The sequence below is a fragment of the Hyla sarda genome, chromosome 1, assembly GCF_029499605.1.
Source record: "Hyla sarda isolate aHylSar1 chromosome 1, aHylSar1.hap1, whole genome shotgun sequence".
NCBI classification, from domain to species: domain Eukaryota; kingdom Metazoa; phylum Chordata; class Amphibia; order Anura; family Hylidae; genus Hyla; species Hyla sarda.
Window position 1 is genome coordinate 321,627,852 of NC_079189.1, and position 288,358 is coordinate 321,916,209.

The window sequence follows — 288,358 nt, forward strand, 5'->3', positions numbered from 1 at the left end:
TTTAGGTCTTAGGCCTTTTTTGCGATTTTTTATCAAAAGTCACAATTAGTAAATCTCACCCTACAGCTAAGTATAAAAAACAGATCTCGTGTAAAACAGCTGGCTTGTGAGAAATTGGGCAGACCAGCGTACCACTAAAAGTCGCACAAAAGTCACATGTGCACCTTTTTTGTGACAAATATACACCAAAAATTCAGTGTAGATCTCTTAATCTTAATTTGTAGAATTTGCTCTATTGCTTTGAGGCTCGGATTCTATTGAGGTTTTTTGTCCAACAGCAAACACGCTAGAAAAACTGTCACAGCTTTTTCCTGCATATTAGCAGTTTTTCTTGCAATTTTGCTGATGTGTGGAAACAGTCATTTTGGCAATTTTTTCACTGCCTTCAGATACCACTCTGTGGATCAGATGAAGAGTGGTCGGCCCACGGAGTGTAAGGAGGTAAGGAGTAGTGTTGCTCGCAAATATTCGCAATGCAAATTTTATTCGCGAATATCGCTTATTCGCGAATTCGCGAATATAGCACTATATATTCGTAATTACGAATATTCGTTTTTTTTTTTTTTCACAATACACATCACAGTAATCATCCCTATCCGCTTCCAGCTTGTGTGGTGTAAAGAAGGCTCTAATACTACTGTGTGAGACTGCGAAAATTTGCATATGCTAATTTTCGCATTTGATAATTTTCGCTTACGCTAATTTTTGTATATGCTAATTTTCGCATACATGAATTTTCGCATATGCGAAAATAAATTGCAAATATTACGAATATGCGAATTTAGCGAATATATGACGAATATTCGTCCATATATTCACGAAATATCGCAAATTCGAATATGGCCTATGCCGCTCAACACTAGTAAGGAGTGATATATAGCATATACATATACAGGGTGCAAAGCATCACTACTTACCTCTGCTGGCTGTATAGTATACAGGGGTGCAAGGAAAGAGTTAACCCACACTGCTGCTGAGCAGTTCTGGGTTAAGTCTTTGTGCGCTATCCTGTATATACACCATCTAAAGATGACTGTATATACAGGATATAGTAGGCAGACATCAATTGGAGGCTCCCTGTTTAGGAACACACTGCAGTATGGATGCACTGCCCAGGGGAGAGTGCCAAAAATGTACTAACCTTTTTTTTTGTTTTGTTTTTTTCTTTTCTTCTCATTTCAGATACTTGAATGTGGAATATTACATCAGATTCAGTGGATTGCAGCGATGACCAGCGGTTTTTTAAATTTCAATAAAAGAGTTAACGAGGGCTGTGGGGGAGTGTTTTATTAACTGTACAAACCGGCGGCACATGTGGCTCCACTGTGCTCCCCGCTGGGGGAGAGCACAGTGGAGCCACATTTGCCGCCGGCTTGTATAGTTAATAAATGTGGATCGCAGCAGGTCTCTGGAGAATGACCTACTGCTATCTGCCCCTCAGCCCTTGGACTATAACCCCCATCATGGACAGATGGGAGTAGTGGTAGTTTAGCATCCCCGGCTGTCTCGGTAGGACATTTTCCTACGTGTCCTTTTAGGTGGTGTATTTTTGTGCAAAAAAAAAAAAACACTTCAAATTTTTTTGCGCAAATAATAAATAAGCTCCACTGCAAAATGCGGTTTAAGGTGCACCAAGCAGTAGACAATTTTGCAAGATTTTCTCCCAAAAAATGCGCAAAAAACACACAAAATATGCAGGGACTTTTAGAACATTAAAGTGGTGTAAAGCAAATGATAAATTCCACCCTATGTGTCTATCTTATATCTTTTAATATAAACCAAAGAATGGTAATGACAGTCCCAGACTTACAAATATACAAATATGGCATCTAGACATAATATGTGGGACGTCTAACTAGTAAAAATCTAACTAGTAAAAATCATATCAAATCAATCAGAGCACAGAAATCTGCAATCTATTTTTCCATTATTATTCATTTATATGTCCTTGAATTAATTTTCTCTGCTTCTTGATTTATTCCCATGGGGAATTTATTTTCAACATTTCAAAATATTCAACGCAATACACAAATACAATAACTGCAATAGATATTATTAGAAAATAAGATTGGGCTGCAGTTTGCTCTTATAGGCCTTATGGAGAGAAACTTCCTTTAGCATTCCTGGTGAAAACTGACAAACATTGGGCTGTCTAATTTGAGGGCATGGCCTGATGGCATAGTGAGCAACTACACATAAAAGAGCCTCCAAAGACCGATATCTATTTTCTTTCTTAGGCTATGTTCAGATGGCAGGATTTCTGCAATTCCACACAATGTCCGTTCCACAAAGGTTGCAGAATTGTGGCGAAATTTCAGCTGAATTCTGTGTTATGAAAACACTAAATTGCGCTGAAATTCAAAGACCCATTGACTTCAATGGGATTCAGCCACAGAATTCCAAAAATTAAAGACTAGTCTTTATATTTTGCAGAATACGGAATTTCCCTGCCAAAATTGGGATAGCAGAATCCTGTTAAAGTCTATGGAAAGTAAATTTTGGCATAATTTCCAGCAGAATTCTTCTGCAGAATTCCACACGGAAATTCTGTTATGTGAATATGGCCTTAGTCCTACCATCCTGCCCCAGAAAACAACCCAGTGACCTTCTTATTGGGTATTTTTGTGGTTGGTTTTTCCAACGCTACTAGTCATCTGTGCATTTCCCCTTTTCACAACCACATTGCCACCATCTAAGTGCCTCCCCTATGTGTTTAGTGTTCCTGGCAGAGGGGAGCTATGAAAACAGTCCGGTCCCTGCTCAAACAGGCTTGGACTTGACATCAGTGAAGTGCTGGTCTCTAGGTTGTCTCCTCCCTTTGCTGTCTCCCGGGGAGTGAGAGCAGTGGAATGCACTGGCAATACATATACTGTAGTCAACTCTGTCTCTTGCTTATGAAGATCTCCCTGGGTTGTGTACGTACCAATCAAAACATTTACCCCCTGTTCCCCTTTAAAAAGGGCACCAGGCAAGGCTGTCAATTTTCCCCATTTCTGTTTGCGTAGAAATATGTAGTTTTGACTCTATCTGGGGTATTAAGCGTGGCTTCTTGGTTGAGAAATTTCCCTGAATGCAGATGACACAATGGTGTATCTTGAGGATGTAGGTCCCTTCTTCGCTTATCTTTTGGATTTGGATTCTGCAATTTTATCCCACAGTCTTGTGGTCCTGTCTATTCTCTGAATATAAAGGCCTGTTGGTCACTCAAATATTTGGTGATTCAAGTTTAATCTGATCTGCACTCCTATTAGCGTCTTTACCTAATCCTAGAGTTGAGGCACCAGAGGTAAAGTTAATATCTTGAAACACTGGGGGGACAGGGAGAGTGAGCTCTAAACTAACCCTAAAACATCTCTCCCTGCCTATTTGCCCATTCACCCTAAATGGTGAGTCAACAACTGGGAGCCGGTCCCTTCCTGTGCTAAAGTGCAGTGGCGTAAAAATAATAAACATAGTCGGTAACAGGCCAGAAACCTACTATAAAATACAAATACTAACAGGGCAGAATATAAATATAAACAGAATATAGTGAATTAACAAACAGTTCACTAAACCAGATATCAGATAAATGGCAGACATTATAAAATGAACAAGACTAGGCATGATAGGAGTATACAGCAGAATGCAGGAGATGAAGGGGATAGCGCAAGAACTGAGAGCCAAGACACTAAACTCAACAGGTAAGTTACTAAGAACTATAACAAGCAGGTACAAGTACAAAGGATTGATTCAACCAAACAGGATATAAATATAAGACACTGTTCACAATGGGACACAGAACCAGGATAACAAACAGGAATATAAAATACAGAGCACAGGTAACAAGCAAGATTCAGATATAGTGTGAACACCGACAAAGCTGAGCAATACTAAAACCGACTAATATAACACAGACTAAAATCAACAATAAACAAGACTATTTAACCCCTTCATGACCCAACCCATTTTCACCTTCATGACCTGGGCATTTTTTGAAAATCTGACCACTGTCACTTTAAACATTAATAACTTTGGAATGCTTTTACTTATCATTCTGATTCCGAGATAGTTTTTTCGTGACATATTCTACTTTATGTTATCGGTAAAATTTCACTGATATTTGTATCCTTTCTTGGTAAAAAATCTAAAAATTTCATGAAAATTTTGAAAATTTAGCATTTTTCTAACTTTGAAAGTCTCTGCTTGAAAGGAAAATGGATATTCCAAATAAATTACATATTGATTCACATATACAATATGTCTACTTTGTGTTTGCATTAAAAACTTGACAAGTTTTTACTTTTGAAAAACACCAGAGGGCTTCAAAGTTCCGCAGCAATTTTCCAATTTTTCTCAAGATTTTCAAAATCGTAATTTTTCAGGGCCCAGTTCAGGTTGGAAGTGGATTTTAACGATCTTCATATTAGAAATACCCCATAAATGACCCCATTATAAAAACTGCACCCCCCAAAGTATTCAAAATGACATTCAGTAAGTGTTTTAACCCTTTAGGTGTTTCACAGGAATAGCAGCAAAGTGAAGGAGAAAATTCTAAATCTTCATTTTTTACACTCGCATTTTCTTGTAGACCCAATTTTTGAATTTTTACAAGGGGTAAAAGGAGAGAAATCACCCTAAAATTGGTAACCCAATTTCTCTTGAGTAAGGAAATACCTCATATGCGTATGTAAAGTGTTCGGCGGGCGCAGTAGCGGGCTCAGAAGGGAAGGAGCGACAATGGGATTTTGGAGAGTGAGTTTTTCTGAAAGGGTTTTTGGGGGGCATGTCCCATTTAGGAAGCCCCTATGGTGCCAGAACAGTGGACCCCCCTACATGTGACCCCATTTGGAAACTATACCCCTCATGGAATTTAATAAGGGGTGCAGTGAGCATTTACACCCCACTGGCGTTTGACAGATATTTGAAACAGTGGACTGTGCAAATCAAAAATTTTATTTTTCATTTTCACAGACCACTGTTCCAAAAATCTGTCATACACCAGTGGGGTGTAAATGCTCACTGCACCCCTTATTACATTCCGTGAGGGGTGTAGTTTCCAAAATGGGGTCACATGTGGATATTTATTGTTTTGCGTTTGTCAGAACTGCTGTAACAATCAGCCACCCTTGTGCAAATCGCCTCAAATGTACATGGTGCACTCTCCCTTCTGGGCCTTGTTGTGCGCCCCCAGAGCACTTTGCGCCCACATATGGGGTATCTCCGTACTCAGGAGAAATTGCGTTACAAATTTAGATGGTCTTTTTTCCCTTTTACCTCTTGTGAAAATGAAAAGTATAGGGCAACACCAGCATGTCAGTGTAAAAAATTTATTTTTTTACACTAACATGCTGGTGTAGACCCCAACTTCACCTTTTTATAAGGGGTTAAAGAAGAAAAAGCCCCCCAAAATTTGTAAGGCAATTTCTCCCGAGTACGGCGATACCCCATATGTGTCCCAAAACTGTTGCCCTGAAATACGACAGGACTCCAAAGTGAGAGAGCGCCATGCGCATTTAAGGCCTGAATTAGGGATTTGCATAGGGGTGGACATAGGGGTATTCTACGCCAGTGATTCCCAAACAGGGTGCCTCCAGCTGTTGCAAAACTCCCAGCATGCCTGGACAGTCAATGGCTGTCCGGCAATACTGGGAGTTATTATTTTGCAACAGCTGGAGGCTCTGTTTTGGAAACAGTAGCGTACCAGACGTTTTTCATTTTTTGGGGGGAGGGGGGCTGTGTAGGGGTATGTGTATATGTAGTGTTTTTTACTTTTTATTTTAGGTTAGTGTCAGTGTAGTGTAGTGTTTTTAGGGTACAGTCACATGGGCAGAGGTTCACAGCAAGTTTGCCGCTGGAAGTTTGAGCTGCAGCGCAAAATTTGCACCATCTCAAACTTGCAGCACTCACTGTAAACCTCCGCCCATGTGAGTGTACCCTGTACATTCACATTGGGGGGAGGGGGCAAACATCCAGCTGTTGCAAACTCCGAGCATGCCCTTTGGCTGTCCGTGCATGCTGAGAGTTGTAGTTTTGCAACAGCTGGAGGAACACTGGTTTGGAAACACTAAGTTAAGTAATAAACTTTCAAGTGTTTTGCAACCAAACTTAGTGTTTCCAAACCAGTGTGCCTCCAGCTGTTGCAAAACTACAACTCCCAGCATGCATGGTCTGTCAGTGCATGCTGGGAGTTATAGTTTTGCAACAATTGCAACAGCTGGAGGCACTGAGGTAGGAAACGGTCAATGTTTCCCAACTAGTGTGCCTCCAGTTGTTGCAAAACTACAACTCCCAGCATGCCCAGACTGCCAAGGCATGCTGGAAGTTGTAGTTCGGCAATATCTGAAGGATCAGATGTTGCCGAACTACAACTTCCAGCATGCTTGGGCAGTCTGGGCATGCTGGGAGTTGTAGTTTTGCAACATCTGGAGGTCCACAGTTTGGAGACCACTGTATAATGGTCTCCAATCTGTGCTCTTCCAGATGTTAGAGAACTACAACTCCCAGCATGCCTGGACAGACTGAGCATGCTGAGATTTGTAGTTTTGCAACATCTGGAAGAGCACAGATTGGAGACCATTATACAGTGGTCTCCAAACTGTGGACCTCCAGATGTTGCAAAACTACAACTCCCAGCATGCCCAGAAAGCCAAAGGCTGTCTGGGCATGCTGGGAGTTGCAGTTTTGAAACTCTCAGAGGCAGCAGTGAGATCGCTTTACGGCGATCTCACTGCTGCCAATGAAGATGCCGCACTGCTGCCGGAAACTCACCTCCGGGACGCAGCGCAGCCGGGACCGCACGGAGGACGCTGGGACCGCACGGAGGACGCCGGGACCGCTCGGGACACCGCTCCGACGGGTAAGTGACGCCGGGGGACGGGTCAGGGACACTTAGCAGAGCGGTGTGTGTCCCGATCCCCGTGATCGGAACTCACACACCGCGCTGCTAAGTATTCTCATAGCGAAATGCTGCTATCAGCTAGTCAGATTTGACCAGCTGATAGCAGCGATCGCTGGGGGGGGATGAAACCCCCCGTGGTCGCACGGTAAGATGGCTGGCTATCAGTGATAGCCACCATCTTTCCGGGCGCTGCGGGATGCCGCGAGTAGCGGCAGTAATGTCCATGACGTACCTGTATGTCATGAGTCGGGAACACCTTGCCACCCATGACGTACAGATATGTCATAGGTCGGGAAGGGGTTAACCATGGCTAAAACTCAGATGATATCATAGGATAAATACAAAGTGCATGCTCAAACAAACTTTGAAGTGTATTGCACACAGACATGGAGGCATTAACTAAATAACCAGCACCGACTGCAGAGAAGTCTGGCTTAAAATAGACACACCCTAGATACCATTCGTCCAGAGCATTAACCATTCCCTATCCAGGTAGACTAGCCAACTGCTCTGAACAAACTAATGTGTGAATACACACCTAGACAGAAAAATGCAAAAACAAATAAACGGACATTACATAGGGACAAGGCGTTTCGAGGGGACCTGCTCCCCTCTTCCTCACGTCCGTGAAGTACACATGTGGGAGTCTTCTATTTATGACACAAAAAGCCCGCCAAACACACACTGACCCGGCCCTGGTCAGGTGACGTCGTAGCTTAACATGGCTATGCAAACATGCTGCATAATACATTAAAGGAAAACTGTCAGATATTTTCTCCTGCACTATCCTCAGGTACTGGTGGATAGTGCGGGAGATGCTGATTAAAACGGGCCTTCCTTACCCGGATCCGCCCGGCCGTTTGCCCGCAATTGTGGTTTTATTCTATGTGTATATCTTGCTGTAACTGGCATGGGCGGGCCTTCTGCAGCTAGCTGGCACTGACGTCAGCGCCGCTTATGAATATTCATCTCCCTCCCACCAGTTCTCCCTCTCTTCGCTGCTCATAACTGGAGGGAGGGGGGATGAATATTCATAAGCAGCGCTGACGTCAGTGCAGAAGCCCCACCCATGCCAGTTATAGCAAGATATTCACATAGAATAAAACCACAATTGCGGGGGAACGGCCGGGAGGATCAGGATAAGGTAGGACTCGTTTTAATCAGTGTCTCCCGCACTATTCACCAGTACTTTTGGATAGTGCGGGAGAAAATATCTGACAGTTTTCCTTTAACACAACTTCAAAACAAAACTTGAGGTGGCACAATGAGTAGCTACCAGGTGCCGTAGTGCTTTTTTTAAATATGCATTTATTTCAAGAAGTATTCAGTATTTAGGAGACTTATACATGTTGCGGGCAGGCATTGGGGTTGCGCAAGGCTGTGCGCATGTGCGATGTAGGGGAATCGCGAGCGCTGACAGCGCTGCTCGCTAGGTAGACAACTGGGCTGCTCATGGCTTTGTGCATGCGCAATGTAGTAGGCATCGCGAGCGCTGTCAGCGCTGCTTGCTGAGGAACTGTGTGGACTCGTAATGATGCGCCCGGCAGTTGCGTAGTGTTCAGTGCTGACCTGTCAAGCGGATCCGGGTGGTGTTCACCCTCACTCCGGGAGTGCATCCCTGCCTGAAATGTGTAAAAGCAATGGATTGCTTATTAAAAGATAGTTCATGCAGATGTGTGGAAAGGTCCGGCATGAGGGGCTGGACCCTCTGCATACAACGGATATCATATATATATATATATATATATATATATATATATATATACCTCCTCTATACCACTGATATATGGACATTATATATTCACATAAAAATACTATTTCCTCTCATTACAATTGCCAATACTAAATTCTATGTCAGCACTCCCTTCCTAAACCCTGTTAACCACTGGGGTCTGGGCCCTCATCCCGGACCTTTCCACACATCAGCATGAGCTATCTTTTAATAAGCAATCCATTGCTTTTACACATCTCAGGCAGGGATGCACCCAGTCCCGGAGTGAGGGCTAACACCACCTGTATCCACTTGCCAGGTCAACGCTGAACACTGCCCAACTGCCGGGCGTATCATTACGAACACTGAGTCCAAACACACACTGAGCGCTAACAGCACTCCCGATCCCTGCTACATCACGCATGCGCAAAGCCATGCGCAGCGCTGTCAGCGCCCGCGATTCCCTTACATCGCACATGCGCACAGCCTTGCACAGCCCTGATGCCTGCCCGCAATACGTATGTCTCCTAAATACTACTTGAAATTAATGCATGTAAAACACGCGCAATATGGCACATGGTAGCTACTCATTGTGCCACCTCAAGTTTAGTTTTGAAGTTGTGTTAATGTATCATGCAGCATGTTTACATAGCCATGTGTAGCTATGACGTCACCTGACCAGGGCCGGGTCAGAGTGTGTTTGGCGGGATTTTTGTGTTATAAATAGAAGACTCCAACATGTGTACTGCATGGACCTGAGGAAGAGGGGAGCAGGTCCCCTCAAAACGCGTTGTCCCTATTTGGTCCGTCTGTCAGTCAATTGCCGTTCTCCTCCAGCAAGCGCCACCTGAGTGTCTCCTTTTCTCACTCTCGCACGGACCACGTGAGAGTCAGCATTTGCCTCAAACCGCCCAAGGGCTCTGGGGACAGATCGACACGGGCTGCGGCTGGGATATTCAGTATACCCTTCATACAAGGCAAACTACGGTGTTGTGCCAGGAGCACAACACGTAAAGGTGAGCAAATTTCCATCTATTACACCTTCTACACACCACCGGATAATTGTGCACAGGGTGCTCCGACATTGTGTGTCCCCCCCCCCCCCCCATTTTTCTATCTACATATTTCTACTGCACGACCGATCCCCCCTTTTTTTGGAGCATCGGAGGTTCAGAAGACACCAGCGGCACGGTGAAAAATGGAATTCTTCACCACAAGGATTGCAGACAAAGAACGACTCATCGCAGAGCTGACAAATCTGCAAAGGCCCTCACATGGAGCGCCTGAAGACGCATATGAGACCACAACACAAGAGAGAAGATCTTCAATGACAGGACTCTTTAATGAACTTGAGACCCTACTTTCAGATGAGATAAGACACAATATTGACATTGACTTTCTAGATATCTACCTGAAAGAGGACATAGCACCTAGGGGTTTAAGACTTACAATGGACTCCACCTTCAGAAATGATGACATATACACCCAGGAATGGGAATTACTGTTAAAGAAATGTTCCAATATGCTCATATCACACATTAAAGATAAACGCATAAAACTACAGGAACAACTCCTATCTAGAATTTACAAAGTTAAGGCAGAACTAGAAAAATACACAGACATCCATGAGTTTCATAACCTAAATAAAAATACATCTGCAAGGACCACCAAAACCCTGAGAGATCTGATATATAAAAAGGCAGGTAAAGTCTCTTAGGAAAGAGAGGACAAAAAAGAAGAGGTTTTCAGATGTTGGCACAAAAAAGATAACAAACTGGGCCCAACCACAGACCGACCAGCCACATGACCCAACATAGGGAGACCCCCTAAATCTCCATTATTCCATATACCCCCACGCAACCAACACAAACACCATTATGGCACAGGGAAACAGTTATGACACAACACAGTATCCAGAAGATGCCCACATACTAAAGGCTCAGAAGAACAGGCCCACAGGACACCAAGGGTGACTACCACAGGGCAGAGAAAATTGCCTACACCCAAATTCCCCCTGATTGGGAAGGAAACAAAAATTAATACCAGTGCATGTGCTGGGAATAACTTCATCACACCCATCAAAGCTGGACCTTCTGGACTTGCTGGGGATGGGCAAGAATTTATGAACAGCTTGCGCAAAACCATCGGGAGACTGAAAACCAAACTGAAGGAAGACCTTTTTGAGGTAGAACACATCACTACGACAGTATTCCGACTATCCCTCTCCCCGGATAAAAGGGACATCGCGCTAAATTTATTGGAAGATTCCATTCTTACGACACATAGCTCCACAACACCAATAGATGTGATGAAACAAAATAACCCTATCGGAGTTAATGACAATGTACAAATACTAGACAGTTCCCTGTCAGGGAATATTGTATCGGTACCCTTTCTACAACCCCTTAAATCCGGAATGGAGAAAGAGACCCCACATCCGAACCTGGAAGATAAAAAAAACACACCTCGTTGGACCTTTTTTAGACAAAGGTATCCATCCACAGATGAGAACAATCATGGACTACTTTCCCCCAAATAAACCCCAAAAAAGAAAACTAGAAGGGGTAAATGAGGGGGAAACCCCAAAAAAGGAAAGAAAAATTGAAATTAACATCATCGAAAAACCCAGGAGACTTAAGAGATACAAATACCACCATCAAAATATTCAATCTATCAGACCACATTCTAAATGAAAATACCATCTCATTTTTGCAAAAATGGCTATCTTTCTGCCCCCACCATGACCGAAAGAAATTTGACCTCTTTCTGGACCTCCATTAATTCACTCACCGCCTGACACTGGAACACCACTTTTTACTACCTAGCAACCAAAAGAAACGACAACAGGGTACCCTTCAAGAAGTACCAACAATAGGTAAGCATCTAGGTATTAAAAACAAATCCAAATTTTACCCCGTGGAAAGCCAGGGACATAAACTTAAAACGTTCCACGAACTAGTGGCAGAAGATTTGAAAACTATATCAAAGAAATTTCCCAAGAAATCCCAAGAGGGCAGACTGACACCTGGAGAGCAACAAAAACTGAGAGAAATACAGGAGAACATGGAACTGGTCATGAGACCAGCTGACAAGGGAGGGGGCCTGTTGATACAAAATTATAAGGAGTACCACCAAGAAGCCAGCAAGATTTTAAATGACCAGACATCAAAATGAGGGTCTAATCAGGAACATTATCGCATAACAAGAAAATAATTTCATGTTCATCACAAACCCCTCGGTACCCTACTTCTACTACCTCCCCAAAGTGCATAAAGACGAAACACATCCACCAGGAAGGCACATAATATCTGGGATCAACAGCAGTACCTGCAAAATATCCCAATACCTCGACACACTCCTACAAGAATATGTACAAAGCCTACCCAGCTAACTAAAGAACTTGGACCAGCTGATCAAACTCCTTCAGACAATACCGTGGGAAGAAGATATGGTCCTAGTCACCATGGATGTGACGGCGCTTTATTCAAACACCCATCATGATTTAGGCATGAGATGTACAAGAGAGCACCTTGAAAAAGACCCCAAAATTCCCCAGGAACAGGTGACGTTCCTGATGAAATGTCTACAACTAGTCCTGAAGAACAAGTTATTCACCTATAACGGTACAATGTTCCAGCAAATGCGGGGTACCACCATGGGAATGAGGCTAGCGCCGACGTTTGTCAACCTGATCATGAGCTGCTCCGAGGAATGGTTCATCTATGGAAATACACTCTTCCAGCACCACTCAGTCCTATGTAAAAGATATCTAGATGACATATTAATTCTATGGCGAGGAAGTTTGGATAACATTAATCAATTGGTACAAGAAGTCAACAGCAACGATTGGGGCATAACCCTAACTCCTAACTTCTCAAAAGTAAAGATTGAATTCTTGGACCTGGAAATTTCACATTTAGGGATGACCATACACACGGCCACTTTCTTTAAAGCAGTTGACTCCAACAGCTATATCCCCTTCTCAAGTGTATACTACAAGAAATGGCCAGAAAACATCCCATTCGGGCAATACAAAAGGGTGAGAAAGAATTGCACCGACCAGAGAACCTTCACTAGGCAAGCCAAGACCCTGAAGGAGCGGTTTACCCCCAAAGGATACCCTAGAAATCTACTAAAAAATGCCTATATAAGAATAAGAGGTCTAACTCAAGAAGAATGCCTGGACAAAAAATGTGAGACAAGACACGAACAACAAGCAATAACCCAACAGAAGACAACAGAAGGCAAAACCAGCCTGAACTTCATCACCACCTATTCTGCGGGCGAAAAAAAACGGTAAAGTCAATTCTACAGAAACACTGGCACATACCATACTACTGTCAGATCCCTACCTTAAAAAAAGTCCTGCCAAAGGCCCCTCGAATGACTTTCAGGTGTGCACCCAATCTTCGAGGGATAATCCCCCCGAGTAGATTAAAAAGAAACCAAACCAGACAAGAAGAACACACAACAAAAAGGGGGCTTTCCAATGCAACAAGCCAAGATGCCTCTGCTGCAGCATGATTCAACACGGGAAGACATCTTTCACAAGTACCAAAACAGGAGAGACTTTCCAGATCAAAAAACATCTAACCTGCCAGTCAAGCAATGTAATATATCTTATTGAATGCAGCTGTAAGAAGCAATACATCGGACGCACTACTCAACCTCTCCACAACAGGCTGAACCAGCACTGTATGAACATACGGAGACACTATCAACTTCATGGGCTGTCACGGCACTGCAGTAAACAACATCAAGGGGCTGTGGATTCCATCTCTATAATCCCAATCGATCATATACCTATCCATACAAACAACAGATTTGAAGCACTGGTCAAGAAGGAGATGTTCTGGATTTACAGCCTTGAATCTCTACAACCACACGGCCTGAGCGAAATGACAGAACTCATATACTAACGTCTCCAACACATTTCATTCAGGATACTGTGTTCCCAACACCCTAATCTCTTTCTGCTACCCCACCAACCAACAGCCTACCTACACTCCATACTGCATATCTATCTATCATTATATTATCCCCCCCCCCCCCCCTTACGACCACCTCCAGTGGTGTGTCAGCAGCATCTTGTGCCCTATGTCCTCCATCCACCCTATTCCGGCCTTTTATACACTACACTGCATACACACTTGATCCTTACCCCCACCCTACCAGGCTCCCCCCATCCTCCCCTACCCCTGCCCTTTTTATCCCACCCTCTGTATACAACGGATATCATGTATATATATATATATATATATATATATATATATGAATTCAGGTAGAAGAAACAGGCATGGTCGCACATCTACATATTGCATTTTGATCTAATTGCTTCTCAGCATAAATTCAAAAACTAACAGGTTGTTAGTATACATTTTGATCAAAAGGTACAAGCCCACTCGCCACGTCATGGCCACCTAATTTGAGTGGGTCCCTAACGTCCCTAGCATAAAATGGCATAGCACTGGGCGTCGACCACCACCGCCACGACACTAGTGCCCACATGGGGAACGACCCACTGGCAGAGCGGTCCCAACGCCACTAAAACCAGTCCATGGGTCGCACCTCCCCACAGACACGGCGCCACAGCAGCAATGGACGCCGCACAGCACCACACCAGTGTGAACAGGGTGTTAAAGCTCACTTACCATGTGCTCCCAGTCAGACTGGGAGGCTGCCAGGAAAGAAAAGGCCCTTGTGTAGCTAACTACTACTTATATAGGGTTGGGCTGAGTATATATGTGTATATATATACCTCCTCTATACCACTGATATATGGACATTATATATTCACATAAAAATAATATTGCCCCTCATTACAATAGCCAATACTAAATTCTATGTCAGCACTCCCTTCCTAAACCCTGTTAACCACATCCCGGACCTTTCCACACATCAGCATGAACTATCTTTTAATAAACAATCCATTGCTTTTACACATCTCAGGCAGGGATACACCCAGTCCCGGAGTGAGGTTGAATGCCACACGGATCCGCTTGACAGGTCAGCGCTGAACACTGCGCTACTGCCGGGCGCATCATTAGGAACACTGAGTCAACACAGTTCCCCAGCGAGCAGCTCTGTCAGAGCTCGCGATCCCCGCTACATCGCACATGCGCAAAGCCATGCTCAGCCTCAGCTACTCATTGTGCCACCTCAGTTTAGTTTTGAAGTTGTGTTAATGTATTATGCAGCATGTTTACATAGCCATGTGAAGCTATGACGTCACCTGACCAGGGCCGGGTCAGTGTGTGTTTGGCAGGCTTTTTGTGTTATAAATAGAAGACTCCCACATGTGTTCTGCACAGACCTGAGGAAGAGTGGAGCAGGCCCCCTCGAAAGCGTTGTCCCTATTTGGTCAAATAAAGCCTTTATTCTTTATTATTTTAAGGCCGTTTGTCGGTCAATCGCCGTTCTCTTCCAGCCAGTGCCACCTGAGTGTTTCCTTTTCTCTCTCTCGCACGGACCGTGTGAGAGTCAGCATTTGCCTCACACAGTCCCAGGGCTCTGGGGACAGATCGACACAGGCTGTGGCTGGGATCTTCAGTATACCCTTCATACAAGGCAAACTACGGTGTTGTGCCCGAGCACAACACATAAAGGTGAGCAAATTTTCATCTATTACACCTTCTGCACACCACCAGATAAATTGTGCACAGGGTGTGCCGGCATTGTGTCCCCCCCCCTCCCCCCCATTTTTCTATCTACATGTTTTTTTTTCATGACTGCAACTTTAGAGTAGAAAGGTTGCAGAGGAGAGAAATCCTACAAAGTGGTATTCTGAAGTGATTTATTGTTTTTTGCTTATGTGAGCCAAATCTAGCAAACCCCCTGTAATAGTATGATAAATATGTTACACATAAGCAAAAACAAGCACCTTATTCCGTTAAGAGAAAAATAAAAAACTTATGGGTCTTAGTGTGTGCTGACACTTATTGTAATAAAACACTTTCAATTAAAAGTGTTTCTGTTGTACCAAACTACTAACCCGTTAACAAACTATATACATTTGGGTATCAATGTAATTGTACCAACTGAGAGAATGAAATTATATTGGTATTTTAACAATTGCAAATACAATTAAAGACAAAATCAAATTTTTTATAGCTTCAAAACAATTAACAAAATATAAGTTACATGAATCCAGCCATGCTCTTTAGGGTTTAGACCCTTAAGGATATGTGCCGTAAATGTACGGCACTGATAAGATTAACTTAGATTAAGTAAAGTAAATAGATTGCGTTGTTGGGGCCCCCCTTGTCGGCAATCGCAGTGATTGGCTGGTCAATTCTGACCTGTGAATCATGGCTCTACGGGGCCAATCAGGTCTCTAGTGACCCAGTGGCCCAGAAAAAGGGTGATTGGTGCTGTCTGAGACAGCATCAATCACCCTTTACCGACTGGAGGGAGGTGACACTGATGCCATCTGACGATTGCTCTGATTGGTTGGTCGGACCAACCGCCCAATGAGGGATCCTGCCAGGGAAACTCCCGATCTGCCTACTGGACTCGGGAGCCAAGTGGGAGGACTATGATCAACTGTGGGGATAAGCAACACTGGTGGCGGAGATCAGCGGCACTCCGCAGTGGGGATCAATGGCGCACGGCAGCAGAGATAAGCAGGTGAGAGGAACAGTGTACCTCCACCTGTATTTTTCTACCAGTGTGACTCCAGCCGTTGCAAAACTACAACTTTCAGCATGAACGATCTGTTTGTGCATGCTGGGAGATGTAGTTTTGCAACAGCTGGAGGCACACTAGGTGAGAAACACTGAGTTAGGGTCTATTTCCTAACTCAGTGTTTCTCAACATGTGTGCCTCTCCCCCATCCCAATAAAAATTAAATATGACCCATAGGGCAGTGTTTCCCAAACAGCAAACCTCCAGCTGTTGCAAAACTACAGCTCCTAGCATGATCGGACAGTCTTTGATTGTCCAGTCATGCTGGGAGGAGTAGTTTTGCAACAGCTGGAGACTCGCTGTTTGGAAAACACTGTCGTATGGTATTTTCAATGAAGGAGGCATACGCCATGTTTGCCTCTGAGTCCACCAGTCCCCCCCTCATCATCCAGTGATGATGAGCCCCCGAGAAGGTGGTCTCGCCCATAGTTGTGACCCTGTCCTCCATATTAGCAACCTTGTCCCCTGTCCAAATTTCCCTGTCCCTCCATATAGGTGACTTCATCTGGAACTGGGGTCACCAATATGGGGAACACGGAAACTGAGCCACAGATTCCTGGGCTTGTTGGCTGCCCAGGAATCCAATTTGACCCCCTAACTGAAATTGACTTTACGTTTTTTTCCAACTTTTTTGCACGCCCAACAGTTTGTGGCCCGGGACCATAATGCTTTTTTGGCTAGGCCCGCTAGATGTACTCCCTTCAATGTAGCCGAGATTAGGACAGTTTGGGAGCTCGTCAAAAAAACAAAGATTAGGCAATACTGGAGTATGGGGTGTTCTGTGCAACAACACACTTTACCGTATGGCCACGAAAAGGGCACGCGTTTAGCAAATCCAACGGCTTTGTGGCCGCCCTTACTATAGATGACATATACATTTCTGCGACTTTATGTATTGCAAGTTGGCCGTAAAGTCCCATGTGAGCACACCTTGTTACATTCCGTGAGGCATGTAGTTTCCAAAATCAGGTCACTTGTAGGGGGTTTCCACAATTCCATGGGGCTTTATAAATGCAGCATGGCCCCCAACAGGCGCGCCTTTACTTCTGAGCTATGCCATAGAGCATTTTATTTCCACAAATGGGGTATTTCCATGCTTGGGAGAAATTGGGTTACACATTGTGGGGTGCTTTTTCTCATTTTACCCTTTGTAAAAATTAAAAGTTTGGGGCCATACTAGCGTAAAAAATGAAATTTTTCATTTTTATGGTCCACTTTGGCAAAAATTTGTTTCTGCACCCCTTATTTCATTCCTTGAAGGATGTAGTTTCCAAAATGAAGGGGAATTACAGAAATTACATAAAGGGGAGTTTTCACTGTCTTGGCACCATGGGGGCTTTGTAAATGCAACATTGTCCCCAAAATCTATTTGAGCCACATTCCTTCTCCAAAAGCCAAATGGCACTTCTTCCCTTCTAAGCCCTGCCGTGCCGCCGCAGAGCACTTGATGTCTACGTATGGGGTATTTCCATACACGGGAGTTTTTGGGTTACACATTTTGTGGGGCTTTTTCTTCTTTTACCCCTTGTTAAAATGAAAAATTGGGGGTTACACCAGAATTTTTGTGCAAATTTTGTTTTTACTACACCCCTTATTATGTTCCTACTGTCCTGGCACCATGGGGGCTTTGTAAGTGTGACATTGCTCCCAAAAACTATTCTAGACAAATTCTGTCTCTAAAAGCTAAATGTTGCTCCTTCCCTTCTGAGCCCTGTTGTGCTCATATGGGGTATTTCCATATCTGGAAGAAATTGGGTTACAAATTTTGTGGAGCTTTTTCTTCTTTTACCTCTTGTGAATATGCTAAATTGGGGTTACACCAGCATTTAAAATGTTAATTTTTCATTTGCACAGTCCCCTGTTCCAAAATTTTGTCAAACGCCTGTGGGTTGTGAATACTCACTGTACCCCTCATTACATTCCTTTAGGGGTGACATTTCCAAAATGTGGTCACATAAGGGGAGTTCCCACTTTTCTGGTACTACGGGAGCTTTATAAATGCGACATGGCCCCCAAAAACTTTTGCCAAATTCTCTCTCCAAAAGTCAAATGTTGCTCTTTCCCTTCTGACCCCTACAGTGCATCCACAGAGCATTTGTCATCCACATTTGAGATATTTCCATACTAGGGAGAAATTGGGTTACGAATTTTGAGGGTATTTTTCTCCCTTTACGCCTTGTAAAATTTGGGGCAACAACAACATATTTGTGTAAAAAATGGAGATTTTTACTTTTCACTTCCACTTTGCTGCTATTCCTGTGAAACACCTAAAGGGTTAACAAACTTTCTGCATGTCATTTTGAATACTTTGAGGGGTATAGTTTTTATAATGCGGTTAATATAATTTTCGGGGATTTATAACATAAAAGCCCCTCAAATCCAAATCAAACTGAACTGGTCTAAAAAATTCAGATTTTGATGCCAACATAAAATAGACATAGTAGTTAACTATTGCTAACCCGACCTGTTTTGTGCACCAGATTTTGGCACATTGCACCAGAATTTGTGTCTGTGCCAGAATTTGTGCCACATTTTCTGCCTATGCCAAAATTTGGGCCAAAAAAATCAAAAACCCACACAACTACACAATTTAATGGGAAAACCCGAAAAAAGGGTGTGGGTGTGGGGAAAGGGGTGTTGTCATTGAAAAGGAGTTGTGGTATTGACATGTTTCCACAGAAAATGTGGTGGATTTGAGCTCTGGAAAACCCCACAGCTCAGAGCATATATAAAAAAAAGCAAAACTTAAGGAAAAGTGCAAAATGTAGGGAAACCTCAGTAAATACTGTAAAAAAATATTTGTTGGGAAAAACCCCCCACAAAGAATACTACACTCCACTCTTAGTAAATCAGGGCCATTGTATATGTGAATCAAATGTCCTTTATTGAGCATGACCATTTTCCTAACAAGCAGAGCATCTTACATTTTGAAAAATACAAATTTTTCAATTTTTTCATGAAATTTTTGCATTTTTCATAAAGAAATGATACAAGTATCGCTGAATATTTACCACTTTGTTAAAGTTGAATATTTCCCCAAAAAAATAAACTATCTCAGAATCAGAATAAGTAAAAGCATCCCAGAGTTATTAATGTATAAATTGACACAGGTCAGATTTGAAAATATTGGCTGTATCCTTAAGGTCAAAACAGGCTGGATCCTTAAGGGGTTAATTCGTAAATTATCAACTTAGAATTATTTGCATAGCAAATCAATTAATACAAAATCAACCTGTCATCCTGTGCTAATGTAGGATGAAGTTTTCAGCATCTATTTATTTTTGAATATTATTAACAGCCATTTATAGATGTCAGTTGTGCTTAAGACTAATTTAACTTAAAAGAGTTGTCTTGTGAAGACAAACCCTGTCCATGTGCCCTACTAGAGCATGAACATCTTAGAAAATGCTCTCCTATACTAGCCCTCCCTCTCTCTATGAGCTTGACTGGAGAGTCATTCCTGTTTTGGAGGACTTTGGCCATTGTTGTATAATATGGATGGCTGTTATGTAATGCTTCATTTCCCCTGTAGTGACTGATACTAATGCTTGGCTGGCAGCTTTAACTGTTTGCCAGGGTGGGTTACCCGAAGTGGACCTAGAATGACTAGCTAAATTTCCCCATTGGCCACATCTTGTATGATTACTCTTCAGTCTTGTTTACATTTGTCAATTGTTTATATATGAGAACTGCTGATTAAATTTTTTTAGTATTTAGCTTTTTTTTTGGTATAGAATAATGTTTTGTTCTTGTGTGTTAGAGCAAAATAATGTTCATGTCTTTCCCTTCTTATGGACAAAAGTCATTTACATTCATGGATAAGGATTAAATAGGTTGCCCCATCTGGACAATAGTGATGAGCGGCATATGCCACATTCGAATTCGCGATATTTCACGAATATATAGACAAATATTCGTCCTATATTTGCGAAATTCGCATATTCGATGAATTTGCAGTTATTTTCACATGCGAATACGCGCATGCGCGTGTGCGCATGCAGTTAACTATCTTCCTATCTATCTTTATTATCTATCTATCCATCTATCTATGTAAAGAAACAAAGCAGCACTCCACTATACAGAAAGATGCACGGGTGCCTCCTGTTGTTGATCTGAGTCAGAGATCCAATCATTTCGGCAGCCTCACGCTGCCATTATGAAGCCGAGAATGGCAGCGTGAGGCTGCCGAAACGTAGTTCACTTGGAGTGAATAAAGACACCACCCTTTTCACCTATTTGGAGTGCCACTGCTCTTACTTGGCTATCCATCTATCTATCTCCTAATATTCTTTAGTGACAATATTCGCGAATATGAGGATATTCGCGAATATTCGCATATTTGCAAAAATTCATTCTCCAGTCTAATACAGTAATTAGTATAGGAGCCTTCTTTAGACCACAAGCTGGAAGCAGGGAGGGATGAGATAATTGTGCTATATTTGCCATATTCGTGAATATGCAAAATTCGCAATAAATATTGCAAATATTCGCGCTTAACACTACTGGACAACTCCCCCCGTAGGGGTCAACAGAACTGTGAGCAACAACAGATTTCTCTTGCCATGGAATTATAATGACTCAAAGGCTAGGTTCGCACTGTGGAATTTCTGGGCAGAATTTCTGCTGGAGATCAAGCCGGCGGCAACAGTACCTCGCTGACTACATTGCAGTCCCCATAGATGTCAATACAATTCTGAGCAGACATCCCAAATTTATCCACCCAGAAATGCATTGCAGTCTATGGAGGTAGCAATGCAGTCCGCTCGGTCCTAGTATCGGCTCGATCTCAGGCAGAAATGCTGCCCAGAAATTCTGCAGTGTGAACCCAGCCTATGGGTCTATTCACACGGCAGAATTTCAGCTTGTGGAATTCCGCCTCAAATTAAAGCCCATAGTCTTCTCTGGGATTCCGCACTCCCATTCACACTTCTGAATTTCCGCTTGTGGAATGGAAGTGCGGAATCCCATAGAAGTCTATGGGCTTTAATTTGAGGCAGAATTCCGCAAGCGGAAATTCTGCCGTTTGAGTAGACCACCCCCCCCCCCCTGGGGACTCCGAGTGCAGACAGCGCCGACTGAAACAGTGGGCGCTAGAACCGCGCGGACACTGCAGTCTCCAATAGACTGCAATGTGTTCCTCAAGTATTTCCGCCTGAAGAATGAACACCATTCTTCAGGCGGAAAATTTCAAGCGGATTTTCCGTTCACAAATTCCGCTTCACAAATTCCGAAGTGTGAATTTGTGAATGGAAACCCATTCCCTATACTATACATTTTAGTAAGCAGAATTTCTGCCTGCAATTTCAAAGCAGAATTGCAGGCGGAAATTCCGTAGTGTGAACTTAGCCTAACTGATGATTCTAGAATTGGACTAGCAAATGCCTTTTGTGGATCCAATCAGTAACTCCCAGTACTTACTTATTCCTAGGTTTAGGAGTATGGGCAAAATCTGTTACAGACAAGCATAAACAACTTTATGGAAGCATGTATAAAAGGGGTACTCCGGTGGAAAACTTTTTTTTTCTTAAATCAACTGGTGCCAGAAAGTTAAACAGATTTGCAAATTACTTCTATTAAAAAATCTTTACTCTTCCAGTACTTCTTAGCAGCTGTATGCTACAGAGGAAATTCTTTTCTTTTTGAATTTCTTTTTTGCTTTGTCCACAGTGTTCTCTGCTGACACCTGATGCCCATATCAGTAACTGTCCAGAGCAGGAGAAAATCCCCATTGCAAACCTCTCCTGCTCTGGACAGTTCCTGACATGGACAGAGGTGTCAACAGAGAGCACTGTGGACAAGACAAAAAAGAAATTCAAAAAGAAAAGAATTTCCTCTGTAGTATACAGGTGATAATAAGTACTGAAAGGAATGAAGGTAGGTAACAAATAGGAAGAATAGAATATATCACCATTAGATAACAAAAACCGGATGATGATAGAATGAATGATGGCACAGACCAATGATGAAGAGGATAAAAATGGTAGTCAAGAATTGAAGCAGGTGAAAAACAGTCAGAAACGAGGACCCAGAGACCCTAAGTAGAACTAAGGAAAAATGCAACAAAAACAAAACTGGAGGAAATCACAATGACCTCTGATCAAGGACTACACCAGACTGAACAAGAACCAATTGGACTGACCAGGCTACAACAAGGTCATACAGAAATATATCTGAACAGTGCCGGGTATCCTGTTTGTTTCTGAAGTCCTTTTATAGTCCATAGAGAAATACAGGGAAGGATGTGTTTAAACATACAGAACATACTGTATGCTATAATCTGTACCTCACTGCAAGAGCCACAGATCTTCAAAGAGAGGGTTAAAGGGGTATTCCAGGACAAAACTTTTTTTTTTTTCTTTAATATCAACTGGCTACAAGAGTTAAACAGATTTGTTAATTACTTCTATTAAAAAATCTTAACCCTTCCAGTAGTTATCAGCTGCTTAAGTTGGGTTGTTCTTTTCTGTCTGACAGTGCTTTCTGCTGACACGTCTGCTTGTCTCAGGAACTGTCCAGAGTAGAAGCAAATCCCCTTAGCAAATCTCAAATGCTTCGGACAGTTCCTGAGACAAGCAGAGGTGTCAGCAGAGAGCATTGTTGTCAGAAAGAAAAGAACAACTCAACTTCAGAAGCTGATAACTACTGGAAGGATTAAGATTCTTTTATAGAAGTACTAACTACTGGAAGGATTAAGATTTTTTAATAGAAGTCATTTACAAATCTGTTTAACTTTCTGGGTCCAGTTGATTTTATATATATATATATATATATATATATATATATATATATATATATATATATATAATTTTTTTCCTGGAATACCCCTTTAACCAAACAAAAATCTGACTATCCCCTCTGCTCTGGTTGATAGAGGAAGTTCACATATTGCAAAATTTTCAGACAGCAAAAAGAAAAGGCAGCATTTTGTGTGTTCTTTTTTTGCACCTGCTTTTTTGCCAATTACAGTCGAAAATCTGAGCGTAAATTAAAATATGTTAGCAGATTTTCCAATGTGTGAACCCAGCCTTAGAGATGTTTATTCAATAACAGTATAGCAGATTCAAAGAGGGACAGAATAAAAAGATGTATTGACATGACTAAAAAGTGGGAAAAAAAGTATATGTATTCAATTATATGCCAGTTAAAAAAAAGAAAACTGCCAAGTGGAATCCCACCCTAAAGATGGTAAAGCATTAAAGCAAAGTGCAGAGTTGTAGGGTTCCTAGAAGACAACCAATTAAAAATTGATGACATATGCTAGCAGTATGGCATCATTTTGTAAAATGGTAATATTCATTTAACCCCTTGAGGACGGAGCCCATTATGACCCTAAGGAAGGGAGCATTTTTTGCAAATCTGACCACTGTCACTTTAAGCATGAATAACTCTGGGATGCTTTTACATATAAATCTGATTCCGAGCTTGTTTTTCTGTGACATATTCTACTTTATGTTAGTGGTAAATTTTTGTCGATGCTTACATAATTTCTTGGTGAAAAATTCAAAAATTTGATGAAAAATTTGAACATTTTGCATTTTTCTAACTTTGAAGCTCTCTGCTTGTAAGGAAAATAGACATTCCAAATAAATTATATATTGATTCACATATACAATATGTCTACTTTATATTTGCATCATAAAGTTGACATGTTTTTACTTTTGGAAAACATCAGAGCTTCAAAGTTCAGCAGCAATTTTCCAATTTTTCACAAAATGTTCAAAATCGGAATTTTTCAGGGACTAGTTCAGTTTTGAAGTGGATTTGAAGGGCCTTCAAATGAGAAGCACCCCAAAAATGACCCCATTATAAAAACTGCACCCCTCAAAGTATCCAAAATGACATTCAGTAAGTTTGTTTACCCTTTAGGTGTTTCACAGGAATAGCAGCAAAGTGAAGGAGAAAATTCAAAATCTTCATTTTTACACTCGCATGTTCTTGTAGACCCAATTTTTGAATGTTTACAAGGGGTAATAGGAGAAAAAAAAATTTGTAACCCAATTTCTTTCGAGCAAGGAAATATCTCATATGTGTATGTCAAGTGTTCGGCGGGCGCAGTAGAGGGCTCAGAAGGGAAGGAGCAACAATGGGATTTTGGAGAGTGAATTTTGCTGAAATAGTTTTTGGGGGGGCATGTCACATTTAGAAAGCCCCTATGGTGCCGGAACAGCAGGAAACCCCACATGGCATACCATTTTGGAAACTAAACCCCTCAAGGCACGTAACAAGGGGTCCAGTGAGCCTTAACACCCTGCAGGTGTTTGATGACTTTTCGTTAAATTTGGATGTGTAAATGAAAAAAAATATTTTTTCACTAAAGTGCAGTTTTTCCACAAATTTACCATTTTTACAAAGGGTTATGGGAGAAAATGTCCCCCAAAATTTGTAACCCCATCTCTTCTGAGTATGGACATACCCTATGTTAGGACGTAAAATGCTCTGCGGGCAAACTACAATGCTCAGAAGATAAGGAGCACCATTGAGCTTTGGGAAAGAGAATTTGTTTGGAATGGTAGTCAGGGGCAAGTGCGTTTACAAAGCCCCCTGTGGTGCCAGAACAGTGGACCCACCCACATGTGACCCCATTTTGGAAACTACACCCCTCACAGAATTTAATAAGGGGTGCAGTGAGTATTTACACCACACTGGCGTTTGACAGATCTTTGGAACAGTGGATTGTGCAAATGAAAAATTAAATTTTTCATTTTCACGAATCACTGTTCCAAAAATCTGGCAGACACCTGTGGGGGGTAAATGCTCAATGTACCCCTTAATACACTACATGAGGGGTGTAGTTTCCAAAATGGGGTCACATGTGGGGGGTCTATTGTTCTGGCACTATGGGGGCTTTGTAAAAGCATGTGGCCTTCAATTCCGGACAAATTTTCTCTTCAAAATCCCAATGGCGCTCCTTCTCTTCTGAGCATTGTAGTTTGCCCACACAGCACTTTACATCCACATATGGGGTATGTTCTTACTCAGAAGAAATGGGGTTACAAATTTTGGGGGCGTTATTCCTATTTTCCCTTGTGAAAATGAAACATTTAGGGTAACACCAGCATTTTAGTGAAAATTTTTTTTTTCATTTTCCCATCCAAATTTAATGAAAATTTGTCAAACACCTGTGGGGTGTTAAGGCTCACTATACCCCTTGTTATGTTCCGTTAGGGGTGTAGTTTTCAAAATGGGGTCACATGTGGGGATTTATGTTTTTGCATTTATGTCAGAACCGCTGTAAAATCAGCCACCCCTGTGCAAATCACCAATTTAGGCCTTAAATGTACATAGTACGCTCTAACTCCTGAGCCTTGTTATGCGCCCGCAGAGAATTTTACGCCCACATACGGGGTATTTCCGTACTCAGGAGAAATTGTGTTACAAATTTTGGGGGTCTTTTTTTCCTTTTACTGCTTGTGAAAATAAAAAGTATGGGGCAACACCAGCATGTTAGTGTAAACATTTTTATTTTTTTACACTAACAGGCTGGTGTAGACCCCATCTTTTCCTTTTCATAAGGGGTAAAAGGAGAAAAAGCCCCCCAAAATTTGTAGTGCAATTTCTCCCGACTATTGAAATACCCAATATGTGGCCCTAAACTGTTTCCTTGAAATACGACAGGGCTCCAAAATGAGAGAGCGCCATGCACATTTGAGGACTAAATTAGGGATTGCATAGGGGTGGACATAGGGGTATTCTACGCCAATGATTCCCAAACAGGGTGCCTCCAGCTGATGTTAAACTCCCAGCATGCCTGGACAGTCAGTGGCTGTCCAGAAATGCTGGGAGTTGTTGTTTTGCAACAGCTGGAGGCTCCGTTTTGGAAACACTGCCGTACAATACGTTTTTCATTTTTATTGGGGGGGGGGATAGTGTAAGGGGGTGTTATGTAGTGTTTTACCCTTTATTTTGTGTTAGTGTAGTGTTTTTAGGGTACATTTGCACTGGCTTGTTACGGTGAGTTTCCCGCTAGGAGTTTGAGCTGCGGCGAAAAATTTGCCGCAGCCCAAACTTGAAGCAGGAAACTTACTGTAAACCTGCCTGTGTGAATGTACCCTGTACATTCACATGGGGGGCAAACCTCCAGCTGTTTCAAAACTACAACTCCCAGCATGTACTGACAGACCGTGCATGCTGGGAGTTGTACTTTTGCAACAGCTGGAGGCACACTGGTTGGAAAACCTTCAGTTAGGTTCTGTTACCTAACTCAGTATTTTCCAACCAGTGTGCCTCCAGCTGTTGCAAAACTACAACTCCCAGCATGTAGTGACAGACCGTGCATGATGGGAGTGGTACTTTTGCAACAGCTGGAGGCACACTGGTTGGAAAACCTTCAGTTAGGTTCTGTTACCTAACTCAGTATTTTCCAACCAGTGTGCTTTCAGCTGTTGCAAAACTACAACTCCCAGCATGTACTGACAGACCGTGCATGCTGGGAGTTGTACTTTTGCAACAGCTGGAGGCACACTGGTTGGAAAACCTTCAGTTAGGTTCTGCCACCTAACTCAGTATTTTCCAACCAGTGTGCCTCCAGCTGTTGCAAAACTACAACTCCCAGCATGTACTGACAGACCGTGACTGCTGGGAGTTGTACTTTTGCAACAGCTGGAGGCACACTGGTTGGAAAACTTTCAGTTAGTTTCTGTTACCTAACTCAGTATTTTCCAACCAGTGTGCCTCCAGCTGTTGCAAAACTACAACTCCCAGCATGTACTAATCGCTGAAGGGCATGCTGGGAGATGTAGTTATGCAACAGCTGGAGGTTATGCAACTACAACTCCCAGCATGCCGAGACAGCTGTTTGCTGTTTGGGCATGCTGGGATTTGCAGTTTTGCAACATCTGGAGGGCGACAGTTTATAGACCACTGCTCCAAAATGTGACCCTCCAGATGTTGCAAAAATACAAATCCCAGCATGCCCAGACAGCAAAGAGCTGTTTGGACATGCTGGGAGTTGTAGTTTTGCAAGATCTGGAGGGATACAGTTTAGAGACCACTGTATAGTGGTCTCAAACTGCAGCCCTACAGCTGTTGTAAAACTACATATTCCAGCATGCACAAACAGTTGTCTGGGAATGCTAGGAGTTGTGGTTTTACAACATCTGGAGGGCTACAGTCTCAGACTGTAGCCCTCCAGATGTTGCTAGGCAACTTATCGGCTTCCGTAGGATCCAGGGAGCCGTCCTCTTCTGCCGCACGACGTCGCCGCCCGCCGATCTCCGTCGCCGCCCGCCGATCTCCGTTGCCGCCCGCCGATCTCTGTCGCCCGCAGCCTCCAGATGGGTATGTGGATCTTCGGCGCCTGTCCCCTTCGGTTCCCCGTTCTGCCCCGAATATTGTGGGTGGGCAGAACGGGGAAAACAAAAGTTAACCCCGCCGCCCCTGATCTGCTATTGGTGGTCGCGTCTAGACCACCAATAGCAGAGTGGCACCCCTGCCACCTCACTCCTATCCCTTCAGGGGGATCGTAGGTGTCTTAGACAACCACGATCCCCCTTATATTCCGGGTCACCACAGACCCGTATGACCCGGAATCGGCGCAAATTGCAAGTGTAAATTCACTTGTGATTTGCGCCGATCGCCGACATGGGGGGGGTCTATTGACCCCCCTGGACCATTTGTACAGGGTGCCTGCTGATAGATATCAGCAGTCAACCCGGTCGGGTCCCCGCCACGGGCGTATGGGTATGGCCTTAAGAACCAGGACGCAAGGGCGCATGCATACGCCCTACGTCCCCAACAGGTTAAAGGCTTATATATCCGGTAATGAGGGATTAAAAAGTCATGTGAACTCTAGGAGATAATATAAAACGAAACAATATATTTATCAGTTAAATTCTTCCTTTGTCTCCCTCTGGTGCTATGCCAGGTGTAATTTTAGTTAAACTGATGTTTCATCCATAAAGACATTTCACATGGTTTTGTAAGTGATGTGACACAATCTACATATACCCAGGGCCATTAAGATATCAGTTAAAAGGTGTAGGCACACCACATGCACTCACCATCACTCACCACCATATGTTCCATTTAAGCATAGCATCATCTATGCATTTTATTGGTGGAATTCATTCATGTTATCACAGGCCTGATCCACAAAAAATCACATTCTTTAATGTGTCAGAGCGAGTGGTCAGCCCTGGGTGAGCTGACTTCATGTGATCTACAGGATGACATCATCACCTGCCAGATCCCTCCTAGCAGCTTAGAAATCCCTCCCCACCCAGCTCCATTTGTATACTGCTGTTGTTGCCGTCTCTAAATATTTTTGCAGCTTTTTTTTCTCCATTTTGTTTGTGAATTTTCCAAAATTGTAGAAAATTTACACTATTTTACTGCAATTGTACAAATCGCAATAAAAGGTCATACATTACAAGCATATGTGACAGTGATCCCCAAGGAAGGGAAGGACCCCCTACTTTGCCCAAGCTACCGCCCGATCTCATTGATTAATGTTGATGCTAAATTGTTTGCTAAACTACTGGCCAATAGACTGGCGGACCATCTGGATTTCCTAATCCATCCCGATCAAGTGGGATTCGTCAGGGGCAGAGAGGCAAGAGATAATACCTTGAGGGCTTTCTCCTCGGTTCATCTTGCTCATCGCCTCAAAACCCCCCTCCTGCTCCTATCCCTGGATGCTGAAAAAGCCTTTGATCGGGTGGATTGGGGCTTCTTTGAGGCCACGCTCTCCCAGATTGGATTAGGACGGTCCATGATGGGGAAGATAATGGCATTATACTGGTCCCCACAGGCACAAATCCGAATTAATGGTCAACTATCTGCCCCCTTTACCATCCGTAATGGCACACGACAGGGATGTCCCCTATCTCCGCTCTTATATGTCCTTTGTATGGAACACCTATTGGTGGACATCAGACGCAACCCTGACATCCTGGGGCTATCTCTGTCGTCCTGTCATTATAAATGCTCGGCCTTCGCGGACGACCTGCTCCTGTTCCTATCCACCCCAATAACATCCCTGCCTTCCCTTATGGCTACTGTGCGCTCTTTTTCGAGTTACAGTAACTATAAACTGAACGCATCCAAATGCGAAGCTCTGCCTATCCTTATCCCTGCCCAAACCCTCCGCTCCCTCAAAGCATCCTACCCTTTTAAGTGGCAATCACTATCATTAAAATACTTAGGTATCCATGTCCCGAATAATCTGGCTGACACATATCGCCTCAACTTCCCCCCATTCTTACAGACACTGCGCTCGGACCTGGCCAGGTGGGAGCGCAGGGACTTCTCGTGGTTGGGACGTATCAATATATTTAAAATGAATGTGCTCCCTCGTCTACTTTATCTCTTCTCCGGAATACCAATATTTTTACCACGTTCCTTCTTCAGGGAGGTCTCTGGGATCCAAACTGGCTTTGTCTGGGGAGGGCGACACCCGAGACTAGCTAGAATGACCATGACTAGACGGAAAATAGAAGGTGGACTGGCACTTCCTGACTTCACAGCTTACTATCTATCCACAGCGCTTAACAGGATTTTAGATAGTTTCCACCATAGACAGACGAAGCAATGGATAGCACTTGAATCTAGGGCCACTGACCTAGACATTAAATCCGTCCTGTGGTTGCCGAAAGGATCCCTGTCCAGACACCCGAGTCCCGCTATTCCCCCAATCCTTGCATCCATTATAACAATTTATCACATATACCTAGCTCACAAGTCAATCCTCTCCCCCTCTGGCCCGCTCACGCCCCTATTTGGAAACCCGGACTTCCCTCCGGCGCTAAGTGCACCAACGTTCCTTTCACTCAGGAGAGACGATGCCCCCACGTTTAGAGACATTCTGACCTCTGAGGAAATTAAACCCTTAAGCAAAATAATAAGTGAACACTCCCGGACCCACATGCAAGACTTTCAATACACCCAAATCTCCCACTTCTATAGAAACCATAAGAGGCACCTGGCTCTTCATAGGCAACTGACGCCCTTCGAGCGCCTCTGTGCCTCCTCAACACCAATATGCAAACCTATTAGTGCGATTTACTCCCTTCTTCTTGACATACATTCAACTAATCTCCCATCATTCTGCTCAGCATGGGAGAGGGAATTGGGCTGTCCCATCTCAGACGGGGAGTGGCACCGGGCCTTCACATGGTGCCACAGGTCTTCCACCTCTTGCAAAGCACATGAAACTAACTATAAAATTATGACACGGTGGTACCGAGTCCCCTCCTTACTGGCTCGTCTCTACGCAAACGTCGTGGACGACTGCTGGCGCTGCGGAAGGCCTGGTGGCACCATGACCCACATCTGGTTAGAATGTCCTTCTCTGGCCGCGTTCTGGACACAGATTTTAGACATTATATACCGACTGACCTCGGTCCGACTCCCCAAGTCACCTAAACCGACCCTCCTATCTATCCTTCCCGAAAACATCCCACGTTCATGTGCCCGTTTGCTACACTTCTTCCTGCTAGCAGCCAGGACAGTCATACCCAGACTGTGGAAGTCATCGACACCTCCCTCACTATCATCCTGGCTTAAGGAAGTTTCCCACCTTCACAGAATGGAGGAGTTACTTGCCGACTCTCGCCACCAAATTGACAAGTTCTATGCCATCTGGCGACCCTGGTCGGAATTTATTTCGTCTAGCGACTTTGAAACCCTTCACCTGGGAGATTAGGTTCTCCTGGAAATTTCTACATGGTCTTTCAAAACCTGAGGGGGATCCTTGAGTTGCCCGGGAGTCGTCGCAGCCGTTCGTGCCACACGGTATTTATAATCCTCACACTAGACCTGTACCCTCTATCGTTCCTCACCCCTTCCCATGCCCTTTCCCCTCCCCTCCCCCGCCTCTTCATCTTTCACTTTCTCCTCCACTTTTTACTCTCAACCTTTCCTTTTTCTTTTTCTTATTTTTCTTACTTATCTCCTTGCATTAGTATTAAATCTGCCATGGAAAGGCCCACTGTATACGACTACATACCTCATCCCGAGTTTACAAATCGGAAACCCCTCCATCCGACCCCTCCGTGGGTTCTCACTAAATTGATATAGTATGTGGTCGTCTGCACCTCTGCCTGATCACCCCTCTGAGCTCCTGCAGATTACAGAGAAGACAGGCGTTGGAGCGCCGTTCCAACTAGTTACACATTACAGTTTTGTATTTTAGTTACATTGATAGACAGCTGTATCTGATGTTTCTGCCTTCTAGATACTTATGGGGATTATTCCTTTTTGAGAAATGAGCAGACGTTATAATGACAGTGTTCCGACTGATGTTTTCAACTAGTGCTTGAATGTATACTCTTATTAAAACTTCAATAAAACATTACTTTGAAAAAAAAAAAAAAAAAAAAAAAAAAAAAGGTCATACATTTTAAAGCAGTTCTGGAAAATCCCTTAAAAACCGTGGCCAAAACATGGTTAAAAAAAAGCTACAAAAATGTGGTAAAAACAGAACATGTCAACATATCCTACATACCTGAAATATTTATAAAACACCTTAGTTGTGACTATAGGTCGAATCACTTCCACATTCTGGAAATATTTATTTCAGCTGCTTGTTTCAACACTCGCCGGCTAGCCGCCCGATTCGACAGGTGTGCCGCATAGAGTATAATTGTTGAAACACACACTGGCCAGGGAATGAAGCGCGATCACAACGGGAATTAAGACCTGGTGCGATCTAAACTTTCTCCAAACAATAGTAACGCTTTAACATTGCTTTATTATCTACTCGGCTATAGCTTTTCTTACATCTGGATATATTCCTGTCATATGTATCTTTGATGGAATACTTTATATTCACATGCATGGAAACTGCTTACACACCTTAAAGGGGTACTCCACCCCTAGCATCTTATCCCCTATCCAAAGATGTCTGATGGCGGGGTGCCTGCTGCTGAGACCCCCCGCGATCTCCCTGCAGCACCCGAAGGTTTCCAAAACTGGAGATTCAGCACCCGCAAAGAAATAGGGTGCCGCAGGAAGATTGCGGAGGGGGGGGGGGTCATCTCAGCAGCGAGCCCCCCGCGATCAGACATCTTATCCCCTATCCTTTGGTTAGGGGATAAAATGTTTTTGTCCGGAATACCCCTTTCATTGGAACCTCTCAGGTCCCTGTTTCCCCACACACTGACTTTAGTATCTTATTATTGAGGAGAACAGCATTCCTCCATTATTCTTCTATGTTCCATCCTATTCTACAAACAGCTAGTGAGCGCTTACTAGTCATGGGGCGGTATTCGCAGCAGCTTTATAGTATGTTAGTCAATACTATGAACTGGTCTAACAATGATGCTTTCAAGCAAACTACCATCTTAGGCTCCACTTATGCTTTTGGCTAAAAATAATTGCATGATGTTTGCACTGTGTGAACTGGTTTGAAGAGCTATGCATTGTTAGAAAGGACTACCTATTGGGGTAGTAGTAAACTTAAAGTGCCACTGAACATTATTGACTAGGACAGACATAGTTGTACGTTGCGCTTCCATTCTGCAGACAGTCAATGCATTTAGCAGCGGAAGCTGCCAGGTCTGTCTGCTGTTTCCACACAGTAATTACACTAGACTATATTTTATTGTCTGTTGTACCTTCCAGCAGGATAATAAAACATTACTGATGGATATGTAAAAAAATAAAACATTTACTGCTCTTTCCTTTACATTTATTGCTTCGCATAAGACAAAATGAATACAGGGGAAAGAAACAACAAATCAACTGAAAATATAATTGCCCATTTGTGTTACATGCCATGAAATTGCAGGCTGACCATACGTATTAGTTCATTTATGGCATTGCTATTAGACATTTGTTGATGGTAACAAAACACAGAGACCTGTCAAATAATTGTGAAGGCATGACAAACATTGTACACTTGGAAATCCAGCCCCATGTCATAGCAGCAGCCACTGGTATTTCAACTGCTGGCAATGTAAAAAGAATTTCTGGTGCCTCAGAAAAATGATTTGACAAAAGGCCTTTTAGCAATGTCATTTCTGCAATTTGTTTCTGACAATTAGGCATTTTGCTCTTGTTCGTAATACAGTATGTCCTTGAATTTCTAGATTTTCTACTATAGCATAGATTCAGTGTACACTACTGAACGAGTGCAAATTAGAGAAGGTTCGTGACAAGAAAGCATCCATCACCTGAAAAATTTGAGGTATGTTTAATTTTAGTTGTATTTGCGGGTATTCTGCTGAAAAAACATTTTTAGTCAGTACAGTAGATACTTTATTTATAACTATACTGCTAATCATAAATAATAGTAGTATGCTGCTGTTATATGAAAAATAACACGTATTGATGAAGCTGTATGTGCGTTTGTGCTGTTTGCTGATCGTACTAAAGTGGTGAACCATCTGAACCAGTTGCTACAGTTTCTAGTAGAGTTGAGGGAATTAACTTGTTGAGGGAATTAACTTGAAAAAAATCAGTTTGTCAGAATTGAGCTGAGACTCCTGTCAAATGACAGGGGTCCCTGTTCCTGAAGATTGGCCACCCAGGCATTCCTACTTACTTCAGTATAGCCCAGAGGAGCTGATGCTATTAATGCTGAAATAAAGTAGCATATGGGGAGGATTGTTTGTGTGGGTTGCAAAGAGATATCAGGGGGAAGTCTTATTTTGTGCAGAGACTCTGCAGAGGAATGTGGCGCCATAACTGTTTGACATTTAGGAGTGTCAGTTTTTTCTTTAGCAATTGTGTGGTCCTGGTAGGGATGTCAGTAAATGGTCCAACATATTTGCTCGCCTGCACACGCTGTATGTCTCTTTGCTCATTAAACAGATGCAGAAAACCCCTATTTTGTTCAAATCTAAAATGGCTGCCTTATAGCATATGATGGAAAAATCGAGTAAATCCTCCCAAGATAAATTTTGAGAGGTTCCTCTGACAAAGCATCCAGCGAAACATGCATTAGGGTTGGTAAGGTATGGTAATGGTATGGTATGGTAATGGTACCACAAATGTCTTATATACTTCTTTTAGGTGTTTTTTCTTGGCTATTGTTATTTTTACATGATCTATTCTGCTTTTCCTTACAAAGCCATTTTGGGTACCTATTTACATATTTTACATATTAATATATTTATTCTGTGGTTCCATATTCATTCGTCTTGCCATGCCTACCATCCAGTATGTTCTCTGGTATCTTATATTAATAACATTTTTGTGCTTTTTATATGATTAATTAATAAAGTATTATTTTGTATAGAAAAAAGAAGGTTGCAGCAGCACTCTTGGTCAAAAAATGGAGTCCCTTAGGGCACTTTTTCATCAAAATGTGCCCCCCATCCACCACGCGGAGGTGGCCTCATGTCGGATGGGACCCTAACACTTATTCCACTCACCTCTACTGGGCATTTAGCCTCTGACTGGTGACATGCAGGATCCACTATCATTTCAAAAACCCTGTCCTTTTCTGATCCCTATAACTTTTTTTATTTTTCCATATATAGGGATTTATGAGGGCTAATTTTTTGTGCTGTAATCTGCAATTTTTATCAGTACCATTTTTGCTTACATGTGACTTTTTTTTATCGCTTTCTATAATAGTTTTTATGCTACATGATGTGATTAAAAATCTGTATTTTTGGAGTTTGATATTTTTTACGTTTACCCCGTTTACCGTACGGGATCATTAACATTATATTTTAATAGTTTGGACATTTACGCATGTGGCGATACCAAATATGTAAACTTTTTTCTTTTCTTTTTTTTATAAAATAGAAAAATTAAGGGTAATTACATTTTTTTTTTATTAGTGGAGGGAGTTTTATACACTTTTTAAGACCCCATAGGGGACTTTGTTATGTAATCATTAGATTGCATTTACTGCATAATGCTATGCCTATAGCATAGCATTATACAGTGTGATCGGCAATGCCTGGCAAAGAATCCTCTGCCATTTTAGTTCACCAAACCGGTTCCGTGAGCCCCTCTGGGCTACCAAAGATTTTTAGTTTTACTGTAGACGCCGTGATCGGCATTGATCAGGGCATCTAAAGGGTTAATCAAAAGGGTGATCAAAAGGCCAGAACTACACAAAAGTGGTACAGTTAAAAACTACAGCTCATGGCGCAAAAAAACAAACCCTAAAACAGCTCAGTAGGTGGAAAAAAAAAGTTACAATTATTGCCCTACAAAATTGTGCAATTCCATATTTTTTTCAATTTAGCCCAACATATAATTTTTTTCTGGCTTTGTAATACATTGTATGATAATAATAATAATTAAAAAAAAAAAAAAGTATAACTCGCCACACAGAAAATAAGCCCTAATACAACTTTGTCAGTTGAAAAATAAAAATGTTATGGGTCTTCAAAGGTAAGGAGGAAAAAACGTGAGCCAGAAAAAAAAAATAGCTGGGTCATGAAAAGGTTAAGTACCAGGAGGCAAGGGCATACCTGTACGCCCTTTATCCTTAAAGGGGTTCTCCGGTGAAAACCTTTTTTATTTTAAATCAACTGGTGGCAGAAAGTTAAACATATTTGTAAATGACTTCTATTAATAAAATCTTAATCCTTCCTGTACTTATTAGCTGCTGAATACTACAGAGGAAATTCTTTTCTTTTTTGAATGCTCTCTGATGACATCAAGAGCACAGTTCTCTCTGCTGACATTATTATAAAAATAATAATGCTTTATTTATTGTTGTCCTTGGATTTGAACCCAAGTCCCCAACACTGCAAGGCAGCAGTGCTAACCACTGAGCCACCATGTTGCCCTCAGCATACAGCTTCTATGCATGGTTGCTAAAATGGACAGAGATGTCAGCAGAGAGCACTGTGCTCGTGATGTCATCAGTGTTCCAAAAAGAAAGGAATTTCCTCTGTAGCATTCAGCAGATAATAAGTACTGGAAGGATTAAGATTTTTAATAGAAGTAATTTACAAATATGTTTAACTTTCTGCCACCAGTTGATTTAAAAGAAAAAAGGTTTTCACCAAAGTACCCCTTTAATAAGTTAAACAATGTCAACCATTGTGCCCCTCGTACCAGTGCCACACAGTGACCCCAATACAAGGGCATCCTCAGATTTAAGTTGTAACTACAAACTCTGTGACTATTCTTGTATTCTGCCTTAAGGGAATTCAAATTGCTTCTTATTACTGTGTCAAGGTGGTGCTGCCCAAGAATCCATTGTGCCTCATTTTTGCTTTAGATATAATGTAAAAACATTGATGTGTAGCAATTTATTGTTCACTTCTAAGTAACTATCTGCAGATGTGCATTAACCTGTAAACTATAGTTCGATCTGTGAGTACATTGTTTCCATGGAAGCACATACTAAATGTATATATTTACTGCCTGGTGGACATTCTCTGTACTCGAGCTGCTTTTAAATTGCCGCATTATGCATGATCACACCAGCGCTTTAGATTGCTTAAAGGTTGGTTTTAGTCTACCAACTTTTGTAAATTATTCTGGGATACATTAGCACAATTTTTATTTCTATATTCTCCATTCCCCTTAATAGTCATAACATGCCACCTCCAGACATTGATATTAAAGTACAGCAGCAACATATCGGCTTTTGCTTTTGGTGTTTGCAGATGCTCCTTGAAACAAAACAAAACACAATACTGTAGAAGGATCACATGACCTCAGTATAGCCCAGAATACCTTGCAAGCAGGAGGAAGCATCACTTGGCCTCAGGGAAGCCAATACTGTCTTTAAAATTACACTCAGCCAGTCAGTAGGCAGTAAAGGGGTGGGTCAAAGGTATCATAAAATCCTATGCACACAGTCTCAGTGGCTGTTTTAGGGAGAGCAGCTGTAAGGAACAGCGCAGATAAGTGTAAGGCTGGGTTCACAACACGTTTTGTACTTATGGTTCCCGTATACGGCTGGGAGGAGGGGGGCGAGGCTTAATCGCGGCACCCACACTCAGACGTATAGGGGAACCGTATTTAATGCATGTCTATGAGCCGACCGGAGTGAACCGCAGCCTCCGGTCGGCTGCGTTTTTGGCCGTATGCGGTTTCCCGACCGTAGGCAAAAACGTGGTCGACCACATTTTTGCCTGCGGTCGGGAAACCGCATACGGCCGAAAACGCAGCCGACCGGAGGCTGCAGTTCACTCTGGTCGGCTCATAGACATGCATTAAATACGGTTCCCGAATACGGCTGAGTGCGGGCGCCGCGATTAAGCCCCACCCCCCCTCCTCCCAGCCGTATACGGGAACCGTAAGTGCAAAACCCAGCCTAAGAACACTCCACTACAATATTCCGAAGCAGTGTACAGAGATGGCTACTAGAGTGCATGTGCTACATTTGTTTTCTCAGGGCAAAATCTGTGTCATTGTTATAAGCAGCAAATTTACCTTGATTTCCCAGGATTCATAGTTCTGTTTGTTCAAGCTTGCACTGTAAACTTGTCAGAGTTACTAATCAGAAAACCTCTTTTCTTTTCTAAATGTACTAATAATCTGGGCCCATAATTATTTAGCAGTGGATTAGTGAAAACACTGTTCAGGTGAGTACGGGTTGAACAGGAACAATGGGGGAGATTCATTAAGACCTGTGTCTGAGGAAAAGTTAACCAGTGGCCCATAGCAACCAGATTTCTTCTTTTATTTTTTAAAAGGCCTGTGAACTTTTCCTCAGTACAGGTCTTGATGAATCTCCCCCAATGTCAGCATGTATGGTAGTCTTTGTACAATTGCATCTCACCTGCGTCCTCTGGCCCTGGTTTACTAAGTGTGTCGGGTTATTTTCAGGGTGTTTTTTTTTTTTTTTTTTGTTACAGACTATTTTTTCTCACACGTATTTATCAATGTCAGGAAAATTATGTCACACGATATTAAATTCTGTTGTACGGGGAAAAAAAAGTGTAGCATGGGAAAAATAAAGCATAAAGCAAATAATTAAAGCAAATCCCCATAGCAAACCTGTCCAGCTGGACAGTTACTGGCATGGACAGAGGTTTAAGCAGAGAGCACTATCACTATACAGCTTTCTCTGGAGCATACAGCAGCTGATAAGTACTGAAAGAATTAAGATTTTTAAATAGAAGTAATTTAAAAATCTGTATAACTTGTTGGCACCAGTTGATTTAAAAAAAATAATTCCACTGGAATACCCCTTTAAGACAAAATAGGTCCTATCCTTAACCCCTTAACCCCTTCCCGACCTATGACATACCTGTACGTCATGGGTGGCAAGGTGTTCCCGACCCATGACATACAGGTACGTCATGAACATTACTGCCGCTACTCGCGGCATCCCGCAGCGCCCGGAAAGATGGTGGCTATCACTGATAGCCAGCCATCTTACCGTGCGACCACGGGGGGTTTCATCCCCGACCCCCCCCCAGCGATCGCTGTTATCAGCTGGTCAAATCTGACTAGCTGATAGTAGCGTTTCCCTATGAAAATACTTAGCAGCGCGGTGTGTGAGTCCCGATCACGGGGATCGGGACACACACCGCTCTGCTAAGTGTCCCTGACCCGTCCCCCGGCGTCACTTACCCGTTCGAGCGGTGTCCCGAGCGGTCCCGGCATCCTCCATGCGGTCCCGGCGGCGCTGCGTCCCGGAGGTAAGTTTCCGGCAGCAGTGCGGCATCTTCATTGGCAGCAGTAAGATCGCCATAAAGCGATCTCACTGCTGCCTCTGGGAGTTTCAAAACTGCAACTCCCAGCATGCCCAGACAGCCTTTGGCTTTCTGGGCATGCTGGGAGTTGTAGTTTTGCAACATCTGTAGGTCCTCAGTTTGGAGACCACTGTATAATGGTCTCCAATCTGTGCTCTTCCAGATGTTGCAAAACTACAACTCCCAGCATGCTCAGTCTGTCCAGGCATGCTGGGAGTTGTAGTTCTCTAACATCTGGAAGAGCACAGATTGGAGACCATTATACAGTGGTCTCCAAACTGTGGACCTCCAGATGTTGCAAAACTACAACTCCCAGCATGCCCAGACTGCCCAAGCATGCTGGAAGTTGTAGTTCGGCAACATCTGATCCTTCAGATATTGCCGAACTACAACTTCCAGCATGCCTGGGCAGTCTGGGCATGCTGGGAGTTGTAGTTTTGCAACAACTGGAGGCACACTAGTTGGGAAACATTGTCCGTTTCCTAACTCAGTGCCTCCAGCTGTTGCAATTGTTGCAAAACTATGACTCCCAGCATGCACTGACAGACCATGCATGCTGGGAGTTGTAGTTTTGCAACAGCTGGAGGCACACTGGTTTGGAAACACTAAGTTTGGTTGCAAAACACTTGAAAGTTTATTACTTAACTTAGTGTTTCCAAACCAGTGTGCCTCCAGCTGTTGCAAAACTACAACTCCCAGCATGCACGGACAGCCAAAGGGCATGCTCGGAGTTTGCAACAGCTGGATGTTTGCCCCCTCCCCCCAATGTGAATGTACAGGGTACACTCACATGGGCGGAGGTTTACAGTGAGTGCTGCAAGTTTGAGATGGCGCAAATTTTGCGCTGCAGCTCAAACTCCCAGCGGCAAACTTGCTGTGAACCTCTGCCCATGTGACTGTACCCTAAAAACACTACACTACACTGACACTAACCTAAAATAAAAAGTAAAAAACACTACATATACACATACCCCTACACAGCCCCCCCTCCCCCCCAAAAAATGAAAAACATCTGGTACGCTACTGTTTCCAAAACGGAGCCTCCAGCTGTTGCAAAATAATAACTCCCAGTATTGCCGGACAGCCATTGACTGTACAGGCATGCTGGGAGTTTTGCAACAGCTGGAGGCACCCTGTTTGGGAATCATTGGCGTAGAATACCCCTATGTCCACCCCTATGCAAATCCCTAATTCAGGCCTCAAATGCGCATGGCGCTCTCTCACTTTGGAGCCCTGTCGTATTTCAGGGCAACAGTTTTGGGACACATATGGGGTATCGCCGTACTCGGGAGAAATTGCCTTACAAATTTTGGGGGGCTTTTTCTTCTTTCACCCCTTATGAAAAGGTGAAGTTGGGGTCTACACCAGCATGTTAGTGTAAAAAAATATTTTTTTTACACTGACATGCTGGTGTTGCCCTATACTTTTCATTTTCACAAGAGGTAAAAGGGAAAAAAGACCCTCTAAATTTGTAACGCAATTTCTCCCGAGTACGGAGATACCCCATATGTGGGTGCAAAGTGCTCTGAGGGCGCACAACAAGGCCCAGAAGGGAGAGTGCACCATGTACATTTGAGGCGATTTGCACAGGGGTGGCTGATTGTTACAGCAGTTCTGACAAACGCAAAACAATAAATATCCATGTGACCCCATTTTGGAAACTACACCCCTCACGGAATGTAATAAGGGGTGCAGTGAGCATTTACACCCCACTGGTGTATGACAGATTTTTGGAACAGTGGTCTGTGAAAATGAAAAATAAAATTTTTGATTTGCACAATTCACCGTTTCAAATATCTGTCAAATGCCAGTGGGGTGTAAATGCTCACTGCACCCCTTATTAAATTCCATGAGGGGTATAGTTTCCAAAATGGGGTCACATGTGGGGGGGGGTCCACTGTTCTGGCACCATAGGGGCTTCCTAAATGGGACATGCCCCCCAAAAACCCTTTCAGAAAAACTCACTCTCCAAAATCCCATTGTCGCTCCTTCCCTTCTGAGCCCTCTACTGCGCCCGCCGAACATTTTACATACGCATATGAGGTATTTCCTTACTCGAGAGAAATTGGGTTACAAATTTTAGGGTGATTTCTCTCCTTTTACCCCTTGTAAAAATTCAAAAATTGGGTCTACAAGAAAATGCGAGTGTAAAAAATGAAGATTGTGAATTTTCTCCTTCACTTTGCTGCTATTCCTGTGAAACACCTAAAGGGTTAAAACACTTACTGAATGTCATTTTGAATACTTTGGGGGGTGCAGTTTTTATAATGGGGTCATTTATGGGGTATTTCTAATATGAAGACCCTTAAAATCCACTTCCAACCTGAACTGGTCCGTGAAAAATTACGATTTAGAAAATCTTGAGAAAAATTGGAAAATTGCTGCGGAACTTTGAAGCCCTCTGGTGTCCTCCAAAAGTAAAAACTTGTCAATTTTTTTATGCAAACACAAAGTAGACATATTGTATATGTGAATCAATATGTAATTTATTTGGAATATCCATTTTCCTTTCAAGAAGAGACTTTCAAAGTTAGAAAAATGCTAAATTTTCAAAATTTTCATGAAATTTTTAGATTTTTTAACAAGAAAGGATGCAAATATCAGTGAAATTTTACCAATAACATAAAGTAGAATATGTCACGAAAAAACTATCTCAGAATCAGAATGATAAGTAAAAGCATTCCAGAGTTATTAATGTTTAAAGTGACAGTGGTCAGATTTTCAAAAAATGCCCAGGTCCTGAAGGTGAAAATGGGCTGGGTCATGAAGGGGTTAAGGACTCAGCCCATTTTGGCCTTAAGGACTCAGACAATTAAATTTTTACGTTTTCATTTTTTCCTCCTCGCCTTCTAAAAATCATAACTCTTTTATATTTTCATCCACAGACTAGTATGAGGGCTTGTTTTTTGCGCGACCAGTTTTCCTTTGTAATGACATCACTCATTATACCATAAAATGTATGGCGCAACCAAAAAACACTATTTTTGTGGGGAAATTAAAACGAAAAACGCAATTTTGCTAATTTTGGAAGGTTTTGTTTTCACGCCATACAATTTATGGAAAAAATTACATGTGTTCTTTATTCTTAGGGTCAATACGATTAAAATGATACCCATTATTACATACTTTTATATTATTGTTGCGCTTAAAAAAAATCACAAACTTTTTAACCAAATTAGTACGTTTATAATCCCTTTATTTTGATGACCTCTAACTTTTTTATTTTTCCGTATAAGCGGCGGTATGGGGGCTCATTTTTTGCGCCATGATCTGTACTTTTTTTTGATACCACATTTGCATATAAAAAACTTTTAATACACTTTTTATAATTTTTTTTTTTAATAAAATGTATTAAAAAAGTAGGAATTTTGGACTTTTTTTATTTTTTTTCGTTCACGCCGTTCACCGTACGGGATCATTAACATTTTATTTTAATAGTTCGGACATTTATGCACGCGGCGATACCAAATATGTCTATAAAAAATGTTTTTTACGCTTTTTGGGGGTAAAATAGGAAAAAACGGACGTTTTACTTTTTTATTGGGGGAGGGGATTTTTTTTTTTACTTTTACTTTTACATTTTTTTTTACACTTGAATAGTCCCCATAGGGGACTATTCATAGCAATACCATGATTGTTAATACTGATCTTTTCCATGTATAGGACATAGAACAGATCAGTATTATCGGTCATCTCCTGCTCTGGTCTGCTCGATCACAGACCAGAGCAGGAGACGCCGGGAGCCGCACGGAGGAAGGAGAGGGGACCTCCGTGCGGCGTTCTGAATGATCGGATCCCCGCAGCAGCGCTGCGGGCGATCCGATCGTTCATTTAAATCGCGAACTCCCGCAGATGCCGGGATCTGTATTGATCCCGGCACCTGAGGGGTTAATGGCGGACGCCCGCGAGATCGCGGGCGTCGGCCATTGCCGGCGGGTCCCTGGCTGCGATCAGCAGCCGGGATCAGCCGCGCATGACACGGGCATCGCTCCGATGCCCGCGGTTATGCTTAGGACGTAAATGTACGTCCTGGTGCGTTAAGTACCACCTCACCAGGACGTACATTTACGTCCTGCGTCCTTAAGGGGTTAAGGGGTTAAGATTTGCATGAAATGCACCATGCCTAAATTGAAGTTATTGAGCCCATGTCATGTGTCATTTAAATAGATATTTTATCTATGAGTGATTTTTCTGCTAAGACTCACCTTCTGGCCAAAATCTAAACCTAGGGCAAATAAAAGCAGCATCTATAGAGACGTGGTGTATTGAAGTGGAGTGATGGGTCTATCAGCATCATAGTTAGCAACAAACAATCTTACTCTTGATTTCTTAGAAAGTAAATCCGTTTTCATTTGTTCTACAATTGTTGTAGCTAGTATCTTGTTCCATTTAAAAAAAAGCTATTTCAAGAAATGTTCTAAAAGCTTTGTCTATACAGAAAATTGCCATTATGGTCCAGACAAACCACATATATAAGAAAACTGAATGGATAGGACATATCAACAAACCTTTTATTGAGCTAGATTTACCTAACTACTGCACTTCATGAATCCCATGTTACTAAAGCCAAGAGTACAACTACAATTGTGTAATTCCCTTTTATTTTGGGAAGTGAGGGATAAATGCATAAACTGGCACAGTTCTTATGTGGTGTCCCAGCACCAAAGGCTGTCATGTGGGCTGGGCATACCTGCTGCATGTGTTGGGCCCACGGTTATATTGTTAACTATAGTTATGCACTTTATTATATTTACTGCAATCACTGTTTTTTTGTATTGTATATGCACTGTACCTTTAAGAAGGAGATGCAGAGTTACCAGGTGACCCCGTCTACCCAATGGGGACCCCCAAATTGTCCTGTATATAGTGTAGGGGGTAGGAGCTGCCCCAGTTTAGTTTCAGTTGAGTGAGCTAAGCTCCTGAGCAGAGCTCCATGCGAGCTGCAGTGTGGAAAGGAGTTGGAAGAAGTGTGAGGGGAATCCAGAGGTAAGCCGGAAGAAAAGCTCTTCATCAAGTCAGCCTCGCCTTTCTGCAAGGGTTCCCTGTACAAGAATTGGTGAGTCATACCCTTGTGGCGTTAGTGAAATTGGACCTTAGCAGAACCCTAGTCAGCGTGGGATATGTCTTAATCTTCAAGTCTTCAGTCTATATAATCCAAGTGGGTGAAAAGCACTATAAGTCCAAGCAAGGCAACAGGGCTCCCTAGGGCTACACTGCATCCCTTCTACTCTGCTCCATACTGTGAGTGATGTACCATCTACTCCTGCCTCAGTAAAAGAGTTATCCGTAACCCAGCGTTGGTGTGTTTATTGCCCCCTGCCTGGCCCAGGAGAAGCTGTCTCCACCTCGGACTGTGTATAGGCTAATGGTGCCCTGGCATCACAAATTGACAAGTATACCTTGCACCCCCTGTGTCACCACAACTTTTGGTTTCACAAACAGGATAATTTTAATCATGAGCTGACGCCACACTTAGTCTTATCCATAGAGTCATCCTTATCTGAACAAATATCAGTGACTACAGACAAACAAAATTATTGTTCTCTGATGGCAAATTTGCAAACGTATTCAAGGTTTTTATGGATTAACTTGTACAGTATGGATGGAAGGAAGTTTTTGACTTGTACATCATGATGATAACACGGCCTCACAAGATCACCAGTGGAATGATGGTTGTGATAACCATCCAGCCTTCTGCAGGAATTCTAGATCAGGGAAATCTAGTTTTCCGCTCCTGGCCATGCAGACCCCTATAGCCCTTCAATCAATCTTAGTAGCAAAGCCAACAGAACAGATACCCTGTGTGTAAGAGGGTACACATACACTCATGGCCGTAAATGTTGGCACCCCTGAAATGTTTCTAGAAAATGAAGTATTTCTCACAGAAAAGGATTGCAGTAACACATGTTTTGCTATACACATGTTTATTCTCTTTGGGAGACATGTATCAAAGATTTTACCCCTGTTCTGTGTGTATTTTTTTGCGCGAAATTTTGCGCAAGCCCTTTTTTTGAGCATTTTTTTTGCGCACGTTTTGGTAGAGCATGTCCTCCAGATGTGGCTGAATCAGGGTACCTTGGAGCTGCATATATAGTACACATGGATTTATTACCTGCGTACTTTTCCTTTGCACCAAAAATTTTGACGCACGTGCGTCTTTTTCCCCATAAATATAAGCCAACTTTAACTGCACGTAGCGATCCTTTCTATTTCTGAAGGAAAGCTCTACTAAGGAACCACCAGAATGTTTTAACTTTCCTATCACAATTCCTCATTTGGTTTGCTTTATATTGCTTTTTACTCCTTGGTTATTCCAAAGCACTTTTAAAATAATTTGCATATAGAATATTGGTTTACAGTTCAGTTATTCATTAGATCACTTGTATATTGGTATTTTATGATCCAACAATTTAATACATTTACATAGGAAATGTTTGATAACTTATCATTGAACAAGCTCCGTCACATTAAAATAGCTTTGTAATCCACTTAACACTGTAGATCATTCTCCTTTTATTTTTAAAATTTACCGCTTTCCGTTATACTTTTCCCCAGCGCCCGGTAAGATAGCCAGCCATCTTACCATGCGACCACGGGGGGTTTCATCCCCCCCCCCCCCCAGGGATCGCTCCTATCAGCTTGTCAAATCTGTCTAGCTGATAGCAGCGCGGTGTGTGAGTCCGGATCATGGGGATCGGGACACACACCGCTCTGCTAAGTGTCCCTTACCCGTCCCCCGGCGTCACTTACCCGGCCATGCGGTGTCCCGAGCGGTCCCGGCGTGAGCGGCGTCCTCCAGGCGGTCCCGGGGGTGGTGCGTCCCGGCGGTGAGTTTCCGGCAGCAGGGCGGCATCTTCATTGGCAGCAATGAGATCGCCGTAAAGCGATCTCACCGCTGCCTCTGGGAGTTTCAAAATTGCAACTCCCAGCATGCCCAGACAGCCTTTGGCTTTCTGGGCATGCTGGGAGTTGTAGTTTTGCAACATCTGGAGGGCCACAGTTTGTAGACCACTGTATATTGGTCTCCAATCTGTGCTCTTCCAGATGTTCCAAAATTACGACACAATTTAGCCGGAGTACGGAGATACCACATATGTGGCGCAAAGTGCTCTGCGGGCGCACAACAAGGCCCAGAAGGTAGCGTGCACCATGTACATTTGAGGTGATTTGCACAGGGGTGTCACAGATGTTAAATGAAGAATAAGGACATTGGTATAATTGATGTGTTATAATTGGGTGCAAAAAGTGGTATTATTGTGAGATTAAAACTCTACATAATGAAGAAAAAAATTCTAAAACTAATAACAAGGACACATTTACTGTTTAGGTGCAGATACGCTGCAGACAAAGCTCCTACTAAATAGAGCTGGGTGTAAATTTATGCTCTGAGGAGAATTCTAAATTTAAACGCAATTCAAAAAAGTAGCTGCACAAGAATGATAAATTTAACGCAGCTGCGCCAAATTTACACAACAGGCAGAGGGGTAAAAAACTTCTATTATACACTGGAAATGATACATGTCCCCTTTGTGTGTATTGGAACTAAACAAAAAAAGGGAGGAAAAGAAGCAAATTGGACATAATGTCACACCAAACTCCAGAAATGGGCTGGACAAAATTATTGGCACCCCTTCAAAATTGTGTAAAAACAAGATTGTTTTAACCCCTTAAGGACTGAGCCCTTTTTCACCTTAAGGACTCGGCCATTTTTTGCAAATCTGACCACTGTCACTTTAAACATTAATAACTCTGGAATGCTTTTAGTTATCATTCTGATTCCGAGATAGTTTTTTCGTGACATATTCTACTTTAACTTAGTGGTAAAAATTTTTGGTAACTTGCATCCTTTCTTGGTGAAAAATCCCAAAATTTGATGAAAAATTTGAAAATTTTGCATTTTACTAACTTTGAAGCTCTCTGCTTGTAAGGAAAATGGATATTCCAAATAATATTTTTTTTATTCACATATACAATATGTGTACTTTATGTTTGCATCATAAAATTGATGAGTTTTTACTTTTGGAAGACACCAGAGGGCTTCAAAGCTCCGCAGCAATTTTCCAATTTTTCACAAAATTTTGAAACTCGCTTTTTTTCAGGGACCAGTTCAGGTTTGAAGTGGATTTGAAGGGTCTTCATATTAGAAATACCCCATAAATGACCCCATTATAAAAACTGCACCCCCCAAAGTATTCAAAATGACATTCAGTAAGCGTTTTAACCGTTTAGGTGTTTCACAGGAATAGCAGCAAAGTGAAGGAGAAAATTCACAATCTTCATTTTTTACACTCGCATGTTCTTGTAGACCCAATTTTTGAATTTTTGCAAGGGGTAAAAAGGAGAAAATTTTTACTTGTATTTGAAACCCAATTTCTCTCGAGTAAGCACATACCTCATATGTCTATGTTAATTGTTCGGCGGGCGCAGTAGAGGGCTCAGAAGGGAAGGAGCGTCAAATGGTTTTTGGGGGGCATGTCACCTTTAGGAAGCCCCTATGGTGCCAGAACAGCAAAAAAAAAAAACATGGCATACCATTTTGGAAACTAGACCCCTCGGGGAACGTAACAAGGGGTAATGTGAACCTTAATACCCCACAGATGATTCACGACTTTTGCATATGTAAAAAAAAAAAAAAATTTTACCTAAAATGCTTGCTTTCCCTAAAATTTTACATTTTTGAAAAGGGTAATAGCAGAAAATACCCCCCCAGAATTTGAAGCACAATTTCTCCCGATTCAGAAAACACCCCATATGGGGGTGAAAAGTGCTCTTCTGGCGCACTACAGGTCTCAGAAGAGAAGGAGTCACATTTGGCTTTTTTGAAGGAAATTTTGCTCTGGGGCATGCCGCATTTAGGAAGCCCCTATGGTGCCAGGACAGCAAAAAAAAAAACCACATGGCATACCATTTTGGAAACTAGACCCCTCGGAGAACGTAACAAGGGGTAAAGTGAACCTTAATACCCTACAGGTGTTTCACGACTTTTGCATATGTAAAAAAAAATTAAAAAATTTACCTAAAATGCTTGGTTTCCCAAAAAATTTACATTTATACAAAGGGTTAAAGCAGAAAATATCCCCCAAAATTTGAAGCCCAATTTCTCCCGATTCAGAAAACACCCCATATGGGGGTGAAAAGTGTTCTGCTGGCGCACTACAGGTCTCAGAAGAGAAGGAGTCACATTTGGCTTTTTGAAGGCAAATTTTGCTCTGGGGGCATGCCGCATTTAGGAAGCCCCTATGGTGCCAGAACAGCAAAAAATAAAACACATGGCATACCATTTTGGAAACTAGAGCCCTTGGGGTATGTAACAAGGGGTTAAGTGAACCTTAATACCCCACAGGCGTTTTGCGACTATTGCATATGTAAAAAAAAAATAAAAGATATTTACCTAAAATGCTTCTTTTCCCAAAAATTTTACATTTTTAAAAAGTGTAAAAGCAGAAAATACCCCCCAAAATTTGTAACACAATTTCTCCCGAATACGGTGATACCCCATATGTGACCCTTAACTGTTGCCTTGAAATACGACAGGGCTCCAAAGTAGAGCGCCATGCGCATTTGAGGCCTAAATTAGGGATTGCATAGGGGTGGACATAGGGGAATTCTACATCAGTGATTCCCAAACAGGGTGCCTCCAGCTGTTGTAAAACTCCCAGCATGCCTGGATTGTCAACGGCTGTCCGACAATACTGGGAGTTGTTGTTTTGCAACAGCTGGAGGCTCCGTTTTGGAAACCGTGGCGTACCAGACGTTTTTCATTTTTATTGGGGAGGGGAGGGGGGCTGTGTAGGGGTATGTGTATATGTAATGTTTTTTACTTTTTATTTTATTTTTTGTGGTTGTGTAGTGTAGTGTTTTTAGGGTACAGTTGCATGGGCGGGGGTTCACAGTAGTTTCTCGCTGGCAGTTTGAGCTGTTGCAGAAAATTTGCTGCAGCTCAAACTTGCAGCCAGATACTTACTGTAAGCCTAAGTTAAGGGTGCCAATAATTTTGTCCAGCCCATTTTGGGAGTTTGGTGTGACATTCTGTCCAATTTGCTTTTTTCCCTCCCTTTTTTGGTTTAGTTCCAATAAACATACAAAGGGAATAAACATGTGTATAGCAAAACATGTGTTACTGCAATCCTTTTCTGTGAGAAATACTTCATTTTCTAGAAAAATTTGGTGTCTAGTGTGACGGTATAACAGATTTTTGAAGTGTGATACATTGAGAAGACCAATAAAGATATTGATTTTCTGATCTACAATTTCTATAGTACTGCAAGAATAGCCTGTTCTTAAATGCATACATTGGACATCTAGGAAAGTATATTACTATCATTTATTTTCAAAATGAACAGTTGAGTAAATGTTAACATTTCAGAGGAGGATTATTTTTACACTCAAACTTCAATAATGTATTCCTGAATATATTTGCTGGATAGAAACACTATCAGAATGCTCCAGTGTTATAGCCTGTTGTGTCACTCCCATCATTTATACATTTAGATGAAACTCCTGTGTATCTAGCACTGCAATTTCAAATCTCATCTCTTCCATTAGCAACAGATCATTGTATCTGTCAGTCAGAGAAAAAATAGGATTAAGAGCCCAGGATACAAAACTGTTGAGATGGTACTGTTGACCTTTAATGTCATATTCATTGAGATTACATACAGTGTTGCTGCCAATAGACAAATATATAAAGAGCTTCCTTAGGCACATGACAGAAAAAGAATTGTGGCAACAATAGGATTTTTTTTTAGAAGTTTTTGAAAATGCTGTGTAAATCTGTAGTTTTTAGGTCCTGAGATCTTCAGCTAAAATCGGAATTCCTACAGTTATAACATCATTTTCCATTGATAACCCTACTCTATAAAGGGTGATGAAAGTATAAGCTTTGGAAGATTTTAAAGAGGAATACATTTATTAGTCTTATGTTTTTTAAAATGTGAGTTCATTTTCAAAAATGTATTTTTAGAGGAACAGTTCTGTTTAGCTTACGATAAAAATATCAGCAACATCACACATCTCTCAGTTTGCAACAGACTGGTATCTATTCTGTTTAGCTTACAGAGCATTATCCATACTACATATAAACTGTATATATAAACTGTATCCATTTTTAGGGGAAAGCAGAGCTAGATATATAAGGACTTGCTGTCTCCAAATGTATATTGTATCATTCCTATTCAGGAAACAAATAAACTAAAATAATAAGAAATTGAAAAAAAAGTAACAAAAATAACAGAAAACCCTTTCAATGCCCTAAATTTCTCAGTTGTTTCAGTATTGTGACATAACTATGTTTATCATTCCTGTTCAGTGATATCACTGGGTGCATTATTCCTATCAACCCTTTCCTTGCATTGCCCCAATATAGTACTATGCCATCATCATGATCATTGTTTACATCTCCTTGCACTGTGACTTCTCTGTGACTATTAAAGGGGTATTTCAATAATTTTTTTTATTTGACTATGCTACAGGGGCTGTAAATTTAGTGTAGTTCATAATATAGTGTCTGTACCTGTGTGGGATGATTTTCTCACAATTCTTCTGTGATTTTAACCCCAATATTTATTTTTAACAGCATACAAAATGACTGTTGTCTCAGATTTTTCCCAGGTTGCAATACGGCCGAGACCTGACTCACTAGTCAGCTGATGACAGGGAGCCTGTCTGCTTCAATGGGTGGGGCTATTGCTTGGTGGGAGAGAGATCAATCTGCAACTAATGCAACAGCTGTAGGCACCCTGATTGAAAACCACAGGTCTTTTGAATGGATGCAGCTCATTTATGTTTCAATGGGTGGGGTGGCTGAGGGAGGGAGGAACATGGAATTATGGGATTTGTAGGCAAAAGAAGGAAACTCAAACAGGAAATACCAGTTTACCATAACACTTTGGCTAGCTTTTTGTGATCTCACAACATAGCCATTTAGCTCCAAGACAAGTGCAGATCCTTCCTAAGCATGTCCATTACTGTCTGGCAGGTATGTACTAAAATCACCTTATGGTGGATAACCCCTTTAATCCTGATCTGATATCACTGTGAATCATCCCTGCCAGCTGAAAACCCTTTGTGCATTCCTGTATAGTGATACACTGTACTGTAATATCAATGGGGGAGATTTATCAAAACTGTCCAGAGGAAAAGTTGCTGAGTTACCCACAGCAACCAATCAGATCGCTTCTTTCATTTTTCAGAGGCCTTTTCAAAAATGAAAGAAGCTATCTGATTGGTTGCTATGGGCAACTGGGCGACTTTTGCTCTGGACAGGTATTGATAAATCTTCCCCAATGTGACTATTATTCTGATGCTGTTACCTTAGTCATTATTAAGCTATGTACTGTGATATCCCTCTAGTTATGCTGGTGCTGTCACATGAGTTTATTTGTATGCTTGTACTCTGTCTATTATCCCTATGATTGGGATTCTGTGCATTGTCTATTTTATGAAATTAAAATATTCTCCAGCTCGATGCAGATCAATGTGCCATCTTTATTTAACTTCGGAGCTAAATGGATCACAGGTAAAACAGGATGTGATGCATTTTGGCCAGGTGCTGGCCTTACTCATACAATGAATCCACTTATGTGAATCGTATATATGGGCATGGATGGAATTGCAAATGCACAACAGGAGATCCTCCCCTTGTAGTTCACGAACTCCTCCATGCTCATGTCACACCCCCTCCCATAGACTTGCATTGAGGGGCGGAGCATGACGTCACACGAGGCAGGGCCGTGATGTCACAATGCTCCGGCTCCCGTGATTGCCAGTAATAAGACCCGGAGCGAACATGCTCTGGGGTCTGATTATAACGGGGTGCTGCATGCAAGATCACGGGGGTCCCCAGCGGCGGGACCCCTCCGATCATGCATCTTATCCCCTATCCTTTGGATAGGGGATAAGATGTCTTAGCGCCGGAATACCCCTGTAATCGATATAACAGTCTAGAAAAATATCAAAAATTGTGAACATATAACAAAAAACACAAAAATACATTAAAGACTACAGAAAAAGAGAATTATAGCCAAAATGAGAAAAAATTTATGTAAAAATTGTGAAGACAAAAAAGTAAAACGACAAGATGTATGCAGCTGTAAAGGGTAGAACGAAAATAAAGTTTGTGATTCATTCATAATATTCTATAGCTTTTAAGCATACGAATCGCATACATCCTATCATTTCACCTGCTAAAAACACTCTTGAATATTAGCCACCTAGAGAAAGAGAGAAAAAATTCTCGAAGAAAATTACAAATCAAAAAACCGCTGGTGTTTGAACACCCACATATATAGAAATAGATATTTTGAGTCCGTTTTTTTCATTTCAATAATAAGAAAAATATATAAAATCAATCATAAGATCAAGATACCCATCAACACATACTCGGATAAATGATATATAAAAATCATAAAATAAATTATTAATGTATTTCAAAGAGCTATGCTCAGAATTATCCAATAATGTGTTTCTGGTTTGAGGTGGAATATATATATATATGTCATAATGTATTATAATGACTATTAGGAACAAACTGTTCCAAAGTAACAGAAAAATGAATTGGAATTAAATCGAAATAAATGAAATAAACAAATATACAAATATGAATGAATAGAATGATAAGAAAAAATTGGAAATTGTTGGACAAACAAAGAGAGGACACCAGAAAGCATATCAAAATTAGGCTCAAAATTACATGATATAGGCAGGCGTCTGAAGGATAGAGGTTATCCAGAGTGGAACATCAAAAGAGCACAAAAAATAGCTGAGAGCAGGGATAGGAAAGATATGATTAAGCCTAATACGTATACAATCGATAAACATAGAGAACACAATACATCAAATGGACATAAAATCAAAAATAGGCAAGTTGTTTTTCTATTCCATATAGTAATATTTTCGGATCAATTTGTAACATCATTAAAAAGTACATGCCTATCATCACATCAGATCCTACATTTGCCCCCACATTAATCGATGGTTTTAGGTGTGTGGCACGGCTTGCCCCCACTCTAGGCCAAAAATTATCCCCTAGTCTTTATAGTAGTAACTCTTCCATAAATTCTGTGTGGTTGGAACACAAAGGCCTATTTAAATGCGGCCACAAAATTTGTACTTGTTGTAAAATTCTATCTCCAGGTACAAATTTTGAATCATGCATTAATCATGAATCTTTTCCAATTAAACAGTACATAAACTGTAACACAACATACGTTATTTATCTGTTTACTTGTGATACATGCAAGCCTCAATACATTCTTTAATAGTAGAAGTGTCTCTGTGGTTTCTAGACATATAGCCGAATGCCATAGTGGAGACACTTCTACTATCCGATTGCAAGGAATAGAAATGGTGTCACGCCCCCCAAGAGGAGGAAATCACAGACACAAACTATGCGGTAGCATAGTCATTTTAGACTATGACATGTATCACGGTGAATGTATACGACTTTTATCGGACACACAAACTTATGTCAAATTGCTATCAGATCCAACAGAAAAATACAAAAATGAATTAAATACGCTAATAGAAAAGGGCACCTCTATAGGGATACTCACAAAACAGGAAGCTCAATATATAACCACTAATAACCCGAGGATCCCGGTCTTCTACCAAATACCCAAGATACACAAGACTACTCAAAATCCCCCAGGGAGACCTATTGTCTCAGGGATTAATTGTTTAACAGCTAACTTATCAAAATATATAGACGTGCATCTCCAGCCTACCTGAAGGATACTGCGCATGTGCTTGAAATCCTACAAGGGATAACATGGAAAGATAATTATCTCATTAAGACTCTCGATATCACTTCACTCTATACAATCATAGAACATGAAAAAGGACGTATAGCAGCTGAATATTAAAAAAAAAAAAAAAAAAAAAAAACTATGCCAGAGGCCCAAATCAACTACATTGGAGACTGCATAAGCTTTATTTTATATCGTAATTATTTTAAATATGACACTCAGTTTTATAATCAACAGTGGGGAACCGCCATGGGCACGAGATTCGCGTCCAGTTATTCAAATCTATACGTGGCCCATTGGGAAGAAACTGCCATATACCCGGGGGGTCAGCTGGGCACGGGCCTCGTGCTCTGGTGATGTTTTATAGATGATGTCATTTTTATTTGGGATGGTAGTGAAGACACCTTAATAGAGTTTTTAACGGATATTAATAAAAAATTTATTTTTTAAAATTTACTGCCACTTATAGCCATGTGTCGGTCCACTTCTTAGACTTAACCATTACTATTCAGGACAACCAGGATATCAAAATTAAGATTCCTATTATCACACAGTATAGTTCACACAGGACAACCAGGATGACCAGGATATAAAAATTAAGATTCCTATTATCACACAGTATAGTTCACACAGTTTCCTATTTCGCAAAATAGTGAAACGGTACTGGAATCACCTTAAGGATGACAAAATAGTGGGAGACCTTATTCCCAGCAGACCTACCTTTGTATATATAAAAAGCGCAAAACCTAAGGAATATAATAGCCCCCACTATTAAGGTTCATACAGGAAATGGGAATCCTACAAACATTCCCCTACAATTAAAAAATGGGTTCTATCCATGCAGAAAGTGCAAGGCATGCAATGCCACAAACAATTATACCCCTATCTTTACGGCGAAAAACCCTATGGACAATAACGAATATAAAATAAAACATCATATACATTGCAAAACCAAGGGAGTGATTTACATCATCACTTGTCCTTGCAATAAAATATACGTAGGACGGACTAAACGACAACTAGGGACACGTATAAAAGAACATATATATATAACATCCAGAGGGGACATGATGGACACCCCCTATCCTTGCATTATAAGGAGAAACACAAGCAGTCTCCTATAGATTCTACCTTTTTAGGGCTAGAAAAAAATTATACCCCATTGGAGGGGGGGGGGGCGGCGATTATATTGCACAGTTATCAAGAGCCGAAACAAAGTGGATTTACAATCTAAACTCCATGAACTCACATGGTCTAAATTCAGAGTTGGAACTGTTTGGTTTTTTGCAATAACAATACTGGCACTGAGGGATTTACAATTCTGTCCAGACCATGACAGGTTAAAACCTGCATGTGCACTGACAAGCATAAGAGAGGATCCAGTTACCACAGCACCACTCCAGATGAAGGAAACCGCCCCAAGTTTCCGAAACTAGTCGAGGGTATTGTGGACTATAGGAGCATTTGTAGTGACATCACTACTTGGTTGAGACGCCACCGGCCGGGGCGTTCTCCCGCTGCATCACAGGAGGAAACTACACGGACACCGAGACGGAACCACCGCGCCAGAGTTTGAGGACCCTCCATACCATCAATAACCGGTAACCAGTGCTACAACTATGGATTATTAACGCTACACATGAACTCAGGTATCATTTTCCACTTGAGACACAAAAGCTCCACTATCAGTGCAGGATCGCTAACAGATCGCCAAGCGCACTTGTAAAAACCACTTATGGTCCTTCAACTTTGTTGCTTATAGCTCTCTAACTTTGCTGTTTTTTTTAGAAACACGCGCAGTAGGCAATAATCTACCGTATTTATCGGCGTATAACACGCACTTTTTAGGCTAAAATTTTTAGCCTAAAGTCTATGTGCGTGTTCTACGCCGATAAGCCGCTGCAGTTCAATGATTTAAAGCGGGCGCTTTAAATCAATGAACTGCAGCGGCTTTGCAGGTGCAGAGACAGCCAGCGCTGCCGGCTTCTCTGCCCCTGCCTGTCCTGGGGTCTAGAGCCCTGCTGCCGGCCCTTCTCTCCCCCTGGCTATCGGCGCCGCTGCCCGTTCTCTCCCCCTGACTATCGGTGCCGGCGCCCCATTACCAGTGCCGATAGCCAGGGGGAGAGAAGCGGCGCCGACAGACAGGGGGAGAGAAGGGGCAGCGGCACCCATTGCCGGCGCCACTGCCCCGTTGCCTCCCCCCATCACCGGTTGCATAATTACCTGTTGCCGGGGTCGGGTCCGCGCTGCTTCAGGCCTCCGGTGTGCGTCCCCTGCGTCGTTGCTATGTGCTGCACGGCGCAGCGCATGACGTCAGTGCGCCGCGCCGTGCATAGCAACGACGCAGGGGACGCACACCGGAGGCCTGAAGCAGCGCGGACCCGAAACCGGCAACAGGTAATTATGCAACCGGGGATGGGGGGAGGCAACGGGGCAGCGGCGCCGGCAATGGGTGCCGCTGCCCCTTCTTTCCCCCTGGCTGTCGGCGCCACTGCCCCATTGCCGGCGCCGCTTCTCTCCCCCTGGCTATTGGTGCCGGCAATGGGGCGCCGGCACCGATAGTCAGGGGGAGAGAACGGGCAGCGGCACCGATAGCCATGGGGAGAGAAGGGCCGGCAGCAGGGCTTTAGACCCCAGGAAAGGCAGGGGGAGAGAAGCGGGCAGCGACGGCCTCTCTCCCCCTGCCTTTCCTGGGGGTGTATCGGGGTATACACGCGCACACACGCACCCTCATTTTACCATGGATATTTGGGTAAGAAACTTTTTTTACCCAAATATCCTTGGTAAAATGAGGGTGCGTGTTATAGGCCGGTGCGTGGTATACCCCGATAAATACAGTATTTATCTGAACGGGCATCACCCATAGCAACCAGCTAAACGGACGGCGTCAACACACACAATTGCTGCTGAGCAAGCAAGGTATGGGACTAACACACCAGCAGTACATCTATAAGTATATACAGTAAGAATTATAGATTATCCATTAACAACTATCAACTTTTTTGTACGTTTAATTCAGCTCAATCAAGCCTTCAGTCTGACCTCCAGCACTACTCTGCACACCTGTTTCCTAGTAAAGTGTCAGTACTGAAACATCCTTCTGTCCTACAGAAACAGGTATTCTTTTCCTTTTCTCTCTCTCTGTATTAACCACACACCCTCTCCAGCAGCTCATACCACTAATATATATATTTTGTAACTTCACTTATTGCACAACATACAGGGACATGTGCTGATTTGGTTTTGCTGCAGTTAGAGATATATACTCCATTCAATCCATTCCAGCGCTGGTGATATCCAGATATAAAAGATGTCATCCTTCATTATTAGTTCTTTATGGTATTTTGAAGTATATGTTTTATATATCTTTCATGAGTTCATCATTTTTAGCCTAATTTTGATATGCTTTCTGGTGTCCTTCTGTGTTTGTCCAACAATTTCCAATTTTTTCTTATCATTCTATTCATTCATATTTGTATATTTGTCTATTTCATTTATTTTGGTTTAATTCCAATTTATTTTTCTGTTATTTTGGAACAGTTTGTTCCTAATAGTCATTATAATACATCAGGACATATATATATATATATATATATATATTCCACTGCAAACCAGAAATACATTATTGGATAATTTTGAGCATAGCTCTTTGAAATACATTGATAATGTATTTTATCATTTTAAATCTGAGTATGTGTTGATGGGTATCTTGGTCTTATGATTGATTTTATATATTTTTCTTATTATTGAAATGAAAAAACCACACTCATAATATGAATTTCTATTTATGTCGGTGTTCACACACCAGCGGTTTTTTGATTTTTCTTTTTCTTAGAGAATTTTTTCTCTCTTTCTCTCGGTGGCTAATATTCAAGAGTGTTTTTAGCAGATGAAATGATAGGATGTATGCGATTCGTATGCTTAAAAGCTATCGAATATTATGAATGAATCACAAACATTATTTTCATGCTACCCTGTACAGCTGCATACATCTTGTCATTTTACTTTTTTGTCTTCACAATTTTTACGTATAATTTTTTTCTCATTTTGGCTATAATTCTCTTTTTCTGTAGTCTCTTATGTATTTTTGTTTTTGTTGTTATATGTTCACAATTTTTTATATTTTTCGAAACTGTTATATCGATTAATTTCGTATATATTAAAAGTGGTTTTATATTCTTTACTATTGTGAATGAGCATGGAGGAGTTTGTGAACTACACAGGAGGTTCTCACACCTGTCGTGCATTTGCGATTCCATCCATGCCCATATATACGATTCACATCAGTGGATTCATTGTATGAGTAAGGCCAGCACCAGGCCAAAACGCGTCACATCATGTTTTACCTGTGATCCATGTAGCTCTGAAGTTAAATAAAGATGGCACATTGATCTGTATCGAGCTGGAGAATATTTTCATTTAGTTTACCTACGAGGTTTGGGTGCAGTCCGCGCCCTGCTCCGTGCTAGACTTGGTGGGCTTGGGGTGAGCTGATACACCAATTATCTTTGTATTATCTATTTTATGTGGCATCACTGTACAAATTATTCCAATCGAGGAACGGTTTGCATTTTCAGAGGCACAGAGGTTACAGTTTAACTTGAGAACAGGTTTCTAAGGTGGCCCAATGATTTCTGCTGCATAAGAGGACAGCAGCACTATAAAATGCATCTAATGTTGAAGGGCCCTGTTACAGAGGTTACATTAAAGACAAGTCTCATGATGATAAGTTTAAGATCATGAGTGGTCCAACCACTCTTGGCCTTGGTTACAACCTACTAAGGTGAGTCACACATGCTCAGTTCAACTACAGAACCCTGAAAATATTTTCAGTTGGCATGCTGCCATGTAAACAAAGGGAATTGTGGAAAAGTTCCTCGAACAGTAAGGTTACAGTTCAGAGAATAAACCAAACCTGAGACCCCCCCCCATGTCGGCGATCGCCGCAAATTGCCGGTAAATTCAGACCGGCGATCTGCGGCAATTTCAGGTCATACGTCTCCAGTGACCCGTTGACCCGGAAAATAAGGGGATGTTGCAAAACTACAAATCCTAGCATGCACAGACAGCAAACTCCTGTGTGGACATGCTGGGATTTGTAGTTTTTGCAACAGCTGGAGGGCTACAGTTTGGAGATGACTGTGCAGTGGTCTATAAACTGTGGCCCTCTAGATCTTGCAAAACTACAACTCCCTTTGACACGGAAAATAAGGGGAATTGGTCCCCCTGAAGGGATTGGAGCTAGGTGCCACCCCTCCTATTGCTCAGGGGTTAAAGTTCAGTTCCCCTGTTGTGCCCACCCATGGTAATCTGGGCAGAACGGGGGAACTTTCCTGTGAACAGCGACAGCGGTGGAGGTCCCTTACCAGCGATCGTGCCGGCGGTGATCCTCTCTCCCTGGTGCGGATCCCTGGTGCAGCGATCATACGGAAGTCGGTGAGTAGTTGCCTAGCAACATCTGGAAGGCTACAGTTTGGAGACCACTATACAGTGATCTCTAAACTGTAGCCCTCCAGATGTTGCAAAACTACAAATCCCAGCATGCCCAGACAGCAAACTCCTGTGTGGGCATGCTGGGATTTGTAGTTTCGCAACAGTTGGAGGGCTACAGTTTGGAGATCACTGTGCAGTGGCCTATAAACTGTGGCCCTCTAGATCTTGTAAACCTACAACTCCCAGCATTTCCACACAGCAGTTTGCTGTCTGGGCATGCTGGGATTTGTAGTTTTGCAACATCTGGAGGGCCACAGTTTGGAGATCACTATGCATCGGTTTCTAAACTGTGGCCCTCTAAATCTTACAAAACTACCACTCCCAGCATGCACGAACAGCAAAAGGCTGCCTCGCCATGCTGGGAGTTGTAGTTGCGTACCTCCAGCTGTAGTATAACTACATCTCCAGCGTGCTATCTACAGCGTGCCCTTCGGCGATCAGTACATGCTGGGGGTTGTAGTTTTGCAACAGCTGGAGGCACACTGGTTGGAACATACTGAGTTAGGTAACAGAACCGAACTGAAGTATTTCCAACCAGTGTGCCTCCAGCTGTTGCAAAAGTACAACTCCCAGCATGCACGGTCTGTCAGGGAAAAACTGCATTTTTGTGAATTTTTTTTTTCATTTACATATCTGACTTTATCAAAAAGTCGGCAAACACCTGTGAGGTGTTGAGGCTCACTATACCCCTTGTTACGTTCCTTGAGGGGTGCAGTTTCCAAAATAGTAGGCCATGTGTTTTTTTTTGCTGTTCTGGCACCATAGGGGCTTCCTAAATGCGACAGGCCCCCTAAAAACCATTTCAGCAAAATTTGCTTTTGAAAAGCCAAATGTGACTCCTTCTCTTCTGAGCATTGTAGTGCGCCCATACTCAAAAGAAATAGGGTTCCAAATTCTGGGGGGCACTTCCTCCTATTACCCCTTGTAAAAATGTAAAATTTGGGGGGAAACCAACAGTTTAGTGAAAAAAAAATACATATAATTTACACATCCAACTTTAACGAAAAGTAATCAAACACATGTGGGGTGTTAAGGCTCACTGTACCCCTTGTTATGTGCCTTGAGGGGTGTAGTTTCCAAAATAGTATGCAATGTGGGGAGGTTTTTGCTGTTATGGCATCATAGGGGCTTCCTAAATGTGACATGCCCCCCAAAAACCATTTCAGCAAAACTCACTCTCCAAAATCCCATTGTTGCTCCTTCCCTTCTGAGCCTTGTAGTGCACCTACAGAGCACTTGACATACACATATAAGGTATTTCCTTGAGAAAAATTGGGTTACACATTTTAGGAAGATTCCTCTCCTTTTACCCCTTGCAAAAATTCAAAAACTGGGTCTACAAGAAAATGTGAGTGTAAAAAATGAAGATTTTGAATTTTCTCCTTCACTTTGCTGCTATTCCTGTCAAATACCTAAAGGGTTAACACTTACTGAATGCATTTTTAATACTTTGAGGGGTGCAGTTTTTATAATGGGGTAATTTATGGGGTATTTCTAATACTGGTCCCTAAAAAATTCTGATTTAGAAAATTTTGTGAAAAATTTGAAAATTGCTGCTGAACTTTGAAGCCCTCTGATGTCTTCCAAAAGTAAAAACATGTCAACTTTATAATGCAAACATAAAGTAGATATATTGTATATGTGAATCATTATATAATGTATTTGGGATGTCCATTTTCCTTATAAGCAGAGAGTTTCAAAGTTAAAAAAAGATTCAACATTTTTCATCAAATTTTGGAATTTTTCCCCAAGAAATGATGCAAGTATCGACAAAATGTTACCACTAACATAAAGTAGAATATGTCACGAAAAAACAATCTTGGAATCAGAATGAAAAGTAAAAGCATAACAGAGTTATTAACCCCTTAACGACGAAGGACGTATATTTACGTCCTCCGCTGTCTCAAGCGATATGCCACGGGGTCACGCGGTGTCCCCGCGACATATCGGGTCGGTCCCGGCGGCTATCAACGGCCGTGACCCGTGGCTAATACAGGACATCACCGATCGCGGTGATGCCCTGTATTAACCCTTCAGACGTGGCGATCAAAGCTGACCTCCGCATCTGAAGTGAAAGTGACCCGGCTGCTCAGTCAGGCTGTTCGGGACTGCCACGGTGAAATTGCGGCGTCCCAAACAGCTTACAGGACACCGGGAGGGCCCTTACCTGCCTCCTCGGTGTCCGATCGACGAATGACTGAGATCCAGGCAGGAGCACTCAAGCGCCGATAACACTGATCACAGGCGTGTTAATACACGCCAGTGATCTGTGTAAGAGATCAGTGTGTGCAATGTTATAGGTCCCTATGGGACCTATAACACTGCAAAAAAAAAAGTTTAAAAAAGTTTAAAAAAAGTGTAAATAAAGGTCATTTAACCCCTTCCCTAAAAAAGTTTGAATCACCCCCCTTTTCTCATAAAAAAAATAAAACAGTGTAAATAAAAATAAACATATGTGGTATTGCCGCGTGCGTAAATGTCCGAACTATAAAAATATATTGTTAATTAAACCGCACGATCAATAGCGTACACGTAGAAAAATTCCAAAGTCCAAAAAAGCGTATTTTGGTCACTTTTTATACCATTAAAAAATGAATAAAAATTGATAAAGTCTGATCAAAACAAAAATGGTACCGATAAAAACTTCAGATCACGGCACAAAAAATGAGTCCTCATACCGCTCTGTACGTGGAAAAATAAAAAAGTTATAGGGGTCAGAATAGGACATTTTTAAACGTATAAATTTTCCTGCATGTAGTTATTATTTTTTCCAGAAGTATGACAAAATGAAACCTATATAAGTAGGGTATCCTTTTAACCGTATGGACCTACAGAATAATGATAAGGTGTCATTTTTACCGAAATGTGCACTGCATAGAAACGGAAGCCCCCAAAAGTTACAAAATGGCGTTTTTTCATCGATTTTGTCGCACAATGATTTTTTTTTTCCTGTTTTGCCCTGAATTTTTGGGTAAAATGACTAATGTCCCTGCAAATTAGAATTGGTGACACAAAAAATAAGCCATAATATGGATTTTTAGGTGGAAAATTGAAAGGGTTATGATTTTTAAAAGGTAAGGAGGAAAAAATGAAAGTGCAAAAACTGAAAAACCCTTTGTCTTTAAGGGGTTAATGCTTAAATTGACAGTGATCAGATGTGCAAAAAATGCCCGGGTCCTTAAAGGGGTACTCCGGCGGTTAAGATTTTTGGCTATATTGCATCTTCTTTTAATGTTCATGTTTTTTGCAATCAACATGTATTATATGTTTGTGTAGCATGTGTCTTTTTTCCTATCTATTTGTGGGCAAGGAAGCTCTGTAGTTCTGTGTTGGATCTCTTACTGTTGTCCACAGCGTCAGCCATGTTAGGATTAGGCTGTGGACAATGCGTCAGGGCTTTTTTTCTCTCAGAGCCTGGAGGACACAGGTCTGCATGAGAAAAAGAAGCTAGAGCAGGGGGAGAGAGAGGACATACACAGCTCCTCATCTCCCCTACCTCTGCTCTGTCTTCTGAGGACGCAGGTCTGCACTGAAAGAAGACAGAGAAGACAAGAGTGTTATCTGAAGGGCTGAAGGGGAGGATAACAAGGTGCACGGGCTGGGGATGCATAGACTGCAGGGGAATAAATCTCGGACTGGGGATGATTTCTGAGTGTGAAGGGGGGGGGGGACTCCTTAATGAAACATGCTGGGAGTTGTAGGACGGAACAAACAAACAAAAAAAAAAAAAAAAAAAGAAAAGGAGCCGCCCCAAACCAGCAAGGCATGTGGCATGCTGGGATTTGTAGTTTTCAGCACAGCAAGAAACAGGAAATAGAAGCAAAGATAGGAAAACAAAGTGGGGGATAAAAAGACAACAAAGAATGGAAATAGAGTAGGCTAAAAAACAAGAATAGAAATGAAACAAAACAAATAGGGTAAGTAAAAAATGGAAAAACACGTTGACCACCGGAGTACCCCTTTAAGGTGAAAATGGGCTGGGTCCTTAACGGGTTAAGGAATTTTTGGTGGAGCACATTAAAGGAGAACTCCAGACCATAAAAATTGTCCCCCATAGTGCCGGCAGTAAAAAAATAAAGATGTACATACCTTCCTACTCTCCCCCGGGGCCTCCGGTAACTGGCTCTGGTCTCCGCCGCAATCCACTTCCTGGTTGCCGGTGTTCGGAGGAATCAGCCAATCACCAGCCGCAGCGCAGTCCAACTCGGCCGGCAATAGGCTTAGCGGCAGTGTGAAAACGCTTCAGGACACAAAATTCTTCACTACACCGGCACCCGCGGCCGGGGCCGAAAACGTCACACTGCGGCTCAGCCTATCGCCGGCCGAGTTGGACTGCGCTGCAGCTGGTGATTGGCTGATTCATCCGACCAACGGCAACCAGGAAGTGGATTGCGGCGGAGGCCGAATCCGGTTACCGGAGGAAAGTATGTACATCTTTATTTTTTTACTGCCAGCACTATAAGGGACAATTTTTATGGTCTGGAGTTCTCCTTTAAATAAAATGTTTGGCTTTGAAGGCTGCATTGCTTTTTTACTTTGGAGAAAAGATTAACATCCAATCTATAACCCACAAAGAATATGTCTTTCTATGTAGTCAGGCTCTCCTCGCATACAGAGTGGGGGTTGGCACATGCCCTTCATGGATCTGTATGCAAAGTTTTTTGAAGGGGCAGATGCCAAAATAAATCTTTGCCATGGGTGAAAATAAGCTTAGATACTCCTTTACCTGTTTGAGATATATATATATATATATATATATATATATATATATATATATATATATATAAATTTTATTATTAACTAGATAGCACTGCAAATGATAGCCTCTAAACCCATTGAAGACCACTTTACACCTTGTCAACACCTTCTTGTTCCTTCTGGCTACACCATAAAAAGCATTCTTGGTTCAGCCAAAGTTCAGCCACATTTTGTCCACTGTGTATGGCTACCATGAGACAAAATATGCATCATACATGAAGCAGACGCTTCAATGTGCAATGTGTAACAAGGACCCCCAAACCATCCTGTGCCATTTATAACACATCTCTTGACAGAGAGGTCCATGGACCCCCTCAGGCATCAGGGCCCTTGTGTGACTGTTACCTCTGCATCACTATAGCTAGGGTTCCAAGCATCCACCACGAGAGGCGTGGCCATGGCATCACAACCCCAGCAGCACGCACCCAGCGTTTAGAACAAAATGTTTGAATGCTGGGGCAGTGGAGTACCCTTTTAATGGGACTACAAAAAGTTAACCGCATACGTTTTTTCTACTTTACTATTTACTAGGGAGAAGGAAAAAACCTCTGAAGATTACATCAGGGCATTCGGGTTACACACCTCTCACATCATCCACACTTTGTAACAAATTCTAATAGAAGAAGTATTTTTAATGTGTTGTAACCTCCCATCACTTACGAAGAGCGTACAGCAGCTCTCAGGACAGGAAAAAACCCCATAGGGGAGGAAACCTGTAGGGAATCCATGGCTGCATTATGGCCTTTCCTCTGGGCATACTAAGGGAGGATTACGCTATAACATGACTGCAAATGTGTATATTGTGATAGTGTGTAGGGGATGAATGTGTATGTAGTGATAGTGTGTAGGGGATGAATGTGTATGTAGTGATAGTGTGTAGGGAATTAATGTGTAGGTAGTGATGGTGTGTAGGGAATGAATGTGTAGGTAGTGATGGTGTGTAGGGAATGAATGTGTAGGTAGTGATGGTGTGTAGGGAATGAATGTGTAGGTAGTGATGGTGTGTAGGGAATGAATGTGTAGGTAGTGATGGTGTGTAGGGAATGAACGTGTATGTAGTGATAGTGTGTAGGGGATGAACGTGTATGTAGTGATAGTGTGTAGGGGATGAATGTGTATGTAGTGATAGTGTGTAGGGGATGAATGTGTATGTATTTTGAGTGTGTGATTTGTGTACAGTGATTTAGTGTGTGCATTATGTTTAACAATAAATATACTATAAGGGCACGTTCCCACTTGGCGTATACGCAGAATATTTCACGCTGTGCAAAATCTGCAGCAGCAGCGGGAGATACGCTGCGTATCCCTCGCTCACCATACAATACACACAAGGCTTTCTGGCGGCAGCCCTATGTGCGCAGTGAGTTTTGGAGGTGGAGCCCCGCCTCCAAACCTCACTGCGCACATAGGGCTGCCGCCGGAAAGCCTTGTGTGTATTGTATGGTGAGCGAGGGATACGCAGCGCATTTCCTGCTGCTTCTGCAGACTTTGCGCAGCGTGAAATACGCTACGTATACGCCAAGTGGGAACGTGCCCTTAAGAAGACATCTGGGGCGGCTTGGTCTTCATCCATTCTGTTTTTCTTTCTTCGTCCTTCTTCGCTTGGTGTTCTCTTCCTCGGCACAAGGCTGCAGATCGGTGATACAGACGGAGCAGGCGGGAGGGATCCACCATGGGCCTCTTGGGATGTAATCTCCAGGATTCCCCCGGTACCAGCCGTGGTGTTCCTTCCGCTCTCTCTTCCATGCCCAGTACTTGGGGTCTTGTGCCATGATCTAGAATTAAACACAATATAAATTGTTATAATAAACACAGACTTTCATTCCTAGTGCATAGTTCTTATTTTATGTCACTGACCCGATCACAGGTGTCTCTGGTCACCCAAGCGTGGAATCTCATCCGGAGCAGCAGGTTCCGCAGGTGTAGCATCCAGGTCTTCATCACCATCCACATCGGTCCGAGGGCCCAGGGGTAGATCTCGCGTCGAAACATCTCATCCTCTTCAAATTGGTTGGCAAGAAACCTAAAAGGAAGAAAATTAAAATTATACAACATATCACAAGAGGAAGAGGAGAAGAACCATTGGTAGTGATATTACAATATAGAGAGCCTGGTATGTATATAAACAAAATTGTTCTTACCTGTAATTTTGATTTCCTTGAGTCCTAAGGCAGCACACACCATTGGGATCTTTCATCCCCCAGACTCCACCCTAGGACCATCCACCTAGCAAGATAATCAAGAAATTAGCATAGTTAATTGCTCACCTGATAAGAACCCTCTCCTACAGATCACACCTGTGTATTAAAATCGAGATGAATTCCATAAAAAAAATAGTATTGTGAGGGTATTTGTGTGCTGCCTAAGGACTCAAGGAAATCAAAATTACAGGTAAGAACAATTTTGTTTTTCCTATTCGTCCTAAGGCAGCACACACCATTGGGATCTAAAATAGAATCCATAGGGAGGGCAAATCTTAAATGACAATAGCATCAAAGGCTGAATGCTAAGCCTATACTCGAGAATTTCACACGATAACAGTGAGGTCCAGAAGGCTGCATTACAGACTCAAAATTTGGACCCTCCTTGTCGGTAAGGAAGAAGTCGAACTGGCAGAACAATCTGAAGAATCTGGAAAAAAGAAAAATGTCCCTTTCTTTTGCTCAAATCCAAGAGATGGAAGAAAACTAATTCCATCTCAGATCTATGAACTTCAACCTACTCTGGCCAGGCAGGACAAAAATTTGCTGATCTCAGCTGGTCAATGCTTTGTTTAGAACAAGACAAGAGCCTCATAACATCCAATGAGGATTTTTCTTCTGTTCTGTAATAGGAGTCTTCAGGTACAGTACATGGTCTAGTCCAAGAACTTCACCCTCTGGCAGCGGCCTGGGATATATGAAGTAAGGCGACCATTTCTTCTATCCTTCCGGAAGATCATTTTCAGAACAAGGGGAATTCTCAGGCGAAATCAAATACAATTTGTTCACAAGATTCCATAAGGTGATGAGAAAACATGGAGACTTCACATTCTGTAGTCATTGAATGACAGATGGTTCTTCAAGAAAGGAAAACAATTCCTAATGGAGACTCAAGTGTCGCTGAATCTCCTTAGCAAGGGATCAACCATGAAGGGATTTTTTGACTATCAATTGAAGCAAGTTGCAAAGATAATAGGAATCTTGTCTACAGCAAAAAATCTTGGTGAAGAAGAAGCGTAGAGAATTCTTTCTCAAATACATAATGGTTTGAAAAACCAGACACTGAAAAGCAGACAGGACAACCATCACAATGGATACAGTGGAAACCAGACAGGACGACCATCACAATGGATACAGTGGAAACCAGACAGGATGACCATCACAATGGATACAGTGGAAACCAGACAGGATGACCATCACGATGGACTCAGTGGGGTCTTCTGTAAGATTTCTTAATGAAGAACATTGGTGGAAAACAATTTCACTAACAGAACATCTCGCCCTGGTTGATCGGCATCCTGCGGAGGTGCAATCTCTCCAATAACCGGTTGAACTCAGAGGCACCAGACTATTTCCGGATCTTCTAGATTCTTCAATCTACTGGAAGTAAAAGAGGTTCAAGTCACACTTTGATGGTCTAGTCTCTTCTGTCACATAAGATCTTCCACTATGTAGCTTTAAGATTCTAGTATAAGCTTTGCTGAATCATAATACACTTGTAGAATGGACTGGTTTTTGGTTTCTTGTATGGTTTAGGACTGGATTTCTTTGATACAGTTAAACTGCTACAAAGTCAACCACATCTTCAGTGATGAATGCATATACCATTTTAGGGCTGAAGATAGCATTGCTGAATATTACCGCCTTTCTACATGCCAGAAGGAAAATCAACAACCGGACCTGGAGATCTCTGAAGTGGCTCTTTGTCTAACACACAATCTATGTGGCTGAAGGGAGATGGTGAATGTCTCTTCAATAGAATAGACACTCAGCTGCAATCTTCAATGAGAGACCTGGATCTGGTGGTAAAAGAAAATAATTAAAGGATCCATTTTCTGGTTAAAGAAGAATTACTGCTTGTAAACAGCCATACTATAAGAGTACACCACCACACGAACGATCTGGAGACAGATCTGCTAGTACCACAATAGACTCTTCATAAGATCATTGGGACCAGAGACAAGGAAGAGCTTCACTTAGACAACAAAACCCGATCCTTGGGTTTAGGTGACAGATCTTATAGAAACCATCTCAACTTCTTCCTCCAAGTCTGGACCTGGAGACACACAGAAGACAGTAAAGTCTAACATATAAAGATGTGAATATCTTCTATCATGGTGACTGCCATGTGCCAACTAGAAGCTGTAGCCTTATCTGATAATGTACAAGTCATACCCGATGTAAATCAGACCCAAGGGAATGTAACTAATTTAGTTTGTTTCCTATAATGTAGTGACATTTCTGGCACATACTACACGCCAAGGATCAGGCCTATGTATTCTTACACAGAGGCTCCATCTGAAGGGTCTGATATCTGTAAAATAAACATATATTAGTACATTATAGTGATGAGAACCACAGAACCACCAGCAAAAAGGTGGGACAACATATTGGTGCTAGGTCCTCTACAAAAATAAGAGACCCTGCACCAGGGCCCTATACCCAAGGCAGTGGATACACATGACAGTATACAGGGCCCTATACACAAGGCAGTGGGTCCACATGACAGTATACAGAATCCTATACAGAAGGCAGTAGCTCCACATGACAGTATACAGAGCACTATACACAAGGCAGTGGATACACATGACAGTATACAGGATATGCACAATGGAAGCGACTACATAACTGTATACAGGGTGCAATGCAATATGTCTCTAGATGTTAACAACACCATAGATCGACAAACAGAGCCGCACTCATGAGTATAGGAAGAGACCTCTCCAAACAAGGGTGATAACAGGAGCCAAAGCTTGTATCTATAAACCCAATAGATTTATGTAGTCTATGGCCAAGAACATGTATACACAATCCCTACAGGCTTTAACAACTAATGACAGAGTAATAATCTGTATATCTAAGTAATAAGCTTCACCCCAGTATATAGCAGACAACAGGAGCAAAGGCTGGAATATACAAGCACTACAGGTTCCATGCAGACTATAAGGCTGACAACAGGAACAGCTTGTATTCACAGGAACTATAGGGTTAATACAGTCTATATGACTAACTATAGTCAGCAGACGGGAGCAAAGCTTGTATACACGAGCACAACAGGCTCTAAGAATCTGACTGATAACAGGGAGCAATAGCTTATATTACTAAGCACAAGTACCACATGATATAAGCAGACTAATGGCTGACACTTATATTTACAAGCAGTAAAGGGCTTATGCAGACTATATGGCTGACAACAGAGAGCAATAGCTTGTAACTACAAGCATAACATACTCTATGCAGATAATCTGCCACAAGCAACAGACGTTATACAGATTAAATCAGTGTCTCACAACCAGGGCGCCCCCAGATGCCGCAAAACCACAACTCCCAGCATGCCAGGACAGAAAGGCTGTCCCGAAATGCTGGGAGCCGCAGTCCAGCACCACCCAGAGGCACCGCAGACTATATGGCTTATACAGAGAGTAACCGCCTGTATCCACAAGCACTATATACTATATACAGACTATATGGCTTATACAGAGAGTAACCGCCTGTATCCACAAGTATTATATACTACTATATACAGACTATATGGTTTACACCGAGAGTAACCGCCTGTATCCACAAGTATTATATACTACTATATACAGACTATATGGTTTATACAGAGAGTAACCACCTGTATCCACAAGCATTATATACTATATGGTTTACACCGAGAGCAGACTATATGGCTGCCAACAGAGAACAATAGCTTGAATTCACAAGCACTACGGCTTATACAGACTAATAATTGACAACCGAGAGCAATAGCCTGTATCCACAAGCACCACAGACCCTATGCAGTCCACATGGCTGACATCAGAGAGCAATAGCCCATATCCCCAAGCATTACAGACCCTATGCAGTGCATATGGCTGATATCAGAGCAACAGCTTGTATTCACAAGTATTACAGGATATATACAGACCATATGGCTGACAACAGAGAGCAACAGCCTGTATTCACAAGCATTACAGACCCTATGCAGTCTATATGGCTGACATCAGAGAGCAATAGCTTGTATTCACAAGCATTACAGGATATATACAGACTATATGGCTGACAACAGAGAGCAATACCTTGTAACCACAAGCATTACAGGCCCTATATAGCTTAAATGGCTGACAACAGAGAGCAATAGCTTGTAACCACAAGCATTACAGGCCTTATATAGCTTAAATGGCTGACAACAGAGAGCAATAGCTTGTAACCACAAGCATTACAGGCCCTATATAGCCTATATGGCTGACAACAGAGAGCAAAATCTTGTTTCCACAAGCATTAAAGGCCTTATATAGCCTATATGGCTGACAACAGAGAGCAATAGCCTGTACAAGCGTTACAGGCCCTATGCAATCTAAATGACTGAGAACAATATAGATAATACAGGATACTTATCTGTATTCCTGACATGACGTCACTGCGTATGTTTTACATACCCAGAATGCAGTGCAAAAAATGGTCGCCATGATTCTCATGCTGGATTTAAACAGCAGCAAGATAGACAGTATAACATATGGTATAGACACAATGTATAACATACTGTACATGTCAGGTAAAGTAATACAGCAACTATAGTCAGAATTCTGGTCAGAGAAATCTGCCAAGGGTTAACACATCTCTGCTGCCCGGACCACACGTCATGTGATGTACTGGATAAAGCAATTTTATTTACATATTGCCAGTATATATAATGCCAGGGAACCACCCCAAGCATGAAACATACCTGCATGAGGTGCACTCACTCTTCACCAGGCCCCGCACTGGATATACTGTAATAACAGGCATGAGGTGCACTCACTCTTCACTAGGCCCCGCACTGGATATACTGTGGCAGTAGACATTAAGTATACTGTGTATTTACCAGGACCCCGCACTGGATGTACTGTGGCAGTAGACATTAAGTATACTGTGTATTTACCAGGACCCCGCACTGGATGTACTGTGGCAGCAGACATTAAGCGTACTCTGTATTTACCAGGACCCCGCACTGGATATACTGTGGTAGCAGACATTAAGCGTACTCTGTATTTACCAGGACCCCGCACTGGATATACTGTGGTAGCAGACATTAAGCGTACTCTGTATTTACCAGGACCCCGCACTGGATATACTGTGGCAGCAGACATAAGCGTACTCTGTATTTACCAGGACCCCGCACTGGATATACTGTGGTAGCAGACATTAAGCGTACTCTGTACTTACCAGGACCCCGCACTGGTTATACTGTATACAGGCGCCATATACTTGTTATACTTACGGAACCAGTATGAGTCGGCCAGGACCCCGCGCTGGCTTATGACTCAAAAGAAGACACTGGTTCAGGTATTACCAGGACCCCGCACTGGCAAGGCATGAAGCTCAGAACATACTCTGAAACCAGGTCTCTGCCAGGACCCCACACTGGCACTTCAAATGTTGCAGCCAAGACCCCACACTGGCACTTCAAACGTTGCAGCCAGGACCCCGCACTGGCACTTCAAACGTTGCAGCCAGGACCCCGCAAGGCTGATCAAAAAAACATCCAAAACAAAATGGAGACAGGAGCAGGTAGAACACATCCTACTGGTGGAATGAGGACAAAATTAAACACAGGTGTGATCTGTAGGAGAGGGTTCTTATCAGGTGAGCAATTAACTATGCTAATTTCTTGATTATCTTGCTAGGTGGACGGTCCTAGGGTGTAGTCTGGGGGATGAAAGATCCCAATGGTGTGTGCTGCCTTAGGACGAATAGGAAATACATATATATATATATATATATATATATATATATATATATATGTGTTTATATAAATGTGTATATATATATGTATTTATACAGATGTGTGTATATATATATATATATATATATATATATATATGTATTTATATAGATGTGTATATATATATATATATATATATATATATATATATATAGATGAGTATATATGCAATAACATTAATATAAACTCAAAGCGCTGGAAAGAAGTAGATGTTATATTCCTCCGTATGCAGGTTGGCTCTTCGGAAGTAGATGAGGACCATGGTCAGGAGATACTAGAGGGATGAGAAGAGTTAGAGGCTGGTAATACATTTCTTATCTAAATACATTCTATTATACAGTACCTGTATGTCTCCAGTATATCCCTGTATTTCCTACTATCTGTACAACATCTATTCTTTCCCTTTATATACTACCTTGTCAGCGATCTTATAGCAGCTGTCCCTGCCTAGAAATAGCTGGATGAGTCCTTCGTCTACAAAAAATAACAGAAATATCATTATTTTTATCTATTCAATCAATATCTTCATCAACGTCAATCAACGTCCTCTACCTGGACGGATCACCAGCATCTCCAGTCACTGCACCTCTTAACCATACGTCTTAGTTAGGTGATTTCACCTAACTGCACTGAATGTGGGTTACCTGTCCAGTGAATCTGGGTTATCTTTCCAGTGAAGCATCTATATGTTTTGCTATTCCCTGTTTGCAGTCATCCTCTATGTGTCTTGATCACTGAGACTTGGCTTATAATCGTTCTTCCGTTCATCATTTATCCTATCATGGTTATCTTGCCTAGTGATTATCTAGGGACCTACTAGAACTGTATTGTTCTTTATGATTATATATTAAGCCGGACTCAGCACCTTAACCCCTTAAGGACTCAGGGTTTTTCCTTTTTGCACTTTCGTTTTTTCCTCCTTACCTTTTAAAAATCATAACCCTTTCAATTTTCCACCTAAAAATCCATATTATGGCTTATTTTTTGCGTCGCCAATTCTACTTTGCAGTGACATTAGTCATTTTACCCAAAAATGCACGGAAAAACGGAAAAAAAAATCATTGTGCGACAAAATCGAAAAAAAACGCCATTTTGTAAATTTTGGGGGCTTCCGTTTCTACGCAGTGCATATTTCGGTAAAAATTACGCCTTATCATTATTCTGTAGGTCCATACGGTTAAAATGATACCCTACTTATATAGGTTTGATTTTGTCGCACTTCTGGAAAAAATCATAACTACATGCAGGAAAATTTATACGTTTAAAAATGTCATCTTCTGACCCCTATAACTTTTTTATTTTTCCATGTATGGGGTGGTATGAGGACTCATTTTTTGCGCCGTGATCTGAAGTTTTTATCGGTATGATTTTTGTTTTAATCGGACTTTTTGATCACTTTTTATTCATTTTTTAATGGTATAAAAGTGACCAAAATACGCTTTTTTGGACTTTGGAATTTTTTCGCGCGTACGCAATTGACCGTGCGGTTTAATTAATGATATATTTTTATAGTTCGGACATTTACGCACGCGGCGATACCACATATGTTCATTTTTATTTATTTTTACACAGTTTTATTTTTTTATGGGAAAAGAGGGGTGATTCAAACTTTTATTAGGGAAGGGGTTAAATGACCTTTATTAACACTTTTTTTTTACATTTTTTTTGCAGTGTTCTAGGTCCCATAGGGACCTATAACACTGCACACACTGATCTTTTACACAGATCACAGGCGTGTATTAACACGCCTGTGATCAGTGTTATCGGCGCTTGACTGCTCCTGCCTGGATCTCAGGCACGGAGCAGTTATTTGCCGATCGGACACCGAGGAGGCAGGTAAGGGCCCTCCCGGTCTCCGGTCAGCTGTTTGGGACACCGCGGCGGTCCCGAACAGCCCGACTGAGCAGCCGGGTCACTTTCACTTTCACTTTCACTTTAGAAGCGGCGGTCAGCTTTGACCGCTGCTTCTAAAGGGTTAATACCGCACATCACCGCGATCAGCGATGTGTGGTATTAGCCGCGGGTCCCGGCCGTTGATGAGCGCCGGGACCGACGCGATATGATGCGGGATCGTGGCGCGATCCCGCTTCATATCGTGGGAGCCGGCGCATGACGTAAATATACGTCCTGCGTCGTTAAGTCGGTACTCCGGTGAAAACCTTTTTTCTTTTAAATTAACTGGTGGCAGAAAGTTAAACATATTTGTAAATTCTATTAAAAAATCATAATCCTTCCTGTACTTATTAGCTGCTGAATACAAAAGAGGAAATTCTTTTCTTTTTGGAATGGTCTCTGATGACATCACGAGCACAGTTCTCTCTGCTGATGTTATAATAATAATAATAATAATAATAACGCTTTATTTATTGTTGTTCTTAGTGCACTGGGCAGCACTGAGCCACCATGCTGCCCTTAGCATATATTTGTTATGCATGGTTGCTAAAATGGACAGAGATGTCAGCAGAGAGCAGTGTGCTCGTGATGTCATCAGTGTTCCAAAAAGAAAGGAATTTCTTCTGTAGCATTCAGCAGCTATTAAGTACTGGAAGAATTAACATTTTTTAATAGAAGTAATTTACAAATATGTTTAACTTTCTGCCACCAGTTGATTTAAAAGAAAAAAGGTTTTCACCAGAGTCCCCCTTTAATAGGTCTCCGTTAGAGATAAGCGAACTTACAGTAAATTCGATTCGTCACAAACTTCACGGCTCGGCAGTTGATGACTTTTCCTGCGTAAATGAGTTCAGCCTTCAGGTGCTCCGGTGGGCTGGAAAAGGTGGATACATTCGTAGGAAAGAGTCTCCTAGGACTGTATCCACCTTTTCCAGCCCACAGGAGCACCTGAAAGCTGAACTAATTTATGCAGGAAAAGACATCAACTGCCGAGCCGAAAAGTTTGTGACGAATCGAATTTACTGTAAGTTCGCTCATCTCTAGTCTCGTATACGTACATCTAGGGTAGACACCTTATCAATATCAATTATACGCTATATATTTTGTCTGTTATCTTTAACTGAACTCAGTGTCCATATCTATGTGTCATCACACTTACTCTATTGACTACTATATGACTGCATTACGGACTTTTCCAGACAGTGCTTGACATTTTGACTTCTATCTACCTGCTCTTATCTCACTATCTATTTCATTATAACATGTGTTACTGTTATTGCTTATAAAATCCTGAACATCAATAATGTTATTGAATACGCTATACTCCCTGATGAGTCCTGCACATCACAGGATGAAACGCGTTGGAGTTCTGCCACTACTTATGTTTCGCTTTCCCCTTACCCTATCCACACTATGTTAGGAAGGGCCCATTGTAGGTAGTCAAGATTAGGTATTCACCTGTACCCTTTTCCCTATCCCTTCACTTTGGTGGTCTACATACGGTAACCATGTATGGTTTGTTTTATTGTTATTTTTCTATAAGTAAAAGTTATGTTTTATCTACCTCATTGGTGTATTCTTTATGTGGATATTCTTTCATTTTTAACAAGGCCTCTGCAAAGTGAAAGAAGCGATCTGATTGGTTGCTATGGGTAACTGGGCAACTTTTCCTCTGGAAAGGTTTTGATAAATCTACCCCAAGATGCCTAGCGGTGGAGTACCCCTTTAAGTATTGCCGCATGCAGAAATATCCAAACTATTAAATGACAATGGTAACATTGTTACCACATATAACATTAGGGGGCAGTCATCACATATAACATTAGGGAGCAGTTATCACATATAACATTAGGGGGGCAGTTATCACATATAACATTAGGGGCAATTAGCATATACACTAGTAGCAGTTATACATGGAGGCTCAGTAGTGTGGTTGCACTGCACATGACAGTTTATGGGACATGCTCAGTGCAAACGTTAAAAAAGAAAAAAAAACATCATAGACAGTACTGGGGGAGATTTATCAAAATGTTTGGCTGAGAATAGTGTTGAAGTTGCCCATAGCAACCAATCAGATTGCTTTTTTTAAAAAATTTTTTTAAAGGCCTCTGAAAAAGCGGGGAAGCTGATTGGTTGCTATGGCAACTGGTCAACATTTGCTCTACATTTTTGATAAACCTTCCCCTAGTGGATGGCAGAAAAACAACTCTTAGTTTTTGAAGACTGTCTGTAAATGCACCCCTATAAAATGGTGTAGTGATGTGTCCTTTATACTTACCACTCCTCCTCATCAAGGGTTGTCAGTTCTCTCTTTCTCTTCCTCATGGTGTCGCCTCTTCTTTTCTTCTTTTCCTTACCGCCTCCTCCTCCTCGCCTCTCCTCCTCCTCGCCTCTCCTCCGCCGCCTCCTCCTCTCCTCCGCCTCCTACTCGCCTCCTCGCCTCTCCTCCTCCTCGCCTCTCCTCCTCTCCTCCAATTCTGTAGAAATTGATGGGGGTCGCTGTCCAAAAAAGTCACTTGTCGCAGAGAAATAAGGAGCCGGTCTCAACTCTAGAAGAGCAATCGCAGACTGGCACCAACTGTCATTTTCTGTTGTTGTTTATTTATTAAACCCTGCGATCCTATTGGTCGATGGGTCTGGCTATTAGATGGCAGTTGGAAATTTAAAGAGACAGTACACTCTAATAATAGTGCAGTACAATAGATGACATGGGCCTGCGCTATGATTACATCGTCCCAATGAACCGACGTTTGAAAAACTGCAACATTGGAAGCCAAAGTTAAAAAAGACATGAAAACCTCAACATAAAAGTAATGATAAAAATGTGATATGTAATATGCTATCCTGAGTATTCAATGTATCTATGTATATAAAACTCATAGCAACCAATCAGATCGCTTCTTTCATTTTGCAAAGGCCTTGTTAAAAATGAAAGAAGCGATCTGATTGGTTGCTATGGGCAACTGGGCAACTTTTCCTCTGCACCGGTTTTGATAAATCTCCCCAAATGTGTGTGTGTATGTTCCAGCATCACGTCCAAACGTCTAAGGATATTAACATGAAACTTGGCACACATGTTACTTATATGTCAACAACAAACATAGGATAGATAATTTAACCCTTACTCACCCCCATTTGCCAGGGGCGGGGATTATCTTTAAAGTCCCATACAAGTCTATGGGAAATATATGTTACTGCATAACTTCCAAACGGCTGGAGATATATCCATAATACTTGGTCACATGTTACTTATATGTCCACTTAAAATATAGGATAGTTAATTTAACCCTTAACTACCCCCATTTGTGAGGGTCGGGGTTTTTGTTTAACCCCTTAACGACACAGGACGTATATTTACGTCCTGCGCCGACTCCCGCGATATGATCAACGGCCGGGACCCGCGGCTAATACCACACAACGCCGATCGCGGCGATTTGCGGTATTAACCCTTTAGAAGCGGCGGTCAAAGCTGACCGCCGCTTCTAAAGTGAGAGTGAAAGTGACACGGCCGCTCAGTCGGCGGCGTCCCGACCAGCTTGCAGGACACCGGGAGGGCCCTGACCTGCCTCCTCGGTGTCCGATCGGCGAATGACTGCTCCGTGCCTGAGATCCAGGCAGGAGCAGTCAAGCGCCGATAACACTGATCACAGGCGTGTTAATACACGCCTGTGATCTGTGTAAAAGATCAGTATGTGCAGTGTTATGGGTCCCTATGGGACCTATAACACTGCAAAAAAAAGTAAAAAAAAGTGTTAATAAAGGTCATTTAACCCCTTCCCTAATAAAAGTTTGAATCACCCCCCTTTTCCCAAAAAAAAAAATAAAACAGTGTAAAAAAATATAAATAATAAACATATGTGGTATCGCCGCGTGTGTAAATGTCTGAACTATAAAAATATATCATTAATTAAACCGCACGGTCAATGGCGTACGCGCAAAAAAATGCCAAAGTCAATAAAAGCGCATTTTTGGTCACTTTTTATACCATTAAAAAATGAATAAAAAGTGATCAAAAAGTCAGATCAAAACAAAAATCATACCGATAAAAACTTCAGATCACGGCGCAAAAAATGAGTCCTCATACCGCCCTGTACGTGGAAAAATAAAAAAGTTATAGGGGTCAGAAGATGAAATTTTTAAACGTATAAATTTTCCTGCATGTAGTTATGATTTTTTACAGAAGTGCGACAAAATCAAACCTATATAAGTAGGGTATCATTTTAACCGTATGGACCTACAGAATAATGATAAGGTGTAATTTATACCGAAATATGCACTGCATAGAAACGGAAGCCCCCAAAAGTTACAAAATGGCGTTTTTTCTTCGATTTTGTCACACAATGATTTTTTTTTTCGTTTCGCCGTGAATTTTTGGGTAAAATGACTAATGTCACTGCAAAGTAGAATTGGCGACGCAAAAAATAAGCCATAATATGGATTTTTAGGTGGAAAATTGAAAGGGTTATGATTTTTAAAAGGTAAGGAGGAAAAAACGAAAGTGCAAAAACTGAAAAACCCTGAGTCCTTAAGGGGTTAAAGTCCCATGCAAATCAATGGGAAATGTATGTTCCCACATAACTTCCGTACGGCTGGAGATATTTCAATACCTGGTACACATATTACGGGTCGGGATATAAGGATGGGATAGGAGGACAGGATAGGAGGTCGGGATAGGAGGTCGAGATAGGAGGACAGGATATGAGGACGGGATATGAGGTCGGGATAGGAGGACAGGATAGGAGGTGGGGAAAGGAGGTCGGGATAGGAGGTCGGGATAGGAGGTCGGGATATGAGGACAGGATAGGTGGTCGGGATCGGAGGTCGGGATAGGAGGTCGAGATAGGAGGTCGAGAAAGGAGGACGGGATAGGAGGTTGGGATAAGAGGTCGGGATATGAAGATGGGATATGAGGATGGGATATGAGGTCGAGATTAGTTTTGGACGCGAATATGCGCATTTCCAATTCTTATCGCAAATTTGCGAATTCGCCAATATATTCGCTATATATTCGAAATTGCTAATAATCACTTTTTTACCGCATATGTGATTTTATTCGCATATTCCTTCTTTTCACTTGTGGCCAATTAGAATGATGCAAATACACTTGTCAGAGGTTATCAACAACATCCCTAGCACCCAATAGTAAAGTTGCCCACCCTCTCACTGGTGTCTTCCTCAAATTTGAGATTATGCGAATATTCACACATGCGAATATGCGAATATAACGAATATGCGAAATTCATGAATATAGGACGAATATTCGTCTATATATTCGCGAAATATCGCAAATTCGAATATGGACAATGCCGCTCATCACTAAGTTGGACATACTACTTTCTGTTACAGGTCTCAAAACAGTGATCTAATAATAAGCACAAAACATTACTATCACTTTTCTAACTGTCCCTTTTTATTAACTGATGCCATGCTAAGGAGCTGGTTCCATAGGTTATTTACAGGGGTACTCCGGTGGAAAACTTTTTTTTTAAATCTACTGGTGCCAGAAAGTTAAACAGATTTGTAAATTACTTCTGTTAAAAATCTTAATCCTTTCAGTACTTATTAGCTGAAGAGCTCTGTGTTCCAAAAAGAAAAGAATTTCCTAAGTAGTATTCAGCAGCTAATAAGTACTGGAAGGATTACGTTTTTTTAATAAAAGTAATTTACAAATCTGTTTAACTTTCTGCCACTAGTTGATTTAAAAAAAAAAAAGTTTTCCACCAGAGTACCCCTTTAAAGCTATTACAAGAGAAGAACAATTTAAATTTGTAGATCGGTGTGATAAAAAATAGATTGATTATCTCTCGGCTGCAACACAATGAATATGTGTTAGGCTGGGTCCACACTACGTTTTGTCCCATACGGGAGCGCATACGGCAGGAGGGAGCTAAAACCTCGCGCTCCCGTATGTGACCATATGCGCTCCCGTATGCCATTCACTTCAATGAGCCGACCGGAGTGAAACGTTCGGTCCGGTCGGCTCATTTTTGCGCCGTATGCGCTTTTACAACCGGACCTAAAACCGTGGTCAACCACGGTTTTAGGTCCGGTTGTAAAAGCGCATACGGCGCAAAAATGAGCCGACCGGACCGAACGTTTCACTCCGGTCGGCTCATTGAAGTGAATGGCATACGGGAGCGCATACGGTCACATACGGGAGCGCGAGGTTTTAGCTCCCTCCTGCCGTATGCGCTCCCGTATGGGACAAAACGTAGTGTGGACCCAGCCTAATGCTTATGTCCATCCAACAAAAATATATACAGCTCAATGTGCCTAGCTTTGGTACCTTATTTTGACACACAGAAATTTAGGCCACGTCCCTTCCCATCCATACACACCTTAATAGCCCATGCCTTTTTACCAAGCAAATTTTCTTTTCTTTTTTGATGCACACCATTTTATAAATCTATCTTATTTGCTTAACCACTTAAGGACTCAGGGTTTTCCATTTTTGCTGTTTTGTTTTTTCCTCCTCACCTTCTAAAAATCATAACGCTTTCAGTTTTCCAACTACAGACCTATATATTGTTTTATGTGCTACCAATTTTACTTTGTAATGACATCAGTCATTTCACCACAAAATCTATGGCAAAACCCTCAAAAAATGTTTGTGGGACAAAATAGAAAAATAAAAACCACGCCATTTTGTAATTTTTTGCAGTTTCCGTTTTTACGCAGTGCACTTTTTGGTAAAAATGACACCTTATATTTATTCTGTAGGTCCATATGGTTACAAGGATGCCCAATGTATGTGTTTTATTTTATTTTACGACTTAAAAAAATTATAACTACATGCACCAAAATTAGTGTGTTTAAAATTGTCATCTTCTGACCCCTATAACTTTTTTATTTTTCCGCATACAGGGCTATATGAGGGCTAATTTTTTGCGCTGTAGTCTGTAGTTTTTAATTAGTACCATTGTTTTGATGGGACTTTTTGATACTTTTTATACATTTTTTAGGGTATACATAATAACCAAAAATATGCAACTTTTTTTTACGTATAAGCGGTTTAATTAATGTTATATTTTTTAAGTTCGGACATTTACACAGGCGGCAATACCACATACGTTTGTTTTCTTATGTTTACATATTTTTTTATTTGGAATTTGGGAAAAGGGAGATGATGTAACATTATAGTATGGAATGGGTTAATTCACATTTATTAACTTTTAAAACTTTTTTTTACACCCCTTTTTAGTCTCCATAGGGGACTATTACATGCAATCTTCTGATTGCATACTATGGTCAATGCTATGCCATAGCATAGCATTGATCTGTGTTATCTGCGCTCGATTGCTCCTGCCTGCTGAGCCAGGCTGGAGCATGGCAGAAGTGATTGGATGGCAAGGAGGCAGGTAAGGGCCCTCCCGCCATCCTCTTAGCTGATCAGTACACCGCAGTTTCACCACAGTGATTCTGATCAGCCCGAATGAGCTACTGGGAATGCTTTTTTTTTTTTTTCCATTTTAGAGACGGTGACCAACTTTGATTGCCACGTCTAAGGGATTAATGCCAGGCATCACAGCGATCGGGGATGTCTGGCATTACACACAGGGCCATTGATAGCCGCCGGGACCACCCCGGCGTCATTGCAAGGGAGCGAGTGCAGGGCGTACAGGTATGCCTTGCGTCCTTAAGGTGTTAAGGACCAAGACAATTAAGCCCCTGAACGCCCCTTAAAGACAAAGCCTGTTTTTTATTTATTTATTTATTTATTTTTTAATCGGGAATGTCTGCCTTCATTTGAAAATGTATATGTATATATATAAAAAAGCTAAAGGGGATGAGTATTTACCTCAGGGCGAGGCCACCACACCTGGTGTAACGGAGCTTCAGAAAGCCATTAAGCATTCCGCGGGCATTCTGGGTAGGGGAATATGCAAAGCAGCTCATTACATCATCTTTTCAGGTAATGTTCCCTGGTATCAACTTAGCTCCTGTTAAGGAATATAAAAAGCTGATCAGGATTTTATGCCAAGCCAGACTATTCCCCAAAAGGGAAGTTTCTACCCATCTACAGACAGCTGTTTCGTGGTTTTTGCCACTCGTCAGTACAGAGCAGGGTGATCTGGCTTGGCTGGGGTAAGAGGCCTGAGAGCAGCTAAAGGGGATGAGTATTTACCTCAGGGCGAGGCCACCACTCCTGGTGTAACGGAGCTTCAGAAGGCCATTAAGCACTCAGCCAAGCCAGATCACCCTGCTCTGTACTGACGAGTGGCAAAAACCACGAAACAGCTGTCTGCAGATGGGTAGAAACTTCCCTTTTGGGGAGTAGTCTGGCTTGGCATAAAATCCCGATCAGCTTTTTATATTCCAGGAACTAAGCTGATACCAGGGAACATTACCGGAAAAGGTGATATAATGAGCTGCTTTGCATATTCCCATATATATATATATATATATATATATATATATATATATATATATAGTAGAAAGAAACGGGCAGCACTACGGTGTGCGAGATGGTGCTCGCTGGTTGACTCGGTCCCAAGTCCCAGGTAAATATCGGAGGAAAACAGCAGCACTCGCAGGTTGCAGGTGAATAGTGTGTGGCTTTATTCACAAAGCATCAATAGTAGCGATGTTTCAGCCTTCTCACAAGGCCTTTGTCAAGGCTTGACTAAGGCCTTGTGAGAAGGCTGAAACGTTGCTACTATTGATGCTTTGTGAATAAAGCCACACACTATTCACCTGCAACCTGCGAGTGCTGCTGTTTTCCTCCGATATATATATATATATATATATATATGTATACATATATATATATATATATATATATATATTTTTTTTTTAGATTTTTTGCTATTTTAACACATAAAACATAGTAACATAGTAACATTGTTCACGAGGTTGAAAAAAGATCAGAGTCCATCAAGTTCAACCTATATCCCTAATAGTGATGAGCAGCATGGGATATTTCGGGAATATATGGATGAATATTCGTCGTATATTCGCGAAAATCGCATATTCGTTATATTCGTTTTTTTGCGCATATGCGAAAATGTATGCGCATATTCGCGAATATTGAGCCCTCCCTTCTTTAATGGTATAGTGCACTATGACTAGTGCATTAACTCTGTGATTTTTTGCCCATTAAAACCAATAGGCCCATTGTGGTCTATGGGATCTCACGGAATGTAAAACAGTAAGAGAAGCAGGACTGTATCGGCAGCACAGTGGAATGGGAGACCACCACTAGTTTGGGTCCTGGGGTGGGACAGAGTGTTACAGTGTTGTGGTTAAACTTAACTTTCCTGGAAAAGCTGATGAGTTGCCCATAGCAACCAATCAGATTGCTTCTTTCATTTTTCACAAGGCCTCTGCAAAATGAAAGAAGCGATCTGATTGGTTGCTGTTGGCAACTCTGCAGTTTTTCCTGGAAAAGTTTCTGAGTTGCCCAGAGCAAACCAATCAGATTGTTTCCTTCATTTTTCAGAGGCATTTTCAAAAATGAAAGAAGCAACTCTTCCTCTACACTGGTTTTGATGAATCTCCTCCATAGAGGGAGATTTATCAAAACCAGTCCAGAGGAAAAGTTTCTGAGTTGCCCATAGCAACCAATCAGATTGCTTCCTTCATTTTTGAAAAGGCCTCTGAAAAATTAAAGAAGCGATCTGATTGGTTGCTATGGGCAACTCAGCAGCTTTTCCAGGAAAGTTAAGTTTAACCACAACACTGTAACACTCTGTCTCACGCCGGGACTGCCGAGACAGTCCTGCTTATCTTACTGTTTTACATGCCGTGAGATCCCCATAGACCACAATGGGCCTATTGGTTTCAATGGGCAAAAAAATCACAGAGTTAATGCAGAGTTAATATTCGCGAATATGCGCATAGATTTTTGCATATGCAAAAATAACGAATATTCGTAATTACGAATATATAGTGCTATATTCGCAATATTCGTGAATTTGCGAATATGCGATATTCGCGATTAAGATTCAAATTGCGAATATTCGCGAGCAACACTAATCCCTAATGACTCCCTACTGAGTTGAGTTGATCCAGAGGAAGGCAAAAAAAACTCATACTAGAGGTAAAAATTCCTTCCCGACTCCAAATATGGCAGTCAGAATGAATCCCTGGATCAACGTTCTTTCCCTATAAATCTAGTATACGTAACCAGCGATGTTATAACTCTCCAAGAATGCATCCAGACCTGTTTTGAACTCTTTTACAGAGTTCTCCATGACCACCTCCTCCAGGAGAGATTTCCACAGTCTCACTGCTCTTACAGTAAAGAACCTCCGTCTGTGCTGGTGTAGAAACCTTCGTTCCTCTAGATATAGAGGATGCCCTCTTGTTATAGATTCATTCCTGGGTATAAATAGATCATGGGAGAGATCTCTATACGGTCCCCTGATATATTTATACATAGTTATAAGGTTGCCCCTAAGCCTTCTTTTTTCTAAACTAACCCCAATTCTGATAATCTTTCTGGGTACTCTAGTCCTCCATTCCCCGTATTACCCTGGTTGCCCGTCTTATACCCTATCCAGCTCCACTACATCTTTCTTGTACACTGGTGCCCAGTACTGTACACAGTATTCTATGTGTGGTCTGACTAGTGATTTGTACAGCAGTAGAATGATTTCCTTGTCGTGGGCATCTATGCCCCTATTGATGCACCCCATGATTTTATTTGCCTTGGCAGCAGCTACCCGACATTGGTCACTACAGCTAAATTTACTATTAACTAAGACTCCTAAGTCCTTTTCCATGTAAATCGTCCCAAGTGTTCTCCCATTTAATACATAATCCCAGCCCAGATTTTTCCTCCCCATGTGCATTACCTTACATTTATAAGTGTTGAACCTCATCTGCCACTTCCCAGCCCAAACCTCCAAAAGGTTGCATACATTTATACTTACTATACTTATACTATACTACTACTTTATTTTGATTGCATTTATTTTTTAAATGAGCCTTTTAAATAAATTAGAAGTTTACCAATTTTACATGAAATGTAGAAAATGTAGGAAATTCGAAAAATACATCTTTATTTATGTGCTATGCAAGGTTTAAGGTTTGCAGAAACTTAGAGATGGTTGAACATAGGACCCCCCCCCCCCCCCAAATGACTCCATTTTAAAATCTAGACCCCTTAAGGTATTCACTAGGGGGTATACTGAGTATTTCAACAACATATTTTTTTGGCAGGAATTATTACAAGTCAGTGTAACAATTGAAATTTCCATTTTTTTCTCCCTAACTAATCATTTGTGGGACATATATTTTGTACACCGCTTCTGATATTGAAAGGAAAGCACCCTATATTTTATTGAGCTGTTTGTCCAGTGTTCGGGAAATACCCCCACTTAGGCCATATTTGGTTCCTTGGCCACGTCGGAGAAACCAGAGGAAGAGTAGCGCCATTTTGCTTTAAGAGCAATCTTTTTAAATTGAATGGATTATAGGCCGCACTTCTTGCCTGCAGAGGGTTTTAGCTGACAGACCCATACTGAACCCCCACAAGTGACCCCATTTTGGAAACTACACCCCTAAAGTATTCACTTAGACCAATACTTTAAATCCTTTTTGTGTGGTTAATGTGGCTAATGAAATTAGTTTTTTTTCACAAATGCATCATTTGTGGGACATATGTTTGTACATTGCGACTGAAAAGGAAGATTTTATTACGCTGTTCATCCCGTGTTTGGAAATACCACTGCTTAGGCCATATTTGGTTGCTTTGCTACATGGTGGGACCCAGAAGGGAAAAAAAGGCATTTGGATTTCAGGACATCATTATAAAAATTCTAGGTCCCACTCCATGCCTGCAAAGAAATGAAGCTGGTAGATCCATACAGATCCCCCCACAAGTGACCCCTTTTTAAAAAAAAATACACCCCCTAAAGTATTCACTTGGGTTAGTAGTGCATTCTTTGAGGCCTTTTTGTGTTGATCGTACTAGCATAAGTCAATGTAAAATATTTAAATACATATGCATCATTTGTTGGATACATTTTTTAAAAATAGCTTCTGAAATGAATGAAATTCACCCATAATTGGATTACGCTGCTTGGGGGAGGTTTATCAAAACCTGTCTAGAGGAAAAGTTGTCCTGTTGCCCATAGCAACCAATCAGATTGCGTCTTTCATTTTTAACAAGGCCTCTGCAAAATGAAAGAAGGGATCTGATTGGCTGCTCTGGAAAACTGGGAAACTTTTCCTCTGGACAGGTTTTGATAAATCTCACCTCCCCCTGATATTAAGGATTTGTAAGAAATGTTTAGTGTTAGTGTCTTTTTGCAATTGTTTCATCATTGGTCTTTTGGTTGGTGATTCCTTTGTCTATTCTTTGTGACCTTTGACAATAGCATAGTCGTGGTCTCGAAAACCCTCCATTAATTGTCAAATTCAGTAACATTATGTGTAGAAGATGGATAATTATTGTGCAGTGATAAATCAGCCGGCCAAGTGCAGATACATGAATACTCTCATGAGTGTAACATGTTTCTATGTTGCTAAACATTTTAGGGTTAAGCTGTTTGTATTGTTTTCATAAATACTAGAAGCATTAATTATTAAGGTGCCCTGGGGGCTGTTTCCCCCCCTGAGCCAGGGAGGTGATTATTCTTTTGAAAAGCAATTCTCACAATACGGGGAAGGAAGTATACAGTTGAAAGCCACAATTTATTGCAGTCTCTTGGGAATATGTCTTGAACAAATACATCATAAAATACAAATGGAACAACACTTTTTATGTCCCTTAAAAATTAAATTGAGTCCACCGCCTGCTCAATCAGAAATTGAAGCCCAAAATTAAACATGTCTAGCCCGATTTCTGACAGATGAACTGCATCTGACCTATATAATACCGGGACAAATAAACATGGACATGCAGAAGGAATGGGGCAAAAGGAATTTTGGCTCCCCCAAAATCCAAATAAAGCAATACCTTCTTATGTACTGCTGAAAACTGGAAAGTGTGAGCCGTCACTATGAATGAAAAATTAACCAGGACTTAGATGTCTTATTGACACATAGGAGGACAAGAAAAAATAGGGTAAAACTAGAAACCCCCAGATACTGTTAACCCTAACAAAAAGCACCTTTACCTCTCTTATCTATTTTGACTTGTGTATAGATACTAAAACATGCTCTGAAATAAGCTGAACATCTATTAAAAAAAACAGGGGGCCTAATGCTGATCTATTGAGCGAAACCAAAACACCCAGTCTAAATGTCCCAAAAAATGACAATAAAAAAACAGATCTAAACAAGCACAGCTCAGATGCAGAAGAAAAAAACTTACCCACATGCAAAAAGTCTGCACACAAGCAAATCATAAGTCATTGGGCGACGGGAATCTGGATGACTGAAAAAAGGCCATTTTTTAAAGAAAGCCACCCCAGAAAAGAAAGAAGAAACATAACTGTAGGAAAACCCGTCTTCTAAAAGAAAACCTTTATAAAGATTGAAAGAATCCCACCAGTGCCAAGCAGCAACCCAGAGAGATCATGTCCTGGGGGCCACTGAATTCTTCTCATACTTTTTCATTACTACGAAACAAGGTCCTATAGATGTTTTGGACACTCCACGCCTACCCAGTCTGTTTCGGGAAGCAACTCCCTAAAACTGATAAACTGACCACATGGGAGAGAATCTGCACTAATGTTTGAAGGACCTGGAATATACTTAGCCTTAATATAAATATTCAAACATACACATAAAAAGTCAAATGCATAAGTATCTTTAGTACAGGGAGAGATGCAAATGCTAAACAATTAAAATCATATAATACTCCACAGTGTGTCACTGTGTACAAAAATTATCTTATCCCTAAAAACATGACACCAAACTAACAAAAGAACAATATTTTTAACTCCTTAAGGATCAAGCCCATTTTGACCTTGGCCAGGCCAATTTTATTTTTGCATTTAAATTTTTTCCTCCTCGTCTTCTAAAAATCGTAACTCTTTTATATTTTCATCCACAGACTAGTATGAGGGCTTGTTTTTTGTGCGACCAGTTGTCCTGCATAATGACATCACTTATTTTATCTTAAAATGTATAGCGCAACCAAAAAAATACTATTTGTGTGGGGAAATTAAAAAGAAAACCGCAATTTTGAAAATTTCGTTTTCACTCCGTGCAATTTATGGTAAAAAATGACATGTGTTCTTTATTCTGTGGGTCAATACAATTAAAATGATACCCATGATAACATATTTTTCTATTATTGTTGCGCATAAAAATAATCGCAAACTTTTTAAATCAAATTAGTATGTTTAAAATCTTTCTATTTTGACGACCTATAACTTTTTCATTTTACTGTATAAGCGGCGGTATTAGGGCTAATTTTTTGCACCATGATCTTTACTTTTTATTAATACCACATTTGTGTAAATTAAACTTTTACAAATTTTTTTTATTAATGTTTATTAACAAAATGTGACAAAAAAGCAGCAATTTTGCGTTTTCTTTTTACGTTCACTGTACAGGATCAATAACATAACATTTTAATAGTTCAGACATTTACGCACGCGGCAATACCAAATACGTGTATTAATTTTTTTTTTATACTTTATGGGGGTAAAATGGGAAAAAAAAGGACATTTTACATTTTTATTGGGGGAGGGGATTTATCACATTTTTTTTTACTTTTTTTTTTACTTTCAATTTTACACTTTAATATTCCCCATAGGGCACTATTTATAGGAATCCTTTGATTGCTAATACTGTTCAGTGCTATGCATAGGGCATAGCACTGATCGGTGTTATCGGTCATTTTCTGCTCTGGTCTGCTCGATCTCAGACCAGAGCTGAAGACCCATAAAAGGTGGCAGAGGCAGGTGAGGGGACCTCCGTGCTACGTTCTGGATGATCGGATCACCGCGATCAGCAGCCGGGACCAGCTGTGCATGATCTGAGCATCGCTCCGATGCTCGCGGTCATGTACAGGACATAAATATAAGTCCTGATGCGCTAAGTACCGCAGCACCAGGACATAAATTTACGTCCTTGGTCATTAAGGAGTTAAACAAAGGATAGGGGATAAGATGTCTGATTGTGGGGGATCAGGCCAAGGGCAGCCTGCGATCCTTGGCCCATCACCCCGGCTTTCTGAATATTTTATGTTCTGAATGCCAGCTGGCTATGCTTCCGGTGGCTGTGGTCATCACGCCCCCTCCAGCTTAGGCTGTGGTCTCCTGTAATCCGTCACGGAGCAGAGATCGTGCCATGCATGTGGATTTCTAGGGTGCCGTGCAGGAGATTGTGGGTGGTCCCAGCGACTGTACCGCCGTGATTAGACACCTATTCCCTTATTCTGTGAATAAGGGATAAGATGCCTAGGGGCGGAGTACCCATTTAAGGCCTCTAGTGGCCATAGAAAGATCCATAGAGGACATTCTATCTATAGGAGTTACCTTAGAGGCAAAAACTTGCATACCCAGTAAAGATTGAAGATCTCTAAGTAAAACCTTTTTTGCTGACACAAAACAGCGAATAAGAAAACAAATCTCTCTTACGAAACAAAGATTGGTGTCTGAAGATAAATGCAGTTCTTCCAGTATATTAGAAAAGAACTGACAAGAAATATACATTCCCATTTACTTACTAAACATTTGTAGTAACTTGAGAAAATTTCTATTGTAATTCGGTGATAAAAATCCACAGAATTTTCTGCTGTACCTGGGAGCACATCTGTAAGTGGAGGAAAAGCCCCGAGTGGGTGGAGCATCACCTGGGGAGCAGCCTCACCATCATCAGGACCTCACCTGATGCAGTAATTGTATACATAGTAATGCATTCAATTACTTCATGTTGCATTTGGGGGTGTCACCTGTATCCCTCATCTGTTACTAGGTAAGAAATGAAAATTCTCTTTGCTGTTCTAACAGTGGTCAAAGAGAGGAAAACAGCAACTAATGTACAAACAACCTTTATTGACTAATTACATATAATAGTAAGTAATAATAGCTTGTTAAAGTGGGATCGCGTGAAGGGAAATGTTCTTTTAACATAACCTTCTTATTTTAAACAAAAAGAAAAATTGTGAAAATATGTAATGATAACTATAGATATAAATCAAGAAAGCTAATAATGTTAATGGTTAGCAGAGGCATAACTTGAAGCTCATAATGGTGCCCCCCCCCCCCCCAACTATAATGTAGTACTATGTATTGTAATACAGTACTATGTATTGTAATACTGGTACTTTATGTTACAGACAGGCCTTTGATCCTGCATCTTGAGGCCAAGTCTTATCTACAGGTAGAGTGCTCCATCAAGTGTTTCCTGTTTGTTGTTTATCAGACACAGTTAATCATTTTCTATCCATAACTAAGCAGCGACAGGCGTTTCCTATTAATTCATACACCAAGGAAACAAAAAGGAGCAGGCATGTGTATAGCAACAGCAGGAGATGGTATTATTTGTCTTTGAGAATATTCAGGTTTACACTTAAGGGGAATAGTTTTCACTTCAAAGAGAACATCAAATAATAAAGATGTGAAGATGCTTCTGTTTGGCCTGACTTCTTTTGGTTCCTTTGACATAGTTTTTGCTCTTTGTGATATACTACAAAAAACTTGGTACATTTACTAGATATGTTGAATTTCAAAGCAACTCCAGAAACGTACAAATTCCTTTGTGAGTAATATGGACCCATTGACTTAGATCCAATGAAGAATACAGTACTATATAGTACAATGACATTCCATTGTTACTTGTATTATGTATTTTCATACCCTCATTATTCTGTGTGAATTTGTCTGCAATTTGTCTGAAATGTACCCTGAATAAATTTTTCAATGATGGAACCATAGTACTGCCAGTTAATGTTGAATATTACAATCTTTATTGTCCTGTAGAGGTAGATCGTGCCTTTACTAATAGAACATTGGAGAGAATGAGAATATGGGAACATGAAAGTGCACTACAATGGAGACTTATGTCTACCTCTGCCCCTTTTTTTGTTCAATAGTTTTTAGTGACAATTTTTACAAGTATTATAGTTTAAACAATGGTGTAGGAAATGCCAATAAACATGTTAAGATTAACAATAACAAAATAAACAAAATAACCATGTGGTGGTCAGTAAGTGAAAGAGCAAACCTAGTACAGTTGGTACACTGTCATAAAAAGAGTGGTTTAATAAATAAGGATGTTCTGTCTTACCCAAGCATGATAAGTCACAGCATTAAGACTAGATATGTCCACTTACAGGGTAGAGAATTCAATGCAATGGAAAAACATGCTGATTCAATGTATTATATCCTTACAGAATTTAGAAGATAACCAAGGTTGCCATCTAGTAGTAAAGGTGTGGAAATCCCTAAGCTATTGTCTTTTAATAGGAAAAGGTTGTATTAATTTTAGCTATCAGAGACTATAAAGAGGGTATTACCAATGACTTCCAGTTGCTTGTTAGCACTATTTTGGTGATGATAAATACATACTCCAAAAATAAGCTACATAGAATATAGCCGCACCTGGGGTACACTATGCATGAATCCCCAAATACAAATACCAGTCAGCAAGTCATGAACAAAACATTACAATTCTTTATTGGTACAAAAAAAGTTTAAAACATCAATAGTTAACCTGTTAAGGACGCAGAGAGTACAGGTACGCCCTTGCGTCCTGGTCTTCAAGGACACAGTATGTACCTGTATGCCCTGGTCCTGAAACGTGCTCACAACCTGAGCACGCTTCAAACCCAGTGGGTCTCGACTGCTATCATGGCGTCTAAAACTAAATGAAATGATCCCGGCAGCTCACCTGAGTGAGAACCGTGATGTCCCGATCAGCTGAGAGGATGACGGGAGAGCCCTTACCTGCCTCCTTGCCATCTGATCGATCCTCTGATACTCCAGCCAGGCTCTGTAGACTGGAGCAGCAGAGCACCGATAACACTGATCAATGCTATGCTATTGGTATCAAAATATTGCATGGTATAGCCCCTTATGGGGTCTAAAAAAATGTTTTTTGTTTTTTTTTAAATAAAATAATGTAATAAAAAAATAATCATATGTGGTACCGACGGGTCTAAACTATTCACATATAAGGTTAGCTAAACCGCAGGATCGATGGTGTACACGTAAAAAAAAAATTGTGCATTTTTGGTCACTTAATATACCATAAAAAATTTTATAAAAACCGATGAAAAAGTCCCATCAAAACAAAAATGGTACCAAAAAAAACTACAGCCCATGGCACAAAAAAATGAGCCCTCATGTAGCCTTATGCGGAAAAATAAAGACGTTACAGTGGTCAGAATAAAACAATTTAAAGCATACTAATTTTGGTGCATGTAGTTATAATTTTTCAAGTAGTAAAATGAAATAAAACCTACACAAATTGGGTATTCTTACCGTATGGACCTACAGAATAAAGATAAGGTGTCATTTTTACCAATAGAGTGCACTGCGTAGAAGCGGAAGTCCCCAAAAGTTACAAAATGGCATTTTTTATTTTATTTCATCCCACAAATAAGTTTTTTTTGCGCAAATTATGTTATAAAATGAGTGATGTAATTACAAAGTACAATTGGTGACGCAAAAAACAATCACTTATATGGGTCTGTAGGTGCAAAATTGAAAGCGTTATGATTTTTAGAAGGGGAGAAGGAAAAAACTAATGTGCAAAAACGAAAATTGTCCTGGTCCTTAAGGCTAAAATGGGTCCTTAAGGGGTTAAAAAGACACAAAAATGACATATTTCACTTAGATTAAAAGTACAGGAGAAAAGTTGATGGTAATAGTCTATGCACAGTGGTAACATATAGGTAAATTGGTCACAAGGATAATGATAATGAGTGTCAGGAGAGCCACAGCAACAATGTAAAAAAAGAACAGAAACAAAGGAATAGTTGGGCAGAAAATGACACACAGCTGCAAATAGTGACAGAAAGCTACCTAAATACAGAGACATAACTCAAAAAGGTATGAACAAACAGTGCCTGCCATGTGTGCTGTCTGAAACCATACTCCTACGTACCCCAACGTACATTTTTCACTAAGGCTTTGTCAGGGAGCATAGCTAAACCTAGGTACAGGTGGGTATAAATATGTTCATATATATAATCTCCATATGATCCCCATCAATGTCTTAAGACAGACATATCATGCCAGGTCCAGACCATGAACACCACCACCACGAGCGGTGGGTGACGTTAAAAGCTGCACGGTGCAGGCACACCCTAATGACAACCTGCCAAGTGGCAGGCCACGTCATCAATTCTGCACACAACGTGATACCACAGCTGCTGAGCGAGTCAATACAGAGCTCCGCCCATGTTTTGCCGGCCAATAGAGTCAAACCATCACTGCTGCTAGGTAACATAGATTTGCTGGGGGAAAGAATGCTTCATATTACCTTCTTTAGTATTGTATATGAAAATTTTTATTTTTTAACAGTACAACCCCTTTAAAGCCTGAATATGTACTGGCTATACCAAACAATAATATGTTCTTAATAGGATGTATAGTTATAGTTAATGCAGAGGAAGCAGTTGGAACCTTGTCCTGGTGTTTAAGAGAACCCAAAGGTCTCTTTGACACCTAAGAATATAACAGTTTTATTAATAGCAAGTGGTAGTCAGCAGTCCTTTACAGATTTTATACTGGGGTTAAGCCACATGTCCTGGTTTGGAACATTAATTTTAAAGTAACGTGTCATCGGAAAATGGCCAATTGTATTAATCAAGTTTTCATGTAAAACACGGATTTATATTATTTCAGTTATATATTTATATAATTTTATATTAAATTATATTTTGAAATAATCATAAAATCTTGAAATTTTAAACTAAGATGAGACTTCCTGTTCTGTTCAGATAATTTCAACATTCCAGCAGTGTTTTACTTATTACAGACAGGAGTGCAGTGAAGGGGGGCACCAATATATAGGTAATAGACAGAGATGAGCGAATTTTAGAAAAATCCGATATTGCCGATTCGCCAAATTTTCCCCCAAAATGTTGTTTCAGTCAAATCGCTATTAAAAACGGCTATTTCTGGCCTACAGAGAGTCTCAAAAGGGGTGTAGAACACTTTCCCTAGCTGTAACATGCATAGGTTGTGTGCTGGGTTAGTGAAATAGTTATTCAGTATGACATGCAGATCAGAGGTGTCACTATTAGAATCACTGTTGCAGAGAGCCTGGAGATGGCATCAGTATGAGGAGACCAAAAAGTGTCTGAATGACACAGCATGAAGTGGCGGCAGCATGAGAAGACCATTATAGAGACTGAATGACACAGCGTGGAGGTGGCAGCAGCATGAAGAGACCACATAGTGCCTGCATGACACAGCATGGAGGTAGCGGCCCCATGAGGAGACCATATAATGCCTGAATGACACAGCCTGGAGATGGTGGCAGCATGGGGAGACCATATAGTTGCTGAATGACCAAGCGTGGAGGTGGTGGCAGCATGGGGAGACCATATAGTGGCTGAATGACACAGCGTGGAGGTGGCGGCAGCATGAGGAGACCATATAGTGCCTGAATGACCCAGCATGGAGGTGGCCTTAGCATGAGGAGAGTATATAGTGGCTGAATGACACAGCCTGGAGGTGGGGGCAGCATAGGGAGACCATATAGTGGCTGAATGACCCAGCATGGAGGTGGCGGTAGCATAAGGAGACCATATAGTGGCTAAATGATACAGATTGGCGGTGTCGGCAGCATGAGGAGAATATATAGTGGCTGAATGACACAGCATGGAGGTGGCCGCAGCATGAGGAAAACTTTTAGTGGCTAAATGACACAGCCTGGAGATGGCGGCAGCATAAGGAGACTATATAGTGGCTGAATGACCCAGCGTGGAGGTGGAGGCCCCATGAGGAGACCATATAGTGGCTGAATGACACAGCCAGGAGTTGGCGGCAGCATGAGGAGACCATATAGTGGCGGAATGACACAGTCTGGAGGTGGCAGCAGCACGAGGAGACCACATAGTGGCTGAATGACACAGCTTGGAGTTGGCAGCAGCATATAGTAGCTGAATGACACCGCCTGGAGTTTACGGCAGCATGAGGAGACCATATATTGGCTGAATGAAACAGCACGGAGGTGGCGGCAGCATGAGGAGACCATATAGTGGCTGAATGACACAGCGTGGAGGTAGCGGCCCCATGAAGATACCATATAGTGGCTGAATGACACAGCCTGGAGTTTGTGGCAGCATGAGGAGACCATATAGTGGCTGAATGACCCAGCGTGGAGGTGGTGGAGGCATGGAGAGACCATATAGTGGCTGAATGACACAGCCAGGAGTTGGCGGCAGCATGAGGAGACCATATAGTGGCGGAATGACACAGTCTGGAGGTGGCAGCAGCACGAGGAGACCACATAGTGGCTGAATGACACAGCTTGGAGTTGGCAGCAGCATATAGTAGCTGAATGACACAGCCTGGAGTTTACGGCAGCATGAGGAGACCATATATTGGCTGAATGAAACAGCACGGAGGTGGCGGCAGCATGAGGAGACCATATAGTGGCTGAATGACACAGCGTGGAGGTAGCGGCCCCATGAAGATACCATATAGTGGCTGAATGACACAGCCTGGAGTTTGTGGCAGCATGAGGAGACCATATAGTGGCTGAATGACCCAGCGTGGAGGTGGTGGAGGCATAGAGAGACCATATAGTGCCTGAATGACACAGCGTAGAGGTGGCGGCAGCATGAGGAGAGTATATAGTGGCTGAATGACCCAGCCTGGAGATGGCGGCAGCATAAGGAAACTATATAGTGGCTGAATGACCCAGCGTGGAGGTGGCGGCAGCATGAGGAGACCATATAGTGCCTGAATGACCCAGCGTGGAGGTGGTGGCAGCATGAGGAGACCATATGGTGGCTGAACGACACAGCGTGGAGGTGGAGGCCCCATGAGGAGACCATATAGTGGCTGAATGACACAGCCAGGAGTTGGCGGCAGCATGAGAAGACCATATAGTGGCTTAATGACACGGCCTGGAAGTGGCAGAAGCATGAGGAGACCATATAGTGGCTGAATGACGCAGTCTGGAGGTGGCAGCAGCACGAGGAGACCATATAGTGGCTGAATGACACAGCGTGGAGGTGGCAGTAGCATGAGAAGACCATATAATGCCTGAATGACACAGAGTGGAGGTGGCGGCAGCATGAGGAGAGTATATAGTGGCTGAACGACACAGCGTGGAGGTGGAGGCCCCATGGGGAGACCATATAGTGGCTGAATGGCACAGCCAGGAGTTGGCGGCAGCATGAGGAGACCACATAGTGGCGGAATGACACAGCCTGGAGTTGGCGGCAGCATATAGTAGCTGAATGACACAGCCTGGAGTTTTGGGCAGCATGAGGAGACCATATAGTGGCTGAATGGCACAGCCAGGATTTGGCGGCAGCATGAGGAGACCATATAGTGGCTGAATGACAAAGCGTGGAGGTGGCTGCCCCATGAGGAGACCTTATAGTTGCTGAATGACACATCCAGGAGTTGGCGGCAGCATGAAGAGACCATATAGTGGCTGAATAACCCAGCGTGGAGGTGGCGGTAGCATGTGGAGACCATATAGTGGCTCAATGACACAGCTTGGAGGTGGCGGCAGCATGAGGAGACCATATAGTGGCTGAATGATACACATTGGAGGTGGCAGCAGCATGAGGAGACCAAATAGTACCTGAATAACACAGTGTGGAGGTGGTGGCAGCATGAGGAGACCATATAGTCCCTGAATGACACAGCGTGGAGGTGGCAGCAGCATGAGGAGACTATATAGTGGCTGAATAACACAGCCTGGAGTTGGCAGCAGCATATAATAGCTGAATGACACAGCCTGGAGTTTACGGCAGCATGAGGAGACCATATAGTGGCTGAATGACACATTGTGGGGGTGGCAGAAGCATGAGGAGACCATATAGTGCCTGAATGATACAGCGTGGGGGTGCCGGCTGCATGAGGAGACCATATAGTGGCTGAGTGACACAGCATGGAGGTGGTGGCAGCATGATGAGACCATAAAGTGGCTGAATGACACAGACTGGAGGTGGCAGCAGCATGGGGAGACCATATAGTGGCTGAATGACACAGCGTGGAGGTAGCGGCCCCATGAAGAGACCATATAGTGGCTGAATGACACAGCCTGGAGTTGGTGGCAGCATGAGGAGACTATATAGCGGCTGAATGACCCAGTGTGGAGGTGGTGGAGGCATGGGGAGACCATATATTTCCTGAATGACACAGCGTGGAGGTGGCGGCAGCATGAGGAGAGTATATAGTGGCTGAATGACACAGCATGGAGGTGGTGGCAGCATGAGGAGAATATTTAGTGACTGAATGACACAGCCTGGAGTTGGCGGCAGCATAAGGAGAACATATAGTGGCTGAATGACCCAGCGTGGAGGTGGCGGCAGCATGATGAGACCATATAGTGGCTGAGCGACACAGCGTGGAGGTGGAGGCCCCATGAGGAGACCATATAGTGGCTGAATGACACAGCCAGGAGTTGGCGGCAGCATGAGGAGACCATATAGTGGCTGAATGACACCGCCTGGAGGTGGCAGAAGCATGAAGAGACCATATAGTGGCTGAATGACACAGCCTGGAGGTGGCAGCAGCATGAGGAGAACATAAGGTGGCAGTATGAGACAGCTTGAGCTGGCATCAGCATGAGGAGAACATATGGTGGCAGAATGAGACAGCCTGTAGGTGGTGGCAGCAGCAGCATCACGAGTCATGAAAGTGACCCGGTGACAGAGTGGTGTGGTGGGTGGCAATTCCAGTACCCGGTGACGAAGGTGGGTGAAAAAAGGAGAACTTGGCATCAGATGTGTGGCATCAGGCAGGTGGTGGGATCAGTATAGTAGCTGAGGAAGGTAGGCAGACGAAAACGGTCCCTTTTGTTTAGTGTGAGTGTGCACAAGTGAGTATTGAGGATATGCATTACGTGAAACGTAACTTTTAATAATATTCTTAGACTAAAATATATGGACCCCAATATTTTTTTTAATCAAACAACAGGAAAGGTGTGCAAAAAACCATGTGCCACCTACACCACCAAGTATTGATGTGATGCAAAGACCTCTAAAAGGTGGAGGGGAATAAAGTATGGTCCATTGAAGCAGGTGGGGGTAAAAACTTCCCCTGTAAGGCCCTACTCTCGCCCTATTAATTCATTTCTTGGCAAGTGTTACTCACCCTAAAAAGGGCGGCCCCACACAGGAAACTCTCTCTATTTCCACCTAAATCCCTGGGAAATGGCAATGTTTGTAGGGGGAAATAGGGAGAGGTTCCTGTGTGGGGCCGCCCTTTTTAGGGTAAGTAACACTTGCAAAGAAGGGAATTAATAATGTGAGAGTAGGGCCTGACAGGGGAAGTTTTTACCCCCACCGGTTACAATCAATGAACCATATGTTGTTTCCTTCCACCTTTTAGAGGTCTTTGCATCACATTACTACTTGATGGTTTGGTGGCACATGGTGTTTTTTGCATTCTGGGGTCACTACGCAAGCAAGTGAGCATGCATTGTGACATTTGTGCAAGTGACTCGGAGGGACTCCCTGCCTCCATCTCCACTGCATACTGCCACGGTGTGCCTGGGTCCTCTGTCTTGCCTTCCTCATAACCCTCTAGCTTCTATAGCTGCTCCTCCTCTCCTGTCAGATGACTAGGAAAAAAAATCTTGTGAAACCTAAACTGTGCTCCTCTGTGCCCCTCCCCCTCCTTCTCCACTTCAGCCCCCACAGGGCTCATGTGGCCGTGAGATGTAGGCGCCACGTCTCCATTGCCCTGACCAGCCATTGTTTCCAACACGTGTTGTAGTAGATGAATCACTGGAATGACGTTGTTCATCCCATAATCCTGGCGACTTACTAATAATGTGGCTTCCTCAAAGGGCCTGAGCAAAGGGCAGGTGTCCCGTATGAGGTGCCACTGGTTGACATTGAAGTTACACAGGGGAGTCTCCCTATCCGCTTGGATCGTCATCATCATCACGTGTGCCATGCAGGGCACATGGCTCAGGCTTCCTTGTCACAAAAACTGCCACACCACCGAGTAGATGATTTTCCCACTAACAGTCCGCACTGATTGACTGCTACTGCCACCAACTCCAGGAACCCCTGTTCCATCACCTTCTGGGAAGGTAGGCTGACACGAAGCAGGTGCTTTACCCTGGGCACGTTTGGCTCCAGACTTTCCACTTCTTTGCCACCAGGCTGACTGCCAACCATGGTACCACTTTGCTGGCTCAGCTGCTGCCTCAATGGCAACCTGCAACCCTCTTCTCCTGATGATGATGAAGCCCCTTCTGCACCCAGCTCCCAATTGCGATTGGCTTCATCTTCATTAAGTGTCTGCACATCACTGATGTCCTCCTCAGGTTCCTCAACAGTGTCTGCTTCAGGAGCCTGAACGCTCACAACACCACCTCCCACATCACTCTCCTAATCACTACTTGCCCGCCTAGCAGAGGAAGCGGCGGATGTCTCCTCCACTTCTTGGCTGGGCAGGGCAGTAGCTGCTGACTGTCCTCTAGTATATCTTCCTCACTAAATAGTGGAGCTGAACCCAGAGCATAAGATACTTCTGTGGGGGAGGGAACAGCATATGACATAGGCAATGGGAGGACAGGGACTGCTCCCGAGCCATGCCAACTGAGGGTTGTGTCTGAGGAACCCACCGACTGTTTACTTAGGGTGTCAGATGTTGTTACGCCTAGCGCTCCGGGTCCCCGCTCCTCCCCGGAGCGCTTACGGCGTCTCTCTCTCCGCAGCGCCCCGGTCGGTCCCGCTGACCGGGAGCGCTGCACTGTCTTGGCTGTCGGGGATGCGATTCGCACAGCGGGACGCGCCCGCTCGCGAATCGCATCCCAGGTCACTTACCCGTCCCGGTCCCCCGCTGTCATGTGCTGGCGCGCGCTGCTCCGCTCTCTAGGGCGCGTGCGCGCCAGCTCCCTGAGACTTAAAGGGCCAGTGCACCAATGATTGGTGCCTGGCCCAATTAGCTTAATTGGCTTCCACCTGCTCCCAGACTATATCTGATCTCTGCCCCTGCACTCCCCTGCCGGATCTTGTTGCCTCAGAGCCTAGTGAAAGCGTTACTGTGTTTGTCCATACTGTGTACTTGACCTCCTGCTATTGCCTTATTGACTACGATTCTTGCTGCCTGCCCCGACCTTCTGCTACGTCCGACCTTGCTTCTGTCTACTCCCTTGTACCGCGCCTATCTTCAGCAGTCAGAGAGGTTGAGCCGTTGCTAGTGGATACGACCTGGTCACTACCGCCGCAGCAAGACCATCCCGCTTTGCGGCGGGCTCTGGTGAACACCAGTAGTGACTTAGAACCGGTCCACTAGCACGGTCCACGCCAATCCCTCTCTGGCACAGAGGATCCACCTTCTGCCAGCCGGCATCGTGACAGTAGATCCGGCCATGGATCCCGCTGAAGTTCCTCTGCCAGTTGTCGCCGACCTCACTACGCTGGTCGCCCAGCAAGCTCGACAGATCGCCCAACAAGAGCACCAGCTGTCGTACTTGACCACCATGACTCAGCAACTTCAGTCGCAGCTACAGCAGCTTCAGTCTCAGCTACTGCAATTTCAGTCACAGCTACAGCAGCAACAACCTTCTCCTCCGCCAGCTCCTGCACCTCTTCCGCAGCGAGTGGCCACTCCTCGTCTCCGCTTGTCCCTGCCGGACAAATTTGATGGGGACTCTAAGTTTTGCCGTGGCTTTCTTTCACAATGTTCCTTGCACTTGGAGATGATGTCGGACCAGTTTCCTACTGAAAGGTCTAAGGTGGCTTTCGTAGTCAGTCTTCTGTCTGGGAAAGCTCTGTCATGGGCCACACCGCTCTGGGACCGCGATGACCCCGTCACTGCCTCTGTACACTCCTTCTTCTCGGAAATTCGAAGTGTCTTTGAGGAACCTGCCCGAGCCTCTTCTGCTGAGACTGCCCTGCTGAACCTGGTCCAGGGTAATTCTTCCGTTGGCGAGTACGCCATACAATTCCGTACTCTTGCTTCTGAACTATCCTGGAATAATGAGGCCCTCTGCGCGACCTTTAAAAAAGGCCTATCCAGCAACATTAAAGATGTTCTGGCCGCACGAGAAATTCCTGCTAACCTGCATGAACTCATTCATCTAGCCACTCGCATTGACATGCGTTTTTCTGAGAGACATCAAGAGCTCCGCCAGGAAAAAGACTTAGATCTCTGGGCACCTCTCCCACAGTCTCCGTTGCAATCTACGCCTAGGCCTCCCGCCGAGGAGGCCATGCAAGTGGATCGGTCTCGCCTGACCCAGGAGGAGAGGAATCGCCGTAGGGAAGAAAATCTTTGTCTGTACTGTGCCAGTACCGAACATTTCTTGGTGGATTGCCCTATCTGTCCTCCACGTCTGGGAAAAGCACGCTCGCACCCAGCTCTCGTGGGTGTGGCGTCTCTTGATTCTAAGTCGGCTTCTCCACGTCTCACGGTGCCCGTGCGGATTTCTCCTTCAGCCAACTCCTCCCTCTCAGCCGTGGCCTGCTTGGACTCTGGTGCCTCTGGGAATTTTATTCGGGATTCCTTGGTGAATAAATTCCGCATCCCGGTGACCCGTCTCGTCAAGCCACTCTACATTTCCGCGGTCAACGGAGTCAGGTTGGATTGCACCGTGCGTTACCGCACGGAGCCCCTCCTAATGTGCATCAGACCTCATCACGAAAAAATTGAGTTTTTGGTCCTCTCCAATTGCACTTCCGAAATTCTCCTTGGACTACCCTGGCTTCAACACCATTCTCCTACCCTGGATTGGTCCACAGGGGAGATCAAGAGCTGGGGTACCTCTTGTTTCAAGGACTGCCTTAAACCGGTTCCCAGTACTCCCTGCCGTGACCCTGTGGTTCCCCCTGTAACCGGTCTCCCTAAGGTCTTTATGGACTCTGCCTGCCATAAGAAGTGCCTCTCCCCCCCTCCCAGTCCAGTCAGGCAAGCCTCGGTGCCTCCTCATGGCCCCCGTCCTGGTGTCACACTGCCCCGTGCCAGGCCTCGCCCTCTGCCCTCCCTCCCCATTCCCACTCCTGCTGTACTGCCTGCCGTTGAGGAAACCCTCCATTCTTTCCCGGTGTCCTCATCCCAGGGGAGGCAGTTACCGGACAAAGAGAAGGGGAGACCTAAGGGGGGGGTACTGTTACGCCTAGCGCTCCGGGTCCCCGCTCCTCCCCGGAGCGCTTACGGCGTCTCTCTCTCCGCAGCGCCCCGGTCGGTCCCGCTGACCGGGAGCGCTGCACTGTCTTGGCCGTCGGGGATGCGATTCGCACAGCGGGACGCGCCCGCTCGCGAATCGCATCCCAGGTCACTTACCCGTCCCGGTCCCCCGCTGTCATGTGCTGGCGCGCGCGGCTCCGCTCTCTAGGGCGCGCACGCGCCAGCTCCCTGAGACTTAAAGGGCCAGTGCACCAATGATTGGTGCCTGGCCCAATTAGCTTAATTGGCTTCCACCTGCTCCCAGACTATATCTGATCTCTGCACTCCCCTGCCGGATCTTGTTGCCTTAGAGCCTAGTGAAAGCGTTACTGTGTTTGTCCATACTGTGTACTTGACCTCCTGCTATTGCCTTATTGACTACGATTCTTGCTGCCTGCCCCGACCTTCTGCTACGTCCGACCTTGCTTCTGTCTACTCCCTTGTACCGCGCCTATTTTCAGCAGTCAGAGAGGTTGAGCCGTTGCTAGTGGATACGACCTGGTCACTACCGCCGCAGCAAGACCATCCCGCTTTGCGGCGGGCTCTGGTGAACACCAGTAGTGACTTAGAACCGGTCCACTAGCACGGTCCACGCCAATCCCTCTCTGGCACAGAGGATCCACCTTCTGCCAGCCGGCATCGTGACAGATGTCACTTGTGATGAAGTGGACTACCGTGTTAACCAATTGATGAAGGCAGATGGGATGTTGGTCGAGACACGACCGCTATCTGATACCGGAAGCTCAAGCCTCTTGCTGCAACTCCTGCTGCCACTTGCCCCTAGTCTGCTGCTACCTCTGCCTGATGAATTTAGGCCTCTGCCTCTCCTCTGCACATGTCCTGGCATTTATCTGCCTAACATACTTAGTGCATATATGAGGGGAGTATAATACGCTCCACTACGCACAAAACAGTATTTGTGTACAACACCATCAAGTGTGTACTTTTGGCTGGCCTTTCACAGTGTCTAGGCCCTTTAGACTTTAACAGGAACAAAATAGTACACCACTTAGATGTACATATGTGGTATGCACTTATGGTGGGAGGACAATGCGGTCAAGTACGCTTAAAACAGTATTTGTCTACAACACCAGCAAGTGTGTACTTTTGGCCGGCCTTTCACACTATTTAGGCCCTTAAGACTTTAACTCCTTAACAACACAGGACATATATTTACATCCTGTGCCGCTCTTGCGATATAACGCGGGGTCACGCAGTGACCCCACATCATATGTGGACGGTCCCTGCGGCCATCAACGGCCGGGACCCACGGCTAATACAGGACATCACCAATCACAGTGATGCCCTGTATTAACCCTTCAGACGCGGCAATCAAAGTTGACCCCCGAGTCTGAAGTGAAACTGAAAGTATCCTGGCAGCTCAGTCGGGCTGTTTGGGACCGCCGCAATGAAATCGAGGCATCCCGAACAACTTTCAGGACACCGGGAGGATCCCTACCTTCCTCCTCGGTGTCCGATAGGGCGAATGACTGCTCCGTGCCTGAGATCAAGGCAGGAGCAGTCAAGTGAGATAACACTGATCAATGGCATGTTAATACATGCCAGTGATCAGTGTAAAAGATCAGTGTGTGCAGTGTTATAGCCCCCTATGGGAGCTATAACACTGCAAAAAAAAAAAGTGTTAATAAATGTGATTTAACCCCTTCCCTAATAAAAGTTTGAATCACCCCCCTTTTCCCCTTAAAAAAACCCAGTGTAAATAAAAATAAACATATGTGGTATCGCGTAAATGTCCGAACTATAAAATATATCTTTAATTAAACCGCACGGTCAATGGCGTACACGTAAAAACATTCCACAGTCCAAAATTGCCTATTTTTGGTCATGTTTTATACCATTAAAAAATGAATAAAAAGCGATCAAAAAGTCTGATCAAAACAAAAAAGTTACCGATAATAACTTAAGATCACGTCGCAAAAATGAGCCCTCAAACAGCCCCATACGTGGAAAAATAAAAAAGTTATAGGGGTCAGAAGAGGACATTTTTAAACAAATACATTTTCCTGCATGTAGCAGAAGTACGACAAAATCAAACCTATATAAGTAGGGTATCATTTTAACCATATAAACCTGCAGAATAAAGATAGGGTTTAATTTTTACTGCACTGCGTAGAAACAGAAGCTCCCAAAAGTCACAAAATGTTTTTTTTCTTCAATATTGTTGCACAATGATTTTTTTTTCCCATTTCGCTGTGGATTTTTGGGTAAAATGACTAATGTGTCACTGCACAGTAGAATTGGTGGTGCAAAAAAATTGCCATAATATGCATTTTTAGGTGAAAAATTGAAAGGGTTATGATTTGTAAAAGGTAAGTAGGAAAAAACGAAAATGCAAAAACTGAAAAATGCTGAATCCTTAAGGGGTTAACAAGAGCAACATGGTACACCATGTGGTATGCTCTTATGGGGCAGGACAATGCGCTCCAGTACATTTAAAACAGTATTTGTCTACAACACCAGCAGGTGTGTACTTTTGCCTGGCTTTTCACAGTATCTAGGCCCTTGAGACTAGTGTTGAGCGGCATAGGCCATATTCGAATTCGCGAATATTCGCGAATATATGGACGAATATTCGTCATATATTCGCGAATATTCGCATATTCGTTATATTCTCGTTTTATTTTCGCATATGCGAAAATTCGCGCATGCGAAAATTAACATATGTGAATATTAACATATACAAAATTAGCATACGCGAAAATTCGCATATGCGGAAATTAGCATAGGCAAATTTTCGCATATGCGAATTTTCGCACGCCAGTCTCACACAGTAGTATTACAGCCTTCTTTACACCACACTGTGATCACTGTGATGTGTACTGTGAAAAAAAATTAAAAAAAAGAATATTCGTAATTACGAATATTTAGCGCTATATACTATATGCGATATTCGCGAATAATATTCGAATTGCGAATATTCGTGAGCAACACTACTTGAGACTTTAACAAGAACAAAATGGTACACCACTTAGATGTATGCACAGATTACACTTAATAGAGGACAATATGCTTTTAGTGCTCTGCTCACCCTAACTGGCTTGCTACTATTAGCTATTCAGTTGTTGCAGACACCAATGCAGTTGCTGTGTACTACACTAAAAATTGCACTCTCTCTCTCAATCTCACTCCCTTCCCTATCAGTGCTTCTAGGCTGGATTTGGGCTTGAGCTGAACCGCTGCTGTAAAAAAGCTATTGCTTTCTGTCCCTCTCAGCAGAACGCTGATGTGATTGGGAGGTGAATCGCCGCTGTAAATATGCTATTCTGTGCAACACACACTGTTGTTTGTCCCTCTCTCTCTGCAATATAAGGCTGAAATGACTGACCGTAAAATGGCTTCCGATTATATTGCGCTGTGACATCACAGGGGTGGCTGGCTGCTGATAGGCTGCATGCTGCATGTGATTCAGGGTCATTAAACCGACCCTTGTTCCCACCTTCCCAGGATTCCTTGCCCCATGTCCTCACATGTGGATCCGCTATTTTAGATGCCCTAGAGCCAGGACCACACTTAATGGAGTTTAATGAAGCAATTTGTGGCGATATTCGCATTCGTTGCAAATTGACTTTTTCCTGAAATTCTTAACAAATTCGGATTCGTCAGATTCGATTTGCTCATCCCTAGTAGTAGACATACACACAATAGCAGAAGTTCATGTCTTCCTCCCTGTAGAATGGCCTTTGAAAAGCTCACATAGACTTCTCAGTAAAGTTTCAAATTCTAGAGTATGGGACAGGTCCTGTCTATTGTCGTCTACGTCCATGGGTCCTGTTGTAAAGCATATTACTAAATATTCCTGTGGCAAGATGCCTCCATAATAATTTATTGAATTGAAATGAAAATTCCAATCAGGAAACAGATTAAAAATCTGATTGGAAAAAAAAAATGACCTGTTTCAGTATCTGAATCTAATCAGAAAAAAAAAAAAAATGATGGTAAGTCCTCATGAACAATTTTTATCATATCACACCTCAGGCCAAACAGCTACATCTTTGAAAAAAATGGTTGCTCCAAATTTACTTTTAAAATACATTTTCAGTGAAGTTCAACTGCAATTTGAATAAAATGAAGAAATTTACTTTCCGGTTAATTAACCACAAAGGAGCATTCAGATGTAAAAGGTAGTGAGTAAAATATCCGTAATGGACCTAGTTCATATTGCTATGTACTCTTAAATAGAGGGTTTTCAAGAACCAATATCATGGCTAGATGGAGATAACTAATATATGGTTGAATGAGTTGTGGAGACATGAGAGAGGTTATTTATTGCACTCTTCTTTCCTGTTTCTCAGTAGAAATAGCATAAAACTGTATGATCTTATATATCTTATATTTATATGTTCTTACAAGAAAATTTAATGCATAGGCGATTCAAAATATAGAGTGGTGCTGAATATAAGTTTATTTTATTTTCACTTATTTTCCTTGCATTTGCATTGCAGATATTTTCTGTATTCTAGTGAAAGTAAAAGGAGGGGCATCACTTTGCTATGGCACAGGGCACTTACTTAGAGCTCTAACATCACTACCGGCTCTTCAGACATTATAATGTCTTACAGCTCCAAGTTCCAGCCCCCATGAGAGACATACAGGTAAGGAATAGGTTGGCACTGGTACAGTGCTAGTGCTCATGGATAGAAGAATATATAGCAGTAGTAATAATTGTACCAATAATTGTATTGCGATCCATAATTGCCGGGATTTATTACTACTCCCATGAAAGAGATAATCTGTCTGAAGTCCCATCCGTTCATTACCGCTTCTCATAGCCACCTTTGGAGCGGCATGCAGCTCCATTGGAAATCAACCGTGCCAATAGGACTCTAGAACCACCTAGCTCAAACCCTGTATGGCCCAAAGAAGTAGTCTGTAGACTTCACTTTTTCCAGATAAAGGAAGAAGTTATGCAGAAGGCTACATACATAGGGACTCTGGACATTGACAGGGCATGGGTCCAGTGTGTCCTCTGTGTGCCACCCTTCATGAGAGACATCTACTCTTCTCCTGGGGATATGCTTTTCAATTACAGGTGTGCCATGGTTCCCATGTCCATTCTCTTGACACTCCTGTGGACCTGCCTGGTGTGACAAGAGTGCAGCATTTGCTTCCTTGGCACTATTGATGCTATGGTTCCTGACCTTGTTGCACTCTAGTAACTGTAACTTATTAAACTCCTTACTGACCCATGATGTACATGCATTTCATTGGTTGGGTGAGGGGAATATGGTGTGGGCTCGTGAGTCAGGTTCACGTCATACCCTGCAGATGCCCACTGCTATCAGCAATTGACATCTGCTGGTAATGAATGATATTGGAGATTACTCCAAAGTCTGTCATTAAAATGGTTAAATGCCATGAGAAATAGCAATCACAGCATTTAAACATTAAATGCCAGTAATCCCTGGTGTATAGAGGTCCAATCCGCACCCCGCAATGTAATTGTGGGATGCCAATGGGTTGCTGGGGAAGCCTGGGGCCTTACATATCCCTTGGTGTCGTGCCTGGCTCAGTGATTGCTGCAGCTTGCCTTGGGCAGGCTGTAGAAGTCGAGCATCAAGAACAAAGATCAATGTATCCAATAGCACTACACTGATCAATGTAAACCAATGTAAGGATGGTTTATAATAGGCCCCTAGGGGGCCATAAAAATGTGAAAAAAAAGTTAATTATAAAAAAAAGTCCCCTAATCAAAATGTTCCCATTTTTCAAACAAGAAAAATAAAATAAACAAAATGTAAAAAACAAAACAAAATGTAAACAAAATGGAATAAAAACAGAACAAAAAGTCAGAACTATACAAAAGTGGTACAGATAAAAACTGCAGCTCATGGCACAAATAAACCATAACACAGCTCCGTAGGTGGAAAAAAAAAGTTATAGGGGTAAGAACACGACAGTAAAATTATTACATATATTTTTTTCTGGCTTCATAATACATTATATGATAAAATAATGTGTGCCAATGAAAAGTACAACATGGCCCACGAAAAAAGAAAAAAAAAACACTAATACACTGTGGAGAAATGAAAAAGTTAAAGGTCTTTTAGAAGGCGAGAAGAAAGAAAACATGAGCCGCAAATAAAAAATGCATCAGGTCAAAAAGAGGTTAAGGGACTTTTTATGCTGCTGTCCTGTACTACCAAGCCCTGTTATATTATATTCTGTATTTCATGTGTTGTACTCATGCGGTGATGGGAGGGGGGAAGTTTATTTTGGTTTGGCTTGTCTTTACAGTACCTTATTTTGCTTATGTTGTTATCTATGGCTTATTTATTTGTGGGAAGAGCAGGAGGGTCATGAAAAATGTTTGATTTTTCACCCACTGTTGTCAGCTCTTGCTGGCGCTGATTAGAGTTAAAGGGGTATTTCAGGAATTTTTTATATTTGACTATGCCAAAGGGGCTGTAAAGTTAGTGTAGTTCATAATATAGTGTCTGTACCTGTGTGAGACGGTTTTCTCACAATTCTTCTGTGATTTTCACCTCAATATTTATTTTTACCAACATACAAAATGACTGTCGTCTCAGATTTTTCCCAGGTTGCAATGCGGCCAAGACCTGACTCACTAGTGAGCTGATGACAGGGAACCTGTCTGCTTCAATGGGTGGAGCGATCACTTGGTGGGAGAGAGATGCAACAGCTGTAGGCACCCTGATTGAAAACCACACAACATAGCCATTTACCCCCAAGACAAGCACAGATCCTTCCTAAGCATGTCCATTACTGTCTGCCAGGTATGTATTAAAATTACCTTATGGTGGATAACCCCTTTATTGAGATTTCCTCTCCACCCTATCCTTTTTCTAATGGCATCAACCAGGGCAGTCCCTTGTCCCCACTCCTTTATGTGATAGTTACATAGTTTATAAGGTAGAAAAAAGAAAAGAGTCCATCAAGTTCAACATAGAGCCCTACTGTGTTGACCTGGAGAAAGGCAAAAAAAAAACACACATGAGGCTCATGCCAATTGCCCCATGAGAGGAAAAATTCCTTCCCGATTCGGTTCTTCGGTTAATATTTAATCCTACGATTGCTTTCACTGAGTGAAGCGATTCTGAGATGAATTTTGATTGATTTTGTATTAGTGGTAAATTTTTGTTGATACATGCAGCATTTTTTAGGAAAAATGTATTCTGTAGGTCGGTATGATTATGGCAATACTTAATTTGTATAGCTTTTTATGTTCTTTTTCCTTTTCAAAATAAAATCTTTTTTGTCCCCTTTTTTGTACTGCCATGTTCTGACAGCCATAACTTTTTTATTTTTTTATCTCACACCATTGTGTGAGGGTTTATTTTTTGTGGGACAAGTTGTAATTTTTATTGGTACAATTTTGCGATACATGCTAACTTTTGATCATTTTTGTTCCACGTTTTGGACCAAAATGAGCAATTCTTGCAATTTGCTGATTTTCACAGATCCTTCACTGTGCAGGATAAATAACATTATTGTTTTATTGTAGAAGTTATTACAGACATAGAAAGACCTATTATGTATAGGTTTGCTTTTTTTTTTTTTACTTTATTTGTTTATTGAAAAAACTTTTGTTTTTATACTTTTTATTTTTTTTCCTGTTATACTATTCAGCAGTACATCTGTACTGCATCACAGCATAATTGTCAGTATTACACTGACATTCAGCCTGTGAAATCTAGCCTATGGCTGGACCTCACAAACTGATGTACTTGGCAGACAGGAAGCCATCAGCTAGCCTCCTGTTGCCATGGCAACTATGGGGACACCGCATTTGCATTGCTTCTATGTCAGTCCCATAGAAGCCATGGTAATTACTGATCATGGCATCTATGGGGTTAATGCTGCCAAGACCAACAACTTCCTGTGGAGAATACAGCAGCTGATAAGTACTGGAAGGATTAAGAATTTTTAATAGAAATAATTTACAAATCTGTTTAACTTTCTGGCACCAGTTGATTTAAAAAAATTGCTTTCCACCGGAGTACCCCTTTAAGGTTTCACATTTCTTTATCACCTTTATTCACGGTTTTGCTTCCAATGTTTGCACTCCAACATTTTGTGCCAAATGATTTTTTTTATTATAATTTACAAACTCAGTTGACAGTAATCTTATATTTGTCTGTCCTGCATCCCTTTCCTGTGATTTTGTCTTGCACTGTATATACAGTTACTTTATATAAACACATTGTTCTTCTGTGGTGTTAAAAATTTACACAAACCTGCAAACATAGAGACAGATGGTATTTTTACATCAATGGAAGGAGTGAATTAATGCCTGAGGTAGTGTTAGGCTTGGAATAACATTATGATTTAGGAGTCTTTCCTTAACCCTTCACTGTGGTTCAGTAAGGTCTTACTTTCTGTCAAAAACATCAGCAGATTTTCATAGCAATCATATTAAACTGGCTATACAGCCATGGCCGTAAATGTTGGCACCCCTGAAATTTTTCAAGAAGATGAAGTATTTCTCACAGAAAAGGATTCCAGTAACACGTTTTGCTATACACATGTTTATTCACTTTGGGTGAAATTCATCAATGTTGGTGTAGGTAGAAGTTTTTTGTAGATCGTTTTGGTTGGTCTAAATTTGGTGCAATAGCACCAAATTTACCATACTTTTGCAAGCCACATGATACATGGGGGGAGATTTATCAAAACCTGTGCAAAGGAAAAGTTGTCCAGTTGCCCATAGCAACCAATCAGCTCGCTTCTTTCATTTCGCAGAGGGCTTGTTAAAAATGAAAGAAGCGAGCTGATTGATTGCTATGGGCAACTGGGCAACTTTTTCTTTGCACAGGTTTTGATAAATCTCCCCCATTGTGTGCAAAGTTCTAAATCTCCACACAGTTCTATATGTACACCGGAGCTGCACCTCACAGGAAAAGTGGACACAGGGATTTTGTTCAATTGCTTTGAGGCTCGGATTCCTTTGAGGTTTTCTATCCACCAGCAAAAAAGTCAGAAAAACTGTCACAGCTTTTTCCTGCGTTTTGTCATTTTTTCTTGCATTTTTGCTGGTGTGTGGAAACAGTCATTTTTGTATCATGTGGCAATTTTGTCACTGCCTTCAGGGTATCACTCCATTGGTCAGATGCAGAGCGCCCGGCCCACGGAGTGTAAGAAGGTAAGGAGTGATGTATAGCATATACATATACAGGGTGCAAAGCATCACTACTTACCTCCGCCGGCTGTATAGTATACAGGGGTGCATAGTGTACCCATGTATACTATACAGGAGCCCAGCAAGGAAAGTGTTAACGCAGAACTGCTCAGCAACACCGTGGGTTAAGTCTTTGTGCGCTATCCTGTTTATACAGCTGTCTAAAGATGACTGTATGTGCAGGATACAGTAGGCACACATAAAAAATTGGAGGCTCTCTGTTTAGGAACACACTGCAGTATGGGCACACTCCCCATGGGGAGAGCGGCAAAAATGTACTAACCTTTTTTTTTTGTTTTTTCTTCTCATTTCAGATGCGTAAATGTGGAGGACTACGTCAAATTTGGTGGATTGAGACAATGACCAGCATTTTTTTATGCCAATAAAAGGGTTGACGAGGGCTGTGGGGGAGTGCTTTTTTTAAATTTAAACTTTAAACTTTTTTATAATTGAATTTTCAGGCTTAGTCAAAGCCCAAAAACAGCTAGCACTACCTCCTAACTATTACCTTGGCACCCACCGCCACAGGGGTGCTAGGAAGAGCCGGTACCAACAGGCCTGGAGCAAAAGTGGTGCTGTCATGTCTGTCTTGGTCTGTGTTCACACACAGCTATTGTATTTGGTTGTGTGTGAACAGTTTTATGTTCCCCGGTCAAGCCTTTGGCTTTCTATCCAATAGCTTTTAGGGTGTGTCTACATAAGGTGAGCTCAGTTCCAGCTTCAGGGCAGGTGATTACATATGGACTTCCTGATGTCTTGCTGCTAACATGCTGGACATGCTGCTATGAAGCTTTGGGTGAAACACTCCTTCTTTGAGCTTTTAATCTATCTCTGTTTTAGCATGCACCTTGCATTTATCTTTGTTATATATTCTGGGCTTTTTACCCATGGTTAGAGAGCATGCTCTTAGTAGATTTTAATCTGTGTTTGTATAGTCAGTTTTATGATTTGAATGTCCTTTCTGCTATGTATCTGTTCACACTGTGTTTTTTCTTGTATCGGTTTTCTGTGTTTCTATAACTAGTCATCCCTGATACCTGTCCATGGGGACTCCGTCTCTTCTGGAGGTTTTCAGAGGGATTGGGATTCCTATCTTGTGTTCAGTGTGAACAGTGTTCTATAATTGTATCCTGTTCTATCTGTTTTTTTTGAGTTGTAACTTGGCATCCCTGTTAACTTTCCATGGGGACTCCGTGTCTACTGGAGGTGTTCTGAGGGATTGCGATTATTCCTGTTTAGCTATAGATCCCTGTTACTTGTCCATGGGGACTTTGTGTCTACTGGAGGTCCTGGGGGATTATGCTATGTTCCTGTCTGTTCCTGGAATCTTTATTGACTCATCTGTTTCCTTGTCTGCTGTTTTGAACTCTATCTAGTTCTTTATTCAGATAAAAAAATTATTTAAAAAAGCACACCATCACAGCCCTCATTAACCATTCTATTGAATTTAAAAAACCCTGGTCATCATCGTAGTCCACCGAATCTGACGTAGTCCTCCGCATTCACGTATCTGAAATGAGAAGAAAAGAGAAACATGAAAAATTGGTTAGTACATTTTTTTCGCATGTTCCTAAACATGGAGCCTCCAATTGTTGCAAAACTACAACTCCCATCATGGGGGGCTGTAGGTAAGCAACAGCTGGAGTCTCCCTGTTTGGGAACACACTGGCAGAAAGGCTCTATTTCCATAATGAGAACAGAGTCAGACCTGGATGGTGTAGCTCCGCCCCCTAATGACATCATCATTAGGGGGGCAAAGCAGCAAAGGATGCAGGGGTCTCAGGAGTAAGACCCCCTTTAGATCTGTCCCTCTTCCCCTGGACTGCTACTCCCATCATGGGACAGAGTCTGTCCCATGATGGGAGTAGTTGTAGTACCACAGCACTGAGGGATGGCACTTGCACATCCCCCAGTTGTGGGACTCTTTTGGGACTTATAGGACTACTACTCCCATCATGGACAGACTCTGCCCATGATGTAAGTTATAGTACAGGGGCTGAGGGGTAGATTGCACTGGGTCATTCTTCAGAGACCCACTGCGATCCGCATATATTAAGTTAACATGCCGGCGGCACATGCGGCTCCACTGCCCTCCCCACCGCCTCACGGCGGGGAATACTGTATACACTGTCAGCATTCATAATCCCTGCCGCCAGGAAAGGGGAGCTCTGATTGGTGAAAAGCTATTCACCAATCAGAGCTCCCCTCTCCCGGCGGTGGGGATTATGAATAATGAGAGCTGTATACAAGAGCTGGCAGGGAGAATTGTGGAGCCACATGTGCCGCCGGCTTGTACAGTTAATAAATGCGATTCGCCGCGGGGCTCTGGAGAATGACCTGCTGCGATCTGCCCCTCAGCCCCTGGACTATAACTCCCATTATGGACAGAGTATGTCCATGATCGGAGTAGTAGTCCTAATTGTCCTAAGAGAGTCCGGGGGATGTGCAAGTGCCGTCCCTCAGCGCTGCGGTACTACAACTACTCTTGCAAATCCCCAGGACTACTACTCCCATAATGGACATACTCTGTCCATGTTGGGAGTTATAGTCCAGGGGCTGAGGGGTAGACCGCAGCCGCAGCAGGTCATTCTCCAGAGACCAGCTGCGATCTGCATTTATTAAATGTACAAGCCGGTGGCACATGCGGCTCCATTGCACTCCCCACCGACTCCTGTATACAGCTGTCACATTTCATAATCCCAGCCACTGGGAGACAGGAGCTCTGATTGCTGAATATCTTTTCACCAATAAGAGCTCATGTCTCCCGTCATCAGGGATTATGAATTGTGACATTGTATACAGTAATCCCCGCCGGGAGACGGCGGGGAACGTAATGGAGCCGCATGTGTCGCCGGCACATTAACTTAATAAATGCGTATCACAACGGGAGAATGACCAGGTGTGATCTGCCCCTCAGCCCCTGGACTATAACTCCCATCATGGGCAGTGTCTGTCCATGATGGGAGTAGTAGTCCTAACTGTCCCAAAATAGTCCCACAGCCGGGGGATGTGCAAGTGCCGTCAACTACTCAACTACTATTTTTGCATAAAAAATTAGGGTACATATAGAAAAGAAAAAGCTCCTACCACTAATGATAAATTCCCCCCATCCCCCTTGTGTGTATTGAAACTAAACCAAAAAAGGGAGGAATAAAGGCAAATTAGACATAATGTCACACCAAACTCCAAAAATGGGCTGGACAAAAGTATTGGCATCCTTAACTTAATATTTGGCTGCACATGACTGAAATCATTCGCTTCCTATAACCATCAATAAGCTTCTTACACCTCTCAGCCAGAATGTTGGACCACTCTTCCTTTGCTAACTGCTCCAGGTCTCTCTTATTGGAAGGGCGCCTTTTCCCAACAGCAATTTTAAGATCTCTCCACAAGTGTTCAATGGGATTTAGATCTGGACTCATTGCTGGCCACTTCAGAACTCTCCAGCACTTTGTTGCCATCCATTCCTGGGTGCTTCTTGACGTATGTTTGGGGTCATTGTCCTGCTGGAATCTGTTGGTAATCCTCAGATTTCATGATGCCTTGCACACATTCAAGGCATCCAGTGCCAGAGGCAGCAATACAACCCCATGACATCATTGAACCTCCCCCATATTTCACTGTAGGTACTTTGTTCTTTTCTTTTTAGGCCTCATTCCGTTTTCGGTAAACAGTAGAATTATGTGCTTTACCAAAAGGCTCTATCTTGGTCTCATCTGTCCACAAGACGTTTTCCCAGAAGACTCAAGTTTACTCAAGATCATTTTGGCAAAATTTAGTCTTGCTTTTTTATGGCTCTGTGTCAGCAGTAGGGTCCTCCTGGGTCTCCAGCCATATTGTTTCATTTCATTTAAATGTCGACGGATAATGCATGCTGACACTGATGCTCCCTGAGCCTGCAGGACAGCTTAAATATCTTTGGAACTTGTTTGGGGCTGCTTATCCACCATCCGGACTATCCTGCATTGACACCTTTCATAAATTTTCTCTTCCGTCCATGCTCAGGGAGATGTGCTACAGTACCATGGGTTGCAAACTTCTTGATAATGTTGCGAACTGTTGACAAAAGCAAATCTAGATCTCTGGAGATTACTTATAACCTTGAGATTGTTGATGTATTTACACAATTTTGGTTCTCAAGTCCTCAGACAGTTCTCTTATCCTCTTTCTGTTGTCCATGCTTAGTGTGGCACACACAGTGAACGTCTCTCCTTTTTATCTACTTTTAGGTGTGATTTTTATATTGCCCACACCTGTTCCTTGCCCCAGGTGAGTTTAAAGGAGCACGCTTGAAACAATCTTATTTATCCACAATTTTGAAAGGGTGCCAATCATTTTGTCCAGCCCATTTTTGGAGTTTGGTGTGACATTATGTCCAATTTGCTTTTTTCCCTCCTTTTTTGGTTTAATTCCAATACACACAAAGGGAATAAACATGTGTATAGCAAAACATGTGTTACTGCAATCCTGTTCTGTGAAAAATACTTCATTTTATTGAAAAATGTCAGGGGTGCCAACTGTAAGTCTAGCCTTACAAGTTCTCTACCAATCCCAATATCTACTAAAGTTAAGGCCCGCCATTGCTATGAAGACAGCAAAAACTAACAACTTTGTAGTATATATCACTGTTCTAGCTTCACTTTTGTAAAGCAGTATAAAAAAATAGTTAACTACAAAAAAACAACATACAGGGCATTTTACATTTAGATAACTTAAAACATGTATGCAATCGATCTATGAATATTTAAATGTGCAAATATTCTGATATACATATAAATAATGTTATGATTTTGTAGACATATGCTAATGTTAAGGGATGCAGGTACTAATTAGACTTTAAAGGACTGCCCCTGGACTTTGATGGATTATCCTTAGGCTAGGTCATGTTTGACCAACGTAAAGGAATAGAATGAAGTTGCATTAGCAGGTACAGTTGTGGTTACTGTGACTGGATCCGGCTGGGAAATGTGAAAACCGGGTGCTCCCATATCCAGCCCACATCTCATTCATTTGAATGAGCCGACCGGTGTCAGATAGCGACTCCAGTGTGCTAATTTTTGCCCCGTAAACGTTTTTCTGGCAGGACTGAAATCCGTGGTATGCCACCGTTTTCAGTCCAGCCAGAACACCGTAACTACAAAATGTGGTGTGAATGCAGTCTTAAAGGACATCTTCAGCAAAAGACAACTTATCCCCTTTCCACAGAATAAGGAATATGTGTGTGATTGCAGGCGGTCTGACCGCTGGAACCCTCACGATCTCCCAAACAGGGCCCCGCATTGCCACTCTATGTATGCCCCTCTACGCCCCCTCCCAATACAGTTCTATGGGAAAGCATAAACGCTGCATCCCCGGCTCTCCCATAGAAATACATGGAAAAGGCGTGTTGGCTGCGACATAATACTGCAGCGAGAGCCGCGGCCCAGTGCAGGAGATCGGAGGAGGGGAGGGGAGGGTGCAGCGGTCGGAACACCCACTATTAAAAACTTATCCTCTATCATGTGGATAGGGGATAAGCTGTATTTTGCTGCAAATGTCCTTTAACTAGCCATAATAAACAATGGGGACGTTACACTAATTGAAGCTTGGTGACCCCTTATTGTGCAATATTGGACCTGGAAACCACATTAATCAAACATTGATGGCTTATCCTAAGTCTTGAAGAACATGTTTAAACACTCAAATAAGTAAATATATCATTAATGTTTGATTAACTATAAAATGTTATTTCAGTAAAACCTATGGATTAATGATCTGTCAATAGTTTCTTGTTCATTGTTTCCAAAAATGTAAACTTTAAAATAAGCTTAAAATAAACTAAGATAAAATAATGAAGATACATTTGTGATAATGTGCTGGCTAGTCATTCTTAGTAAAAGGTCAGGCTTCAGTTTAAATGCCTTCATAAATTTGTCAACTATTATTTGGTGATAGCCTTCATTATTATTTGCTGAATAATATTTTACAGGTCATTCATTTAAAATGCATAATTGTTTAAATTTCTGTGTGAGATCATTTATATGAAGGACGTGTAAGGACATTGAAAAAGCTTTAATAAAATTGTCCAAAGTAACAGCACAAACTTAAAAGAAACAGACACCATGGTGCATTTAGATAGCTGTGGCACCTTGTGGGTGGGCTTATTTTAACCCCTTAACGACGAAGGACGTATATTTACGTCCTCCGTCGGCTCCCGCGATATGCTGCGGGGTAACGCGTCATATTGGGTCGGTCCCGGCGGCATTTAACGGCTGGGACCCGCGGCTAATACAGGACATCACCGATCGCGGTGATGCCCTGTATTAACCCTTCAGACATGGCGATCAAAGCTGACCGCCGCATCTGAAGCGAAAGTGAAAGTATCCCGGCTGCTCAGTCGGGCTGTTCGGGAAAGCCACGGTGAAATCGCAGCATCCCGAACAGCTTACAGGACACCGGGAGGGCCTTTACCTTCCTCCTCGGTGTCCGATCGGCGAATGACTGCTCCGTGCCTGAGATCCAGGCAGGAGCAGTAAAGCGCCGATAACACTGATCACAGGCGTGTTAATACATGCCAGTGATCTGTGTAAAAGATCAGTGTGTGCAGTGTTATGGGTCCCTTTGGGAGCTATAACACTGCAAAAAACATATATATATAAATATAAAAATATAAAAATAAAGTGTTAATAAAGATCATTTAACCCCTTCCCTAATAAAAGTTTGAATCATACCCCTTTTCCCATAAAAAAAAAAAAAACAGTGTAAATAAAAATAAACATATATGGTATCGCAGTGTGCGTAAATATCCGAACTATAAAAATATATTGTTAATTAAACCACAAGGTCAATGGCGTACACGTAAAAAAAATTCAAAAGTCTAAAAAGTAGTATTTTTGGTCACTTTTTATACCATTAAAAAATGAATAAAAAGCGATCAAAAAATCCAATCAAAACAAAAATTGTACCGATAAAAACTTCAGATCATGGAAAAAATTAGCTCTCATACCGCCCTGTACGTGGAAAATAAAAAAATTATAGGGGTCAGAAGATGACATTTTGAAAAGTATACATTTTCCTGCATGTAGTTATGATTTTTTCCAGAAGTACGACAAAATGAAACCTATATAAGTAGGGTACCATTTTAACCATATGGACCTACAGAATAAAGATAAGGTGTCATTTTTACCGAAATATGCACTGCTTACAAACGGAAGCCCCCAAAAGTTACAAAATGGCGTTTTTTTCTTTGATTTTGTCGCATGATTTTTTTTCCCGTTTTGCCGTGGATTTTTGGGTAAAATTACTATTGTCACTGCAAAGTAGAATTGGTGACGCAAAAAATAAGCCATAATATGGATTTTTAGGTGAAAAATTGAAAGGGTTATGATTTTTAAAAGGTAAGGAGGAAAAAAAGAAAATGCAAAAACTGAAAAACCCTGCGTCCTTAAGGGGTTAAACTAGTATTCGGTGCAAACGTGTTGCATATTTGGACTCCCCTTAGCCACACCTATTTGTCTAGGCACTTTAAAGTGTATCTATAAACAAAAAAACATCACAGTTGTAATTAATATGGGGGAGATTTATCAAAACCTGTCCAGAGGAAAAGTTGCCCAGTTGCCCATAACAACTAATCAGCTTCCTTCTTTCATTTTTAACAAGGCCTCTGCAAAATGAAAGAAGCGAGCTGATTGGTTGCTATGGGCAACTTTTCCTCTGGGCAGGTTTTGATAAATCTCCCCCTATATTTTTTTCCAAGCCAAATGGATTAAAAAAGAATGAGAAAAATAAAGGAAGGACTTATGCTTCTCCTTCCTGCTGTATCCACTTCTGGCTTTTGCTCTAAAAAACGGAGCATCATAAACTGCATTTGCATTTAAAAAATAATAAAACAACAACAAAAAAAACTGTAACATGCAACAGATTTGTTGCTTGTAATGTAACTTTTTTTTAATTCAATTTGCATTAAAATTCTAACATATTAGCTGTGGTGAATCTGCCCAGTTCCTTTTCTTCATAGAATTCTGCTTTATCTAGAAAGGATTGAGTTTGTAATTCACAGCTGAATGTTAGCGATGAACACAAGAAGCGTAGAATGCACTTGATCCAGCAATCTCTAATTACTCTCATGCATCATACTTACCAGCTGGTTTAAGGCTTCAGTCTCATTTACTCCACATTTCCATCATTGTTGGGTGGAATTTAAATCAGCTTTGCTAATGAAAATGTATGAGGCCTTGGTATTTCAGGAGCATTCAAGAATTATTCCAAGCAGAATTGGCATTGTGAAAATGTTTGTTTGTAAGTCAAATATACATTGCCACTATTAAACTGTGAACTTAGAACATACACAAAAACTAGATGCTTGTGTTAAAATCACAACATGCTCTAGCGGTGGTTTTTGTTGTTGTCTTTTCAGGGAGAAAAAAATGCAGGTTTGTATGGAATCAATTGTAAAAAACATTCCAATATTTCTTTAAAAAAAAACACCCAACAGCAAATTATGGGAAACCTCTACAAATCAACTAGGTCATAATTGATTCCATTAGTCCTTGTCTAAATTAGGAAAATACACTATTTGTATTAATACATTTGTTTTTTTTACCCACTTTTTGTACCCAGTGTATTTAAGCTTTTATATCTCTGATAATATGGAAAACCAGAGAGCAAATGTGCCATTATAAAAGCAGGTAATGCGACAATCACTGGCAGAGCTGGAGGACACATTATCCTGTGACAAAATAGCAAAGGTTATTTAACCCCTTCCTGACCCAGCAATTTTTTTTGCCTCACAATTTTTTTTTTTTTGCTCCTCACATTCTAAGACCCGTAACTTTTTTATTTTACCACTGACAAAGTTGAGTTAGGGCTTCTTATTTGCGGAGCAAATTGTACTTTTCATTGGCATACTTTATTTTATCATATAATGTATTACAGAACCAGAAATAAATATATATATCAGGCAAAATTTAAAAAAATATGGAATTGCACAATTTTGTGGGGCAATCATTTTTTCAGAGTTCACAATAAGGTAAATCTGACATAATGAGGGAGATTTATCAATACCTGCCCAGAGGAAAAGTAGCTGAGTTGCCCAAAGCAACCAATCAGATTTCTTCTTTTATTTTTCAGAGGCCTTTTCAAAAGTGAAAGAAGCGATCTGATTTGGTTGCTATGGGCAACTCAGCTACTTTTCCTCTGGGCAGGTTTTGATAAATCTCCCCCAATATCTTTATTGTATGGATCAGTACGATTTCAATGATACCAAACTTGGGTAATTTTTGTTTAGTTTTAAGGTTAAAAAAAATTGAAATACCATGTTTTGACCCCTATACTTTTTTTTTCCACCTATGGAGCTATGTTAGGGTTTATTTTTTGTGCCATGAGCTGTAGTTTTTAACGGTACCCCTTTTGCGTATATGGCTTTTTGATCACTTTTTATTGTGTTTATTCTGAGACATGATGTTTGGAATTTTTTTGCGTTTACGCCTTTAATAGTGCAGCATCAGGAACATCATGATTAAATAGTTCAGACAATTACACACGTGGCGATACAAAATAGTTTTTTTTCAGTGTTTTATTTTTAACTTTTTTTTTTTACACATTTTTTGGCGCCCCTAGGGGCCTATCATAAGCCATTCGATGGCTTACATAAGATTAATGCAATGCTATTGCATTACATTGATCTATGTTTTCGGCACTTGATTACTAAGGGCTGCAAAAGGCAGCTCTAATGTCCGCATATTTGCATTTTTGTATTTTCTGCTTTGGGTCCTGTTCAGACATTATGTTAATTCTCCCTGGTTTGGGAAGAGTTAATGCTTCCAGCCTATGGGATCCCAGCTGGGGTTATTTAGACCCTAACTCTGCTTGAACTCTCGGCAGGTAATTAGACCTGTACTCTGTCCATGTCTTGTTTATGATGCATCTTAGCTATGTGTGTTATAGCACATTTATCCTGCGTTTTAACCATGGTTATCTGTCCTGTTTAATATATAGATTTTAGCCTGCTTTGTTTTAGTACATTTGTTGGGTTTTAGTATTTGTGTATGTTCGTTCTGCATTTGCTTTGTGTTGCCTTAGTCAGTATTCACACTGTGAATACTGTCAGTCCTGTTTTGACCTTGTTTGATCCTGCAACTCCAAGGATAGAATCCTGTTCTGAGGCTTGTGCTATTCCGTCTATCTAGGAGTGAATTAGTCTTGTGTTTGTACCTGTGTTTGCCTGCATTTTGGATTTTTGTGTCCTCCTAGGCCAGTATCCTGATCATTCGGTGGAGAGTGCTCGCTGGCTAGGAGCCTATTTGGCCTTGGTATTGATGTCCCTCCATGCTTGGTGTGGAGAGTCTAGTGTGTTCCTTGTTCTGAGTCCAGTGTGAAAAGTGCTCTTGATTTCCTTTCCCATTTAGTGTTCTTACATTCAGTTAACCTTACGCCCATGCACTTTAGTGCAGGAAGGGATCGGCGCCCAGTTGTCGATCCATCATTTAGGGTGGATAGACAAATAGGCTCACTTCCTCCTGCCCCCCCCCCCCCCCCGCCATCCCTCACCATGACAGCAGCCTTAAGCAATCGACGGGTAAGTCCCCTAGACCCAGGAATTACCGGTATTTAATGGTTAAATGCCATGAAAGCTAATGATCATGGTATTTAACCATTTCAATGACGGACATCAGAGCCAGCTCCAATGTCAGTCATTACCGGCAGATGTCAACTGCTGCTGGCAGTGGGCATCTGCCAGTTATGATGTGGACCTGACCCGCTGGCCCACATGTTCCCTTCACCCGACCCAAGACGTACCGATACACCATAAGTCAGGAAGGGGTTAACATGATCTGTGTCTAACTGTGAATAATAAGGACATATCTAATATGATATTGCTTGTAACCCACACCACAATTTATGAAAACAATTATCCTAACACACACAACACTTACATTCTGACCAGTTGGTCAGACGAAGTACTGCTTGATCAGTGCGAAAGCAGCTGTTCACCATCCCTGCTTGTGGGCTCCTGGTGTCCCGCTTCCTGATGCACATGCACCATACCAATGCTAAAGAATAAAGATACCACTTGATATCATCCCTGCGCAGTGAGTTCTCCCTCTATTTCTCTCTTGATTTATATATATAATAGATATTGCCGCATCTGTAATGACTTACATGATAATGGTATTTATCACGCATGGTGAGTGCCGTAAAATAAAAACAAAACAAAAATTTCTTTTAAATGCAAATTGTAATCCAAAACATGGGATAAAAAGGATCAAAAGGTAGCATGAATAGCAAAAATGGTACCATTGAAAAGTACAGCTTGTACCACAAAAAATAAGCCCTCACACAATGCGGTTGGACAAAAAATAAAAAAGTTATGGCTGTCAGAACATGACAACAAAAAAAAAAAAAAAAGAGGGGGAAAAAAGGATTTTGTTGAGAAAAGGAAAATGAACATAAAAAAAGCTATACAAATTGGGTATCGCAATGATCATACTGACCCACAGAATAAAAATAACATAATTCTTACTATACAGTGAGTGGCATAAATTTTTTTTTTTTTTTAAACAGACATTTTTACATTTTTCACAATATTTTGGAGTTTTTTCACAAAAAGTGCTGCATGAATCAAGTACAATATTTAGATTGTTCTTGATTGGCCGTCACGCCCCCTCCCATAGACTTGCATAGCGGGGGTTGATGTCACACGGGGGCGGACTCGTGACATCACGATACTCCGGCCCCGTGGTCGCCAACCAACTGTTTGTGAGCTGGCACCGCAGCTTGCAGCTCAAACAGGTGGGTGGTGAATACAAGATTGCGGGGGTTCCCAGCGGCTGGACCCCGCGGTGAGACATCATGACCCCTATCCTTTGGATAGGGGATAAGATGTCTCAGGGCCGGAGTACCCCTTTAAGGCTAGGTTGCCACTAGTTATTTTTTTTTTTACACTTAAAAAATCACCAGCAAAAACACCAGAAAAACTGCCACAGGGTTTTCCTACGTTTTGGCAGTATTTTTGGCATTTTTTCTGGTGTTTTTGCCTTTGAGTGGAAAATGCATTTTTGGCCCCTTTGGCTTTTTATTTTTTATTTTTTTTTATTTTGGGGTACTTAAAAAAAATGCAGTAAGGATGGGAAAAAATTTATTTAACGGATTTTTTTCTTTTTTTATAGCAAAATTTTAATTCATTTTCAATAAAGTGTGTGTTTCAAATTTTTTTTTCTCTATTTTTAATTTTTTTTTGGTAGAACTACTACTTCCAGTATGGAACAGACTGTTTCATGATTGGAGTAATAGTACCTGTACTAATATAAAGATCATCCTGGGTGTCACTCCTGACACCCGATGCGATCATCCTATCTATTGCATAGATGCGGATTGGCTCTATACAGCGTTCGCATCTCTGCACTATACTCCGGGCCAGTCAGTGATGTGAATAGATATTCACCTCACTCATTCATATTTTCCGCCCAGAGTGGGGATTGGCCGGATGGTTGCAGCCAATCCCCACTCTCAGCGGGAAATATGAATCAGTGATGTTCTACTCATATCACTGGCCGGGCGGAGTACAGTGCAGAGATGCTAGCGCTGTATAGAACCGCTCCGCATCTCTGCAATAGATAGGACGATCGCATCGGGTGTCAGGAGTGACACCCGCTGTGATCTGTCCTTAACTGCAGGTACTATTACTCCCAACATGGAGCACACTCTGCTGTATGCTGGGAGCAGTAGTACCTGCATAAATAGACAGATCACAGCGAGTGTCACTTCTGACACCCGATGCGATCGTCCTGTATAATGTATAGATGTGGGCAGCCGCTCTTCTATGGGCCCCTGCACTGACATATATATATACCTATTCATATTTCCCACAGAGAGATGTGATTGGCTGGAACCATCTGGCCAATCACAGCTCTCTTCGGGAAATATAAATAGGTGTATATATACGGCAGTGCAGCGGACCATAGAAAAGCGGCTGGCCGCATCTATAAATGACACAGAAGGATCGCAACGGACCCGGGTGATCTGTCAATTAGTACAGGTACTACTGCTCTCATCATGGAACAGTGTGTTCCATGCTGGGAGTAGTAGTGCTACCTAAAAAAATTAAGAAAAAAAGTGAAAAACACACACACTACATTTTTGTTATTGTCAGCTACATTTTTAGTGCCCTGCCTGCACACATAAATTGATCCCTGTTTAAAAATTAATAAAAATGTAATTATAAAAAAGAAAAATTTAGTTAAATACAATTGTTTCCATCACTACTGTCTTTTTTATTATATTTTTTTTAATGGTACCCTACGAAATTTTATTTAAAAAAGGTATCTCCATCACTTTCTTGGATCCCTAAAGTAAAAAAAAGAATAAAAAAGGCCAGCAAAAACGCCTAAGTTAAAACCCACATGGTGTTTTTCTGGGTGTTTCAACAAGAGATTGTTTTTTAAAAACTGCCAAGGAGCCAAAAATAGCTGAAAAACGCCAAAAGGATTAAGAAAACGCCAAACTAAAAAATGACAAGTGGATATGGCATTTTGAAGTTCCCTATTGACTTGCTGCTAACATCTGGCTGCAGCGTTTTTTCACAAAAAAAAAAAAAAAAAAACGCCATGCGGCATTTTTATTGGCGTTTTTGCTCCCCCCCCCCCCCCAAAAAAAAAAAAAAATACAAGTTGAAACCTAACCTAAGGGGTAAATACAAGATACACCAGTGAGCTGGTGTATATTGTACCTGAATTCTTTCAACACGTGGCATGTGGGGCAGTCGAAGCAGCACCTGACTCACTAAGAGGCTATAGGTTCTTAATGAATCAGTTCAATGCAACATCAACTGGGATTTTACGTTTTTTACACCAGTCTTATTTAATCACTCACCAATATGTATGACAAAAAAATACGTGCACAGATGGCATAACATTGATCCTGTTAAGTTCTTAAATTTTTTTAAATTGTTTGGCAAAAATTCCTAGATGTATTTTTTTATAGAAAGCAACTTAAAAGGAATACAAACATAGTGAGAAACTTCACTAATCCCTGATCAACATAAATATGTTTAAAATGTAATAGAAAAACTGGCCACTAGGTGGCTCTGTTCCATCCCCTGCTGCAATTAATACAGTGAGTTTGGTTTCCTCCTGGCCTGGCAGGAGACCATACTCAGGAAGTGTTTCTCTGCACTGAGCTTAATTGTCAGTTGCAAAGAGCCTCATTGAAAGCTGCACAGACTGAAATCTGCACAGAGCCTCACTGAAATCTGCACAGACTGAAAGCTGCACAGATCCTCACAGAAAGCTGTAGACTGAAAGATGCACAGACTGAAAGCTACACATAGCCTCACTGAAAGCTACACAGAGCCTCAGCTGCAGACTGAAAGATGCACAGACTGAAAGCTGCACAGAGCCTCACTGAAAGCGTCACAGACTGGAAGCTGCATAGACTGAAAGCAGCACAGAGCCTCACTGAAAGATGCACAGACTGGAAGCTGCTGCACAGAGCTTAAGGTCTTCTATTCACCACAGCACTGCAACAATGTAAGGGCGGAAGTGGTCCCCTAGCAGGCTTCAGTGATGTCATGTCTGCTGGGAAACACCCACTTTCTCCTGCTCTCCTATGTGAGCAAGAATAAAGGTATGATACACAGCTTTTTTTTTTTTTTTAATTAAGGGTGGGAGGAGTGTTAGGAGTACTTAGGGAATATAGCCTGATTTAGTTTAGAAAAGTTTATTTGGCGACAGGTATTTGTTTTTTTTTTTGTTTTCAGAAATACTTAAAGAGCTGTGGCATCTCCTGTCCTTTCTTTAATACTTGGATTCCCCATAAAAACAATCCTTGTTTCCTTTCCTTTTCTCATAGCTCTGTGGCATTATGTGTTATGCCATTATATGTGTTATTCCTTCTGTATGACTAAATAGACAACTGGGTGTTACCAGCTGTGGGTGTGTCTCTACACTATCTGAGATTGAATAATCTCAGACATTTTATAGTAATTTAGAGCTTTGTTTTATTGGTGAAACAATCCCAATTCCCACATAGATATAGATTTAAAAAAATAAGGGTCCGGTATTTTAGAGAAATTGAGTGGAGACAAATGACCGACCATCCAGTAATTTTTTCTCCTCCCAACTCCCATCCTTCCAAAAGACTGAGCAACAGAGCTTCCTTCTTTTTAAACAATAGTGTTAATGTTTAAACCAGGCAGATATCATATGACTGTAATCCAATATTGCCCACATCCCTCTGACATTTCATGTAGGATACTGGCCTGATGCCTGAGCCCTTAATATGATTTATTTTATTGTAAATGTCAGGTGTGATGTCATCCCATATCAGTGTGTTCCAATTTCAACAAATGTATAGAGTTTAAGTGTACTACAGCAGAGTAGATAATATTAATTATTCTATTTTATTGGCTGATTTGATAAATATTTTGTCTTTCATTTGATCACATATAATGGAGGTATAACCTATTAAAAACCAAGGGCGTACCTGTACACCCTGGTCTCGATACTGGGCCTCGAAGCATGCTTCCGAGCTTAGCACGCTTCATACCATGTGGGTCCCGGTTGCTATCACCCATGGTTAATGCTGGGCACCTCCGATCAGGCCTAAGTTGATATTGGCATCTAAATGCTGGAATAACGTGCCATTTAGCTCAGCGGAGCTGATCGGGACATCGCAACAAAATCCTGGGTCAATACTGGCCTCCTCTCCGATTGGTGCTCTGAAGCTCTGGCCAGGCTTTGCAGGCTAGAGCAGCAGAGAACCGATAACACTGCTAAGTGCTGAGCCAAAGCTCAGCATTGAACAGTTTATGCAATCAAAAGATTGCATGGTGTAGCCCCCTATGAGCAATAAAAGAAAGTAAAAAGTGTAAAAAAAAAATAGTTAATAAAAATTAATTAACCTCTTCCTAATAAAGATTACCCCGTTTTTTAAATAAAATAATTTAATCAAAAATAAACATAAACATATGTGGTACTGCCGTGTGCATAAGTGTCCGAACTATTACAATATAAGGTTAGCTAAACCGCACGTTTGATGGCGTACACTTAACCTCTTCAGGACGCAGGGCGTATGCATACGCCCTGCATCCCGAGTCCTTAAGGACGTGGGGCATATGGATACGCCCCTGGGAATTCCGGTCCGCGCCGCTAGCCGGTTGGGGACCGGACCCGGATGACTGCTGATATCTATAAGCAAGCATCCCGTGCATATGCCCAGGGGGGTCCTGAGACCAGGGTCAATTCAGACCGACAATTTTCGGTGGATCCGGGTCATACCGGTGTCTGGTGACCCGGAAAATCAGGGGGATCGGGGGTGTCCAAGACACCCCCGGTCCCCCTGAAGGGATAGGAGTTAGGTGGCAGGGGTGCCACCCCTCCTATCCATGCTATTAGTCGTCAAGACGCGATGACCAATAGCAGATCGGGGGCGGGGAGGTTAAAGTTCAGTTCCCCCGTCCTGCCCACCGACGGTACTCCAGGCAGAACGGGGAACTGTAGCGTGACCGGCGGCGGTGGAGGTCCCTTACCTGATCGGCTGCGGCGGGCGGCGATGACGTGCGGCTCCCTCGTGGCTCCCTGATGAAGACTACGGAAGCCGGTGAGTAGTTGCCTAGCAACATCTGGGGGGGGGCTAAACCCCAGATGTTGCAAAACTACAACTCCCAGCATGCCCAGACAGCCGTTTGGGCATGCTGGGATTTGTAGTTTTGCAAGATTTAGAGGGCTGCAGTTTGGAGATGACTTTGCAGTCATCTATAAACTGTAGTTCTCCAGATCTTGCAAAACTACAACTCCCAGCATGCCCACACAGCAGTTTGCTGTCTGGGCATGCTGTGATTTGTAGTTTTGCAACATCTGGAGGTCCACAGTTTGGAGATCACTCTGCAGTGATCTCTGAACTGTGGCCCTGCAGATGTTGCAAAAGTGCAAATCTCAGCATGCCCAAACAGCAAACAGCTGTCTCGCCATGCCGGGAGTTGTATTTGCGTACCTCCAACTGTTGCATAACTACATCTCCCAGCATGCACTTCGGTGATCAGTACATGCTGGGAGTTGTAGTTTTGCAACAGTTGGAGGCACCCTGGTTGGAAAATACTGATTTAGGTAACAGAACCTAACTGAAGGTTTTCCAACCAGTGTGCCCCCAGCTGTTGCAAAAGTAGTTTTGCAACAGCTGGAGGTTTGACCCCCCCCCCCCCCCCCACATGTGAATGTACAGGGTAAATTCACAGAGGTAGATTTACAGTAAGTTTCCTGTTTCAAGTTTGAGCTGCGGAAAAATTTCTGCCACAGCGCAAACTCCTAGCGGTAAACTCTCTGCAAACCTGCGCCAGTGTGAATGTACCCTAAAAACACTACACTACACTAACACATAATAAAGGGTAAAACACTACATAAACACCCCCTTACACTCTCGTCGTCCCCCCAATAAAAATAAAAAACATCGTACGGCAGTGTTTCCAAAACGGAGCGTCCAGCTGTTGCAAAACAACAACTCCCAGCATTTCTGGAAAGCCACTGATTGTCCAGGCATGCTGGGAGTTTAGCAACAGCTGGAGGCACCCTGTTTGGGATTCACTGGCGTAGAATACCACTATGTTCACCCCTATACAATCCCTATTTTAGTCCTCAAATGCGCATGGCGCTCTCTCACTTCGGAGCCCTGTCGTATTTCAAGGAAACAGTTTAGGGCCACATATGGGGTATCTCCGTACCCGGGAGAAATTGGGGGGCTTTTTCTCCTTTTACCCCTTATGAAAAGGAAAAGTTGGGGTCTACATCAGCCAGTTAGTGTAAAAAAATGTTTTTTTTTTACACTAACATGCTGGTGTTGCCCCATAATTTTTATTTTCACAAGGAAAAAAGACCCCCAAAATTTGTAACGCAACTTCTCCTGAGTACGGAAATACCCCATATGTGGGTGTAAAATGCTCTGCGGGCACACAACAAGTCTCAGGAGTGAGAGCGCACTCTGTACATTTGAGACCTAAACTGCTGATTTGCACAGGGGTGGCTGATTTTACAGCGATTCTGACATAACTGCAAAAAAAATTATACCAACACGTGACCCCAATTTGGAAACTACCCCTCACGGAATGTAATAAGGGGTGCAGTGAGCATTTACCCCCCCCCCCCCCCCCACAGGTGTCTGACAGATTTTTGGAACAGTGATCTGTGAAAATGAAAAATGTAATTTTTCATTTGCACAGCCCACTGTTGCAGAGATCTGTCAAATGCCAGATTCTCAATGGCGCTCCTTCTCTTCTGAGCATTATAGTTCACCAGCAGAGCCCTTGACATCCACACATGAGGTATTTCCATACTCAGAAGAAATGGGGTTACACATTTTGGGGGGGCATTTTCTCCTATTACCGCTTGTAGAAATGTAAAATTTGGGGGAAAACCAGCATTTTAGTGAAAAAAAAATAATTATTTACACATCCAACTTTAACTAAACGTCGTCAAACACCTGTGGGATGTTAAGGCTCACTGTACCCCTTGTTACATTCCTTGAGGGGTGTAGTTTCCAAAATAGTATGCCATGTGGGTTTATTCATTTATTTATTTTTTTTGCTGTTCTGGCACCATAGGAGCTTCCTAAATGTGACATGCCCCAAAAAACCATTTCAGCAAAATTTGCTTTCCAAAAGCCAAATGTGACTCCTTCTCTTCTGAGCATTGTAGTGCGCCCGCAGTGCACTTGACGTCCACACATGGAGTATTTCCATACTCAGAAGGGATGGGGTTACAAATTTTGGGGACATTTTCTCCTATTACTCCTTGTAAAAATATAAAATTTGGGGGGGGAAAAATGCATTTTAGTGAAAAAATAATAATTTACACGTCCAAATTTAACGAAAAGTCGTCAAACACCTGTGGGGTGTTAAGGTTCACTGTACCCCTTGTTACGTTCCCTGAGGGGTGTAGTTTCCAAAATAGTATGCCATGTGGGAGTTTTCTTGTTGTTCTGGCACCATAGGGGCTTCCTAAATGTGACATGCTCCCCAAAAACCATTTCAGAAAAACTCACTCTCCAAAATCCCATTGTCGCTCCTTCCCTTCTGAGCCCTCTAGTGCACCCACAGAACACTTGACATACACATATGAGGTATTTCCTTACTCGAGAGAAATTGGGTTACAAATTTTAGGAAGATTTTTCTCCTTTTACCCCTTGTAAAAATTCAAAAACTGGGTCTACAAGAACATGCGAGTGTAAAAAATGAAGGTTTTGAATTTTCTCCTTCACTTTGCTGCTATTCCTGTGAAACACCTAAAGGGTTAACACACTTACTGAATGTCATTTTGAATACTTTGAGGGGTGCAGTTTTTATAAAGGGGTCATTTGTGGGGTTTTTCTAATATGAAGGCCCTTCAAATACACTTCAAAACTGAACTGGTCCCTGAAAAATTCAGATTTAGAAATTTTTTTGAAAAATTGGAAAATTACTGCTATACTTTAAAGCCCTCTGATGTCTTCCAAAAGTAAAAACATGCCAACTTTATGATGCAATCATAAAGTAGACATATTGTAAATGTGAATCGATATATAATATGTATTTGGGATGTCCATTTTCCTTATAAGCAAAGAGTTTCAAAGTAAAAAAAAATCTAAATTTTCAAATTTTTCATAAAATTTGGGAATTTTTCACAAAGAAATTATGCAAGTATCGACAAAATTTTACCACTAACATAAATTAGAATATGTCACGAAAAAATTATCTCGGAATCAAAATGAAAAGTAAAAGCATCCCAGAGTTATTAATGCTTAAAGTGACAATGGTCAGATTTGCAAAAAAGACCTGCGTCCTTAAGGTGAAAATGAGCTGTGTCCTTAAGGGGTTAAAAAATACCAAAATTGCACATGTTCGGTCACTTCATATACCATAAAAGAGTTGATAAAAAGTGATCAAAAATTCCCATCTAATCTACAGATCACAGTGCAAAAAATTAGCCCTCATATAGCCCTGTATTCGGAAAAATAAAAAAGATATAGGGGTAAGAAGAGGACAATTTTAAGCCTACTAATTTTGGTGCCTGTAGTTATAATTTTTTAAAAGTAGTAAAATAAGATAAAACCTACATAAATTGGATTTCCTGGTAACTGTATGGACCTACAGAATAAAGATAAGGTGTCAATTTTACAAAAAAGGGCACTGCACAGAAATGGAAGCCCAAAGATTACAAAATAGTGTTGTTGTTTTTTCAATTTCACCCCACGAATAATTTTTTTTTGGTTTTGCTGTAGATTTTTTTTATGAAATGATTGATGTCATTATGAAGTATAATTGGTCACACCAAAAAAACAAGCCCTTATATGGGTCTGTAGGTGCAAAATTGAAAGTGTTTTTAGAAGGGGAGGAGGAAAAAAAACAAAGTGAAAAAACGAAAATTAGCCTGTCCTTAAGGCTAAGTTTCCACTTTTTTTTTTTTGTAAAAAACACAAAGAAAACACTGAATCTACCGCATGGCATTTTTGGTCCTAAAATGTTGTTGGTCCTAAAATGTTTTTTTTTTTTTTTTTTTTTTTTTTATCTTTTAGGAGTTTTTTTTCACTATTCTTTGGCATTTTTCAGCTCCTTGGCAGTTTTTCAAAATAGCAGCATGGTGAGCTTATGGCTTTTTTTTTCAGCAAAATCTCGGCGTTTTTCTCCCATAGATGTCTATGGGAGTGAAAAAACGTAATGAAAAATGGCATGTAGGTTTTGCATTTGGCGATTTTTTTTTTTGTTGGCGTTTTTTCATTTGTGAAAAAAGGGTCTGTTCCCAGAAAGTAGAACAGCAGCCATTTTATCTGGAATGAGCCAAAAGTTTATTCAGAGGCTGGATATTGCTAGCTGGGTGTATATTTCTGAGCATCATGGCACCCCACATCTCATTTGATGTAGACAAGCTGATTCAGCTGGTAAGTATACTTCTTGCTGTATTTGTGTGGGTGTAATTTATTTTATAATTATTGTATGTTTTGGTGGGAGTTCTGTGTGGTTTGGGGTTTTGTGTGTGTGTGGGGGGGGGCGGTAGATAAGGTAAAGTGGGTCTATATATATATATATATATATATATATATATATATATATATATGTATGTATATATATTTTAAGTTTAAAATTATCGCCTGAAAAGTATATTTTGTGCCCAAGCACATTTTTGCTAACTTTATACCCTGTTAAAAATGCCAAGCTACAAAGGAGCATGCCAATTATTTTATGCCAATGTCCTGACCAGACATTTACAATTCCCTTTTTGTACTGTGTTTTTTTTTATAGATCATGCCTTTTTGGGACAGTTAGTGATGTAATCCCTACAATTTTTGCTTACATATTGTTTTTTTTAACAATATACCATAAAATAATTAATAAAAAGTGATCAAAAAGTCCCATCTAAACTACAGATCACGGTGCAAAACATGAGCCCATATATGGCCCTGTATTCAGAAAAATAAAAAAAGTTATAGGGGTCAGAGGAGGACAATTTTAAGCATACAAATTTTGGTGCATGTAGTTATACTTTTTTTTTAAAGTAGTAAAATAAGATAAAACCTTCACAAATTGGGTATCCTTGTAACAGTATGGACCTACAGAATAAAGATAAGGTGTCAATTTTACCAAAAAAGGCACTGCGTAGAAATGGAAGCCCCCAAAAATTACAAAATAGTGTTGTTTTTTTTCAATTTCACCCCACAAATAATTATTCTTTTTTGTTTATATTGTTTTTGTACTCAGCGAACATTACAGTTATGTGGCTTTTTCTATTTGGGTCATGACATAAAGTGATGGCGCAAATGTCTGCTTTGCTTCTCTGAATTATTGCGTTGTTTTTTTATTTTTAAATTGGTATACTTTAAAAAATTATAGGTCGAAGCATGTCACGTCAGGGCTCGGACATGCCCTGGACATCAATAAGGATTGGGCCTTGAAGGCGGAGGCATGGACCAAGGTATTCCAGGGTCTTTTTTTCTACATGGGACAGCAAAAATGCCCGGGACCAAGGGGCTATAGGTTTGTTTTGTCAACTATTTATGTTTGCGGTCATATATTGTCAAAACTTTGTAGATACCAAGTAGGCCAGTTGCCCCCAGCAACCAATCATCTTGCTTACCGTATATACTCGAGTATAAGCCGAGTTTTTCAGCACGATTTTTCGTGCTGAAAACACCCCCCTCGGCTTATACTCGAGTGAACTCTCCACCCGCAGTGGTCTTCAACCTGCGGACCTCCAGAGGTTTCAAAACTACAACTCCCAGCAAGCCCGGGCAGCCATCGGCTTTCCGGGTTTGCTGGGATTTGTAGTTTTGAAACCTCTGGAGGTCCGCAGGTTGAAGACCACTGCGGCCTTCGACATCATCCAGCCCCCTCTCACCCCCTTTAGTTCTGTACAGTACTTGCCTCCGCTCTGCGCTGGTCCGGTGCTGCAGGACTGTCCGGTGAGGAGGTCGTCCGGTGGAATAGTGGTTCCGGGCTGCTATCTTCACCGGGGAGGCCTCTTCTAAGCGCTTCGGGCCCGGCCCCAGAATAGTCACGTTGCCTTGACGACGACACAGAGGTACGTTCATTACCAACGTACTTCTGCGTCATCGTCAAGGCAACGCCTCTATTCTGGGCCCGAAGCGCGGAGAAGAGGCACCCCCGGTGAAGATAGCAGCCCGGAACCACTATCCCACTGGACGACCTCTTCACTGGACAGTCCTGCAGCACCGGACCAGCGCAGAGCAGAGGCGAGTACTGTACAGAACTAAAGGGGGTGAGAGGGGGCTGGATGATGTCGAAGGCCGCAGTGGTCTTCAACCTGCGGACCTCCAGAGGTTTCAAAACTACAACTCCCAGCAAGCCCGGACAGCCGATGGCTGCCCGGGCTTACTGGGAGTTGTAGTTTTGAAACCTCTGGAGGTCCGCAGGTTGAAGACCACTGAGGGCGGATGATGACAAGAGGATGATGAAGGGGGGGTGTGGGATGATGACAAGGGGATGATGAAGGGGGGGTGTGGGATGATGACAAGGGGATGATGAAGGGGGGGGGGGTGTGGGATGATGACAAGGGGATGATGAAGGGGGGTGGGGATGATGACAAGGGGATGATGAAGGGGGGTGGGGATGATGACAAGGGGATGATGAAGGGGGGTGTGGGATGATGACAGGTGATGATGATGAGGGTCTGGATGATGACAGGGTGATAATGATGAGGATGTTAATGACGGGGGTCTGGATGATGACAGGGGGGGTGATGTATTTCCCACCCTAGGCTTATACTCGAGTCAATAACTTTTCCTGGGATTTTGGGGTGAAATTAGGGGCCTCGGCTTATACTCGGGTCGGCTTATACTCGAGTATATACGGTAGTTTATTTTCCATATTATCTCTACAAAATGAATTAATCCCTTACGGACTTTTCACCTTAAGGACTCAGCAAATTTTAGTTTTTTTTACATTTTTGTTTTTTCCTCCTTCCCATCTAAAAATCATAACTATTTAAATTTTGCACCTACAGACCCATATAAGGGCTTGTTTTTTGCGTCACTAATTGTGCTTTTTATTGGCATCACTTATTTTATAATATATCCTTCGACAAAAACAAAAATAAAATTATTTGTGGCATGAAATAAAAAAAGAAACACAATTTTGTAACTTTTGGGGGCTCTCGTTTCTACGCAGTGCATTTTTCGGTGAAAAATGACACCTTATCTATATTCTGCAGGTCCATACAGTTAAAAGGATACCCATTTTATTATATTTTAACATTTAAAAAAATTATAAACTACATGCACCAAAATTTGTATGTTTAAAATTATAAAAACTATAACTTTTTTATTTTTCTGTTTACAGGGCGGTATGAGAGCTCATTTATTGTGCTGTTGTCTGTAGTTTTTATTGGTACCACATTTGTTTTGATCAGACTTTTTGATTTTTATAGTATATGAAGTGACCAAAAAACCTTATATTTTAATAGTTCGGACATTTACTCACGCAGCGGTACCACCTATGATTATTTTTATTATTGGGGGAAGGGGTTAATTAACTTTTATTACATTTTATTTTTACACTTTTTTTTTTTGCCCCCATAGAGGATAAAACATGCAATCTTCTGATTGTATACACTGTTCAACGCTGTGTCATTGCATAGCATTGATCAGTGTAATCGGCGCTCTGTTGCTGTAGCCTGCTGCACAGGCATGGAGCAGTAGATCGCCGATCGGACGACGGAGAGGCAGGTGAGGACCCTCCCGTCATCCTGTAAGCTGATCGGGACATCTTGATTTTGTCGCGATAGTCCCGATCAGCTCCGCTGAGCTGCGGGATTCTTTTACTTTCACTTTAGATGCTGCAATGTACTTTGATTGCGGCGTCTAAAGGGTTAATGCCGAGCATCGACCCAATCGGCCATGCCTGGCATTAGCCGTGGGTCCTGGCTGCCCATAGCAACTGGGACCCACCGGGTTTAACCCGTTCTCCGCTGGTGAGAACAGTTTAAACCTGTTTAACTGGACCGGGGATGCATGGCGTACGTGTACGCCCTGCGTCCCCAAGAGGTTAAGAAATCTGATTGTGTCAGACTTTTTGACATTATTTATGTTCTCTACATACACATATTATTATAATTTTTTTTATGGTTACGCCACTAGTTTGAATAGGGAATGTCCGAATTAATTTTTGTAATCAATAACTAGGTAAAACTTACTTAATTACAAGGCAAAATTGTCTTTTCTCTGCAAATTTGGAAATGTTCAAATTTTTTGGTTTTCTTTTTGTACCCATTGAACTTTTCATTTTTATTAATAGAAATAATTTTATAGTGGAGTAACATATGTGTTGTCTAACAGTAGCGTAGTGACCGGGGTGCAGGCCACACCGGGTGACACCAGCCTGATGAGGTAGCACCCTCATTATCCATTGGCAGGATCATCCTCCTGGCAGTAGCACCCCTATCATCCATTGGCGGGATGATCCTCCTGGCAGTAGCACCCCCCTCATCCAGGAGGAAGATGCTGCCGCTGGATGATGGGGGTGCTACTGCCAGGAGTATGATCCTGCTGATGGATGATGGGGGTGCTACTGCCAGAAGGGGGCAGTAGCACTCTCATCATCCATTGGCAGGATCATCCTCCTGGCAGTAGCCCCCCCTTCATCGAGCGGCAGCACCATCCTCCTGCATGTTGGGGGTGCTACTGCCAGGAGGATTATCCTGCCGATGGATAATGAGGGTGCTACTGCCCCCCCCCCAGCAGTAACACCCCAATCATCCATAGGCAGGATCATCCTCCTGGCAGTAGCACCCCTATCATCCAGCAGCAGCCCCATCCTCCTGGGTGATGGAGGTGCTACTGCCAGGAGGATGATCCTGCCAATGGATGATGGGGGTGCTACTGCCAGGGGGGCCTGTAGCACCCTCATCATCCATCGGCAGGATCATCCTCCTTGCAGTAGCACCCCTATCATCAAGGAGGATGGTGCTGCCACTGGATAATGGAGTGTTACTGCCAGAAGGATGATCCTGCCGATGGATAATGGGGTACTACTGACAGGGGGGGCAGTATCACCCTCATAATTCATCCATCAGCAGGATCATCCTTCTGGCAGTAGCACCCCCATCATCCAGGAGGATGGTGCTGCCGATAGATGATAGGGGTGCTGCTGCCACGAGGATGATACTGCCGATGGATGATGGGGGTGCTATTGCCAGGGGGCCTGTAGCACCCTCATAATCCATCGGCAGGATCATCCTCCTGGCAGTAGAACCCCCATCATGCAGGAGGAAGGTACTGTCGCTGGATGACGGGCGTGCTACTGCCAGAAGGATGATCCTGCCGATGGATGATGGGGTGCTACTTCCAGGGGGGCCAGTAGCACCCTCATCGTCCATTGGCAGGTTCATCCTCCTGGCAGTAGCACCCCCATTATCAAGGAGGATGGTTCTGCCGATGGATGAAGGGGGTGCTGCTTCCAGGAGGATGACCCTGCCGATGGATGATGGGGGTGCTACTGCTACTGCCAGGGGGGCCAGTAGCACCCTCATCATCCATCGGCAGCATCATTCTCCTAGCAGTAGCACCCCCATCATCCAGGAGGATGGTGATGCCGCTGGATCATGGGAGTGTTACTGCCAGGAGGATGATCCTGCCGATAGATGATGGGGGTGCTACTGCCAGGGGGGGGCAGTAGCACCCTCATCATCCATCGGCAGGATAATTCTCCTGGCAGTAGTACCCTCATCATCCAGGAGTATGGTGCTGCCGTTGGATGATGAGGGGTGCTACTTTGACGGGGCGGGGGCTGACAGTATTGGGTTATCATTAGGGATGAGTGAATCGATTCTGATGAATCCAAATTCGTTACGAATTTCAGGAAAAATTTGATTTGCAACGATTGCGAATATTGCCGCAAATCACTTCATTAAACTTCATTTAGTGCGGTCCAGGCTCCAGAGCATCTAAAATGGCAGATACACATGGGAGGCGATGGGGAAAGGAATCCTGGGAAGCCGGGAACAAGGGTAGGCAGGATGTCCCGGAATCACATGCAGGATTCAGACTATCAGCAGCCGGTCACCCCTGTGTGTCACATGTCACAGCCCTATTTAATCAGCAGCCATATTGCGGCCAGTCACTTCAGCCTTTCACTGTAAAAAGATAGATAGGGACAGATAGCACTGTGGGTTGCACAGAAAAGCTTTTTCCAGCAGTGATTCACCTCCTAGTCAAGTCAGCGTTCTGTTGCACAGAGAGAGGGACAGAGAGCAGTGTGTGTTTTAAAGAAAAGCATTCTTACTGCAGCGATTCACCTCCCACAGAGAGCAGTGTGTTGCACAGAAGAACAGCAGCAATTCAGCTCAAGTACAAATCCTGCCAAGAAGCAATGATAGGAAAGGGAGTGAGATTGTGTGAGAGAGTCATATTTTGGGTGTAGTACACAGTCACTGTATGTTGCAGCACAGGTGTGTACTGCTTGTTTTGTGCACAAATACTTTTTTAAGTGTACTTTAGCGCATTGTTCTGCCCACATAAGTGCTTAGCATATACATACATACATCTATGTGGTGTACTATTTTGTTCCTGCTAAAGTCTCAAAGGCCTAGATACTGTGAAAGGCCAGACAAAAGTACTCACCAGCTGGTGTTGTACAAAAAAATACTTTTTAAAGCGTACTGTGGCGCATATGTCTGCCCTCATAAGTGCATACCACATACGTACATCTAAGTGGCGTACTGTTTTGTTCCTGATAAAGTCTTAAGGTCCTAGTTACTGTAAAAGGCCAGCCAAAAGTACCAACCCGATGCTGTTCTAGAAAAATACAGTTTTAAGCATAGTAAAGTGTATTATACTCCCCTCATATACACACTAAGTATGCCAGGCAGAGAAGTGCCAGGATGTGCACAGAGGAGTGGCAGAGGCCTAAATTGACCAGCAACCTATCTGCCGTCATCGATTGGTTAACATGGTCATCCACTTAATCACAAGTGACATCTGACACCCCCAGTCAACGCTCGGTGGGTTCCTCAGACACAACCCTCAGTTGGCATGGCCCGGGAGCTATCCCTGTCCTCCCATTGCCTCTGTCCTATGCTGTTCCCTCCCCTACAGAACTATATTTTGCTGTGGGCTCAGCTACTGACAGCTGAGAAGTGGAGCAGACATCCGCTGCTTCCTCCGCTAAGCAGGCAAGTAGTGATGAAGAGAATGACGTGGGAGGTGGTGTTGCCAGCGTTCAGGGTTCTGAAGCAGACACTGTTGAGGAACCTGAGGAGTACATCAGTGACGTGCAGACACTTGTTGATAATGATGAAGCCGATCGCAATTGGGAGCTGGGTGCAGAAGGGGCTTCATCATCATCAGGAGAAGAGGGCTGCAGGTTGGCCGTGAGGCAGCAGCTGAGCCAGCAAGGTGGTAGCATGATTGACAGTCAGCATGGTGGCAGAAGTGGAAATTCTGGAGCCAAACGTAGTGTTGAGTGGCATAGGCCATATTCGAATTCGCGATATTTCGCGAATATATGGAGGAATATTCGTCATATATTTGCTAAATTCACATATTCGTAATATTCTCGTTATATTTTCGCATATGCGAAAATTTTCATATGCGAAAATTAGCATACGCGAAAATTAGCATAAACGAAAATTCGCATATGCGCAAATTAGCATATGCTAATTTTCACATATGCGAAAATTCGTACGCCAGTCTCACGCAGTAGTATTAGAGCCTTCTTTACACCGCACAAGCTGGAAGCAGAGAGGGATGATCACTGTGATGTGTACTATGAAATAAAAAAACGAATATTCGTAATTGCGAATATATAGTGCTATATTCGCGAATATGCGCAAATTCGCGAATAAAATTCGCGAGCAACACTAGCCAAACGAGCCTGGGGGAGACCACCTGCTTCGCGGCAGCCTACCTTCCCTTGTTCCACTACCTTCCTTGGAGGTAGTGGAACAGGGGTTCCTGGAGATGGCGGCAGTATGGTAGCTAATGCTAAATTTAAAATTCCTCCTTTATTCTTCGGGATTGTGAAGCCCTATTGTCTCCTCATGCTGTCGCCATCTGCAGGCTGAGTCATCCAGCCACTATATGGTCTGCTCTTGTTGCCACCAACTCCAGGCTGTGTCATTCAGCCAATATATGGTCTCCTCATGCCACCGCCAGCTCCAGGCTGTGTCATTCAGCCACTATATGGTCTCCTCATGCTGCTGGGACATTACCTTTACATTTTTATGGTAGCACTAGGTACCATAAATCTTCAATTTAAATGGGAATATTCATCTTTTTATCTTAGAGATTGTGAGGCCCTATGGTCTCCTCATGCTGCCTCCAACTCCAGGCTGTGTCATTCAGCCACTATATGGTCTCCTCATGCTGCTGGGACATTACCTTAACATTTTTATGGTAGCACTAGGTACCATAAATCTTCAATTTAAATGTGAATATTCATCTTTTTATCTTAGAGATTGTGAGGCCCTATGGTCTCCTCATGCTGCCTCCAACTCCAGGCTGTGTCATTCAGCCACTATATGGTCTCCTCATGCTGCTGGGACATTACCTTAACATTTTTATGGTAGCACTAGGTACCATAAATCTTCAATTTAAATGTGAATATTCATCTTTTTATCTTAGAGATTGTGAGGCCCTATGGTCTCCTCATGCTGCCTCCAACTCCAGGCTGTGTCATTCAGCCACTATATGGTCTCCTCATGCTGCTGGGACATTACCTAAACATTTTTATGGTAGTACTAGCTACCATAAATCTTCAATTTAAATTTGAAAATTCATCTTTTAGTTTTAGGGATTGTAAAGCCCTATGGTCTCCTCCTCATGCTGCCGCCAGCTCCAGGCTGTGTTATTCAGCCACTATATGGTCTCCTCATGCTGCTGAGACATTACCAAAATGTTTTATGGTAGCACTAGCTACCATAAATCTTCAATTTAAATTTGAAAATTCATCTTTTTATCTTAGAGATTGTGATGCCATATGGTCTCCTCATGCTGCCGCCAACTCCAGGCTGTGTCATTCAGCCACTATATGGTCTCCTCTTGCTGCTGCCACCTCTAGGCTCTGTCATTGTGCCGCCATGTGACATGTAACTCCTTGTTGGATTTGGTCTTTTGCAGGGGTCAAGTCCAGTGTTCATGCTGTGGAAAAAGTGAAGGAACTCAGTTCCTACAAGTTTCTGCAGGACTTGAGCCCTGGTCTTTTGTAAGCACACATTTTATTATTAAATCTTTAACCCCTTCCCGCAAATGGACGTGTATACATGGTGATGTCCGTTGGCATGGTGATAGAAACGTCATCTCAGCTGTTCTAGACAGCTGACCGATGACACTATGCAGCAGGGGACCAATCAGACTGGTCCCCTGCTTCAGATCATTGTCATTAGTCAGTCAGTTAGTCACTGACTAATGACAAGGACTTGCGGGGTTCCGGGCTGATCGGGTCTCTGGTGACCCGATCGCCCGGAAAATAGGGATGATGGGAGCAGTCAGAGACCGCTCCAATCCATCCTGAGTGATAGGAGCGAGGTGGCAGCTGCCACCTCGCTCCTAAACCCCTGCCATTGGTCGTTAGGACTAGCGACCAATGGCAGGAGGGGGGCGGGAGGTTAGAGGGGAAATCCCCGCTCTGCCCCGCCCCTGGATGTCGGGGCAGAGCGGGGGAAGATGGCGGATGGTCCCGGGACCAGCGATCATGTCCCAGGACCGGCGATCGTGTCGGGCCCCGCGGCTGTATCTGGACAGACAGCGCGGGACCGGCGGAGGCAGCGGCGGACGCAGCAGTGAAGATCAGCGGTAAGTGATCTTCACTGCTGCGTTCCAGGAGTTGCCAAACTACAACTCCCAGCAAGCCCAGACAGCCAAAGGCTTTCTGGCCATGCTGGGAGTTGTAGTTTTGCAACATCTGGAGGCCCACAGTTTGGAGACCACTGTGCAGTGGTGTCCAAACTGTTCTCTTACAGATGTTGCAAAACTACAACTCCCAGCATGCCCAGACAGTCCAGGCATGCTGGGAATTGTAGTTCTGTAACATGTGGCCCTTCAGATGTTGCAGAACTACAACTCCAAGCATGCCTGGACAGTCTGGGCATGCTTGGAGTTGAAGTTTTGCAACATCTGGAGGGCTACAGCTTGGACACCACTGCACAGTGGTCACCAAACTGTGACCCTTCAGATATTGCAAAACTAACTCTCAACATGTCTTTTGGCGGTCTGGGCATGCAGGGAGTTGTAGTTTTTCAACAGCTGGAGGCACCCTTTTTGGGAAACACTGAGTTAAGTAACAAACTCAGTGTTTTGCAACCAGTGTGCCTCCAGCTGTTGCATAACTACAACCCCCAGCATGCACGGACAGCCAAAGGGCATGCTAGGAGTGTTAGTCGTATGCCTCCAGCTGTTGCATAACTACAAGTCCCAGCATGCCCTCAGTTGTCACTGCATGCTGAGAGTTGTAGTTTTTGCAACGGCTGAAGGCACACTGGTTGTAAAGTTTGTTACCTAACACAGTGTTTCGCAACCAGTGTGCCTCCAGCTGTTGCAAACTACAACTCCCAGCATGCACTGATAGACCGTACATGCAGGGAGTTGTAGTTTTGCTACAGCTGGAGGCACACTGGTTGCAAAACACTGAGTTAAGTAACAAACTCTGTGTTTTGCAACCATTGTGCCTCCAGCTGTTGCATAACTTCAAACCCCAGCATGCACGGACAGCCAAAGGGCATGCTGGTAGTGGTAGTTTTGCAACAGCTGGAGGTTTGAGCCCCTCCCCCCCCATGTGAATGTACAGGGTACATTCACACGACCGGGGTCTACAGCGAGCTTCTTGCTACAAGTTTGAGATGCAGCAAGTTTTCCGCCGCAGCTCAAACTCCCAGTGGGAAGCTCGCTGTAGACCCCGGCCATGTGAGTGTACCCTAAAAACACCACACTATACTACATTACACAAAATAAAAAGTAAAACGCTACATACACATACCCCTACACAGCCCCCCCTCCCACCCCCCACCCCCCAAATAAAAAATTTCTCGGATGACACTGTTTTCAAAACGGAGCCTCCAGCTGTTGCAAGGCAACTCCCAGTATTGCCGGACAGCGATTGACTTTCCAAGCATGCTGGAAGTTTTGCAACAGCTGGAGGCACCCTGTTTGGGAAACACTGCCATAGGGTATTTTTGGTATCGGAGGCAAGTGTCATTCTTGCATCTGGTTCCGTCCTTATGCAAATCCCTTATTTAGTTCTCAAATGCGCATGGCGCTCTCTCACTTCAGAGCCCTGTCGTATTTCAAGGCAACAGTTTAGGGCCACATATGGGGTATTTTCGTACTCAGGAGAAATTGCCTAACAAATTTTTGGGGGCTTTTTCTCCTATTACCCCTTGTAAAAATTTAAAATTTGGGGGAAAACCAGCATTTTAGTGAAAAAAAAATAAAAATCATTTACACATCCGACTTTAACAAAAAGTCGTCAAAAACCTGTGGGGTGTTAAGGCTCACTGTACCCCTTGTTACCTTCCTTAAGGGGTGTAGATTACATAATAGTATGCCACATGGATTTTTTTTTGCTGTTCTGGCACCATAGGGGCTTCCTAAATGTGACATGCCCCCCCCCCCCCCCAAACCATTTCAGAAAAATTCACTCTCCAAAGTCCCATTGTCGTTCCTTCCCTTCTGAGCCCTCTACTGCGCCGATCGAACACTTTACATACACATATGAGGTATTTCCTTACTCGAGAGAAATTGGGTTACACATTTTGGGGGGATTTCTCTCCTTTTACCACTTATAAAAATACAAAAACTGGGTCTACAAGAACATGCGAGTGTAAAAAAGGCAGATTTTGAATTTTCTTCTTCACTTTCCTACTATTCCTGTGAAACACCTAAAGGGTTAACACACTTACTGAATGTCATTTTGAATACGTTGAGGGGTTCAGTTTTTATAATGGGGTCATTTGTGTGGTATTTCCAATAAGAAGGCCCTTCAAATCCACTTCAAACCTGAACTGGTCCCTGAAAAATTCCGATTTACAAAATTTTGTGAAAAATTAGAAAATTGATGCTGAATTTTGAAGCCCTCTGATGTCTTCCAAAAGTAAAAACATGTCAACTTTATGATGCAAATATAAAGTAGACATGTTTTATATGTGAATCAGTATATAATTTATTTGGTATGTCTATGTTCCTTACAAGCAGAGAGTTTCAAAGTTCGAAAATTGCAAAATTTTAAAAAATTTTATGAAATTTTGGAATTTTTCACCAAGAAATGATGCAAGTATCATGGAAATTTTACTGCTATGTCCTTAAGGGGTTAATTTAAATTTTAAAAAAATCAATAGAGCGATAACAATGAACCATAACTCATTAAATGAAACATTCACACTTTCACAGTCAGGGGGGCACTGAGAGGCAGGGGTTGGAACAGGTGGTATCTCGCCTGGCAGAGGACCACCAGCTCGATGCTCACCAGAAAGGGTACTCAAAAAATTTATGTATAAATTCAAATTAAATGAAATAAAAATTATATAAAAATTCTCTTTATTCTCCTCAATTTTGATGCCATATGGTTTCCCTCCTGCCACATCCAGACCCTCTGCGACGATGCCTGTAATCTGGATGTTATACTGAATAACAGTATTATTTCACTAGCACAGCACATTCCCTATGCGTGTTAGGACAAGGCAAAGTGTTCTACACCGCTATTGTGTCTATATGGTTTCCTCATGCTTCCGCCACCTCCACGCTGTGTCATTCAGCCACTGTGAGATTTATCAAGCTCTGTAGTAGATACTAGGAGATTTATCAAGCTCTGTAGTAGATTTTTTTTCACAAAAAGTCGCACGTACTTGCGCACGTGCGACTTTTCTATACATGCTGCGACTTTTTGACTTTTGCGTATTCCAAATCACATTTCTGATATCTGTTCTTTTTTTACTTTGCAGTGGTCATGTAGTTATCAAATGCGATAGTCACTATTTATTCGGAAAAAAAAGTTGCATATGTATTCCAGGTCCAACCTGGCTTACAGAAAGTGCATACATCTGCAGAAAAGAACATTACCACCCACTTTAAAGGGGTTATCCAGGAAAAAGCTTTTTTTTTATAGATCAACTGGCTCCAGAAAGTTAAACAGATTTGTAAATTACTTCTATTAAAAAATCCTAATCCTTTCAGTACTTAATAGCTGCTGAAGTTTAGTTGTGTCATGAGAGAGTACTTAGACAGAAAAGAACGTGTCTCAGGAACTGCCTAGTTTAGAAGCAAATCCCCATAACAAACCTCTTCTACTCTGTGCAGTTCCCGAGACAAGCAGAGATGTCAGCAGAGAGCACTGTTGCCAGACAGAAAACAACAACTCTACTTTGGCAGCTGATAATTATTGAAATGATTAAGATTTTTTAATAGAAGTAATTTACAAATCTTTTTAACTTTCTGGAGTCAGTTGATTAAAAAAAAAAAAGTTTTTTTCCTGGAATACCCCTTTAACAACTGTTCTGTTCTGCATTATGAAACAAAGCTACTACATTAATGTTAATGTTAATTATAGAAAAAATGAATTATATAACTAATAACTCTATTAAAGGGTAACTTTTATTAAAAAATGTTTTGCTATTGCACTCCTAATGGTAAAAAAAAAAAAAAATTCTAATATACTTTAAACAATAGTATTGTGCATCGGCGGTATATAAGGACCTTAACTGTATGGCACTTACTTAGAGTTTCATGTAGTGTTCACCGGTAAAGCGCAGCTTCACTTCCAGCTTGCGGTTCTTTGACTTTTACTTCTCTGTTGTGGTCCCGGATAACTGGCAGAACCTAGGTAAAGTCCTGTAATGTGTGTGGAGTTCCGTGATGACAGGGAGCCAAATGCCGGGAGAACTGCCTTGGCCGGAAGAGTCTCACTGGCTAGCTTCCCTGGTAATACAATGTTATGCCGTGACCCAATAAAACTGCCAGTGACATCACTACTGCAAGCGCATAGGGCCAAAAAAGATCTTACGTGTTTCAGAAAGTACGCTTTCCTTCCTCAGAGATCGATGGCTATGCTGGGTCACAGCTATTTATGCTGAGTTTGTCTATCTTTAATTACAATATCCACCTGGCTCTGATTAAAAGCTTACAACTTTAAGGGGTATTCCGGGCAAAAAGATTTTATCCCCTATCCAAAGGATAGGGGATAAGATGTCTGATCGCGGGGGGCCCGCTGCTGACACCCCCCACGATCTCCCTACAGCACCCACTTTCTTTGCAGGTGCTGAATCTCCAGTTTCGGAAACCTCCGGGTTTCTGGGACTGGGGATGTGACGTAACGCCCCCTCCATTCATGTCTATGGGAGGGGGCGTGATGACCGTCATCCCCCTCCCATAGACATGAATGGAGGAGGCGTGGTGTGACGTCACATCCCCAGTCCCAGAAACCCAGAGGTTTCTGAAACTGGAGATTCAGCACCCGCATAGAAAGCAGGTGCTTCAGGGAGATCGCAGGGGGACTCATTAGCGAGCCCTCCCCACCCGATCAGACATCTTATCCCCTATCCTTTGGATAGGTGATAAAATGTTTTTGCCCGGAAACTCTTTAAAAGGGGCCTCATCTATTTCACCAAAAAGTATTTAGACCTTGTTGCTTGAATTAAAAGAGCAGTCCCTGTGCAAAAAACGCATCCAAAATGCACCATAGTGTGAACATGGTCCAACACAAAACTCTTCCAAAAATTGCTAAAAATGTTTCATGTATTTTGAAATAATAAAATTGATGTTTTATACATAGGCAAACATTTCAAAATCTGTGTTTAGACCAAGTGGGGCCATAGAATTCAACTAAAAATCCATCTGCCTTCTGCTCTGGACATGGCTGCTATATAGTCTCCACCTCTCCAATGTTTCATTACTTGCTCTATTCCGAAGAATTATGAACCAGAAAATGAGGCATTGTGTTTTTCTAAATAATGTTTTGATAAGGGGTGTCCCAAAAATTTCCCCAAAACATGTTCCCCAATCCTTTTTGACAACATACGTTTGGTTCTTCCCACGTATGTTTTTTCACAAGGGCAAACTATCCCGTAAATATCTCCTTTAGTTTAACAATTTATGTGTGTCTTTATGGATTGGTTGTATGAGCCGTCATTATTTTCTATTTAAAATATTAGTTTTCCTTTTGTAATTTTGCATCCTTTGGATAGGCGGCAAGGAAAAAACCCAGTTTTTTGCAGGAATGTGGATACGTTCTTCCCCCTATCATTTTTGACTGTTGGTGCCACATAATTCCCTATGTTAACTGATTTAAGAAAAACAAATATGCGTTTTTTTGGGGGGCAGTTCGCCTATTGTATGGTCGCCTTGCAAGATATCCCAATGTTTCTGGACAATTTTTTTAAACAAAAAACTATGACTATTGTATGTTGTAATGATGGGGATTTTTATCTGGTCCTGTGACTCGGGATCTCCGTTTTTTTCTTTATTAATAAACAGAGAATCACGGTCTAAATTCAGAATTTGTTCTGCAGTTTGCTCTATGTTCTCTTTCTTATACCCCTTTTCCATGAATTTATTCTGCAATTCATGTTCCGTACAATTTCTACAGAGACAAATTAATTGACTCCTAGGTATGTTATTTAGCCATATGGGTAGGTGACAGCTATTCAAATCAATGTAGTTGTTGCTATCTGTCATTTTTCTGTATGTTTTTGTAAGAATTTTGTGATCTCTAGTGAAAACAGTAATGTTTAAAAAGTTGATTTCAGTACGACTAACGGTAGGAGTAAAGGAAAAATAAAATTCATTTTTATTTAAATAATTGAAAAACATATTTAGCTCCTCCTCGGACCCTTTCCAAATAAAAAATATATCATCTATAAAACGATGCCAGAGGACCAGGTTTGATGACAGGTTTTCTCTTGGGAGGATGGCTAGTTCCTCCCAATACCCCATATATAGATTTGAATATCCTTGCGCAAACCTGATCCCCATGGCTGTACCCCACGTCAGCAGGTAAAACTCCTCCTCATATAAAAAATAATTATGATTTAATATAAAAGCAATGCAATTTCCTATAAAATTTATCTGATCAAGAGGTAGAGTGACATCCTTTTTCATAAAATATTCAGCTGCTGCTTGTCCTTTTTGATGCTCAGTTATTGTGTATAATGATGTAACATCTAAGGTGCCTAAGATATAGTCAGGTTGCCATACTATTCCTTTTAATATTTGAAGAACATGTTTCGTGTCCTTAAGGTATGTTGTTAATTGGACTACATATTTTTGTAGATGTGTATCCACATATTTGGATAGATTAGACGTCAAACTATTGATCCCTGAAATAAATGGACGTCCCGCTGGATTTGTGGTGGATTTATGTATTTTTGGAATATGATAGAAAGTTCAGAAGAAGTGACCCGATAAAACTGCTATTGACGTCACTACTGCAAGCGCATAAGGACAAAAAGGATCTTACGCATTTCAGAAAGTACATAGTTACATAGTTAGTACGGTCGAAAAAAGACATATGTCCATCAAAAAAAAAGTACGCTTTCCTTCCTCAGAGATCAATGGCTATGCTGGGTCACAGCTATTTATGCTCAGTTTGTCCATCTTTAATTACAAGATCCACCTGGCTCTGATAAAAGCTTCCAACTTAAAGGAGCCTCATCTATTTCACCAAATAGTATTTAGACCATGTTGCTTGAATCAAACAAAACATACCAAAAATTGAAAATGGACCCCACACCAACATTTAAAGTTTTACTAAATCAATTGGTTCAGGAAGGAATCAAAAAAGGATATTAAACAAGAAGGAAGCGGAATTTATCAACATAAAAAATTCACAAATCTTCGCTTTCTATCATATTCCAAAAATTCATAAATCCACCACAAATCCACCGGGACATCCAATTATTTCAGGGATCAATAGTTTGACATCTAATCTATCCAAATATGTGGATACACATCTACAAAAATATGTAGTACAATTAACAACATACCTTAAGGACACGAAACATGTTCTTCAAATATTAAAAGGAATAGTATGGCAACCTGACTATATCTTAGCAACTTAGATGTTACATCATTATACACAATAATTGAGCATCAAAAAGGACAAGCAGCAGCTGAATATTTTATGAAAAAGGATGTCACTCTACCTCCCGATCAGATTAATTTTATAGGAATTTGCATTGCTTTTATATTAAATCATAATTATTTTTTATATGAGGAGGAGTTTTACCTGCAGATGTGGGGTACCGCTATTGGGACCAGGTTTCCGCTGGAATATTCTAATCTATATATGGGGTATTGGCAGGAACTAGCCATCCTCCCAAGAGCATACCTATCGTCAAACCTGGTCCTCTGGCATCGTTTATAGATGATATATTTTTTATTTGGAAAGGGTCCGAGGAGGAGCTAAATATGTTTTCAAAAAATTCAAATAAAAAATAATTTTATTTGTCCTTTACTCCTACCGCTAGTCGGACTGAAATCAACTTTTTAGACATTACTATTTTCATTAGAGATCACCAAATTCTTACAAAAACATATAGAAATATGACAGATAGCAGCAGCTACATTGATTTGAATAGCTGTCACCTACCCATATGGCTAAATAACATACCTTGGAGCCAATTAATTTGTCTCTGTAGAAATTGTACGGAACATGAATTGCAGAATAAATTCATGGAAAAGGGGTATAAGAAAGAGAACATAGAGCAAACTGCAGAACAAATTCAGAATTTAGACCATGATTCTCTGTTTATTAATAAAGACAAAACCTGAGATCCCAAGTCACAGGACCAGATAAAAATCCCCATCATTACAACATACAATAGTCATAGTTTTTTGTTTAAAAATATTGTTCAGAAATATTGGGATATCTTGCAAGGCGACCATACAATAGGCGAAATGCTCCCAAAAAAAACCCATATTTGTTTTTCGTAAATCAGTTAACATAGGGAATTGTGTGGCACCAACAGTCAAAAATGATAGGGGGAAGAACGTATCCACATTACTGCAAAAAAATGTTTTTTTTCCTTGCCGCCTATCCAAAGGATGCAAAATTACAAAAGGAAAACCAATATTTAAAATAGAAAATAAAGACGGCTCATTCAACCAATCCATGAAGACACACATAAATTGTTAAGCTAAAAGAGTTATTTATGGGATAGTTTGCCCTTGTGAAAAAACATACGTGGGAAGAACCAAACGTATGTTGTCAAAAAGGATTGGGGAACATGTTTATAAAATAGGAAGAACATTTTTGGGACACCCCTTATCAAAACATTATTTAGAAAAACACAATGCCTCTTTTCTGGTTCATAATTCTTCAGAATAGAGCAAGTAATGAAACATTGGAGAGGTGGAGACTCTATAGCAGCCATTTCCAGAGCAGAAGGCAGATGGATTTTTTAATTTGAATTCTATGGCCCCACTTGCTCTAAACACAGATTTTGAAATGTTTGCCTGTGTACAAAACATCAATTTTATTATTTAAAAATATTTGAAACATTTTTAGTAATTTTTGGAAAAGTTTTGTGTTGGACCATGATCACACTATGGTGCGTTTTTTATGCATTTTTTGCACAGGCACTGCTCTTTTGAGTCAAGCAACATGGTCTAAATACTATTTGGCATTTGGCCCCTTTAAGTTGGAAGCTTTTAATCAGAGCCAGGTGGATTTTGTAATTAAAGATGGACAAACTGAGCATAAATAGCTGTGACCCAGCATAGCCATTGATCTCTGAGGAAGGAAAGTGTACTTTCTGAAATGCGTAAGATCCTTTTTGGCCCTATGTAGTGACGTCACTAGCAGTTTTAACACGATAAAACATTGTATTACCAGGGAAGATAGCCGGTGAGACGCTTCCGTCTGTTCTCCCGGCATTTGGCTCCCTTTCATCACGGAACTCCGCACATGTTAACAGACTTTACCTAGGTTCTGCCAGTTATCCGGGATCACAACAGAGAAGTAGAAGTCAAAGAACCGCAAGCTTGAAGTGAAGCTGCGCTTTACCGGTGAACTCTACATGAACTCTAAGTAAGTGCCATACAGTTTAGGTCCTTCTATAGCGCCGATGCACAATACTATTGTTTAAATAACCCCCTTTCTAGAGTGAAATATATTCGAAATATTTTTTATTTACCATAAGGAGTGCAATAGCAAAAATTAGTTTTAATGACAGTGCCCTTTTAATTTTAAGGTTGAAAATGCACACTGCTCACCTTGTTAATTTTAGGACATGTACATGCTGACGTACCCACTACATTTTAAAACTAATGTTGGGTTAAAATAGAATAAGGCACAAAAGTACTGGAAGGATTAAGATGTTTTAATAGAAGTGATTTACAAATCTGTTTAACTTTCTGGCACCAGTTGATTTAAAAAAAGAAAAAAAAAAGTTTTCCACGGGAGTACCCCTTTAACCCCTTAACGACGCAGGACGTATATTTACGTCCTGTGCCGGCTCCCGCGATATGAAGCGGGGTTGCAGCGCGTCGGTCCCGGCGCTCATCAACGGCCGGGACCCGCAGCTAATACCACACATCGCCAATCGCGGCAATGTGTGGTATTAACCCTTTAGAAGCCGCGGTCAAAGCTGACCGCCGCTTCTAAAGCGAAAGTGAAAGTATCCCGGCTAGTCAGTCGGGCTGTTCGGGACCGCCACGGTGAAATCGCTTCCTCCCTGAGGAAGCCAAACGGCGAAACGACGTTGGGGTACTGGTGTTGTGTAGGTAGGTACACTGTTTATGTCTCCCAGCCTGTGCTCTGTGAGTGGGGAAGCTTCATGGTAATGCTGCTATTCTGTGCTCCATTTGCACACTATTAATTGCTTTTCCCCTTTCTCCTGACCACTTGCTGGAGGCTACTTATTCAGTGACCTCCTTACTTAGGTTAGTTTTGTTTTGTCTTTTCGTGCAATTTTCACATGACTGTCAAGTGTAACTTATAATTCTTGTTATACTGGTGGCCCTACTCTTTAGTTAGGAATAACTATGTCATGTTTTGCATTTTTGCACTTATACTAACTAATGATATATTACCTGCCTTACCAACTCCTTTTTGTCTGGCTCTACTGTCCCTTTTAATTGTTTTTATTTAATGATGTTCTCAATAAAGTTTATTACTTATATATAGAATTGGTGTTCTAGTGTGTATATAGGATTTCTTGTTAGTTACCAACACACTCGACTTGAAATATATTGGTATCATTTTGCCCTTTCTTTGGATCTAATATAAATTTTCCTGCATGTAGTTATGATTTTTTCCAGAAGTACGACAATATCCAACCTATATAAGTAGGGTATCATTTTAACCGTATGGACCTAGAGAATAATGATAAGGTGTCATTTTTACAGAAATATGCCCTGTGTAGAAACGGAAGCCCCCAAAAGTTACAAAATGGCGTTTTTTCTTAGATTTTGTCGCACAATGATTTTTTTCCATTTTTCCGTAAATTTTGGGGTAAAATGACTAATGTCACTGGAAACTAGAATTGGTGACGCAAAAAATAAGCCATAATATGGATTTTTAGGTGGAAAATTGAGAGGGTTATGATTTTTAAAAGGTAAGGAGGAAAAAACGAAAGTGCAAAAACGGAAAAACCCTGAATCCTTAAGGGGTTAACCACAAGTGGAATTGGCTTTCTCATGTAGGTCTCCTGAAGAGTCATCGAGGGCCTAAAGATGCGGAGCAAATTGTCAAAAGAAGAAATTGACATTCGGGTAAAGTAAAAAAAATTAAGTAGGGTACCTAACAAATCAAACAAAGGGGAAAAAAAATTGCCAAGCACATATAGCATAGGTTGCTACACAGGTTTGCTGATCCTAAAAAAAAATATACCTTCTCAAAGTCCGGTACTAAAAGGAAGAAGTACCTTCATAAGACCTCAATGTAGAAGATGGACCCAGCATCTGTTTCTCTGTTTGCAAACAAACCATTGCACACAAAACAAAGTCAGTTTGTAATTTCTTAACATTTCCCACCCCAAAAAACCCCATTAAAAACACAAAACACAACTCATCAACTGGATCCTGCATGCCAAAAGCAACAGCAAATAATTAGCAACATCATTTGGGGCCAATCTTCCTTGGGGAGCAGACATTCTGAATAAAGCATGCCTTACAAACCACAAAAAAGACAAAAATGCATCAGCCGGGATGGGTTTAAGTAGAACTCTACAAAGGAAATTACATCAGGGGGAGGCAGATACTTCCCATTAATCTTAATCCCTTTTGGCTGTGTACAAAATCAAATTGGAAAGGCTGGAAAAACTGCCAAGCTGCCAAAATTGCTATTTCCACACAAAAGAAAAAATGCCAGAAAAAACGCAGAAAAAAAACGCCAAAAGCAGGAAATTGCACTGGCGTTTTTTCTGACTATTTTTTCACACAAAAAAATGCAAAACAAAAAAACAAGTGAAAACTTAGCAGTGGTAAATAGCATAGTTCTTACAGTGCCCTCTGATGAAATCTGGGATCCTTTAAAACCCTTACTACATCACTATGGATAAAACAAAGTTCTTGAATTTCCTATTAGAATTAGATTTCCAAAAATAGAGCATTATACATTAGTAACCATGTTAAGAAGACTGTTACACATTTTCATGTTCATTTTTCATGTGTAGGAATCATTAATATATAAATATTAGATAAACGGGTAAATTGGTTTTATATTCCCATTCAGAACTCTTAAAATATTGAAATAATTAAAGTTTTAACATTTGTGAATAAGGTTTTAGTTTCTGAATTTGACAAGTAAAGTAATTTTATTGAATTGAAAAAATATACCAAGACTTCCAAAGCTGAATTAATATAATATAATTATGTTTACACATATATTATATTAATATATGTGTAAACATAATTATATTATATTAATTCAGCTTTGGAAGTCTTGGTATATTTTTTCAATTCAATAAAATTACTTTACTTGTCAAATTCAGAAACTAAAAACGTATTCACAAATGTTAATTTTGTTTTGAATCAATATTAGATGTAGTAGTATTGAGTCTGAACACTGTTATTGAAAATTCCGCTGACTGAATGGGACTGCGGAATCCCATGGAAATCAATGGGCAGTAAATTTTGGAGGAATTCTTATATGGAATTCTTCACAGAAATTCATGTGAACATACCCTTTCAGGGGTTGCACTTTTCAGGGCTCCATTCAATACCACTTGAGGGCTTATTCTAAACAAACACATATGCGGAGATTTAGGATTGTTTTTTTACTTGTTATTCTAATTTGCGGGGGGGGGAGGGGTGACCTCTCTTTGGATTTGCATTTTTTTGGCATATTTTTTTACTTACAAAATAAGTAATTTCTGAAGACTTTACTTTGTAGGCCACTTGCAGAGGTCGTTCATGCACTGTATGTCTGGAATAAACCGTGGGTCCCGGTTGCTGAAAGCGACAGGGATTCACCGGGTATGAAGCGCGCTCAGCTGCTTAGCGTGCTTCATATGGCGGGAGTGGGTGCAGATTGCATATGTACATCATGCATCCTTAAGGGGTTAAATAATAAAGAATATTCTACATGTAGCGATACTGAATATTTTTGTTTGTTTGTTTTTTTATTTGACAATTGGAAAAGGGGGGTCTTGGTCTCTCAGAAATAATTAGAATAACCTGGAATAGCATAGCCAATGTGAGCAGACGGGAGGTATCAGCTGGTTAACACATTTAGATTAATTTAAATCTTAAAGGTGTTGAGTATCTACCTAGAACAGGATGTCCAAATTGGGGTCTAGTGAAATTCAGTCAAGGTAAAGCCAGATTTAATGTTATGCCCATTTACTGATATAATAGACTTAAAGGGGTACACCACTGGAAAACATTTTTTTTTTTTTTTATTAACTGGTGCCACAGAGTTAAACAGATTTGGAAATGACCTCCACTAAAAAAATCTTAAAGGGGTACTCCGGTGCTTAGACATCTTATCCCCTATTCAAAGGATAGGGGATAAGATGCCTGATCGCGGGAGTCCCTCCGCTGGGGAACCCCGGGATCATGCACGCGGCACCCCGTTTGTAATCAGTCCCCGGAGCATGTTTGCTCCGGGACTGATTACCGGCGAATACGTGATGTCACGCTCCGCCCCTCCCGTAGGCTTGCATTGAGAGGTGGAGCGTGACGTCACACGCCACCCGCCCTGTAGTCGCCGGTAATCAGTCCCGGAGCGAACACGCTCTGGGGACTGATTACAAACGGGGTGTCGCGTGCATGATCACGGGGGTCCCCAGCGGCGGGACTCCGGCGATCAGGCATCTTATCCCCTATCCTTTGAATAGGGGATAAGATGTCTAAGCACCGGAGTACCCCTTTAACCCTTCCAGTACTTATCAGCTGCTGTATACTACAGGAAGTTCTTTTCTTTTAGAATTTATTTACTGTCTGACCACAGTGCTATCTGCTGACACCTTTGTCCATTTTAGGAATGGTCCAGAGCAGGAGAGGTTTTCTATGTGGATTTGCTCCTACTCTGGACAGTTCCTAAAATGGGCAGAGGTGTCAGCAGAGAGCACTGTGGTCAGGCAGAAAGGAAATTCAAAAAGAAAAGAACTTCCTGTGGATCATACAGCAGCTGATAAGTACTGTAAGGATTAAGATTTTTTTTAATAGAAGTAATTTACAAATCTGTTTATCTTTCTGGCACCAGTTGATTTAAGACAAAATGTTTTCCAGTGCCCGTTTAAGAGCAAAATTTTTCTAAACTTCATGCTTAACTAAGGCAGAATATTGTAGAGATATGAGGCCAGGTGGATGATTTTTAACATTGTTTAAATGAAGTAAGTATTAGCGGGCATAGATATGAGACTAAGCAAAATACTGCAGCTAGAGATATGAAAAGGGGTATAACAAAATATCAGAAAGGGGTAAAACAAGAAAAGGCTTAATGTAAAATCTTTCTTTATACAGTAGGTACTTTTTTGATGACACATTCCTCCTAAATTAACCAGTTTTGATAAATGTGGACCATAATGCCTACATTATCTATTGAATACACTATTCAATAATTTATGGCAGAGCTAAGAGTCAGATGGAGGTAGTTATGAATAATGGCTGTGGTATGTGTTCTGTTACTCCTTTTTTTCATGGGTGGCACCAAATTTACAAAAAGGCACAAGTCGGGCTATAAATTTGGTGCAATTGAAGAAATGAAAGGTGTGAAATTACCCACCATTCAGGTGATAGTTCCAGGAAGCTCTTTCATTGTGTGTTATTGCAAGGCACTTTTGTAGCCATTTTGAATGTCCTTTATTTTACATTTCATTTAACATCTTTTCATTAGCTCATAGGGTTGTAAATCCGATGAGGGAAGGGGGCGTGTCCTTAACTTGTGGTGGAGGGATGTGATTGGTGCACCTGCTCATGCAGCCTTGTCCATGAGTCATCTAGTGTCCCAGTAGGTATGGGGACCCCTAGTGGTGGGATTCAGATAAGCCGTTTTCTTGCTAAACTATTGAAAGTTGTGAAACAAACATATTACAAAAGGTGTCTAATTTGCATCCGTAAAAACTGTAAAAAGTAATAATTTGGATAAACATGTACAGTTTGTAAACTTAATTGTACCAAATATCCAGATTTTTAAACATGTCCATTAGGGATGAGCGAATCGAATCTGACAAATCCGAATTTGTTTCGAATTTCAGGAAAAATTTGATTCGCAACAAATGCGAATATTGCCGTGATTCGATCGCGCAATGCACTTCATTAAACTTTATTTAGTGCAGTGAAGGCTCCAGGCCATCTAAAATGGCAGATCCACATCCAGATGGGGCAAGGGATGCTGGGAAGGCGGGAACAAGGGTAGGCGGGATGACCCTGAATCACATGCAGCATGCAGCCTATCAGCAGCCAGCCATCCACCCCTGTGATGTCACAGCCCTATATAATCTGCTGCCATCTTGCGGCCAGTCACTTCAGCCTTTTATTGCAGAGAGATAGAGAGGGACAGACAGCGCTGTGTGTTGCATAGAAAAGCATTTTTCCAGCAGTGATTTATCTGCCAGTCACATCAGTGTTATGTTGCACAGAAAGAGGGACAGAGAGAAGTGTGTCTTGCACAGAAAAGCATTTTTTCAGCAGAGATTAACCTCCCAGTCACATCAGCATTCTATTACAGAGAGGGACAGAGAGCAGTGTGTCCCACAGAACAGCAGTGATTCACCTCAAGCCCATATCCCGCCTAGAAGCACTGATAGGGAAGGGAGTGAGATAGAGAGAGGAGAGTACAATATTGGGTGAAGTACACAGCGACTGTGTGCTGCAGCACTGGTGTGTATTGCTGGTGATGTACACAAATACTTTTTAAGCATACTGGAGCGCATTGTCCTCCCCTCATAAGTGCATACCACATACGTACATCTAAGTAGTGTACTCTTTTGTTCCTGTTAAAGTCTTAAGGGCCTAGATACTGTGAAAGGCCATCCAAAAGTACACACAGGCTGGTGTTGTACGCAAATACTGTTTTAAGCATACTGGAGTGCATTGTCCTCCCCTCATAAGTACATACCACATACGTACATCTAAGTGGTGTACTATTTTGTTTCTGTTAACGTCTTAAAGGTGTACTCCGTTGGAAAACAAATCTACTGGTGCCAGAAAGTTAAACAGATTTGTAAATTACTTCTATTAAAACATCTTTCCAGTAGTTTTTAGCAGCTGTATGCTACAGAGAAAATTATTTTCTTTTTTAATTTCTTTTTTTGTCCTATCCACAGTGCCCTCTTCTGACACCTGATGCCCGTGAACTGTCCAGGGCAGGAGAAAATCCCCATAACAAACCTATGCTGCTCTGGACAGTGCCTGACACGGACAGAGGTGTCAGCAGAGAGCACTGTGGACAAGACAAAAAAGAAATTCCCGGGAAGTAGTGAAACAGGGATTCCTGGAGTCGGTGGCAGTATCAGTCAATCAATGCGGACTGTTGGTGGGAAAATCAGCTACTCGGCTGTTAACATGGCCATATGCAATATGTGTCGGCAGAAGGGGAAGCGTGGCTCCGATGTGGTGGTCCAGCCTGCTGCATCACCCAGTGGCATGCCACTTCCTGTTTTACACCTCCTGGCTGTGTAATTCAGCCACTATATGTTCTCCTCATGCTGCCACCAACTCCAGGCTGTGTCATTAAGCCACTATATGGTCTTCTCATGCTACCGCCAACTCCAGGCTGTGTAATTCAGCCACTGTATGTTCTCCTTATGCTGCCACCACCTTCACGATGTATCATTCAGGCACTATATGGTCTAGTCATGCTGCCACCACATCCACGCTGTGTCATTCAGCCACTATATGGTCTCCTCATGCTTTTGCAACCTCCAGGCTGTGCCATTCAGCCACTATATGTTCTCCTCATGCTGCCGCCAACTCGAGGCTGTGTTATTCAGCCATTATCTGCTGCCGCCAACTCGAGGCTGTGTCATTCAGCCACTATGTGGTCTCTTCATGCTGCCAATACCTTCACGCTTTGTCAATCAGCCACTATATGGTCTCCTTATGCTTCTGCCACCTCCAGGCTGTGTCATGCAGCCACTATATGGTGTCCTCATTCTGCCACCACCTCCATGCTGTGTCATTCAGCCACTATGTGGTCTCTTCATGCTGTCAACACCTCCAGGCTTTGTCATTCAGCCACTATATGGTCTCCTCATGCTGCCGCCACCTCCATGCTGAGTCATTCAGACACTTTATGGTCTCCTCATGCTGCTGTCACCTCCATGCTGTGTCATTTAGCCACTATATGGTCTCCTCATGCTGCCTCCACCTCCATGCTGTGTCATTCTTCTGCCATTTGGTCTTTTCTTGGATCATGTCAGTTTGCTATAGCTTTTCGACCAAAATAAATTCATATCAAACAACATTTTTTCTAAAAAATGCTGCTAATGGGAAAATGAAAATTTTCATAAAAATCGATCATCGCTAGTCCTCACATGTTGTCTTTGGAATTACCACAGGAATCCAAATAAACACATTGGAGCGAGAAAATTTAACCATAACTGATTAAAGGAAACATTCAAAGCTTGATATGCAGTTTTGCAGTACCAGCCATGCTTACTTACACGTGCATGGCTTGATATCTATCGACAAGCATTTGATACTGGCAGGATCTACCCAGTAGTCCTCCCAACCTGCACCACTGAGAGAGAGTAAAAACTGACACACTACTCTAAAATTGTGCCGCTTTGCGGTCTACATAGGCTGTCGTCACCTCCAGACTGTGTCATTATGCCGCCCCATAGTCTCCTCATGCTGCTGTCACCTTTAGGCTCTGTCATTGTTCCGCCATGTGATCTCCTTGTTATATAAATCTTGTAGTTTGACAGTATTTTTTCTAAGTAAATGCCTCGGGCACTCAGGACACTCATTCATAAGCATGGGAGTGGGGGGGATTAAAGGCAGGGGCTGGGACAGGCAGTAGGCTGACCTCAAGTCGGACCGCCAGCTCGATTTTAATTTACAACTATTAGCTTTTCCATAGTTTACACTGCAGCAATTATACACTATTGGAGCTGTAATTACTGCAGCTGCTGGCACCAGACTTGCCTTCCAATGGGTCCTCAAAAAAGGATTTAAAGTTTGCTCATTCCAATTACCAGGCTCTGTCATTGTGCCGCTGTGTGGCAGTGATTCTAATAGCGACGCCTGTGATCTGCATGTCATACTGAATAACAGTAACACTAACACAGCACACACCCTATGCGTGTTACGACAAGACAAAATGTTCTACACCCCTATTGAGGCTCTCTATAGCCCCGAAATAGCCATTTTTCGGATCAAACCAAATTTTTTAGGAAAATTCAGCCAACCGTCTGAATCGAATTTTTCAAAAATTTGCTCATCTCTAATTTCCATCCTAACCAAATATATTTCGAATAATAAGGTGATCTACTTCTCATAATGAATAATTTCAACTCATTTTTGTAATGTGTGTTTTTTATGCCACTTTTTTATGGTGGTGATTTGCGCCATTTTAATTTGCACCAAATTTTGTGACTTTAAAAAAAAAGTATCATATTCATAAATTCCTGAACACTGCAAAAACCTGACTCAAAACACGTGTACCACAGCCAAACACAGTAATGAATGGATATGAAAAGTTGCAAAAAAAGTCGCAAAAAAACGACACCAAAATATTGCGACAATTTTACCCAAGAAAACAAGGGTACAATGTTTTATAAATGCCCCCAAAGTTCTTACAGCCATGGGCCACACAGCTGTAAAGTCATACATACTTGAATTATGATAAAGGGGGAGTGGCCTCCTGAAATACATACAGTAAACCCTGGACCTACGATGGCCCCGACATATGATAATTTCAACATACGATGGCCTCTCAGAGGCCATCGCATGTTGAAGACAGCATCAGCATACGATGCTTTTGTATGCCGGGGCCATTGCATAAACGGCTATCTGGCAGTGCAGACTGCTTCAGCTGCTGCCGGATAGCCGTTTATGGTGCCCTGTTTGCTGCGGTGATGATCACTCACCTGTCCTTGGGACTCCGGACCGTCCTCTTCGGGATCCCCTGGATTGCCGGTGCTCTCCTTCGTCATCATCACGTCACTGCGCACGCTGTCCCGTCATCCAATATGAGCGGCGTGTGTAGTGACGGGATGGCGGCGATGGAGAGCAAGGATCCTGGGGTAGCAGAGACGTCCGGAGCATCGGGGACCCCCCGGGAACGCGGCAACAGCGATGGAGGGCGACATCCAGGGCAGCGGTGTCCAATGGTGACGGTCCGTAGCGGTGGGGACAGGTGAGTATAACTTCCTATTCTTTCCATTGCACGGATCCCTCAACATACAATGGTTTCAACAAACGATGGTTCATTTGGAATGGATTACCATCGTATGTTGAGGGACCGCTGTAGTGCTAGCCCAGGCGAGGTATATCTATAGTGTAAGGTCTGTACCAAAGGAGGTCAAATTACTGTGGTGGGATGGTAAACACTATTTGGCTGAATGGTAAGCTGAGAACCACAAGTTTTTCTCTATTGCAATATTGCAGTTTTAAAATTACACAAATATCTTAGTGCTAGCAGTATGGTGCTGTAATTTTCTTGTTTACATCTGTAGTTCAGCGTACAGCAGCCAACATCTATAATAGTTGTGAGGGAAATGATGGCCAATTTATTTTTTGTTTTTTTGTGATACATTGTTCTACAAACCTGCTCTTGTGGCCTTTGTCTTGGTTAACTTATTCTGCCTGTAAGCATTCTTTCCACCTATCTCCTTTCTTTTCTCTTGAGTTTTGAGTTAGTGTCACAGTTGTTTTTTTTTTCACCTTAAGGACTGAGCCCTTTTTTGCAATTCTGACCACTGTCACTTTATGCATTAATAACTTTGGGATGCTTTTACCTTTTATTCTGATTCCGAGATAGTTTTTTCGTTACAAATTCTACTTTAACACAGTGGTAAATTTTCATTACTTGCATCCTTTCTTGGTGAAAAATCCCAAAAATTCATGAAAATTTAGAAACATTTGTATATTTCTAACTTTTAAACTCTCTGCTTGTAAGGAAAATGGATATTCCAAATAAATTATACAGGGTGGGCCATTTATATGGATACACCTTAATAAAATGGGAATGGTTGGTGATATTAACTTCCTGTTTGTGGCACATTAGTATATGTGAGGGGGGAAACTTTTCAAGATGGGTGGTGACCATGGCGGCCATTTTGAAGTTGGGCCATTTTGAATCCAACATTTGTATCTTCAATAGGAAGAGGGTCATGTGACACATCCAACTTATTGGGAATTTCACAAGAAAAACAATAATGTGCTTGGTTTTAACGTAACTTTATTCTTTCATGAGTTATTTACAAGTTTCTGACCACTTATAAAATGTGTTCAATGTCCTGCTCATTGTGTTGGATTGTCAATGCAACCCTCTTCTCCCACTCTTCACACACTGATAGCAACACTGCAGGAGAACTGCTAGCACAGGCTTCCAGAATCCATAAAAAAATGAATAAAAAGCAACCAAAAAGTCTAATCAAAACAAAAATGATACCGATAAAAACTTTAAATCATGGCGCAAAAGATTTGCCCTCATATCATCCCATACTTGGAAAAATAAAAAAAGTTATAGGGGTCCAAAAAGGACAATTTTAAACGTATACATTTTCCTGCATGTAGTTATGATTTTTTTCAGAAGTAATACAAAATCAAACTTATATAAGTAGGGTATCATTTTAATCATATGGACCTACAGAATAAAGATAAGGTGTAATTTTTTCTGAAAATGCAAAAAAATTGAAAAACGCTATGTCCTTAGGGGGTTAAGTGGGTATTTTATTTAAGAGGGATATAACATTTATTTGCGGTTATTAAGTTACACAAGGAAGATTCCTTGTCATGTGGATGTTTGATACTTTAATAAGGCATGGATAATAACAATCAAGTTGTTACTTTATGTTGTTAGTTAATCATTCATGGGAAAATAGTATACTAAGGCTTCTGTTTTTATTTATGTCACTGCAAAAGGGAATCAGCAGGAAGGAAAAATATGAGTCCTTCCTTTATATTTTCCATTCCTTTTAAAATCCGCAAAAAAAATAAATAAAAAATTATGTGTGTGACACCAGCTTAGGCTACCATTCCACAAATGTTTTTTTTTTATTTAAACTGCCACAGTAGTTCTTCAGCTAAAGTGGATCGAGTAGGAAAGAGAAGTGTAAGCCCTTCCTTTATATTCCTCATTCCTTTTGAATACACTTCTGTAACATTTTGAAGAAATACATACCGCTTATTACATCTGATCCTCAATTACAATGCACAATGAATGCAGGTTTTCGATGTGTAGCTCAACGTGCTCCCACCTTGGTTAAAAACTGTGGGTACATATAAATGGGGACATGCCTGTTGTACATGCTGCAGCATCCTGTCTCCCACATCTGTGATCACCTCGTACACGACAGGAGCCACTTACAACAGCAAACAGTATATTAATTGTAATACAAAATATGTGGTTTATCTCCTGTCATGTGCGACGTGTAAATTGCAGTATGTGGGATGCACCACCAACAGCCTTAAAACACGCATTAGAAAGCATCTATCTGACATCCCTCACTTTAATTCCAGGAATGTATCTGCGGTATCCCTACATTGTGCCCAACACCACGGTGGAGAATTTTCTTCTATCAGCTTGTCTGCAATTGAAAAGTTTTTTTTTTTGCCAAAACGTGGTGGCAACCATAAACAAAAGTTGCTTAACCGAGAGGTGTTTTGGATTATAAAACTTGGAACCGAACACCTCAAGGTTTGAACAAACGGCAAGATGTCATTTTACATTATTAGTCTGTTTTTCATCTGTTTTTGGTCACTTCCCTTTACCCCCTATGAGTCAAATTTTTTTTATAAAGAGGTAGATTTTTTATGCAAATGTGTTTATTTATTATCATGTGAACCGCTTTATTAATACTTTTTATGTATATGCTTACTTATTTCTATGAAAATTGTTTCATATATACTATATATGCATCTTTGTATGTGGGACTCATATGTAGGGGTTTTTTCTATTGTTTGTTCTGTGGTTTATTTATTTCCACAATCTAAACATCCAGCATCATACCTTTTTTGCTCCTTTTTACCCTTTTTCTTAGTATATATTTATTTAGCATTAAATCTACTCATATTGCTTAGGTATGTATTCAGATTGACCGACTGTGACAAGTGTGGTTTTTCGCAATTATGTTGCTTGTTTCTTTGGTGAATTTAATATGTTATTCTACTTATATAATTCATATATTCTCCGTTTAATGTACAAGCATCATATTGCGTTTCTTGTCTCATATTTATTCTTGTATTTTAAATTGTGTATATCCACATTGATTGTAAAGGGTTAAAATACGGACTACGGGAGGACGGCTATGTGATTAATTTCACCTGCTGCCTACCTGTGAGAGTCACATCATATAAAAATACAGACACTTGTGGTTTTATTAATGTACGACTAAGGGTGCTAATGCACCTGAAACGCGTTACCTTTACTCCTGTTATGGCTTTTTATCAATAAAGAATTCATCTTTTGCACGACCATCTGCGCTGGACATTCCATTCTCTGCACACTTCTGACTTTGTCTCAAAAACTGAAGTGGCATTTTTCCAAAAAATGCCAGAAAAACCTGTGTGGAAACCTAGCCTTTCTGATTTGCCTGTCACAGCTCTGATTGAGTTTTTACCTTAGACAGTATTAGTAAATCTGGACCAAAGGGCCTTATGTTAAAAAAATTGAGAAAAAGCAAAACTGCTTTGGTTGCCAATAGCAATAAATCAAATCTCAGCTCAAGTAAAATGAAAGCTGCATTGTGATTGGTTGCTATTAGACCGCTTTTACTTCATACAATTCTAATAAATCTTCCAAGAAGTGTCCCCCTTCTAGGACCCCCAATAATTGACAGTTATCTGTGGACACCATCACAGTGAAAATTGAAGCATAGTTCTTGCTTCAGGTGACTTTTCAGGATAAGCTGCCCTGTGTGTGTGTGCATAAGGAGCAGCATTATTGCTGGCCATTTTATAACTTGTATATGGTGTTGTTTTACGAAATATCTGCTTTGCACGTTTCTTCACTAATTTTCAGTTGTCTCTGAGCTAGTGGGAAGAGCCTAAACTCTATAATCTATAAAACAGAGCACACACTCAGAAAAAGGAATTCTGCTCTTCTATGGTTTTATAGAACACCATAAGATGCAGCAGCATGGAAGGCATCATTAAGCAGTCTAAGCTGTTAATCAAGCCCAGGAAGAGAACTATTACTTACAGTTAGCTTGCATATTCTTTTCCCAATCTGTGTTTCTCTCTCTGAACTTGCCCCCCCCCCTACCAATTTCACTTCTCACCGCTCTACTCTCTACTCACCCTCCTTCCATTTAGCTCCTCACTCCTCCCCTCTTCTAAGACTTGTACAGACAGCAATACCCTTATGTCTAAGTGAGCTGCTAGACTTTCTTGTACACAAAACGCAGAATTGAGTTGTTTTTTTCAGATCGAATAAAAGTTTGTTGGGGGTAAAGGAAAGAAGCTTAATAAGAGGATATGAGATATATTACAAAGTTTCTTAAATTCACTTGTACTATTGATTTAAGCAACATTTGCATAAAAAATAGAGACTGTTTATGCATTACATAGTGTCTATTTAAGTCAATGGGGTGCCTTGTGTAATGGAAGACAGAACAGGTCCTCCAGACCAAGAGGTGCTTTTTGTAATTCATTTACCTTCTGGCCAAGAGAGAAGGATTCTGAACAGAGTATCAACAAGAATTTTCTAACTATATGAAAACTGAATAACCATTTTAAGAGGACCATATAAGAGAACTAAACTACCTGGTATCATTCAGTTTTAAAGTCTGGACGCAACTGATGTCACAAGTGATAACACGTTGTCATCAGTTGTATGGCATGCATTGCATCAAGCTGTGTTCCCCTGTCTGGTGTCCTCCGGCGTGTCCAACCATCCGGCGTCAAAATTGAGATGCTGGATGATTGTGAACTGTCCCATTCAAATGAATGGGATCCGTTCTAGCATCAGTGTCCCTCTGGTGCACACCAGAGGGAAATTATGCCGGATGCCTGATATATGTGAACCCAGCCTAACATATCTATAAAATACAGTACAGTACAGTTTAAATTCTTTTTACATGGGAATACTGTACATTAATTCGATTGAGCAACTGTTTTACTTTTGTGTGTAGCTAAATGTTTTATTTACATGCCCGGTAAATTTGCAGTGGTCATTAGGGTAATACTGTTTTTTTCACCCAGATGTTTTTGACTACCGTCACTCTATCATATTCCTCTCAGCTGCTATACATTTTAGTTGCCAGCTGAACTGTTTTCTGGATGCTGTGTTCATTTAATTAGATCACTTTATTCACCATTGAGCACTGAAGGACAATTAAATGGAGGTAAATTGTAGCTTTTGGATATTGGCACATGTTTTGTTTATAGAAAAACTTATTTACGCTCTGGAGGAAAGTCAGAAAAATTTACTGGAAAAGGACAATTCTCTCATAATGAATGTTCATTATTGTATTTCCCTATTAGGATAAGAATCTCAAACAGGAGCTACCAAGACCAGGTTCTAATTCTACAATCAGTTATTATCCACATGTACTACAAATGGCAATACAGAAAACTGATGTTGTATAAAATGGAATTTAAAACAAAATGGAATAGAGAGAAGCTAGCTGGATGCAATGCTTAGAGGCAGAATAAGTTAACCAAAACCAAGGCAATAAGCTCAAATATGTAGAACACTGAATGTGAGCGACACAGCTAAATGAGTAGAACGAGCAACACTGTTAAGTTTCTCATGATTTGAAAGTATCATTAGGCTGCAACTGCTTTGCACTGGGTAGGGTACGCAGTCTAATGGATAAATTGGAGTTTAACTTTATACGTTGCAAGGAGGTATGGAGTTTGCTGTAGGAGGATCTCCAGAACAGTGTGAAGCTAGATGCAACAGTGACGGCAGGACAGGAACCAGGTGTGGGGTGTGGAACAGGATCCAGGTGACAGAACTGTATGTACTGTATGGTAGAACTGTATGTGAAACAGGGTTATGACCAAAGGACATGACATGGAACAGGACAAAGTCAAGCCCAATAAGGGTTCAAGGAATAGTCCAGCAGCAGGCTAGGTCAGTAAAACAAGGTAAGGCAGAATCCAGGAGTGGCACCAAGTTTTTTTGGGCAAAATTGTCAAAAACAGCATGGACATCTTGTCCGAGTGCAGACACTGTGATTAGATGTACTGTACTATAATGACTTCTATGGTCATCATATTGGAGAATATTGTGTAACGTATAATTGTTTTATTCAATAACAGCAAGGTGATATTATTTAATTATTAGATAGTGGTAACATGTGGTTATGCTACAGCAGTATTATTTTTCCTTTGTATAGTCATTTTATTTGTAATATTGAGTACGGTATTATGGGTTTCATTCAGTAACAGTATGATTCAATGTAGGCACTACTATTGGTCGTTCAGTAAAAATATGGCTTTCTTCAGTAAAAATATATGGTGATAATAGCTGTTCTCCGTATACTGGTGGTATTTGGTAACTGTATGACTATTATTATAACCAGTTAGTAAAAAAAAAGTAGTAAAACTAGAAAAGAGATAAAGAAAACAAAAATAGCAGTTCTTACTTTTATGCCCCTCTAATCTGGCATAGATGATGATGGGCATAGAACATTTTAACTTAAATGTTATCTTCAACAGGCTGCAATACTGCCCATCTATGCAGCAACCAATTACAACTATCTGTGCGTACGTGCCTTAACAGTTAACCCCTTAAGGATTGTTCGTATTTAGTTTTTTGCATTTTTTTCATTTCTCCTCACTTTTTAATAGCCATAACTAGAAATGAGCAAGCCAAGCCCCACAAACCCAGATTAAATCCAAATTTCTGAGTGACCTCGGCTTACAGAACTTTTGAACATTGCCAATCTTTGCCAAACATAGCACAAGGGATGAGGAACACATGGCGTTTTGTCATCTACAGGAAAGGAGAAGGTACTGGGACAGTGAGAATACATCAGGGTATACCCAGCATACCTTGGACCTATCACCTGACCCCAGGTTATGCAACCATTTGCTGACATTCATGTAGATACATGAATGTCAGCAAATGGTTGCATAACCTGCGGCCAGATGGGTGTACGTGTATTATCTGGGTTTAATAAAAAAATTTTTTTATCTAGATTTAACATAACAATGCAGTTAAAAGCGTTAAAATTAAACATGCATTACCCACCTAAAGCACAGATACTTTTTTTTTCAGCGTTTCATCAAAACAAGTATTTTAACTTGGGTTTATGATAACAATGCAAAAAGAGAGGGAAAGTTGACTAGTAGGTTGTTACGCCGAGCGCTCCGGGTCCCTGCTCCTCCCCGGAGCGCTCATGGCGTTCTCCTCTCTGCAGCGCCCCGGTCAGACCCGCTGACCGGGAGCGCTGCACTGACATTCACGATGGGGATGCGATTCGCATAGCGGGACGCGCCCGCTCGCGAATCTCATCCCAAGCCACTTACCCGTCCCGGTCCCCGGCTGTCATGTTCTGGCACTCGCGGCTCTGCTCTCTAAGATTTAAAGGGCCAGTGCGCCAGTGATTGGTGCCTGGCCCAATCAGTCTGATTAGCTTCCACCTGCTCCCTGTCCATATTACCTCACTTCCGCTGCACTTCCTTGCCGGATCTTGTTGCCTTGTGCCAGAGAAAGCGTTTAGTGTTGTCCAAAGCCTGTGTTCCTGATCTCCTGCTATCCTCATTGACTACGAACCTTGCCGCCTGCCCCGACCTTCTGCTACGTCTGACCTTGCCTCTGCCTAGTCCTTCTGTCCCACGCCTTCTCAGCAGTCAGCGAGGTTGAGCCATTGCCAGTGGATGCGACCTGGTTGCTACCGCCGCAGCAAGACCATCCCGCTTTGCGATGGGCTCTGGTGAAAACAAGTAGCAACCCTAGAACCGGTCCACCGACACGGTCCACGCCAATCCCTCGCTGACACAGAGGATCCACATCCAGCTAGCCGAATCCTAACAGTAGATCCGGCCATGGATCCCGCTGAGGTGCCGCTGCCAAGTCTCGCTGACCTACCCACGGTGGTCGCCCAGCAATCACAGCAAATTTCCCAACAAGGACAGCAGCTGTCGCAGTTGACCGCCATGTTACAGCAACTTCTGCCACTGCTACAGCAGCAACCATCTCCTCCACCAGCTCCTGCACCTCCTCCGCAGCGAGTGGCCGCTCCTAGCCTCTGCTTGTCCCTGCCGGACAAATTTGATGGGGACTCTAGACTCTGCCGTGGCTTCCTGTCTCAATGTTCCCTACATATGGAGATGTTGTCGGACCAATTTCCTACAGAACGGTCTAAGGTGGCGTTCGTAGTGAGTCTTCTGTCTGGAAAGGCCTTGTCTTGGGCCACACCGCTCTGGGACCGCAGTGATCCTGCCACAGTCCAGTCCTTCTTCGCTGAAGTCCGTAGTGTCTTCGAGGAACCAGCCCGAGCTTCTTCTGCCGAGACTGCCCTGCTGAACCTGGTCCAGGGTAATTCTTCAGTAGGCGAGTACGCCATCCAATTTCATACTCTCGCCTCCGAATTATCTTCGAATAACGAGGCCCTCTGCGCGACCTTTAAAAAAGGCCTATCCAGTAACATCAAGGATGTGCTGGCAGCACAAGAGAATCCTGCCAACCTGCAAGAACTTATCCATTTGGCCACCTGCATTGACATGCGTTTTTCTGAAAGACACCAGGAGCTCCGCCAGGAAAAAGACCTTGATCTCTGGTCACCTCTCTCACAGTATCCTTTGCAATCTACCCCTGTGCCTCCCGCCGAGGAGGCTATGCAAGTGGATCGGTCTCGCCTGACCCATGAAGAGATGACTCGCTGTAGGGATAAAAATTTATGTCTGTACTGCGCTAGTACCGAACATTTCTTGGTGGATTGCCCTATTCGTCCTCCACGTCTGGGAAACGCACGCACGCACCCAGCTCACGTGGGTGTGGCGTCTCTTGGTACGAAGTCTGCTTCTCCACGTCTCACTGTGCCCGTGCGGATTTCTCCTTCTGCCAACTCCTCCTTCTCAGCCGCGGCCTTCTTGGACTCTGGTTCTTCTGGAAATTTTATTCTGGCCTCTTTGGTGAATAGGTTCTGCATCCCGCTGACCCGTCTCGTCAAGCCGCTCTACATTTCTTCGGTCAACGGAGTGCAGTTGGACTGCACTGTGCGTTACCGCACAGAGCCCTTGCTTATGAGCATTGGACTGCATCACGAGAAAATTGAATTTTTCGTCCTGCCCAACTGCACCTTTGAAGTCCTCCTCGGTCTGCCATGGCTCCAACATCATTCTCCCACCCTTGACTGGACCACCGGGGAGATCAAGAATTGGGGTCCTGCTTGCCGCAAGAAATGCCTCACGTCTGCTCCCAGTCCCGTCTGTCAGGCCTCAGTGTCTCCTCCTGTGCCTGGTCTCCCCAAGGCCTATCAGGACTGTGCCGTGCCTCCTCATAGCCCCCGTCCTGGTGACACTCTGCCCTGTGACATACTTCACCCTCTGCCCCCCCTCCCCATTCCCATTCCTTCTGAACTACCTGCTGCTGGTGTAGCTACCCAGGACTTCTTTTTCCAGAAGGAGACTCAAGACGCCTCCCCTATGTTCTCGTCTCTTTTGAAGGGACAAGGAGACAAAAAGAGGGGGAGACCTAAGGGGGGGTACTGTTACGCCGAGCGCTCCGGGTCCCTGCTCCTCCCCGGAGCGCTCGCGGCGTTCTCCTCTCTGCAGCGCCCCGGTCAGACCCGCTGACCGGGAGCGCTGCACTGACATTCACGATGGGGATGCGATTCGCATAGCGGGACGCGCCCGCTCGCGAATCGCATCCCAAGCCACTTACCCATCCCGGTCCCCGGCTGTCATGTTCTGGCACGCTAGCTCTCTAAGATTTAAAGGGCCAGTGCACCAGTGATTGGTGCCTGGCCCAATCAGTCTGATTAGCTTCCACCTGCTCCCTGTCCATATTACCTCACTTCCCCTGCACTTCCTTGCCGGATCTTGTTGCCTTGTGCCAGAGAAAGCGTTTAGTGTTGTCCAAAGCCTGTGTTCCAGATCTCCTGCTATCCTCATTGACTACGAACCTTGCCGCCTGCCCCGACCTTCTGCTACGTCTGACCTTTCCTCTGCCTAGTCCTTCTGTCCCACGCCTTCTCAGCAGTCAGCGAGGTTGAGCCGTTGCCGGTGGATACAACCTGGTTGCTACCGCCGCAGCAAGACCATCCCGCTTTGCGGCGGGCTCTGGTGAAAACCAGTAGCAACCCTAGAACCGGTCCACCGACACGGTCCACGCCAATCCCTCGCTGACACAGAGTATCCACATCCAGCTAGCCGAATCCTAACATAGGTGAGTGACAAATCCTATGTTATACAATAAAAATGAAATATGTTTGGTAAAGGAATTGTTGGATGAGGTAGAGGACAGAGCACCTCTGCCAGTAAGAATGTTAGTGGCATTACCAGTAGCAGTACAGGTAGCAGCAGCCAGGTGCCTGCTGGTAGTAGTAGCTGCATCAGCAGGTACGCCTTCCATCGGTTGTGTGGTTTTAGAGCATAGTACAGCCCTTGTGGAAGATTCTGATAATATGACAATGAGCCAGCTGTGTAAATACATCATGCCTACAGATACATTGCATGGAGGAAATGTTTGACCTAGATGGTTGGTTCCACCATCCCTGTCTTTATTTCTATTAATAAAATCGTAATCCTACCAGTACTTATCAGGTGCTGAAGTTGAGTCTTTCTTTTCTGCCTGAGAACAGTGCTCTCTGCTGACACATCTGTCTGTCTCAGGAACTGTCCAGAGTAGGAGCAAATCCCCATAGCAAACCTATCCTGCTCTGGACAGTTCCTGAGACAGACAGAGCTGTCAGCAGAGAGCAATGTGGTCTGTGGAACAACTTAACTTCAGCAGTTGATAAGTACTTGTAGGATTACATTTTTTGAGTAATTTACAAATCTGTTTAACTTTCTGGAGCCAGTTGATATGAAAAAAAAAATGTTTTTCATCGACGTACCCCTTTAAATCTACAAAACAGTTATATCATAATGAATTCAGAAATCATGACCTCACACAGTAATGTCAATGGAAAGCTAAGATAGAAAATATGATGTGTTTTTAAACTTTGCTGTATTCTCAAGGCATAAAAGTGCATCAAATGTGTCTTTTTCAACCCTTTGAAATAGTTAATATATTGGCATTATCAGACTAAACAGCAGCTGCTTGGCACCGCTTTTTCATGCACAGCTTGTTATTTCTTATTGTCTCCTGATACTTTTCGTGGTTGGTTTGACTCATCTCCACTCCATTTGGATTTAAGGCTGAGTGCTTTGCATTTGAGCCTTCATGAGACACTTCACATGCATTCATGCTGATCAGAAATGCTTTATGACTTATTTAATTTTAAAATGCATTAGTTAAAATCTAAATGGTCTACAAGAAAGAATAAATGTTCACAAAATAGGTTTTGACATCTTAATGCACAGTATAGATTATATATGTATTTTCAATGGTACATTTCTAGTACAAGATTAAATGGCTCAGAATTAAAAGGATACATTTGTGGTAAAGGGAAGATAAGTAGAAGGACACTGTTTTATTACACTACCACATTTACTGAAATTTATTTTATTAGATTTCCAGCAAAGTATTTTTGCAAGGCTATAATAAACTTTTGTTCATTGTTACAACTTAAGATAAGAGCTGTTCATTTCAACTCTGGAGCTTCAGTTTGATATTGCAACAAAGACAGTCATGATAGTCAAGGCAGAGAGATTTGAAAAAAAAATTTTTCCTCCTCAGTACCCCTTTAAATGCAAATCATCTCTTGTTTTTCATCCTATGACTTTAATTTCAATGGCTCATTTTGAAACTTATAGCAAAAAATTGTCACAGTGGTCGGCACAAAGCCCATGATAACAGAGCAACAAAATGTATCTCTCTTGATAGTAATAAGTACGAAAACAGTTCCTGTAACAATCAAACGATTAAACTACGAGTGCTGCACCACTATAGCATAGCAAGTTCATAAGTACAATCCAATAAGTAGAAGAAGATGGCAGCACTCACCTGTAGAGTGGAGAATTTTCTTTAATTGAAGTGCAAAAACTCACATCATGTGCGACTGGGCCAGGACTGCAACAGAATCATCAGAATGGTTGACATCTGTTGCGCGCGCAAAACACGCTTCATCAGACCCTCAAGGTCTGATGAAGCTTGCTTTTCACACGCACAACAGCTGTCACCTATTCTGATGATTCTGTCGGCGTCCTGGCCCGGCCACTCATGATGTGAGTTTTTGCACTTTAATAAAAGATGATTTTCCACTGTACAGGTGAGTGCTGCCATCTTCTTCTACGTATTGGATTTAATTTTAAAACTTAGTTTGTCCTTTGTAGAAGAAAGAGTTTGTACTCAGAGGTTAGGGGGAAAAATAGCAAAAGTGCTTCTTTAACCAAGAGCAACAAGGAAAAAGGGCACATGGAGGATTAGGAAATATATCTCAAAGAGTACATTTTCAGAAATATGTTTAATGTCTCATAATGCATCAGTTTAGAGCTATTTATCTTTGGGGGAAAACGACTTTAGGGTAAGGTCACACATAGCACATCCGCAGTGAATTTGACGCTGCAGGTGCACTACTGACCACCCCTAGAGTCAGCCTCCTATTTTGCCCATGTGTCCTTGTTTGTCTGCTTGTAGCAGCAATACACCCCTATGAGCAGACACAGACTAAGCGCATGAGCAGTGCTCTCAGACATCGTGGTCGCTACCTTTTCTAGTCCAAATGGACACAATATCTGTGTCTCTAGGGCCGGTCAGTAGAGCATCCGAAGTGTCAAATATGCTGCGGATTTGCTATGTGTGACTTCACCCATAGAATATGTTCACACTTAGTGGATTTCACACAGCAGCTTTAAATGCATAAAATCCACGTGCGCGAGTAGAAGGTTAGAGTAGAATTGTGTTTTTGCTCTGCAAAATTTTTAGATTTCTGGCGTAAACATTTTTTCTGCAAATTTGAGGACCCTGGTAGGCTAGGTTCAGACTACGGAATCTCCAGGCAGAAAATTTCCGCCCGGAGATTCCGAGTGTTGCCAGCGCTGACTGAATCAGTCGGCGCTAGGACCGTGCGGACACTGCAGTCTCCAATAGACTGCAATGTGTTCTGCTCGAATTTCCGCCTGAAGTAAGAGCAACGCCATTCTTCAGGCGGAAATTTCCAAGCGGATTTTCCGTTCACAAATTCCGAAGTGTGAATCTGTGAACGGAAACCCATTCACTATAAAGTACATTTTAGCAAGCGGAATTTCCGTAGTCTGAACCTAGCCTTAGTCTTAGCCAAAATCATTTTGATTGACCCAGTTGTGCCCATGCAGGCCTATCCTTCAAGCTAACCTTGTTAATGGTCTGTATGGATTGAAGTAAGCAAACAGCTACTGCTATTTAAAAAAATTTGATTTACATCAGCCAGAAATGTAATTGACAAATACAAATAGAGCCAGAGACATGAAGTTATATTGAAATTGACATATAGCATAGCAGCGGCATTGTATAGTTATATGCACTCACTGTAGCACAGTAATATTTGCATAGAATATAGTTGGAGAAAACTCCTGTTGTGAAATATGTCAGTCACTAGCCAAATAATTACTGCCGGGAAATACTGCGCTTGGTCCTGTGGGTATTTACAAAAGGATGGTATTGTCTGCATGATCTCAATAAACATCACCCCTCTTCTACACTATACTTCCAGCAAATATGACATCATTTGTTTAGTTATTCATAAGCACATGATGCTCAGTCATCATTACATGATATTTTCTTGCATGTTTTTTTCTACCATTACGCATAAGAGCTTATGTAGTTATTTAAACATTAGGCTGATAAATGTACCTGTTCACTATGACTGCCTGGTATTTAACCCCTTAAGGACCAAGGACGTACCGGTATGTCCTTGGTCCTGCTCTCCTGATATAACGCGGGGTTACACAGTAACCCTGCATCATATTACGGCGGGCCCGGCGTCATAGTGAAGCCGGGACCCGCCTCTAATAGCGCGCAACGCCGATCGCAGCTAAAAGTGAAAGTTCCCGGCTAGCTCATTCGGGCTGTTCGGGATAGCCGTGGCTAATCGCGGCATCCCGAACAGCTTACAGGACAGCGGGAGGGCCCCTACCTGCCTCCTCGCTGTCCGATTGCCAAATGACTGCTCAGTGCCTGAGATCCAGGCATGAGCAGTCATGCGGCAGAATCGTCGATCACTGGTTTCTTATGAGAAACCAGTGATCAATGATGAAGATCAGTGTGTGCAGTGTTATAGGTACCTATGGGACCTATAACACTGCAAAAAAAAAGTGAAAATAAAAGTGAATAAAGATCATTTAACTCCTCCCCTATTAAAAGTTTTAATCACCCCCCTTTTCCAATAAAAAAAAAAAACACAGTGTAAATAAAAATAAAAATAAACATATATGGTATCACTACGTGTGGAAATTTCCAAATTATAAAAATATATCATTAATTAAACTGCTCGGTCAATGGCATGCGCGCAAAAAAATTCCAAAGTCCAAAATAGTGCATTTTTGGTCAATAAGTCCTATCAATGCAAAATTGATACTGTTAAAAACTTCAGATTACGGTGCAAAAAATGAGCCCTCATACCGCCCCATACACGGAAAAATAAAAAAGTTATAGGGGTCAGAAGATGACAATTTTAAATGTATTAATTTTCCTGCATGTAGTTATGATTTTTTCCAGAAGTCCGACAAAATCAAACCTCTTTAAGTAGGGTATCATTTTAATCGTATGGACCTACAGAATAAAGATAAGGTGTCATTTTTACCGAAAAATTTACTACGTAGAAACGGAAGCCCCCAAAAGTTACAAAACAGCGGGGTTTTTTTCAATTTTGTCGCACAATGATTTTTTTTCCGTTTCGCCGTAGATTTTTGGGCAAAATAACTGACGTCGTTACAAAGTAGAATTGGTGGCGCAAAAAATAAGCCATCATATGGATTTTTAGGTGCAAAATTGAAAGAGTTATGATTTTTTAAAGGCAAGGAGCAAATAACGAAAATGCAAAAACTGAAAACCTCTGGTCCTTAAGGGGTTAAAGCACCAGGACATAGATGTATCTTTACATCCAGGAAATGAAGTGAGCACAGAAGCTGTGCTCACTTCATAGACAGCGGGTCTTGCATCACGCTGATGCCCACCATTAACCCTTCAGGTGCCTTGATGAATTCTGATCATGGCATCTGAGTTATCGAGGGACATACAGAGACAGGCACATCTTAGAAGTACAGGGTGGGCCATTTATATGGATACACCTTAATAAAATGGGAATGGTTGGTGATATTAACTTCCTGTTTGTGGCACATTAGTATATGTGAGGGGGGAAACTTTTCAAGATGGGTGGTGACCATGGCGGCCATTTTGAAGTCGGCCATTTTGAATCCAACTTTAGTTTTTTTCAATAGGAAGAGGGTCATGTGACACATCAAACTTATTGGGAATTTTACAAGAAAAATAATGGTGTGCTTGGTTTTAACATAACTTTATTCTTTCATGAGATATTTACAAGTTTCTGACCACTAATAAAATGTGTTCAATGTGCTGCCCATTGTGTTGGATTGTCAATGCAACCCTCTTCTTCCACTCTTCACACACTGATAGCAACACCGCAGGAGAAATGCTAGCACAGGCTTCATGTATCTGTAGTTTCAGGTGCTGCACATCTCGTTTCTTCACAGCATAGACAATTGCCTTCAGATGACCCCAAAGATAAAAGACTAAGGGAGTCAGATCGGGAGACCTTGGGGGCCATTCAACTGGCCCACGACGACCAATCCACTTTCCAGGAAACTGTTCATCTAGGAATGCTAGGACTTGACACCCATAATGTGGTGGTGCACCATCTTACTGGAAAAACTCAGGGCACGTGCCAGCTTCAGTGCATAAAGAGGGAAACACATCATCATGTAGCGATTACGCATATCCAGTGACCTTGAGGTTTCCATTGATGAAGAATGGCCCCACAATCTTTGTACCCCATATACTACACCATACCATCAATGTTTGTGTTCCAACAGTCTTGGAGGGATCTATCCAATGTGGGTTAGTGTCAGACCAATAGCGGTGGTTTTGTTTGTTAAAGGGGTATTCCAGGCAAAAACTTTTTTTTATATATCAACTGGCTCCGGAAAGTTAAACAGATTTGTAAATTACTTCTAATAAAAAATCTTAATCCTTCCAATAGTTATTAGCTTCTGAAGTTGAGTTGCTGTATTCTGTCTAACTGCCTTCTGATGACTCACGCCCCGGGAGCTGTCAGCTCCTATGGGGATATTTTCCCATCATGCAAGGGATATTCTCCCATCATGCACAGCTCCCGGGAAGTGACATCATAATTGAGCAGTTAGACAGAAAACTTCAGAAGCTAATAACTATTGGAAGGATTAAGATTTTTTAATAGAAGTAAGTTACAAATCTGTTTAACTTTCCAGAGCCAGTTGATATATAAAAAAAAGGTTTTGCCTGGAATACCCCTTTAACTTCACCATTCACATAAAAGTTTGCCTCATCACTGAACAAAATCTTCTGCGTAAACTGAGGGTCCTGTTCCAATTTTTGTTTTGCCCATTCTGCAGCACCTGAAACTACGGATACTGGAAGCCTGTGCTAGCATTTCTCCTGTGGTGTTGCTATCAGTGTGTGAAGAGGGGGAGAAGAGGGTTGCATTGACAATTCAACACAATGGGCAGCACATTGAACACATTTTATAAGTGGTCAGAAACTTGTAAATAACTCATGAAAGAATAAAGTTATGTTAAAACCAAGCACATCATGTGAAATTCCCAATAAGTTTGATGTGTCACATGACCCTCTTCCTATTGAAAAAACAAAAGTTGGATTCAAAATGTCCGACTTCAAAATGGCCGCCATGGTCACCACCCATCTTGAAAAGTTTCCCCCCTCACATATACTAATGTGCCACAAACAGGAAGTTAATATCACCAACCATTCCCATTTTATTAAGGTGTATCCATATAAATGGCCCACCCTGTAGATCGCAGCTAAAACTCGTAGCATTAAAAGTACTAGCAGTCAAAAGATTGCTATAAATAGTCCTCTTAAAAAATGTAAAAAAAAAAAGTCAACACATTTTTCAATAAATGTGAAAAAGCCCCTCCCACAATAAAAAATTCCCTCTTCCCCCTTTCACATTTTACAAAATAAAATAAATAAATAAACATATTTTGTATCTCTGTGTGCAGAAATATCGAAACTATTAAAATATAATGTTAATGATCCCATAAGGTGAATGGCAAAAAAATATTGGTAAAAAATTGGTAGTCACATCATTTCCCAGAAATAAAGGAATAAACATTAATCATGAAGTCACATATATGTAAAAGTGGTACGATTAAAGACAATGGGTACTTATTGTATTATTATTTGTTTTTTCATTTTTTTTATTTTACAATTTACTGACATAGGCTATCAAGAAACACATGATCAGAGAATACAATGCATGTCTCTATGCAGTCTCCATGAATGTTTTCCTATACATAGACTTAGAGAAGACACAGGTTATTTCTTCTGTACATGGCCTCATTCAATTGCTATGATGTCACCAGTGCATCAATGTGTCAACAGTGTTTTAGTTATTTTGCAGTAATAATTGGCAGGTAGTATAGGGGGACTATGGAATGCTTATTTGCTTTGTAGTCCACAGCTAATAAACAGAAATTTAAGGAAGACAATTGCAAAGGAATAGGTAAGTGACATATTGCCTGAAACAGAGTCTCACTAAACTACATAGCCTTTAGATAGGGCAGGAGAAACCTGGTGACAATTCATGTTCAGTGGAAAGCAAAAATAAAATGCAGGCTCTACTCCCAAGGTCCCTGTTCTGCATTAGTTTATAGTCAGTACAAGTATTTTTTTTTGATCTTATACGTGTAATGCCTTTTTGAGTTCAACCTCTTTTCCTCTGAACAGATTTTGATAAATCTCCCCCATTCTTCTGCTTTTTCACATGATCCCTGTTTTTAAAGTCTCCTTACTACCAGGTGGCCACAAGGCTGGTGTAAGGATTTTTGCCGCACTAGGCAAAAACTAATTTTGCCGCCCCCTGGCTCCGTCCATTGTCTACCCATTTCGTACCGCTCTACCTGTTTATTGATTTTTGCTGTAAGCTACAAAAACATGCAGGGATCTGTAATTCTGCACTGAACTCAAACTAGTAAGCTCTCCATTTATAGAAAAACTACAAGCTGGGAGTTGTAGTTTTGCAACAATCGCAGAGCCCCAGGTTGGAGATCTACATTGAAAACACCCTCCCAATGGATAAATGAAACAGGAGACAATGGAGCCGCTTATCAGCTCGCACTACAGAGGTGAGCCCCTGTACAGTTTTACATTATCAAATTCACATACTGTATCTTCTAAGGCTGCGTTCACATATATCAGGCATCCGGCATCATTTTTCTCAGGCCTGCACCAGAGGGAAACTGATGCTAAAACTGATCCCATTCATTTGAATAGGACAGTTCACATTCATCCAACGTCTCAATTCTGACGCCGCATGGTTGGACATGCCAGAGGGGGACAGGGGAACGCAGCTTGCTGCCCAGAAACAATGGACTCCAGTTGTCATCAGTTCAGTCATGGCATCAGCTGAGTCGGATCTAGGCTGAGTTCACGTAGGTCGGATGCCAGACATATGTAAACCCAGTCTTACATTGAGTCACCCAGGATGAGCAACCCATGGTTCCACATTAATGGCTCCACATTAAAAGGCAGAAGTTGGTATGGTATGGAAAGAGTTAAAATGCAGTGCCTGTCTCATGACAGGAACTCCTGTTTCCCTTCTTTAATCCCTTAAGGATCCCTTAAGCATCCCTTAAGGATGTGCATGGGTGCCACCTCCCGATCGATGTGATTGGACGTCCCAATCGACCGTCCAATCACTGCAGCGACAGGGAATATGAATTACCGTTCCTCCGCTCTGCCCACTCACTTCAGTTCGGGTCAGTGAACCGGGGTGGAGCCAATCTGCTGCGGGCTTGCTGGAACTTGCAGTCCACCGAAGAAATCGTTGGTGAGTGGTGAGGGACAGGTTACAAGAGGCAGGGAGAGGTTTGGTAGGGCAAATAAAAAGGTTGTCAGTTTCCCCCTTGTACTGTCTGGGGGTCTCCTGACTGACCCAGGCAGTACTTTAGGGTACTGCTGCCTCACCCCAGTTTTTTTTGCTGATCAGTAAACTTTTTTTTACTGATCAACTTTTTTGGTGGTGTAAGGTTTTTCTTGCCAGAACTGAGTTGTCACGATGCCGGCTGGCAGGTAGTGGACCCTCTGTGCCAGAGAGGGATTGGCGTGGACCGTGCTAGTGGACCGGTTCTAAGCCACTACTGGTTTTCACCAGAGCCCGCCGCAAAGCGGGATGGTCTTGCTGCGGCGGTAGTGACCAGGTCGTATCCACTAGCAACGGCTCACCTCTCTGGCTGCTGAAGATAGGCGCGGTACAAGGGAGTAGGCAGAAGCAAGGTCGGACGTAGCAGAAGGTCGGGGCAGGCAGCAAGGATCGTAGTCAGGGGCAACGGCAGAAGGTCTGGAAACACTGGCAAGGGACACACAAGGAACGCTTTCACTGGCACTAAGGCAACAAGATCCGGCAAGGGAGTGCAAGGGAAGTGAGGTAATATAGGGAGTGCACAGGTGATAACTCTAATTGGAACCACTGCGCCAATCAGCGGCGCAGTGGCCCTTTAAATCGCAGAGACCCGGCGCGCGCGCGCCCTAGGGAGCGGGGCCGCGCGCGCCGGGACAGAACAGACGGGGAGCGAGTCAGGTAGGAGAGCCGGGGTGCGCATCGCGAGCGGGCGCTACCCGCATCGCGAATCGCATCCCGGCTAGCAGCAGGATCGCAGCGCCCCGGGTCAGAGGACGTGACCGGGGCGCTGCAGCGGAGGAGGTGAAGCGAGCGCTCCGGGGAGGAGCGGGGACCCGGAGCGCTCGGCGTAACAGTACCCCCCCCCTTGGGTCTCCCCCTCTTCTTGGAGCCTGAGAACCTGAGGAGCAGACTTTTGTCAAGGATGTTGTCCTCAGGTTCCCAGGATCTCTCTTCAGGACCACAACCCTCCCAGTCTACTAAAAAAAAATTTTTTCCTCTGACCTTTTTGGCAGCCAAAATCTCCTTGACCGAGAAGACGTCCGAGGAGCCGGAAACAGGAGTGGGAGGAACAGATTTGGGAGAAAAACGGTTGAGGATGAGTGGTTTGAGAAGAGAGACGTGAAAGGCATTAGGGATACGAAGAGAAGGAGGAAGAAGAAGTTTATAAGAGACAGGATTAATTTGACACAGAATTTTGAAAGGACCAAGATAGCGTGGTCCCAACTTGTAGCTAGGGACACGGAAGCGGACATATTTAGCGGAGAGCCATACCTTGTCTCCAGGGGAAAAAACGGGGGGAGCTCTTCTTTTCTTATCCGCGAACCTCTTCATGCGTGAAGAAGCCTGTAAGAGAGAATTTTGGGTCTCTCTCCATATAATGGAAAGGTCACGAGAAATTTCATCCACAGCGGGCAGACCAGAGGGCAAGGGGGTAGGGAGGGGGGGAAGAGGGTGACGGCCGTACACCACGAAAAATGGGGATTTGGAGGAAGATTCAGAGACCCTGAAGTTATACGAGAATTCGGCCCATGGAAGGAGATCTGCCCAGTCATCCTGGCGGGAGGAAACAAAATGTCGCAAATAATCACCCAGGATCTGGTTAATTCTTTCTACTTGTCCATTGGACTGGGGATGATATGCAGAGGAAAAATTTAATTTAATCTTGAGTTGTTTACAGAGAGCTCTCCAGAATTTAGACACGAATTGGACCCCTCTATCCGAGACAATCTGCGTAGGCAACCCGTGAAGACGAAAAATGTGTACAAAAAATTGTTTAGCCAACTGAGGCGCAGAAGGAAGACCAGGAAGAGGAATGAAATGTGCCATTTTGGAGAATCGATCAACGACCACCCAAATAACGGTGTTGCCACGGGAAGGGGGTAAATCAGTAATAAAATCCATACCAATCAGAGACCAAGGCTGTTCGGGGACAGGCAGAGGATGAAGAAAACCAGCGGGCTTCTGGCGAGGAGTCTTATCCCGGGCACAGATAGTGCAGGCTCGCACAAAGTCCCCAACATCCGTCTCCAGAGTTGGCCACCAATAGAAGCGGGAGATGAGTTGCACAGATTTCTTGATGCCCGCATGACCTGCGAGATGGGAGGAGTGACCCCATTTGAGGATTCCGAGGCGTTGGCGTGGAGAAACAAAGGTCTTTCCTGGAGGAGTCTGTCTGATGGAGGCAGGAGAAGTGGAGATCAGGCAGTCAGGTGGAATGATGTGTTGCGGAGGGAGATCAACTTCTGAGGCATCCGAGGAACGAGAGAGAGCATCGGCTCTAATGTTCTTATCGGCAGGACGAAAGTGAATCTCAAAATTAAATCGGGCAAAGAACAGAGACCACCGGGCCTGGCGAGGATTCAGCCGTTGGGCCGACTGGAGGTAGGAGAGGTTCTTGTGGTCGGTGTAGATAATAACAGGAAATCTTGATCCCTCCAGCAGATGCCTCCATTCCTCAAGTGCTAATTTAATGGCTAGAAGTTCTCGAACCCCGATGGAGTAGTTCCTCTCCGCTGGAGAGAAGGTCCTAGAGAAAAAACCACAAGTGACAGCATGCCCGGAAGGATTTTTTTGTAGAAGAACAGCTCCAGCTCCTACTGAGGAGGCATCAACCTCCAATAGGAAGGGTTTGGAAGGGTCAGGTCTGGAGAGCACGGGAGCCGAAGAAAAGGCAGACTTGAGTTGTTTAAAGGAGTCTTCTGCTTGAGGAGGCCAGGACTTGGGATCAGCATTTTTCTTGGTTAAAGCCACGATAGGAGCCACAATGGTAGAAAAATGTGGAATAAATTGCCTGTAATAATTGGCGAAGCCCAAAAAGCGTTGGATAGCACGGAGTCCGGAGGGGCGTGGCCAATTTAAGACGGCAGAGAGTTTGTCTGGATCCATCTGTAGTCCCTGGCCAGAGACCAAATATCCTAGAAAAGGAAGAGATTGGCATTCAAACAGACATTTCTCAATTTTGGCATAGAGTTGGTTGTCACGAAGTCTCTGAAGAACCATACGGACATGCCGGCGGTGTTCCTCTAGATTGGCAGAAAAAATTAGGATATCGTCCAGATATACCACAACACAGGAGTATAATAGATCACGAAAAATTTCATTGACAAAGTCTTGGAAGACGGCAGGGGCATTGCACAGTCCAAAGGGCATGACCAGATACTCAAAGTGTCCATCTCTGGTGTTAAATGCCGTTTTCCACTCGTCCCCCTCTCTGATGCGGATGAGGTTATAGGCGCCTCTTAAGTCCAATTTAGTGAAGATGTGGGCACCTTGGAGGCGATCAAAGAGTTCAGAGATGAGGGGTAAGGGGTAGCGGTTCTTAACCGTGATTTTATTAAGACCGCGGTAGTCAATGCAAGGACGTAGGGAGCCATCTTTTTTGGAGACAAAGAAAAATCCGGCTCCGGCAGGAGAGGAGGATTTACGGATAAAGCCCCTTTTTAGATTCTCCTGGACGTATTCGGACATGGCAAGAGTCTCTGGGGCAGAGAGAGGATAAATTCTGCCCCGGGGTGGAGTAGTACCCGGGAGGAGGTCGATAGGGCAATCATAAGGCCTGTGAGGAGGTAGAGTCTCAGCTTGTTTTTTGCAGAAAACATCCGCGAAGTCCATATAGGCCTTGGGGAGACCGGTTACTGGAGGAACCACAGAGTTACGGCAAGGGTTACTGGGAACCGGTTTTAGACAGTTCTTGGAACAAGAGGACCCCCAACTCTTGATCTCCCCAGTGGACCAATCCAGGGTTGGGGAATGAAGTTGAAGCCAGGGAAGTCCAAGGAGAATCTCCGAGGTGCAATTGGGGAGGACCAAAAGTGCAATCCTCTCATGATGAGATCCGATGCTCATAAGAAGGGGCTCCGTGCGGAAACGTATGGTACAGTCCAATCTTTCATTATTTACACAATTGATGTAGAGGGGTCTGGCGAGACTGGTCACTGGGATGTTGAACCTGTTGACGAGAGAGGCCAAAATAAAATTTCCTGCAGAACCAGAGTCCAAGAAGGCCACTGTAGAGAAGGAGAAGGCAGAAGCAGACATCCGCACAGGCACAGTAAGACGTGGAGAAGCGGAGTAGACATCAAGGACTGTCTCACCTTTGTGCGGAGTCAGCGTACGTCTTTCCAGGCGGGGAGGACGGATAGGACAATCCCTCAGGAAGTGTTCGGTACTAGCACAGTACAGGCAGAGGTTCTCCATACGGCGTCGTGTCCTCTCTTGAGGTGTCAGGCGAGACCGGTCGACCTGCATAGCCTCCACGGCGGGAGGCACAGGAACAGATTGCAGGGGACCAGAGGAGAGAGGAGCCGAGGAGACGAAACGCCTCGTGCGAACAGAGTCCATATCTTGGCGGAGTTCCTGACGCCTTTCAGAAAAACGCATGTCAATGCGAGTGGCTAGGTGAATAAGTTCATGTAGATTAGCAGGAATTTCTCGTGCGGCCAGAACATCTTTAATGTTGCTGGATAGGCCTTTTTTGAAGGTCGCGCAGAGGGCCTCATTATTCCAGGACAATTCTGAAGCAAGTGTACGGAATTGTACGGCATACTCGCCAACGGAAGAATTACCCTGGACCAGGTTCAACAGGGCAGTCTCAGCAGAAGAGGCTCGGGCAGGTTCCTCAAAGACACTTCGGATTTCCGAGAAGAAGGAGTGTACTGAGGCAGTGACGGGGTCATTGCGGTCCCAGAGCGGTGTGGCCCATGACAGGGCTTTTCCGGACAGAAGACTGACTACGAAAGCCACCTTAGACCTTTCAGTGGGAAACAGGTCCGACATCATCTCCAGATGCAGGGAACATTGGGAAAGGAAGCCACGGCAAAACTTAGAGTCCCCATCAAACTTATCCGGCAAGGATAAGCGTATCCCAGGAGCGGCCACTCGCTGCGGAGGAGGTGCAGGAGCTGGCGGAGGAGATGACTGCTGAAGCTGTGGTAGCAACTGTTGTAGCATAACGGTCAGTTGAGACAGCTGTTGGCCTTGTTGCGCAATCTGTTGTGACTGCTGGGCGACCACCGTGGTGAGGTCAGCGACAACTGGCAGAGGAACTTCAGCGGGATCCATGGCCGGATCTACTGTCACGATGCCGGCTGGCAGGTAGTGGACCCTCTGTGCCAGAGAGGGATTGGCGTGGACCGTGCTAGTGGACCGGTTCTAAGCCACTACTGGTTTTCACCAGAGCCCGCCGCAAAGCGGGATGGTCTTGCTGCGGCGGTAGTGACCAGGTCGTATCCACTAGCAACGGCTCACCTCTCTGGCTGCTGAAGATAGGCGCGGTACAAGGGAGTAGGCAGAAGCAAGGTCGGACGTAGCAGAAGGTCGGGGCAGGCAGCAAGGATCGTAGTCAGGGGCAACGGCAGAAGGTCTGGAAACACTGGCAAGGGACACACAAGGAACGCTTTCACTGGCACTAAGGCAACAAGATCCGGCAAGGGAGTGCAAGGGAAGTGAGGTAATATAGGGAGTGCACAGGTGATAACTCTAATTGGAACCACTGCGCCAATCAGCGGCGCAGTGGCCCTTTAAATCGCAGAGACCCGGCGCGCGCGCGCCCTAGGGAGCGGGGCCGCGCGCGCCGGGACAGAACAGACGGGGAGCGAGTCAGGTAGGAGAGCCGGGGTGCGCATCGCGAGCGGGCGCTACCCGCATCGCGAATCGCATCCCGGCTAGCAGCAGGATCGCAGCGCCCCGGGTCAGAGGACGTGACCGGGGCGCTGCAGCGGAGGAGGTGAAGCGAGCGCTCCGGGGAGGAGCGGGGACCCGGAGCGCTCGGCGTAACATGAGTGCTGATCAGTAAAGCACTTTACTGATCAGCAATCAGCGTTTTTGTTTATTTTTTTTACTGTTATTGTAAAACACACAGTACACTTCACATATTCCCCCTCCCCATCCACATCACATGCACCCCCCTCCCCCCACAAAAAAAACAAAAAAAACAATTACAATGTCTCAAAGGGTATATTCGGTGGAGGAGGCATACACCTTTATTGCCTCCGCCTCTGAATCCACCAGTGAAGGAGAAGAAGAAGACCCCTTTTTCTTTCTTTCTTCCTCTTCCCCCTCATCATCCAGTGATGATGAGCCCCCTAGAAGGTGGTGCCGCGGACAATGCCAGTAGAGGCCCCCCAAACTAGTGTCCCTCTTCCCAGTACAAATTTCCCTGTCCACCATACTAGTAACCCTGTCCCCTTATAGATGACCCTGCCTGGACCCCAGTTCTGGACAAATATGAGCCATGGATTCCTGGGTTTGTGAGACACCCAGGAATCCAAATTGACACCACAGGCCTCACTTAAATAGACTTTTTTCCTTTTTTTTTCCAGCAAGGTCCATTTGATGGTTGTGCAAACTAATCTCTACGCCCAACAATTTTTTACCCAGAACCCTGATTGTTTTTTGGTTTGGCTTGGCAGGTGGACCCCCATCAATGCAGCTGAGATGAGGACATTTTTGGGCCTTGTTCTGCATATGGGCCTAGTCAAAAAAACAAGCATTGGGCAATACTGGAGTAGCAATATTCTTTACAACTCCCCACTTTACTGTATGGCCATGAAAGGGGATCACTTAGAAGCTATCTGGAAATGTTTGCATTATGCAGATAATGGAACATGTCCGCCTAGAAATGATCCCGCCTATGACCACCTGTTCAAAATCAGAGATCATTTTACCACAAAATTTGTAGAGGCCTATGTCCCCCAATAATATATTGCCATTGACTAGTCCCTTATTAGTTTGAAAGGAAGGCTCAATTTCTGCCAGTCCATCCCCAGTAAAAGGGCAAGGAATGGCTTAAAAGTATACAAACTATGTGAGAGTACTTTGGGTTACACTTACAGATTTATGGTGTAGGAAGGGAAGGATTCCCGCATTAAACCCCCAAGTATGCCCCCTCACCCCCATCCTGGGAGTTAGCGAGAAAATTGTGTGGGAACTGATGTACCCACTGCTGGATAAAGGTTACCACCTGTACGTGGGTAACTTTTATACAAGCATCCCTCTCTTCAAGTCCCTTTCCGCCAGAGCCACTGCAGCTTGTTGCACTGTGCGGAAAAATCAAAGAGGCCTTCCAAAACATCCTATACAAATGCCAATCCCTAGGGGTGAAAGAAGGGCCCTTACTAGTGACAATATGTTGCTGATCAGGTATAAGGACAAGAGGGATGTCCTTATGCTGACCACAATTCACAGTAATGGCACCACACCTGTTACTGTACGAGGTACTGCAACACCGGCCCACAAACCTTATTGTATTCTGGACTACAATCAGTATATGGGGGAAGTTGATCTCTCTGATCAATTCCTCAGACCATATAGCGCCATGCGCAAAACCAGAAGGTGGTGCAAAAAAGTAGCAGTGTACATGGTCCAGACGGCATTGTACAACGCTTCTGTACTATTTCGATTCAGTTTCAGGAGATAGTGATCAAGGCCCTGATCTTTGGCGACTAGGAAGGAGCGGGCCCAAGTATCTCTGGAACTGAAGGTGCCCGTACTGCACCAGGGCAACATTTTCCCGGAGAGGTCCCCCACACTGGAAAGAAGGGACGGTACCAGAGAAGATTCCGAGGGATAAAAAAGGACACCATTTTCCAGTGTGACACCTTTCCTGAAAGACCAGGCCTCTGCATCAAAGAATGCTTAAAGGCATATCATACGTCTTTGGAGTTACCCTATTATCTTTCCCCAAATTAACTGAGAGTTTTACATGAGTCATGCGGCGTTGTACAATGCTTTTGTTCTTTTCCAATGTGTTGGTGATGTTGTACATGAGCTTGGACCACGACTATGTACAGTGCTTTTCCGATGCATTGGCATCACAGGGACATTCCCTGGTTGTAATTATCCCCCAAAAGTCCCAAGAACGTTGATCCAGGGATTTATTCTGATTTGGAGTCAGGAAGGAATATTTGGAGTAAGGAAGGAATTTTTCCCCCTGGAATAGAGCAAATTGGCATCCACCTCATAAGGTTTTTTTTTGCCTTCCTCTGGATCAACACAGTAGGGCAGTGTTTCCCAACCAGGCTGCCTCCATCTGTTGCAAAACTACAACTCCCAGCATGCTGGGAGTCACAGTTTTGAAACAGCTGGAGGCCTCCAGGTTGAGAAACACTGCAACTAGGGGTAGATTTTCTAACTGTGGTGTTTTGGTACACTGCATGTACTGTAAGTAAAGCTCTGCAACTGTCAGCCACTCCTGTGCAAATCACTATATTAGGCCAAGGAGCTCTCTCACTTCTGAGGCCTGTCGCATTTGCCTGGCAACAGTTTAGGGCCATATATGAGGTATTTTTGTACTCAGGAGAAATTTCTTTACAATTTTGGGGGGCTTTTTCTACTTTTACCTCTTTTGAAAAAGAAAAGTTGGGGGCTACACCAGCTTGTTAGGGTAAATATAATTACATTTTTTATACTTACATGCTGGTATAAAATTGCTTTCAATTTTCACAAAAGGTAAAAGGAGAAAAGGACCCCCAAAATTTGTAACGCATTTTCACCAGAGTACAGAAATACCCCATATGTGGGCGTAAAGTGCTCTGTGGGTGCACAACATGGCTCAGGAGTGAGAGCACACTTTGTACATTTGAGGCATAATTGGTGATTTGCACAGGGGTGGCTGACAGTTGCAACATTTCTGACATAAACCCAAAAGAAAAACCACCCACATGTGTCCCCATTTTGGAAACTACACCCCTGACAGAATGTAACAAGGGGTGCAGTGAGCATTTACACCCCACAGGTGTCTGACAGATTTTTGAAACAGTGGTCTGCAAAAATGAAAAATTTTAGTTTTTCATATGCACAGCCCATTGTTCCACAAATCTGTCAAACACTGGTGCAGTGTAAATGCTCACTGCAGCCCTTGTTACATTCCTCTAGGGGTGTATTTTCAAAAACAGGGTCACATGTGGGGGGGTCCACTGTTCTTGCACGAGGGGGCTTTATAAACGCACATGGCCCCCCACTTCAATTCCTGCCAAATTCTCTCTCCAAAAGGCCAATGGCGCTCCTTCCCTTCTGAGCCCTGTTGTGCACCCGCAGAGTACTTTACGTTCACATATGTGGTATTTCCTTACTCAGAAGAAAAATCCCTCCAAAATTTGTAATCCAATATCTCCCATTACCCCTTGTGAAAATAAAAAATTTGGGCTAACACCAGCATATTAGTGCAAAAAATCTAATTTTACCTTTTTTATGGCCCACTGTTCAAAACACTTGTGAGATGTAAATACTCGCTGTACCCAATCTTATGTTACTTGAGGGGTGTAGTTTCAGAAATGATGTTGCATGTGCGGGGGTTCCGCTGTTCTAGCACTATGGGGACTTTGTAAATGCACATGGTCCCCTATTTCAATTCCAGCCAAATTCTCTGTCCAAAAGCCCAATGGCGCTCCTTCTCTTTTGAGCCCTGTTGTGTGCCAGCAAAGCACTTTACGTCCTTATATGGGGTATTGCCTTACTCAAGAGAAATTAGCTACAAGTTTTGGGGGTCTTTCTCCTATTAGCCCTTATGAAAATGGAAAATTTGGGGTAACTCCAGCATTTCAGTGAAAAAAATTAAATTTCTTATTTTCACGTCCCACTTTTACGAAAGTTTGTCAAATACCTGTGAGGTATTAAGGCTCACTGTACCCCTTGTTACATTCCTTGAGGGATGTTGCCAAAATAGTATGCCATGTGTTTTTTTTTTTTTTTTTTTGCTGTTCTGGCAGAATGGGGGCTTCCTAAATGAGACATGCCCCCTAAAAACCTTTTCAGCAAAATTTGCTGTTCAAAAGCCAAATTTTGCTCTCTTTCTTCTGAGCATTGCAGTGTTCTCTTGGAGCATTTTACGTCCACATATGGGGTATTTCCATACAAATTTGGGGGGGGGGGGCTTTTTCTCCTACTACTCCTTGGGAAAATTCAAAATTTGGGGTGACATTAGCATTTTAGTGAAACATTTTTTTTTTTATTTTCACGTCCAAATTTAACAAAAATGCGGGGTGTTAAAGCTCACTGTACCCCTTGTTATGTTCCTTGGGGGGTGTAGTTTCCCAAATAGTGTGCCATGTGTTTTTTTTTTTAAGCTAAATTCGCTCTTCAAAAGCCAAATTTTGCATTCTCTTTTCTAAGCCTTGTAGTGCGCCCGCAGAGCAATTTGCATCCACATATGGGGTATTTCCATACAAATTTTTACATCCTTTGGAAAGGGAAGAATATGTCTAAAGCAGGAATACCCCTTTAATGTTAATTCTGCTATGTATTGCACACTGCACTACCAGCATTACTATTCTCAGTTCTACAGTGGACCTGCCCTAGACCTCTAGAAATAAGGAAAACTTGCAGGATCATACAGTGGTATGTGTGCTGAACCTGCAAATTTCTACAGAGATAAACATTTTCACATAGAATTGGTGGTCTGCAGATTTTTGCTACCCTGCTGACTGTCATAGAAAACTTGTTAAATGTATAATGCACAGACAAAATACATGAGACCACTTTGAGTACACATTGCAGAGAGGCATCAAAACAAGATATAATATAACCAAGTCAACAGGTACAATGAACATTATAAGGATAGGCTGTAGCTGTCAGCTAGATGATGGTTTGGTCATCTATTGTGTTCAGCCAGCTTACAGTATTTCTTGGCAGCATCAATTTTGATGCCAGGCGCTTTTAGTCCAAATGGTCCAAAGTAGTTGGCAGAACTAAGTGATATTACAAAAGGCCTTTAATGCCATTGACTTTTATGTGCCACATTGTTGGGCCAAAGTATTAATTTAACTCTCAAAAATCATTACATTTACTTTTTTGCTTTAATATTTTACATCATGCAAATGCCTGAATGTGATTTCCAATAATATATCTGTTACGCCGAGCGCTCCGGGTCCCCGCTCCTCCCCGGAGCGCTCGCTTCACTCTCCCCGCGGCAGCGCTCCGGTCACGTCCTCTGACCCGGGGCGCTGCGATTCCGCTGCCAGCCGGGATGCGATTCGCGATGCGGGTAGCGCCCGCTCGCGATGCGCACCCCGGCTCCCCTACCTGACTCGCTCTCCGTCTGTTCTGTCCCGGCGCGCGCGGCCCCGCTCCCTAGGGCGCGCGCGCGCCGGGTCTCTGCGATTTAAAGGGCCACTGCGCCGCTGATTGGCGCAGTGGTTCCAATCAGTGTGTTCACCTGTGCACTTCCCTATATCACCTCACTTCCCCTGCACTCCCTTGCCGGATCTTGTTGCCTTAGTGCCAGTGAAAGCGTTCCTTGTGTGTTCCTTGCCTGTGTTTCCAGACCTTCTGCCGTTGCCCCTGACTACGATCCTTGCTGCCTGCCCCGACCTTCTGCTACGTCCGACCTTGCTTTTGCCTACTCCCTTGTACCGCGCCTATCTTCAGCAGCCAGAGAGGTGAGCCGTTGCTAGTGGATACGACCTGGTCACTACCGCCGCAGCAAGACCATCCCGCTTTGCGGCGGGCTCTGGTGAAAACCAGTAGTGGCTTAGAACCGGTCCACTAGCACGGTCCACGCCAATCCCTCTCTGGCACAGAGGATCCACTACCTGCCAGCCGGCATCGTGACAGTAGATCCGGCCATGGATCCCGCTGAAGTTCCTCTGCCAGTTGTCGCTGACCTCACCACGGTGGTCGCCCAGCAGTCACAACAGATAGCGCAACAAGGCCAACAGCTGTCTCAACTGACCGTTATGCTACAACAGTTACTACCACAGCTTCAGCAGTCATCTCCTCCGCCAGTTCCTGCACCTCCTCCGCAGCGAGTGGCCGCTCCTGGGATACGCTTATCCTTGCCGGATAAATTTGATGGGGACTCTAAGTTTTGCCGTGGCTTTCTTTCCCAATGTTCCCTGCATCTGGAGATGATGTCGGACCTGTTTCCCACTGAAAGGTCTAAGGTGGCTTTCGTAGTCAGCCTTCTGTCCGGAAAAGCCCTGTCATGGGCCACACCGCTCTGGGACCGCAATGACCCCGTCACTGCCTCTGTACACTCCTTCTTCTCGGAAATCCGAAGTGTCTTTGAGGAACCTGCCCGAGCCTCTTCTGCTGAGACTGCCCTGTTGAACCTGGTCCAGGGTAATTCTTCCGTTGGCGAGTATGCCGTACAATTCCGTACTCTTGCTTCAGAATTGTCCTGGAATAATGAGGCCCTCTGCGCGACCTTCAAAAAAGGCCTATCCAGCAACATTAAAGATGTTCTGGCCGCACGAGAAATTCCTGCTAATCTACATGAACTTATTCACCTAGCCACTCGCATTGACATGCGTTTTTCCGAAAGGCGTCAGGAACTCCGCCAAGATATGGACTCTGTTCGCACGAGGCGTTTCTTCTCCTCGGCTCCTCTCTCCTCTGGTCCCCTGCAATCTGTTCCTGTGCCTCCCGCCGTGGAGGCTATGCAGGTCGACCGGTCTCGCCTGACACCTCAAGAGAGGACACGACGCCGTATGGAGAACCTCTGCCTGTACTGTGCTAGTACCGAACACTTCCTGAGAGATTGTCCTATCCGTCCTCCCCGCCTGGAAAGACGTACGCTGACTCCGCACAAAGGTGAGACAGTCCTTGATGTCTACTCTGCTTCTCCACGTCTTACTGTGCCTGTGCGGATGTCTGCCTCTGCCTTCTCCTTCTCTACAGTGGCCTTCTTGGACTCTGGATCTGCAGGAAATTTTATTTTGGCCTCTCTCGTCAACAGGTTCAACATCCCGGTGACCAGTCTCGCCAGACCCCTCTACATCAATTGTGTAAATAATGAAAGATTGGACTGTACCATACGTTTCCGCACGGAGCCCCTTCTTATGAGCATCGGATCTCATCATGAGAGGATTGAACTTTTGGTCCTCCCCAATTGCACCTCGGAAATTCTCCTTGGACTTCCCTGGCTTCAACTTCATTCCCCTACCCTGGATTGGTCCACTGGGGAGATCAAGAGTTGGGGGTCCTCTTGTTCCAAGAACTGTCTAAAACCAGTTCCCAGTAACCCTTGCCGTAACTCTGTGGTTCCTCCAGTAACCGGTCTCCCTAAGGCCTATATGGACTTCGCGGATGTTTTCTGCAAAAAACAAGCTGAGACTCTACCTCCTCACAGGCCTTATGATTGCCCTATCGACCTCCTCCCGGGCACTACTCCACCCCGGGGCAGAATTTATCCTCTCTCTGCCCCAGAGACTCTTGCCATGTCCGAATACGTCCAGGAGAATCTAAAAAAGGGCTTTATCCGTAAATCCTCCTCTCCTGCCGGAGCCGGATTTTTCTTTGTGTCCAAAAAAGATGGCTCCCTACGTCCTTGCATTGACTACCGCGGTCTTAATAAAATCACGGTTAAGAACCGCTACCCCTTACCCCTCATCTCTGAACTCTTTGATCGCCTCCAAGGTGCCCACATCTTCACTAAATTGGACTTAAGAGGCGCCTATAACCTCATCCGCATCAGAGAGGGGGACGAGTGGAAAACGGCATTTAACACCAGAGATGGACACTTTGAGTATCTGGTCATGCCCTTTGGACTGTGCAACGCCCCTGCCGTCTTCCAAGACTTTGTCAATGAAATTTTTCGTGATCTGTTATACTCCTGTGTTGTTGTATATCTGGACGATATCCTAATTTTTTCTGCCAATCTAGAAGAACACCGCCAGCATGTCCGTATGGTTCTTCAGAGACTTCGTGACAACCAACTCTATGCCAAGATTGAGAAATGTCTGTTTGAATGCCAATCTCTTCCTTTTCTAGGATATTTGGTCTCTGGCCAGGGACTACAGATGGATCCAGACAAACTCTCTGCCGTCTTAGATTGGCCACGCCCCTCCGGACTCCGTGCTATCCAACGCTTTTTGGGGTTCGCCAATTATTACAGGCAATTTATTCCACATTTTTCTACCATTGTGGCTCCTATCGTGGCTTTAACCAAAAAAAATGCTGATCCCAAGTCCTGGCCTCCTCTAGCAGAAGACGCCTTTAAACGACTCAAGTCTGCCTTTTCTTCGGCTCCCGTCCTCTCCAGACCTGACCCTTCCAAACCCTTCCTGTTGGAGGTTGATGCCTCCTCAGTGGGAGCTGGAGCTGTTCTTCTACAAAAAAATTCTTCCGGGCATGCTGTCACTTGTGGTTTTTTCTCTAGGACCTTCTCTCCAGCGGAGAGGAACTACTCCATCGGGGATCGAGAGCTTCTAGCCATTAAATTAGCACTTGAGGAATGGAGGCATCTGCTGGAGGGATCAAGTTCTCCTGTTATTATCTACACCGACCACAAGAACCTCTCCTACCTCCAGTCTGCCCAACGGCTGAATCCTCGCCAGGCCCGGTGGTCTCTGTTCTTTGCCCGATTTAATTTTGAGATTCACTTTCGTCCTGCCGATAAGAACATTAGGGCCGATGCTCTCTCTCGTTCCTCGGATGCCTCAGAAGTTGAACTCTCTCCGCAACACATCATTCCACCTGACTGCCTGATCTCCACTTCTCCTGCCTCCATCAGGCAGACTCCTCCAGGAAAGACCTTTGTTTCTCCTCGCCAACGCCTCGGAATCCTCAAATGGGGTCACTCCTCCCATCTCGCAGGTCATGCGGGTATCAAGAAATCTGTGCAACTCATCTCCCGCTTCTATTGGTGGCCGACTCTGGAGACGGATGTTGTGGACTTTGTGCGAGCCTGCACTATCTGTGCCCGGGATAAGACTCCTCGCCAGAAGCCCGCTGGTTTTCTTCATCCTCTGCCTGTCCCCGAACAGCCTTGGTCTCTGATTGGTATGGATTTTATTACTGATTTACCCCCTTCCCGTGGCAACACTGTTATTTGGGTGGTCGTTGATCGATTCTCCAAAATGGCACATTTCATCCCTCTTCCTGGTCTTCCTTCTGCGCCTCAGTTGGCTAAACAATTTTTTGTACACATTTTTCGTCTTCACGGGTTGCCTACGCAGATTGTCTCGGATAGAGGCGTCCAATTCGTGTCTAAATTCTGGAGGGCTCTCTGTAAACAACTCAAGATTAAATTAAATTTTTCTTCTGCATATCATCCCCAGTCCAATGGACAAGTAGAAAGGATTAACCAGATCTTGGGTGATTATTTGCGACATTTTGTTTCCTCTCGCCAGGATGACTGGGCAGATCTCCTCCCATGGGCCGAATTCTCGTATAACTTCAGGGTCTCTGAGTCTTCCTCCAAATCCCCATTTTTCGTGGTGTACGGCCGTCACCCTCTTCCCCCCCTCCCTACTCCCTTGCCCTCTGGTCTGCCCGCTGTGGATGAAATTTCTCGTGACCTTTCCATCATATGGAGAGAGACCCAAAATTCTCTCTTACAGGCTTCATCACGCATGAAGAAGTTCGCGGATAAGAAAAGAAGAGCTCCCCCCGTTTTTTCCCCTGGAGACAAGGTATGGCTCTCCGCTAAATATGTCCGCTTCCGTGTCCCTAGCTACAAGTTGGGACCACGCTATCTTGGTCCTTTCAAAATTTTGTGTCAAATTAATCCTGTCTCTTATAAACTTCTTCTTCCTCCCTCTCTTCGTATCCCTAATGCCTTTCACGTCTCTCTTCTCAAACCACTCATCCTCAACCGTTTTTCTCCCAAATCTGTTCCTCCCACTCCTGTTTCCGGCTCCTCGGACATCTTCTCGGTCAAAGAAATTTTAGCTGCCAAAAAGGTCAGAGGGAAAAACTTTTTTTTAGTGGACTGGGAGGGTTGTGGTCCTGAAGAGAGATCCTGGGAACCTGAGGACAACATCCTAGACAAAAGTCTGCTCCTCAGGTTCTCAGGCTCTAAGAAGAGGGGGAGACCCAAGGGGGGGGGTACTGTTACGCCGAGCGCTCCGGGTCCCCGCTCCTCCCCGGAGCGCTCGCTTCACTCTCCCCGCGGCAGCGCTCCGGTCACGTCCTCTGACCCGGGGCGCTGCGATTCCGCTGCCAGCCGGGATGCGATTCGCGATGCGGGTAGCGCCCGCTCGCGATGCGCACCCCGGCTCCCCTACCTGACTCGCTCTCCGTCTGTTCTGTCCCGGCGCGCGCGGCCCCGCTCCCTAGGGCGCGCGCGCGCCGGGTCTCTGCGATTTAAAGGGCCACTGCGCCGCTGATTGGCGCAGTGGTTCCAATCAGTGTGTTCACCTGTGCACTTCCCTATATCACCTCACTTCCCCTGCACTCCCTTGCCGGATCTTGTTGCCTTAGTGCCAGTGAAAGCGTTCCTTGTGTGTTCCTTGCCTGTGTTTCCAGACCTTCTGCCGCTGCCCCTGACTACGATCCTTGCTGCCTGCCCCGACCTTCTGCTACGTCCGACCTTGCTTTTGCCTACTCCCTTGTACCGCGCCTATCTTCAGCAGCCAGAGAGGTGAGCCGTTGCTAGTGGATACGACCTGGTCACTACCGCCGCAGCAAGACCATCCCGCTTTGCGGCGGGCTCTGGTGAAAACCAGTAGTGGCTTAGAACCGGTCCACTAGCACGGTCCACGCCAATCCCTCTCTGGCACAGAGGATCCACTACCTGCCAGCCGGCATCGTGACAATATCACACTTAGCAGCATTGTAGATAATGTTAATAAGAATATTGAATTATTTTGTAACCCAGCAAAGTTTTATAAAATGTTGGGAAAAAGCACTAATTCATGTGGACGCCTAGAGCCAGAAACTGACAAAAGTGATCTCAACAATGTGAACATGCCTAACGTGCCAAAGCTTACAGCCTTAATGCTTCTAAGTACTTGATGAAAGCATAACTATCTTCTCGCTTCTGTTCTATAATTTATCTTCTTTAAAAATGACAGCACGGCTTCGACAAGACTGAAGCAACAATTAGTGCGCTGTACCCAGAGTTCAATACCAACTCACACAAGTCAATGGAAGATGTCTGTACGGTGCTGCAGCCTTAAGTACCTATCGGCCCATCTTCAGGATAATTAATGTTTAATGAAAAACACCAAACATTACATCCTTTGCATATAATCAGATGTATCTTCTCTAGCGTGCTTTGCAGAAGGTAGTGACAACAATGAAAGACCATAGGGACTTGGCATCTGCTATGTTTGTTACAAGAACACATAGGGATATCACAGTAATATAGGAGATAATCAAAAATCTCATTATAGCCGAGACTCACTTCATTGTACGGTTTAGAAAACTGTACAATTAAACTGTGCAGCCTTCATTTGTTCTTCAATCTCAGATTCCTCCTAATAAAATTGTCAATTCCCCTTGGACAGGCTTTCAATTTTATCTAACGGTCTCCAATTAAAACTGCTATATGATGGCGGAGATTTTTAATTAATAACCTTGTTGTTTATAAACCTCAGCTGTAATTGATCTTTGCTGTCCTTGGCTTATATTACAACCTTGATATATTCTATCAGCAGAGCTATCGGCCAAGGCAGTTATTATAACCTGATACTATTGGTATTGTGTTTCTACAAAATACAGAATATATTACCCACAATAAGAAAAAATAGGCAATAAGACAATAAGAAAGTGTACAATTTGTTTGCATTATCAAGGTTTGAGGCATCAATAAATAAATTGCCCCTTAAAGTGATCCTCTGATTAGAGGACGCCTTTTCATAAAATATCAGGAATAGTTCTATTTGTCCATGACATTTTAATTTCTTTACATGTTACATTTGTGGTTGACTGGCCCCTAGCTCAATTATAGTAGTAGGCATGGAGATAGATGCATAATATATTACTGCCTCTTTTTAGAAGCTAGAGTCCATTGTTGTCTATTGCGCAGCAGACTGGCCAACTCCAATTTGTTTAACAGAATCTGCAATGGAGGCGCCATACAGAGTCTCCGATGCAGATGTGAATCTAGTCATAACTAGTATCAAAAGCAAAAGTAAAGGAAGGAAGACCACTTTGTTAAGCTGAATCCAAAAACCTACCGATTCTATTGCCCTTAAAGGGGTACTCCAGTGAAAAAGAAATGTTTTAAGATTAACTGGTGCCAGAAAGTTAAACATATTTGTAAATTGCTTCTTTTTTTTTTTTTTTTTACACTGGAGTACCCCTTTAAAGCATCCCTGTATTTGGAAAAACATTTGACATGTTAGGTCTCCGCTGCGATTGCGTATTACAGCTGGGTGAAATGTGTGGTAGCGCGTGCCTCACTCCCTGTATCATTCCCCCTTCTGTGCATTATACTTATAACTTTCAATCGCAGTGGGTCTCAGGACTGAGACCCAATGCAATCTAAACTTTTAACTATGTCTGGACAACATGTCAAAAGTTTTTCCAAATTACAGTGATGCTTTTAAACTTAGTAATTTAAGGGGCTATAGTTTTATTTTTTTTTTTGCCTCTGCAACCGTTCATTTCTAAGCTACTCTGATTGGCTTTTCTTAGAAAGCTGATCATGTGGTGTACGGATTTACAGAATGCCTATAAACTTATTTGTACATGATAGAATTGCCTAATGAACACATACAACTCAGTTAGTTGCTTAAAGAAGCACAAAATGATTATTTTTGGTAAAGAGTTTTATAGATTTTGATCTTATTGGATTGAGTATTTTAAATTAAGCATTTATTAGGGCCAATTCTTTTTAAAGCAATTATTAGTGCTATTTCTTATTTGTGGGGGATAATTGCAAAGGAAGCCCAAAGAATTTGTGTTGGCGGTATTGCTATAACATTAATGCTTATAAATCAAAAGAAATATATACTAAGCCCATTCTAAAAATATCCTAATCGTAGAATCCCCGTGATGTAAAAGGCAATGCCTCTGTATAATAGGTGAGCATCTGTCAATTTAGCAAGCGTGTCCCATCCCTAATTTGATTCCCATCGCATGGAAATTTTATGGGATTTTTGACAACTGCTGTAACTGTTCCACTGCCAGCACAGTAAGTGCCTTCATGGACATGTCACAGAAGAGGATAAAAAAGACTGCACACTTTGCATGTCTCAGTTAGAAGATACTACACTCGCTCTACACTTCATTAATGCAAACATTTATTTGACATGGTGACTTCTGACAAATTGGAGATAATTGGATAGCTATTAGTTTTATGTTAAATGGCTAATTTGTTATCTTATTAGCGGCACAACAAAGCTATTTTATAAAGCCTAGGGTGTCCACTATTGTGCAGACACGTGTGCCTCAATGGGCTCCTTGCTATAATCTGAAACTAATTGCTGCTTCTCTATTTCCCATTATTTGTACTGTGGTTAACATGCTGGATTGTTAACTGTGAATAAATATCCAGTAACATAAGTAGTAAAATATTCTTCATTGAGAATGAAATCGTAACCTATCAGGTGTATACTATTATGTCCAAAATGTCCATATGTATATTTAATTAGGTCCATAGATGATATATATTATATATACAGTATATATTATTTTCAGGGAGATATATAGAGCAAGGAATGCAAGAGGAGGATTTAAGAAGAGTCTCCTTCTTTTACCGATATTTCCAAGGACACAATTGCCCAGGACTTGTTTTCCTCCTTATCCACTTACTAAATCTTCCAAGGAGGAAAAATGACATAAATCTCTAGTCATTTATTTGTGAGGTACTTATGTTTTTTTTAATTTATTTTTTAATCAATAGTGCATTTAGCATTAGTATCATCAAACAAATAATACATTGATGGGGACACTAGTAGCCCTCACACTATACACATGTATTTCTGCAATGTGGCAGGAGCTTCCCCATATATAGATGATAAACTATTCTCCTCATTAAACACGTTCAGTTGGGATGAGATTTATAGATGACATTTCGCAAATTTGTTCATGCTGAGATAAATGCAGTACACAAAATATTACACCTTAAAGGGGTTGTCCAGCGAAAGAAACAATCTGCCATTCTTTACTCATTAGTCTTATGACTTATTAGATAAGACAAGAGGAATACAGTTCTGACGGAAACTACTGTGACTGAGATTGGCTTCCTGTTGCCTTATCTAGTGAGTCTTAAAGAGTACCTCTCATGATCTTGTTAAATGTAATAATCCTTCCAATTCACTGCCCCCATTATGATAAACCACCCCCTGCCTTTATTTTTTATTATTTGTTAGTTTTCTACCTTGATATTGCTCTGTATTTTCCGCTCAGTCAGATTCACAGACTGGGAAGGGGCCTTACCCAGCAGGCTGTGACATCATCTGAAGCCATACAGGGGAGATCTTCCTCCCTCACTCTGCTACACGCAGCCCAGAGCAGTAATTGGCTAAGGCTGCACCCACCCGCCCCTCCTTCTTAGCACTCAAGACTGCATTTCCTGATTTTGGACTTCTGCCAGGCCAGCAGGAGTCCAAAGTCTGTGCAAGAGATGGGGGGGGGGGATGTGCTCTGGACAAGTAGGGAGACACCTAGTGGCAGCTTTTTTTTAAACACAAATAAAACATAGAAAACTATTTGTTTTAAACAAAGTACATTAGATGTTTTTCCATATTTACCATAAGGAGTGCAATAGCAAAAAATAGTTTTAATGAGTGTGCCCATTTAAATCTAATGAGTAGTAATATCAGCTTCCTCCTCCACATGACTGGTCTTGTCCCATGCTGATAGGAAGAAAGAGGGGAGGAGGGACGGTAGCTCTCTGCATTCAAAACCTGTGATGTGTCATGGATATGGAAGATCTCTGCACTATGGGTAATAACATTATATTAGTAAATTGGGTTATTATCAGGGCCAGACTGGCCATCAGGCACACCGAGCATTTTCCCGATGGGCCGGGCAATCCGTGGGCAGTCCACCTGCCCTGAGCAATGACACACTAAGTGTCACGAGGAGGCGTGCAGCATGGCTGCTGCTTCAAGTAAGTGGTTGCTGTGCCTAAAGAAACAAGGGGCAGAATTGACGTGTGCAGGCCAGGCCGCTCACCTCCGCTGATGCCTCAGCAGTGGAGAGCTGAGGCCCACGGCCGCCGATTTAAGAGTGACGTGAGGTGGTCTCCTTACCAGGCCCCTCACGTCGGCCATTGTGAGGAGTGGAGGCATCAGAGTGCAGCAGAAGAAGATACAAGCGCCACTGGAGGGGCAGGTGAGTATGTTTTTTTTTTTTTGTTTCTGTTTTCAAATTTTTTTTTTTTAATCTTGGAAACAGGGGCTCTATTAACCTAAAGGGGGCTGCTGGTTTTACTAGTTAAAAGGAGCTTCTCCCGCTAATACCTAAAGGGGGGCTGCTGCTTTTACGAAATGCTGATTAGCCTCAGGAACAGGTCTTTAGGAACAGGAATTCACCAGTCCTCAGGTAGACACAGTAGCAATATCTTATCAGATTAATACCAGATATTAATCTGATGAAGGGGTGAACCTGTGAACCCTGAAATGTGCCATTTCTGTACCATTTTACCTGTTGGATTAAAGATAATTTCATTCATCATACATTTGATCATCCGTTGCATATACTGGTGATCCTCTGCGCCTACAATGGTCTTTTATCTGCTATTGCTACTGTGGACCCCTTTAAATATAAGGTTCACCTTCACTTTTGAGGTGATATAGTTAAATAATATGCAGATTATCATTTTATTTGGTCAAAAAGTACAGCTGTGCCCACTATTACCTTTGCTTTTAAAGAAGCATTCTGAGATTTTTTTTTTGTCTACATAGTGCAGCATTGGTTATTATTAGCTAATATTGTAGAGTTTCTTATCTATGCCATTTGTCCACCTCTTTTTACTGATGTGGCAGGCATGGTGATAGGCTCCATTTTGGTTTACAAACACACATTGATGTGGGTTTTTGAATGCAGTCTATATTTCCCATGAATCCTCTGGCTTTGGCTTAATTATTGGACCTTGTCATCTCCTCAGGCTGCTGGTGCTGCAGATCACCCATTTAAATTCATTAGGCTCACAAGTGGGTTGGCGTTAGTTCAGACTGTGCAGTTCTGATGCATTTTCTTACTTGAAGTACATTTTTTTTTTAAAGAAACAAAATTGCCATGTGGAGAAAGTGATTTAAACTATATTCACATTTGAGGTGTTTTATGAAGATTGACATTTTTACTTCTTTTTAACTGTTTTTTTTTATTGATTTTTCTAAATCGTGGTAAAAATGTTTAAGTCTTTACCATATTTTGCACAATTTCGGTGCAATCTTTATTTTTGCCATGATCTGGTGAAAATCACAGCAAAAACAGAAAAAAAGCAACAAAAACACAATGCGTGAACACAGCCTCAGGCGAAGAGTACATTTACTACATACCCTCGTCCCATGGAGCAGTGTTTCCCAACCAGTGTTCCTTCAGCTGTTGCAAAACTACAACATCTAGCATGCCTGGACAGTCTTTGGCAACAGCTGGAGGCACACTGGTTGGGTTGAGAAACATTGCTTTAGAGCTAGCAGATTCAGCTGCATGGGGAGGGGTTTGGGGCTAGTAGGAGGGGAATCAGGTAGGTGAAAATTTCATCCAATAGTCCACAGGAAGTTAGAGTCTGACAACCTGAAAGGGGTAAAGAGTCAGACTTGCGATCACATGACCAAATTAGAGTAATAAAACACATGGATGAAGCTGCACTGGAATGAAACAAATGGCGATGTAAGGCTAGTAAATGTGTATGATATAGGCAAAAAAAAACAGAGTGCTTCTTTAACCCCTTAAGGACCGCGGGTTTTTCCGTTTTTGCATTTTCGTTTTTTGCTCCTTGCCTTTAAAAAATCATAACTCAAATTTGCACCTAAAAATCCATATGATGGCTTATTTTTTGCGCCACCAATTCTACTTTGTAATGACATCAGTCATTTTGCCCAAAAATCTACGGTGAAGCGGGAAAAAAAATCATTGTGCGACAAAATTGAAAAAAAAACCCGCTGTTTTGTAACTTTTGGGGGCTTCCGTTTCTACGTAGTACATTTTTCGGTAAAAATGACACCTGATATGTATTCTGTAGGTCCATACGATTAAAATGATACCCTACTTATATAGGTTTGATTTTGTCGGACTTCTGGAAAAAATCATAACTACATGCAGGAAAATTAATACGTTTAAAATTGTCATCTTCTGACCCCTATAACTTTTTTATTTTTCCGTGTATGGGGCGGTATGAGGGCTCATTTTTTGCGCCGTGATCTGAAGTTTTTAACGGTACCATTTTTGCATTGATGGGACTTTTTATTCATTTTTAAATGATATAAAAAGTGACCAAAAATGCACTATTTTGGACTTTGGAATTTTTTTGCGCACACGCCATTGACCGAGCAGTTTAATTAATTATATATTTTTATAATTCGGACATTTCCGCACGCGGTGATACCACATATGTTTATTTTATTTTTATTTACACTGTGTTTTTTTTTTTTTATTGGAAAAGGGGGGTGATTCAAACTTTTAATAGGGGAGGAGTTAAATGATCTTTATTCACTTTTTTTTCACTTTTTTTTTGCAGTGTTATAGTTCCATAGGGACCTATAACACTGCACACACTGATCTTCTATGTTGATCACTGGTTTCTCATAAGAAACCAGTGATCAACGATTCTGCCGCATGACTGCTCAGGCCTGGATCTCAGGCACTGAGCAGTCATTCGGCGATCGGACAGCGAGGAGGCAGGAAGGGGCCCTCCCGCTGTCCTTTCAGCTGTTCGGGATGCCGCGATTAGCCGCGGCTATCCCGAACAGCCCGACTGAGCTAGCCGGGAACTTTCACCTTCACTTTTAGCCGCGCGGCTCAGCTCTGAGCTTCACTATGACGCCGGGCCCGCCGTGATATGACGCGGGGTTACTGTGTAACCCCGCGTTATATCAGAAGAGCAGGACCAAGGACGTACCGGTACGTCCTTGGTCCTTAAGGGGTTAAGAACCAATTTAACTTAATGTCAGAACACGGCATCAAAACACTCAAAGGCCTAAAAGGCTTAGTTTATATAAATTATATAGAAAAACTCTGTATACATATAGAGAGAATGTTAAAGGGGTACTCTGTCCTTAGACATGTTATCCCCTATGCAAGGGATAGGGGATAACATGTCTAATCCCGGAGGGTCCGGCCGGGGGGTACTAGCCGTCACGACCCCTCCCATAGAAATGAATGGAGGCCCCAGGCTTCTGTGTCCTTGAATGCCACAGTGCTGGCCCAGAGATCGCAGTGGGGTCCCCAGTGGCTGGACCTCCCGGGATCAGACATGTTATTCCCTATCCCTTGGATAGGGGATAAAATGTCTAGGGGGCAGTACCCCTTTAATTCATGTTGTTGTGAAAGACCAGTATTCATGCACCGTATATATTTTATAAAGTATTGAATTTAGAGAAACATTTAGGAAGGACACATACAGTATGCAACAACTGTGTTTAGGAAACCAACTGCTGCAAATGTATTATAATATCTGTATTATAATAAACTACAGTATTTACCATCCTCCCCACTTGAAAAAAAATATATATACTACAGTGTGGTCAGTTTTTAGGCTAGATTTCTCCAGAGCTAGCAACTAGATCTTGATAAAGTGGATTATCTAATAAAATGATTAATAATACATTCCAGAAAGCTTTTACAGTGAATTGTCAGTCCATCCCTTGCATTCTTGTTTTCTTATGGTATTCCATCTCACTATGTGATTTTATTCATTAAACTGTAAGAAAACTTTGGAACATAATCCAGCATGATGAAAAGTCATCCATAAGCAGGGAACAATCCCTGAAGGGGGCTTTTTAGAGAATTAAAATATGTGAGGGATGTGTTTGTAGGGGGGAGATTTGTGGATGTTAGTGATTGACAGATATCCCTCAGGGTAAATACGGGGCTGTTCGTCAGTTTGCTCAATAGGCCCAGTGGGACCCGGGGTTAATTATTTAATCACACATCAGCTTTGATGTTTATGCTATTTATTTTTTTATTTTTTGCCCTTGAAGAAAAGGGGAATTTACATGGTTGCTATTCAAGGGAATGACTGACCATTTATTAGATGGATAGAACCATACCCACCAAAATGAGAACTGCTGAGAGCTGGAGATCGTCTTCTATAACATTAATATGGCCTAATAAGGCATATTCAAACAGCTCCTTTAAAGGGATACTCCACTGGAAAACATTTTTTTTTTAAATCAACTGGTGCCAGAAAGTTAAACAGATTCATAAATTATTTCTATTAAAAAATCGTAATCCTTCCAGTACTTATCAGCTGCTGTATGATCCACAGGAAGTTCTATTCTTTTTGAATTTCCTTTCTGTCTGACCACTGTGCTCTCTGCTGACACCTCTATCCATATCAGGAACTGTCCAGAGAAGGAGAGGTTTGCAATGGGGGTTTGCTTCTACTCTGGACAGTTCCTAAAAGGGACAGAGGTGTCAGCAGAGAGCACTGTGGTCAGACAGAAAGAAAATTCAAAAAGAAAAAAACTGTGGAGCACATAACAGCTGATAAGTACTAGAAGATTGAGATTAAGATTTTTAAATAGAAGTAATTTACAAATCTGTTTAACTTTCTGGCACCAGTTGATTTAGAATATTTTTTTCCCCCGTGGAGTACCCCTTTAAAGAAGTTTTCAACCATAAGCAGTGACGGCATATTCAAAAAAGTATCCTAGATCACCAACACTGAGTTTGAAGTTAAAAGCAACAACATTATATGATCCATTTAAAAATCATGTTGGCATAGAAAACAAGCTAACGTGCTTTGTGCATTACACACTCTTAATCCACTTATCCATGATTAAGAGCATATAACATTCAAAACATGTAAGCTTATTTTCTATGCCAAACTTGTTGTTTTTGCCATTAAAGGGGTACTCCGGTGAAAACCTTTTTTCTTTTAAATCAACTGGTGCCAGAAAGTTAAACGTATTTGTAAATTACTTCTATTAAAAAATCTTAATCCTTCCAGTACTTATTAGCTGCTGAATGCTACAGAGGAAATTCCTTTCTTTTTGGAACACTGATGACATCACGAGCACAATGCTCTCTGCTGGCATATCTGTCCATTTTAGCAACTGTGCATAGCAGATGTATGCTAAGGGCAGCATGGTGGCTCAGTGGTTAGCACTGCTGCCTTGCAGTTCTGGGGCATTGGGTTCAAATCCCACTAAGGACAGCAATAAATAAAGAGTTATTATTATTATTATAATGACATCAGCAAAGAGCACTGTGCTTGTGATGTCAGAGAGCATTCCAAAAAGAAAAGAATTTCCTCTGTAGTATTCAGCAGCTAATAAGTACAGGAAGGATTAAGATTTTTTAATAGAAGTAATTTAGAAATCTGTTTAACTTTCTGGCACCAGTTGATTTAAAAGAAAAAAGGTTTTCACCAGAGTACCCCTTTAACCTATTTGGTTCTGCACCTGCACACTCCATGCACTTTACTAAAGGCTGAGATCATAACAAGGATCATCATCTATGGTGATCTGGCTATTTGTCTCAATGATTGATGACATATCACTTGCTGTAGATATACTATCAATATGTGTATAGTATCATGTTCTAACAATTGGGACCCTCACAGATACCAGAGAGAAATATGTTTTCTTTCCCTCGAAAAAACTCAACTTACTGAAGTGTCATATTTCATCATTATCATTGCTTAAAACCCTTCAAAATAATATTGACAGCATAGCAGCCTACTAACGCACCTTTGGCACAATGTGGGGCAATTGGGTGATTGGCACTCATCTTCTGCATAACTATACTGTATATTTACAAATGTGCCTCACAATGTTACATTGTTTATCAGAAACATCATAAGATTTAGGACATTGATACTACTCCTCAGAGCTACAGATCTCAACAGAACTTTACCATAAATATTTCTACACATACTGGACTAAAGGATTCAAAATCTGAAACATAACACACATTATAAAACAAAACATTTGGTGAACACTCTAGGAACAACTTTATTTGACTGATGAGGCAATTATGGTCTATTTCAAAGGCCACAAACAAAATTGCATGTATGATAAATAATGTTACATGAATGTAGTGACCCTAATATTTCATATCATGTAAAATTAAATCCCTTCTCTCGCAAGAAATCATTATGCTGCCTACTTTTGAGGACATCATACTGTTGTCAAATATATGTTTATGTATGTGTTTTTATTTTTTATTTTTATTTATAGCTTAATAGCTATGGGAGGACTTGTGATGAGTATAAAGAATTCAGTCATTTATGCCAAGTTGTTGCTTCTGTTGCCCTGATACCAGTGCTTTTCTTCCAGTTGTTGCTGATAATAAAGGTCCTTTTTAACTCTATCTATCTATCTATCTATCTATCATCTATCTATTATCTATCTATCTATCATTTCTCTATATATATATCTAAAATATCTTATCTATCTATCTCCTATCTATCTATCTATCATTTATCTGTCTATCTGCCTGTCTATCTATCTATTTATCTATCTCATATCTATCTATCTATTGTTATTTGTCTATCTATCTGCCTGTCTATCTATCTATCTATTTATCTATCTATCTCATATCTATCTATCTATTATTTATTTGTCTATCTATCTGCCTGTCTATCTATCTATCTATCTATCTATCTCATATCTATCTATCTATCTATTATTTATTTGTCTATCTATCTGCCTGTCTATCTATCTATTTATCTATCTATCTCATATCTATCTATCTATCTATCTATCTATCTCATATCCATCTATCTATCTATCTATCTATCTATCTATCATTTATCTGTCTATCTATCTGCCTGTCTATCTATCTATCTATCTATCTATCTATCTATCTATCTCATATCTATCTATTATTTATTTGTCTATCTATCTGCCTGTCTATCTATCTAGAAAACAGAGAAATGCAGCACTACTCAGCCTGTATGTTATGTAGATGGTGCTAGCGTCCCAGACTTAATCCAAGTCTTCTAAAATAGATATACAGTGCTGCAGCACTCCAAAAATGCCCAAAAAATGTAATTTATTAGCTCATGTCAAAAATCACAGCAATGTTCCAGTTCACCATTAGAACCATCTTCAAGCTCAGTGATTCCCATGTGATAGAATAACAGGGTGCACAAGTGCTAGATACTTACATCAATTTCATATAAAGTCATAAATATAATCGTACAATTATCAAAAAGTGCAAGTATCAAGAACAGAAATATTATCTATCTATCCATCTAGATCTGTATGTCTGTCTAGCTAGCTGTCTGTATTTTTTGTATTTCTGATGCTCTGCTCTAATCGATGGTTTCTTCTTGAACAGTAACTTAGCTAGCTCTAATGGGACTTTGGGTGAACTTGTAGCTTCTACTAATATCAATGTTATTGATGGGTTTACTTGTACAATAAGTTGTTTGATGTCATAGTTAATCATTTCTATACTTCAAATGATGTTCAGCCAGAACAGTGTGGTAGCAAGCTAGAAAGAAAAATCTATGAGATATTAAATATGTTTGTGCAATAAGTTTACTGGCAAAGCAGAAAAACTATGTTAGTAAACTTTGAAGGACAGAGACTGCTTTATCAGGAAAGGTTACTTATGGTACCTACTTGCCTGATGCATGGGCTCTAAAAGCTTGCTAATATAATTTTGTGGTTAGCCGGTGAAGTTATAACTCCTATAATATTTTGAGTCATTATCACTGGTTTGTAAGCTACCCTTATATTAAAGGGGTACTCCACTGGAAACTTATTTTTAAATCAACCAGAAAGTTACCAGAAGGTACCAGAAAGTTAACCTCTTAAGGACGCAGGGCGTACCAGTACGCCCTGCGCCTGGTCCCGTTATATAACACGGGGTCACGCTGTGACCCTGCCTCATACCAGGTCTGTCCTGGCGGCTAATGACAGCCATGATCCTGGGCTAATAGTGTGCTGCACCGATCATTATGCCGCTCACTATTAACCCTTTAGACCCTAAAATGAAAGTAAAAGCTTCCCAGCAGCTCAGTCGGGCTGATCAGGACCATTTCGGTGAAATGCGATTGGCGATTGATTGCGCCAAGCCTGAAATCCAGGCTTGAGCAATCGACCGCCGATAACACTGATCTTTGCCGTGTCAATGCACGGCAATGATCTGTGTATGAGATCGGTATGTTCAGTGCAATAGCCACTAGGGGGCTATAACACTGCAAGAAAAAAGTGTGAAAAAAGTTAATAAAGATCATTTAACCCCTTCCCTAATAAAAGTAAGAATCACCCCCCATTTCCCATTTAAAAAAAACCTGTAAATAAAAATAAACATATGTGGTATCACCGCATGTGGAAATGTCTAAACTATAAAAATATATAATTAATTAAACCGCAGGGTCAATGGGGTACACACAAAAAAATTCAAAAGTCCAAAATAGCGTATTTTGGTCACTTTTTATATCATGAAAAAAATGACTAAAAAGCGATCAAAAAGTCCAATAAATACAAAAATGATACCAATAAAAACTTCAGATCACAGTGCAAAAAAATGAGCCCTCATACCGCCCTGTAGGTGGAAAAATAAAAAAGTTATAGGGGTCAGAAGATGACAATTTTAAACATATACGTTTTCCTGCATGTAATTATGTATTTATTTTTTAGAAGTAATACAAAATCAAACCTATATAAGTAGGGTATCATTTTAACCGTATGGACCTACAGAATAAAGATAAAGTGTCATTTTTACCAAAAAATGCACTGCGAAGAAACGGAAGCTCCCAAAAATTACAAAATTAAATTTTTTCTTCAATTTTGTTGCACAATTAATTTTTTTGTCACTGTAAAGTAGAATTGGTGGTGCAAAGAATAAGCCATAATATGGAATTTTTGGTGCAAAATTTTATGCGTTATGATTTTTAGAAGGGGATGAGGAAAAAAATAAAATACAAAAACGGAAAAACCCTGCGTCCGTAAGGGGTTAAACAGATTTGTTAATTACTTCTATTAAAAAATCTTAATCCTTCCAGTACTTTTCAGCTGCTGTTTTGATCCACAGGAAGTTCTTTTCTTTTTTAATTTCCTTTCTGCTTGACCACAGTGTTCTCTGCTGACACCTCTGTCCATTTTAGGAACTCTCCAGAGTACAAGCAAATCCCCATAGCAAACCTCTCCTGCTCTGGACAGTTCCTAAAATGGATAGAGGTGTCAGAAGAGAGCACTGTGGTCAGACAGAAAAATAATTCAAAAGGAAAAGAACTTCCTGTGGAACATAGCAGCTGATAAGTACTGGAAGGATTAATATTTTTTTTATAAAAGTAATTTACAAATCTGTTTAACTTTCTGGTACCAGTTGATTTAAAAAAATGTTTTACAGTGAAGTACCCTTTAATAACTCACTAATGTATACATTAATGTAAACTACATGTATACATATAACAATTGTACACTAGACTGGCATGATAACTATTTTATTAAAAATGAAGCAACTCTTCCTCTGGACAGGTTTTGATAAATTCTCCCCAATAAAGTTTATCTTTAGGAAGACTTTCAGGAGCCATATTTTAATTGGTTTTGAACTCTGAGTCCAGATCTGAAATCATTGTAGAAATACTGGTGGGCAAAATGAGTTCCGCCTTTAAAGGGGTACTCTGGTGGAAAACATTTTTTTTTTTACATCAACTGGCTCAAGAAAGTTATACAGATTTGTAAATTACTTCTATATAAAAATCTTAATCTTTCCAGTACTTTTCAGCTGCCCTATGCTCCAGAGGAAGTTGTGTGGTTCTTTCAACAGTGTCTGACCACTGTGCTCTCTGCTGCCACCTCTGTCCATGTCAGGAACTGTCCAGAGCAGGAGAAAATGCCCATAGCAAACCTATCCTTTTCTGGACATTTCCAGAAACGGACAGAGGTGGCAGCAGAGAGCACTGTGGTTAGACAGAAAAGAAATAAAAAAAAAAAATAACTTCTTCTGTAGTATACAGCAGCTGATAAGTACTTGAAGGTTTAAGATTTTTAAACAGAAGTAATTTACAAATCTTTTTTTTTCTTTATTTTATAAATATCATTTCACAATTTCGATGCATTAATACTTAAATATTTCATACAACCGCTAACGCATCATAACATATTTCATAACATTTTTACAATTTTGAGCCCTCCCCGCACCTCCCACCACCCACCCTCCTAACCCTCAGAGAAGAAGGAAGCGGGGGAAAAAAAAATAGGGAAGAAAAAGGGATAAGGGAATGTGTTAAGATATGGGAAGCCCCCAATCATCCCTCTCCTCTACCAATATGTCCATGTTCTGTTCCATTCTCTCCTTACACTCTTACTCCTAATCCATTTCAGTTTCCTATCTTTAATCCTGTTTATTCCTCTTGTCCATTCTTCTATTTGGGGCTCCTCGACAGCTATCCAATTTTTTTAAATTACCAATCTTGCATAGAATAAGACTCTATGCAGCATATTCTCATATTTTCCCACATTATATATAGCCCCCAGTAGATTGAATTCTATCGTCCGGGGGATCTGAATAGATATATTTTTTTCCATCTCCATCTTATCACTAATTCCCAAAATCTGGAGAATGTACTACATAACCACATGCCATGCAGATAGTCCGCATCCTCTGCTCCACATTTCACACATCGGGCCGAGGCTATTGCACCCATCCTATATAGTTGAAGTGGTGAATAGTGAACCATGTGTACCAGCTTAAATTGTACAATTCTATGGTCCATACTCCGAGAAACCTTACTAATATTCTGTGCAATGGTACTCCAGCTGCTATCTGGTAACTGGCCCACTATTTCTACCCATTTATCCCTAATTCTACTCATACCATCTATCCCCACTATCGTGTTTAACCTTTTGTATATCATAGATAGTCCCTTTTTCTTAATGTGGTCTAACTGCATCAGTGTATCTATCATATTGTGTCGCTGTACTTGGTATACTTCCTTATTTATTGTGTTTCTAAATGCGTGGTTAATCTGACAATAATATAGCCAGTCTCTATCTTTAACTCCATAACCCCTCTTAAAGTGCTCAAATGGATACAACTTTCCATTTTCAAACATTTGGTCCAACGATTTTATACCTTTATTTTCCCAAAAGCTTGATTCAATTTCAACTAACTCTTGTAATTTATTGTTACCCCATGGGGGTGTGCATCCTATATTGTGATCAATGTGTAACATTTTTTTCATCTTATTCCACACCTTTTTAAATTTCCCCATTAAAGTGCCATCGTATAAACCATCTTTTTTGTGCTTAACTAGCTCAAGTGTTTCATATATGTTCTTTTTTTTATTTACATCCACCACGATTTGTAAGAACCTTGACTCTTCCCAATTTACAATGCGGACCAGCTGCGAGGCAAGGTAGTATAGCAGAGGGTTGGGCATACCCAACCCTCCCCTATCCCACGACACCATGAACTGTCTATATTTTAGTCGAACCCTTTTTCTGCCCCATAGAAGCCTACCCAAAATTACTTCTATCTTATGAAACCAAGTATAACTTATCCACATTGGAGAGGCACTAAACACGAACAGAACCTGAGGGAGAACCACCATCTTAATAATCGCCATCCTTTCTGACATCTTGATCCATGTTTCTACTCTCTTCTCTAACCTATTCAACAAAGGACATAAATTATTGACCAAGTATTTATCATTCGTGGCAGCTATTTTAACCCCTAGGTAAGAGAAACACTCAAATTTCCCCAGTATCTTCAGCTTACCCTCCATCTCCCCTATATCCTCATCTAGAGGTAACAAGGTGGATTTACTCCAGTTAATCTCCAGTCCGGATAAAGGAGAGAATTTCTCAAATATTTTCATAATCTGGGGGATTTTCTCCTGGGGATGAGTGACAAAGAGGAGGATATCATCTGCAAATAATAAAATCTTATTGGCCCCTCCGTTAACCCCAAAACCTTCGAATAGCTTACTCTTTAATAACTCACTAATGTATACATTAATGTAAACTACATGTATACATATAACAATTGTACACTAGACTGGCATGATAACTATTTTATTAAAAATGAAGCAACTCTTCCTCTGGTCAGGTTTTGATAAATTCTCCCCAATAAAGTTTATCTTTAGGAAGGCTTTCAGGAGCCATATTTTCATTGGTTTTGATCTCTGAGTCCAGATCTGAAATCATTGTAGAAATACTGGTGGGCAAAATGAGTTCAGCCTTTAAAAGGGTACTCTGGTGGAAAAAAAATTTTTTTTTACATCAACTGGCTCAAGAAAGTTATACAGATTTGTAAATTACTTCTATTTAAAAATCTTAATCTTTCCAGTACTTTTCAGCTGCCCTATGCTCCAGAGGAAGTTGTGTAGTTCTTTCAACAGTGTCTGACCACTGCTCTCTCTACTGCCACCTCTGTCCATGTCAGGAACTGTCCAGAGCACTCTAGACTGCATTTCCTGATTTTGGACTTCTGCCAGGCCAGCAAGAGTCAAAAGTCTGTGCAAGAGATGGGGGGAAATGTGTCCTTACCATAAGGAGCGCAATAGCAAAAATACGTTTTAATGAGAGTGCCAATTTAATAAATATATAATATCTGGAATGCATATTTATGAGCAGGAGAAGCATTGCTCAAAAGCATGGAGACTGCCTTCATTGCTCAGAAAATGAAATTGCATTTTCTACAGCATCACCGGCACTATTAACCAGTCCAGTGTGGGTACTGCTGCTGTACGGCTGTACACTCTAAGGAGTTAATATTGACAGGCTATAGGTCTTAGATATTTGACTAGTTTGGGGGATTCTAACTCCCAGGAGCCTTTTTATCAGTTGAATAAAGGGGCTATGGAGCTCTTGCACTTACTGCTTACCTTTACATAGACACAGTATCAAAGATCTGGTTGTGTCCATGCTTTGTGGAGTGCAGTTTAATTCAAGTTCTATTTTATTCAATCACACTGATAAGTCCTTAACCCCTCCTGGATGGAGGGCATATAGGTACACCCTTGCATCCTGGTACTTAAGGACCTAGGGCATACCTGTATGCCCTTGTCCTGTTACCGGGGTTTAAAGCGTGCTCACAAGCACACTTCAAACCCTGTGGGTCCCGGTTGCTAAGAGCAGCCGGGACCCACGGTTAATGCCAGGCATCGTCGATCAGCCCAATGCCCAGCATTAACCCTTTAGACGCTGCAATGAAATTTGAACGCATTATCTAAAGTTCAGGGTTGACTGTGCCGGTTAGCTCAGAGAAGCTGATCAGGACATCCGTACCAAAATCACTGGTCCCGATCAGCTGAGAGGATGGTGGGAGGGCCCCACCTGGCTCCTTGCTGTCCAATCGGTGCTCTGAGGCTCCAGTCAGCAATGGCAGGCTAGAGCAGCAGAGCACTGATAACACTGATCAATGCTATGAGATGGCTTAGCCTTGAACAGTGTATGCAATATACAGATTGCATGTTATAGCCGCCTATGGGGACTAATAAAAATAAAATTAAAATGTGTAAAAAAATAAATAAAAAAAGTTAATAAAAGTGAATTAACCCCTTCCCTAATAAAAGTTTGAATTTAACCATTTTTTTTAAATAAAATAATGTAATAAAAAATAAACAGAATAAAAAGCGATCAAAAAGTCCCATCAAAATAAAAATGGTACTGATAAAAACTACAGATAACGGTGCAAAAAATTAGCCTGTATGCGGAAAAATAAAAAAAAGTTATAGAGGTCAGAAGAGGACAATTTTAAAATTAATAATTTTGGTGCTGTAGTTATAATTAGTAAAATAACAGAAAACCTACATAAATTGGGTATCCTTGTAATTGTATGGACCTACAGAATAAAGATAAGGTGCCATTTTTACCGAAAAGTGCACTGCGTAGATACGGAAGCCCCCAAAAGTAAAAAAAGAAAGGTGCTGAAGTGCTGATTTTTGCGGTAAAAATTAGCATTTCGAATATTCGCGCTCAACACTAGTAGATTATGAAATGAGTGATGTCATTATAAAGTACAATTGGTGGCACAAAAAGAAGCCCGTATATGTAGGTGCAAAATTGAAAGGAAAAACTAAAATTGGCCTTGTCCATAAGGTCAAAATGGGCTGAGTTCTTAAGAGGTTAAAGTCACCTTTGACTTTGTAATTAATATACTCACAGAGAAATTAAAGGGAATTTGTCAGCTGTATTTGCTGCTAAGACCTTATGGATGTTGTTGCCAAACTTATAAATCTGCCTTATTAATTTCTCAAAATAATAACTCAACTGAAATCTACCAATGAGGCCACAGATAAACACATTAAACTAAAATATATAATTTTTTATTAAAGATGATAAGAAAAACAATGCCTCACAATACAGTGCTCAGAAAGGTATAAAATCAGATATAGCACTAAATAATAAACACAAAACCAGGGAAGGAGGTATAGGGTACAGGTGAATAACCTGACCTGACCAACCCTACCTAGTCTAACCCCTTGCCCTCACTACAATAAGTGTGGACAGGGAATAGGGATACAAGTGATATCCATAGTAGAAGTCACATATACATTAAGAATAAACAATGCAATGACTCAATATGTATATACTCTTACTCCTAATGACCTACGCGTTTCACCCTTACTGTCACGATGCCGGCTGGCAGGTAGTGGATCCTCTGTGCCAGAGAGGGATTGGCGTGGACCGTGCTAGTGGACCGGTTCTAAGCCACTACTGGTTTTCACCAGAGCCCGCCGCAAAGCGGGATGGTCTTGCTGCGGCGGTAGTGACCAGGTCGTATCCACTAGCAACGGCTCACCTCTCTGGCTGCTGAAGATAGGCGCGGTACAAGGGAGTAGGCAAAAGCAAGGTCGGACGTAGCAGAAGGTCGGGGCAGGCAGCAAGGATCGTAGTCAGGGGCAACGGCAGAAGGTCTGGAAACACAGGCAGGGGACACACAAGGAACGCTTTCACTGGCACTAAGGCAACAAGATCCGGCAAGGGAGTGCAGGGGAAGTGAGGTGATATAGGGAAGTGCACAGGTGAACACACTAATTGGGACCACTGCGCCAATCAGCGGCGCAGTGGCCCTTTAAATCGCAGAGACCCGGCGCGCGCGCGCCCTAGGGAGCGGGGCCGCGCGCGCCGGGACAGAACAGACGGAGAGCGAGTCAGGTAGGGGAGCCGGGGTGCGCATCGCGAGCGGGCGCTACCCGCATCGCGAATCGCATCCCGGCTGGCAGCGGAATCGCAGCGCCCCGGGTCAGAGGACGTGACCGGAGCGCTGCCGCGGGGAGAGTGAAGCGAGCGCTCCGGGGAGGAGCGGGGACCCGGAGCGCTCGGCGTAACAGTACCCCCCCCCTTGGGTCTCCCCCTCTTCTTAGAGCCTGAGAACCTGAGGAGCAGACTTTTGTCTAGGATGTTGTCCTCAGGTTCCCAGGATCTCTCTTCAGGACCACAACCCTCCCAGTCCACTAAAAAAAAATTTTTCCCTCTGACCTTTTTGGCAGCTAAAATTTCTTTGACCGAGAAGATGTCCGAGGAGCCGGAAACAGGAGTGGGAGGAACAGATTTGGGAGAAAAACGGTTGAGGATGAGTGGTTTGAGAAGAGAGACGTGAAAGGCATTAGGGATACGAAGAGAGGGAGGAAGAAGAAGTTTATAAGAGACAGGATTAATTTGACACAAAATTTTGAAAGGACCAAGATAGCGTGGTCCCAACTTGTAGCTAGGGACACGGAAGCGGACATATTTAGCGGAGAGCCATACCTTGTCTCCAGGGGAAAAAACGGGGGGAGCTCTTCTTTTCTTATCCGCGAACTTCTTCATGCGTGATGAAGCCTGTAAGAGAGAATTTTGGGTCTCTCTCCATATGATGGAAAGGTCACGAGAAATTTCATCCACAGCGGGCAGACCAGAGGGCAAGGGAGTAGGGAGGGGGGGAAGAGGGTGACGGCCGTACATCACGAAAAATGGGGATTTGGAGGAAGACTCAGAGACCCTGAAGTTATACGAGAATTCGGCCCATGGGAGGAGATCTGCCCAGTCATCCTGGCGGGAGGAAACAAAATGTCGCAAATAATCACCCAAGATCTGGTTAATCCTTTCTACTTGTCCATTGGACTGGGGATGATATGCAGAAGAAAAATGTAATTTAATCTTGAGTTGTTTACAGAGAGCCCTCCAGAATTTAGACACGAATTGGACGCCTCTATCCGAGACAATCTGCGTAGGCAACCCGTGAAGACGAAAAATGTGTACAAAAAATTGTTTAGCCAACTGAGGCGCAGAAGGAAGACCAGGAAGAGGGATGAAATGTGCCATTTTGGAGAATCGATCAACGACCACCCAAATAACAGTGTTGCCACGGGAAGGGGGTAAATCAGTAATAAAATCCATACCAATCAGAGACCAAGGCTGTTCGGGGACAGGCAGAGGATGAAGAAAACCAGCGGGCTTCTGGCGAGGAGTCTTATCCCGGGCACAGATAGTGCAGGCTCGCACAAAGTCCACAACATCCGTCTCCAGAGTCGGCCACCAATAGAAGCGGGAGATGAGTTGCACAGATTTCTTGATACCCGCATGACCTGCGAGATGGGAGGAGTGACCCCATTTGAGGATTCCGAGGCGTTGGCGAGGAGAAACAAAGGTCTTTCCTGGAGGAGTCTGCCTGATGGAGGCAGGAGAAGTGGAGATCAGGCAGTCAGGTGGAATGATGTGTTGCGGAGAGAGTTCAACTTCTGAGGCATCCGAGGAACGAGAGAGAGCATCGGCCCTAATGTTCTTATCGGCAGGACGAAAGTGAATCTCGAAATTAAATCGGGCAAAGAACAGAGACCACCGGGCCTGGCGAGGATTCAGCCGTTGGGCAGACTGGAGGTAGGAGAGGTTCTTGTGGTCGGTGTAGATAATAACAGGAGAACTTGATCCCTCCAGCAGATGCCTCCATTCCTCAAGTGCTAATTTAATGGCTAGAAGCTCTCGATCCCCGATGGAGTAGTTCCTCTCCGCTGGAGAGAAGGTCCTAGAGAAAAAACCACAAGTGACAGCATGCCCGGAAGAATTTTTTTGTAGAAGAACAGCTCCAGCTCCCACTGAGGAGGCATCAACCTCCAATAGGAAGGGTTTGGAAGGGTCAGGTCTGGAGAGGACGGGAGCCGAAGAAAAGGCAGACTTGAGTCGTTTAAAGGCGTCTTCTGCTTGAGGAGGCCAGGACTTGGGATCAGCATTTTTTTTGGTTAAAGCCACGATAGGAGCCACAATGGTAGAAAAATGTGGAATAAATTGCCTGTAATAATTGGCGAACCCCAAAAAGCGTTGGATAGCACGGAGTCCGGAGGGGCGTGGCCAATCTAAGACGGCAGAGAGTTTGTCTGGATCCATCTGTAGTCCCTGGCCAGAGACCAAATATCCTAGAAAAGGAAGAGATTGGCATTCAAACAGACATTTTTCAATTTTGGCATAGAGTTGGTTGTCACGAAGTCTCTGAAGAACCATACGGACATGCTGGCGGTGTTCTTCTAGATTGGCAGAAAAAATTAGGATATCGTCCAGATATACAACAACACAGGAGTATAACAGATCACGAAAAATTTCATTGACAAAGTCTTGGAAGACGGCAGGGGCGTTGCACAGTCCAAAGGGCATGACCAGATACTCAAAGTGTCCATCTCTGGTGTTAAATGCCGTTTTCCACTCGTCCCCCTCTCTGATGCGGATGAGGTTATAGGCGCCTCTTAAGTCCAATTTAGTGAAGATGTGGGCACCTTGGAGGCGATCAAAGAGTTCAGAGATGAGGGGTAAGGGGTAGCGGTTCTTAACCGTGATTTTATTAAGACCGCGGTAGTCAATGCAAGGACGTAGGGAGCCATCTTTTTTGGACACAAAGAAAAATCCGGCTCCGGCAGGAGAGGAGGATTTACGGATAAAGCCCTTTTTTAGATTCTCCTGGACGTATTCGGACATGGCAAGAGTCTCTGGGGCAGAGAGAGGATAAATTCTGCCCCGGGGTGGAGTAGTGCCCGGGAGGAGGTCGATAGGGCAATCATAAGGCCTGTGAGGAGGTAGAGTCTCAGCTTGTTTTTTGCAGAAAACATCCGCGAAGTCCATATAGGCCTTAGGGAGACCGGTTACTGGAGGAACCACAGAGTTACGGCAAGGGTTACTGGGAACCGGTTTTAGACAGTTCTTGGAACAAGAGGACCCCCAACTCTTGATCTCCCCAGTGGACCAATCCAGGGTAGGGGAATGAAGTTGAAGCCAGGGAAGTCCAAGGAGAATTTCCGAGGTGCAATTGGGGAGGACCAAAAGTTCAATCCTCTCATGATGAGATCCGATGCTCATAAGAAGGGGCTCCGTGCGGAAACGTATGGTACAGTCCAATCTTTCATTATTTACACAATTGATGTAGAGGGGTCTGGCGAGACTGGTCACCGGGATGTTGAACCTGTTGACGAGAGAGGCCAAAATAAAATTTCCTGCAGATCCTGAGTCCAAGAAGGCCACTGTAGAGAAGGAGAAGGCAGAGGCAGACATCCGCACAGGCACAGTAAGACGTGGAGAAGCAGAGTAGACATCAAGGACTGTCTCACCTTTGTGCGGAGTCAGCGTACGTCTTTCCAGGCGGGGAGGACGGATAGGACAATCTCTCAGGAAGTGTTCGGTACTAGCACAGTACAGGCAGAGGTTCTCCATACGGCGTCGTGTCCTCTCTTGAGGTGTCAGGCGAGACCGGTCGACCTGCATAGCCTCCACGGCGGGAGGCACAGGAACAGATTGCAGGGGACCAGAGGAGAGAGGAGCCGAGGAGAAGAAACGCCTCGTGCGAACAGAGTCCATATCTTGGCGGAGTTCCTGACGCCTTTCGGAAAAACGCATGTCAATGCGAGTGGCTAGGTGAATAAGTTCATGTAGATTAGCAGGAATTTCTCGTGCGGCCAGAACATCTTTAATGTTGCTGGATAGGCCTTTTTTGAAGGTCGCGCAGAGGGCCTCATTATTCCAGGACAATTCTGAAGCAAGAGTACGGAATTGTACGGCATACTCGCCAACGGAAGAATTACCCTGGACCAGGTTCAACAGGGCAGTCTCAGCAGAAGAGGCTCGGGCAGGTTCCTCAAAGACACTTCGGATTTCCGAGAAGAAGGAGTGTACAGAGGCAGTGACGGGGTCATTGCGGTCCCAGAGCGGTGTGGCCCATGACAGGGCTTTTCCGGACAGAAGGCTGACTACGAAAGCCACCTTAGACCTTTCAGTGGGAAACAGGTCCGACATCATCTCCAGATGCAGGGAACATTGGGAAAGAAAGCCACGGCAAAACTTAGAGTCCCCATCAAATTTATCCGGCAAGGATAAGCGTATCCCAGGAGCGGCCACTCGCTGCGGAGGAGGTGCAGGAGCTGGCGGAGGAGATGACTGCTGAAGCTGTGGTAGTAACTGTTGTAGCATAACGGTCAGTTGAGACAGCTGTTGGCCTTGTTGCGCTATCTGTTGTGACTGCTGGGCGACCACCGTGGTGAGGTCAGCGACAACTGGCAGAGGAACTTCAGCGGGATCCATGGCCGGATCTACTGTCACGATGCCGGCTGGCAGGTAGTGGATCCTCTGTGCCAGAGAGGGATTGGCGTGGACCGTGCTAGTGGACCGGTTCTAAGCCACTACTGGTTTTCACCAGAGCCCGCCGCAAAGCGGGATGGTCTTGCTGCGGCGGTAGTGACCAGGTCGTATCCACTAGCAACGGCTCACCTCTCTGGCTGCTGAAGATAGGCGCGGTACAAGGGAGTAGGCAAAAGCAAGGTCGGACGTAGCAGAAGGTCGGGGCAGGCAGCAAGGATCGTAGTCAGGGGCAACGGCAGAAGGTCTGGAAACACAGGCAGGGGACACACAAGGAACGCTTTCACTGGCACTAAGGCAACAAGATCCGGCAAGGGAGTGCAGGGGAAGTGAGGTGATATAGGGAAGTGCACAGGTGAACACACTAATTGGGACCACTGCGCCAATCAGCGGCGCAGTGGCCCTTTAAATCGCAGAGACCCGGCGCGCGCGCGCCCTAGGGAGCGGGGCCGCGCGCGCCGGGACAGAACAGACGGAGAGCGAGTCAGGTAGGGGAGCCGGGGTGCGCATCGCGAGCGGGCGCTACCCGCATCGCGAATCGCATCCCGGCTGGCAGCGGAATCGCAGCGCCCCGGGTCAGAGGACGTGACCGGAGCGCTGCCGCGGGGAGAGTGAAGCGAGCGCTCCGGGGAGGAGCGGGGACCCGGAGCGCTCGGCGTAACACTTACTTGTGGTTTAGGGTTCATCAGGGCTCAGGGGAGCAATCAACATATCACAATAGATAATAATCAATAAAACACTATATACAAAAAGTTATAAAGAAACAAAAAAGTGAAGCACACGTGAAACAAAAGCGTAATAACCGCACGATAATACTGAGTATATGATGAATAGGTAAATGAAAATAGATAAATCAATCCACTCAGGCCATAGTGGTAGAAATATGAATCCTTAATTGTACTATGAGTAGATGAAGAATACGTTCCTTGCCCAGAGTAAGTACTCCAAATGAAATTAGGTATACATAAGATAACCAAACGTTGTACCACAGGTATGTCACCCAAGAAATCACTGTTTGCCAAATCCTGGGTTACTGATAATACTGGAACCCATGTGTGTTGAATGGTGGACTGAGAGCTGATAGCTGGTGTGGCACACAAAATGCAATGATACAATATATTAGGCCAAAAAAAACCCTGACCAGATGAAACAATGCGCCAGAATGAATCCAGGTGGATTGTTAATAGATTAGAAACACTTCCAGAAAGCACCTAATGCGGGATGCATAGAGCGTCAGGCGGCCCAAGATAAATAGAAAATTCGATAATGCAGGAGCCTGGTGCCACCTCCCTAATGTGGAGGCTTCAGAGGAGACGATAACCCCCAGTCCCTGTTGTCCCTTGTATGGACTCAGTATGCGTATGATTTATCTATTTTCATTTACCTATTCATCATATACTCAGTATTATCGTGCGGTTATTACGCTTTTGTTTCACGTGTGCTTCACTTTTTTGTTTCTTTATAACTTTTTGTATATAGTGTTTTATTGATTATTATCTATTGTGATATGTTGACTGCTCCCCTGAGCCCTGATGAACCCTAAACCACAAGTAAGGGTGAAACGCGTAGGTCATTAGGAGTAAGAGTATATACATATTGAGTCATTGCATTGTTTATTCTTAATGTATATGTGACTTCTACTATGGATATCACTTGTATCCCTATTCCCTGTCCACACTTATTGTAGTGAGGGCAAGGGGTTAGACTAGGTAGGGTTGGTCAGGTCAGATTATTCACCTGTACCCTATACCCCCTTCCCTGGTTTTGTGTTTATTATTTAGTGCTATATCTGATTTTATACCTTTCTGAGCACTGTATTGTATTGAGGCATTGTTTTTCTTATCATCTTTAATAAAAAATTATATATTTTAGTTTAATGTGTTTATCTGTGGCCTCATTGGTAGATTTCAGTTGAGTTATTATTTTGTAAAATTGTCTCCAAGGGCATGTATATCATTGGCTGAAGGACCATATATTTCCTATTTCTGGTTTTTGTTTTTAATTTCTCAGTCATATGTCAAGGATGTGGATCCAAGCTACTCTAATGTCACGGCTTGGCATGCCTGCTTGCTTGCACTCGCCTCCCAGCCCCTCCTTAACTCACACACAGAGACCTGTATGTATATCATGGAGGGGCTTGGAGGTAAGGGTGAGCAAAGAGGTGTGCCAGGCTGTGACACTTGAGCAGCTCAGATCGCCCTTCTTTACACTTGACTGAAAAATATAAAGATGATTATATAAGTTTGGCAGCCATCATCAGCTCCGGGAAAGGTAAAGTTTGCTTTTATACCCTAACAACTATCCAACGGTGTCTACAGCTCTAAACAGCAAATACAGCTGAAAGATTCTTTTTAAGGTAGTATTTAGTAACTATTTCAAATACATTCTGCATCTGTTATATCCCTCTGTATATCAGGAATACACATGCTATACCATCTCTTGGTACAATATATTATTTTTATCCACCTTTAGAAAAGAAAGATAGCTGGATAGATATGTCAGCAGAAAATATTGAATGATTAGTTTTATTTTATTTCTTTCACCCCTTAATGACCAAGGACATAAATTTATGTCCTGGTGCTGCGGTATTTAGCGCACCAGGATGTATATTTACATCCTGTACATGACCGCGAACACCCGAGCAATGCTCGGATCATGCGCGGCTGGTCCCGGCTGCTCATCGCAGCCACGAACCCACCGGTAATGGCTGACATCCGTGATGGTGCAGATGTCTGCCCTTAACCCTTCAGATGCCATGATCAATACAGATCACGGCATCAGTGGGAGTGCGGTCAGAAATATGAATGAACGGATCACCCGCAGTGCTGACGATCATCCAGAACGGCGTCTTCTGCTCTGGTCTGAGAACGAGCAGACCAGAGCAGAAGATCACCGATAACACTGATCAGTGCTATGCCCTATGCATAGCACTGAACAGTATTAGCAATCAAAGGATTGCTATAAATAGTCCCGTATGGGGACTATTAACATGTAAAAATAAAAATAAAAAAGAGTTTGAAAAAATTTGAAAAATTCCCTCCCCCAATAAAAAATTCCTTTTTTTTCCATTTTACCCCATAAAGTGTAAAAAAAAAAAAACATGTATACACATATTTGGTATCACCGTGTGCGTAAATGTACAAACTATAAAATTTTATGTTGCTGATCCCGTACGGTGAATAGTGTGAATGTAAAAAAGGGCAAAATTGCTGCTTTTTTGTCACATTTTATTTAAAAAATGTATAAAAGTTTTATATACACAAATGTAGTATCAATAAAAAGTACAGATCATGGTGCAAAAAATGAGCTCCCATACCGCCGCTTATATGGAAAAATGAAAAAGTTATAGGTCGTCAAAATAGGAGGATTTTAAAAATACTAATTTGGTTGAAAAGTTTGCAATTTTCTTAAGCACAACAATAATAGAAAAGTACCATATATACTCGAGTATAAGTCGAGTTTTTCAGCATGATTTTTCGTGCTGAAAATGCCCCCCTCGGCTAATACTTGAGTGAACTCTCCGCCTGTCAACCCCTTCTCAGTGGTCTCCAGATGTTGCAAAACTACAACTCCCAGCATGCCCGGACAGCCATCGACTGTTTTGAAACCTCTGGAGGTCCGCAGGTTGAAGACCACTGCGGCCTTCGTCATCATCCAGACCCCCCCCTTTTCTACTCACCTCCCCTTGGTGGGAAGAAAGGGTGAGCTGGTCCGGGCCATTTATGCTGCAGGGACCGTCCGGGTGGAGGGTTAGTCGTTCCGGCCTGTCCATTTTCACAGGGAGGCCCTCTTCTCCGCTCCGGGCCCGGCCCCAGACTAGTGACGTTGCCTTGACGACGACGCAGGGGGACGTCCGTGCGTAACGACTAACCCTCCCCACGGGACAGTCTCTGCAGCATAGATGGCCCAAACCAGCTCACCCTTCCTTCCCACCGAGGGGAGGTGAGTAGAGAACTAAAGGGGGAGGGGGGGGAGGGTCTGGATGATGACGAAGGTCGCAGTGTTCTTCAACCTGCGGACCTCCAGAGGTTTCAAAACTGCAACTCCCAGCATGACAGCAAATTATTCTCTTATTGAATTTCTTTTTTGTCTTGTCCACAGTGCTCTCTGCTGACACATCTGTCTGTGTCAGGAACTGTCCAGAGCAGCATAGGTTTGCTATGGGGATTTTCTTCTGCTCTGGACAGTTCCTGATACGGGCATCAGGTGTCAGCAGAGAGCACTGTGGACAAGACAAAAAAGAAAATCAAAAAGAAAATAATTTTCTCAGCATACAACTGCTAATAAGTACTGGAAGGACAAATTATTTTTAATAGAAGTAATTTACAAATCTGTTAAACTTTCTGGCACCAGTTGATTTAAGAAAAAAATGTTTTCCACTGGAGTACCCCTTTAAGGGGTTAAGAGCATTTCACGGAGCTGAGATGTCCTGGAAGTAATTGCTCTAAGCATCGAAGAGTAAAGGCATAGTTATGGCTGGCAAGAGGCAACTCTCTGTAGACAGAACCTGTCAATTCCTAACTTGGAAAATAGGTCTTTCAAAGTAAGTTGATGGACTGCTGCCATAGAGTGTAAGTCTTTGTGTAGATTAGTACTAAATCTGCTTGCTTTCTTCTGTCAGATGTCCCAGAGGCAGATCTTTTGTTCTGTGTCTTTACACCACTCATATTCATTCTGCAACATTGATTAATGAGCGTTCACATTGATGCTCCTGAATTTAGAAGATTGAAATAAATGTCTTTTAGCAATGGAAATTGCAGATCAGTTTGTATTTTATACAATATACATTTAATTAACTAGAATGAATAGATGGATACTGAGTCATCTGAATGATAACAAAAGAGAAGTAAGTGCTAGCCAACCAGAAGAGCATGGGGATGAATCCATCCATATAATCCGATTGTCATTTTAGACTTTGATGTAGAATGCTATGTGAAAGATACACAAAACCCCATTACATGGGCGAATATATCCTATTATATGCATATAAGAAAAAGAAAACCAGGCACTACAGCATTGTAACATGAACCGGCATACTAATTATATAGAGGTGACCCCAATAACCCAACGAGTTCCTCTCAACCATGAAATTTCATCAAGTGTGAAAAACATTAAATTAAAGCTCGGCATGCTAAAAATAACTGCACAGATAGCACAGAACTTTCTATCAAACTAATGTCAATTTTAAAGCAGATTCCTATTCGTTTTTCTCCGAAAGTTGTGCTCTTCTTATTGCGCGTCTACTATCAGGGAATTAAACCACGGATAAGTCACAAATTCTGGCAATGAAATTTACTCTACAGGAATAGATGCCGCTCCTGGAAAGCTCTAAATATCTATTTACTATTTATATAGATCATAAGAATCTTTTATAAGAATCTGTGGATGGCTCAGAGGTTGAACTTTAGATGAGTTCATAGATCCTCATTCTTCTGGTTTGATGTTAATCCATGTCACAGAATGACTGAAAAAGTTATTTGCTGGTTGCATGAATCAGTTTTAACCTCTGGCAAAAATTCTATTCTCAATCAAGCTGGTTCCAACTTTCTGGAAGAGCAGTTGTCACATCAGCTTTACATCATAAAATCATATTATAATCAATAGAATGAGAAAAATGTGCAAAACTTCTATGTTTGCATCAAAGTCAAATGCTGAGCGAGATGAAGAGGGAGGATGATAAAAGAAATATTTGGTTGTCACAGTCTGGTTCACAGTGGCCATATGTCTAGGGTCTATCCACCAGATATCCCATACTCTTTGGACTGGCAAAATGCTGAGGAGGTCACGCTTAATGTTGTTGGTGGCAGTAGTCCATCCTTAGTGCTAAGGTGCAAATAGGTAACCATAGACTGATATAACTTGAGGAAAGGTAACTCCTGGTAACTCATGGTAACCAGATGGTTAAAACTTCCACTTTAAAGGAGTATTCTGGTGGAAAACGTATTTTTTTTCTAAATCAACTGGTGCCAGAAAGTTAAACATATTTGTAAATTAGTTCTATTAAAAACCCTCCAGGACTTATTAGCTGCTGAATACTACAGAGGAAATTATTTTCTTTTTGGGACACAGAGCTCTCTGCTGACATCACGAGCACAGTGTTCTCTGCTGACATCTCTGTCCATTTTTGGAACTGTCCAGAGCAGCATATGTTTGCTATGAGGATTTTCTCCTACTCTGGACAGTTCTTAAAATGGACAGAGATGTCAGCAGAGAGCACTGTGCCCGTGATGTCAGCAGAGAGCTCTGTGTTCCAAAAAGAAAATAATTTCCTCTGTAGTATTCAGCAGCTAATAAGTACTGGAAGCATTATATTTTTTAAAAGAAGTAATTTACAAATCTGTTTAACTTTCTGGCACCAGTTGATAAAAAAATAAAAATAAAAAATAAAAGTTTTCCACCGGAGTACCCCTGGAGTTATAAACAAGGTTTGTTGAGGCTGGAGCAGACTTCCCAAACATCCAGATCTGTTTCTTCCTCTCTAGTTTTTCGTAGTCAGGTTTTCAAATTGCATGATGACTAATTCCTTGCCATTTAGTCTCAGTCTAGTGTAGTTCCCAGCTATGTGATGCTCTAACAATAGGTACTATAATTCCTGCTTGGTGCAAATCCTGTGCAGTAAAAGCAAAGTATAAAACATTTTTCAGTATAAAACATTGTTAGATCTAAAGGCACAGAAAGGTTATAACTAGTCATCTTGTAGTAGCCCAATGGGACACTACCTGTATACATGTGCAGTGACTTTTAAGGTAAAGATTGCTTATCTGCCCTGGTTCTTTACCTGACAGAGAACCTTTTATAATAAATGAGAGGGGAAATGTGACTTCTTTCCTCAGGCAGTCATCTCTATGTTTTTATATGTGTTAATAGAATGACCATGGTAAATGGTTCCCTGTACACCCATCTATCAGCTACACCTCCAGTCTCTTTATGCTTCTTAAATGCAGATATTTTTTTCTTATAATACAGCTCCTACCTCGCTGAATTTGTTTTTAGTCTAATTGCCTTTAAGATGACCATTTTTATAGCATCCAAATGGCTCCTTCTCATCCAAATGGCACCTACTCTATTCATAATTTCCTGGAAATTTGTGTTTCTAAAATCCAATCCATTGGTTGTAGTATATGATATTTTACACTTTGTTTTTACATCAAACCATAATCATTTTTGGCCATTAAAACCTGAATTTTATTCCAACCTTCATGTGACATCTTGCGCTCCGGCCGCACATCCTGGCCGTGAGCGCATTGTCCCCTCTCCTTCTCTGGCCGGGCGTGCACCAGAGCTCTCAGGTTTAAAGGGCCAGTGCGCCCGTAATTATGTTTTGCACCTGCACATTCATTATAAGTTTCTGCACCTCACCCCACTCTCTGCCGGATCTTTGTTTGCCTTTGTGCCTAAGAGAAAGCAGTATTCTGTGATTCCTTTCTGTGTACCAGACCTTGCATTCCGTGACCTGACCGTGTATCTAGCCGCCTGCCTATTGACCTTCTGCTACCCTACTGACTACGCTCCTGTGCCGCCTGCCTTGACCTCCCGCTAGTCTGATTTCGTCTTGTCTTATCTCTTCTGTTCCATGCTTCACATCAGCCGCCTGTGTGCTCGAGTCGCGCCTGGCACGGCCCGCATCAGCTGCCACACAGGTCCAGTGAATCCACTACACCTCCAGCTTCAGACCACTGTGGTATTGCGGATCTACTACCCAGAATTCCAGTCGACTGCGGTGAGTCTAACACTTCATGTGTAAATACCTTTGTAAAAACATTGACTCCTGTTTCCAACCTGTTTTCTGGTGTGTTTTCCATTTTTAACCTCCCTGGTGGTACGAATCTGTCTGGAAATTTGTACCAAAAGCGGTAAAATTTTTTGCATTGAATTTCACATCTCCCCCCGCCCATTTCCCATCTCCCCCGTCACATTCCCTCTCCCTTGTCACTCCCCCTTCTCCCCTTGTCTTGTCCTGCAGCAGAATACACTGGGTTTGCCGGGCAGATTTCAAACCTAGTGTATTTGCTGCAGAACAAGTCCTTTCCCCTTCAGCCAATCACTGGCTTGACACCACTGCGGCCTGTGATTGGCTGAAAAGGGAAAGGTCCTAGAAGATGAATAGTGAAGAGAGCAGGGACCAGAGCGCACGGAGGGGAACGGCATATGCAGGGACCGGGATTAGGTAAGCAAAAGTTTTTTTTATTTTACTCCTTTTTCCTTTTACACTTAGCTCAGTGTTTTTCTAACAGGGTGCCTCCAGCTGTTGTGAAACTACTACTCCCAGCATGCCCGGACAGCCTTTGGCTGTTCGGGCATGCTGAGAGTTGTAGTTTTGCAACAGCTGGAGGCCCCCTGGTAGGGAAACACTGACTTTTAGTATTTTTCTTTACCTGCTCTGGCCGGCCCCCGCCACGGGAGCCGACCCGAGCAGATAATCGCATGTTTTCCCGGGGGCTGTATCGCTACATCGCATTGCTTTTGCGATATATCGTGCAGCCCAGCCGGCAACTCTGCAATTCTTCCCCGAGCGTAACTCGGGGTTACCGATCCTGGCAGGGAAAATTAACCCCCAGTCAGGCTCGGGATAGCCGCTCTGGAGGTTAAGGGATATTCCTTTGATTTTTCTATCTTGATGCTTTGGCTTTTTTATTGGTATACCCTGTTTTCATTCAATAACCCTAACAAATTGTCTATCCCACATTTTACACAAAGCTGACTAAGAGTAGTCAACATCTTTTTTTCACACTATGAGTTGAATTTCCATATTAAAGACGTTTTGGCGATTGTTTCAGTTGACAACTTTCTTGGGGCCATGTTTTATTTTATTTAGCACCGTTAAATCACTTGGTAAAGTTTGCAAACTTCCCTTTTTTACTACAGACTAATTTGCATTGTTTATTTTAAAAAAATTGCACATTTCAAGGTGATTTCATAATGTACTTTTTTTTATTTAATCAGACACATAGGGGGAGATTTATCAACACCTGTGTAGAGGAAGAGTGGTGCAGTTGCCCCTGGCAACCAATTAGATAGCTTCTTTCATTTTTCACAGGTCATTTTAAAAATGAAAAAAGTAATCTGATTGGTTGTCATGGGCAACTGCACCACTCTTCCTTTACACAGATTTTGATAAATCTCCCCCATAGTGTTTCTACCTGTGTTTAACATAAATATGCAATGAAAGGTTTGAGAGGTTTGAGAGTGAATGTAGAATACACATATTAGATCATGTTGCCTGTATTGTCTGTGTTTAATCAAACATATATTATTTCTACCTGTGTTTAACATAAATATGCATTGAAAATGTTGAGAAGGAAATAGGAATAGGCATCTAAGGTATAGTAAGTGTATTTTCTGGGTTTAATCAAACAGGTAGCAAGAGACTGGTAGTTTCATTGCCACTTGATTACTTGGTAAGTGCCAAATCATACTGAAGACAACCTCCAAGTTGTTCAATATATAAAAAAAAAATGTCTCTTAGAGGAATGGTTGGCTGAGGAAATGGAAGAAGAAAGTGCACCCAGTGCCTCATGATATAAGTAGCAGCAGCCCCAGCAAGGAAAAGTTGTCACTATCTTATAAGGGTTGCGTGGTTTTGGAGGATAATATGGCCTTTGTGGACTAGTGGACTTGTTCTTGGTCATCTCAGAAGGAGGAGGAGTTTGATAATATGACATTAAGCCGGGTGTCAGTGTGTTTCTCATTGTCTACAGCTTCATTGCACAGTGAAAAAGACTGTGTAAAAGACAGTCAGCCTTTTGAGTGTGTTGCAGAGGTGGTGTGGAGTTGGAAGCTTTGGCTGATCATAGCACTAGCTTACCCAACTCCTCCTTCTCCCTCCTTTCATCGGTGCAAAGTCAAGTGCTGCTAATGCTGTTTTACCTCTGAATGCTGCACTGTCTGCAACAGAAAGTTTAACACTTGCTCTCTGGTTGTAATCTGAGATTGGGAAATGTGGTTGCTGATAATGGCACAAACAACTCGACTGCCCTGCGTGTAGATGGCATGACACACACTCTCTCTCTCTCTCTCTCCCTCTCTCTCTCTGTATGCCACATGTGCTAAATCTTGTTGACAAACATTTTGCAATAGTTTCAGTTGTGTGCAGAAAAGTTTTGTGTGCTTTTAAACATGCCATTGTAGACCTAAAGTGCCAAAATAGTCTTCCTCAAAACCACCTCATTTGCGACTTTCCAACATTGTGAAACTTAACATTACACATATTGAACTACCTGTACCAGCAGCAAAAAGCGTAGACAGACTTCCTAATGCAGCAGAAAGACAGTTTTTGGAGCCAATGTTACTTTCAGATGAGGCAAAGAAAGGTAATCAGAGACACCTGTCATGTGTTCAGGCCTTTTGAACAGGAAAAAAAAATTGTCAGCAAGGACAACAGTAGAATTAGTGATGCAATGCCACTGATATTCCTTCTGGAGCAAACAGTCACGGTAATGATTGAGGAAGATTTACATCTGGCTTTCAGCATTATGGATGTTCTCAGAAAGAATTGGATGAGGAGGAGGATGAAGTCGGACCTGAGGATAATTTGGACATAGAATCTGTCAAAGGGACAAGGAACATAAGGTGACAGTGATGATGAAGATGACGGCGAGGACCTTGATGACCAACTTTGGCAATATAGTCATTTGAATTGTCAGATGACTCACACCCCTTAGCCTCCTAATCACACCCCCTGAGCATGGCATTCACACCCCTTTTTGCCACTTTTTACATTAATGCTTTAATGCCATGTTTCCATTATTGATGCTATGTCTACGAGAATATATACTTCATTCAATCCTAAAGCAGTCTAACTCTGTCACCTAAAAACTCAGGTTCAGGGGATTCTGGTTCCAAACTTACCAGGTTATTGACCTGAAGAATGTGCTTGATAATGCTCTATTTTTTTCTAGGGGTATCAAGGTTCCTAGATTAGATAAAATACCTGCATGTCATGACACTGCATAATTCTTGACTACCAATCTTTGTCAGTATTGTGCTGTCCCTAAGCAACACCTTACTTGAATTATTGCTGCCTGACTATGGTTATGTAGACTGATTCTATATAGTTGTTCTGTTTTTGCAACTTGCCCTCTGTCTATTGGAAACTATTTAAAGTAACTTTAACCTAATCCATTATCAGCATAATGGGATTACCTATGACATATATTTGATTCATGACATATAGTTTTTAAGAATTTAGAAGACTCACACATATTAATAGAATATCCAAAATGTACAAAACAAAATTTGTAGAAACATTTTCATTGCCACTCACCTATAATAAAAAGTAACTTTTATTTCATCCATTTTAAAGGCTCCCCACCAGCAGAAGGAAAAGACAATATGAGCCAGAGCTGAATGCATGAACAGCAATGAAATCGCCATTACTGCATTCAGCTTTGGCTGATATTGTCTTTCTCTTCTGCCCGTGGGTAGCTTTTAATATGGAAGAATAAAAGTGGCAATTAAACTTTTTCTACAAATTTTGTTTCAAGTTATGCACTTGTTTTCTGTATTGTGCACCCCTACTTAATATTTTTTGCTCTAGAGGTAGATCTTGTCATTCCGGATTCAGTGTAGAATTCTATTTTAGAAGTGGTGCCTCCTGCTTTGCTTTCCTCTAGCCAAATGGTACCTTTGTGCCTTTACATCTAGAAATTATTCAGTTATGCTATGTGTTAGAATGCAATTAGGGCCTAAAAGTAGTAGAATGACAGTAATGCTACCTTTGATTAATACTTACTATAGAGTTAGCAGATATAAAATGGAGCATCCTTCTAATATATCTTCATTACCAGTTTTGCTGCATTCACATATTTTTTCAGTTCTGTTGCTACCTGCAGCTTCACTGTATTTGATGGATCTCACTATGGCTCTATTTTCATGCTAATTATATCTTGTGTGAATACTCGGGACAGTCGGCTTTTCAACAGATGAGCATTCAAATTGTCAGATATCATATATATTCCCAATATTATGAGAAATTGAAAAGTTACATTTCCTGTTTAGTAAAATCTAGCTATATGTATTTTCTTTCTCAATGGAGGACACAAATACCTAGTATATTTTTCAACATAATAACCTCCTTTGCTGAGACATTTGCCTATGCAATAGACAAGGAAAAAAGCTAGAGAAAAGCTTTATTATGCTCATGTTGTAATTTTTCTTTTTAGTGTGTTGGCCCAAAGAATAAATTGTAGATTAGACCTTTTTCATTTGTCTTCTCCATAGGCGTGCGCAGCCTATTGCATTAGGGTGTGCACTCTAAAGCACAAACTCACGCAGCGCACGCGTGTGTGTGATATATACACACACACACACTCTTGCTTGCATGCACACATACATAAACATACCTACACTCATAAATATCAATACAAACAAAATGAAAAACTTTATTAAAACTTTTTTTTGGATTGGAGGCTCCATTATACATACACTGTACAGCAATCATACCTCCATTATACATACACTGTGACTGTACAGCAATCATACATCCAATCCATTAATAATGGATTGGATGTATGATTGCTGTACAGTCACAGACAGTGTATGTATAATGGATGTATGATTGCTGTACAGTGTATATATAATGGATGTATGATTGCTGTACAGTGTATGTATAATGGATGTATGATTGCTGTACAGTGTATGTATAATGGATGTATGATTGCTGTACAGTGTATGTATAATGGACAGGGCCGTCTTTAATTTTGGGCAAGCTATTTTTTTTGGTCCCCCCGGTCCCCCACCCCCATCCCACACACACTCGGGATCAGTACAGGATCAGTAATGTAATGTATGTACACAGTGACCTCACCAGCAGAATAGTGAGTACAGCTCTGGAGTATAATACAGGATATAACTCAGGATCAGTACAGGATAAGTAATGTAATGTATGTACACAGTGACCTCACCAGCAGAATAGTGAGTGCAGCTCTGGAGTATAATACAGGATATAACTCAGGATCAGTACAGGATAAGTAATGTAATGTATGTACACAGTGACCTCACCAGCAGAATAGTGAGTGCAGCTCTGGAGTATAATACAGGATATAACTCTGGATCAGTACAGGATAAGTAATGTAATGTATGTACACAGTGACCTCACCAGCAGAATAGTGAGTACAGCTCTGGAGTATAATACAGGATATAACTCAGGATCAGTACAGGATAAGTAATGTAATGTAATAAATCCCCCCTCACACTATATAATAAATCCCCCCTACCCCCACACTATATAATAAATCCCCCCTCACATTATATAATAAATCCCCCTCACATTATATAATAAATCCCCCCTCACATTATATAATAAATCCCCCCTCACATTATATAATAAATCCCCCCTCACATTATATAATAAATCCCCCCTCACACTATATAATAAATCCCCCCCCACACTATATAATAAATCCCCCCCACACTATATAATAAATCCCCCCTCACATTATATAATAAATCCCCCTCACATTATATAATAAATCCCCCCTCACACTATATAATAAATCCCCCCTCACATTATATAATAAATCCCCCCTCACATTACATAATAAATCCCCCCACCCCCACACTATATAATAAATCCCCCCCCACCCCACACTATATAATAAATCCCCCCTCACATTATATAATAAATCCCCCCCACCCCACATTATATAATAAATCCCACCCACACTATATATTAAATCCCCCCTCACATTATATAATAAATCCCCCCCACCCCACACTATATAATAAATCCCCCCTCACATTATATAATAAATCCCCCCCACCCCACACTATATAATAAATCCCCCCTCACATTATATAATAAATCCCCCTTACATTATATAATAAATCCCCCCTCACATTATATAATAAATCCCCCCTCACATTATATAATAAATCCCCCCTCACATTATATAATAAATCTCCCCCACCCCACACTATATAATAAATCCCCCCTCACATTATATAATAAATCCCCCCTCACACTATATAATAAATCCCCCCTCACATTATATAATAAATCTCCCCACCCCCACACTATATAATAAATCCCCCCTCACATTATATAATAAATCCCCCCCACCCCACACTATATAATAAATCCCCCCTCACATTATATAATAAATCCCCCCCCCCACCCACCCCACACACACACACACACACACACTATATAATAAATACCCCCCACACACACATATTATACATACTCACATATCCGGCGGTGGGTCCCCTAATGCGGCCTGGATCCTGGAAGCGGCCGTGTGGGGACTGAGAGGAGCGGGAGACTCTCTCTGCTCCGCTCCTCTCTATGATGCCTCCTGTGACGTTGTACGTCACGTCACGTGACCATCTCCCAGACAGACAGCCATTGCGGTACTGGCTGCCTGGGGATGAGTGACGACGACGGCGGCGAACATAAAAAGGTAGCGTGCGGCGCAATACGGGCCCATGGGGCAAAAGGGGCGAGCTGCTTTTGGGCCCCCAGGAATTACAGGGCCCGGGGCAGCTGCCCCTTTTGCTCCACGGCCGCGGTGATTAGGGTGTGCCTGGGCACACCCGGCACACCCTGTGCGCACGCCTATGGTCTTCTCACACAATATGGCCTCCATTGCTGAACTAGCTGAATGAACATTACATAAAATTTGTAAAGGTTACATTTTTGTTTTAAATACAGTCATGGCCGTAAATGTTGGCACCCCTGAAATTTTTCTAGAAAATTAAGTATTTCTCATACAAAAGGATTGCAGTAACACATGTTTTGCTATACACATGTTTATTCCCTTTGTGTGTATTGGAACTAAACAAAAAAAAAAGAAAATTGGACTTAATGTCACACCAAACTCCAAAAATGGGCTGGACAAAATTAATGGCACGCTAAACTTAATATTTGGTTGCACGTCCTTTGAAAAAAATAACTGAAATCAGTTGCTTCCTATAACCATCAATTAACTTCTTACACCTCTCAGCTGGAATGTTGGACCACTCTTCCTTTGCAAACTGCTCCAGGTCTCTCTTATTGGAACGGCGCCTTTTCCCAACAGCAATTTTAAGATCTCACCACAGGTGTTCAATGGGATTTAGATCTGGACTCATTGCTGCCACTTCAGAACTCTCCAGCGCTTTGTTGTCATCCATTTCTGGGTGCTTTTTGACTTATGTTTAGGGTCATTGTCCTGCTGGAAGACCCAAGATCTCGGACGCAAACCCAGCTTTCTGACACTGGGCTGTAGAGTGTGACCCAAAATCTGTTGGTCATCCTCAGATTTCATGATGCCTTGCACACATTCCAGGCACCCAGTGCCAGGGGCAGCAAAACAACCCCAAAACATCTTCGAACCTCCGCCATATTTCACTGTAGGTTCTGTGTTCCTTTCTTTGTAGGCCTCATTCCATATTTGGTAAACAGTAGAATTATGTGCTTTACCAAAAAGCTCTATCTTGGTCTCATCTGTCCACAAGATGTTTTCCCAGAAGGATTTTGGCTTACTCAAGATCATTTAGGCAAAATGTAGTCTTGCTTTTTTATGTCTCTGTTTCAGCAGTGGGGTCCTCCTGGGTCTCCTGCCATAGCATTTCATTTCATTTAAATGTTGACAGATAGTTCACGCGGACAGTGATGCTCCCTGAGCCTGCAGGACAGCTTGAATATCTTTGGAACTTGTTTGGGACTGCTTATCCACCATCCGGACTATCCTGCATTGATACCTTTCATCAATTTTTTTCTCCTGTCCACGCCCAGGGAGATTAACTACAGTGCCCTGGGTTGCAAACTTCTTGGTAATATTGTGCACTGTGGACAAAGGCAAATCTAGATATCTGCAGATGGACTTGTAGCCTTGAGATTGTTGATATTTTTCCACAATTTTGGTTCTCAAGTCCTCAGACAGTTCTCTTCTCCTCTATCTGTTGTCCATGCTTAGTGTGGCACACACAGACACACAATGCAAAGACTAAGTTAGCTTCTTTCCTTTTTATCTGCTTTCGGGTGTGATTTTTAAATTGCCCACACCTGTTACTTGCCCCAAGTGAGTTTAACCCCTTAAGGACCCAGCCCAAATATACCTTAAGGACCCGGCCATTTTTTGAACATCTGACCACTGTCACTTCAAGCATTAATAACTCTGGGATGCTTTTACCTTTCATTCTGATTCCGAGATTGTTTGTTTTTTCGTGACATATTCTACTTTATGTTAGTGGTAAAATTTTGTCGATACTGTTGCATTTTTTTTTTTACTTTGAAGCTCTCTGCTTATAAGGAAAATGGATATTCCAAATAAATTATACATTGATCCACATACACAATATGTCTACTTTATGTTTGCATCATAAAGTTGACATGTTTTTACTTTTGGAAGACACCAGAGGGCTTCAAAGAATCGCAGCAATTTTCCATTTTTTCTCAAAATTTTCAAAATCTGAATTTTTCAGGGACCAGTTCAGTTTTGAAGTGGATTTGAAAGGCCTTCATATTAGAAACACCCCACAAATGACCCAATTATAAAAACTGCACCCCTCAAATTATCCAAAATGACATTCAGTAAGTGTGTTAACCCTTTAGGTGTTTCACAGGAATAGCAGAAAAGTGAAGGAGAAAATTCAAAATCTTCATTTTTTACACTCGCATGTTCTTGTAGACCCAGTTTTTAAACTTTTACAAGTGGTTATAGGAGAAAAAGCCCCCAAAAATTTGTAACCCAATTTTTCTCGAGTAAGGAAATACCTCATATGTGTATGTCAAGTGTTCGGCGGGCGCAGTAGAGGGCTCAGAAGGGAAGGAGCGACAATGGGATTTTGGAGAGTGAGTTTTTCTGAAATGGTTTTTGGGGGGCATGTCACATTTAGGAAGCCCCTATGGTGCCAGAACAGCAGAAAACCCCCACATGGCGCACGTAATAAGGGGTTCAGTGAGCCTTTACACCCCACAGGTGTTTGACGACTTTTCATTAAAGTCAGATGTGTAAATGAAAACATTTTTTTTCCTCTTAAGTGCAGTTTTGTCCCCAAATTTACAATTTTTACAAAGGGTAATGGGAGAAAATGCCCCCCAAAATTTGTAACCCCATCTCTTCTGAGTATGGAAATACCCCATGTTAGGACGTAAAATGCTCTGCGGGCAAACTACAGCGCTCAGAAGAGAAGGAGTCACATTTGGCTTTTTGAAAGCAAATTTTGCTGAAATGGTTTTTGGGGGGCATGTCACATTTAGGAAGCCCCTGTGGTGCCAGAACAGCAAAAAATACCCAAATGGCATATCATTTTAGAAACTACACCCCTTAAGGAACGTAACAAGGGTACAGTGAGCCTTAAGTACCCACAGGTGTTTGACGACTTTTTGTTAAAGTTGGATTTGTAAATGAAAAAAAAAAAAAATTTCACTAAAATGCAGTTTTTTCCCTAAATTTTACATTTTTACAAGGGCTAATAGGAGAAAATGTCCCCCAAAATTTGTAACCCCATTTCTTCTGAGTATGGAAATACCCCATGTGTGGACATTAAGTGCTCTGCTGGTGAACTACAATACTCAGAAGAGGAGGAGTGCCATTGAGCTTTTGGAAAGAGAATTAGTTTGTAATGGTAGTCAGGGGCCATGTGCGTTTACAAAGCCCCCCGTGGTGCCAGAACAGTGGACCCCCCACATGTGACCCCATTTTGGAAACTACACCCCTCACAAAATTTAATAAGGGGTGCAGTGAGTATTTACACCCCACTGGCATTTGACAGATCTTTGGAACAGAGGGCTGTGCAAATGAAAAATAAAATTTTTAATTTTCACGGACCACTGTTCCAAAAATCTGTCAGACACCTGTGAGGCATAAATGCTCACTGTACTCCTTATTACATTATGTGAGGGGTGTAGTTTCCAAAATGGGGTCACATGTGGGGGGGTGTCCAATGTTCTGGCACTATGGGGGCTTTGTAAACACACATGGCCTTCAATTTCGGACAAATTTTCTCTTCAAAATCCCAATGGCGCTGAGCATTGTAGTGGGGTAGCAGAGCACTTTACATCCACATATGGGGTATGTTCTTACTCAGAAGAAATGGGTTTACAAATTTTGGGGGGATTTTTTCCTATTTTCCCTTGTGAAAATGAAAAATTTAGGGTAACACCAGCATTTTAGTGAAAAAAAATTTCATTTTTCATTTTCCCATCCAAATTTAATGAAAATTCGTCAAACACCTGTGGGGTGTTAAGGCTCACTATACACCTTGTTACGTTCCGTGAGGGGTGTAGTTTCCAAAATGGGGTCACATGTGGGTATTTTTTTTTTGCGTTTATGTCAGAACCGCTGTAAAATCAGCCACCCCTGTGCAAATCACCAATTTAGGCCTCAAATGTACATGGTGCACTCTCACTCCTGAGCCTTGTTTTGTGCCCGCAGAGCATTGTACGCCCACATATGGGGTATTTCCATTCTCAGGAGAAATTGCGTTACAAATTTTGGGGTTCTTTTTTTCTTTTTTACTGCTTGTGAAAATAAAAAGTATGGGGCAACACCAGCATGTTAGTGTAAAATGTTTTATTTTTTTACACTAACAGGCTGGTGTAGCCCCCAACTTTTCCTTTTCATAAGGGGTAAAAGGAGAAAAAGCCCCCCAAAATTTGTAGTGCAATTTCTCCCAAGTACGAGAATACCCCATATGTGGCACTAAACTGTTTCCTTGAAATACGACAGGGCTCCAAAGTGAGAGAGCGCCATGCACATTTGAGGACTAAATTAGGGATTGCATAGGGGTGGACATAGGGGTATTCTACGCCAGTGATTGCGAAGCAGGGTGCCTCCAGCTGTTGCTAAACTCCCAGCATGCCTGGACAGTCAGTGGCTGTCAAGAAATGCTGGGAGTTGTTGTTTTGCAATGCTGGAGGCTCCATTTTGGAAACACTGCCATACAATACGTTTTTCATTTTTATTGGGGGGACAGTGTAAGGGGATGTATATGTAGTGTTTTACCCTTTATTTTGTGTTAGTGTAGTGTAGTGTAGTGTTTTTAGGGTATATTAGCACTGGCGTGTTAAGGTGAGTTTCCCACTAGGGAAAACTTGAAGCAGGAAATTTACTGTAAACCTGCCTGTGTGAATGTACTCTGTACATTCAAATGGGGGGGGGGGGGGGGGGGGGGGCAAACCTTCAGCTGTTTCAAAACTACAACTCCAAGCATGCACTGACAGACCGTGCATGCTGGGAGTTGTACTTTTGCAACAGCTGGAGGCACACTGGTTGGAAAACCTTCAGTTAGGTTCTGTTACCTAACTCAGTATTTTCCAACCAGTGTGCCTCCAGCTGTTGCAAAACTACAACTCCCAGCATGTACTGATCACCGAAGAGCATGCTGGGAGATGTAGTTATGGAACAGCTGGAGGTACGCAACTACAACTCCCAGCATGCTGAGACAGCTGTTTGCTGTATGGGCATGCTGGGATTTGCAGTTTTGCAGCATTAAGAGGGCTACAGTTTCTAGACCAGTGCACAGTGAATTCACTTGCGATTTGCGCCAATCGCCGACATGGGGGTGTCTGATGACCCCCCTGAGCATTTGCGTGGGGTGCCTGCTGATCGATATCAGCAGTCACCCCGGTCCCCGCCCGGCGCGCGGTGGGGACCGAAATTCCCACGGGCGTATGGATACGTCCTGGGTCCTTAAGTACCAGAAAGCCAGGGCGTATCCATATGCCCTAGGTCCTTAAGGGGTTAAAGGAGCATACTTGAAACAATCTTATTTTTCCACAATTTTGAAAGGGTGGCAATAATTTTGTACAGCCCATTTTTGAAGTTATGTGTGACATTATGTCTAGAGATGAGCAAACTTTAAAAAAATTTGATTCGGCCGATTCGTCGAATTTTCCTGAAAAGTTTGTTTCGATCCGAATTTGTTCGCGGCGAATCGTTATTAAAAAAGGCTATTTCTAGCCTACATACAGCCTCTATAGGAGTATAGAACACTTTGCTGTGTCCTAAAACGCATATGGAGTGTGCTGGGGTAGTGAAATTATACTGTTATTCAGAATAGCATGCAGATTACCGGCATCGCTCTTAGAATCACTGCCGCACAGCAACACAATGACAGAGCCTGGTGGTGGCATCAGTGTCAGGAAACCATATAGTGACTGAATGACATAGCGTGGAGGTGTTGGCAGCACGAGGACACCATATAGTGGCTGAATGGCACAGCATGGAGGTGTTGGCAGCATGAGGACACCATATAGTGGCTGAATGGCACAGCGTGGAGGTGTTGGCAGCATGAGGACACCAAATAGTGGCTGAATGACACAGCTTGAATGAGGCTGAAGCATGAGGACACCATATAGTGGCTGAATGACACAGCGTGGAGGTGTTGGCAGCATGATGAGACCAAATAGTGGCTGAATGGCACAGGGTGGAGGTGTTGGCAGCATGTGGACACCATATAGTGGCTGAATGGCACAGCGTGGAGGTGTTGGCAGCATGAGGACACCATATAGTGGCTGAATGGCACAGCGTGGAGGTGTTGGCCGCAAGAGGTCACCATATAGTGGCCGAATGGCACAGCGTGGAGGTGTTGGCAGCATGAGGACACCATATAGTGGCTGAATGGCACAGCATGGAGGTGTTGGCAGCATGAGGACACCATATAGTGGCTGAATGACACAGCTTGAATGAGGCTGAAGCATGAGGACACCATATAGTGGCTGAATGACACAGCGTGGAGGTGTTGGCAGCATGAGGAGACCAAATAGTGGCTGAATGGCACAGTGTGGAGGTGTTGGCAGCATGTGGACACCATATAGTGGCTGAATGGCACAGCGTGGAGGTGTTGGCAGCATGAGGACGGCATATAGTGGCTGAATGGCACAACGTGGAGGTGTTGGCAGCATGAGGACACCAAATAGTGGCTGAATGACACAGCTTGAATGAGGCTGAAGCATGAGGACACCATATAGTGGCTGAATGACACAGTGTGGAGGTGTTGGCAGCATGAGGAGACCAAATAGTGGCTGAATGGCACAGTGTGGAGGTGTTGGCAGCATGTGGACACCATATAGTGGCTGAATGGCACAGCGTGGAGGTGTTGGCAGCATGAGGACCCCATATAGTGGCTGAATGGCACAGCGTGGAGGTGTTGGCCGCAAGAGGTCACCATATAGTGGCTGAATGGCACAGCGTGGAGGTGTTGGCAGCATGAGGACACCATATAGTGGCTGAATGGCTCAGCGTGGAGGTGTTGGCAGCATGAGGACACCATATAGTGGCTGAATGACACAGCTTGAATGAGGCTGAAGCACGAGGACACCATATAGTGGCTGAATGACACAGCGTGGAGGTGTTGGCAGCATGAGGAGACCAAATAGTGGCTGAATGACACAGCTTGAATGAGGCTGAAGCATGAGGACACCATATAGTGGCTGAATGACACAGCGTGGAGGTGTTGGCAGCATGAGGAGACCAAATAGTGGCTGAATGGCACAGTGTGGAGGTGTTGGCAGCATGAGGACACCATATAGTGGCTGAATGGCACAGCGTGGAGGTGTTGACAGCATGAGGACACCATATAGTGGCTGAATGGCACAGCGTGGAGGTGTTGGCAGAATGAGGACACCATATAGTGGCTGAATGGCACAACGTGGAGGTGTTGGCAGCATGAGGACACCATATAGTGGCTGAATGGCACAGCGTGGAGGTGTTGGCAGCATGAGGACACCATATAATGGCTGAATGGCACAGTGTGGAGGTGTTGGCAGCATGAGGACACCATATAGTGGCTGAATGGCACAGCGTAGAGGTGTTGGCAGCATGAGGACACCATATAGTGGCTGAATGGCAAAGCGTGGAGGTGTTGGCAGCATAAGGACACCATATGGTGGCTGAATGACACAACGTGGACATGTTGGCAGCAAGAGGAGACCATTTAGTGGCTGAATGGCACAGTGTGGAGTTGGCTGATGCACTAGTACACTACACACCAGGGCTTCACAATCCCCCCCAAAAAACAACACAATATATGAAATTTTTGACAAAGATTTCTCATAGGTAGCACCCGCTATCCAGAAATTAGAAATTTGCAGACCTATGCCCCACCTCTGCGGCATCAGGAACCCATATATTGCCTGAAGGACACAGCCTGGAGTTGGCTGATGCACCAATACACACCCGGGCTTCACAATCCCCTCCAAAAAACAACAACATTTTAGAAATGTTTTAAAGAAATACCTTTGTGTAAGAACAAGCGCATATCCAACAGTTCACAAGACTCTATAATGCAGGACGGTGGACCACCCAAAGACATTATTCTCAAAAATAATAAACCACACAATGTTTGAAACTTTTTTACAAAAACTAAGTCAATATGTGTGTTAGCGCATCTGTCTCCAAAAGATCAGATCACCAAAGGACTTTTTTCGCCCAAAATGATGAAGCAGAGTTAATCCCTGTCCGTATTTTTTTTTAAATTTTCGTTAAAAAATCACACGCAACAAGCGTTCCGTTGTGTAACAATTAGCATTCTGGAAAATTCTATTTTATTACCGATAAAATTATCAGTGAATAAAAAAAAAAAAAACACTACCCAAGAGTGTTTAATTACCCCATACATTACACCAGGAGCAGTCAGGAGTAGGCCTCAGCAGTACCCAAGAGGCTTTAATAACCCCCTACCTTTGCACAATCAATTGCGAGATCGAGCAATACAAGGTGTGTTATGCCCTCAGATTTCCGGGGCCACAGGCGCGCTCCACTGAACGGATTAGCGTGTCTCTATCTTTCATCATCCGGTGCTGGTAACCCGCTAACTCCCGGAAAGGTAAGCTGCCGAGAAGCAGGTGGTCTCCCCCGGGCACGTTTGGCTCCAGAATTTCCACTACTGCCACACCACGCTGACTGCCAACCGCGCTACCGCCTTGCTGACTCAAGGGCAACCTGCAACTCTCTTCTCCCGATGATGAACCCCCCTTCTCCTGAGATCGAGCAATAACAGGTGTGTTATGCCCTCAGATGTCCGGGGCCGCAGGTGCGCTCCACTGAACGGATTAGGGTGTGTCCATCTTTTTTGGTAGCACCGGCAATCCAAAAATTTTTAATTCCCAGACCCAAGCCCCACCTCTGCGGCATCAGGAACCCATAGATTGCCTGAAAGACACAGCCTGGAGTTGGCTGATGCACGAGTACACACCCGGGCTTCACAATCCACCCCAAAAAAACGCAAAATGTTATTGAAATTGTCTGACAAAATACCTGTTTTTTAAAAACAAGCGCATATACAGCGGTTCAGAAGATTCTGTAATGCAGGACGGTGGACCACCAAAAGACATTCTTCTCAAAAATAAAAAGCCACACAATGTTTGAAATTTGGTTAAAAAAAATTATTACATGTGTGTAAGCGCATCTGTCTCCAAAAGATCAGATCACAAAAGGATTCTAATCGCCAAAAATGATTAAGCAGAGTTAATCCCTCTCCATATATATGTATTTTTTTTTTTCATTAAAAAATCACACGCAAAAAGCGTTCCGTTGTGTAATGGTTAGCATTCTGCAAATTTCAATTTTATTACTGATAAAATTATCAGTAAATTTAACAATAACACTACCCAAGAGTGTTTAATTACCCCATACATTGCACCAGGAGCAGTCAGGAGTAGACCTCAGCAGTACCCAAGAGGCTTTAATAACCCCTTGCGAGATCGAGCAATAACTGGTGTGTTATGGCCTCAGATGTCCTGGGCCGCACTAGCGCTCCACTGAACGGATTAGCGTCTCTCAATCTTTCAAGGACAGGTGCGTGTTGCACGCTGAAACCAGTTCGTGATAGGGATCTGGGATTGCAATTATTTAACCTTAAAATGAGGAATTACCAGTAAGTGAGGGTCATAAGCTGGCGTTGATTAAATCTCTGCACTTTGTACACACCGCCCGTCGCTATAAGCGATTGGATTAGTTAGTGAGTTGGTTAGTGAGGTCCTCGGATCGGCCCAGACGGGGTAGGAGAAGGCCCTGGCAGAGCGCCGAGAATTTAACGATCATTGTTGAAATTTGCTTTAAGCCTGAGGCACCAGGGAGGCAAGTAGTTTGTGAAAGACACAGAATGAGTCTGGAGCAGTCATTCGCAGTACCCAAGAGGGTTTCATAACCCCTTACATTTAAAGATCAATGTTGACATTTGCATTAAGCATGTATTTAGCTACTGCTAAACTTAAAAAAATGATAGGCCCAAGGCCAGAAGCATCAGTTTTCCCCATTTTAGGAGCATAGTTGTCCCCCAGATTAGGCAGCATAGATGTCCCCCAGATTAGGCAGCATAGATGTCCCCCAGATTAGCAGCATAGATGTCCCCCAGATTAGGCAGCATAGATGTCCCCCAGATTAGGCAGCATAGATGTCCCCCAGATTAGCAGCATAGATGTCCCCCAGATTAGCAGCATAGATGTCCCCCAGATTAGGAGCATAGTTGTCCCCCATATTAGGCAGCATAATTGTCCCCCAATCAGCGCGGGCCAGTCAGAGCCAATCAAAGGGCCGTATGTGGCAAGCGGGCCGTATAGTGCCCAGGTCTGCCCCAGAGGGTTTCATAACCAACCACAATAGAGAAAATTTTGTTGTAGGAGCATGGTCAATCTACTCAGACCCATCTGTCATTGGTGGCTGGAAATCCTGGCTGATCCATCCCTGATTCATCTTGACAAACGTCAGTCTCTCCACATTTATAGTGGGCAGACGAGTTCGCCTTGGGGTGACTATGGCCCCGGCCGCACTAAACACCCGCTCTGATGGCACACTACTGGCCGGGCAGGACAGCTTTTCCAGCGCAAACTCCGCAAGTTGCGGCCATAAATCGAGTTTGGCTGCCCAGAAGTCCAGCGGATCTTCAACGGTCGTTGGCAGGGTCAAGTCGAAGTAAGCCACCACCTGCTGGTTCAGGTCCTGCTCCATGTCCACCTGCTGCTGATGAGTAGCTTCACTATGCGGCTGAAGGAAGCTACTCATCAGCGACTGTAGACTCAGGCTGCTGCTGATTGAGCTGGTACTGCTCCTGCCACCCCTCCCCAGCAGCCGTGGCAGTGGAAGGTGAGCGCAGAGGGCCCCCCCGAGTCAGACCTGCTAGTGGATGGACCATGTGGCCGATAGGCATCGGCCAACCGACTACGTAGAAGCTCCCTGAAGTAGGTCAGTTTGTCCTCCCTCTCAGTGGGTGTAAAAAAGGCTCCCATTCTGGGCCGGTAGCGAGGGTCTAATAACGTGGAGATCCAGAAGTCATTGCGCTGACGAATTTTGACAATTCGGGGGTCACTACGCAAGCAACTCAGCATGCATCGTGCCATTTGTGACAGTGACTCGCTGGGACTACCTGCCTCCATCTCCACTGCATACTGCCACGATGTGGGATTAAACCCTTAATTGCACTCTGTCACACAATTCTGAGCAGCAGACGATTTGTGGAGAAAAAAAAAAAACTTAATAGAGCTGAAAAATGAGGAGATAAAATGCTTCAGAAAGTTCAGGCAGCTTGGAGATCTGTATGAGGCAGCTGACAGCTATCTGCCCCTCTCTGCTGCAATGCTCAATAACGTGAATAGGAGGTTTAGCAATCAATGATCCTTCTCAGAGTAACAGCACAGCACTCTGCACTCCTGCCTTTCCCTAATGCTGATGTGACTAGCAGTTGCAGTGTAACTCTGTGGTATGAGCTATTCACACACACACAGTCCTGTCCTCTCCATCTGAGTGCATAGATGAAATGAAGAGAGGCAAGATGGCCGCCGATTATATAGGGGCAGTGACATCACAGGGGTCAGTGAACACTGATAGGCTGCATCTCACATGTGATTCAGGCTCAGCCCGCCTACCTTCATTCCCGCAGCTGTTTCCCGCCCTCCCATAATCCCCTGCCCCATGTACTCACATGTGGATCCGCCATCTTAGGTCTCCAATAGGCTGGAATGCTGTAAAATGGAGTTTAATGAAGCGATTCGTGTGATAGAATCACGACGATATTCGTATTCGTTGCGAATTGAATTTTTCATGAAATTCGTAACAAATTCGGGTTCGTCAACTTCGATTCGCTCATGTCTAATTATGTCCAATTTGATTTTTTTCCTCCTTTTTTGGTTTAGTTCCAAAACACACAAAGGGAATAAACATGTGTATAGAAAAACCTGTGTTACTGCAATCCTTTTCCGTGAGAAATACTTCATTTTCTAGAAAACTTTCAGGGGTGCCAACATTTACAGTCATGACTGTTTTAATGTATGTACATCCATCTTCCCACCTCTCTATCCTCTTTCTCTATCTCTTTTATTCTTTTATTTATATTTGTGTCTGCAATATTTAAACCTTCATCCTATGTGCCCTAGCTGACAATCAGCAGACAAAGACCAAATATAAAGTCACATTTTAACTAAAAATGTAAAAAACCCTAACCTGATCCTAAACCAGCAAATGTCTAATTAATCAATATTGTTAAATACATGTTCGTTGCTTAGCTATCATCTATATTCTACATTTACTTTCCACTATTCATGTACACATCTCTTCTTTAGAAAAGTTACACAAGAGTTCCTCATATTAGTACAATTTTTATAATGGGAGTAGTTTGCGTAGTGATGAATGTAAATGGACATTACAAGGCATTTCAAAGACGAACCGTCAGACTTGTTCAGAGTGTAAGTGACAACTTGAAGGGTCCCCTGCTAAGCCATCCCCTACCCCTACTCTAAAGTAGAATAGAGTGTATTGCAACCTTTAATTATTGTTAAATGTAAGGTTCATGACTTGAGTTGTATCATAATAAATTACGTTGAATAGATTGCATAGTAATATTTTTTATAGTATATATAGTATAATAATTTGTGTGCTGTAAAAACCCATCTGAAGAAAAGAATCAAATAAATAAACTAAAGTAAATTAAACAATTTTCAGAAAACCCAAGAATTGTACACTCATTTAATCAGAAAAATAGTTAAAGTGCATTTATCACATCAGATATTCTTATGAAACTGGCAACACGTTTCACTAGGGGTTAACACACATATAGTAGGCATGCCTCTATTTGGAAATTTGGTGGCTTCATTCCTAACCCAAAAAACATACATTATATCCTGCTCAAGTGTTAGTGAGGAAAGACCTGGGGTCCTCTAAGGCTGGGTTCACATATATCAGGCGTCCGGCATAGTTTCCCTCCGGTGTGCACCGAAGGGAAACTGATGTTAGAACTCATCCCATTCATTTGAATGGGACAGTTCACAATTATCCAGTGTCTCAATTTTGATGCCAGATGGTTGGACAAGCTGGAGGCCAACAGACAGGGAAACGCAGCTTGCTGTGTTCCCCTGTCCGCCGTCCAGAAACAATCGATGCCAGATGCCATACAACTGATGACAACTTGTCGTCAGTTGTGGCATTGGTTGTGTGGCGATCTAGGCTGAATTCACCTATGCCGGATGCCGGACATATGTGAACCCAGCCTAACACCTCTATCTGTTGATGGCATGCCTGCATGTACTGGTGATTGACAGACAGGGCTCTTTTCCCAATGGCAGTCTTATGCACTTATCCCACGCATGCGTCATTAATGTGTATTACAGCACATGCGCAGTAACTGACGACATCCCACACCTAGCAATTCAGTTGTTCTGCAGAGACGGGGTGCCTGGATGAGAATACATCGAACACAGTGAACAGAGCTGAAAGTCTAGGCTCAATACATCGAGGATGATTTATCAAAACCTGTCCAGAGGAAAAGTTGCTGAGTTCCTCATAGCAACTCAGATCACTTCTATTATTTTTCAGAGGCCTTTTCAATAATAAAAGAAGTGATCTGATTGGTTGCTGTGGGTAACTCAGCAACTTTTCCTCTGGACAGGTTTTGATAAATCTCCCCCATTGTCACATCAACTATTTTTTTTCCAGGAAACCCCTTTAATAATATAAATATAAATATTTGATATACTGCCATTTAAAGATGGATGCTGTACACTACAGTAGGCTACAAGTATTTAGGACATGACTACCTAATGGCGCATTATTGCTAGTTCCCCTGTAGACACATATGTATACATAGCCACACATAGTTACAGTTAGTATGGTTGAAAAAAGACATACACATGGTAAGAACAGTGTGAACTGGGTTTCCTGTTTATCTTAGTTCTGAAGAACAGACAGGACAGACAGCCCTGCCCTGAAGACTCCGACATCCCCCAGCTCTACATAGTTCATAAGGTTGACAAAAGACCAGACTCCATCAAATTCAACCTATAACCCTAATGAAGGTAAAAATTTCTTCCCGACTGCAAATATGGCAGTCAGAATAAATCCCTGGATCAACATGCTGTCCATATAAATCTAGAATCCATAACCTGTAATGTTATTATTCTCCAAAATGCTTCGAGGACCCTTTTGAACTCTTTTATAGAGTTCACCATGACCACCTCCTCAGGCAGAGAGTTCCATAGTCTCACTGCTCTTACAGTAAAGAATTCCCGTCTGTGCTGGTGTAGAAATCTTCTTTCCTCAAGACATAGAGGATGCCCCCTTGTTATAGATACAGTCCTGGGTAAAAATAGATCATAGGAGAGATCTCTGTACTGTCCCATGATATGTTTCTACATGGTTTTTAGGTCACCCCTAAGCCTTCTTTTTTCTAAACTAAATAACCTTAATTCTGATAATCTTTCTGGGCACTGTAGTCCACCCATTCCCCGTATTACTCTGGTTGCCCGTCTTTGAACCCTCTCCAGCTCCACTATATCTTTCTTGTACACTGGTGCCCAGTACTGTACACAGTATTATATGTGTGGTCTGACTAGTGATTTGTACAGTGGTAGAATTATTCTCTTGTCGTGTTCATCTATGCCCCTATTGATGCACCCCATGATTTTATTTGCCTTGGCAGCAGCTGCCTGACACTGGTCACTACAGCTAAATTTACTGTTATCTAAGAACTCCAAGTCCTTTTCCACATCAGTCGTTTCAAGAGTTCTCCAATTTAATATATAATCCCAGCCTAGATTTTTCCTCCCCATGTGCATTACTTTACATTGAATCTCATCTGCCACTTCTCAGCCCAAACCTACAACCTATTTAGATCCATTTGTAACAGTGCACTGTCCTCTATTGTTTTGACCACTTTACAGAGTTTAGTATCATCTGCAAAGATTGCTACTTTACTATTCAACCCCTCTACAAGGTCATTAATGAACATATTAAATAGAATAGGACCCAAGACTGACCCCCTGTGGCACCCCACTAGTAACAGTCACCCAATCAGAATAAGTACCATTTATAACCACCCTCTGTTTCCTATCACTGAGCCAGTTACTTACCCATTTACACACATTCTCCCCCAGCCCAATCCTTCTCATTTTATGCACCAACCTAAAAAAATCCAGATGTAAGACATCCAGCCCCTGGTCCAGTCTGGAGCTCACCTCCTCATAAAAGCTGATCAGGTTAGTTTGACAGGACCGATCCCTCATAAACCCATGCTGATATGGAGTCATACATTTATTTTTATCAAGATACTCCAAAATAGCATCCTCAAACAATTTATATACAACTGAGGTTAAACTAACAGGTCTATAATTCCCGGGGTCACCTTTTGACACCTTTTTAAATATTGGCACCACATTTGCTATGGTGATTTGTCTATTTAGATTTTTTGTAGGCGGCACTGTACTTCTTCCTGGGTTAGACAGGTGAGCTGTACTGGGGAGTTTACCTTATCTCGCTGTATTTCACCTGGCATTTCATTTTCCTCTGTGAATACAGTAGAGAAGAATTTGTTTAACCTCTTAAGGACCCATGACGTATGTGTACGTCATGAGTCTGCTCCCGATCTATAAAGTGGGGCCACGGCATGGCCCAGCGTCATAGCGGGTCGGGCCCCGCCTCTAACAATGGCCGTGGCTAATAGAGCGGGGCAATGATCGCGGTCCCGCGCGCTATTAACCCTTTAGATGCGGCGTTCAAAGTTGAAGGCCGCGTCTAAAGTGAAACCATGCCGATTAGCTCAGGGAGCTGTTCGGGATCACCGCGGCGAAATCGCGGCACCCCGAACAGCTTACATGACAGCCGGAGGATCCCTACCTGCCTCCCCGCTGTCTGATCGCCGAATGACTGCTCAGTGCCTGAGAAAGCATGGTCAATGGCGTACACGCAAAAAAATTCCAAAGTCCAAAATAGTGCATTTTTGGTCACTTTTTATATCATAAAAAAATGAATAAAAATCAATAAGTCCTATCAATGCAAAAATGGTACCGCTAAAAACTTCAGATCACGACGCAAAAAATGAGCCCTCATACAGCCCCATATGCGGAAAAATAAAAAGTTATAGGGGTCAGCAGATGACAATTTTAAACATATACATTTTCCTGCATGTAGTTATGATTTTTTCCAGAAGTCCGACAAAATCAAACGTATATAAGTAGGGTATCATTTTAATCGTATGGACTTACAAAATAAAGATAAGGTGTCATTGTTACCGAAAAATGTACTGTGTAGAAACGGAAGCCCCCAAAAGTTACAAAATTTTTTTTTTTCAATTTTGTCTCACAATGATTTTTTTTCTCGTTTCGCCGTAGATTTTGGGGTAAAATGACTGACTTCATTACAAAGTAGAATTGGTGGTGCAAAAAACATTATTAAAAATATTATTAAAAAATTATTAAAAATAATATGGATTTTTAGGTGCAAAATTGAAAGAGTTATGATTTTTTAAAGGTACGGAGGAAAAACGAAAATGCAAAAACAGAAAAACCCCAGGTCCTTAAGGGGTTAATATATTTGCTTTTTCCTGATCCCCGTTTATAATTTCTTCCTCATCATTTTTCAAAGGGCCTACACTTTCATTTTTGACCTTTTTGCTATTAATATAGTTAAAGAACATTTTAGGGTTAATTTTTCTCTCTTTGAGTCTTTCGGTCTCTAATTTTGCGGCTTTTATCAGTTTTTTTCACATATTTTAAATTTTTCTCTATAGCTTTTTAATGCTTCTTCACTGCCGTCCTGTTTTAGTGGTTTAAATGCTTTATTTTTGTCATTTATTGATGGACATATGTCCATCAAGTTCAACCAAGGAGATAATGGGAAAGGGTAGGGTAAAACATGGGGATGGGATGTGATTCTATATTTCTGCATATGCATTAATGCAATTTACTTCTTAGAATGTATCTATAGAAAGCCTATTTTGAAGCTCTTAAAGGGGTATTCCGGTGAAAAAACTTTTTTTTTCATATAAACTGGCTCCAGAAAGTTAAACAGATTTGTAAATTACTTCTATTAAACGATCTTAATCCTACCAGTACTTATTAGCTGCTGAAATTGATCAGATCTTTTCTGTCTGACAACAGTGCTCTCTGCTGACACCTCTGTCTGTCTCAGGAACTGTCCAGAGTAGGAGCAAAGCCCCATAGCAAACTTCTCCTGCTCTGGACAGTTCCTGAGACAGACAGAGGTGTCAGTAGAGAGCACTGGGGTCAGACAGAAAAGAACAACTCAATTTCAGCAGCTGATAATTACTAGTAGGATTAAGATTTTTTATATAAGTAATTTACAAATCTGTTTAACTTTCTGGAGCCAGTTGATATGAAAAAAAAAAAATGTTTTTCAACAGAATACCCCTTTAACTGTTTTTGCTGTGACCAGTCCCAGGGGGGAGAAAGTTCCATAAATTCACAGTTCTTATGAAAAAGAAAGCTTGTCACACATTTATTTTCTACAAATGAAGGGAGTTTTACCTAAAACAGTTCTTCCATCATGTTTAAATTTTTATGGTACATTTATATACTTAAATAAGTACCGTATTTATCGGCGTATAACACGCACTTTTTAGGCTAAAATTTTTAGCCTAAAGTCTGTGTGCGTGTTATACGCCGATACCCCCCCAGGAAAGGCAGGGGGAGAGAGGTCGTCGCTGCCCGCTTCTCTCCCCCTGCCTTTCCTGGGGTCTAGAGCGCTGCTGTCGGCCCTTTTCACCCCCTGGTTATCGGCGCCAGGGGGAGAGAAGGGGCAGCGGCACCCATTGCCGGCGCCGCTGCCCCGTTGCCTCCCCCCATCCCCGGTGGCATAATTACCTGAGTCCGGTCCACGCTGCTCCAGGCCTCCGTCGTGTGTCCCCGGCGTCATTGCTATGCGCTGAACGGCGCGGCGCATGACGTCAGAGCGCCACGCCGTGCATAGCAACGACGCTGGGGACGCACGACGGAGGCCTGGAGCAGCGTGGACCGGACTCAGGTAATTATGCCACCGGGGATGGGGGGAGGCAACGGGGCAGCGGCGCCGGCAATGGGTGCCGCTGCCCCTTCTCTCCCCCTGGCTGTCGGCGCCGCTTCTCTCCCCCTGGCTATCGGCGCCGGCACCGATAGTCAGGGGGACAGAACGGGCAGCGGCGCCGATAACCAGGGGGTTAAAAGGGCCGACAGCAGCGCTCTAGACCCCAGGAAAGGCAGGGGGAGAGAAGCGGGCAGCGACGGCCTCTCTCCCCCTGCCTTTCCTGGGGGTATATCGGGGTATACACGCGCACACACGCACCCTAATTTTATCATGGATATTTGGGTAAAAAACTTTTTTTACCCAAATATCCTTGGTAAAATGAGGGTGCGTGTTATAGGCCGGTGCGTGGTATACCCCGATAAATACGGTATATAACAGCTAAACAAATGTATGCATAGTTTATTATAGATGTAGATAAATGTATAATCGAGTTCTTTTTGATTTAGCTTTTATGGGAGCTCTTGTTACAAATACAAATATAGGCTGAAACTTTAAAATGCACCCAGCTATCTGATTTTCACAATTTTGTTGTTGGTTTATTTTGCCATGTCTTTGGCCAAACCTTTCTCATATTTGTATTATTAAAGGGATTTTCTGGGCAAAAGGGGTTAGTGTTCTGTTATATTGACTTTAATGGAACTGAGCTGCAGTAACAAGGAACAGCTGCTTGTTCCAAGACTTCCAATTCTGTTCACTGTGTTCACCTCAGATCCAAAAGCATGTTTCACCCCCAGCTTCTTCAAGGGGTGGAAGTCAGCCAGGAAGTAAAACAATATTGAGCACTAATGGTTCTTCCAAATAGACAGTGACCCCAAACATACTTTGTTTTGACAAATAGTTTAAGGGCAACAAAGTGACAATAATTCCACAAAACCACAGGAAATGTGATGAAAGATGTCATAGCAGAAATAAATCAATAGGGGGATTTACTAAGACCGAGGTTTCATATGCCGGTCCAAAGTAAATCCTTGCTAGTGTAGAATTGCACTTGATTCATCAAGGGGCACACTAGCATGTGAGGCTGCCTGTGCGACAGCTTTAGAAATCTATGTCAGGTCTTAGCTGGTGTAGAGTTCCACTACAATTTACACCTGCTAGGAAGCATAAATTATAGTGAATTTCTTGTAATGAGGCGCCCCTTTACATGAACCACCTGCCCACTCGGATTTGTAAAAAGTCAGAAAATTTTACACTGAACACATGACTTGCACAAAAATAAAAAACTTTTTGCCGTTGCCGTGCTGCTTCAATAGAGCTTAAGAAATTTCCTCCATTGTCTCTAAAATTATTATTCTCATTATTGTTATTAATATTATTATTAATATTATTATTAGAATTACTATTATTCTGACATTTAAAATTATCGGCACTGACCTTGAGAACAGTATGTGTACAAAGATTGAATGTCAAGAATTGTGAAAAACTGAGATTTAATAAATGTGGCTAAGGTATATGAAAACTTATAACTTCAGCTCTAACTTTTACTTTAATTTGACAAGTTACAAATGTAATGAGCTACAGTATATTAAGTTATTACAGACAGTGTTTTCTGCCAGGTGCTGTTTGCAATATTCACCGGATTTGTCATATGTTTCTGCATAAGTACACAGTATATGATAAGCAAACAGCCGTTTCTGTTTAGCAGCCAAAGGCTTGTTGGATTAATGACTCTCTTCTCTTTATTTATGGTATTAAACCCAGACAAACTGGTTCAACCACTATGAAATTTATGAAAACTGTTATCAACAGTTGGCTTACCAGCCAACTCATCTAGACCTCACATGTTTCCCATTCATTGGTGACAAAATGCTCTTTATGTAGAGAAAATGATGTTCTGGCAGTATATTGTGTGAAACCTTTATCTTGTCGTTATTTATTCTGCTATAAATACGTAGTAACTACTATTACTTTTTTACCTTTATTAAACTATCAGCAGGTGATCCTCCATAAAACCACGTTGTCACTTTACTAGCAAACCCAAGCTTTTCATGTAAAAACTTGTTCTAGGATTTGTGATTGTACTAAGTACGGGCAGGTACAGTGGTAATAATGGGAGATTTTAACTATCCAGATATAGATTGGGGCCGGGGGCTGGCTAAAACTACAAAGGGGAGAAAATTCCTAAATTTATTGCAGGATAATTTTATGGGCCAGTTTGTGGAGGACCCAACAAGAAGTGATGCCTTGTTGGATCTGATCATTTCCAACAACGCAGAGCTGGTTGGTAATTTAACTGTGCGGGAAAACCTTGGTAATAGCGACCACAATATAGTTACTTTTGACTTAAAATGTAGAAAACAAAGACAGACGGGGAAAGCAAAAACATATAACTTTAAAAAGGCAAACTTCCCTGGGTTGAGGGCTGCACTACAGGACATAGACTGGGGGGAGGTGTTCTCAAATACTGATACAGAAGGTAAATGGGACATCTTTAAATCAACTCTAAATAACTATACAGCTAAATATATACCAAAGGGGAACAAATATAAACGATTAAAACTAAATCCTACATGGCTGACAAATGAGGTTAAAAGAGCAATAAACAACAAAAAAATAGCCTTCAAAAAATACAAATCTGATGGGTCAGCTATAACATTTAAACAGTACAAGGAGCTTAATAAAATCTGTAAAAATGTAATAAAAACAGCAAAAATTCAAAATGAGAGACAGGTGGCCGAAGAAAGCAAAACTAATCCTAAATATTTTTTTAGATATATAAATACAAAAAAACCAAGGACAGAGCATGTAGGACCCCTTAATAATGATAATGGGGAGGTTGTCACGGGCGATCAAGAGAAGGCGGAGCTACTGAATGGGTTCTTTAGTTCTGTATATACTATGGAAGAAGGAGCTGACATTGGCCAGGTCAGTGCTGGTAACACATCATATAATGTATTGAACTGGCTTAATGTAGAGATGGTACAAGGTAAGTTAAGTAAAGTAAATGTAAGCAAATCTCCAGGGCCGGATGGACTACACCCAAGAGTTCTTAGAGAGGTAAGTCCAGTAATATCTGTACCCTTGTTCATGATATTTAGAGATTCTCTGGTGTCTGGTATTGTGCCAAGGGACTGGCGCAAGGCTAATGTGGTACCAATCTTCAAGAAGGGCTCTAGGTCTTCGCCAGGCAATTATAGACCGGTAAGTCTAACGTGCATTGTGGGTAAATTGTTTGAAGGACTTATAAGGGATTACATACAGGAATACATAGGGGATAATAGTATTATAAGTGATAGCCAGCATGGGTTTACTAAGGATAGAAGTTGTCAAACCAATCTAATTTGCTTTTATGAAGAGGTGAGTAGAAGCCTTGACAGAGGAATGGCTGTGGATATAGTGTTTCTGGATTTTGCCAAAGCGTTTGATACTGTCCCTCACAGACGTCTGACAGGTAAGTTAAGGTCCTTGGGCTTGGAAACTTTAGTTTGTAACTGGATTGAACACTGGCTCATGGATCGTACCCAGAGAGTGGTGGTAAATGATTCGTACTCTGATTGGTCCCCGGTTATTAGTGGTGTACCCCAAGGTTCAGTACTGGGCCCGCTGCTGTTTAATTTATTTATCAATGATATAGAGGATGGTATTAACAGCTCTGTTTCTATCTTTGCAGATGACACCAAGCTTTGTAGCACGGTACAGTCTATAGAGGATGTGCATAAGTTACAAGATGACTTGGATAGACTAAGTGTCTGGGCATCCACTTGGCAAATGAGGTTCAATGTGGATAAATGTAAAGTTATGCATCTGGGTACTAATAACCTGCATGCGTCGTATGTCTTAGGGGGGATTAAACTGGCAGAGTCACTGGTAGAGAAGGATCTGGGTGTACTTGTGGATCACAGACTACAGAATAGCATGCAATGTCAGGCTGCTGCTTCCAAAGCCAGCAGGATATTGTCATGTATCAAAAGAGGCATGGACTCAAGGGACAGGGACATAATACTCCCCCTTTATAAAGCATTGGTACGGCCTCACCTGGAATATGCTGTTCAGTTTTGGTCGCCTGTTCATAAAAGGGACACTGCAGAGTTGGAAAGGGTGCAGAGACGCGCGACCAAACTAATATGGGGCATGGAACATCTTAGCTATGAGGAGCGATTAAAGGAGTTACAATTGTTTAGTCTTGAGAAGAGACATTTAAGGGGGGATATGATAAACGTATATAAGTATATTAATGGCCCATACAAAAAATATGGAGAAAAACTGTTCCAGGTTAAACCCCCCCAAAGGACGAGGGGGCACTCCCTCCGTCTGGAGAAGAAAAGGTTTAGTCTAAAGGGGCGGCACGCCTTCTTTACCGTGAGGACTGTGAATTTATGGAACGGTCTACCTCAGGAACTGGTCACAGCAGGAACAATTAACAGCTTTAAAACAGGGTTAGATACATTCCTGGAACAAAATAACATTAAAGCTTATGCAGAATTATAAAACTACATCCCTTTCCCTTATCCCCTTACATCCTTCCCTTCAATCCCCTGGTTGGACTTGATGGACGTATGTCTTTTTTCAACCATACTAACTATGTAACTATGTAAGTCGACTTACCTTTAGGTCTCAACATGTGTTGAAAGGTTAAAGGCGTATTTCGACCATAGAGATCATATCCCCTATCCAAAGGATAAGGGATAAGATGTCTGATCGCAGGGGTCCCACCACTGGGAACCCCCACAATCTCTCCTGCAGCACCCTGTGTCATCTGCGCCATGAAGCGAACTTCTCTCCTTGCCTGATGACAGGTGATACATGAGCCGGAGTATCATGAAGTCATGGCTCGCCCCCTCATGACATCACGGCCCATGCCCACTCCCATAGACTTGTATTGAGGTCACAATACACCGGCCCCTCTAGCACCAGAAATTAACATCAAGGTGCCTTTAGTATGTTGACTTTAACAGGCCCTATGTCTGTATTTTCTGTATGGTGCTGTAGAAAAAGCTCTGTATAGGTGTCCTGTACTTGCCTAGAAAGGGTGCACAGCTTCAGCTCAAACCACCAGGATCAGAGGTAACTCTGCTCATGGCCATTTAATCATTTGATCATAGGACCCATGTGGTGTCTGTTCACTTGCTATAAAAACACACTAGGTGTTGCCTTAAAAGCACCCTGTCTCAAATGCTAATAAACTCTTACTTTGAATTACAGCTGTTAACCAGTAATGCCTTAAAGGGGCACTCCAGTGGAAAACTATTTATTTCAAAATAACTAGTACCAGAAAGTTAAACAGATTTGTAAATTACTTCTATTTAAAAAAATCTTAATCCTTCCAGTACTTATCAGCTGCTGTATGTTCCAGAGGAAGTTGAGTTGTTCTTTTCTGCCTGACCACAGTGCTCTCTGCTGATACCTCTGTCCATGTCAGGAACTGTCTGTTTGCTATAGGGATTTTCTTCTACTTTGGACAGTTCCTGACATGGACAGAGGTGTCAGCAGAGAGCACTGTGGTCAGACAGAAAAGAACAACTCAATTCGTCTGTAGTACAATGCAGCTGTTATGTACTGGAAGAATTAAGATTTTTTAATAGAAGTAATTTACAAATCTGTTTAACTTTCTGGAGCCAGTTGATATGAAAAAAATTGTTTTCCACCAGAGTACCCCTTTAAAGATATTAAAAACGTAATAAAAATAATGTTAAAAACATTGAAAATTCAGAAAGAAAATGGCAAAAATGCCAATATTTTATATAATGTACATTTCATTGTCTATGCATTGAATAAAATAAAAGAAACTACATGTAGGTAACCACATGACTACTAATTTAAATAATGAATTAAGTGTGAGTAAATAATGATAAAAAAAAATGCTAAAAACAGGACACATAAAATAAGGCCATGTCAATGAAAATATAAAAACGAGACAATATAGCTAGTCATTAAAGTCCAACACAGGCCTGGACATAAGGGGTTAATAGGCTTTAATAAACTTGCCTATGTGACACTTTCTATTTGTTCATTGCAAGATGATTTTTGTCTCTTAGGCAATCCTTTCCTCTGGACTTTGCTTTTCCTATAAAATGAAAGGTTACAAATATTGTTCAATGTCATCATGTCACCTGTCTGATACACTTGCGTTACAGTTTCTTGATAAATGGCGTTTGTCACATCTACACTTGAGGAAACACTTAACCTACATTAAAACACTTAGTGTCTTTCAAAACAAATTAAGGATTATGTAAATATTTACCCTATAATACCACATATTCAAATCCAAACCTAATGCTGACTCTCCCTACTATTACATTCTTTGCATCTACAATAACATAAAACATTTTTGGGACAAAACTAATGCATCTAAAATAATTCAACCCTGCATTTCATGATCTCCTGCCGACAACAACTTGAAATACCGTATTTTTCGCCGTATAAGACGCACTTTTTCTTCCCCAAAACTGGGGGGGAAAAGTCGGTGCGTCTTATATGGCGAATACACCCCTATCGCGGCGGTCCCTGCGGCCATCAATGGCCGGGACCCGCAGCTAATACAGGACATCACCGATTGCGGTGATGCCCTGTATTAACCCTTCAGACGCGGCGATCAAAGCTGACCACCATGTCTGAAGGGAAAGTGACACTAACCCGGCTGTTCAGTCAGGCTGTTCGGGACCGCCGCGATTTCAACACAACGGTCCAGAACAGCCTGACTGAATAGCCGGGTTAGTGCTTACAGGACACTGGGAGGGACCTTACCTGCCTCCTCGGTGTCTTCTCCGTTCAGGGATCCCCTGTATGCCAGCGCTCTCCTTCCTCGTCATCACATCGTCGCGTACGTGCGTCGGCGTGCGTAACGATGTGATGGCGGCGACGGAGAGCGAGGATACCCGGCCGGCAGCAGAGATGTTCCGGAGCGACGGGGACACGGCGACAGCGATGAAGCGACATCCAGGGCAGCGGTGACGGGTCCGGAGCGGCGGGGACACGTGAGTATTACCTCCTCCTGCAGTGGTCTTCAATCTGCGGACCTCCAGATATTGCAAAACTACAACTCCCAGCAGCCAATGGCTGTCCGGGCATGATGGGAGTTGTAGTTTTGCAACATCTGGAGGTCCGCAGGTTGAAGACCACTATTGTGTTCAAAATCTTTATTTTTTTAGATCTTGCCCCTAAAAATTGGGTGCGTCTTATACGCCGGTGCTATAGGACGAAAAATACGGTAATTCCCTTCCTTAAAGGAGTAGTCCAATGGTGAAAAAGTCTATACAGTTAGCAACAGTTTAAAAAGTTATATAACTTTGTAATATACTCACATAACCCATCTGGAACAGAAAGTACATTTTTCAGTGATTTCTCTCTAGATAGGAAGCGCTGCATAATCCAGCATCTCCACCTACACTTCTACAGCCTGTGGTCAGCTCCTCATTCCTTTCCTCATAGTTCTCAATATGTGAGTGCTCACCAATCACAGCGCTCACACATTGAACCAATCACAGCACTCACGCATTGAACCAATCACAGCACTCACACATTGAACCAATCACAGCGCTCACACATTGAACCAATCACAGCGCTCACACATTGAACCAATCACAGCACTCACACATTGAACCAATCACAGCACTCACACATTGAACCAATCACAGCACTCACACATTGAACCAATCACAGCGCTCACACATTGAACCAATCACAGCGCTCACACATTGAACCAATCACAGCACTCACACATTGAACCAATCACAGCGCTCACACATTGAACCAATCACAGCGCTCACACATTGAACCAATCACAGCACTCACACATTGAACCAATCACAGCACTCACACATTGAACCAATCACAGCACTCACACATTGAACCAATCACAGCACTCACACATTGAACCAATCACAGCGCTCACACATTAAACCAATCACAGCACTCACACATTGAACCAATCACAGCACTCACACATTGAACCAATCACAGCACTCACACATTGAACCAATCACAGCACTCACACATTGAACCAATCACAGCACTCATACATTGAACCAATCACAGCAGTCCTGCTTGAGCCTGGTCACATGGGTGCCTTGCTGTAAGCCAGGAGGGGGGGAGGAGCTGTGAGCAATAAGAAGGGCAGAGATTTAGCACATTAGGGTGGGATATGGGCAGAGGAAGTAATTTTTTTCAGAGTGAAGAGGATGATGGGAGCTCAGGCTCCATAACCAGGAAGTGCTGCTATATTCACAGTGGCATAGCATACAAACTGGATGGGGCAGACATATAATGAAAAGTGCGGTGGCATCATGGAGTCAATGTCTAACCTGTGGCAGGTACTTATTTTCAGATTTTTCACTATTGGATATCTCCTTTAAAGGGGTTTTCTTGGATGAAAATATTGATGGCCGATCCTCATGATAGGTAAGCAATCACTTATCGGTAGGGTTGTTCTACACTCTGCACTACACACAGGGCCGGTTGTAGACTTCATGTGGCCCTGAGCAAAAATCAAAAATGGGGCCCCCAGATTGCATGACCAAAGATCACTATCTTGCGCTCTCTGAATTGTGCTGCATGTGAGTAAATGAAATTGCGCTGCAAATTACTAATGGCTGTGACTACAACATGAGAAATGGAATAACACCATCCAATATGAATTTGTGGCTGCAGTAATTTGGGGTCTGTACATCTCTCCTCTTCAGATTCCTCTGCCGTCAGGTCTTAGAGGAGGCGGGGGGGAATTTATGTCACAGCATTTCTCCTTGAAAACTTTATACACACAAACATGCACTCCAATTAGCACTTTATACACACACATGGACGCTCAGTAACACTTTATATACACATGCACTCTCAGTAACACTTTATACACACCAGCACTCCAATTAACACTTTATACACACAAACATGCAGCACTCTCAGTAACACTTTATACACACATGCACTCTCAGAAATATTTTATACACACACATGCACTCTCAGTAACACTTTATATACACAAACATGCACTCTCAGTAACACTTTATATACAAAAACATGCACTCTCAGTAACACTTTATACACACACATGAACTCTTAGTAACACTTTATACACACACATGCACTCTCAGTAACACTTTATATACACAAACATGCACTCTCAGTAACACTTTATATACAAAAACATGCACTCTCAGTAACACTTTATACACACACATGAACTCTTAGTAACACTTTATACACACCAGCACTCCAATTAACACTTTATACACACACATGCACTCTCAGTTACACTTTATATACACACATGCACTCTCAGTAACATTTTATACACACACATGCACTCTCACTAACACTTTATACACACACATGCACTCTCAGTAACACTTTATACACACACATGCACTCTCAGTAACACTTTATACACACACATGCACTCTCAGTAACACTTTATACACACATGCACTCTCAGTAACACTTTATACACATGCATGCGCTCTCAGTAACACTTTATACACACATGCACTCCAATTAACACTTTATACACACACACACACACTCCAATTAACACTTTATAGACACACACACACACACACAAACACTCCAATTAACACTTTATGCACACATGCACTCTCAGTAACATTTTATACACACACATGCACTCTCAGTAACACTTTATACACACACATGCACTCTCAGTAACACTTTATACACACACATGCACTCTCAGTAACACTTTATACACACACATGCACTCTCAGTAACACTTTATACACACATGCACTCTCAGTAACACTTTATACACATGCATGCGCTCTCAGTAACACTTTATACACACATGCACTCCAATTAACACTTTATACACACACACACACACTCCAATTAACACTTTATAGACACACACACACACACACACACACACACACACAAACACTCCAATTAACACTTTATGCACACATGCACTCTCAGTAACACTTTATACACACATTCACTCCAATTAACACTTTATACACACACATGCACTCCAATTAACACTTTATATACACACACATGCACTCCAATTAACACTTTATACACACACATGCACTCTCAGTAACACTTTATACACACATGCACTCTCAGAAATATTTTATACACACACATGCACTCTCAGTAACACTTTATATACACAAACATGCACTCTCAGTAACACTTTATATACAAAAACATGCACTCTCAGTAACACTTTATACACACACATGAACTCTTAGTAACACTTTATACACACACATGCACTCTCAGTAACACTTTATATACACAAACATGCACTCTCAGTAACACTTTATATACAAAAACATGCACTCTCAGTAACACTTTATACACACACATGAACTCTTAGTAACACTTTATACACACCAGCACTCCAATTAACACTTTATACACACACATGCACTCTCAGTTACACTTTATATACACACATGCACTCTCAGTAACATTTTATACACACACATGCACTCTCACTAACACTTTATACACACACATGCACTCTCAGTAACACTTTATACACACACATGCACTCTCAGTAACACTTTATACACACACATGCACTCTCAGTAACACTTTATACACACATGCACTCTCAGTAACACTTTATACACATGCATGCGCTCTCAGTAACACTTTATACACACATGCACTCCAATTAACACTTTATACACACACACACACACTCCAATTAACACTTTATAGACACACACACACACACACAAACACTCCAATTAACACTTTATGCACACATGCACTCTCAGTAACATTTTATACACACACATGCACTCTCAGTAACACTTTATACACACACATGCACTCTCAGTAACACTTTATACACACACATGCACTCTCAGTAACACTTTATACACACACATGCACTCTCAGTAACACTTTATACACACATGCACTCTCAGTAACACTTTATACACATGCATGCGCTCTCAGTAACACTTTATACACACATGCACTCCAATTAACACTTTATACACACACACACACACTCCAATTAACACTTTATAGACACACACACACACACACACACACACACACACAAACACTCCAATTAACACTTTATGCACACATGCACTCTCAGTAACACTTTATACACACATTCACTCCAATTAACACTTTATACACACACATGCACTCCAATTAACACTTTATATACACACACATGCACTCCAATTAACACTTTATACACACACATGCACTCTCAGTAACACTTTATACACACATGCACTCTCAGAAATATTTTATACACACACATGCACTCTCAGTAACACTTTATATACACAAACATGCACTCTCAGTAACACTTTATATACAAAAACATGCACTCTCAGTAACACTTTATACACACACATGAACTCTTAGTAACACTTTATACACACACATGCACTCTCAGTAACACTTTATATACACAAACATGCACTCTCAGTAACACTTTATATACAAAAACATGCACTCTCAGTAACACTTTATACACACACATGAACTCTTAGTAACACTTTATACACACCAGCACTCCAATTAACACTTTATACACACACATGCACTCTCAGTTACACTTTATATACACACATGCACTCTCAGTAACATTTTATACACACACATGCACTCTCAGTAACACTTTATACACACACATGCACTCTCAGTAACACTTTTTACACACACATGCACTCTCAGTAACACTTTATACACACACATGCACTCTCAGTAACACTTTATACACACATGCACTCTCAGTAACACTTTATACACATGCATGCGCTCTCAGTAACACTTTATACACACATGCACTCCAATTAACACTTTATACACACACACACACACTCCAATTAACACTTTATAGACACACACACACACACACACACACACACACAAACACTCCAATTAACACTTTATGCACACATGCACTCTCAGTAACACTTTATACACACATTCACTCCAATTAACACTTTATACACACACATGCACTCCAATTAACACTTTATATACACACACATGCACTCCAATTAACACTTTATACACACACATGCACTCTCAGTAACACTTTATACACACATGCACTCTCAGTAACCCTTTATACACATGCATGCACTCCAATTAACACTTTATACACACACATGCACTCCAATTAACACTTTATACACACACATGCACTCCAATTAACACTTTATACACACACATGCACTCTCAGTAACACTTTATACACACACATGCACTCTCAGTAACACTTTATACACACACATGCACTCCAATGAACACTTTATACACACACATGGACTCTCAGTAACACTTTATACACACACATGCACTCTCAGTAACACTTTATACACACACATGCACTCTCAGTAACACTTTATACACACACATGCACTCTCAGTAACACTTTATACACACACATGCACTCTCAGTAACACTTTATACACATGCATGCGCTCTCAGTAACACTTTATACACACACATGCGCTCTCAGTAACACTTTATACACACACACTCTCAGTAACACTTTATACACACACATGCACTCTCAGTAACATTTTATACACACACATGCACTCTCAGTTACATTTTATACACACACACACACACTCTCAGTAACACTTTATACACACACATGCACTCTCAGTAACACTTTATACACACACATGCACTCTCAGTAACACTTTATACACTTTATACACACACATGCACTCTCAGTAACACTTTATACACACACATGCACTCTCAGTAACACTTTATACACACACATGCACTCTCAGTAACACTTTATACACACACATGCACTCTCAGTAACACTTTATACACACACATGCACTCTCAGTAACACTTTATACACACACATGCACTCTCAGTAACACTTTATACACACACATGAACTCTTAGTAACACTTTATACACACCAGCACTCCAATTAACACTTTATACACACACATGCACTCTCAGTTACACTTTATATACACACATGCACTCTCAGTAACATTTTATACACACACATGCACTCTCAGTAACACTTTATACACACACATGCACTCTCAGTAACACTTTATACACACACATGCACTCTCAGTAACACTTTATACACACACATGCACTCTCAGTAACACTTTATACACACATGCACTCTCAGTAACACTTTATACACATGCATGCGCTCTCAGTAACACTTTATACACACATGCACTCCAATTAACACTTTATACACACACACACACACACACTCCAATTAACACTTTATAGACACACACACACACACACACACACACAAACACTCCAATTAACACTTTATGCACACATGCACTCTCAGTAACACTTTATACACACATTCACTCCAATTAACACTTTATACACACACATGCACTCCAATTAACACTTTATATACACACACATGCACTCCAATTAACACTTTATACACACACATGCACTCTCAGTAACACTTTATACACACATGCACTCTCAGTAACCCTTTATACACATGCATGCACTCCAATTAACACTTTATACACACACATGCACTCCAATTAACACTTTATACACACACATGCACTCCAATTAACACTTTATACACACACATGCACTCTCAGTAACACTTTATACACACACATGCACTCTCAGTAACACTTTATACACACACATGCACTCCAATGAACACTTTATACACACACATGCACTCTCAGTAACACTTTATACACACACATGCACTCTCAGTAACACTTTATACACACACATGCACTCTCAGTAACACTTTATACACATGCATGCGCTCTCAGTAACACTTTATACACACACATGCGCTCTCAGTAACACTTTATACACACACACTCTCAGTAACACTTTATACACACACATGCACTCTCAGTAACATTTTATACACACACATGCACTCTCAGTTACATTTTATACACACACACACACACTCTCAGTAACACTTTATACACACACATGCACTCTCAGTAACACTTTATACACACACATGCACTCTCAGTAACACTTTATACACTTTATACACACACATGCACTCTCAGTAACACTTTATACACACACATGCACTCTCAGTAACACTTTATACACACACATGCACTCTCAGTAACACTTTATACACACACATGCACTCTCAGTAACACTTTATACACACACATGCACTCTCAGTAACACTTTATACACACACATGCACTCTCAGTAACACTTTATACACACACATGCACTCTCAGTAACACTTTATACACATGCATGCGCTCTCGGTAACACTTTAGAAACACACATGCGCTCTCAGTAACACTTTATACACACACACTCTCAGTAACACTTTATACACACACATGCACTCTCAGTAACATTTTATACACACACATGCACTCTCAGTAACATTTTATACACACACACACTCTCAGTAACACTTTATACACACACATGCACTCTCAGTAACATTTTATACACACACATGCACTCTCAGTAACATTTTATACACACACACACACTCTCAGTAACACTTTATACACACACATGCACTCTTAGTAACACTTTATACACACACATGCACTCTCAGTAACATTTTATACACACACACACACTCTCAGTAACACTTTATACACACACATGCACTCTCAGTAACACTTTATACACACACATGCACTCTCAGTAACACCTTATACACACATGCCCTTTTATTAACTCTACACTAACCTCATACAGTCATTCCCCTGACTTTGTCTTCATCCCTGGGTGGTCATTAGCAGATAACACAGCTGAGCAGAGGGGGGCAAGACTCGGCACAGGCCTCATGCAGGCACAGCTTCCTCTTCATGACCTGCTGTTTGGCCTCTTCTGGCTGCCGTCATATGAATCCCCTCCCCCTCCTCCTCTAAGACCCGACGGCAGAGGAATCTGAAGAGGAGTAATGAATGGTACACGTTCTCTTTAGGTGGCTGGGCTCCCCTGACATTGCAGGCTCCAGCCATAATTAAACTCCCCCTGCCAGCTAATAGGAAGTCTTGGCAGGGACCCTCCATCAGCCCCCCCCCCTATTCACTCAATCACACTCCCTGCTCACTCCATCACCTGACACTCACCCCTGCACGCACGAGCACCCTCGGCCTCACCTGCATTGGTGGAGGCGACACTCAGAGCTCACAACAAGGTCCGGCCTCAGGTACTTCTGCCAGTACAGACACAGCTCAGGGGCTAGGCACTGACGTGCGTGCCTGCGCAGCGCACATCTGTGTCACAGCAAGGATGTATCACAGCAGCGCCGCCAGGGCAAGGGGGGGCGCCGTGGACAGAGACAGGGGGCCCCTTTGGAGATGGGGGCCCTGGGCAATTGCCCAGTTTGCCCCCCCCTAACGCCGGCTCTGACTACACAATGAATGGAAGCCCTGCACTGCTAATTGTAAATGATTGCACCAGGTAGCTAATAAATGGGAGCTGAGTTGCCACTAGCGCTAGTGTGAAATTGAACAGTAGATGTCCCTTGCTGCAGCTATACTAAAAGCACACGTCCCCGTATATTGTGCTAATGTTCTAAAAATACATATAGTATAATAGTAAGCGCTGCTAGGGTGTTGATGAAATAGTGTATTAGTGGTGCATACCTGATTCTGTAGTGGAGGAGAGTTTGTCAAAGAAGAGCTGATCAGTGATGCAGGTAGAAGAAACAGTATTGCAGTATGTAGAAGGCTGTGTAGCTGTATAAAATACATTAGTAATTAGTATTAGTACAATTTGTTGAGGTGCTACTTTGGAATAAACTCATGTAGGTACTGGTGTTATACCTGACGTGGATTGTCACCAGGCTGGTACCAGAAAGTTAACCGGATGAATTGCTATGGGAGACAGTTGTGCACTCTCTAAAGACTGTGTGAACAAAAATAAAACCCAATAAGTATCCTGAAGGTGTAGGGACCAATCAAAATGTCCTTAATGTGAATAAGGCAGTCACAAAACTAAGGATGAGCAGGAATACCGACAATGGGTTAATACCAGTAACTAATACATTTGGTACATTACCTTACCAGTCACTGTTGCCATGCTGAATGTGTGCCTTGCTGTAATTCTCTGTGGTGAAGATTAGAGATGAGCGAATCAAATCTGACGAACCCGAATTCATTCCGAATTTCATGAAAAATTTGATTTGCAACGAATGCGAATATCGCCGCAATTCGATCGCGCAAATCGCTTAATTAAACTCAATTTTACAGCATTCCAGGCTAAAGGAGACCTAAAATGGCGGATCCACATGTCAGTACATGGGGCAGGGGTTTATGGGAGGGTGGGAAACAGCGGTGGGAATGAAGGTAGGCAGGATGACCCTGAATCACATGTGAGATGTAGCCTATCAGCATTCATTGACCCTGTGATGTCACAGCCCTATATAATCGTCAGCCATCTTGCCTCTCTTCATTTCATCTATGCACTCAGATGGAGAGGACGGGACTGCGTGCGTGTGTGTGAATAGCTTATGCCACAGCGTTACACTGCAACTGCTAGTCACATCAGCATTAGGGAAAGGCAGGAGTGCAGAGTGCTGTACTGTTACACTGAGAAGGATCATTGATTGCTAAACCTCCTATTCACGTTATTGAGCATTGCAGCAGATGCCTCATACAGCTGCCTCATACAGATCTCCAAGCTGCCTGAACTTTATGAACCATCTTACCACCTCATTTATCAGCGCAATTCAGTGTTTTTTTTTCTCCACAAATCATCTGCTGCTCAGAATTGTTTGACAGAGTGAAATTTAGGGTTTAATCCCTGTTTTTTTTTTTGATCCCTGTTTTTTTTTTTTTTTGTGGTGCTGCACTGTTGGGTCCTGCTGCTGTTCACAAATAAGTTATTTTTCAGCGGACTGTAGTGCATTTGTCTGCCCTCATACGTGCATAACACATGCCTACATCAAAGCAGTCTACTATTCTGTATCTGTAACAAGTCTAGATACAGCAAAAGCAATCACCTGCTGGTGTTTTTTAAAAATACAGATTTTTTTCTGCGTATTGTTGTGCATATTACTGCCCTCATCAGTGCATACCGAATACGTACATCCAAGTATTGTACCATTTTGTTCCTGTTAATCTGTCAAGGGCCTACATACTGTGAAAGTCCAAACAACAGTATTCACTGGCTGGTGTTTTACTAAAATACAGATTTTTTTCTGCGTATTATTGCGCATATTTCTGCTCTTATCAGTGCATACCGCATACGTACATCCAAGTAGTGTAACATTTTGTACCTGTTAATCTGTCAAGGGCCTACATACTGTGAAAGTCCGAACAATAGTATTCACTGGCTGGTGTTTTACAAAAAAACTGATTTTTTTTCTGCGTATAGTTGCGCATATTTCTGCCCTTATCAGTGCATACCGCATATGTACATCTAATTAGTGTACCATTTTGTACCAATTAATCTGTCAAGGGCCTACATACTGGGAAAGGTCAGCCATAAGTAATCACCTGCTGCTGTTCTAGACAAATACTGTTTAAAGAGTAGTGTAGCGTATTGTAATACCCTCATATATGCACTAAGTATGTCAGGCAGAGAAGTGCCAGGACATGCACAGAGGAGTGGCAGAGGCCTAAATACTTCAGGCAGAGTTGGCAGAAGACTAGAGGCTAGTGGCAGCAGGAGTCGCAGCTTGAGGCCTGAGCTCCCGTTATCAGCCAGCGGTCGTGTCTCGACCAGCAACCCATCTGCCGTCATCGATTGGTTAACACGCTCATCCACTTCATCACAAGTGACATATGACACCCCCAGTCAACAGTCGGTGGGTTCCTCAAACACAACCTTCAGTTGGCATGGCCAGGAGTAGTCCCTGTTCTCCCATTGCCTTTGTCCTATGCTGTTCCCTCTCCTAGAGAAGTATCTTATGCTGTGAGTTCAACTCCACTATTTACTGAGGGCGATCTAATAGAGGACAGTAAGCAGCTACTGGCCAGCCAAGAAGGGGAGGAGACATGCACCACTTGCTCCGCTAGGCGGACAAGTAGTGATGCGGAGAGTGACGTGGGAGGTGGTGTTGTCAGGGTTCAGGGTCCTGAAGCAGACCCTGTTGGGGAACCTGAGGAGGACATCAGTAATGTGCAGACAGCTGTTGATGATGATGATGAGGCCGATTGCAATTGGGAGCCGGGTGCAGAAGGGGCTTCATCATCATCAGGAGACGAGAGTTGCAGGTTGCCCTCGTGGCAGCAGCTGAGCCAGCAAGGCGGTAGCACAGTCGGCAGTCAGCATGGTGGCAGGAGTGGAAATTCTGGAGCCAAACATGCCCGGGGGAGACCACCTGCTTCGCGCCAGCCTACCTTTCCGGGAGGTAGTGGAACAGGGGTTCCTGGAGACGGTGCCAGTAGCAGTCAATTAGTGCCAAAGGGGGCAGTACAGGATATTAACTCTGCAGGGTGCCCAAACTTTTGCAGACACCATTTTTTTGTTTTCTGTTAATTTGAAAGTGTAAATGGTGGAAATAAAATCTTACTTTTGTTGAGACATTATAAGAATGTCTAATCTGTAATTTGATGCTTTTTGGAGATTTTTCCATCTTTCCTTGGCTTCTTCATGCACATTAATACAAATTTTTACCTGGGGTGCCCAAACTTTTGATCCCCACTGTACATCGCCTTTAAGAAACATAAACCCCATACTGAATTCAATTGTATGATTAAAGGCTTACACTACCTCTTCAATTTATTAATATCCCAACAATTTTCATGACATTTTCTGAGACTTGAAGAGCTTGAAGATAACATTGAACATTGGAAGGAAAGTGAAGTATTTCCAACAAACCCATATAATTAAAAGTAAATATTTTGAAGAAAATGGGAGAAGGAATGTTCACTCTCTACAATAGAAGGCTCTTGTTTGCTCTCAAGTGTTTCGTAATTATACAAAGTAAGGTTAATAATATTCAAGGGATATAGCGCAGTGTAAACCTCCATCCTTCAGATCTGAGATTAAGGTTAATGAGATTTTTTATTTGTGAACGGCATCATGAAAATTAACAAATACAAAAAGAGGCTGCATACGTTTCTAGAGCAAAACATATATCGCACAGAAATAGGATAGAGGCTGGAAGGGGAGGTTAGTTTAGTTATAACTAGCTGAGTACCCAGCGTTGCTCAGTTTTTCCTTCCTAATCCTTGTTGGGGAGGAAGCTTTTGACTTCATATCCCGCCCTCATATATTGTTGTCATATCCCGTCCTCATATCTCAATCTCATATCCCGTCCTCATATCCCAACCTCAGATCTCGACCTCATATCCTGTCCTCCTATCTCCACTTCCTATTCCGACCTCCTATCCTGTCCTCATATCTCAACCTCATATCCCTACCTCATTTCCCATCCACATATCCCGACCTCATATCCCGTCCTCATATCCCCTCCTCCTATCTCGACCTCATTTCCCGTCCTCCTATCTTGACCTCATATCCCGACCTCATATCCCGACCTCATATCCCGTCCTCCTATCTCGACCTCATTTCCCGTCCTCCTATCTTGACCTAATATTGCATCCTCATATACCGTCGTCATATCCCGACCTCATATCCCATCCTCATATCCCGTCCTCCTATCTCGACCTCCTTTCCCATCCTCCTATCTCAACCTCATATCCCGTCCTTCATATCCCATCCTCATATCCCGTCTTCATATCCTGTCCTCACATCTCGTCTTCATACCCATCCTCACATCTCATCTTCATAACCCGTCCTTATGTCCCATCCTCATATCCTGTCCTCAAGTGGGACTGATTTGTGATGAAGATATTGTAAGCTGAAAATAGAATGGGCGTGGCTTTGTAGGAGTAGGTGGGATTTGCAAGCCAGACCGATGCACAAAAAGGGTAGATAATAAATGGGGTGGGGCTTAAAATGTGGGTGTGTCTTTTTATGTGTACCAGGTATTATTGAAATATCTCCAGCCGTATGGAAGTTATGTGGGAACATACATTTCCCATTGATTTGCATGGAACTTTAAACAAAAACCCTGACCCTCAAAAATGGGGGTAGGTAAGGGTTAAATTAACTATCCTCTATTTTAAGTGGACATATAAGTAACATGTGACCAAGTATTATCGAAATATCTCCAGCCGTTTGGAAGTTATGCCGTAACATATATTTCCCATAGACTTGTATGGGAGTTTAAACGAAAATCCCAACCCTGGCAAATGGGGGTGAGTAAGGGTTAAATTATGTATCCTATGTTTATTGATGACATATAAGTAACATGTGGCCAAGTTTCATGTTAATATCTTCAGCCGTTTGGATGTGATGCTGAAACATACACACATACACATACACACATACATTGAGTTTTATATATATAGATTAATAACTTATGTTAATACATTTGACTCTGTCAGCAAGCAGGTCTTAAAGGGCTGATAACATTTAGGCTATGAGCCTGGTTGGATATTTTCATTTTCAGAGACTGTGGGGAAGTGATTAAGTACCACTGTCACTCTGTAGATGCTCCTGTAGGTACAGTAGAAGTCAATATGGCACAATGCAGTTGGAGCTTAGAGCTATAGCTCATTCTCTTGCTGATTCCATGCTCTGGCAAGGCACTCCCACTAGAAGTAGTGGAAAAGTCTCCATCTTTTTTGGTCTAAAGAAAAAGTGGGTACCTGCCTGAACCACTCTGAAAAGGAACGCTTGTGTGGTCAACATTGCCAGTCTTTGCCTTAAACTGCTCTGCTCATCTCAGTTGTTCCAGGTAGTATTATCTGCACTTTACATTGTTAAAGGGGTACTCCAGTGGAAAACATTATTTTTTCTAATCAACTGGTGCCAAAAAGTTAAACAGATTTGTAATTTACTTCTATTTAAACATCTTAATCCTTCCAGTACTTATCATCTGCTGTATGCTCCAGAGGAAGTTGTATAGTTCCTTTCTGTCTGACCCCAGTGCTCTCTGCTGTGTCAGGAACTGTCCAGAGAAGGAGTAAATCTCCAATGCAAACATCTTCTGCTCTGGACAGTTCCTGACATGGACAGAGGTGTCAGCAGAGAGCACATCCTGTGAAACACAGCTGTTCAGTGTGAGAAGTGTGCGGGTGTGTCCCTGTTTGAGCTCTCCAGGACTTCCAAGAGAACTACAGAGGCAGGTGTTCTAACTGCTTTTCCCAGGAGGGTGGCAGACTCCTGGGGAGAGCCTCCCCTGCATGGAGCCCCGGAAATCTCGAGCCTCCACTTCCCGTTCTTCCAGGCTGGCGGGGGGTGGAGAGAAAACTGCAACAGCCATTGTTCCGGCCGGAGGAAGAAAATCTGGCAGAGTCTGCAGCAATGCAGGCTCTGCTTCCACGGCGACGGGTGCCAACCAGAGATCTGGAGGAAGCAAGGCGAGGAGGAAAAAAGTGGAGATGTGGGCAGAGAGAGGGCCCAAGGAGTCGAGCGATACATACTGCTCCCGCATGGCCGCACGCTTTGCGGAATATGACCAGTGCGGTAAGGAGCTGAGGATGGCCAGGGAGGATCTACGTGTGGCTCAGAATCTGGTGAGCACGGGGTCCAAAAAGAACAGGCCAGAGCTAAGAAAGAGGATCACAGCGCTGAAAAGCGAGATTGTGAAGCTGGAGGAGAGGAGAGACGAGATCCTGGAGGGAAGCGGTCTTTTCCAGGAAAAGCTGATTAATGAAGACCGGTTTGCCGCCACGAAATCCCCAGGTAAGGTGGAGGTGGATGATGGGGAGAGTAGTGGCGGTGAAGAAAGTGAGGATGGTGGTGATGAGGAAAAGGATGAGAATGTGGAGGAAGACGCTGTGCCTGTGGCTGCTCCCTGTGACACCCAGGCCACCCAGGACAGCTATATTGAACCGGCCCAGGTGGCTCTTCCTTCAAGTGAGAGCGAGGAGGATGATGTGGAGAGTGAGGCTGGGGGATTGCTAAGGGCGATAGTCATGCAGGAGTCCCCAGCCCACCTCCAGCATTTCACCTTTGGTGATGATCTCTGTGGTGATGTGGCAGTTAAGAGGAAAAAGCAAAAGACACAAGAATCAGTGAAGTACGTGTTTGTTCCTTTCCAGCAGTCTGGGCCAGCTGCAAAGCTGGTTCAGGCTGCTGGGCCCCCCAGACTGCCAGACTCCGTTTCTGTGGTGGAACGGAGCCAGCATGGGGGGTACAGCATGGCGTCAGTAAAAGCTGCAGACGCAATAGATGTGAAGCCCACCCATCCTGCCGGTAGGGAGGGGCAGGATGGGCTTATGGTGGGAAGCGCGAGTTATGCCCCTGTGTGCTCGGGGGGCGGTTCCCCGAGTACTGTGGGCATTACCGGCACTGCGGGGCACTCCCCTGTGAGGGGGGGGAGTGTCCGGGCGCCGGGATTATCCACAGAGCCTGTGAAGTTGGGTGAAGCAGGTGCTGGCGCTGTGGGAGGAGCTGGGGTGCGCCCGGTGGGGCAGCCCCAGAATCAAGATATGATATCAGCCATGAAGGAGAAACCATCGGCGTCGACCCCAGCAGCGGCTAAGCCAGCACAAAGGACTTTACTAAAGCCAGCCATACTACAAGTCCCAGCCAGCCCAGAATTTGTTAGTCAGGACAAGAATGTAGGATGTGATATTGATGGGTGTAGTAGTGTTGTGGGTGAGAGGAGTGTATGTGGGAGTGTCAGTGGATTGAATGTTGATGGGAGTGGTAGTAGTATGGCTGGAAATAAAGAGGTTGAGAGTTGTGGTGTGAATGGTGTTGTAAGTGGTTCTGGCTCTGGGTCTGGTCCGGCTGCCCCCCCGGCAGTGACTGCTCCTAGGAGCTATGCTAATGTCGCTGCCGGGGGTTCAGGGGGGTCCCCGTCTCCGTCCGGCCCTGGGGGCCATTTGCAACAGCGCCTCCTGGAGGCTCTACGCAGGGGTGACAGGTCGATCCAGGTAGAGGGAAGGGGTGAGGTCGACCTGTCTTTCTGGATAGAGAGGCACGGTTTGGGGGCTTTCCGAGAGCGGAATGGGGAGGTGGTCTGGTCCCTCCCGACAACCGGGCAGGACAATAACCGTAGGAATGTGGTCCGTCTGATTTGGAGGGGCAAGGATGCGTGCCCACCTCGCGCTAAAGTGGTTGAGCTCCTCCTTCAGATGGAATTCAGGGCGAGTGACATCTTTGCCCTGATTCACCCCTACGGATCGTCTGAGTTTGACGTCAGTTTCGTTCGGCCAGAGGGTCTCGAACTCTTCTGGTCGAATTACGAAGTGGCAAAAAACGAGCCCGGCTGGCGGGATTTCGCCGTAAAGGCGATTTCCCGTCAGAATGCTGTCAAGAAGGTGACCGTTTTGACCCGTAACGAGTCACTTTCTTGTTATGACATCATGACCTGGCTCGGACGGTATGGGGATGTGACGGACATGCCCAAGAAAAACTTGGATGAGCACGGGATCTGGTCCGGGGCCTGGACGTTTTCCGTCAAACTCAAGCGTTCAGGGAGTACGGTTGCCCACATTCCGTCTGCCGCCTTCCTTGGACGTGATAGGATCCAGGTCTTCTACCAGGGGCAGCCTAAGGTCTGTCACAGGTGTGGCAGCCCCACCCACTTTAGCGCAGCCTGTACTGTACAGGTCTGCGCTTTGTGTGGTGGGGTGGGACATCTGGCCGCATCCTGTAGGCAGATCCGGTGCCACCTGTGTGGTGTCCTTGGGCACCCATTTAGCCGTTGTCCTAGCGCCTTCGCCCGTGCAGCGGCCGCTCCGGCTGAGGAGAGCTGTGAAGTTGCCTCGGCCGGGGAGGGTATGGGCAGGGATGGGGGTGCAACAGGGCTCGTGAGGAGGAAAAAGGGCCCCGCCAAACTAAGGCGGGAGGAAAATCGTAGAAGGAGTAGGGAGCTGGAGAGTGCCCAGGTGACGGGGGTAGCTCCGGCCTCTGCTCCTGAAGCTGGCCCTGTAACCGCTGAAGCCCTGGAGGAGGATGTGCTGGATGGGGAGATCAGGAGGCTTCACAGAGAGGAAGGCAATATGGCCGACCCTTCCGATTCCTCCCACTATGAAAGTGTGGATGAGGAGAGTGGGGAGAGGCCTAAAAAGAAAGACAAGGGCAAAAGGAAAGGGAGAAAGAAGAGGTCAGAGCCCTCTGTTCCTTGTACTACGGGCCAGGTTCAAAACGGAAGCCTGACTGCCCCCCCTCTGGTTGACCTGTCAAACCGGTACCTCGTCCTCGATACCATCTCCTCCCCCTCCTTGGCTGGGGAGGGTGAGGGCGAGGTGCCTAGGGAGAAAGAGCCTCTGGGAGGAACTGGGCCCTGTCCTATTGAGGCACCTTCCTCAGAGGGCAGGGCTAGACCGGGGCCGGACGGAGACGGGGATAATATGGATCTATCTGAATCGAAAAAAAGATCCAAGAGTGGTCCTGCCCTCTCGTCTTCTTCGGGGGATGAGGGGGCAAAAAAGAAGGGAAAACAAAAGTAAAGGGTGTGGCCGTCTAATTTAATCACCCTGTATGGCGGCACTCACCCCATTGACGCTGGCATCTATTAATTGTGCCAGCATAAAGTCGGATACGGCTAGATTCGCAGCCTTTGATTTTCTCGGCCGCGTTGAAGCCGACATTTTCTTTTTACAGGAGACCAGGTTGTCAGATCTAGCCTCTCTGGTAAAAGCCAGAAGAGAGTGGAGGCGCGGTCCCTCCCACTGGTCTCTTGCGGCTGAGCCGTATAGTGGGGTGGCGGTCCTTTTTACCGCTCCTGTTGAATGCCGACGGGTTATTGAATTAGAAATGGGGAGGTGCCTGATCTTAGATGTCTTCATGAAGGGACAAGAGCTCCGGCTCATTAACATCTATGCCCCGCAAACTAAGCGGGGCCGTAAAGATCTCTTTATGAGGATTAAGCCCTTTCTTTTTACGAGTCGGCAGGTGATCTTTGGAGGGGACTTCAATAATGTCACGAGGTCCCAAGATAGGAGAGGCTCCAATAGTCCGCTGACTTGCGATAGTGTGGCGCTGATTAGCATAGCTAGAGAAGCTCGCCTAGAGGATGCCCACATCCGGAGCCCCTCGGGCCACGCGGGTTTCACCTATCATCAAGGTAGTCGCAGGTCTAGGATAGATAGGTTTTATTTAAAGGAGGAAGCCGTCTCTTCTGCAGTCTCCGTGGTTGAGGTGGAGTTCTCCGATCACTGTATGATTTTGTTTTCCCTGAATGTTTCAGAAACCCCCCGGATGGGAAAAGGTTATTGGAAGCTGAATTCGTCCCTCCTGGAGGAAGCGGAGATAAGACAGTCCTTTGAGGATTTTCTTCAGAGTCAGGTACCTTTACTGGGCCTATGTAGTAGTAAGTCAGAGTGGTGGGAGATATTCAAGAAGCGGGTTGCGGGGTTCTTCCGCCAGCTCTCGAGCCTCAGGTCCCTGAACAGGTATCGCCTGTATCAGGGTCTGAGGAGGAAACTCGAGCTTCTTGTCTCGACTGGAGGTAGCCAAGAGGATATCTCCAGAGTGAAGTCCTTGCTGATGAGGTGTCAGTACGATAGGCACGTATCTTTGGTTTTTGAGAGGGATTTCGGGAAGTACCGCTCGCCCGACCCTTACAGAAACTGTAAGATGTCAGTGAGTAGTAAAGTCATTTCAGGACTGATTGATAGTACAGGATCTCTGAATCGGTCCAGATCAGGGATCTTGGAGGTCGTCAGATCCTTCTACTCTCACCTCTTGGGAAGGAAGGATCTGGATCGGGATGTGATGTCGGGTTTCCTGGCTGAAACCATTCCTGAGCCAGGGGTAGACCCCTCTCTTGGCGTTTTGGCAGAAGAGATCAGGGAAGAGGAAGTGAGACTGGCGATCGAGGGGCTTGCCCCCAAGAAGTCGCCAGGTCCGGATGGCTTAACATCTGAGTGGTACAGGACCTTTAAGGAGTCTTTAGCTCCCCTCTTGACTGAGGTATTCAATGAGTGTCTCTCCTCGGGCACTCTGCCAAAGTCAATGAGGAGGTCAGCCCTGATTCTTCTCTCAAAGGGTAAAGATCCCAGCCGTATTGAGAATTGGAGACCCATAGCTCTTCTCAATACGGACAGGAAGCTTCTGGCCAAGATACTGTTTAATCGGCTGGTGAAGTTTGCACCCCGGCTCCTTTCGGAGGCCCAGCACTGCACTGTTCCAGGCCGAAGCACCTTAAGTGCTGTCCTTAGTGTCAGGGAGGCAGTGGAGCGGAGTAGTGCGGGTTTCTGGAAGGGGTACTTGCTGTCCTTGGATCAGGCCAAAGCATTTGATCGGGTGAACCACGAGTACCTCTGGTCCGTCCTCCTGAGATATGGCTTACCGAGTACTTTTGTTAATTGGCTTAAGATCTTGTATGCAGGGGCAGAGAGTTTCCCACTGGTGAACGGGTGGTCTGGCCACTCTTTTGGAGTGGGGTCTGGAGTCCGTCAGGGTTGTCCTTTGAGCCCGCTGTTATATGTGTTCGCGATCGATCCCTTCCTTAGGAGGGTGAGTTGCGGACCGTTGGTGGGAGTCGGGATGAGTTTGGCGGAGCCGGGGGCCATCCAGGGGGTAGTGGCGTACGCCGACGATGTCACTATTTTCGTCTCCTCGAGAGAGGGGGTTGATGTGGTGATGTCGGAGGTGGAACGCTACTCGGAGGCATCCGGGTCTAAGATCAACCGGGATAAGTGTGAGAGTCTCTGGCTGGGAGGGGGGGATCCCACGTTTGATCTCCCAGACACCCTTCCAGGGCCCCAAGAATCAGCAAAAGTCTTAGGCATCACATTTGGCCAGGATGATTATCCCACCAAAAACTGGGATGGTAAGCTCCAGGATGCCACTCAGAAGGTGGACCAGTGGAAGGGTTGGTCTTTGACCCTCAGGGAAAGGGTACACCTGATCAAATCGTACCTGCTCCCCTTGTTTATCTATCTGGGCAGCGTATGTATCTTGCCAGAGGCTTACTACACTAGGATCTACAGCCTGTTTTTTCAACTGTTATGGGGGAACAGGATGAACCTAGTCAAGAGGGAGGTTACGTACCGCACGAGGAGACTAGGGGGTTTATCTATGGTAAACCCTGTGGTGTTCTTAACAAACACCTTTTTAAAAGCTAACATCTCAAACCTCTGGTCAGAGAGGGCTCCTCCGTGGGTACTCTCCTGCAGGGAATGGTTTCGGCCTTTCTTCCAGGAATGGGAGACAGGAGGGCAAGTGAAGGACCTCCGTACGCCCCATGGATATCTTCCGGCTTACGCTACCCCGACTCTGAAGGCGATACGTCGGTGGGGTCTGGGAGTGTGGGAGATCAGGACCCAGTCAAGGCAGTTCCTTGACAAACGGGTTCTGTTGACCCACTTCCAGAAGCCTCTGGCACTCAGGGACTGCCCAGGTCGGGATCTGAGGGTGGGGTTGTACCTTTTAAACATGAAAAGGATCCCCCAGAAGTTTTGGGACTTGGCCTGGCGCTGCTTTCAGGGGAAGCTATATGTAAGGGACAACCTGAAGTGCAGGAACTCTGATGACCGGGGATGTCCCCGAGAAGAGTGTGGGGACACGCTGGAAAGCATGGACCATTTCCTGCTTCATTGTCCCTTTAATATAGGGGTTTACAACCGGGTGGGCGCTTCCATCGGCTGGAGTCAACTTGCCGGCCTTACCTATCCGGAGTGGGCTTATGGGGCATTCAGGACACTGGGTGGCCGAGACCAGGGCACTTTATTCTTAGTTAGTTTAGTGGTTAGGTACTACACGTGGAATGCACGGTGTTTAGTGTCGACCCAGCAGAAAATCCTCTCCGAGGTGGAGGTCTGTAGGAATATCACCGGTGACCTCGGGAAGATCAGGTCTTTGGAGTATGGCAGTCTTGGTACCAGTAGGGCTTCTCTCCTGTGGAGAGGGTTTTCTTTTGATGTGCCCTAGGTACTAGATCTTTTGGGTAGAGTACCTTTATTTTGGATAGGGGAAGTGTGATAGGGATAGAGATAGGGTGAGAGTAGGGTTAGCTTTAATGGAGGGATAGAATTAGGGAGAATTGTAGGGGGAGTTAGGAAAAGAGTTAAAAATTATTTTGGTGTATCAAGTCTGCCATCCTTCTTCCTGGTGGAGGGCTAATGCATGTGCACGCTAGCTTTTTTGTTTTGTTTTAAGCTGATATGGCATGAAGGGCTTACAGGCGACCAAACTTGGGCCTAAAGTGGGTTGTGGTTCAGTGTCTGTTAGTTAGTATGTATAAGTTTGTGTATAAGTTGGTTGGGTGGAGTGCTAGGTGGGGAGGGTGTATTTGTGGGTGGTGGTGTGTTTTCGTGTTTTTGGGGGACCTGACATGGGTCAGTTAAGGACAGAACTTTGTAAACTGTAGAGGAACGGTATGGACTCTGACCCATGTGCAGGAGGGGTGGTGTGGGTGAGAGCACAGTTCTAGTGTAGGGATTTCCTGTATTTTTTTTTTTTTTTTTTTTTTTTTTTTTTTTGTAGGTTTCTGTAAATAGGGTGCATATATTTATGTTTATATACTATAATTTATTAATTTCTATTAGTGATTTTGTATCTATTTGGTTTTGTATCTACATCGTTTTATATTGTCTCATATTATAGTTATGGCAGTCGGACCAGTTGTTGTGTTATGTGTTTTTGTTTATTTATTTATATTTTTAATTTTTATATTTTTTATTTATTTATTTTCCCCTTTTGTTTTGTTTCCCGAGTATGGATGGTTTTGAGTCACAGCCGGGTAGTGCTAATTTTATGTTTATGTTTAAGCCAAGTTGTGCTGTTTATTTTTATTTATTTATTTCTTTATTTTTATAATTATTATTTATTTATTTTTTTATTTTTTACCCCCCCCCCCCCCCGAGTATGGATGGTTTGAGTTACAGCCAGGTAGTGCTAATTTTATGTTTATGTTTAAGCCAAGTTGTGCTGTTTTTATGTTCATTTTTGGTATGTGTGTCAGTGTGTTTTTGTTTGTTTGTTTTCTTTTTGCTTTGTAAAGCTGGGCTGGCCGGTTAGGCAGGGTTTTGTTTTTGATTTATATTATAGCTGGTTAAGCTTGTTTTTTGTTGTATTGGATAAGTTTTGTATTTTTATAATAAAAAGAGTGTCAGCAGAGAACAATGTCGTCAGATAAAAAAGAACTACACAACATTCCCTGTAGTATACAGCAGCTGATAAGTACTGGAAGGTTTAAATAGAAGTAATTTACAAATCTGTTTAACCCCTGAGTACCCCTTTAAGTTATCATCTCCTAGCTTGATTAAACCAAATTGCACCTCCACTCTTCTTTACATAACTACAAGAAATCTTTTCTGGTATATTGTGCATTTATTGTATATTTCCAATCTTAAATGCATTTAAAACATAGGTTAATGTGATGTCCCGTTATAGATAGAGGTTGGATGTCAGATAAGTTCACTCACTTTAAGTGGAACATTTTTTTTTTGTGTAAAAATATTTATTTATATCAATTGCTCTCTGTGCTCGGGTTCACTGGTAGATGCTTGAAGGGTTACAAACAAGTTTCCATTCACATATCCACAGATCCCAATGCACTCTGTTATGCACCGTCCACAACACCAAGGGCACCCCAACTTCCCCCTACTAGCCACAGCACAAATGGGGCGCGGCCTGAGGAATTCCTCTTATGCTACCACTACATGCAGGACCTCCATTGCAAAGGCTGTGTGGGACCTTTGCAATGGAGGTAACACCTGTAGTACCACAAGTCCCAGTAGACCCCCTGGGTCACCACATTAACACAGGTCAGAGATAGCATTGCATGCATGGTGATTCCCTAATATTGTACAATCTCAGGAGTGGATAAGGCCAACGTATCTGTAGTTGAACTAACAGACAATGTGATGTCACTTGGGCTACTGTTTGGAGGAACATGAATGAGATTGGACTTTGATGTAGTTTTTCTCTTTCTGTTGATAGCTTAACCATGAAATAGATATCTAAGCAAAATGTTGAGAAAAAAAGTGTGCAAAGTCTAACAGTTCTGCAAAATATAGCTTCATGTGGGAGACATGGATAAGTGCCAAAAGTGGTATATATTCCTGTTATAAGAAAGAAATGAACCTTTCTGAATAGTTTCCTGGAAATATACTTTTGCTTGCCTATAACAGGACTGAACCCCATTTTGGCACAAAGAACAATGTTCTTACACAAGGCGTAACCGTGAACTCATGCCTGTAAATACCTTAAGGACAGGTTCACATGAGGCATGTTTTTGAACATTCTTTGACCTTATTTGAACATGATTTCTATTCTATTTTGGTCTTGTAGTTTTATCAGGACAAAGCTGCATTAAACCTTGCCTTAAATATTATTCTAATTGAATGCTGGCCGTGGCACATACCTGCATGGAACATGTCTCACTGTGTCTCAAAGCAACTGCCAGCCTCCCTTTAGTGGCTACATGCATGCTCTGCCACAATGTATTATATTGAAGAAACTGCCAGCCCTGACCTCACATACAGTATCTACATAAGTAATAATACCCCCACATTTTTGTAAATATTTTATAACATCCTTTCATATTAAAACACTGAAGAAATCAAAGGTTGCAACTAGAGTCTTCTTCCACTCCTCCATGAGGACATCACAGAGCTGGTGGATGTTAGAGACCTTGTGCTCCCCACCTTCCATTTGAGGATCCCCCACAGATGCTCAATAGGGTTTAGGTCTGGAGACATGCTTGGTCAGTCCATCACCTTTACCCTCAGTTTCTTAACCCCTTCAGGATGGAGCCCATTTTGGCCTTAAGGACCGGAGCGTTTTTTGCACATCTGACCACTGTCACTTTAAACATTAATAACTCTGGAATGCTTTTACTTATCATTCTGATTCCGAGATTGTTTTCTCGTGACATATTCTACTTTAGAAGAAAAATAAAAAAAAGTTATAGGGGTCAGAAGATGAGAATTTTTGAATTGTAGTTATGATTTTTTTCCAACGTACGACAATATCCAACCTATATATATTAACCTATCAATTTAACCATATGGACCTACAGAAAAAAGGTAAGGTGTTATTTTTACTGGAAAATGCACTGCGTAGAAACAGAAGCCCCCAAAAGTCACAAAATGAAATTTTTTCTTCAATTTTGTCGCACAATGAATTTTTTTTCCATTTCGCCGTGGACTTTTTGGTAGAATGACTAATGTCACTGCAAAGTAGAATTGGTGGCGCAAAAAATAAGCCATCATATGGAATTTTATGTGCAAAATTGAAAGCGTTATGATTTTTAGAAAGTGATGAGGAAAAAATGAAAATGCGAAAATGAGTCCTTAAGGGGCTAAACTCCCTGGATCTCTTTAGGAAATCTGGAGACATCTCAAAATATCGAGGCAATGAAGACCTCTTTCCTTATCGGAGGATGGATGTGGAGCTAAGATTGGAAGAGATATGACTTGGTTTATAGTCTGAAAAGATGAAACTTTGGGGATAAAAGATGGCCTAAAGCTTAATAATACCCGATCAGGCCAAAATTTTGTGTACAGTCCATTCACGGAAAGCACTTGAAGTTCCCCAATTCTTTTGGCAGATGTTATCGCCAGTAAAAAAAGTTATTTTGATAGTGACAAATTTCATATCCACATCCTCCATAGGCTCAAAGAGGGGAGATGACAACCGGAAAGTCCTATGCAGGGACTGGTTGCACAATTGTAGGCTTTAATCTTGAGGCGCCCCTCAAGAATGTTTTAACTAGTGGGTCTTGAGATAAAGGCTTATTAACCCCTTAAGGACCAGGCCATTTTACACCTTATGGACCGGAGTGTTTTTTGCAATTCTGACCACTGTCACTTTAAACATTAATAACTCTGGAATGCTTTTAGTTATCATTCTGATTCCGAGATTGTTTTTTCGTGACATATTCTACTTTAACATAGTGGTAAATTTTTGTCGATACTTGCATCCTTTCTTGGTGAAAAATCCGTAAATTTGATGAAAAATTTGAAAATTTTGCATTTTTCTAACTTTGAAGCTCTCTGCTTGTAAGGAAAATGGATATTACGAATACATTTTTTTTGGTTCACATATACAATATGTCTACTTTATGTTTGCATCATAAAATTGACGTGTTTTTACTTTTGGAAGACACCAGAGGGCTTCAACGGTCAGCAGCAATTTTCCGATTTTTCACAAAATTTTCAAACTCAGTATTTTTCAGGGACCAGTTCAGGTTTGAAGTGGATTTGAAGGGTCTTCATATTAGAAATACCCCATAAATGACCCCATTATAAAAACTACACCCCCCAAAGTATTCAAAATGACATTCAGTCAGCGTTTTAACCCTTTAGGTGTTTCACACGAATAGCAGCAAAGTGAAGGAGAAAATTCACAATCTTCATTTTTTACACTCACATGTTCTTGTAGACCCAATTTTTGAATTTTTACAAGGGGTTAAAGGACAACATTTTTACTTGTATTTGTAGCCCAATTTCTCTCGAGTAAGGACATACCTCATATGTCTATGTAAAGTGTTCGACGGGCGCAGTAGAGGGCTCAGAAGGGAAGGAGCGACAAGGGGATTTTGGAGAGTACGTTTTTCTGAAATGTTTTTTGGGGGGCATGTTACCTTTAGGAAGCCCTTATGGTGCCAGAACAGCAAAAAAAAAACACATGGCATACCATTTTGGAAACTAGACCCCTCGGGGAATGTAACATGGGATAAAGTGAACCTTAATACCCCACAGGTGTTTCACGACTTTTGCAAATGTAAAAAAAATAATAATAATTTTACCTAAAATGCTTGTTTTCCCAAAAAAAATTTATTTTTAAAAAGGGTAATAGCAGAAAATTTCCCTAAAAATTTGAAGCCCAATTTCTCCCGATTCAGAAAACACCCCATATGGGGGTGAAAAGTGCTCTGCTGGCGCACTACAGGTCTCGTAAGAGAAGGAGTCACATTTGGCTTTTTGAACGCAAATTTTTCTCTGGGGGCATGCCGCATTTAGGAAGCCCCTATGGTGCCAGGACAGCAAAAAAAAATCACATGGCATACCATTTTGGAAACTAGACCCCTTGGGGAACGTAACAAGGGGTTAAGTGAACCTTTATACCCCACAGGTGTTTCACGACTTTTGCATATGTAAAAAAAAAAATATTTTTTTACCTAAAATGCTTGTTTTCTCAAAAATTTTACATTTTTAAAAAGGGTAAAAGCAGAAAATACCCCCCAAAATTTGTAACACAATTTCTCCCGAGTACGGCGATACCCCATATGTGACCCTTAACTGTTGCCTTGAAATACGACAGGGCTCCAAAGTGAGAGCGCCATGCGCATTTGAGGCCTAAATTAGGGATTGCATAGGGGTGGACATAGGGGTATTCTACGCCAGTGATTCCCAAACAGGGTGCCTCCAGCTGTTGCAAAACTCCCAGCATGCCTGGACAGTCAACGGCTGTCCGACAATACTGGGAGTTGTTTTGCAACAGCTGGAGGCTCCGTTCTGGAAACAGTGGCGTACCAGACGTTTTTCATTTTTATTGGGGAGGGGAGGGGGGCTGTGTAGGGGTATGTGTATATGTAGTGTTTTTTACTTTTTATTTTATTGTGTGTTAGTGTAGTGTAGTGTTTTTAGGGTACAGTCGCACGGGCGGGGGTTCACAGTAGTTTCTCGCTGGCAATTTGAGCTGCAGCAGAAAGTTTGCGGCAGCTCAAATTTGCAGCCAGATACTTACTGTAATCCTCCGCCCATGTGAGTGTACCCTGTACGTTCACATTGGGGGGGACATCCAGCTGTTGCATGACTACAACTCCCAGCATGCCCGTTGGCTGTCGGTGACTGCTGAGAGTTGCAGTTTTGCAACAACTGTAGGCACACTGGTTATGTATCACTGAGTTTGTGACCTAACTCAGTGTTTCACAACCAGTGTGCCTCCAGCTGTTGCAAAACTACAACTCCCAGCATGTACGGTGCATGGTGTACGGTGACTGCTGAGAGTTGTAGTTTGCAACAGCTGGAGGCACACCGGTCGTGAAACACTGAGTTAGGTAAAAAAAAACTCTGAGTTTCACAACCTGTGTGCCTTCAGCTGTGGCAAAACTACAACTCTCAGCAGTCACCGACAGCCAACGGACATGCTGGGAGTTGTAGTTATGCAACCAGCAGATGCACCACTACAACTCCCAGCATGCACTTTAGCTGTTTGTGCAAGCTGGGAGTTGTAGTTATACAACAGCTGAAGGTACACTTTTCCATAGAAAGAATGTGCCTCCAGCTGTTGCAAAACCATAAGTCCCAGCATGCCCATAAGGGAATGCTGGGAGTTGTGGTGGTCTGCCTCCTGCTGTTGCATAACTACAGCTCCCAGCATGCCCTTTTTGCATGCTGGGAGCTGTTGCTAAGCAACAGCAGGAGGCTGTCACTCACCTCCAACGGTCCAGACGCTGCAGGTCAGTCCCGCCGCCGCAGCTGCTCCTGGGGCCCCGATCCCAACAGGGGCGCCGGGGATCGGGGTCCCCAGCACCCGGGGTGCACGTCCCGCACCCGCTCACGTCCTCCAGAAGAGGGGCGGAGCGGGTGCGGGAGTGACACCCGCAGCAGGCGCCCTGATTGGTCGGCCGGTAATCCGGCCGACGAATCAGGACGATCGTGAGGTGGCACCAGTGCCACCTCACCCCTGCAGGCTCTGGCTGTTCGGGGCCGTCAGAGACGGCCCCGAACAGCCCGTAATTCCGGGTCATCGGGTCACTGGAGACCCGATTGACCCGGAATCGCCGCAGATCGCTGGACTGAATTGTCGAACGCCGACATGGGGGGGCATAATGACCCCTCTGGGCGATATGCCGGGATGCCTGCTGAACGATTTCAGCAGGCATCCAGCTCCGGTCCCCAACCGGCTAGCGGTGGGGGCCGGAATTCCCACGGGCGTATGGAAACGCCCTCGGTCCTTAAGGACTCGGGATGCAGGGCGTATCCATACGCCCTATGTCCTGAAGAGGTTAAGCAAGGCAGTCCTCATCTGGAGGTGTGTTTGGGGGCATTATCATGTTCGAATATTGCCCTACAGCCAAGTCTCTGCAGCGAGGGAATAATACTCTGCTACAGTTCGTCACAGTATGTGAGAAGTTTATCTTGGTCTTATCGCTCCACAGGACATGGTTCCATTAATTCAAATCCTTAGTATGCTTTTATTCGGCAAACTGTTTGTAGGCTTTCTTGTGCATCAGACAGCCCTGCAGATCAAATTTAATGCAGTGTGTGGTGTACGGTCTGAGCACTGAGAGGTTGACCACCACCCCTACCCCTTCAACCTCTGCAGCAATGCTGGCAGCACTAATATTTGTTTCTTTTTTCTGAGCATGCACACTCAACTCAGTGGCCAGGTCAGTGGCCATGTTGAGCTTCCAGTGATCCACATTAGAGAGTGCATCACTTCTTTTGTGTTGTCACATGAAAAGATATAATAAAATATTTACAAAAATGAGGTGTTTTCTTATGTGAGATGCTGCATGTATGATCATGCTTCTCTTTATTGTTTTCTAGTACTTCACTATGGAAAGAACACTGCAACTACCAGATATTATTGCAGACTACTCTCGGGATATAACCTGATGATTCCCTGCACAAAGTCTATACCTATATGATGTGTATTTTAAAATGAAGTTTGCAGAATCCTATAAACACTAACCCCCCTGTTTAGCAAAATAGTTACTTAGTGGTCCCATGCCCATATTCTGACCATGACATATATTATATGTAGACCTAGCATTTATACTACTAGCATCCTTGTTTTTTTTTTTTGTATACCAAATGTCTTGTTATACTGTTATTTAATAACACAATTACAATTCTTGATATTCTGGCTTAAAACAGACAATATTTTACCTATGCTACAAAATGGGAATATGCTCAAAGTCAGCTGTATCTCTTTTTGGGGAGGAACACTCCATTCTTTGTCTGAAAAGACAAGTCTTGTCCCATCTGCTAGGTCTGATGAAGAGCTGTAATTAATGTATTTACAAGACCAGTTCTGGCAGCTTCTCTGAGGCAAATGTAGCTCTAACGGAGGGGAAACAATACACAGTATGAATGTTATTCAGATGGAGACACAGACGTAATTGTGCCTTGCTAATGAATTTAGATTTTTTTTCTAATAGCGTTGAGTAGTGGGCAGCAATTCAAAGTGCCTGGCAAGTGGGGGAACAAATGTTGTGCTGTGTGCCTTTCCAGGGGACTATTTAAAGTAAGCAGCCAGTGCGTGTTTTCTGTCAGTCAAGTAAATTAAATAACAGCGCTTACATACATTCCTGCTTTTTTTTTTATAACGATTACATCAACCCATACATTGAAGGAAATGTCTTTGTAGCGTCCCAAGCCGGCTTGCTTTTGGGAAATATTCATTTGTTCAGCTGTAAATATTACAAGTTTTGCGGCATAAATGAAACAATCAAAACAGCAGACATGTGTCAATGCCACTGTACAATAGCTTTCTGTTTCATGATATGATTATTTTATGATTTAATATTTTCTAATATACTTCCATACTGTGTATTTTTCGAAAGGCTGACAAGGCATAGCAGATTAACTCCTACAAGATCTTTTAGTAATATTTTATCTTATCTATAGCAATGTTTCTCAATTTTTCAAGCCACCTACTGATAAGAATTCCCAACTGAGGTGCTTTTGCAAGACTGTGCAACTTTTTTACACATGGAACCAGGCATGCTTTCTTCAAAAGTTCCCGTCATAGACCGTAGGCCAGATCCCCAAGAAACCTCAGACCTCCCTTGCAGTCGGTGTTGTTGCCGAGATTCAGTAAATGCACATACAGTATAGTCATCAGTGGCGTAGCTATACAGGTCGCAATGGTCGCCACGGCAACCGGACCCTTCCCAGGGCGGCCCGCTTGCCATATTTACTTGATGGCCGGCAATCGCTATCATTACTTAACAGTTAGTGCTGCTGCTGAA

The 288,358-nt window shown here is 42.7% G+C and overlaps 1 protein-coding gene and 1 long non-coding RNA gene across 3 annotated transcripts; one reads left to right on the forward strand and one right to left on the reverse strand.

The window, feature by feature from the left end:
• Nucleotides 1-65,346: 65,346 nt before the first annotated feature.
• LOC130273033 (speedy protein 1-B-like) lies at nt 65,347-76,171 on the reverse strand. 2 transcript variants are annotated; one of them, XM_056519178.1, is made up of 3 exons: nt 75,944-76,003; nt 65,683-65,848; nt 65,347-65,600 (listed from the first exon to the last, which is right to left on the reverse strand). In XM_056519178.1, the coding sequence occupies exons 1-3, from the start codon at nt 75,988-75,990 to the stop codon at nt 65,391-65,393; spliced, it is 423 nt and encodes a 140-aa protein (XP_056375153.1). In that variant the 5' UTR covers nt 75,991-76,003; the 3' UTR covers nt 65,347-65,390. The 2 variants fall into 2 exon arrangements, 1 of the variants encoding a protein (XP_056375153.1); XR_008843848.1 differs by lacking the exons at nt 65,347-65,600; nt 65,683-65,848 and adding an exon at nt 71,970-72,246 and having other exon boundaries at nt 75,944-76,171.
• On the forward strand, nt 76,172-228,963 carry LOC130273040 (uncharacterized). Its single transcript, XR_008843849.1, has 5 exons — nt 76,172-76,475; nt 106,292-106,441; nt 198,456-198,622; nt 227,018-227,150; nt 228,788-228,963. It is a non-coding gene; the product is annotated as an uncharacterized LOC130273040 (long non-coding RNA).
• Nucleotides 228,964-288,358: the final 59,395 nt, after the last annotated feature.

Coding starts and splice junctions, on each gene's coding strand:
- LOC130273033 (XM_056519178.1), bottom strand. CDS start 75,990: ATGAGGAAGAGAAAGAGAGAACTGACAACCCTTGATGAGGAGGAGTG. Junction 65,849..75,943: donor ACCCTTGATGAGGAGGAGTG/GTAAGTATAAAG, acceptor TCTTCCTTTTAG/GTTTCTTGCCAACCAATTTG. Junction 65,601..65,682: donor CCAGAGACACCTGTGATCGG/GTCAGTGACATA, acceptor GTTTAATTCTAG/ATCATGGCACAAGACCCCAA.